Source organism: Pseudogymnoascus verrucosus (genome assembly GCF_001662655.1).
Source record: "Pseudogymnoascus verrucosus strain UAMH 10579 unplaced genomic scaffold scaffold_18, whole genome shotgun sequence".
Taxonomy (NCBI): Eukaryota; Fungi; Ascomycota; class Leotiomycetes; order Thelebolales; family Thelebolaceae; genus Pseudogymnoascus; species Pseudogymnoascus verrucosus.
Genome location: NW_017263669.1, coordinates 11,164 through 261,408, shown reverse-complemented (window position 1 = coordinate 261,408; position 250,245 = coordinate 11,164). Strand labels below are relative to the sequence as shown.

The window sequence follows — 250,245 nt, the reverse complement described above, 5'->3', positions numbered from 1 at the left end:
GTTTCTCCGGCAAAGATTGATATCGGCTCCTTGATGGCCCGGTTTGTCCTTGTGGGGTACTGGTTGTACTCTGTACTCTTTGGCAAGCTTGAACTGTAAGTCGAGTACAAATTTGGATTTTGGGTGTAAACCGGTCCAGAAGCGAGCTGATGGCGCAACATAACCTCATCGCGATATATCTCAGGGTGGGGTTCTGCCTCTCCTTTTGGTGCAGAAGATCTAACGAGAGAGATTTCTTCTTCGTAGTCTACAAAGACATCAGATTCAGACGATGTGGACATTTGCGAAGGACTCCTTGGACGGAATATTGGACCACCATTGAGAAGAGGGCCATCGATTTCCAGCTCAAAATTGGAATATTGTGGCCGCGGTTCTTCTTCCGGAAAGGCTCGACGACGCTTCAATCCGTGTCCAGATTGGCCCTTCTTGCTGCAGTGGTCTTTCGCAATGGACTTTTGGGATGACTTGGTAGGCTCATTTTTCACTGCACGTAGCTCGGAGTACCCATTTTCTTCGAACTCGTGCTGGATTGGCTGGAGTTCAGGAAAAAGGGTCCGGATATCATACTCCTCTAATTTTTTGCGTTGCCCAGGTATATCTTTAACTATTTCATCCATGAGCATGCGGTGGGCCACGCTCTTGTCAGCCTCAGTAAGTTCCAATTCCAAAGACGACATTTCCTCGCGAGATATTGCTGGATATGGCAGGTCATGCCAGTTAGGATGTCCTTCGGCAAGTCTCGACTGCTGCAATGCCTGGGAATATCGGTCAATCGGACTCTTATGCTTCTGATCTTCAGCGGCTTTTTGGGCTGTCTTTTGTCTCTCAAGTTCTATATTCGTCAGTTACGTATAGCGCAACAACGAATTTCATGACTTACCCAGTTGACGCGTTCTTTTGGCATTGATTGCCGCTTGATAAAACTGCACGCCTTCGACGTGGTCCCCGAAATTAAACGGGGTTGTTATATACTGTCCTCCTGGTCCACCTAGCATAGGGGATTCGCGAAAAGGAGACGTGGTACGCTTCTTCAAGTAATTTTCACAAGTGATATACATGCATGGCGCATAATGGCAAGGCGGTAGAGCCGCTATTGCTGCTATAGCTGCTTCGGGGGCTCTTACGTACAACGTACGGTCAAACCTCCAATGCATGGCTGCCTCTTCAGGACAAAGATCCAACAGCTCGGGATTTCTCGTGAAGACAATTCGAGGCCATTTGCCAAGAGCGGCATCCGGTTGTCCCTGAGAAATATTTATGGGATTGATCGCCGTGACATTCGAAGACCTGTCAAGAAATGGATTTGGCAGCCCTCGAAAAAGATCTCGAGGCAAACCAAGGTTTTCAAGATTAATAGGATTGCAGCGGCTGCCTTGGAGTGAGATCACCACTCGCTTCTGAGATGTATCAAGGTGAAGTTTTGGCGCATTTTGCTCATTGGAATCCACCATCGTCATATCGACTTCGCCTTCTCTTGGACATGGGGTTAGAGCAGCACTATTTGTTGCGTCAACGAGAACTTTCTGCACCAAAGTCTCTGCATCCGCACTTAAATCCTCCTGCTCTGAAAAATATGCAGTCAACTTGTCAAGGTACGGCTTTACCAAGCCACGGCGCTGCAGTTGGTAAACTGTCTGTTCTATAATGCCCAGATCATTTTTCGGCTTTTGGCTATTGCCCGATGCGGCAGAGGTATTGTGTGTTTCCATTCCCCGTATAAACCTCTTCAACACCGAATTTCTCTGCACAAATGTTGGCAATCCATTTTCTGGGAGATTTCTCAGAAAACTGAGGGCATGTTGTATTCCTTCAATATTCTTCACCGATACCATTGTTGGCGAGTCCTTTGACATCGCAGCTTGCAGCATAATCGAATTTTTTGTCCTTCCGTTTCCCAAAACAGTTGGAGGTTTCCATTTGACCTTTGCGACTTTGACCATCATCTCCAGCAAGATGGCAGGTGAGATTCCCATATAGTTTGGATGAGGTAGACTGCAGTTTCGTGCATTGTGGCGGCGTACACGGGTCTTTCTAGAAGAAAACAAAGAGCTTTTCGAAGCTTTCTGCTTGTTTTGCGGAGTCCTATTTCCAACAGGAACATATCTAGGTGCACCCGCGTGGTTAGTGAGATACCCTTTGGGTAGAAGGCGGGCATTTTTTTGAGAAGCCTCGCGGTGATGGCCTGCCAAGAATTAGTATAGACTTCATCAAGTAGTGAGTGAGGCCACTCACCGAGATGTGGTGTGGACCATCTGAGATTCTTCATGAATCCATCAGGTAATCTCTCGCCGCCTTTTAGTACAGATCTGAATGCTCCTATTTATGTTAGTAGGATAAAATAAATGTTCTGCAGAGGTCATACTGAAACGAGTAGCACGGTGAAAGCGTGTACTGCGATGACGAGCATCCAAGCTCTTCTGAGCTCTCTTTCTATTCACCCTGCCCATTGTGAGTTGTGGACAATGGAGTTTCGGATACAAGAATTGTAAGATTGGATGGTGATAGGCAATGTGCGTAATAGAAGTTGATGTGTACAGCTTTTCAATGCAGAAATTGTAATATTGGAATAAACAATTTAATGGGTGTGGTAGACGTGAATGTATCGAGGCTTTTGGAAGCAAAAACTGCAGGCTTGAAGGTGGCTATCAACGAGGCCTGTGGAAGTTATTTCGTTCGGCATTCGGATGCACGAACTGAACGGTTCAAAGGCGGCAGGAAATGAAAGTAATGGAAGTGAAAAGTTAGTTTGAGAAGTAAGGAATAAATAAAGCGAACGATTAGACGTGTCAGGTAATTTCGAAAGGAGTTGTAAACAAATAGATGCTTAGAAGAGGTATGAACAGCCTAGCTCCAAATCATCTCTGCTTGAAAATAAAACCAGGCCGTCTTTGCTTCCCTCTTTTGCTACTTCAATATAGGTATTCCAGGCAGATATAATGAAGCAGTTGCAATCTTGATATTTTATAAATTTATTTCCCACAGCAGTTCCAATATCACAATTTAATGGTAATGCTTGCGATACTCAACTCTGAGTTTATACAAAGGTCTCCTGCCAGTATATATATGGAGTATATATATGGTACTGATCAACTAATCGTTCCTAATACAAAACCATCAATCGGGCTGAAATAAATGATGCTGGAAGATATCTAGTCTGGACTGGAAGCCACTATGGATAGAATGTCCCATTATATAGGTATTGCATTTACGATATCACCGTATGTTTTATTAGGCAGCATCGCAGTGCTTCATTTTTGAAGCTAATCAGCTCAAGTATTTTTAGAGTAGAACATTGTGTTAACATACCGCGTTCCCCTCTCGGTAGCACAACATCCACAGAAGAGCGATGCCGGCCAACATACCACCTTAAAAGAGTCAGATAGAGACAATGAAAGCTTGAGAAGTGACAATCATACAGCTAGTATAACAACCACTGGGATTGCAAGGCATGGTCCAACAATTTTGATGTGACAAGGATTGTCATTTGTAAAGGCGATGGGGACAAAAGGAATCGACATGCCGGCCACGTCAGCTACTTGCTGGCAAAATAGCACCAGATTGGTGAGATAAAAGTATTTTGAAATATAGTAACTGGTGTATTTGGACCCATTGAAAGCACAATGACCGTTGATATCAAGAGTTGATATCAAGATTTAGGGATAATGTGACGTCAGCGAAAGCCGCCGCTGGATTTAGGACGACAATGAAGTACTAGCTCGGAATGGAAGGGAAGTGAGACCACATAGAAGAAATTGAGTCTAAACTTGCGCTTGGTAGACGCGACCGTTGGTCAGGCTAGTAACGCTCCAGATCAGAACATGAGCAATTACAATCCGTGCTTCTCAAAGGAAGTCAGTCATAGGCCAGAACGCGTGAGCCCATTTTTAAGTTCCCCGAGGCAAGCCATCCGGAGGATAACTCTAAACTTTAAAAATAAACTCCGGGATATACTATAAACTAACATTGCTGGTTTCCATAAAGCAATTTCATTCCCGTGGAAATGTAGAGATAGGAATCCCTAGTCTTTTTGTTGCTTCCATCATTGTTCGTATGTCGTTCATGGGTCAAACGTGGAGGGGGTGTCAAACTTTACATTTGACCCCTCCTCCATAATATCACGTGACAGTGGCGCTAACATGGATGCGCAGAAAGTACGATTGTCGCAATCAGAACCCGCCGTTTGCCTTCTCGCGACTGAGCGTACCCTGACACCTATCGGACGGATTCACTGCCGGTGAAAGAGCTGTCACTACCATCGAGCGACAGCGATGACTTCACCGCATGCTGCCTCAGATGAGGCCGTTGCCACTATGGTCACAACTGCTTTTGATGGTAGCCCAACCAACATCGAACTCACCGCTGCAGATAACGCCGTTCCGGGGGCGAATGACATCCCAGCAACCACGGCGCGAGAAGATGCGAACCCGGAATACGCAGAACAAGTCACTTCAATTGAGCAGCTCCAGATCAGTGCAGACAATGATAATGTTGAGCCAAATGTGGAAAGCGCCGCGGCCCAAACCCAACCAATCCAAATAAAAAGCGACCTTATCATGGAGCCGGCAATCCCTCGGACACCAGAGAACAACGACGATGACACGGAATATCCCCGCGTTCCCCTGGGCGACTACGAACAACTACGTGCTTTGTCACATATGCTTCAATATCAGGCCCCGCCCGGACTGGCTGAAGCTCTGAACGCGTCTGCAATGGCGACTCTCGCTGGGAACGACATCTCGATGGATAACACAAACGACCTCAACGGACCTTACGCCGAGATGTCGCAGCCTACCCGTGATAATGATGAGACTCGAATCTCGGCATATGCTCTTCTCGAGTTTGAGGACGGGCAATTCTACATGAACACTTACTCGGTAATACTGGGGCGAGATCGCCAAGCAGCCCGAAATGCCATGAGGCGAGATGCGGAGGAGGCAAAAGCGAATATGGACGAGCACAGCATTGTGGGGGAGCCAAAAACCCCGGTTCGTATCAAAAGGGAGGAGAGCAAATATACAAAGTCCGTTATTAGTGAAAGTGGTGGTATTCTCAGAGATGGCGATGATTCCGACAGCGACGAACGTTCGAGACGTCGCATGCACCGCAAAGCCAGCAAGAAGTCCAAATCTACCGGATCTTCGTCAATCCGAGTGTCTAGGAGGCAGTCGTCGGTTCAACCAAGCGGCAAAATTGAGTATCAGGCCCAGCCCCAAGCTCGTCGGCACGCCCCCGAAACCGCCGGAGCAGTACCTGTCGACCCGGCATCCTTGCGCCCTTCTCCACACGATTGCCCTTTAGTGGGAATCCATCCACCCGCCACCACTCCTGCAAGCGGCTACAAGGCCATCTCCCGGCGGCATGTAAAGATTGCCTACAACTCAAAGAAATCTCTCTTTGAAGCCGAAATCATCGGGCGGAATGGCGCGTTTGTGGACGAAGTTTTCTACTATCATGAGGATGTTATTCCTTTGAAGAGTGGCAGCTATCTTCAGATTGGCGGGGTCGTTGTGCGCTTTGTGCTGCCTGACGTTGCACTTGGGGAAACAGGCGCTGAAATCCCAGCTGAGCACGGGGAATCTGGTGTACAAGATCGGTATGTCGAAGGAGGAAAGGAAATGAGCTTCGATTTCGACGATGCCACTCGTGAAGGCGCTTTACTTGGAGATAGCAGTGACGAAGTATCGGACGATGCAGATCGGCCCGAATTGGGGATTGAAGGTGAGGACGACGAAGAAGGAGACGGAGATGAACTTGGAGAGCAACAAGAAGGGAGCGATATCGATGAAGACAACAGCGAACTGTCAGAGGTACCGGATGAGGCGGAGGATGGAAATGATGACCAAGATGAGCAATCCAGAGAAGCTCCAGAGTCGATGCCCATGCCACAAAAGAAGAGAGGCCCCGGGCGTCCACCGAAAAATGGCATCATGTCGAAACGAGAGCAGCAGCTAGCCAAGAAGGAGGCACAGCAGAGGGCTGCGCAAAAGACAGTTTCACAGCCGGATACGTCTGGAAAGAACAAGGTTGGTAGACCTAGGAAGAATCCAGTAGATGAATCTCCGGTCAAGACCGAAAAAAGGAAGTACACCAAGCGGAAGCCTAAGGACCCGGATGCTCTCGTAGCCAAGCAGGAAGGCTCCGGGGAAGAAGATAGGCCGTCCAAAGAAAAGAAGGAAAAGAAGTCCACAAAACCACCTCGCTCCCCGTCACCTACTTTCAACGAAGCAGATCTTACTCCAGAGCAGCTGGCGAAGCCTCAAGCAAACTACGTCACCCTTATTCATGAAGCTCTCAGCAACTCGCCAACAGGTCAAATGTCATTGCCACAGATATATCGCGCAATACAGCGTAGATATCCTTTCTTCGTGCTTAAGTGTAACACAAATGGCTGGCAAAGTAGTGTCAGGCACAATCTTTCTCAACATCACGCTTTTAGGAAGGTCGAGAGAGACGGGAAGGGTTGGATGTGGGCTATCGTAGACGGAGTTTCCATCGAGAAGGAGAAAAAGAGACGGCCGACTCCTCCTCATCAGTTGCCCCCACATTTACATCAACCGATATACCGTGCTGGACCACATCCTCACATGATGCATGGGCCTCCTGGTATGATGCCGCCTCCTGGCTATGCCATGAACCACATGCCACCTCATTTACGGCCAGGACAACCTCCACAATACGCTGGGCAGCCCATGAATGGATACCCGCTTCCACCAGGACAGCACTCCATGAATGGCGGCGCACCACCTCCAGGATTCCCTTCCGCATTACCGACTGCTCAGCCCATGGGTGCTACGAGCAATACTTACAGTTCGCCATACGCTCCGAAGCCACCGGCTAATCCAACTCAACAAGCGCCACAAAATACATCTCACAATCCTAGCCAAGCGCCTCAAAGTGTGCCTTACCAAACTCCACAACAGCCCCGACCAATTGAGCAAGGGCCCCCACAACCGGATAATGCAATGTGGCGAGCCATTGATAGCTTTCGGACAAATCTGGTCGCTACTATGAAGCCAAAGAATAACAAGGCCGAAGCTTTAGTTGCGTCATCCATCAACCGTGTCATGGGGGTTACTTCTCAGAGCACAGCTACGGTAGTAGAATCTGATTTGAAGTTAGAGGATCAAATTATGGCTGCCCTGAAATCGATGCTTAAAAGGTTCCCCGAGTTTAACAATGGCACTTTTCAGCAACCTCCTGCCCAATTAGGGACACACACAATGCAACAAAGCACGCAACAGACCGATGCTGCGCCAAGACAGGCTTTGGCCCAACTCACCCCTGCGCCTACAGGAAACGCAGCTCACGCAGCCTCCGACGTCTCTGTCGCCAAGAAAGCCCCAACGCCAGGTCCCGCTGTTCAAAGACCTACATTTATTGGCCAATCCCACAATCGACCAAACGGCCCTTCTGTTCCTCGTCCGCCTATGATGACTCCGGGGATGACTCGAGCCAATTCCAGTAGCTCCGCTAACCCCTCCTTCCGGGCCACCACCAGCGCATCACCGGCTCCTCCTCCAGCTGCAAGCACCACTTCAGCTTCAGGTGACTTGCCACCACATCAAGTTCAGAATGTGCCTGGCACAGAATCTAACGAAAGCCACCAAAAACTGCTGCACCAATCGGCGGTCAATACCGAATCTCTCGGGGCTACTGCTCAGCCGCAACCGATTGCGGTTGCGCATCAGTCGTCGGAGATCACCACACAGCAACCAGGGAGCAGTAACCCAACAACAAACACAAATGAAAACGGTAAACGGCCACTAGACGAGGAGGATCTGGCTGGAGGGAATGAATTCAAGAGGCTAAACGCTTCGGGGCCGCCTGCATTAAAAACATGATGACGGCAATGATGGATGTGAATACGTAATGAAGGGACGGGATATGGACGCATAGTTCAATGTTGGAGTTTAACAGGAGTTACGGATATATGAAAAGGGCTCAGAGGTGATGGTCGGATGTGGCTTACGGTCTTTCCTGTATGGGAGAGGATGGAGTTTTACCGGCTGCATTGTGGTGGTATCCATATGGGTAAACGAAGCGCGGGGTCATTTTGGGGTGTCGATACCTGGATACCACAGAAATTGTTTTTGTTGGAATTTAATATTCGAGGCTGTAGATTTAACAATTCGAATAAATTGGTCCTACGCCACGAAGACTTGCTATTAAGTGAACTCGTACAGTAGTTGTAGAGTCTAGCCATGATCTACGAACCAACACAGCCAGCGTAGTCGAGCGAGATCTACCCACCAACTCACTACAAGATGGCATGCTATTTATCCACATCAATGCTATCCTAGAACCTAAATTAGACGTTCCAATGAATTGATATTATATCTAGTTAGTATCTAACGGTGTTGCTGATATCAGCCCAGACGCAGGTGCACTCGCGCCATCTGTAGGGTGACTAGATAGTATATACTTCATACTTTGACAGAACCGTATACTTCTTCTGACGTCCGAAGAGATATCTCATGTAGGTCTCATGGTGGTGTTAACTAGTCTATGTACTGAGAGCAAGACATTATCCCATTACCAAAGTGAGTTGACGGTTGGGTTCAGAGCTTACTATATTGTGATGGGGAAATTGTGTATATCATTACAACTGATTCCAGTCTGGTGCTGCCTCTTTATTGGTGGATGATAACATCACCATACGTTCGATGACAGCGATGACAACATGGCTTGGGTGGTAACCATCACGCCACAAATCCGTTTGACGAATATTAATTTAGTAATTGGATTCCCGAGTTTTCACTGACACACTATCAAGGGTTACCCGCCGCTAGACGTGTCAGATGCCGCTGTTTAAGACATCTGGCTAAAAATGGCATGTTTTGCCATTTTGGGATTACAACTGGGTCGAAGTCACTGGAAGGCACAAACCCCAAAATGCCAGGATAGACACTGAGATACCCATGGAGAATAACAGGCAGTGTGTGGAACGTCAGTGCATGGTTTTTCAGAGGACGTGTGGGGTTCATGGTTCAAACATAAGACAGTCCCGTTAGGCCAGGACAGGCACTAAATTCACATATCTTGAGATGTATCAGGCGCCAGTTTGATTTCGATTCCATGGGACTGATAGTAAGCTTCCAAAGCTATAACGGCGTGATTCTGCTGTGTTCTTATATATGGTCCGAGTCTTTCTTTCCCCCGCTCATATTTCCCTGTATTTACACAAATATCACTTCTTATACCCAACTGCTTCTCTTTACCAATAAAGGTCACAAACTATAATTACCAGCAAGAAATAACCAAGAGGGAGGCTAGCAATAGCAGCCCTTGGCTTGGATAGGCCCTTGTTACATTTTTGGGGGTGAATCACGCCAGTTCTGCAACAGTAAAGATGGGCTGCGAGGCGGTCAACGAAAACTGCTTCCAAGAATCGCCTGAGTTCAGGCCTCCCGAAGTAGGAGACCAATACAACAACTCGGATGAATGTTCAATACACAGCCTGAAGAAAGATGTTGATAGTGACAACGGCAAGCCTCCTGTGAAGACCCATGGCTGTGATATTGAGACAACAGGTGTTATCAATCCAAGCGCAGACGGAAATATGCACGACGACCCTATCTTAGTGGTTACTCCAGAATGGCAGAGGCGCGGTTGGCTGCTGGAGGTTTCACAATCCGCTGAGGATAACCCCGAAAGCGTCAATAGCTTCAACAGCGATAATGAATCTGATGGGGGAAGCTGGACTTTTGAGGATGGGCCTGATGCCAACTTGAAGATACATGAGCTCCAAATACAGAATATGACGAGTATCTGTGAGGCTATGGAGGCAAGGGCAAGGACGGCTGAAAAGGAAATATCAGACAACGACAAGGCTTTCAAAGAACAACTCAACGACTCATATTTCAAGCACGCTGAATCCATGCAAGCTCAACAGGACCAGTTCGATACTGAGCGCGCAGAGGCTCTGAATATTAGGAAAGAACTTCTTCGCGAGAATGACCATCTGAAAGTGCAATATCGCAGAGCCTGCGCGCAAATCAAGGATCAGAATGATGAAATCAATGAACTTAACGCCAGAGTATCAGGGTATATTGAGGTACTTAAGCAAGTCAAGGCTCCAGATGGGTCAGTCTATACCCATAAGCAGAGGCAGGGCACAATCGACGACCTAAAACGGGACGCCAATGCACAAAAAGAGTTCTACAAGAATCAAATCAAAACTTTGGAAAATCAAGTGGCAAGGAAAACGGCCCGCCTCAACAAAGGCACCGAAGAATCTCGCAACCTTCAGCAAAAGCTCCAAAGTTTGAGCACTGAGCTTTCGGACGAACAACAAAAATTCCGAGACATCGAGGCCAAGCTAGAATTGGAGAGGAAGAGTCGTTTGGACATGGAGGAAACCAACAAGAAGAACTTTGAAACATGGGGTCGAGATGCTCAAACTGCTCTAGTGAACCGGGACGAGCGAATTCGTCAAATGGAAAATATGATTGGGAATCTTCAAGCCCATTTGGTTACAGCGCAACAATCTTACGCAGTGGTGGTGGATACCGCTACAAACTATCATCGAGCACATGAGAAATTACTCCAAGAGAATCGTGAACTTGGTGTACAACACCATCACGCTATGGAGCTTTTCGTCAACGACCACAAGTCGGTTTGCGACAGCCATTCCCAAAACGAGGCTGTATTAAGGGAAGAGATAGCGACGCTCCAAAAAAGGCTCGACTTAATGGGAGACAACGGCTCACTGGAGAAGAGCCAGTGTAAAGCTACAGTTGATGCGATGAAGCAAGAAATTTCGGATCTTCGTGAGGAACTTCTTGCGGCTAAACATATGTTGGTAAAGGGAGACAAGAAGCACATTGCTCTACTACCAGGTGATCCTCTAAAAAATCAAGTCGGTGGTAGATGGGCACCAGAGGGGCTTGCCGCACTTACAGAAGCACAGGCAAACGCAATGAGGATGCGTCTTGACAAAAGGAAGGGGATCGCAGACGATATTATTGAAAAGCGTTCCTGTGAAGCAGCCAAGGATCCTGCGGAGCTTCCAGGTTCAGAATTTTTGAAACTGCAGGCCACGTTCAGGAAGGGGATGGCCGAAGCGGAGATGGACCAAGACCCAAAGATGAAGCCAACTTCAAAGTCTGAGCAGTCGGACCAGCCAACTCAACCCTCAAAGCCAACGCCAACTCCAAAAGCCGTACACCTCAACCAGTCTACTCAAACCCCAAAGCCAAAGCCAACCCCAGTGGTTGTACACTCCTACAAGGCTACCCAGCCCTCGCAGCAGCCAAAGCCAGCTTCAGTTCCTACGCCCTCACATGGGCAACCTCTAAAGGTCCCAGCAGCCTCAAAGATCCCAACCCCAGCCAAAACGCAACCTAGAAATCTGGTAAAAGAGACCCTTCCTGTTGAGGCGCCACCGGCATACTCACGCAGCTTCACAATACCCCATGACGCGCCCTACTGGATGAAAGCTCACCACGCACCCGCCATAGCAAGCGGCGTAGTCGCGGTGGCAAGTGAGGAAGTCGAGAGTGGTGGTCCAATCCCGTTATCCATCTTTGAAGAGCAAAAGCTTGCGGCGCAAGGCAACAACCAAGCATGATCTGTGATCCACTTGGTTATGGCCAGCTAGAAGGCAGATCGTGTGTTTGATATCTGCCTTTTTGGGGCTTTCCCTGAAGGAGGAGTGGTCGAATTCCACGGCAGGCTAGGAATGTTTTGGAAAGTACGGACTGAGGATGCCTATTTTACGTTATCACCACTTATTTTGATTTGGTGTTTTTGATTATATAGATGGGTATTAATTAGTAGAGGTAACCAGTGTTGCCCGAGTACTACTCTGAATACTCGAGTACTGCCAAGCCCTTGGCAAAGAGGGGTAATATAGATTGTAGAATAGATAATTGAAGCTTCTACTTGAGCGTTCTATATTACTTCCTATAATGAGTGACTCTTCGCTGTCGCTAGTGCCGGCTGAGTATCAGTCTGATGCTTTAGAGCTGCTGCCCCTTATTCTAATGCCCCTTATTTCGATGCTACATATGCCTCTAAGAGTTCAATTACCTAATTCTACATCAATACTCTTTTCTAAAAGACTATTCTACTGTACTTTATTAGATATAGTACCTGCTAGAATCTAATACTAATGCCTTTAAACTAATTGTAGATATACGCCGAGCTAGCCCCTAAAGAACCTAACAACGAGCAATCTATAGAAGCATCTTTAGAAGCAGCACCCATTAGTGCATGTAGAATATAATACAATATCTTCAATTCAAAGCTCATCAACACCCTCTACTTCTACTTCTGCTTTCTTCTAGCCCCGCTAAGCACTTAGTAATGCACTAAGTTCGATGAAATATAAAGAGCTTGTTCTCTCTTTTATAGTATCAAATAACCTACTATTACGCCTTATTAAAAGCTAATCCTTCTAGTAATTAGTTTACTATCTAAATCCTATAGTCTTAATAGTTAGTAGAACTATAATTAGACAGGATCTATATCGACTATTCTGCTATTATAAAGCATAGCTTTAAGTAGAATTACAACAGCATATTATAAGCAGTAGACAACTAGTAATAACGATAGATACTTAGTCTACTTAGAACTATTCTAAGTATATAGTAGTTATAGTACACTAGATTAATGATAATTAGCAAATGAGAAATACTATACTTAACATTATACACCTATAAGAGCTAATCTACTCTAGCGAATACCTTGCTAAATAGTTGATAAATGTAACGGACGATTATAGTATTACGCCTACAATCTTTACTATTATAAGAGATAACGCCTCTACGAATACAACTATGCTATTAGAATATAAGAAGCTAGCTTTAGTACAACCTGTTACTCTAAAACAACTATAGGCTTTTATAGCAAAAGTAGGAGACGTACGCTATATTAGGCATATTATTAATATTACTATTTAAGCTACTTTAGCCTCTTTAAAAGCAACACTAGATAAAGGCCTAGAGGTATATTAGCTTAAGATTAGGGTAGTATAAATACTACTTACTTCTAAAAATGATATCGTTACTATTCTTGCTAAGCTCTAGCGTTATATATATATATTTTAGAACTGCTATAGATAGAAAGATGCCTTAAAGAATTAGTGTAAAGCTATAAGTATTAAAGTCTGTTAGTTAACTCTTAATATGCTAGTCTAATAGAGCTTAACTTATTATATAATTAATATAGCTTTAAAGCTTTAGGTTCTAATTACAGCTTTATACGCATTATAGCAACTTAATATTAGTATAAGAGATATTGCTTTAATAGTAGTAGACTAGGCTACACTACATAACTTATTAAAGCTATTCTATATCTTTGTCTGCCTAACTAAGAAGTTATAGGGCTCTTCTTATCTATCTCTTAACTACGCTGTTCTATAGTAAATAAGGATAATTAAGAAGCTTAAAGATATAAGAAGTAAGCTACTAGAACGAAGCCTAATTGCTACTACTACGTTAATTGCATTAAAGAAGCTTAATGATTACTATACTCTAGCTATAAATCAGCAACAGAGCCACTTTACAATTGCTACGATCTATAATCCTTAGTATAACTTTAACGTCTTTAATATTATATAGAAAGATAGCATGCACTTAACTAGGAAGAATAGGGTAAAAGCATAGTGGTAGGACTACTTCTATTGATATTTAGGCTGCAAGTCTAATATTCAAGCAGCAGACGTTATAAATAGTATTAAAGCTAAGGATCTAGATATAGAGCAAGCTATAAATATCAATATCAACTTAGAAGATGAGCTATACGTATTACAAAGCTGCTACAATATTAAGCTAGAATAGAAGCAATAGATAAAGGAGCTGACAGTTAGTAGGGATACAGATATTCTTAAGTATTAGTAGAGTAAGCAATACTAATATCTATTAATTGCTTCTATTACAAGGGATTACCTAGCTATTCCAGCTACCTTAGCAGACTTAGAACGAGTATTTAGTGTCGGTAGTGATATTATCACAAAGAAACGGAACTGATTATCGCCTTCTACACTTAGATATCTACTTTGCTTACGGAATTAGGGTGTTTTATCACAAGGCGACGACGAAGACAGCGGCGACGATGCAGATAATGAGAGTTAGAATAGTAATATACAGTTTTATATCAATATCTATTTTAAGCTCGAGTACTACTCGAGGTATTCGAGTACCGGTACTCGAATACCGGTACTCGAGCTTCAATTTTCAGTACTCTACTCGAGGATGCTCGAGTAGTACTCGGAGCGGTATTCGGGCAACACTGGAGGTAACCTAATAAATAGATAATATATCAGATTTTGCTTTCACAGTTGATTACTGTTATCTCCATTATACATATTATATATACTGTATGTGCTATAGATGTCTATAAATAAAGGGGGTATATGTTCAGCCCGCCTGTATGCCCGGGTCAACCAGCCATTCTCAAGACCTTCGCCAAAGTACAAACCCATCCCTCCATAGCACTAAACTTCTCCGATATTCACTCTCTCCACCGTACCCCTCAGGTTCTGTGAAGTTTCCGCATCACCATCACTATGCCCCCTTGGCCGCTCAATAACCGGGCCCACGCCGCCCAACCCTTCCGCTTTACGCTGCTCCTCCTCCCTCGCCAAGAACTCAGTCACCCTCCTTGCTCTCGTTGCTCTGTCACGCCTGACATCCCTATCTCTTCTCGCCGCCGTCCTCGTAAACATGCGCTCCTCCTCCATTTGCCTCCTCTGCTGCTCGAAAATCGTCTCCAGACACTCTCCATCTCCGCGGTGCAGCGCCTCGAGTGCCTTCTCCGCCATAAATATGTTGTCAAACCGCACCTCCATGCGCCACGTCTTGCGCTCCCGCACTGCCTTGATATGGCCAAACAACCCGCCCCGCCGTTCCTCCGCCATCTCGTGCCACAGCTCCTCCATCACCGCCCACCCGTGCGCCACCCTCTTCGATTCCACAGCCCGCTTCTCGTCGCTCAATGCAACGAGATCTCGCTGCCCCTGGATGATCCTCGCGCGGCGGAGAAACTGCGTTGGCTGCTGGCCTTTGTGGAGTTCCTTCTGCGCACCCTTGGCCGTGTACGCGAATGGCCCAATGACCGCTGAGAGGGTCTTGAGGACGAAGCCCATGAGGCCCATCCCGGTGCCTTTTATGAAGCCCACGGGCCCATCGCGGACGGCTCCGTCGTACGGTTGGAGTACCAGGCCGGTCCAGCCGTCATAGATGCCGAAGATGAATTCCTTGCCTCCGGCTTTGAGACCAGACTGTATGCCTGTGATTCGCGTAGGGCGGCGAACAGTCTCATCACCATAAAGGCGGGGGGCGTTGTGGAACCCCTGGGCTACCGCCGTCGATAGATCGATGGGTGCTGAAAATTTATAGTTAGAGCTGATTTCATATAGAGCGTTTGGGGAACTCACTCTTTATTATTGCCCTGCCACTCTTTCTCAATCCGCCCGTAATATCCCCAGCAATCTCATCAGCACATCCATGAGGGTTTTCTGCAGTTAGGACAGAGTCATTGTCTGTGACAGATTGATCTCTTCCAGCCTGAGACCCCTCAGGGCGTCCTCCTTGAATCTGCTCTGCTGCCCTGTCACTCTGGGTGGATGCTACCACATTCGGGACCTGGTTAAAAGGAAGGAGATCTCGCCTTGCAACAGCAGCTTCAAGGGGTTCGCCTTGTTGACTTTGTGGCTGCCCAGCTCTATTGTTTAAATGTCCAGGAGCAAAAGCTGAGTCAGTCTGAACAGACGCACTACGCATTTGCCTTCGCTTTTCCTTAGCTATAGCCCTACGCTCTTTTCTTTCGCGCTTCTCCTCATGGTGCTTGCGTTTATTTGCGCTTTGAGCAAGTTTAAATGGGATAGATGCTACTCCTGTAGCGGCAGAAGTAAAATTCTTAGCAATAGTAGAGGCGATTCCCGTTACAGGCTCCCCAGGCCCTTCAAAATCGTTCCATTCGACATGCCTCAAAAGTCTGAGTTGCTTCCACTTGATTTTTTTCGAAGCCACAAGAAAGTCTGCTGCCAAAGCACTCAATCTAAGGTTCGTCTTTTTGAGCGTCCAAACAGCTAATCGCTCGTCGAGGATGGAGCATCGCATGGACTGCTCGTTCCGAATAGCCAGCCCACGCTGGAACGTCTTGATCGCGTTTTCGGCGCCATCACCTTCATTTTCGATACTCTTAGCGATTTCTTCGGCTTTCTCCTGTGTCTTGCCCTCCAGTAGTGTTTTGATCCCTTCAGCTAGTTTCTCAGCTGTGAGTTCCTTGTATGGAATCGGCTCGGCTCCTGCGCCTGCCTTCCCAATCATGTTCCCCCAGAAAAACTGGTCGCCAAAGAAAGGGACAACGAGGGTCGGTTTACCGCATTTAAGGCCTATGGCTGTCGTTCCAGCTCCGCCGTGATGAACAATCGCTTTAAGCTTAGGAAATAACCAGTCGTGAGGCGTGTTATCCAGCAAGAAGACATTCTCTGGGGAATCGTCGCCACCGAATCCGCCCCATCCTTTGGATACCAAAGCTCGAACACCAGCAATTTCTACCGCTTCGTAGATCATTTGGGTAAACCTGTTGGGGTCATCCACCACGATTGAACCGAAGCCGATATATATTGGTGGTTCCCCATCGTCCAAGAATTTCGTTAGCTCTTCTGGCGGTTCGAAGGAGGACGCGAGATCGAGAAATACGAAACCAGCAATATCAATTTCCGGGCCCCAATCTTTTGGCTTGGGGACCAGGCTTGGCGACCACAGGTAGGTGTATGGAACCCTTAGTCGATAGAGCTGGCCTGGTGCCCAAAGTGTTGAAACAGGCTCGAGGCCAAGAGTCTTAACCCTAAAGTCATTCACTAAGTCACCCAGACCTTGCCAAGTCATCATCTCCACCAGTGGATAACTCATAAAGTTTGTATACCCTGGGTCAACGTTTGTTTTCTTGATATTCGCAAGCGGATGAGGAAAATCAAGGGTTGGCGTATATGGGAAGGTAAACATGAGATGTAGAGGGATACCAAGACGCTCTGCACAATGAATATGCGCAAATGATGGGGGGTTTGCAATGATGGCATCGGCAATAAATGGCCCTTTTGTGCCCATCATTTTCAGGTTGCGAACATCATGCTCGTCGTCGGTAGCATTGATACAAGCGCGCCAGAAACCTTCGAACATCTCTGCCATTGCACTTCGTCTTCTTCCCACCTCTCCCTTCTTGAGAGTGTCCATAGTGGGGATCATGCCAGGATTTTTGACCATGAAGGCCATAAGCTCTGCTGGGTCGCCGCCGACTGAGAAAAACTCCAGGTCGGTGTCTTGCTCCACGAAATCTCGGAATGCTGGATGTGTTGCGATTCGGACGCGATGTCCGTGATTCTCTTTGAGCACCTTTCCGAGCTTGAGGAACGGCTGGATGTCTCCCCTGCTACCAATCACCATAATCACAACATTCAGTGAGAGCTTCTTCTGCTGCTTAAGATAGCTCCAATCCGAACATGTCGCTAATGGTTTGTGTCTTGAACTTAATTCCGTACCACTGGAGCTGGGCCGGCCTGGCTCAGGTTCAAGTCCTACGCGTCTTCGAAACGTTGCCCCCAGTGCCTTCGCCAGATACCCTGTATTGCTAGTGTCGCTCACACTAATTTTCAGTCGCCCGTCATTTTTCGATACCTTTCCTGACGATTTGTATTTATCGTTCCCAAGGTTGAATTTCCTGTAGCGGCTTCGAGCTTTAGCGCTTGTAGATGACCTCCTTGGCGACTTGGGATCGCTATCTGCTTCATTGCGTCCTCGCCCAACCCAACTCTGCGCTTTCATAAGCACTCCCTGAGGTTCTTCGTCTTCTGACGAGGATTCTTCGGATGATGATGGTGAGCTCGATGTATCACTCGTATCAGCTGAATCAGCCGCGTTAACCCCATTAGCTGCAGGCGTCAAAACCAGGCCAGTGGGCCCAGAACCCTCGGTTGCCCGACGGCCATGCGACGCCCTATATGTCCTCGGCGGTTCCGGTTGCTCTGTCCGCCATCCTGTCACCGGGGAAGGGCGGTGATTTAGATAAGTCGAAGGTGGCGGTACAGCCCCCGGTGCATTCCCTAGGGCTTCAGAGCCAGTTTCGCCAACCCCGCCCGCCTCCTGGTTCAACGGTCTATGTGGTAATGATGTGTCGTGCGCCGAGGCATCACAGAGCCGTTGATCCGGAAAAGGCTCGTTCACCCCACGTCCCTCTCCAGCGGGCGCCTTTCCCTTGGCCGGCCGCTGTATGTGTGTGCCCCGTGGTGTGGTGCGGGGGAATTCGACATGAGGCGGGATAAGGGAGGGGTATTCGATTGTACCATCTGGTCCGATAAATACTGCTGGCAGTTCATCTGCTAGCTCGTAGTTCGGTGGAAGGTTCGACATTTGCCACGGGACGAGCTCCTCGTCGCGCGTCAAGGCTGGACTTCCTCGTCGACTTGTCTTGATAGATGTAGAGCTACTGGTCCAGGAAGTTGATAAAACGATTATTTAGGTAGTGGTATAATTCCGCATCGGAGATTCTATGTATTGCAGAAACAATTAGATTTGGCTTGTGGTTGAAGCATTTGTGGTCGCTCTATGGTCGTGGATTTCCAGGTACACACGAACATTTCTCGCAAGGATGGTCCCCGACCGATGACGTCATAGAGTGTAGGAACAGCGAATATTTGGAAGCTTGGCAAACAACCAGCCCAACAATCTGAGACATAAGCGTAACAAGTTAGGATAGGCAGAGTTATGTAGAACTTCTAGAGAGAGATAGCACAAGCGTTAATAATTTAACAAATATCTAGTACTGACGCGGATGGTACGGGCCAATTTTCATATAAGCTTCAGCTGTTTGGCTTATGATATAATACAAGATAAGACAGAACATAAGACTAAAAAGAGTGGTCCTCACGCCTCAATGCAATACCACGCGACATATGACATATAAGAGATATAAAATGCACTCTTAATAAACCAAACAAATAATAAATAAACAAATGACGAAGACGAGGTTATTAAGAAAGTCGGATCTCCAAAACGGCCTGGCACTCGAGCATACCCGGAGTTTTTAGTCGGGCCGTAGAGGTGATGAAAGACTTACCCCGCGCTAAACCCCCCGCTGTACAACAGTCCGCCCCACCCAGCCACCGCCACACCCGGCTGGCTCTACTAAGACTTCTCACAGTGACGTACCGGACCACTGCAGTCCATGGGGAACTGTAGGAATTATGAGAACATTTTCTATAGCATTTAATAAATTATAAATATGTCCTGGCTCTGTGATTTCCCCTTGATAATAGATTCTAACTTCATTCCAAACCGCAGCTATGCATTCGACTCTCAGATCCCCAAATAGGCTCTCTCAGCCCCTGCGTTCTCATATTACCCGGGCTGGAAGGCGTGGCATGCAGTCTGCATCTACAGAATCTAGGAAGGAAGGTGATATCTCATCTGTCTTCTCTTCACTCAGCGGTGAAGTCCAAAAGCCGCTTCCTCAGCGTTTTGCAGAGCAGAAACAGCGCTTGATTAACGGCAATGAAGATGCAGTGAGGCATGCATGGAACACTCTCCTCCCCCAACTTCGTCGAGAGATTGAGGAGATTAAGAGTACAGGCCCGGCCATTGTCCCAGAGCTGGACTTCAAAGACATCAACCACCCAAATACCCAGCAAGACTTTGCTAAACGCCTGAAGAAGACAGGTGTTGCCGTCATCAGAGATGTTGTAAGCCAAGAGGAAGCACTAGGCTGGAAGGCCGAGATCAGAGAATACATCAAACAAAACCCCCAAACCAAAGGTACTTCCCCACTCCCCTCTTACTCCCATCCACAGACCAAGCTAACCCCCTCTTCCCAGCCTTCCCCCCCGACGATCCCCAAGTCTTCGAACTCTACTGGTCTCGCCCCCAGCTCCGCGCGCGCGCCCACCCCAACCTCCTCGCCACACAATCCTTCCTAATGAGCCACTGGCGGTCCTCCTCCCCCACCGCTCCCCTCTCCCCCACCCACCCCGTCTCCTACGCCGACCGCCTCCGCATCCGCAACCCAGGAGACAACCGGTTCGCGCTCGGTCCACACTGCGACGGCGGCAGCGTCGAGCGATGGGAGGACCACGGATACGGGCTGGGAGGTGTCTATGACGCTGTCTTCCGCGGCGATCTTGCGGCCTTCGATCCGTGGGAGTCGTCTAGTCGGTTGGAGGCTGTAAGCGATAATTATGGTGGCTCGGGGGCGTGCAGTATGTTCCGCATGTTTCAGGGGTGGATGAGCATGTCGACTACGGCGCCGGGGGAGGGGACGTTGAGGGTTAATCCGTTGTTTGATAGGGCGACGGCGTATTACCTGCTTCGGCCGTTTTTTGAGGCAGTAAGGGGCCCGGAGGGTATGGCAAGGGATGACTTCCTGGCGGTGAATAACTGGAGGTTGAAGAGAGAGCAGGACTCGACGCTGGAGGGCGCGTATCCGAGTCTGTGTCTTGAGTTGAATGATACCCTGCATCCTCATCTTGAGCTGGAGAAGTCGATGATTAACATCCCCGCCGTTCGTCCTGGCGACTATGTTGCATGGCACTGCGACAGTAAGTCCCCCCCAGATTCACCCTTTCTACCAACAGTTAGCTAACATATTATAGTAATCCACTCTGTCGATACTTCTCACACCGGAACCACCGACTCCAGCGTCCTCTACATTCCCGCCACGCCTCTCACCCCCGCCAACGCTGCCTACCTCGCGCGCCAGCGTGCCAACTTCCTCAAAGGCATCCCGCCGCCAGATTTCCCAGGCGGGGTGGGAGAGCAACACCATGTCGGACGTGGATCTGAGGCCGATCTAGCAAAGGAGAGTAAGGAGGCGAGGAGGTCCGTCGGAGTTGAGAAGTGGAATGTTGAGGGAAGTGAGGGCGTAAGGAAGGCTTTGGAGGAGGGAAACAAGGCGCTTGGATTTTAATGGAGGACTGTTCGAAGTTATATAGTGAAGTTTAGCTGTATTTAGTTTCACCCGGATACCATATATCATAAAGAGTTATTTTATTTATTGCAATTGGATGTAGAGTCCCTGTTTGCGAGTTTAAAGTAAAGCTACCTTCAAAGCAAATGCAATTAGCAATATAGCAAACGCGTATTATTCATCTCTTCTCACTCAAGCAAGAGTAAACACCCCACTCGTGCCCTCAATCGCCGAAATCTTCCCCCCAATTGGCGCCTTTGCATCCCCGAAATACTTAATCCGATACGTCCCCGCCTCGCTATTCGCCTCACTCTCCCATACAATCGTCACATCGCTGGTCCCCAGCAGTCCATCCAGTCGCTTCCAGTTATACATCAAGCTCCAGTCGCGGTCGTCACGCACCGTAGCCCATGCACCTGCTGCGTCGCGCTTCTGCACAGCTGCGTACGTGCCCTCAAGTCTAAGGTTGTTACGCGGGTTCGCGCCGATGAAGGTCACGGAGACGGTTTGGCCACGGGTATACGTCGTAGAAACATCGGCCTTAACGGCACCGTATTTCTTGCCGATTGGCGGGTTGTCGTACACGACGCCCGTGATGAAGCTGACGCTGCTGTTGACGTGGTTGGGTGGGAGCGGGCCAGGGGCGGGGTGGTCGGTGGCGCCGGGGGCGAGGTACGGCAAGTTGGTCAGTGTCAGGTTGATATACGCGTTCAGTGTATGTTGACCGTAGAGCGTGCTTGCACCTTCGTAGCGCTGGATGCCGTACTCCTCGATCGTAGCGATGTAGTGGCTGTAGGTGTTTGCGGGGCCACCGATGACGACGATGGGTTCAACGGAGGAGGCGGATCCGGTGAGCGACATGGAAATGGCAGCATCGTGGACGGCAGACTTCCAGCGGCGGCCAGCCATGGTGGTTGCTTCTCCGGGGCTAACGATGATGAAGAAATTGCCCGCGCGGAAGGACTGCACGTCGACTACATTCGGTGTCCAGAGATATGGAACGGTGATTTCACCCACATCCAGTAGTATCGGCTTTGGGTACTGGCACGCCTTCTGCGCTGCGCTGGGCGCCTTGAGGAGTCCGGAAACAAGCTTCCAGACCGGGTTCGCGTCGGGCTCTCCAGGGTCGTTCTGCGTGAAGTCGAACAGGCCTGGCCAGTCCGTTGTTCCGGCCGCGAAACTGTATCCCAGAGCCGCAGGACAAGTCTCTACGACCGTGCCGTTGGCGAGAGGGAACTTGAAGTGCGACATGTCGTTGAAGGTGTGATACGACTTCACCGAGCTGCCGACAATGTAAGAGTTCCCATTCTTGATTTTGGAATAGAGGTCCGCGGCAGCTTGGTACTGCAGCCGGCCAATTTCGTAGCACGACTTTGCGCCGTTATCCTTTTCGCGGAAGAATGGTCCACGCCCATGGCACTGTTCGCTCTTCCCGTCGCTGCAGACGCTCTTCTCGAAGGAACATTGTTGGCCTGACCCGTCTTCACACCAGGCTCCAAGGACGTTTGGGCTTGTGTCACCAACGTTCGATTGTGAGAATCCTGCTACAAAGTCTCCGCCGATAGACTTCTCGAGGAGGTATGCGGCGACACCCTTGTTGTCACCTGTTACCAGAGTATTGTTTCCCAACATACTCGTTCCGTGGACGGGGAACCAGGTAAGAACGCCAAGGTCCTTGCCTGCGGTGCTCTGGAAAGCCAACATTGTCAGGTCCTTTTCGACCGATCCATCATCCTCTGAGCTGGCATTATACCTTGCTCGCTCCTCAGCCGGGTTTGCCAAGTAGGCGAACAGACTGCGGTTGATGTTGGCACCAAATACCTTTGTCTGACCGGTGCGCAGGTATCCAGGGCCAAGACTCTCATGGGCCCTCTTGACGGCGAGAACCCCACCGTCGACAATGGCTTGGTAGCTCTGATGGTCGAATCCCTTGCTCGTGATCTGCGGTAGGAGGTAGTTGAGCCAAGCGCCCGGGCCAGAGTGAGAATGCGTCCCCGTGACAGCAACGTTCTGCTGCGAGTACACGGCATACTCGGGTCCCAACGCGGCAAGGCCTTGGAGAATTCCGTATCGAATCGCAGTGTCACCCATCGCAATGTCGGTGATGAGGTAGACGAACCTATCTGCTGGCTTATTGACATCACCGACGATGAAGGCGCGGCAGTACAGGCGCTGGCGCAAGCCCGTGCCAATCTGCGCCGTGTTGGCATAGCCCATAAAGTTGAGCTCTACGACTGGACTAGAAGCTGTTAGTATTTAGGTCTTGCACGTTGAGCGAGGTTTGAAGGATGGTTTTACATACCCAGTGATATCACCTTTGCCAACACCGATTAGGTACTCCTGCTTGCCCACCTCTCGAATCTCCTTGTGGCCATTTCCTCCAAACCTCTGCGCCCAGCTACTGCCGGATTCGTCTTGAATACCAACCGACAGCGCCCAGGCCGCATATATCACAGCGATTATCACTAACGGCAGCGCGACCCATGCCGCCAGTCTCCCCCTTCGCGTGCGCTCTTTCGCTGGCTCGCCCTCGCGGCCAGCGTCATCAAGCAGATTATACTTCTCGTGCTCATCCATAGCGAATAGCTCTTTCACAACAAGCTCTCGTGTCTGCACCCACCACAGTGGCGCCTGCTCATCTTTAATACCCACCCAGCCCTGCCTTCGGCTACCCCACCTCGGCAGCATGCCATCAAGCTTTGCATCCATCGTATATCTTCAGTATATCCCTGTTATACTTCGTACTTTAGTTTGGCAGCCACCGTCTGATCCCTCCCCAAAGTGTCCAAGCACCGGCGATGCAGCACCCTATTCTCTCCTCTCACCAACCAGGCACCGTAGCGAGGCGAGACGAACGTGCAGGGCTACAGGACAGTACCCGCATCGCTTCGCTCCCCGAACCGAATCACTTCAGCTTCCCCTCTGATCTGAAGAGGGTCCCGCGTGCGCCAACCGCCGTCATCTGTGTCCCTGAGTGGCTGGTATATAATAAGTTGTGTTATGTACTTGCATTATCCAGCCATCCTCCCGTGACTGGTTTGGCGTGGCGCGCATCGTCATCAGCCCTTTCCCCGCTTTCTGCGTGTGTGCCCCATACTTTAAACATGCCGATGTGGCTTCCTATTCGGGAGTTGTGCGCTGGGGGGGGTATAAATGGAATGCTACGGGATTAAGACAATCACAATCACATGCGTCTTATGGCTTGTGCCTTGTGCCTTGTGCCTTACTTACTTACTTTGCTCCGGGTAAGAAGTTATTCACCTCATAGACAATATTTACCTTCTCGAGTGTGTAACTTGTGGGGGATTGGGAGATCACGATCACAATTGAACCCGTGGTACCTGGTCAGCACCCAAATCTGCACAAATCCACCCATAAAAGCTTGTGAGACAACCCCAAGTCCGAGCTCTAATTACGGCGCTCGAAAGAAACCTATCGCGAATTTCGCGAATTTCCCATGATCTTGAACTTCAAACCCAACCAGAAGCATAGCCATCTGGTTATGGAAGGTGGACAATTGACCATTTAATTCTACATGCCACCCTTCGTTGTTTTGCCGGCAGCAAGGGTCATCCGCCATGGGAGGCTGCAACACCATTTGTTGACGCCTTGCCGGTTGGTTGCACAGTGCTGTTTCCGAACTAGCTATACGCCGCCCGTAACAAGACAAAGCTCCTCGTCCTCTTCGACTCGGTGGAAGAGCAGGCAAGGCCGAGATTCATTTGCGAGGGAAGCTAAAGTTCGAGGTCTTCAAAGCCGGGCAGCCTTCAAGTTATTAGAGGTGGGATCCAGATTCCCCCTTAATAAATGTAACTGCAACTAATAGATTGAAAGATCGATACGAAATATAAGCTGTTCAAAAAGGGACAGACTGTTATAGATCTGGTAAGGAGCAGCTGATCTACTGTGGTGTTCCAATTGTTGACAGTATAGGGTTATGCACCAGGAAGCTGGTCACAGGTAAGTCATTTTTGGAGATGCCAGTGGGGACTCGCTTGACGCTCAATTCAGGTTGCTGTGGAACGCACCAAGCCCAATGGCCGAATTATTGGAATAGACATCATTCCGGCCCAGCCGCCGAAGGGCGTATCTACTATTCAAGGAAACTTCTTGTCAAAAGATGTGCAGGCAGAGATCAAGAAATTTCTTAATGATCCACATAGGGGTCGACCTCAACAGCAGATGCACGCCCCTATAGCTCAGGAGCCCGGCGTGGACGATCCCCAAGAAGATGTGCCAACGGCGGACAAGGGAAAGAAGCTCAAGGATGAATCGGGGAAGACGATTGATATTGTTCTAAGTGATATGTCCGCACCCTGGGAACAAACGAGTGGTTTTTGGAAGAGGAGTCTAAGTAATCCGTATATTAGGATGATGAATACGAGCGGTATACCGTTCAGAGACCACACAGGGAGCATGGTATGAGCCAAATTCCATTTCATTTTCTGTTCCGGCTAACACGTCCGAGGATCTATGCAACGCCGCGCTAGAGTTCTCGTACGACACTCTCAAAACTGGCGGCCATTTTGTTTGCAAGTTCTACCAAGGCGCCGAAGATAAACAGTTGGAGAATCGCCTGAAGAAGCTGTTTGGCGCCGTTCATAGAGAGAAGCCGGAATCTTCAAGAAGTGTATGTACTCCCAAAATTGCACTCGGACTTCATGCTTATGAGATTAGGAATCGAAAGAGGCATACTTTGTGGCGTTACGCCGAAAAGAGGCGGCCAAATATGCGGACATTTTCGGGGGAGATGGGGTATAACAGCTTCTGGGAAGCACTGTAACATAGTTGGTTGGTGAAGAAACATAATAATACAAATCTCACATTGAAGCGAGCAGTCAGGGATGAGCAATTGGTCAAATACATAAAGGCATACATTGCCCGTTCTATACATTCTAAGTCTCATTTTTTGGAAACCCAGTAATTCTTACAACGCCACAGTCTTCGACTTCTTCAGCCACCCCACACCACGAAGCCATTGTTTTCTCTCATCTTGTCATCACGACGTATCTAGAATATTGTACGTCTATGAGAAAGGTGGAAGCCAGAATGGGTATCCACCATTCTTGATGCGGAAAACGCTCAGTAAAAAGCTGTACATGACGAAGATAATACCGCACCACACAATCACAGCAACTTGCTGAGTCCTCGGGTCCGATATGCGGGGAACCTTGAGGGCCAGCGAGATGGTAGCAAAGGATAGAAGGCCATCTGTTTCCATTAGACATGGTTCATAGTGTGGAGATTCATCATCAGAGACAATGAGAGCAAATAACTTACACATGGCTGCAACTATTTGAGTCTCGAGACCATACTGGTTGGAGAAGCCTCCTGCGAAATAACTGACGCCACCATGTCCATCACCGACGACATAAGGCACCTTTCTAATGTGATTAAACATATGTCCGCTCGTGAAGAGGAGAATGGCAATCAAGCTGATAGCCGCCCACAAGTTGCGGTTCTGAATGATAGGCAACAGGTACGGCCACGCAACGCCCAGGAATGTGATCGTTGCGAGAACAGTCGTTGACACTGCGATAATGCGTACCCAGTTGATAGGGCGGCTTATCGCAGGGTGAGGGCCATCCGGTATTTGTCGGCTGACCCAGGCGTGGATTTGCTCGGCGGTTTGGTGTCTATCAATGTTAGCAGATTATCATATGCGTAAGAAGAGTAGGTGGAACTTACCCGCCAGTGAAGTCATATTTGATAGGTGCGTTGCCTGCAACAGCAAGAGGGCCAGTGGTGGGTCGGAAGAATAACAATACTGGGGCAGTTTGAAGCCCAAGCTATTCTTGTTAGCACATATATATTTCCAGGTCACTATAGTCTTACAGATTGGAAAGTGTCTTTGCCATCGGCAAAGTCCAGTGTGCCATATATCAGACGAGACTCGCCCTTCTTGTCGCCCTTGGTCCAGCTCTTGCCCAGAAGTTCCCATTCCGGCTGGAATTCGTTGCACATCACGCATCCAAATCTTGGCTCCAGAGCCGTCAAGAGGACTGCGACGGAGTAATCCCGCGGTGCCTTAGTCAATCGGCCATAGCTCGCATCAGTGAGCTTCAATGGTGACGACGCCAGCGACTTGGCGTGGAAGTCGGGGAATCGGTCCGTGGCGGCCTTTTTGGCGGCGAGGCATGGCGCCAAGAGGAGGGCGAATATCAGATCGCCGAAGAGACGCATCGTGAAGAAATCGTGTCGTTCAATTGAAGAGCTACGATTGCGTACGACACTTGTAGTTGAGCTGGCATCACAGCTACTCGTTGTCCTCAAACCAAGCTTATGTAAGCTTCGAGTAAGCTAACAGGGGTATCGATAGCGTTGTTTACAGTTGACGCGATTGCAGGTATCTATCCATGATCAAGTAAATAGATACCAACTTTACCGGAGTATCGCATCTTTATGTCTAGTTAATACTTACAGCTATTCGAGCTATACTTATGCATACCATGGATTCATCTTTGATGTTCGAAGATTCGACTACTATCGAGGTGCGTTCTAATGCACAGGGTGGGGTTTATTCGGGTTTACTAACGAATTTATAGCACATGTCAACATCGCAGTGCATGGAATTGGAATATTCTAATAGCCTGCTAAAACAGGAGAGCATCGCCAAGGACGAAAACTCGAGGCGCCTTCAACTTCAAATCCTCCTGCTTCAAGATGATAACGACGAACTCCAGCGACAAGTAGCCATGGAGAGCGAGCGAAACACTCAACTTGCCAAAGAGAACGAGCGAAACGCCCAACTTGCCAAAGAAAACGAGCGAAACGCCCAACTTGCCAAAGAAAACGAGCGAAACACACAACTTCCTGTCGACAACGACCAAAACACAGAACTTCTCCTCGAGAAAGAGCGAAATACTCAACTTTCCATAGAGAACGAGCGAAACTCTCAACTTCTCCTCGAGAAAGAGCGAAGCATTGAAAAACTTACCGCCGAGACCGAGCGAATCACCCGGCAACTTGCACTCGAGAAGGAACGGAGCGCAAAGAAACTTGCCCTCGAGAAGGAACGGAACACTCGACAGCTAGCCATCGAGAGCGAGCGCAGCATCCACAAACAATCACTAGGAGGTCCAGCGCCAATAATCCCTGACGAAACAAAGCGCAACGTCCGCAAGAAGTCATCTGGGGCTCCCGCGCCAATAATCCCGGATGAACTAGAGCACAACGTCCGCAAGAAGTCATCAGGAGCTCCAGCGCCCATAATCCCTGACGAAGCAGAACCCAAGAAGAAGAAGCGCAAGGTCTTCGGGGCGGCAAAGACGATATTTGACGAAGACTATAACGAGGCAGACAAGCGACCAGCAAGGATATCCCTTGCCCCGGCTCTGGCTAAACCTGGAGGAAACCTTGCTTTCCTTCGCAAAAGCGGTGCGGGTATTGCTAATGCTGCGTTTTCACCATTAAAAAAAGACAAGAGGGGTGGAAAGGCCGGGTTTCTTGGGGTTTAACCTGGAGAGCGCTATAAATATTTCGGACTAATTAAATTCCGCTCCGTCCGCCGCCCAAACCTCCAGCCAGCTTCCCTATTCACAGTCAATCGACAGGTATGGACGCGACAGGGACGGCTAGCTCTACGAAGCAACAGTCTCTTCTCGAAAAATCTGCTCATGGCGCGACATTCCTCATCGCATTACAGATAGGTTCACGGGCATTGACGTTTGCCGCCAACCAGATTCTCCTCCGATTCATATCTCCAGACTTGCTAGGGATATCGACTCAGTTCGAGGTGTACCTGATATCGGTACTGTTTTTCGCCCGAGAGTCCCTACGAGTAGCAATACAACGTCAATCCGAGGTTTCTGAAGGTCCTGGGGAGGCAGACAAATCTATACAGGATGGAGAAAAGTCAGAACGAAAGAGGAAGCTGGCCATAGAAAAGACACAGGCGCTTGTGAATCTGGCCTACGTTTCAATATGCTTGGGGATCTTCTTTGCGTGGGGACTGGCCTGGGCATACGTGCGTTCTCTGCGCTCCAACCCCAAGGTTCTTGGCACCCTCTACTTCAAAGAAACCCTCCAGCTCTATGCGATCGCAGCAGTCTTTGAGCTGCTGGCCGAACCGTGCTTTGTTGTTGTCCAGCAGAAGTCCGAATACAAGACGCGGGCATTTGCTGAGTCTATTGGAGCGTTACTTCGCTGCGTCGTGACATGCGCTTCCATCATCTTCGCTTCCAAGACTGGCTTGGATCTGGGTGTGTTTCCCTTCGCACTTGGTCAATGGACGTATGGCTTGTCAATACTTTTATGTTATCTCTGGCGAGTCTCAGCTATATCAGCTGCAGACAAATTTTCATTACTTGCGAGACCGATAGCGCCGAGGTAAGTTGGCTGTGGTTATTGCACTGGGCTTTTACTTACAATAACTAGTAGTAATGAAACTTACATCATGTCATATTTCTCAAAACCACTGGTGACGCTCGGGGCGAGCCTTTTTGTTCAAGGGGTTGTCAAACATATTCTGACAGAAGGAGATGTGCTCTTGATATCGTATCTAGCATCTCTTTCTGCTCAGGGAATATATGCTCTGGCATCAAATTATGGAGGTCTTGTTGCTCGCATGGTCTTCCAACCCATCGAAGAGAGCAGCAGGAACTATTTTGGCAAACTTCTCTACTCCACCAACGGCCAGCGTTCGAGTGGGACAATATCATCTGCTAGAGACGATCTGCACAAGTTACTGCGGATATACACACTCATGTCAATATCGGCAATGACCGTTGGACCAACCATGGCACCCCTGCTTCTGAAGTTCGTTGTTGGCAGTAGATGGGCGTCAAGTGGTGCAGGAGATGTTCTTTCCAAGTACTGTTACTACATACCCCTTCTGGCATACAATGGCGTCTTGGAAGCTTTCGTGTCAGTTGTCGCGACCGAATCTCAACTGAACAGGCAATCCCTTTGGATGTTGGCATTTTCTGTGGGATTCGCAAGTACTGGCTATGTTTTCCTCCGTCTACTCGACCTCGGCGCGACAGGTCTTGTTTATGCAAATATGGCAAACATGGTGTTTCGGATACTATGGAGTTATAATTTTATCAACAGCTTTTTCCGCAGGCATAACAGTCAATTGAACTTGGGTCTGATACTCCCAACAGCAACAACGGTTGCTGCTGCTATGGGGACTATTGCGATATATTATCACCAGAGCTCACAAGAGGGCAGCGACATCAAAAACTTCATCACCACTACTGTAATTGGAGGTAGCTTCTTCATTCTTCTGTAAGTAAACCCACTAATCTACTGAACATATACCCGCTAACATAATAAGCGTCCTGTCCGAGCATAAGTTCCTTTTGCAATGCTACCGCTCAGTCCGAACGCCGCCAACATGATCCCAATATCGTAACGGTCCTTAATCGAATTTGATCTTGGTCGCTGCCTTTGAGGTGTCAACATCCTTGAAGAATGCACCGTAGGCCTCGTGACCCTTCTTCTTCACAGTCGTGCCGAATTTAAGTAATTCGTCTGGGACTGGCTGGTTTGCAGCCTTGAGGACATTTATTAGACTGCGACACATTAGATACTTGTCAAATTATGGGGTATCAATTAGAGAAACTTACGCTCCTGACTGTGCCTTATCATGCTCCGTGAACAGAGTGATTGCCAATCCTTCCTTGCCAGCTCTTCCAGTTCGACCGATACGGTGGACGTAGTCCTCCACGGTAAGGGGGAACGTGCAGTTCAAGACAAGCTTCACCGCTGGGATATCCAAACCTCTCGCAGCAACGTCGGTGGCGACAAGTACCGGTGTGGTTCCCTTCTTGAAAGCGTCAAGACTCTTCGTCCTCTGCTCTTGTGACAGATCGCCGTGGATACCGGCAACTCTAATGCCCTTTGAGCGGAGGAAACCTTCGACTCTGGTTGCTTCCTTCTTGTAGAGGCAGAACACGATAATCCTATCGTCCTTCTGGCTGCCGCTCTGGTGCTCCTTCAGGATTTGCAGGAGGCGGTACTCCTTGCCGCGAGGGTCGACAACCTCGACCTTCTGGACAATGCGGGTATTCGCGCGGAGATCTCCCGTGGGGTTGTCTCCGATAGCAATCTTAATTGGCGACGTCATGAACGTCGATGCCAGCGAGCGAACAGATTCTGGCCAGGTCGCGGTGAACATGAGTGTCTGTCTCTTGCCCAATGGGCGGCCGGAATTGATGATCTTTCTAATCTCCTCTTCGAAACCTTTATCCAACATCCTGTCTGCCTCGTCCAGAACGACATAGCTGACCTTGCTAAGATCCGCCGACCCCTCCTGGATGAGATCGTTCAGGCGACCGGGTGTTGCGACCACAATGTCGGCAGTCTTGAGCGCTCTTCGCTGCTCGTCCTTTGCCACACCTCCGTATACACAGACGGCTTGCATGCCAGACAAGGCAGCCAGCTTGTTGATTTGCTCGTAACTCTGCATCGCAAGCTCACGGGTTGGCGAAACAACCACAGCCTTGGCTCCCTTGAACTTTGGCTGCTCGCTGATGTGCCTGATACATGGCACGGCGAATGCCATTGTCTTCCCTGAGCCGGTCTCCGCAACACCAATGACATCTCGGCCAGCCAACAAGAAGGGCCATGCTGCCGATTGAATTGGTGTGGGGCTTTTGAAGTCCTTGAAGGGCGCGCGTTGTTTCGGGTCGGTAATTGGAAGGTGGGCAAAGTCGATAATGGGTCTCAGTAAGGGCTGCGACGTCGGGTCGGTGATGTTAATGAAGTTATCAGTCAAGAATTGGTCGACCTTGGACTGTGGAAGGGCTGCGAGATCAGCGGCCGGGGTATAACTGCCAGTGCTGGTAGTCTCTGCTGGTGTAGTCGCTGGTGTAGTCGCTGGTGTAGTCGACTCGGTGGACGGGGGCGTAACTGAGGCAGGTTCAGCCTTTTCCAGCTTCTTTGCCTTCTTCAATGCCTTTTTCTCGGCCTTCTCTTTTTTCAGAGCAGCCAGATCTTCCGGAGACTCATCGCCATCCTGCTCAACAGCAAGTTTCTCCTTCTTCTCGCGACGTTTCCTCTCCTTGCGTTCTTCCTTGGTCTCTTTTACAGTATCATCGGCTCCATTGTCTGATGCGCCACCTGATTTCGCTTCCTTACGGCTCTTCTTTTTTGCCGGTGCAGTTGCCTGTATTCCGGCGGACGCAGCAGCGACCTCGGTATCTTCGAGAGCTCTCTTGACCATGATTGCGCGATTGTGCAAATATGCCAAATCTATCAAGTTTCTCAAAAGTTCCGGCTAGGAACGAGACTAAATCAAAAAATATTCTGGGCTTTCACCGATCGGATCAAATTTTCGCCGTGTACAGTCAGCGAGTCATGTGATTAATCAATTATAATAGGTTCTGAATTTATTTTTCATAGAACGGCCCTGCGTTCAAACTAAGTAATCCCAATTTGGAACAGTGAGCAATATCGAACCCCTAAATATACATAATCCAAGGAGGAGAGTTAAGTCGCATGGCACTTTTCAACTGGTCCAATACTATTTCCGGGTACCAATTTTCATAGAACCCAGCCCGCCATTAAGCAGAAGTCGCTCTGCTTACCAATTGTTTTTCGTTTACATACGAATTCCCCGTGAATTCCCCGTGGATTCCCCGACTTTGAAAACTCTCGTCATGCCATCCATCCATGGCCGCACACGTACTCTCCATGACAAGTATTCTCACACCTAAGCGGTCGCCGATGATCCCTGGGCCACAGTCTCCATATCAATCTTCGACATGCTTGAGCCGGTTCCACCGAGATTAGTAGCCTTGGACGCCGGGTTCTTAGTGTAGTAGTTTGAAATTGCCGACTTGATTGCATCCTCCGCCAACATGGAGCAATGAACTATAGTATAATTAGCAAAGGGTTCTGTATAGTATGGTAGAGGTAGTACTTACGTTTCACTGGAGGTAAACATAATTCTTTGGCGATCTCCGTATTCCGCACCCTTCCGGCCTCCTCCAGGGTCATTCCCCGAACCAACTCCGTCAAGTATGATGATGAGGCGATTGCTGAACCGCATCCGAAGGTCTTGAACTTCACATCGGAAATGGTGTTGTTGGTGGGATCCACGCGGATCTGGAGCTTCATCACATCACCACAAGCTGGAGCGCCAACAAGTCCGGTTCCGACATCGGTATCAGCCTTGGACATGCTTCCAACATTGCGCGGCCTAGAATAGTGATCTAACACCTTCTCATGGTATTGTCTGCGGCCATTTGCGATGCGGTTGGCGATGACGGGTGTTGCAATCCGTGCCGAAGAAGGTCCAAATGCCCGGGTCGGGGTTGATAATGCCCTCGCGGCCGCCCGCGGAGCAGTGGCGATAGCCCGTTGAAACATCTTAGATCCCGCGGTAGTGTAATAGATCAATTTAGTCGAAATAGTATAGGTTTTAACGTTTATCGAGGTTGATGATGAGGTAGGTGGTCGTAGAATTTCGAGGTCTGTGGGTATTGAGTAAGAGGATGGAGGATCAGATAAACGGTATCCGCGGGAGATCCAGAAATATGAAATCACCGGCCATGGGTGGCAAATTCCGATGCACGTGACGAGTCCAGTAAGCAACCCCTCCCACCCATTGATAAACCTACCCCCATAGTAAAGATAACAAAGTTACAAATCCGGAGTACCTACAGTACCTCCAGGCTACAACCCCGCCCCTCTTCGTCATCCCGCTATTTTGTCATGTTTGCTCAAGTTTAGACATCTTTGTCTGGACAACACCAACAGCTCCCCTCGATAGCACCAAGCTCATCATCCACTACAAACCCCGAAACACTTTATTATGGACGTCTAATTGTCTCAAGTTCTTGTGAATCCCGAAAGCCACAATACTGTAATCTTCCACAACCTCGTTCTTTCTCCATACACTCGCTCCAGGCACAAGACAACATGGCGTGTAAACATCTCGAATCTTTGGGTAAGCTGATGACAAGTCGCAATCCAGCCCACTTTCTATGCCCATTTTGGTATCTCATGGGCTTAATCTGTTGCCTGCGAGTGTCACTATTGCCAGCCTGCTAACTGGATCGAACAGAGCTGCGCCCGCCAGGCCCAAATCAAGCTGTCTACCGTGAAGACTGCACGCAGTGCTTTGATTCTATTGTAAGCATATGCCAACCTTCGAATAACACAAAGATTTGTTGTTAATATCCTCATCTAGGATGACTCGACGGGGCTAGATGTTTGCCTCTATTGCTTCAATGGGGGGTGCACCGGCGACAGGAACCATAGCAAGCTCCATTATGCCAGGTCACAGCACCCCCTCGTTCTCAACATCCGCCGGACCAAGCGAGTAATTGTTCGAGATGAACCCAGGCAAAAGATGTCGAAGCTCGCCATAACCGCAGAAACAGAAGCCGATCGTTTTGATACCCATTTGGTTGTTCGCTGCTACGAATGCGGGATTGCTGATGTGGATACAACTTCAGCCCTGATCGCATCGGTTGTCGGTGGAGTCATGAAGGCAAACACATTTTCTAGACAAGAAGAAGTCAAAGCATGGGAACAGGAAATCACGTCTTGCGAGCATGTCCTTACGCTCGCCCAGGAACCGGCACGAGCGATCGAGTCTCAAAACCTTGGCCACTGCTCAATGTGCAACTTGCAGGAAAACCTTTGGTTATGTCTCCAGTGTGGGAACTTGGGTTGTGGCCGATCCCAGTTTGGCGGGGTTGGCGGGCAGTCTCACGGCTTGGCACACGCCGATGCATCGCACCACGCTGTTGCCGTCAAGCTGGGATCAATCACCCCTGAAGGCACGGCCGACGTGTACTGTTACCAGTGCGACGAGGAGAGAGTCGATGAGCATCTCGGGAAGCATCTAGCCCACTGGGGCATCATTCTTGCTGAGCGCCAGAAGACAGAAAAGAGTCTCACGGAAATGCAGATTGAGCAGAATCTTAGGTGGGAATTTTCAATGACCACCGAGGACGGCAAGGAGCTCAAGCCATTATTTGGACCTGGTCTAACGGGTCTCATGAACCTTGGCAACAGCTGCTATTTGGCCAGTACAGCCCAATGCCTCTTCTCGCTGCCTCAGTTTCAAAAACGATACTTCCACCCCAATGAAGCACCCTCACAAGTTCAGGAGCCGGCACAAGACCTTGAGACCCAATTGCGAAAGATCGCCGATGGCCTTCTCTCTGGCAGATACTCAAAGCCCGATTCAGACGTCATTGCATCGGAGTACTCGGCAGAGATTCCTTGTCAAAAAGGCCTCGCCCCAGCAATGCTGAAACATCTAGTTGGTCGTGGGCACGTCGAGTTTTCAACAATGCGCCAGCAGGATGCCTTTGAGTTCCTGCTGCATCTCTTCAAGCTCATCAATCGATCTCAGCATCCGCCCGCATTAGGCGACCCAACAGATGCATTCCGATTCGTCATGGAGCAGCGACTGCAATGCCTGTCATGTAAAAAAGTTAGGTACAGCACGGAAGAGCAGGATAACATTTCGGTCCCACTTCCTGTCCGAAAGATTGAGCGGAAAGCCGGTGAAGAACCATCTGCATCTGCAGGGGAATACGAGCCTGTCACGTTCAAGGAATGCCTGGACAGCTTTACTGCAGAGGAGGTTGTCGAATTAACCTGTGTCTCCTGTGGAAGCAAGGACGGCTTTACCAAAAGATCCCTTTTCAAAACGTTCCCCGCCGTCCTAGCCGTCAACGCTCGGCGAATCATGGCCGTAAACTGGGTGCCGACGAAGGTGGACGTCCCAGTTATCGTCGGCGATGATCCTATCACCCTAGATAGCTACAAGTCGCTCGGGAAACAAGACACGGAGGAGCTCATGCCGGAAGATGCAGCAAGCGCCCAACCATCCTTCACCGCAAACCCAGAAGCTCTCGCAAACCTGGAGCAGATGGGATTCCCCGCCGCTCGCTGCGAGAAGGCGTTGCATGCGACTGGCAACACTGACGCGAACGCAGCTATGGAATGGCTATTTGCTCATATGGAGGACCCCGATATCGACGAGCCGCTGGTTCTTGCGAGCTCTGCTGGACCAGCAGCCCCTGTGGATGCGGAGAAACTCGAAAACCTTGGCAATATGGGGTTCAGCCCAAATCACGCCCGTAAAGCTCTGAAGGAAACTGGGGGCGACATGGAGCGAGCTGTTGACTGGCTCTTTAGTCACCCGGATGACCAGGGCGATGCTGATGAGGGTGGACAGGCTGCGGATACGGGTCGCTCGAATGAGACGCCTGGTTCTGACGCTTTGCCTGCTAGGTTTGAGCTCCAGTCGATTATCTGCCATAAGGGGGGCAGCATCCACGCTGGGTAAGCTGAGGTAGTCCATTCTTATAATATAGTACGTGCTAACATCCGGTAGTCATTATGTGGCCTTCATTAGGCGGCAGCTTGAACAGGAGAAGGCCAAGTCATGGGTCCTCTTCAACGATGAGAAGGTTGTCGAGGCGGACAATATGGAGGAGGTGAAGAAATTCGCCTATGTATATTTCTTGGAGCGCTTGTAGCTATCTCCTGGGAGGTTTAGTTACCAAACGTCAGCGTAAACTGCGCTTCTGCTGGGGATGCTACTTGACTAGAATATGATAAGCTATTGGCCCATGAGTGTATTATTCTGACGGGGCGGTTGATTCTGTCATCAAGAGGAAGTGATGTTTGGTCTTGCTACGTGATAAGATACTAAAACTATTGCTAATACCACAATTAAACGAAGATACTCGATTGCGACAGCCTGTAGCACAGGGGCTATGGTTGTAACATCCAGTCCAATTTTACCATTTAAATAATATTGTCTTCACAAGTTCAAATAAGTCTAATCAAATTTACTGTTATATATCTAACATTGCAAGGTTGCTATCGCAAGGACTTGGCTCATTTGTAGTTAACAGCGACACCATGAGCGTGAACGTAAAGTAGACGTGGAGGCTAGTTATCATTAGTCAGAGGTGAAAACGTGAGGCAGACTTAGCTGCAACGCGCTTAGTCTTATGCCACCATGGATGGGATGGCCCCTGCCCCCGCTCCCGCCCGCTACTGGCTCCACAAAAGCTACAATTACATGAACCCTCGTCTTACCCCCCAACTTCCCCAAAGGGGAAGCCACTCCCTTCCCACAGCCCCGTGGCGGCCCTAATTGACTTCGCCCATGCTCTGTTAAGTATGAGTGGTCGTCTTACGGCGAGGGGCATTCGTCCGCTGCATGAGACAGTAGTGCTTCATCGAATTGTAGGGATTCACGTTGCAACGAGTCGATATATCCTGTACCACTATCTAGTAGAGCTATTTTTTAAAATGTAGGGTATGTTACTACAGCCTAAAGCCAGTGCATATCCACCTCATGCATCTATATTAAGCTAACCGGCTTGTCTAATAAGACAACTTTCTTCTTCTTATAGGACCGCCTCCGATATATTTAACGCAAAATGAGCTCCACTTACTTCCTAGCTTAAGATAGAGTTATACTCTATTCCATCTCTAGTAGACCAGGGGCAAGATGAAGGCTCAACTAGAAACGAACGCACCAACGGGGGGGAGCCCGCCCAACGGGATTAAGGAAATGTCGGAAATGTCGGAAATGTGGATCGCGGCAGAAAAGGCGTTTGAGACCATATGCCACCAGTCGCTGCAGAGAGGCGACGTGAAGGGGTTTGATGATGTGCAGAGGATGATTGAGGAAGCTACTACACCATCATACAGCATCGATGCAGAGCAAAAGGATAAGTGGGAGAAGGCGAAGAGCGTGGGACTCGAGTCACTCAAGTACCTGAAGATGCTTGTCGGGGCTGCTTCCCTTGCTGCTTCGACTGTATGTTAGATTCCACGCGTATAGCTAGATGCCTGCTAACAATTCTAGATCCCTATCCCTGAATCGGTAGCTAACATCACTAGCCACGCGCTCTACTTCGTGTTTAACATTCCCGAGGCCATCAAAGGGTACAACGACGCCATCGGGCAGGTCTTTGGTGAAGTGTCTTCAGCACTCTCCCAGTTCCATATCTACACGTCAATAGAAAATGTCGACCCTAGGCCTGTCAAGAAGATCCATCTCGTTATGATCAGCTTCGTTAAGCTCTGCGCCCACGTTGTCAAGTACCGCCAGGGTAGTAGGCGGAACCGCCTCCTGCAGCAAGTTAAGTCTATCTTTGATGACGACTCAGGCCTACGCGACGAGATGGCTGTGTTTAAGCAGGCGCAAAAGCAGCAGCGCATTGTTGAGGGGACCGTTACTCTCGCTGTGGTGGTTGAGTCGCATCGCAATATTTCGAGGGTCCTCGAGGATCTCATTGTCTTCAGGAAGGTGAATGAGGAGATGCACCAGGTGGCGCAGGAGACGCAGAAAGGCGTACAATCCCTCAATGCCGATGCCATTCGCATCAAGACGCTCATTAAGATTCGCGACACACTCGGCGTGCCGGAAAAGGTGCGCCTCGACTCTAACACCACGCAGACGTGCACCAACATCTCCAACAAGTGGGTTAAGGACACAGGGTCCTGGATCTGGGAGCACCCTGCCTACACTGCTTGGACAACACCTAACAAGGACAAGGATATCTCTTCGCACATTCTCCTTCTGTCGGGGGCCCAGTCCTCAGGCAAGACCACAGCTAGCGCTCTCATCACGAAGCGCCTCGAGGAGCAAAAGGGACGCATATACGTAGCGCACTACTTCTTTCCTGCTAGCATTAAGAAGTCAGATGATGATAATAGTCCTGTGCAGTCGGCTCTGAAGTATATGGCGTTCCAGATATCACGCGTCGACGTCACTGTTCAAAAAGAGCTTGGGAAAGCGTGCGAAGCTGGGCCTGGCGCGTTCCGCCGCTCGGCAAGTCTTGAGAGTCTAGACACGCTGTGGGAGGAGCTGAAGATTGGGTCGCTCGGGTCAGGCGCCGTGTACTATCTCGTGTTCGACGGGCTTGAGAACCTGCGCGACGAGCAAGCTAAGGAGCTGCTAACGTTTGTCTTTGGCCCTAAGATAGCTGGGGATTCGTCTAGGCGGGTACGCGTGCTTCTGAGCGGGACAAATGAACTGTTCGACACTAAGACGAACGTTGTCGAGAGCAGAAGTCCACTGCGAATTAATATGGAGGAGCATAACGGGTCGGATATGCGCATCATGATCGAAAATGCGCTTGCCAAAGAGGGCGTGCTTCAGCACACGAAGCCCGACTCGGACCAGCAAAGGGCGCGGGACAAGATCATCGAGAAGCTGCCGCAGAACGTCAGCGGAAGCTATTCTCTGCTACAGTTTGGGCTGAACGACGTGATCCGCCTGCTAAGCACACGGACTGCGGTCGAAGACCTAGACCACATGCTAGACCACTCGATGAGTAGCCATGAAGCGGCCATCAAGAAACTTCAGCGGTCTCTAACGCTGGACGAGATCCGCGAGCTGAACGAGCTACTAAAGTGGGTGCTTTTTAGCAACGAGACCTTGACGTTGGACAATCTCGAGGCTGCTATGGTGAGCTTTCCTGAATCCCCAAAGTAGCTTCCTATGCACAGCTAACTAATAGCATTAAAGTTCTTATCCTCTGACACAGAGTCCCTAGCGTCCCTGCAATATATTATTACGAACAAGTACTCAGCTATTCTAAAGCTCGAGGATGACTTCGTATATGGCCAAGACGGCGTCCAGGCCTATCTTCATAAGGAAAAGGATACCTCTAGCAAGTTCAAGGACAGCGCTACCATTAGCATGACCATTACCATTAACAACGTGGACCAGGAACTCTGCGGGCATTTTCTATGGGACCTTGCGCACAAGGCGATTAGGGAGAAGTTCAATTTTAATTTCGATGCCGCCTCGGCTCTGCATAGTAGCAGCCAAGCGGTCATCGCGGTAGACGAGTTCGAGGCAAACCACACCATTGTCAAGCTCGCGTTCAAGTACCTAGAAAAGGGGTATAGGAAACAGACTAAGGATATCGGAAGGTACCTCGTTTGCTGGCTGCCGTACCACCTAAATCAGCTGCGCTGTCTCGAGGACAAGGACATGGGGACGCTAACACCGAATGAGAAGTTAGATATAGGTCGGGACCTGTATAAGCTGTTCAAGGACGATCAGGTTATTCGGCGCCACAGGGCCAATTTCGAACCAGTGTGGTGGGAGGTGGAGGAGATGGAGGACGTGCAGAAGTGGTTGACAGACTCAGCTGTTGTCAGAAGGCTAGACAAGACGTGGCTAGATGAGGTGCATACTGCTACTAGGCCGACAAGGGGCTTTTTGAAGGAGCTCGTGAAAGTTGTCGTCGAGGGGTTCTTGAGGGAGAGAGAATGGGAGGTTGCGAGCGCTTATTATTGGATCGAAAGGTTCATAGATCTAGTGAGTCTTCGAGTTACATACCCCTTTCAAATCTCCCACTCTAGCCCACTGCATTATAAAAGCATGTTAACCATTCCTCGGAAACAGGACCATAAGAGGAACCAGGAAACACCAACACCCCCTATATCGGACGCCGCTAGCTCGCCTGGCTCCGCCACTAACTATATCAACTGGGACAGCATAAGCATCTGGTGTCAGAGCTTCCTAGGGCTTCAGGACACTGAGCTTAACTCACTCTGGTACGAGCGTCTCGCCGAGGCCGCAGCAACACAGCAGAGCAAGGCCGACACCGTTCTGTTACTCTACCAGCGCGCTATCGAAAAGGAAAACCCCAGCTGGCTGTGCCACCGCGGCTTGGGAATGACGCACTTCGGTCAGAACCAGACACAGAAGGCCATCAAGCACATGGAGTTAGCGCTAAAAGAGGCAGAGGAAGAGAGTGCTACACCTAAGCCGGCAGCGAAGGATGTCGACGAGTTGCATTTGCTCTTAGGGCAGTATAACTACGAGGCGGGCAATGCGGAGATTGCGACAACGCACTATTCGGTTGTGGGCGAGAGTGAGGACCTAGCGCAGGCGAAGAAGGGACAGCTAGGCTATCTAAAGGCCGTATTAAAGTTCCAGGATGCGGAAGGAATGCGGGAGTTGCTAAAGACTACACTAGCCACGGAAGATGGAAAAGGGAGGATGGTTAGCATTCTGAAAATGATTGCTCGAGACGCCGACCATGATTTTCTCATCTCAAAAATGTTCACTGTAGCGAAGGGGCATCTAGACCTCCTTAAAGGAATTGTCTGTACCATGGAGACAGCGACGGCGATTCCAGCGTCGAAGGGGGACCGCATCGGCGAGATGGCCCAGTACGACCGCTTCGATGAGGACGAGGCCCGCGGGGTGCTCCTCTGCGACCAAGGCTTCGCGGCGTACACGTACGGGGAATCACTCAGCGGCATTAAGGCCGTCGGCGACGCGCTGCAGTTGTGGAGATTGAGCCGCAACCTGCTCTCTCAACTAGGTGGGCGCAACGCTTTTATCGCGGAGAAACACGCTACCAGAGCGCTGGCGCAACACTATTTTCAGAGCATGGTAGAGGGGAAGCATCTGGGTCACATCGACGCGCTGACCGAGCTGGCTGAGGCCAAATCTGGCAACTTCAGTAACGCGGTCGGGTTCCTAGGGGCGCTGTATGCGCTGCGTGACGAGAAGGCGCAGGCTAGAGAGGTGTTCATGCAGCGGATCAGAGTAGCATTACAGATCCTCTCGGACGATATACCCGAGAACGATGGAGACGGGTTCTGGGTTATATTCAATACGCTGAATCAGTACCAGGATTTTAAGAATGCGGCTGTTGCCCTGTCTATACTCGGCCAGCCAGATCTCGTGACTGAAGCACTGTACTTCGAAGCCGAAGACATTGTTAGAGACGACGGCATGAATAGGGAACGGGTGTTAGAATTAGTTACTAATATGGCTAAGGAAACAATCCAAGCTGCCAAGATCCAGTTCCCAGACGTTTCGCAACAGCTTCAACGCATTAACGCCGCTAGAGAGTACGTCGACAATCTCGCAGCTGTCGCAGAGACTGGATCCACACCCGATGCTGACGGCGGCCACGGCGAGGAGCTCCAAAACGAACAAGGCGAACAGACAGGCCAAGACGGCGAGACCACATTAGCGCACAGCCTCCTTTATAACAAGCTATTCAATCTGCAGCAGGAGTACACACTAAAGGTCGACCCTAACTCGTTCCCCGTGACTTTGACTTGTGACGGCCGCACCCCAGATGGCAAGCACTGCGATATAGTGGTTGACTTTAAACATGAGTATTACCACTGCATGTACTGCACGAACCTAGGCTTTTGCCGGGAATGTCTCAAACGCGTGCGATCTCCTGACTCCGGCGCGGACATTATGGTGTGCAGCGCAAAGCACCAGTGGTTGATCATCCCGCCGCAGGGAACGGACATGTATGTTGGGCTAAGGGCGAAGAGTGTGCGGGTGCCGAAGGAGGTGCGGGCCGTGGAGGATGACGAGAGAGTATGGGAGATTTGTTATGGCGAGGATGGCGATGGCGAGGATATCACTGTAGAGGCGTGGAAGGAGGCATTAGCTGCAGACTGGGGTATATCGCTTCAGGAGATTAGGGAGGAGACGTCTAGGCAGGCTACGCCTGACGAAGGCGAGGAGGAAAGCAAGCAGGAAGACAAACAGGAAGACAAACAGGAAGACAAACAGGAAGATGAATAGGAAGATGCATAGGAAGATGAGTAGGAAGATGAGTAGGAAGGAGGTGAGATTCTTAAGCAGGTTACACCCTTCAGAGGCGAGCTGGTCTGAAGAGAAGGAGCACGAGAAATAAATATTAAGAAGAGAGCAACATTTCCCCAAAAATCTTTATATAGCTTATCAACGACGATGACGAGATTCATAAGTAATCCAAGTTAGGATAGAGGCCTAAATTCGCAAGTGCTTTAGTTGATCACGGCATAGTTGTTCGATTCTAGATCTATTATGGTGTTTCCTAAGAATTTCGTTACTTCCTTTACCTAACGAAGTTTTAATTGTCACGAAGATTTTTGTGACATATGTTCTAGCCCAGTCACTAACTAGCCTAACTCCTAACTAATAATATAATTATTTATGCCTTAATAAGTAACTATAATAACGCATATAATATAAGTTAATTATTATACCTAGTTTAAGTTTATTAATTAGTTTTATAGATTTTAATGGTTTAGGGCTTAATATCTCTTTATATATATAGAAAGTAAAATGATATAACCATTCTAATAACCAAATCAAAGTAAACTACTTTCATCTATAGGATAGTGACGTTAAAGATGAACCTAGGTCTTGGGTGTTCAGGGCTGCATAAAGAAGCAACCAACGCCACAGCCAAAAACAGCAGCTCCGGCACCACAACCTTGTGTATATTTATAAAATATGACCATGGCGAACCTAAACGAACCCGAAATATCTGATGTGCTACAATACATGTATATACGTGTTGATAGATCCGAATAACCCCCGAAAACACCTATCATCAAATAATATACGCGTTGTCCAACCCAAAAATATCTCTGAAATACCCCCACCACTACTCCGTATCACCCTCCTCCGCACCCTCCACATCACGACGCACCTCCCCCACCCCCCTCGGCACCACAACATCCTTCCCAGCATCCCTATCCCTCTCCACAGGATGCTTCACGAGACTCTCATACCACTGGAAAACACTCCCAATCAAGAACGCCCAACTCCCCCAAAACGTCGCCAGCCCCGCCTCATACTCCCCTTTACTCCCATGCCAATACCCAAACGCCCCAGACATCGTGAACCCCACCGCCCCGACCAGATTCCACGCCCCGACCCACCACCCCAGCGTCCGCGGCGCGGGCTTCCACCACCGCTCCTGCGTCTCGAGCATGAAGAGGAGAGAGGAGATGATGAAGCCCGAGCCGCCGATGACCTGGGGCGCCCAGTAGGCGCCGTCGACTGCGCGCGGGGAGAGCGAGGATTGGATGGAGGGGAGGGCGGTGAAGCCTGCGATCCAGAAGATCGTCGCGGCGATGTATTGGGCGAGGCAGGCGAGGAAGCCAATTTCGCGGAGGTAGTGGTGACGCAGCTCGGTGCGGGAGGGGAACCACACCCAGGTCTCGAGGAGTTTGGCTTCGGCGAATTTTTTTGGGGCGAAGGGTTTTTCTTGGGGGGGTTGTCCTGGGGGGATTTTGCGGTTGCCGACGAGGTTCTTTTTGTTGAGGTGGTGGTGGGTGCAATTCGTGCTGCTTGGACGGAGGCGCAGGAGCCCGTTCTCCTCGAGGGCTTCTTCGAAGGCCCAGCCGAAGCATTGTGTGCGGTTTTCGTTGACGGCTTCGATCATGAGGAAGATACTGCCAATCTCAAAGATGGTCGCGCCGATGAAGGCGGTGATGCCCCCGCCGTTTGTGATTTCCCCTGGGAAGGCAGAAGACGGGCGCACGGAGGGAAGCCAGACGAAGAAGGAGTTTATGACCCAGACTACCGAGCCCCAGGTGAACCATTGCGCGACCATGTAGGACACGTCCCAGACGGGGTAGTATGTGAGCATGCGCCAGAGGTTGTGGAGGATTGGTCGCAGGGTATTCGAGGGTGGCGGGGCGAGGAATTGGCCCTCTGCGGCGGGCGAGACGGCTATGGCGTGCCTGCCTGTTGAAGTTTGTTAGCAAGCTGGATCTGCGAACAGAGCGCGCGCTGGCGAGGGTATACCTTTTCGATTGTCTCTCGACCGCCATAGATGATGGACATCTTGGACTCTTTGGCTGCCATCAGCCTCGGTCTTGGCTCTTGGAGGTTGTGTTGATGGGCGGCCGTCGTCGAGACCAGGAGCATTGGGACGCGTCGAGGGCTGGGCAATTGGACGCCTCTGGGCTGTCGGATTGAGGAACGACACGGGGATTCGCGACCACTCCTTCATTGTTAGGAGGACGCCTTTGCGACGGACGACATGGATTATGGATATGATATGATATGATACTGATAAAAGTCGACGAGGCTTCGGTCACGATGACGAGGCTGAGGAAGTTATATCTTGGCAGAAGGGGATATTTATCTTGGCAGCAGCAGCACGGCAAGTCCCCGATGCCGAATGAGGCGATGGACCCGCTAAGCCAGTTCGAGAGGGAGAAATATGGAGTAGCGTGGTAGTTTGGTGGGTGTGCGTACCGGTACTTTAGTCCGTGGTACTGGTGTGGAGCGCAGTTTAGAGGGCAGGTTAATGCAGAGTCAGTAGAGTAGAGCACAGCAAGCACAGCTAGGGAAAGTCAACTACGCTGTAAACAGCACGGGACGAGGCCGTTTCAGGGACTAGGGTACCTGCTGAGTGGGAAAGAGTGGGAAAGAGTGGGAAGGGGAAGGGCCGGACTGGCGAACCCTTGCTGGAGATAATGGAGATGGGTAGATGAGGGTATGGATGAGGGTAGATGAGCGCAGATTGATGGGGCGTGGAGAGTGAGTGGTGGGTCTGGCCCCCTACAGTAATTCGTTGCTACGGAGTACTCCTTACTTCTCCTTACTATTCATGGTTTATTCACGGTTTATTCCTGCTCTACTCCTGCTCTATTCCTGCTCTATTCCTGCTCTATTCCTGCTGGATCTATTCCTGTTGTATCCCGTAGAAGTGGTTGGATGCGTGGCTGTGGGTTGTTGTGGATGATACGACTGGTGCGGCTGGTACGGCTGGTTCCCGTGGGTGATCAGCAATGTCTGTTGGGTCAGATGAGGTGAGTGGTATTGTATGCAGTGGTAGTAGTTGGGGCACACACGGCACACAGTTATGTAAGGTGGCAGTTGGTAAGTTTGGGTAGTTTAGTTACAGTAGTGTACCGTTTCCGAGTGTGGTTCTTGTGGCTCTGGTGGTCCCTTACTGTGGCTCGTATAACGAACGGGTAGTTCCTAACGGGTATAACTTGGCTCTGGCTCGGGACGAGGAAGGAGCGAATGGGAAAAAAAAAGGAGCTCGGCAGGGACAGCGGACAGCGGGATGACGGGATTGGGGAGAGCTGTCAGGAGCCCGAGGGAGGAGGAGGAGGCGTACCTTAATGCCATTGTACTGTACAGCGGCACATTTGTGTGTTACCACATGTCATGTCATGCTATCTATTCTATTATACCTATGACAGCCTATACACGTATATACACGCATAATATATCACAATCATCTATACCCAACCTACAAAGTAAGGGGTAAGTAAGGTACGAGTAATACAGAAGACGAAAAGCGAGTCATTCTCGCATCTCGTATCTTGTATTTGCATCCTACATATCTCTGTACCTTCTATCCTCCTTCTTCCATTCCTCAACCCGTTATACTAGATTAACATTACTCCTGTTGTGTTCCTCCGTACGCCGTTCCCCTAGTTCTCCTAGGGCCGCACATTATCGTCCGTGTCAATCACAGTCGCAATCACATTAAGGTCGCATGCACCTCAAACACGCTAACACATCCACCCTTAATTTGGGAAAAAGAAATCTCCACAAACACTCCAACAGGAAGGGGGAACACCAACGCCAACTGGAGCAGGAACAGGAAACAGGAACAAGGGGGACAACAAACCACAAGGGACAGCACAAGGGACAGGCAGGGCAAGGACACGCCAGGAACACCACAGAACCAACAGATTCAACAAGAACCACTGAACTCCTGCGTACGGAGCACTCTCGACACCCGACTCTGCTCATCGCGCCTCGTACTATTCGGATCGTTGCATCGTTCTTCTTCTCCTCCGAGTCCACCTTTGATGCTATTCCAATACTGGCCTTGCACAGCTCAACCTACGGTGCATTACACTGCCTATGACCACTCCTTTGCCTCCATCTACCCCCATTCCCAATACACTTACCCCCATTCTATTCTCTAAACCCCCCCCCGTGGCCCCAATGGGATACACTGCCGACTTGCGAATCTACCAATTAGTGCGCCCTGCGACAGGCCTACGACGAGGTACTTCCTAAATCGGTCCCTGTACCTTACCTCACATCCCACCCCCCTCCCCCATCCTATCCTAATCCCGTCTGGCCAGCTTGGGCCACCCCCCTTCACAAGCAACAACGCCTACGCATACGCTCCACCATTAACAACTCGACAATTCCACCAACGCTGCTGAGTCGACTCGACTCTACTCAGCTTCCTTTTACTTTCATCCGAAACCATTCTTCACCTCGAGTTGACTCGAGCTTTTATTCCTAACACTCGCCTTTCTATCTGCGATTTGCTGGAGCCCATCATTTTTGAAATATCTCCTTATTCTCAGCCGCCAATTGCTGTACTGCCCGTTTTCCCCTTGTCGGCAATCTTAACCTCAAAATATTCGGAGTAGACTCGTCAGTTTCCCCCAGAATGCCAAACTCTCATGCTGTTCACACGCGCTAACGGTTGCACGCAGTTCGTTCGTCTTGCAAATCATACCCCGCCAGTTCTCTCCAGCGTTATATAGTTATCAGACTCGGGCCTCGAATTTCTACTCAGCATAACCAATACGGATCGGCGAACCGACGCCGTAACGAAACGAACCAAATGACATTAGCAACCCTCCGACGGGCAAGATGAACGCGTGGGAGACGGACGACGAGTATGCTTCGGCAGCTCAGCGGCCGTTGCCTACACCCGTAGACACACCCAGTAGGAACTCGTCGCGTCACTCGAGACGCTCAAGGCGGAAGAAGTCCGTATCGCCAGTGCACGCCTCGTCGCCGGGCCCCATACCCCACGCAGATATGCACAACCGAAGGGAGTCGAGAGACGTGTCGCAGGACGAAAACATATCCATACTCGACCCGAGACGTTTCACCCCTACGCTCCATGCGAACCTGGTGGCGGAAATTCTCAACTTGAGACGGGATCAGGAGGAGAAGATACGTGCCATTGAGGGGTTGGAAGAGACTCTCCATGCGTCGAAAGGCGAGGTGGAGGAGCTCTCATCCTCTCTGTCTACCAATGCGAAGGAGAACCGATCTTTGAAGCGCCAACTAGCGCTCCTGGAAGGCGGAACTTCCAATGCGCTCGGGGAGCTGGCAAGAGAGCGCGACGAGGCTGTGGAAAGCATTTCTGATATCAAGAAACGTTTAGATGCTTCCCAGAAGAAGGTTCGCGCGCAGGAGGTGGATTCCGATAGGGTTCACAGCCTATGGGCGCAAGACAAAGATTCCTGGGACGATGAGCGTAGGAAACTCGAACGCAAGGTCCACGTAGCTGAAGGACGCCTAAAGACCGTCCTTGATGAGGTTGCAGCGTATCAGGCCAGCCATCCTATACAGGAGTCCGAGGCTGAGGAGCTCGGAGGTCATGGTAGTGACACGGCCAGCGTACGCTCTATGAGCATGACAAACAGTGTCCGCTTCTCTATGCTCCCTAACGGGTCGAAGCTGAATGGTATGAGTCTTGCTGACGAGCTCGACTTCGGAGACGACGACGAGTTGTCGCAGATGTACCAGGATGGGCGCGAGAGCGTTCTCTCCAACACTCATGGGCGCGAGAGCGTGCTTTCCATGCAAGGGCGTGAAAGCGTTCTCTCCACAACGCATAGGCGCAATCTCAGCCGCGATAGTATGATATCAAGGAACCACAAACATTCCCAGAGCATTGAGAGCGTCAGGAGACCTGGTAGCGTTGCCCGCGGCCGCCTTCTTGCCAACCAGTCCGTATTGGAGAAGCTTGAAGGGCGCATTGCGGAAGGCGATGAAACCTTGGTGCTCAGTAAGCCTGACTATGTTGATTCCAGCACACAGTATTCTCCACCAATCTCTGCCTCGAGCCCAGCTGTACTACCAGATCCCGCGGCCGAACCGCAACCGAGACAAGTTGACAATGTCCAAGGAGGAGAGACGGAGGCCAACCAACGCCGCAAACGCGTCCGAGCGAGTACCCCTGTTCCCCAGGTCGCTCCTCCCAACGCAGCGGATACAATGGTCTCTAGTGCGTGCCAGACCGTTGATGAGCCACTTAGCCCACCGAGAACTCCCACGACACCGATCGCTGTCTCGGAGGTGGAGAAGGAATGTATGATCTCGATCTCAACACAGACTGAAGGTGAATGGGCCCTTGTGGTCAAGGCACCCCCTGTCCCACCAACAATCCCACAAATTTCAATACACCCACCGACCTCCAGACCAGCAACCCCCAAGGAATCGCTGCTACCGCAGTACTTCAAGGACGTTGCGTGCCAAGTCTCCATGCAGGTAGCCGCTCCATACAGCTCCGCTTCCGTGCAAACGGAGGAAATCAGAGTTGATAAGCGATTAAATCTCCTTCCCCTGCACCTACAGCCATCATCAATATCATCATGCCCTCCATCTCCTGAGCCATCAGCCCAGCCCACTGGCTTTTTCACACCTGGCGTGGTGCCGCCGCCTCGAAACCCGCGACGAAAGAAGAGCAACCAGAGCATTGGAGAGCCGCCTTCGTCGCCGCCCGTTCCTATGCGGTCACCTCCTCCCCCGCCAATGTCAGCCGAGACACACGATTCATATCCGGGCAACAATGATGATGGACCTATTTCGATGGACAAGGGGATCAGACGCCCTCCTCGCATTAGCAGCTTGTTCGCTGGCTTTGAGAATGTCAGCTCCGATGACGCGGATGACTTTGCCGATGGTGATCTGAGCGATAGCGACTTCAGGACAGCTCTCTCTGCTCCAAGGCCCAGAAAATCTCTTAACAGAGGCAAACGGAACTCGACTGCACCAACGTCTGTTCCAGAGGATGAGGAGCCTGTTGAGGAAGCTGTCTCAAACCACGTGAAGAAGCAAGCCCGCCAAGCACAAGGGGGCTACGATGCCAACGGCGAGGTGATCTTGCGAGACAATTCGAATACGTCCGGCGTAAAGTCGGCCGTCACGCGAACTATCCGACAATTTGATAAGCCGCTGAGCTTGGTAATGCCACCTGCTCGACCCCAACAGACGACAATGCGCCGTGCTGCTCTTATATCCAATGGCATTGCTGCGCACCAAGGCCGCTCTCGCAGCCCCAGCCTGCCAGATGCTGTCAAGGAGCCACCATTCCCCATTCCGACGCGTGCAAGTTCTCGCAAGCCTCCCTTTAGCGCGAGCGCTCCCAGCGATGGCAGCAGGAGCCCAACTCGGGAACCGTGGTCTCGCCGTTCATCCGTTAGAGGACATCACCGGATCAATAGCATTCGCAAGGTTCGTTCTGCTGCCGCGCTGCCTGATGTTGGTGGCAGATCTCGACGTCGTGGGAGCAGATCCCCGCCGCCGTTTTCGCCGTCGACAGAAGCTCCAGAGAGCCCACAGCTGCCGCCAATGCCGAACAACGAAATCACATCGCCGTACATGGCGCACCGCGATAACCGAAGCTCGTACGGATACAGCACACACAGGAAGCAGCCGTCGAATACCACGGCGAATACATTTAATACCCAACAATCTGCTGGCAGCTCTGTTCAAGCCACTAGCGTGGTTGATGCGATTGCCCAGACTATGGTCGGCGAGTGGATGTTCAAGTACGTCAGGAGGAGGAAGTCGTTCGGAGTCCCCGAGTCGGGAGCCTTGGACAGTGATGCGTCGAATGGCGTTCGTCACAAGCGCTGGGTTTGGCTGGCACCGTACGAGAGAGCAGTCATGTGGAGTAGCAAACAGCCAACTTCTGGATCTGCTCTGATGGGGAAGAGTGGTCGCAAGCGTAAGCAATATCAACTCCTTTCTATATTCATAACTAACAAGGCTACAGTAACTATCCAATCTGTCTTGGACGTCAAGGACGATAATGCGGCGCCAAAGGGCGTTAACAACCTCTTCAACCGCTCCATTCTCATCCTGACCCCAGCACGCGCTCTGAAATTCACAGCAACATCACGAGAACGCCACTACATCTGGCTAACCGCCCTCTCCTTCCTCGCGCACTCCTCCCAAGCCATCCCCGAGGTAATGGCACCGCACCCACCCCCAATCGAAAGCGGCAACTTCGACATCCTGCGCCAAAACGGCGCGCGCCTCCAGAAACAGCCCATCCGCGACTCCATCCGCGTAGCCAAGGGCCGCACAATCCTCTCCACCCAATCCGGCCCAACAACAGCCCAGTCAAGCATCCACCGCGGCGAATACAGCATCCGCACCGACACCAGCACCCGCGGCGGCGCCAGCACCACTGACCACAGCGTCAAGGACATCGGCGGCTCACACGGCGGTGACGGCTTCGTCCCCGACGCCGCGGACCCGCCCATCGTCCCGCGCTTCACCGACCGCGCGCTAATCAGCGGCATCGGGCACGGCCGCAAGCGCAGTAACACCGGGTCGCGCATCCCGCCGCCTCTCTCCTTCCGTGGCTTCTCAGAGCGTGGTGCCATGTCGACGGGGGGGAGCAGTAATGGCGGCGGTGGTGGAGGGGGGTTCAGCAATTACGGACACGCGCCTGCAGGGAGCACGGCGGGGATGAGCGTTGGGACGAATGGGTCGAGCGATATCTATACCGCTTCGCAGCGCTCGAGCTCCGTCATGGGGGGGAATAGTATTTCCTTCTCCAACGGTCTGTCCAACAACTCCAACCGCACCTCTATCCGCACCTCTGACGCGTCGTCGCGGCCCGGGGCGGTGGTGAATAACTTCTTCGAAGCGGTGGGGACGGTGCGGATGGAGGCTTTCATCAGCCCCCTCGCGTTCCCGAGGTCGGATAACGATTACCCAGTCCAGATTGATGATCTGGGGATGGGTGGTGGCGGGTCGACGAGGTCGGGCGCTAATAGGAGGAGGAGTAAGGAGAGGAGAAGGAGGAGTCGGAATAGGGATAGTTATTATGGGCGTGGGAGGGGGGCGTATGCGGCGACGACGGATGTGGAGGATTGGTACGGGAGTAGGACGGCGGGGGAGGAGGAGATGAGGGGGGGTGGGAGGGATGATCCGTTTAGAGGGTTTTGAGGGGGGGAGCTTAATCACTTGACTCTGTTCGTCTGTTATGAGAACGTGTTGAGGGGGTTCGAAGAGGGAGGATTCGGAGGTTGGGACCAACAGTCCACCACCGACAGAAGAGATTCGGTAGCTGGGAGCACCAGTCCACCGACAGAAAGCAGATACAACAACAACAATAACAACAACTGGCGCATCATTTTTACACACCAAAATTTTTGGAGGAAAGGGAAAGGGGGAAAGGGGGCTGGGACCTTGTTTATCTTGTTCTTTTGTTTTTTTTTCGGGAGTATTATACCATTCTTGTCATTCATTTTCGGGGGAGAGAGAAGAGCGAGCTGCCTTCCTTGCTGTTTGCGTGGGCACTCTCTCCCGATTTTTCGATCATATTTTTGATTTGTGTACACAAACCCATTTGTTTGGCATGTAGTTTTATATACGGAGCGGAGGGGAAGGGGAGGGGGATGGGGAGAAATATAAAACTTTTGGATGGGTAGAAAATATCGCTTTCTTTTGGTTTTCCTTGATTTTCCTTGATTTGGCTTCCTTCCTGTGCTTTGATGTGTCTGTTCGCCATATTACCAGCGTCAAATAAGGTGGGAAGTCACGTGAACCAACATATCTAACCACTATCGACGCCGTAGTTCACCCATCACCAATCGGCCCTCATCCGGAGCCTTTTGCTTACACCCTGCCCAGCGCAGCGCCGAGCAATCACGCCCCTGCGTTAGCGCACAGTGGCGCCTGTGTGTGTGTGTGTGCTGGGCATCAGCAATCCTATCAGCACTTATCCATCTCATCTCGCCATCAGCTCTCGTGCAGGAAGATCAGACGGGACGGAGACGGGATGATGGGGAATTCCCTCTGCTTCCCCATCCTATTGTTGTGGCGGGCGAAAGCCACTCTACTTACTTACCTACCTACCAACAAGCTCCATTTCCAATTATCGGGGGAGTGTAGAGCGAGGCTGGCGGGTATTATGTAGCGACCTCCGACTCTCCAACTGGCTGGCTGGCTGTGATTTGGGACGGACGGGCCAAGGCGCCCGCGACCCGGTGTAACCGGTGCAGCCACAACTGACCGGGAAGATTTGTTGTTCTATCATTCGCGCGCATCTAAAAAAAGGGTATCTATCTGACCGACCGAAATGGATGATGTGGCCGCGCCGGGCATATCCGTGTAGTACTCTGGTAGATAGCTGTCTGTACGTACAGTACCCAGCCAGTTATTTGTTCCTGTTTTTGTTTTTGTTTTTCTAAACCCCCACCACCCACCACCCACCAACGCCCAGTAATCGACTCGGTACCATATTTTCCCTCCAAATCCTGTTTTCCCCTTTCCTTTTTAGGAAAAAGGCGAAAAGCGGCTCGACCGGCACCGCGGCAAAATACCCTTTCCCCTTCCCTTACCACACTTTCACATATTACTTGGCAGATAGAATAGATATTCACCAGGGATGAGAGAAAAACCTTCCAGACATCCAGGCAGACAGGCAGACAGACAGACAGACAAGGGCGTAAGGGTACCAACCCACTATTATCTCATCCATAGAATACATACCCGTCCGCTGTTCCCATTGTGGAGATTTTTCTTATGTATCGGACAAACCCCACGCGATACGAGGTTCGATAGTGTGTGTGCTATTCCCTGCCACCCACTCACTACTAAGGATGGGGCGGTGGTAGGGCGGATGGATGGGGTGTGTGTGTGTGAAGGGGTGTGAAGGGTTTTCCGTAACGGTTTGATGAGCCGGCGGGTTTGGTTGGAAGGAAGGTTCTGGACCATTGGTGTGGAAAGGCTTGGGGGGTGGGTGAGTGGGAAGTGGAGATTTGTAGGGCGAGTTTGGCGGTGCTTGGACTGGATGGATGGAGTAGGTAGGTAGGTAGTAGGTAGGTAGGTAGGTGGTGGCGGGTCGAAAACCTGGATTTTTTTCCCTTTTGGTTGGCTGTATTTGGGGGGTTTTGTTATTGTTTTGTTTAGGAGGTGTGTTTGTTTATGGAGGTGCTGTGGTGAGGAATATGGGGAGAGCTGAGGAGTGATGCACACAACGGGAGGAAAATGTGAGGCTTTTTGGAAGTGACGTCGAAGCAAAATGTCAAGGGACCAGACGAGGGAATATGTCAAACGTTTCATATATTTGTACAAGCTCTTCATCTATCCAGAGGTCCAAGAAAGAAAGGTCGAGCTCGTCCAGAGAAGTAAAAGTCTCTCTCTCACCAAATAACTTCCAATCCATCCCCATCAAAAGCGGTTTCACAAGAAGAAAATAAAAAGGTAAGGTTTATGGCCATGAATTAGAGAACACATTAGAGACTCCATAGAGCAATGCAAAACACCGACACATCTTTAAATTAATAAAATCCCTCTCATCTAATCCTCCCGACCGCTTCCACAAAACACCACAGATCCCTTTTATTATATTAACAATTCCATCTCATGAACTCCCCGAAATCGCAAATGTGCCGATATCATCGTGTCCACGTCAAGGGTGTGTGTTGTATATTCTTTGTCCATCTTTTGCAGAAGTCCGGTTCCTGGAAAACCGTTCATCGCGCTAGGTCAAACTCGGAGAGTTTCACCGCTTACAAGATGTAAGCAGCGAGGCCGAGGAGACCAGCAAGGCCGGCGGCGGAGCCGACGACGGCGCGGTTGGCGGCACCCTTGAAAGGAGTCTGGGTTGGCTGAGGAGCCTCGGTGCCAACTGGGACGACTGGGACAACGGGGGTGACCACAGGGGTGGTGGAGTTGACGTAGGTTGGGGCAGCAGGCTGGACGCTGTAGAGGGAGGGGTTGTTAGCATTCTGTGTTTTTGATCTCGCAGATCTCTCGATCTGGAGTGGACTGAAGATCGTGCTTACCAGGTGTTGCAGACGACAACTGGGGTCACGGTGACTGGCTTGGAGATGGTGCAAGGGCAGTCGGTGATGGTGAGGGTGGTGGCCTCAGTGATGGTGTAGGTCTTGTCGTTGTAGGTCAGGGTGGTGGCCTCCGGGCAGTAGGTGGTGTAAGCAGTGACGACCTCAGTGACGTAGGTGACGTTGCTGTGGGCAGCGACGGTGGCCACGAGGGCAGCGGCGACGGCGGCGGCGGAGAATTGCATCTTGAAGATTGGGATTGATTTACTTTAAAAGTAAAAAAGGTGGTTGATTAGATGGTATTGGTGAGGTGGAGAGGGCGTGTGTTAACGAAAGTAAGTGACTAAAAGTCTGGAGTTGTGTGAGTGAGCGAATGTGTTGGGTGAGGAAGGAAGGAAAAGAAGTTGAGAGGGTTGGGAGAGGAAACGATCTTATACGGAATGGTAACCGGTGGTGATGGGTGGGAGGGGGGGGTGGGACCGGGGGGGGAGGGGAGATGGGATGGGATGTGTGATGGGTGTGTGGGTGTGGGTTGTGAGTGCGTTGCGGGTCTTGTCAGGTACGAGGTTTGGTACGAAGTGTACGAGTACGGTACTTTTGGGATGGTGAGAGATCAAGGCCTGGCTGGCTGGATGTGATGGGGAAGGGGAATTTGGCAATTTCGATTCTTTGATGCTACTGCATGTACCTGTTGTGTGCTATTGTGTGTGGATTTGTATATACTGGGTGTGTGATGGTACTTTGGGTTGTCGTATAGGGTGGGTGGAGAGTGGGTGTGAGTGGACGTGAGTGGGTGGAGGGAGGGGACTATGTATGACTGCTGTAGGTGGAAAAAGACGAGTCGAGATGGATTGGATTGGATTGGTACTACTGTAGGGGAGTGTGTGTTGTTGTCGTTGTTGTTGTTGTATTTTTAGGATTCCGTGACTTACTTGGACGTGGCGGGAGTGGGCCGTAGGTTGTCTTTGTGCCTGACTAACGGGGTATATTATTACTGTATGTACTTCGGAGACTAAAAGTGTGTGGGTAAGTAAGCTGGGAAACTGGTGGTAAAGTGTGTGGTAAGCTGGGAAACTACTACTACTAAAAGTGTGTATTACTCTACTTCTACTACTGGGTAAGCTGGGAAACTACTGCTGAAGTGTGTGGTAAGCTGGGAAGGCATCAATCCATCCCGAGTAACCGCGGACGGCAAACGGTGGTGGGAGAGACAAGAGACACATAGAGATCGAGACAAGCAGAGACAGCGACAGAGACAGATACAACGACAGAGACAGATACAACGACAGACACAGACACAGTGGAGACAGACCGAACACGCAGAACACACAGAACACACACAACTCTCCCTCCTAATCCAATTCCATTCTATTCTATTCCTGTCCCTCCCTCACCTCTTCCCGTTTATTAACCCTCCCCAAATCAGCCCAAACCAACCCACACCTCATTAATGCCATATCTCCCATCTCGTACTTCTCCCATCACCCTCATTTATCCCATCTCCCATCTCCCCCATCCATCCCATCCCCCCCCCATCTCCCATCCCGTACCCCCATAAGTGGACACAATGCAATCTTAAAACTCGTCGCAAGTCACACTACCCCCCCAGTACCTCATCCCAAAGCGCACACACAACTCGCCGGCTGTTCCCCCCTCCCCAGTCCAATCGCCCTCACCCACTACAACCCCTACACCCTGTACACTGGCAACCCACTAAGACAATGCCAACACCGCGCTAACCCCAAAACCACCCACACCCCCAGCGGAAACACCTCCATCCCGTTAGTCCGCGTCCTCTCCGATCTCACTAGTGCGGTAGAGGACCCACAGCTCATTTCAGGTACGCGCGCGGTAGGGGAGGTGTGATTGGCTGGATGTGTTGGCTGACAATATGGTCTAGGCCGGGTTTGGGGGACGGAGGGATGGTGGATGGTGGTGGAGGAACAGGCAGGGCGGACGGTTGGTGCCACCCGTGGTTTGATGTGATGGGCGAGGTGGGAGAGGGGAGGTGTGTGTGTGTGTGTGTGGGTGGTGTTGAAGAGTGGTGCTGGTGCTGTTGTGGTGTGGGTGTGTTGTGGGTGTGAGCTGTCATACACCCACCTGCTGTAGCTGTAGCTAGCTGTACAGTCAAGTCGGTAGAGCTTCAAAACACCATGAAGAACCATCACCGCTCTGACCAAATTCGTATGAAGAAACACTCCTCCCTCCTTACCTTACCGCTACCTCAACACATCCCGTATCAGCAAATACAATAATACTACTCTATAAATAACCCCCCAACGAATTACCACCATCCCATCACCGCTCAAACCAACCCCAATCATCGACAATCAGCCTTTTTTCCACACACAGACACACACCCTAGTCAGCATTGCTTTTATTTCCAGCCTCAATATCGATTTTCCTTATCTCCCGGGCCGGATTTTACCTTCCCCTGTTCACCGTCTAGACCACCACACCACACCACATACCTACCACCATAACCACACCACACGAGACCAACCACCACACACAGACACTCCCCTAAACCGACCTGGAACCCGTAACGGGTAATACCAAACAATACAAAAACACAATATAACCCCACAGCGGCAAGGGTTACGATGATTTCACTACTCTTATTATTACCCACTCCATACACAGCTGTGGCGGAAATCAAATAATCACACAAATACGAGCTCCAATTCCCTCTGTGTCATTCAAGTTTTGCCTTCCCCTTCCCCTTTCCTTGGTGGAGAGTGGCGAAAAATCTGGCGAAACTCAATCAACCCACCGGTTCCGCGGCGCGCCGCGGGATATGATGGCAATACAATACCGAGATAACGCATTACTTGTTTTGACCGATACATTACGATACAATACGCTAAGGTCCCGCTTTTTCCACGCGGATGGCACGTCCCGATCATGCCGCCCAGAAATTCCAAGCATTCCCAGCGTTCCGGCCGGAGTGAGATATGAGATAAACAAAGGCGGGTAACCCATCCGTTCATGCATGGAAACCAGAGTGGAAGTTGGGAAACTGGGAAGTAAGTGCGAAGTTACGTTACCGCTGACACTACATGTCTTGTCTTGCTTTGCTTGACATTCCAACTACGTAAGGTGTGGGACGGCACATGTATGCATGTCTGTGATAAGACCGGATCATGTCTTGGAGAAGGAGGTTCCATGCGCGTTTCTATGGAGTTGGTGGGGGAGGGAGGTTTGTTTTGATATGACCTCATCAACACATCCCCCCTCCTCCACGCGTAGAGATAGGGTAGATCAGCTATCTCCCCCCATCCAACGCCCAAATCCGCCGATTCCCCTCCCACAACCTCCCCCAACTTACCCCCCCAACTACCCTCCACCTACAGCTTCGCCCTCCCCTCAATCGCCTTATGCTTCCGTCCGCCCTCCTGGAAATACTCCCTAATCCTCGCCCTCGCCACCTCCACCACCCCCGCATCCTCCACCGTCGCCGGCACCTTAACAGCCTTGTCAAACTCGCCATGCACCGCATTCTCGAGGAGTTCCCTCAGCACCCTCCTCAGCGTCTTCCCCGAGCGGGTTTTGGGTATCATATTCTTCCCCTGGATCGCACCGCCGAGGGACGCGATGGCGCCGATCTGCGAGCGCACGAGGCCTTGGATCTCGGCAAAGACGGCGGGGGAGGGGGTCGCGGAGGTGGGGTGCGAGGGCGTGGAGAGCGTGATGAATGCGAAGGGGAGGTGGCCCTTGAGGGAGTCGGGGATGCCGACGACGCAGCATTCGGCGATGAGGGGGGAGGAGGAGATGGCTTGTTCGATTGTGCCTGTGTGCTTGGTTAGCTTTCATCCCTTTCTCTGATACTGACTGACCCCCTTGCCGCTTCCCCAAGGGAGACGACCACGAGACAACAAGACGACTTACCAGTACTAAACCGATGCGCAGCAACATTGATAATGTCATCCGACCTCGACATAACATAAACATACCCCTCCCCATCCACCATCCCCGAATCCCCCGTATCCACCCACCTCCCCCCAAACCTCTCCAAATACCCCTCATAGAACCTCTCCTCATCCCCCCACAACGTCCTAAACGCTGTCGGCGCCAGCGGCAACGCCATCACAATATTCCCCATCGTCCCCTCCTTCACCTCCACCCCCTCATCATCCACAACCCTAACATCAAAGCCCGGCATCGCCTTCCCCGCCCCCCCCGGCCTGACAGTCAGCGGCGCAACCCTCGTCTTCGCATTACGCTCCGTCCCCGAGTTGGGGAAAGTCGAAATAGCAGAGATAGGAGACCCGGACTCGGATGACCACCAGTTATCCACCACATCCGCACCCTTACCAGCATACTGCTTCAGCAGCCCCTGATACATCGTTATGATACTCGGCTCGGACCTTTCCCCCGCCAAAAACAGCGCATTGAGCGACTTCAACCCACCTCTCTCGCCGACCTCGCGGAAGCGCGCGTTCTCAGGATCATCGCGCTTGATAGCCCGCAGCGCCGTGGGTGCAGTGAAGAGGGTGTTAACCTTATGCTCCTCGATGATACGCCAGAATGCGCCGGCGTCGGGAGTGCCGACGGGCTTGCCTTCGTACAGCACCGTCGCGGCGCCGGTGAGGAGGGGCGCGTACAGGATGTAGCTATGCCCGACTACCCATCCCAGATCAGAGGCGCAGAACATCACATCGCCTGGTCCACGGATGCCAAAGGCATAGCTAATCGACAAATGCAACCCCACCGCATGCCCGCCCGCCTCACGCAACACCCCCTTCGGCAACCCCGTCGTTCCAGAGGTGTAGATGATATAAAGCCCATCCGACGACTTCACCGGCACACATCCCGCCTTCACCCCGCGAAACCTGGCACTCCTAACCGACCTCTGCCAATTCCTCTCCCCCGCCGGCTTATCAAGCTTCCAACGCAGCTGGTCGCGCTGCCAGATTATCGTCTTGGAAGGCTTGTGGGACGACAGCGCGATAGCTTCCCGCACGAAGGGCGTGTAGCTCACGGCGGGCTTGGAGCCGTCGATGCCGCACGAGGCGGTGAGGAGGGCGACGGGCTTGGAGTCCTCGATGCGTTGGGCGAGGGCGGCGGGGGCGAAGCCGCCGAAGACTATGGCGTGGATGGCGCCGAGGCGCGAGATGGCGAGGGTGCCGATGAGGGTTGCGGGGATCATGGGCACTGCGGTTTTGTTAGTTTAGGGCCCTCTCTCCATCGGTGTAGGGTAACTGAGGGAAATGGACGGGGATTAATTGATGGCTGGGAAAAGGAGGCGTACTATACAACAACACCACATCCCCCCTCTTAACCCCCTCCTCCCTCAACACCCCCGCAAACACCTCCACCTCATCCAGCAACTGCTTATACGTATACGTCGTCTTCCCCCCCGTCACGGGACTCTCCCATATAATCGCCGTACTATCCCCATTCCCAGCCTCGACGTGGCGGTCAACGCAGTTATAGCAAGTCGAGATCTCGCCGCCGGCGAACCACTCCCAGTGGTCGTGCGATATGCCGGATTTAAGCGTCTTTTGGGTGAGCGTGAGGGCGCGGGTGGGCTTCTTGTGCCATGTGAGTTGGGCGGCTTGCTCGCTCCAGAAGGATTCCGGGTCGGTGAGGGAGCGGTGCTGGAGGGCGTCTTGGGCGTGGGGTGGCATTGTTGGTGGTGGTTGGGTGGTAATCTGGTGAGGTGTTAGTGAGTGTTTGATGCCATTTATGATGTAAATGCAATGCCAGACTGAGCTGCTGCTAGATCTCTCTCTCTCTCCCCTTCTCAACATCGCCGAATTGGCAACACAAAGAACCATACGCCCAACCAAGCACCGACGGATAACCCCACAAACCTACCTTCAAAGCTCTCAGTATTCTCTCTCACACGCTTCAATGCCAAATAATCCGTATAATATCATAAACCTCGTAGAAATAAAATGATCGATACGCTGAATGAAGCTTGGAAACACTTCCCCGCCTCGAAGCTCGGGATGCACAAATGTGCCATCTTTTATAGTACAAGGTACGTCCTGAGACCCGGCTGGATTACCGCATAGAGGTGCACGTGATCTGGGGTTGTTCCTTTTACCCGACGACCAACCGAAACACTGTCATATCTGTATGATTTGGGGAAAACATGAATTTTATTTGGGGATTGGATTGGGGGGGGGTTATACTGTGGTGATTAAGCTTTGGATGTGTTGATAGGTGCTAGGATGGGTTATTGGTGTAGTGGAATAGGTTTAGGTTTTAACTTTTATCTTCTAACTTTGTCAATGCGGACACTCATGGTATTCTCATTTTCGGTGTCTGGCTAGATAGTCTCCGTGTTGACGGGGATGTTGGCAGATGATGTAGTCATGGCAGTATGACAGCGCTTATATCCCCGATCCGTCCTGCTGTGAGATTTCTTCTGGGGGCAATCGATGTAGAACGGTGCATGTCTGACCTTCCCCATAGGTGTCAGAGATATAAGCTTTAGCTAAGCTTCCTGGGGAGGTTCGTTCCATTTACCTCGCAACTGCGGCGTGCAAACTATCAACACCGCAACAGGAGGGAATTAAAAGGATAACTTGTTGTCAAAGTTCAATCTGGTTCTCACATCGATGCCTGTCCCCTCCGCCTGACGTCAAGCATGGGCAAAGGACGTCTAGGCACAACATCAGAGATCTCACATCACATCACGCACAACTTCATCAAACGCACACATGTTTTCAACACAAAAAAGCTTTTGATTGTCCGCTCATCACATCGTTCCACAAAAACGCGAAACGACGGGCTACTCTATCAACCAAGCGCAAAAACGCATCAACAACCAACATAAAAAAAGAAGCCCCCATTTAAAAGTTAGAATTCCAAAAAGCAAAAAACATAAAAAGCAAGATAGTGTCATCATGGTCATCATAAAAAAAACTTCTCTCATAGCACCGGAGGCTAGAGTAGTAATGGGGGACTTGGGGGAGAGGGGGGAATGAACTCCGTCCACGACGCCTGGTTTCATCAAAGACGCAGGGACAGCCGTCCCATCCCATATCCCATATCCCATTTCCCATTTCCCGAGCCGAGCAAGCACCGCATTGTATAATCTGTCAAAAAAAAAGCCCCAGATCATGAAAATAAAGATATTTCCCCCCTCCTTGCCTCCCTCCCTTTCTCTTCGTTTGGGAGGGAGGGGAGAGGGGCGTGCGTCCATTTTTTCATTTCATGTTTCCCATCTCAAAAATTTCAGTAGTCGTTAAAAAGGGTCGGCGTGTGTGTGTGTGTGTTTCGTTCGTTAACTTGGGGCAAAAACGTTAAAAAAATAGGGTTCGGTATCAGTGTGTATTTCGTGTGCGTGTGTGTGTGTGTGGTGCGTATGCATGCCCCCCTTTCGTGAGCAGGGGCAAAACACACCAAAGGGGAGGTAAAAAAGGTCGAAGGCACACTTTCGTTAAAGACGTCCCAAGGAAAAAGATTGTTCGAATGAGTGTAGTTTTCGTGTCATTGATAAGGCGCGAAGAACAGTGGTCTTTTTGGCCAACTGTTTCTTGCCATCAGGGCGTTCGTTAAAGAGGTTTTTTAGGTGTATTTTTTTGGTGGTGGAGAGGGGTGCTGAGATGCCGTTGCTATGCCAAAGAGTAAAAAAAATGGGGGTAAAAATCGCCAACGTCTATAGTACGGAAGGACTGCTGCGTCAAGTCATTCATTTGATTGCATCATCGTCGGCGCTGGGAGATGGTCGCGCGAGCGCGGTTGAGGGGCGCGTCGTAGTTGAGATTAGGCGCCGAGTCTTCGCGGATTGTTCTCCTCCTCTTCAAGCCATCGGTCTCTCCTCCTGCATCGCGGCTTGAGGGCCGTTGATCGTCATCGTCATCGCGGCTCCTCTTACTGCTCGGCGTGGCGCCGTTGGTAAGGGGCTGGCCTGCAAATCCGTTTGTTAATGGATTACCCAAGTCTGACTGGTTGCCGTACATTTCATTAGTTGAGCTTCCATTGGCGGTGCCTCGTTCGCTGCTCATTACATTATACAGATTACTCGACGGTGGTTGGGCTCGTGGAGGAGTGCTATATCCGCCCTGGTGTTGGGAATAGTAGGCCTGTGAGGTCGTGGCGGTGCGCGGTGTTACATGGCCAGATCCGCCGTTGTGGTTCGGCGAGCCTGTCAACTCGGGGGAGATATGGGCGTGCTCGCCTGTGATGGAACCGACTGGAGGACCAGGCGCGTAGTTGTACGAACCACGGTTCGCATCGTAGGCGGCGGCGTTATCATGGGCATAGTCCCCATCGTGTTCTGCCTCCTCTTCTGGCTGAGAATGGCTCACTTGATCATTGCCTTGGCTGTGGTGGATGAGACCGTTGGGGAGTTTGGTATCGTGGTGCTCGCCATCCGACACGGACCCTGCCGCGCGCCCTGAAGGAGGGCCCATCTCATTCTTTATGTATGCACCAGTCTGATTGTACCGGCCCATGTTCGTCTGAGCGCCATTCGGTTGAGGATACGCACTCTGTTGCAGAGGCGGCGCAGAGTACATTTGCTGTCTAGACGTGTCGTATGATTGCGTTGTTTGCTGGTACTGTTGCATGTTTTGAATGGAGGTTCCCGGTGGTGTAGTAGCAGGAGTTGTAGGCATCGACCGGGCGTTACTCAGCCCAGTATCAATCGCGAGCGGGTTGGACCCTTGAACACCATTTAGGTTCTGTCCACCCCATTGGAACGAGCCATCAGAAGTCCCCATGTTTCCCATCACGCTCGAGGCGCTGGTTGGGGGGGTCGGAAACGTATGCGAGCGCTGGATGTCTGGGCGGCCACCAATCCCCTGGTGCCCCGATACGGAGTGCTGCGGGCCTGGCAACGAGCCACCTCCAGAGTTATGCATCGAGTGGTGATGATGTGACTGCATGGAAGGCAGGTTGGGAGCTTGCGGGTTTCGCATCTGGTTTTGCTCCTGCTTTCGGCGCTCAGCCGCAGCCATGACACTGTGCGACCTCGTCTGGTTTGACGGGTGGTAGAGGAGCGCGCCGATGTTGTGGACAAAGAGGGGGTACAGCAGCTCCGTGATCTTCTCCTTGTTGGCGAAGTCCAGAGCGCGTTCAAACGGTATCCAGACGCCCTTGAGGTGCATCGGCCCAATCTTGACCACGTGTCTCATCTTCTCACTTTTTAATATGCCATCTCGGCGTCCTCGAGTCATGCCCGCGACGTTCAACAGCTTGGTTCCGTTAATCATATGGTTATCTTCTCTCCTCGCAACACAGATGCCCTTGGCCTCTACCTGGAAGCAGAGACTCCCTTCATCCTCCCAAAGCGTCGCCGTCACCCTGGGTTTCATGCCAGGAGGCGCGATTTGGCCCGTCGAATCGAACGGTTGCTGCTGCTGTTGAGGATATCCTTGCCCGTGCATGACTGGCTGCGCTGCAGTTAATGACGGCAGCGACAGGACATTCGGTTGAGACCCTAAAGAGCCCGAGACCTGCCCCGATTGCTGAGGCGATGTGAGGCCATTAGAATATCCATACTGTCCATAAGAGCCCGGTGCGGCCGAGTACTGCCCCGGCACGGGCTGAAGCGACGGCGGTTGCTGGTGGTGTGGGTAATGACCCAGGCCACCAGATGTCACGGTCTGCGGTGCTGGGGCCTGTCCGGCCGACATATGTGTGGAGTAATACATATCAGGAGGCGCCTGGTTCATATTGTTGTATGACTCTGGGCTGTACTGATATCCAGTGGCAGAATTGCTCGCTGGTGTCTGATGCGACAGAGTTTGGAGGCCTCCACTAGCTGGCAGAGTGGGAGATTGGGATTTCGCGCCGTTTAACTCAACTGAGTACGACGTGTCTGCGGTACTGTTGGTGTATGCTGACGAGATGGAGCCAAACCGAGGGGATGAGGCACTGGACGAATAGGCCACTTGCGGCTGTGGCAATGGCAACGACGGCAACCTCTCATTCACATGCGACGGCCGCTGATAAGACTGCAGGCTGTAGGACGGAATGTTGCTCGGTCCCCGGGTTGAGGCGTGGGAGAGAGACGGGAGATCCAGCTTTTCGGTAGGGCTGGGTCCTGATATAGGTAAAGAGACGCGCGATCCGTTGGCGATTGAAAACGCAGGTGCAAAGTGCGTATAGGCGGGAAGGGTATGTTTACGTGACAAACTTGGCGTCGTTTGCAGGAAGTGGACGAGCACAGCTTAGAGCCAACTTGGGGAAGAAGGCTGCAGAAAAGAACTATGTGGTAAAGTTTTTGTGGGAACGTGCGGGGGAGTTGTGATGATGCTTCTATGCTCGCTGCAGGGTAAAAGAAGATGGATATCGCAAGTTGGTATTCGTTAATGCGGGGGAATATTCAATGAGCAGAACGTGTATATCGTAGAGTTCGTTAAGAGTCGTTGGGGGGGGGAGAGGGAAGCTGCTGTACTCTTGCCAATTGAGGCAGTCTGGGACGTGAATATTTTGGCGGCGAGGGTCCTGGGGCGCGTAGGCGTTTATGTGGCCGAGGAAGAGCTCGTAAGGTCGTTAAGGTCGTTTGGGCGTGAACGTAGTAAGAGAGCCAAGCAGCGGCAACAGTAGTAGCAGCGGCGTAGTAGCAGTAGTACCACCTGGAGGCTCGTAGAGCTCCTTGAAGAATATTTGAAGTGTGAAGATGACAATGTCCTCCACCACTTTCTAACATAAGAAAAAAAGTGTCAGCGGCCGTCGAATGCACGCGCAATGTATGTCTTGAGGGTGAGACTGGGAGGACAAAGACGCGAGGAGAATTGGCGACAGCAGCCGAGATGGAGATTTGCCTAAGACGTACCTGATCGGGGCCAACACCTCACCAGATAGATACAGCGATGGGGGAATAGAATTCGATTTGGCGACGGAGGGAGACGACGCGGGGAGAGGGGGGAAGGGGAAGAGGGTAGAGGGAGGGAGGAGGAGGTTATGGAGAGGAGGAGGTTAAGAAAGAGTTTTGAAGAAGAGGTTGAAGATGCAAATGCAAGTGGATGTTGGATGTAGTATCGGGGTGTGGAGGTTTACCTTAGTAAGTATACAGGTCATAGCAGGGAGGAGGAGGAGCATTAGCGACAGCAGATTTCGGGAATTGTGAGTGGTTGGGCGGGGAGTGGAGGTAGGTGGAGAGGGAGTAGAGCTGTCCTCGCTACGGCAAGAGTGCTGTACAGCACGCGGATCAGAGGTGCAAGGACCTAGGCAGGGTTTTGGGAGGATTAGAGGAGTGGGGGGGGTGGGTTGGTAGGGATTTGGGGGGGGGGGGGGGGTGGTGAGCGGGAGGAGGAGGAAGAGACGAGGAGAGAGGAGGTTGGTAGTAGTGGTAGTAGTAGCAGAGGTAGGGTAGAGTAGTTTTAGTAAAGTTACTAGAGTTAGTAGAGTAGTTAGGGTAGGAGGGTGTAGGTAGAGAGAGTACAGTACAAAAGTAGAATACTATGTATACTCTACTCTACACCTACACAAGCCACGATTGGAAGGGGCAGGGGAAGGGATATGATGGGATGGGGGGTGTGGGATTAAGAATAAGAATTTGAGTCCTTTTTTACAGTTCACAGTTCGTGTTGTTGGTTGTATGGTGTCAATTGGTTAGATGGTGGGGGAAGCGAAGGGTTTCGTTTACCTTGATGATGACTAAGCGAGTTAGTTAGTGGTGTTGTGTTGTGTTGTTAAGGGTAAAAGGGCAGAAAGAGCAGATTATAGTAGAGTGTTTGTGGTGAGTATTTGGTGGTGGTGGTGGGAATGTAAGTGGGAGTGGGTGGATGAAGATGATGGCTGGCACTGGTGGTGTTGGTGGTGGGCGGAGAAGACTCGATGGGGGTTGGGAAGGTTGAAGCTGGGCTGGCTGGCTGGGGGGGGGTGTGAGAACAGCCGACGGTTGTAGGCGGAGTACCCTTCATCGTACTTTTGACGACGAGATGCCCTGCTCTGTTTTTAGCGCCGGTATGGTTGAGAATAGAGGGTCTGACCGTGCGTGATTGGCGGTTGGGGCAGAGTGGGATGGGGGGCAGAGGAGAGGGTAGTATGGGTAGTACACTTACTGGCGCCAGGGTATCTTTTTAGTTTTAGCGCGGTACTTTTGGCAGTCGAGCAGGTACAGGCTGGTAGGGTAGAGTGAGTACCTTTGGCGCGGTCGCGGTCGGCTGTGTGTGTGTGGCGTGGCTATAAGAAACTGACAAGGGGTCGATCGGCGTCCAACGAAGGGGGGCCATTGGCAATTGGAGGGGCTGGGGGAGGCAGCGGGTAGGTGAGGGGAGGGGGGAGGGTGAGGTGATGGATGGGAGGGCAGAGGAGTGGAGAGGAGAGTGCCAACATGAGAAGCGAAGCGCGGGAGGCTGAGAGGCTGAAGCTGAGTAAGGGAGAGTAGAGCGGTAGAGTGGCAGAGTAGATAGAGAAACTATGGTAATCTAAGGGAACGATGTATGGCAGTTTAGTTTTTGAGTGTATGTGTGAGAGTGTGCGTATGTGTACGTGTGTATGTATGTGTGTGTGTGTGCGTGTGAACGTGACTGCGAGGCACAGATCTCCGTGCCTGCTGTATCTGTGTCCATCTATCTGTATCTGTATCTGTCAACTAGACAACACGACACAACACAACACAACACAAAGCACTTGGAGGTACCAGCCCATCTATGATCTATCGCGCTCTTCGGACCGTACCAGACGAGTCGTACGAGTCGTGCGATTGAAGGCAAGGAATAGAAAGGCAGGGCAGGCCTGGTGTGCTCCGTGGCAGGGTTTGACAGATAGATACCCGGCCAGATGCCCATCATAGTACACGTTTAGTCGTTTAGTCGTCTCCTCGTTTCCTCGTTTCTCTTTTTCTTCCCCCCCCCCTCCCCGACTCCATATACCGGAAGGGGAGTACTGGAGTACTGAGTACTGTATTTTTTTTTTGTTTCTTACTCCATACAGATCAGACTTTCCCTTCCAGCCAGACACAGGGCAGATAGGCCAGACAGAGCCAGACATAGCCAGACAGAGCCAGACTGAGGATGGCCCCGAGAGGAGCGGGCAGGACAGACGTGGTTGCCTGTCATTGGTCGATTATAAGTACACACCACACACAAGGTAGGGTACGTACTCTTTTTGGGTCGTCTATACGCTGGCCCTTCGCGCGTGTGTGGGTGAGAGGTGGGAGGTGGGTGTGTGAGCTGGTGATGTGTGTGTGATCTAGTCAGTCCAGTCCAGTCCTATAGTAGTACTCCTCTCTCCTCCGTCAACCCTCAACCCTCAACTTTCTCTAGTGCTCGTTGGATGGTCTGTTATTTGTGGTCCTATGTGGTCCTATGTGCTGTGTGGCTGGCCTTTTCTATCTCTTCTCATCCTGTTCCTCCTCTGCTCCCCCACCCGCCGCCCGGCCCCCCCCATCTTCTCCCCTAACCCCCGTTTCCCCCGTTTCCCCCGTCGTCCACCCATGTCCCCCTGTCCCTCCGTCCACCCCCCGCCCCACAGTAGAGTACTAAGTACACACATACATGCACAACGCACACCGTCACTTCCACACCCACTCCCCTTCGTTCCCCTCATCCCTCCCCCTCGTCACCTCAACACACCTCACACCCCCCCTACCCTACCACCCCCCCTACCGCCCACCCCCCCGTCCGCCCATCCATCCATCATCTTTTTCATTCCCATCAAATCGCGCGCGTCCCCTAGAAGCTTGGATCGCTCTACGGGCAGACTACGGACGGCTGCACTGCACTGCGCTGCGCGGCGCGGCATCTGCACCTGCACTCCGGGAACTAGCTACTAATAGAAGATGCACAACGCACAGCGCACAACGCACAACGCACATACATGGTACTTTGCATAGTACGGAGGTTGAGAGGGGGAGGAATAGAGTAGATAGAGGGGAATATATGAATATACTCATCGTAGAGTTACTAACTCTCACAGTATAATACAGTCCTAGAGTTTGTATGTATGCATCTTGTACACTTTCTCTCAGGAGTACTACGATGGTACTATGTGTATTACAGATTACTCTCATCAATTTATACACGGGTGCCTTTTATACACACTCACTCAATCGTCGTCTGTCAGTCTGTCAGTTCCTATCTGTCTCTCTTTTCTCTCCTCCTCTCCACTCTCTCTCCACTCTCCACTCCTCTCTCTCGTCTCTCTGTCTTGCCTTGTCTCGCCTTGTCTGTCTCTCTGTCCCTGCCGACTTCCATGAGTTACTATACCAAAGTACATGTATATTCTACTCTATCCTACTCTATCCTATACTTACTTTGACTGGCCCTGTTAAGTAGACTGACTATTCTCTCTACCTATCCTATCCTGTCATGTGCTCGGCTCATACGTGTCGCAATTCAACTACTCTGCCTTGCTCCTTCCTCCTCCTAGCCTCGTTACTTCGGTCCTCCCTTATCCGGCCGCCCATCGGCCATCAGACACTCCTCAACTCACCTTTTCCCCATACCCAATCCTTGACTTAACCCAGTCCAGTACTCAGCTACGCCCCCAGATCGTGTGTTCTTGATCTTGATCTTGATCCCGATCCTCCCCCAAACCTTCCCACCTGCTCTTTACAGCAAATGCACTCCGAGACCAGTCGTCTCGTCTGAACTGTCTCGACTCTTCTGTACAGCAGCATTAGTGCACATCATCTCTACTCTAGACGTCTGTACTATGCTCTCGTCTGTATGTACAAAATATGCACATGCCGTCCTATGCTGCGTCCTATGTATACTCCACACCGTGCACAAAACCACAAAACCACAAAACCACAAAAAAATCGCTGTGTTCCTGCCACGGACACTCCTCTAGCCTCTGTGCTTGCGACGGCTACTTGCAGCGGGACATGATTTTCCTTTTCCTTGCGCCGCCATTTCCGATCATCACGTAACTACCCTAGCCCCAAATCCCACTTCTGTCTCCCCACCTTGCCCCTTCCCAACCTAGTCTAGCCCTGTGTCAAGGAACTGAAAGCCTGCGCTTCCAAGGGCAGGCTTTACAGGCTCTCCCTCAAAACTCTGTACTCCGGATACTTTCGCTGCTTGCTCTGTTACTCTGCGCTGCGGTGCGAGATGGAGCCATGGAGACAGGCATGCATGGCCCAGACGATGAGAGACATACAGCACCACACAGAAACATCACCCGCTTCCGCGCCCCCTCTCCCCCCGACCACCCTTCCACCAAACCACTCCCACCCCCCTCCCTTCCTCTTCCCCCTTCTCCCCCATACCATACCACCCCTCCCTCCCCGACCTCCCCAACTCAGACGTCCCGTCCTGGCTGAACGCTTGTTGTTCCAAATGCTAATGTATGCCTTGCATCTGCACGCACACATTACCAAGGTTATTATTCCCCGCCGAGACATCCCGAGCGATGACGGCGGCTCTGTCTGTAAGCTGTAAAGCTGTAGCTGTAGCCGTGATGTAGTGTGGCTGTACTATTGCTGTACTATAGCTGTACTCTAGCCGTAGCTCCTACCAGATTTACCAGTAGCTGTGGTATAACTTGCTTTCCCCTTGCAACGGTACGGTGCGGGAAGTTTAGCGGTAAGATGCGCGGATACGCATCACTGGCATGAGCGTACATCCTCTAGCAACTGCCAGTGCGGATCAGGCGTCTGTCGGTACTAAAGAGCACATGATGCTGTACCTCTACTGCACCGCCCGCCTCCCCTTCCAGCAAGGTACGCGTATCAGAGTACGATCTGATTTTCGCGGTTCGTTCGTCCATCACTCAGTCCACATTTAAAATGTTTCGGTTTCGGCCGCGGATAACTGCGGAACAGACGAGACAAGACAAGACACACACAGACTCACGGACTCTTTCCCGATATAGCGGCAGACACATATAGCTACTGTAAAAAAAGAGAGAGATGCACAGCCACTATATTAGAGTATTTCTTAAACATTCAAAGCTGCATGGTGAGATCATGTAAAACTAGTCGCGCCTTAAATAAGTCAGTGTTTGTTAAACCGTCGAGAAAGATGGCGGCTCTGGTCTTTTTTGGCTCGGTTACCGGGGCGACTACTTGGCACATCAACACAACCCAACTTTATTCACCGATAACCACACTCCGCGACCGCTGCCCATGGAGTCAGCGTAAGCTACCAGCACCAAGTGACACGCGCAAATTCACAGCAAAAGGGACGAAAGACAGTTGTATATCCCCGATAAGCCAGCAGTCAGAGGATGGCGCAACCCCTCTCCGCGAAATCCAACACCGCAATGAACACGTCGACATCACCGCTCAAACAGCACATGTCAACAAATATGTACCAAGACCCTGACGCGGACCTGTCTGAAGGGCCACCCAGCTCGCCCTTCATGGCAAACGGCAACAGCCAGTCCGAGAACATCCCCCCCGCGAAGCAGGAGACTGCCTCACCGTCGCCGTCGCCCGCGAATCGAAATAGCGTGGTGTCTCCCCTGAAGATGCTGAAGATCCGCTCGATCCAGTCCGACGCAAGCACACCCTCCCAAAGGAGTCCGCGCAAGATATCCTCCCCAGACCGTCGCTTCCCCGTCAAGATCGCGCTCTCGCCCACGCAGGAAACCCAGCCCCAGTCCCAACCTCAACCTGCGCCCCGACAAATCCAGGAGACGACCCTAACCATCAACGACGTGCTGCGCGACAACGAGGGCCTCACGAAAGCCATCCAGATCCTCGAGGACGAAGACAGCGACGACGGCACGGGCGACGACTACGCCGATGCCGAATCGGGCTTCGACGATACGGTCCTGACGCGCAATGGCGGCGATGACGAGGGGTTCGCGGACGAAACGGCATTCAGCGCCTTCTCCGCCGTCCCCGACATGACGATGTACGCACAAATCGGGCACACGCCGACCAAATCCCTTTCCTCGCGCGCGCCCCCCAACCTCGCCTCCTCCTACACGCCCGCGACGCTGCGTCGGCCGATGCGCCAGGACGAATCGTCGCCGACACCGCGCCGCGAACAGCACGACACTACGAATATCATCGATTTCACGGAGCAGTTCAACAACTTCAGCACCGCGCGACACAGCTACGAGTCTCCGCTGAGGAATCAAAGCTCCTACACCAACAGCAGCAGCAGCAGTAGCGCGCGGACCCCCTCCCCTAACAAACACCGCAGCTTCCAAGTCCCGTCTTCAACACGCATGTCGAACCTCCTGGACTTCGATATCCCCCCCGCCCCGACCCCGCGGAGCATGCCCTCCGTCACACCGCGCGAGCTCGAGGGATTAAAATCCGCTCTCCTCTCCGAGATAAGCAGTCTGAAAGCCTCGCTCTCGGGCAAGGAAGCCGAAGTAGTCTTCCTCAAATCCGCGATCGGCGACGCGGAGAAGCGCGCGGGGGATGGGATGGAGATGCTCCGCGACGAGCGTTCGGCGCGCGAGCAGCTGGAGGCGGAGAAGGAGGCGTGGGAGAAGAGGGGACGGGAGATGGAGGGCGTGCTGCGCAATGTGAAGGAGGAGATTGTGCATGCGGAGCGGGAGAGGGAGGATCTAGAGGGGCGGCTGGACGAGAGCGAGAAGCGCCGCGAGGCGGCGGAGGGGATGGCGCAGGAGGCCGAGTCGAAGATGGCGGGCATGCGTGCCGTCGCCGCACAATCGGCCGCCGGCTCCGGATCACCGGGCCAGGACGCGGCGAAGAGGGCGGCGGGGGCGAGCGCGGCGCACGAGGTGGAGTTTGCGGTCGAGAAGGTGGCGAGGGAGTTGCATGCGCTGTATAAGAGTAAGCATGAGACCAAGGTCGCTGCTTTGAAGAAGAGTTATGAGGGGAGGTGGGATAGGAGGGTTAAAGAGCTCGAGGCTAAGGTTGAGGACCTCGCGCACGAGAATGAGGATCTCAGAATCGGTCGCGACGCGACGATGAGCGGTGTCGTCCCGCGCATGCCTGTTGACGACGTGACGGAGGAGCTGCGCGCGAATGCGGCGATGGATGCGCAGATCGTGAGGGAGCTGGAAGCCCGCCTTGAGGGCCTGGCGCAGGAGGTGCAGAGTTTCAAGGCTGATAACGCCGGGTTGCGAGAGGAGCTGCAGCAGGAGAGGATTGAGAAGGGGGAGCTGGTCGCGGCGTGTGATGAGCTGCTTGCGTTGCAGGAGGTGAGCGCGGCGAGGGGCCCGGCGGTTAGTAGCGGGGTGGAGAATCTGAGGGGGAGTATAAGTAGGGCGTCGGGGTTGAGGGCGCCGAATTATAGTGCTGGTGGCGCGGGGGAGAGCAAGATTAGACCCCCTGGCGGCGGTGGTGGTGGTGCGGCGGCGGGAGATAGGGCGAGGAGTGGGAGTGGTGCGCAGGGGAGGCCGGGGAGTGGGTTGGGGATGAGACCGGGGAGTGGGCTGGGGATGAGGCCGGGGAGTGGATTGGGGGGGCGGAGTGGGATTATGGGGTCGATTGAACGGATGGGGAGTTATAAGGGACGGGATTAAGGTTGGGAGGCCGGGTTAAGTTGTTATTATGATTCTTGGGAGGTAGGGGTATTAACGTAGAATATGGGATTAACGAGTCAAGCCATGTATAGATAGGATAGTGGAAACAGCAATGGAATCCCACGCCTCTTTCTCAATTCTCTCTTCATTTCATTTATCATCTATATACGCTCTCATTTTGATTTTCAATCCGTCCTTCTCTTCCTTCCTCTATCTCATCTATATCGGCAACTGCTCATGCTTCCACTTCTTCTGGCTCTCACCCTCCCCATACTCGGCCGTGATCTGGCCCTGCCCGCGCAGCTTGTACTTGTAAATCATCAACCCCTCGAGTCCCACGGGTCCTCTCGCGTGGATCTTATTCGTGCTCACGCCCACCTCTGTGCCGAACCCGACGCGCGTACCGTCCGCCATCCGCGTGGAGGTGTTCCAGAATACACCCGCTGAGTCGACGGCTGCCATGAAGCGCTCTGCTAGCTCGGAGGAGGAGGTTAGGATCGCGTCGGTGTGGTGAGAGCCGTGTGTGTTAATGTGCGTTATTGCGGCCTCGGTGGAGTCGACTGTCTTGATGGCGAGCTTGAGGGATAAGTGCTCGGTGTCGTAGTCTACGGGCTCGGAAGCCTGGATAGACTCGTTGGCGGGCAGCTTCTCGTCGAGCACTTTCTTACTCTCCTCGTCGCAGCGCAGGACGACACCCTTGGCCAGCAGTGCTTCCGCTACTTTCGGGAGGAGACCGAGGGCGGCTGACTCGACGAGGAGGGTCTCGGCGCTGTTGCATGCGGCGGGGTAGGTGGTTTTGGAATCGACGATGACTCTCGTGGCTAGTTCTTGGTCGGCGCTCTGCTCGAGGAAGATGGAACAGATCCCGTCAGCGTGGCCGAGGACAGGGATCTTAGTCGACGACTTGACGAAGCGGACCAGCTCGTTGGAGCCGCGCGGGATGACGAGGTCGATGTACTGGTCCAGCGCGAGGAGTTGGGGGATCACATCGCGGGTCTTGATGAGCTGGATGGCGTCGTTGGGGACGGCTGTGGAGGAGAGGGCGCTGGAAATTACGGTGGAGATGGCGACGAAGGATTCGGTGGATTCTTTGCCTCCTGTAGTGTCTGGTAAGTTTGGGTCTCGGGGGATGTCGGACGGGGCGTGCGTACCTTTTAGGATGGCTGCGTTGCCGGACTTGATTGCCAGCGCGGCTATGTTTGCGATGACCTCGGGGCGGGCCTCGAAGATGATTAGGAGGACGCCGATGGGGCAGGTTACTCTCTCGAGGTCTAGGCCATCATCTAGGCGGGTGCGGAGGGTGACCTTGCCAACTATGAGAAGCATTTCTTAGCATATATCATATTTGAATGCAGGGACAGCATTTAGTTACCTGGATCATCCAGCCCACGCACATCCAGTATCCCCTTCAGCATATCCTCCCACTTCCCCGGTTTCCCCAGGTCCAGCCTGGACACAATACTCGCGCTCAGCGATCCGTCCTCGGCCGCCTGCCTGGCGGCCGTCAGGTCGCGCGCATTCGCCGCCAGGATCTCGTCCTTGGATTGGGAGAGGGCGCTGTGGATTGCGGTGAGCGCATCGTTTCGGGCGCTCGAGGAGAGGGTTGCGAGGGTGTGAGAGGCGATTTTGGCGGCCTTGCCGGCGTCGACGGGTTGGGCGTTGGAGAGAGACATTGAGTGAGGGGTATAAATAAGCTCGGACTTGATTTCGAGATGGCGGGGCGAATTTGAGAGAACAGCTTTTGTTGCTGTGGGCTGGGGGGGAGAGGCAATGTCGTCGCTAAATAGAATCAGGGTATAGAGGAATCAACTGATCGCAAGTTTGTAGTTGAGGGTGGAAAAGCTCGATTGCTTGATTTATAATTCTTTGAGAATCATTTGTGAGAGATAGATTGACTCAAAGACACAATCCGAGATCAATCCGAGATACAATCCAATTGGTACCTGACGTCGCGGAAAAACCATGCTTCCGCAACCATCCCGCATGTGCCGCCGCCTTGAAGGTACAGTACAGCACGATAGCTATCACAGTACATAGTTTTCCGGCTCACGGCAGAGGACTCATCCACTTTTGGCAGCACGGTCTCTGACGCCTCTTGCACACTGGTAGTGCTTGCAGGATCTTTATTCAGCTTCTCCTCTAAGCAATACCTTGAAGGTAGGTAAGGCGTCTTGCTAAAGAAGCTATCGCGTGGGCGCCTGGACCACAAATCTGACGTTTACCTCACAACTTATCGACCTCACAACGTCACGGCTTGACAGTAACTCGCCCTACAGACGGAAATGGATAAACTACTTCCATCGTTGCTTTCCTTTCCAGTTCATCCGCCGCCCATTCAACCTCTGTCCGACGAGCACTATGACGAGACCATAAAGTCGCAGATCAAACATATCAAGAAGCTTGCCCCAAAGACACTTCTCCAGAAGACTTCTGGGGGTGAAGATATTCTCGATGTTAGACTCTCACCGCTCTAATTCACTGCTATTGACTGACTTCGTGCAGATTATCAACCCGGCGCTGAATTCAATACCGTATGCGTTTGCACTTCTCGCCCGCGTCAACGAAGTCCAAAGCGCCCCCAAATCGGCTCAAAACAACACCCCGCCTGAGGAACTGTTGCCGTTGTGGGAGAAAATCGTACACTTCCTGGAGAACTTCGACTCTAGGCAGGCCAGATATATCGGGTCGGAGACATTAGAAATCATTACAGTTGTGGCAGCGCTTGCTCGTCATCTTGGACAGGTATGTGCCAACCCCATCAAACTCGCGACACAGGTTATTAATATATATATAGCCTGGAGCTGCCGTTTCACCCATCGCCAGTGCCATCCTGCGACTAGACCCAGGGGCATCGACATTGACATCCGCGCATCTTATTCTCAGCCGGCTGGCCCTTGAATCCAAGGAATTCTCTCGTGCGGTTCCCATCCTCGAGCGACACATTTTATATATCCCAACCACGGACCGTCACCCGAAACAGGCCTGCTCGCTTCGTCTCAGGGCTCATGAGTATCTCACGATAGAGTCTGGCCTCACCAAGAAAATAAGTACACAAGATATCCTCGAATATTTCTCGTTCAGCGGCTCAATATTCATTGGTCTACAACAGTGGGAGAATGCCGCGGAATCTCTTGAGAATGTCATTACATATCCGGTCAGGGGCATTGCGGTCAGCAAGATAATGGTGGAGGCTTACAAAAAGTGGACGTTGGTGAAGGTGCTTCTGACCGGGAAGGTCCCGACCCTTCCTCCTAATACAAACAGCAATGCTTCCAAGGCGTACCATATTATTGGGAAGCCCTATGATATGGTGGCCAGCTTGTTCGAGTCGGGAACTGCTCCAAGACTCAACGCAGAGATTACCGCGGGCACGAACATCTGGAGCGGAGACGGAAATGCCGGCCTGATGCGTGTCGTACTGGGAGCCCATCAAAAACACCAAATACGCAGGCTGTCGAGTTTGTACGAGACTATTCCAGTCTCTTACATCGCTCAAAACACCGTGAGTGCCGAGACAGGTGCCAGTTTGGAGACCCAAGGCGCTGTGGAAGCCTTGGTCAGTAATATGATATCCCAAGGGGAACTACGCGGCACTCTTGTTGGCGCCCAGGAAGATCAACCTGCATTTCTCCGTTTCGCCCCGACAGAACGGGTCTCCGATGAAACCGCGGTGGAGCGAGAACTTGCTGGAGCCATGGAGCGCATCGAAACTATGGTGGAAGATATCAAAGCCACTGACCATCTTCTTACGCATGAGAAGGAGTATTTGACATGGGTCCGTAAACAGAAGAAGAAACAGGTCGGCGCTAGTTATGCTGATGCCTATGGCGGAGATGATCTGGGTTGGATTGTTGGTCCGGATGATGAAGATCTTATGGCTGTGATGTAGCCTAGATCAGGCCAGGATTGGGGAGAGGGGATGATGGGTGTACAGACGAGGGTGGAAGCTTATGAATCACGACAAACGGGGTCACGGATTAATGAATAGTATGAGGAGACCGTAACACAAAATTACTCCAATTAACTTTAAATTAATCTCATTAACTTCCCTATCTATGTCTTATCACCGGTATGTATATAATCGTGGGTGGAAGCGATATCCTGTAAGGTGAATTTATTCAAATCGAGGCCAAATATAACCTGCACCGATCTCGTCCTTCTCCGTCATACCAATCCAAGAGTTGGGGTAAGTTTACAATAAATCCACAAATTCCACTGTGAAATCAGAATGGTCACTAATGTGATGTTGGTGAATAATTTTCTTCATTTTATGCCTCTCAGTGGTTGGTTGTAACATTAACATAATATTTATCCCATTCATCCACGACTCATTTTCGTTACAGTGAGATATTCTTCACTCAGACCATAGCAATCTCCTTAGCTACTGTTTGATGGCTGAATTCGACAAACCATGAGAACTCAGACTATTTGACGCTCATAATAATCAAATGTTGTACAGTTTAATCAGCTCGGCCAGCTTCTGTGCTTCCTGCGAGTAGTTGACGGGGCTTGCGCCAGTGACCTGGTAACGTACTCTAAATCAATCTATTAGAATCTTTTCAACAAAGTCAACAATGGGAATGCTTACCGTTGTTGGTCCTGGAAACTGTCCATCTTGGCCCGGCACTTGAACAACATAGTCTTGCAGTTGGCCTCCTCGAATGCCCGCCCAGCAGCAGCCGGGTCTTCGCCATCCTTCAGGGCCATCAGCTGGTCGGCAGACATGCCCATAATCAGGCGTCCAACATCGTCAAAACAGCTCAACCAGAGCTGACCAGTGTGATCATTGACGTTGAGGGACATGATATATCTATACTCGGGCTTGGGGTGTGTGATATCGCACTTTTCGCAGCGCCATGTCCCATCACCCATGTCCGTAACCTTCTTGTTGCATCCATCACTCAGACATGCAGGATAGGCAAAATTCTCCTGCTTGATATAAACGATCGTTGCTTTGGTAGAGAAGTAGTCGGTTGCCTCTGACATGCCCAAGCTGTCCTCGTAGACCTTGGCAACGGTCATGACTGGATCTTGGCGGCCTCCTGCAGCTCCAGCACTTGCCATTCCAGAGTGAGACGCAAATGTGTTACTGCGCCCGTGGGTATCGTACCAGCCCCGGAGTTTATGAGCCTCTTGAATGTCTGGGTCAAGGGTCATAGAACCGGATGAAAGTAAGCTCAAGCTCCTCCCACCAAAATCCGAAACCTTGGCTCCCTTAAACGCAACGATCGATTCCGGCTGAGCATCAAAAGACACCGCAGTCTTCCCCCAGATGGTCAAACGAACAGAGAAGTCACTGTCATCGACGAGAGTCAGCTCTCGTTTGTCGTATGGTTTGCTGGTAGATTTTGAGACGATTTGGGTGACATCGGCGACCTCCTTGAGCACTCCAATGATATCGATCGTGGTGTCTTTCTCTACCGTCTGTAAACTCGCGATATCTGTGAAGTTGAACCGGACTTGCGGGACGTTCTCTTGATCTTCGGCCTTTTCAACTTTCGTCTCCCGATCAAAGGTTAACTCGTAGTCGTTTGGGAGATTTGTGAACTGTTTCTTGGCAAGCTGAACCCGGCATGGCGACGAAATGTAATAAACCGAACCCTCTTGGAATAAGTCGTATAGTTGGTCACACTGCTCGTTGAATCCTGTAGCCTTGATCTCGCCGCTTTCGTCCAGCAGGTTGACACTGAACAACTTCCCTTCGCCACTCTGTTTGTGCCACGTCCTGATCTCTGATTTGTTCGATACTCTAGCTTTGATGGTCCATTTATGTGCGTATGGTGATAACGCCTCAATTGGGTATATGTTTCCTTGTCCTGCAGAGCTCGAAGGACCGGTTCGGGACGGGAGCGATTGCTGTTGTGCTGGTTGTTGAGCGGGTTTGTTTCCGTAAAACCCGGCGCCTGATACGGCGCCTGGGGCAGGCTTCACATCTTCCTCCTCATCCTTCACCTTCAGCGCCTGAGGGTCTCCGATCTTGTCCGGCTCGCCAAACTCGGCCAAAACGTCGATGTCCATGATCACCAGGATACTATAATAGTCAGTGCCTGGCATAGAGGACACCTGGGGTTCACTTACCGCTTGCCCTTTAGGGCATTTGCCTGGAACTGCTTCAGGCGCACCAGCGAACCCTTCTTCAGCTTCTGGTCGTGTATAAAGTGGTTGGCGCCTGTACTGTTGTTAGATTCTGGTGTGCCAGGCGACGTCAATCATCCCTCTTACCTGTGGCGAGCATGCTCTGTACAAAGTTCTTAGTGTCGCTGAGGACCACTCTATATCTCTCTGCTCCATTGCCTTGGGAGGCCAGAGGCTTGATCTGGACGCACTGGCATACTGGCACTGGGAAGTCTGTGGCGCGTCGTTCGGGGTCGTTGAAGATTGCACTGGATAACGTTAGTCAGCTCCACAGACTGCGATCTTGTTATGGCAGGTAGACAAACTCCAGAACTCCGGGTGTAATCTTCGATGCTGCAAGATCGGTGGACATGATTTCTGGTCGTATCGTTTGTTGCTGGAGAGGTACGTGCAGGAGTGAAGGAGGCTGAAGAGGCAGATAATGAAGAGGCGACAAATACACGGTTGACGCGATTCTGGGCTGGGTGGGGTTTGTGTACGCGTTCGCGTAGAGTGGTGGTGAGGGGCATGCATGCCTTATTGGTAAGGCATGAATATGTGATATTGTTGTGATATTAGCCACCATAAAAACTACCTCGGAAGAGTATTGATTTACTTTTGCTAGTTTAACATATATGCTCCTGTTAGCAAAGGTCTGAAGTGGGACAGTGTAGCCGATAATGATGTCGATATTTAAGAAAATATAAATTATTATTTTAGCTGTAATTTTAGGCAATTAACAGAGAAAATGATAGACCCCGAATAAATAAATATTTATATATTTCTTATAACTGCTAAAAACTGCTTTATTTTACACAATTCCCTCCAAACCACCACGAGGCTTGATCAGGGTGGTTTATAACACGGGATAAAGAAAGAAAAGTTATACTCTACTGGGGGGATGACAAATAGCGAAGGGTTTTTGAGAATGCATATGCACTTGAGACATACAAATCCCACAAGTAATATTATTCTAGATATACCATCGGTACAACGAATATAATAACACCCAATCGCCAAATACAAATATGTGAGATACACTTCCCTCCTCCCCTTACTTCGCCTCAAATAACTTCCCCAATCCCTCAAGATTCACATTACCCCCCGTAAACACAACCCCCAAATCCCACTCCTCTCCCCCTTGCTCCGCCTCCACGACCCTCCTGAAATCCTCATTCCACAACGCAACCGCCAGCCCCACCACCGAACTTGGCTCAACAACCACCTTCATCCTCTCCAGCACCAAGCGCAGCGTAGCCTTAATCTGCTCCTCAGTCACACTATACACTCCCCTGACCAACTTCTTATCACTAATCACCTTCCACGGCCATACTCCCACCGGTGTTCTCAGTCCATCACCTATAGTAAGTGATTTCACCACCTCAATTCTCTTCCCCGCCTCCAGACCCCTCTTACAGTCATCCGCGCCCTCAAACTCCGGTTCGGCACCAAACACCACAATCCCCGTCCCCTGCGCACTCAGCGCCGTACCACTCAGCAACCCCCCTCCTCCACACGGCGCAATAATAGCATTCAACCCCTTCCTCCCCATCCCCACCTCAACCTCCTTCTGCGCCTCCAGCACCTGCTCCTGCAACTCCAACCCCGCTGTCCCCTGTCCAAGCATCACATGCGGGTGGTCGTAGGGAGGGATCAGGGTCGCGCCGGTGTCCTTGATGACGTCCGCGACGACGGCTTCGCGCTCGGGGGCTGTGGAACCGCTGAAGAGGACGCTGGCGCCGTAGGATTGGGTGGCGGCGATTTTGGCGGGGGTGCTGATGCGGGGCATGACGATGTGGGAGGGGATTTTGAGGGTTGCGGAGGCGAGGGAGACGGCTTGGGCGTGGTTGCCTGTTTTGGGATCTCGTTAGCAACTTGCTCTGTATCTTGTCCCCCACGGCGGAAGTCCAGAGGGAAACCCTGGGCTGGAAATGGAGAACTCACCACTACTATGCGTAACCACCCCCCTCTCCCTCCCTCCCCCTTCCTCCCACCCTTCACTCTCCACCAACCTCAGCAGCGCATGAAACGCGCCTCTCGCCTTGAACGCGCCGACCTTCTGGAAATTCTCGCACTTGAACCAGAATCTGATCTTGGGGCTCGCGGGCGTTTGCCCCGCCCAGGGAGTGCCTTCGAGCTCGGCGGCGGTGCGGGGGGTGGAGGCGAGCTGGGAGATGTAGGTGGAGGTGAGCACGGGGGTGCGGTGGATGTAGGGCTTGATGAGGGTGTGGGCGGAGAGGACGGAGGCGCGGGAGAGGGGGAGGGAGTTGGGGTCGGCCATTGTGGTGGCGGTTATGGTGGTGGTAATGGGCAGGTAGAGGAGTGTGAGGGTATACAGATTTGAGGGTATGGAGATGTGAGGGAGAAGATATGGAGCGTGAGGGGCTGAAGATATCTTTTTACGAGAGAGATGGAGGGGTATGCGGGGTAAGCATATGTGGTGGTGCGTCTGGGCCTGGCTAGTATGTGTATATTACGCCCTGGATTCTACAATTACCTGCCTCTTTGAGGCACATATAGACTTTACTCTCCGTACTCCGTATCACAGCCATTCTTAGAGCTTAACCCTACATTTTACCCCTCATAAAACTATCCCACCATGCATCTTCTCCGCACCAGTGACTAATCTCCAAGCCCTGATACGATAACGGCGGCGAGAACGGCGGCGAGACCCTCAACCCCACATTTCCTCTCGCAAAGGCAGGTAGGCACTAACTGGGTCACCGAACACCGAGCCGCAAAACTGGATATCGGAGCAACGCCGAACAACCGGGGCAGAGAGGGGAATGGAGTGGATTGGCAGCTGATTGCGGAATGCCGATTGCGGAGGAATGTGTCAGTATTGGACTATTACGTCTTGGAATACATTCAGTCACTGTTCGGTGCGAGTTCGCATGGTGCGAGTTCACATACGGATTGATCAGGATATTATGTTTGCGAGGTCACATACAATTCATCAGGACATTATGTAAGGTAATTTTTTTTAATGGAGTAAGCAACTTTTTGCATTTTAGGCGTCATATCCGATGATATAATAGAACCGAGTTATAGTACAAACATGCGCCGTTCGAAAATAAATTCCCCCATCAACAAATCCTGCCATTCACCAACCAAAACCCACCAACGACCCATCAACAATTTACTTCTGGTTCTCGGGGCGGAGCGAGCGGACGGCCTTTCCGGCCCTCCAGATCTCGAGATCACGGATCTCCTGCATCTCAGCCTCGTACTTCTCTCTGTAGTCAGGCTGGGAGTTGTAGTCGAGGGAGCGCTGGGTCTCCTTGCCGGTCTTGACGGAGTCGTACAGGTCGTTGAAGACGGGCTTCAGGGCGTCCTTGAACTTGTTGCTCCAGTCGATGGCACCGCGGCGGGCGGTGGTCGAGCAGGCCTCGTACATCCAGTCCATGCCGTTGGCACCGATGAGAGGGTAGAGGGACTGGGTAGCCTCCTCGACGGTCTCGTTGAAGGCCTCCGAGGGGGAGTGGCCCTGCTCACGGAGAACCTCGTACTGGGCGAGGAACATACCGTGGATGCCGCCCATGAGGCAGCCTCTCTCACCGTAAAGGTCAGAGTAGACCTCCTTCTCGAAGGTGGTCAGGTACATGTATCCGGCGCCGACGGCGACACCGAGAGCAGTGGACTTCTCGAGAGCCTTGCCGGTGACATCCTGGTAGATGGCGATGGAGGCGTTGATGCCACGGCCCTCACGGAAAAGGGTGCGGACAGTGCGGCCGGATCCCTTGGGGGCGACGAGGATGACATCGACATCAGTTGGCACATCGACCTTGGTGAGCTCCTTGAACACGGGGGAGAATCCGTGAGAGAAGTAAAGAGTCTGGAAATAAGTGTTAGTAATGCGAAGTTAGGCATTGAATGTGGATCTGATGTACCTTTCCCTTGGTGATTTGGGGCTTGATGTGAGGCCAGGTCTCGGACTGGGCAGCATCGGAGAGGAGGTTCATGATGATGGTACCACGGCTGATGGCCTCATCAATCTCGAAGAGGTTCTTGCCCTCAACCCATCCATCCTGCTGAGCCTCCTTCCAGGACTGTCCACCCTTGCGGACACCGACAATGACGTTGAGGCCCTGATCTCTGGCATTGAGACCCTGACCGTGTCCTTGCGAACCTGAGCAATTGGTTAGCAGTGTTCGCGCAATTGACCGAGCGAGTTCAACATACCATATCCGATCATAGCAAGAGTGTCATCCTTGAAGTACTCCTACGAAATCGTAAGCCGAGGTCGCACGAAAACCCAAAAAGGCGGTGGGATCGCCAATTGAGCGGTTACATCATCGGGGAGGACTTACCAGGAGCTTCTCACGAGGCCAGTCGGAGCGCTCATAGACCAGCTCTTTGTCGCCAGCAAAGTCAACGGTCTTGACACCACGGAACTGCTGGACAGGAGCTGCAGCTCTGGCGACAGTGGGCCTGGCAGCAGCATTGATGGCGGACACGAAGGTACGCTTAGCCACTGGCGCAGAGAATTGGCGTGCCAATTGGGAGCGGGCAGCTCGTGAAAGAGTTCGTGAAGCCATTTGTGTGTTGTGGTTCAATGGCTAAGAAAGATGGGGGGGCTGTTGATACTTATAACAGTGAGTCAAGGTCTGTGGGGATACGTAGCTCGAGTATTGAATTTTTGAGGCCGATCTCGCTTCCCCGACGCCCCATAGCTTTAGCGCGCTAGTGCGGCATAGTCACGTGTTTATGGGGTTTTGCTCCACGGTAAACCGTAGTTACTCCACAAACTCGCCTATTTCTCGACGCCATCATTTCACAGGCTGGTTCTTGATGAGCTTGATCACTACGGACGACATCTAATAGGCCGGGTGGTGTAGTTGGTTATCACGTTTCGTTAACATTTCAAATGTACCGAAAAGGTCCTGGGATCGAACCCCAGCCTGGTCATTATTTTTGCCGTCTTCGGTGACTCAAAGCTGGTATAAATTCGGCGTTGAGAGCTGTTACTTTTGCCGCCGAAAAGTCGGAGCAAAAGACCGTGCATAATAGCTACTAAGAGGATCAGATCAGCCTGGAGCCACCGTTATCGCTCAAGTTGACTTCAGCAACTCAATGAAGGCTGTAAATGACTCAGAAACTATTAGAGCCGTTTAACTCCTCGGTCACTCAAAATTAAACCAAAAAGGGGAAGCTCTATTAGTTTTAATGTTGCGCAGAGTCACTCTTCATACTTTTAGGCGGTACAAGTACTCACAGGTTCTCATGATGTCCAAAAAGCCCAAGGAGGGACTATCCGTAGCTGAGAATTAGGAATATAGCAACTTGTTCAAGCGCCCGTTTAACAGACAAAACCCTTGATAGAGCCTAAGAAAACATGTGCAAAACTGCCATAAGCGCACGAAGCTGTCCGCCGATTCATCTGATTGCTCGTTTGCCAGATCATGGAAAGGCTAAAAGAAGGCCGTGTAACTGCTACCGTTTTTCGAGATTTGGGTAGATAACACAAACATCCAGTTCCGGCGACTTGGGACAATTATAATTTTCTGTCTCGGCCATACTGTGTCGTCCTGCTCCGATCACCTTTATAACAAGCGGTGCTACTCATTATACGCAATGGTAGCATGGGCCCTTGAAGGGTATCGCCTTCTTATGGCCTTACACATCATCACATGCCACCTTGTAAAGACCATATCGTGTTGTCTTGAGAGTATGAATTCCTGTAGTAATATATGGGCATTCCTCTACGAATGCGACGACCGAAGCCTCCGCAATAAACTCCCAGAGCCCGCTGTGCTAAAACGCCTCAGATGCCCAACCAAAAATATCTCCGTAGTTCCCATATGCTTCTATACCGTGGGCCTTCTACTTCAGAACCTTCTCAAAAGGCACACCCCGCACAGGGCCACCGCCCATTGCTGTCCTGACGTTCCTCTTGAATCCCTCCCTGTTTGACCGTAAGTCTTCGGCTGCATCTTTGTTGAGAGGGTCGGAGGCGTTGGGTTCGAGGAATAAGAACTATTGGCACATATGTTAGCAGTGTTATAAAGGACCTGCGGGGAACCACGAACCTGTAATCCAACGATAACCGCATTAAGGTTCAGCACCGGCTTCCAGTCCTCTCTCAAGATATTCAGGCACACATTGCCCTCGAGATCGATATTCGGATGGTATATCTTCTGCGTGCACTTTACTTTCGGCGGGTCATGCGGGAAGTTCTGGTTGATAGCGAAGGAGAAGTTGAAGCGGCCCCCCTTGTACATGCCCTCATCCGGGTCGATCGTAAGAGTAAAGTTGAGGATGTCGTTTGGGTCGGGGAACTCGGTGTGCCATGTTCTGCTCGGCTCAAGCTCTTCGAGATCTAGCTGGCTTGATTAGCTACGGCGCTCTCTCTTGGTGGGGGTGGTATCGGTTGGACTGGACTGGACTGACCTTTTTGCACGCGCAGTTGGGCTGCTGTGACCTTCTTCTTTTTCGTGCCATTTGCGTTGGCAGCTGCTTGCTCCTTTGCTTTCTATATCGGGCGTTAGAATGGGATGCTTCGGGGCCTTTGGGAATCAGCTGTGGAATGTGCATACCATAGACCATATTTTCAGCATGGTGGCGGTAGACCAAGGCTGGACGCCTGCGGGACGGTGTTCCCGGTGCTGTTCTGGTTGTCTGGCGCCCCTCTCCGACGGCGTATAGAGGGCGATGAACAGCAAGTCCTTAGTGTGACAGGGCGAGCTGGTTTATATAATAGAGAGCAGCGGAGTGCGAGGCAGCAGCAGGAAGTGAGTATTGGGGGTTGGGCTGGGAGAATGAGGGGGTGACTTGTTTTGTTATCGGAACATTGGCGATCTCAAGTATCGTGGTTGATAGTGGTCACGTGAGATTGCTCTTGTGGCGTTGTTGAGTAAGCTACGTTTTGGAGATGTGCCAGGAACCTTCTTTGGTTGACAAACAGCAAATTTGTCGGCGGACGCTCTAACCGAACTGGTGGCCCTGTCGCCAACGGCGGTCAACGGCAGCCATATGTCAGTTCAACAGCACTGCAGCTCTCGTTACACTGTCCTAGCAACTGGCTGACGGCAAGCTGTAACTATCGATTCCATATATCGTAAAAGAAAACATGCAACTTCAACTCCGCAACCCTTATTCTTTCTCCTATACGATAATAAGTCCTGAGACCATTCGACGATCGCTGATAGTCTGTCATACATACGAGTGCTGCAGAATACCACTACAGAAATGGGGGATGGGCTAGTAGTACTGAGGAACGACGAAGCGGGGATTGGTGAACAAGACACTGAATATTCAAGCAAAGACAGTATGACGAATCGAGAATGAGGGGATAAGAGACAGTATCGTGAACCTAACAATCCTGTCCACGCGTAAAGTGCTCTGCAGTACTGTAATTGTGATATGATGATGCCTCGGCGTCACCAAAATCCTAGAATAAAGCAAGCAAGACCAGCACGGCTGGCTGCCGCTCCATAAAGCGGTACAGTATAAAATAGCATCATAGCATCATCTAGTGGAGTACAACGTCGTAGGCACAGTACGCGGCGAGCTAGGGGTACCAAAGACAAATTTTGCGGATGGGTACGGGATCTGGCAAAGGGGGGGGAAAGGAATAGTCTATAAATACATTAGCCCCTGTCTGCCAGCTACGAAGTCTTACGCCTCTACTGTGCACTCTACACTCTACTGTACATCCGACCCATTTCTTTGTTCAATACGAAGAGTACTAAATACCTTTTGTCCATGATCTACCGTCAGCGTGTGATATGTATATGGTACTTCATTAAAAGCCCCTTTGCTTTTTAATAGGGTGGTCGGCGAAAGAGCAAAAGGGGGATCCTGCTTACGTGCGAGGACCGCAGTACTGTTGCACTGGAATAGAGTAATCTGACCTGTTGTCTCTCATGTGCAGAGAATATGTCTGTTTCGACAGGAATATTGATTGACAGGAACAGGACTTTCAGTATCGGATTCAGGAGTCAAAGCATAGCATGAGTTTGATTTCATAGAGAGTTGGCGGACAAGATTAATATCTCCAATGATGCACCCATACACAGTAAAGTCAAGATGAACTGAACTCTGAAAATAGAGTACCATACTACAGTGGTACCTTCTTTGTCCCGGCAATGCTAGGTACCGCTGATGGTGAGGCTGTGTGGAGTGTGGCACACCTCACAATCCTTGGACCTTTGGATTCTGTTCCCCATCTTTTCTTGGCGGGACTTTGGAGCACTCAACGCCACAAAGCTGAACGGTGCTAATCACAGAGGCACAACTTGTGAAACATTTCTTCTGCTTCAAGACTTCTTACCAAAACCTCACACTGAGGTCTTCAAAGAAACCTGTTTTCACCCCTTTTTATCCTCACCCCTCAAAGGCCATCTTCCATTGTGCCCTCTTGTCTCTCGCTATCCCTCTATCCTTAGACACAGAACCTGCGAAATCCGAAACAACTTTTGTTCGACCGGGAAAAAGGCAACGCGTCCTGCTCTGGAGACTACACAGATATCTCTGGATCCATCGATTTCGCAATAATTTGATGGTTTAAACGCAATACACGCGTCGCCTCCATCAATATCACACAAATGGAAGGTCGTTACAATCCAGGGGCACCTCTTCGTGAGGTGGACCCTTCGGATCCTAGAGTACGTGTTACCCCTTCGGCGTGGTGAGCCAACTACTGCCAAATACTAACAAACGGCCAGTATAACCAACCTAGGCCAGACGCTCGCGATGAATCCGAACTTGGCCTGCTTTCCCCAGGCGGTGGGCATGCATACCAGTCCCCATTTGATGGAAACAATCAATCGAATCTGGAAATTCAGAGGCCTGTCTCGACAGCATACAGCTTGACAGAGTCGTACGCAGTGCCTGGGCAGCAGAACCCACAACATGCGACAGAGTATTCGAGCGGCTCATCCTTCCAGCAAGGAATCGAACTCGAGGACATTCCTTTCGGAGGCACAAACCGAGCCCCGTCGCCATCGCGAACGATCGACTCGGAAGATGCCTGGAGAAAGCGTCAGGCTCCTGGCGGCGGAGGCCTCAAGCGCTACCCTACAAGAAAGGTGAAGCTTATCCAGGGCTCGGTCCTCAGTATCGATTACCCAGTCCCGAGTGCCATCAAGAACTCGATAGAGAAGAAATACACAGCCGATGTCGAAGCTGGAAACGAAGAATTCACCCACATGAGATACACCGCGGCTACCTGCGACCCTAACGACTTCACAATGAGGAACGGTTACAATTTGAGGCCTGCGATGTACAATAGGCACACTGAGCTCTTGATTGCGATTACATACTATAACGAAGATAAGGCGCTGCTTTCGCGCACGCTGCACGGTGTCATGCAGAACATCAACGACATTGTCCGTCTCAAGAAGACTGAGTTCTGGAACAAGGGAGGACAGGCATGGCAAAAGATTGTCGTTTGCTTGGTCTTTGATGGTTTTGATGCTTGCGACAAGGAGGTTCTTGACGTTCTGGCCACTGTCGGTGTCTTCCAAGAAGGTGTCATGAAGAAGGACATCGACGGAAAAGAGACAGTCGCTCATATCTTCGAGTACACAACGCAAATCTCGGTGACTGCCAACCAGCAGCTTGTGCGTCCTCAAGAGGGTGCGGCAAACAACCTGCCACCCGTGCAGATGATGTTCTGCTTGAAGCAGAAGAACAGCAAGAAGATTAACTCCCATCGTTGGTTGTTCAATGCTTTCGGACGTATTCTGAACCCAGAAGTCTGCATTCTGCTGGATGCGGGTACTAAGCCTGGCCCCAAATCGCTCTTGTCGCTGTGGGAAGGTTTCTTCAACGACAAAGATCTCGGAGGAGCTTGTGGTGAAATCCATGCCATGTTGGGCAAGGGCGGGCGCAACCTGATCAATCCTCTGGTTGCAGCTCAGAACTTCGAGTACAAGATCAGTAACATTCTCGACAAGCCGCTTGAGAGCTCTTTCGGATATGTCAGTGTGTTGCCGGGTGCTTTCTCAGCATACCGTTATCGTGCTATTATTGGCCGCCCGCTCGAGCAGTACTTCCACGGTGATCATACGCTTTCTGCGATTCTTGGAAAGAAGGGTATCGAGGGCATGAACATTTTCAAGAAGAACATGTTCTTGGCCGAGGATCGTATTCTTTGCTTCGAGTTGGTCGCCAAGGCTGGTTCGAAGTGGCATTTAACCTACATCAAGGCGGCAAAGGGAGAAACGGATGTTCCTGAGGGCGCCCCTGAATTCATTGGCCAGCGTCGTAGATGGCTCAACGGTTCATTTGCAGCCAGTGTTTACTCTGTCATGCATTTCGGTAGAATGTACAAGAGTGGACACAACTTGGTCCGCATGTTCTTCTTCCATATCCAGCTTGTTTACAACGTCTTCACGGTTATTCTCACTTGGTTTTCGCTCGCCTCTTACTGGCTTACAACGACTGTTATCATGGATCTTGTTGGTCTTCCAGAGCCAGCTTCTAACACCGGAGCAGAGCACCACGGATGGCCTTTCGGAGACACAGCGACCCCGATCATCAATACGATTCTAAAGTACCTATATCTCGGATGTCTGGTCATGCAATTCGTCCTGGCCCTCGGAAATAGGCCAAAGGGATCTCGTTACACATACATCACATCGTTCATGATCTTCTCGTTCATCCAGCTGTATGTCATTACGCTGTCTATGTTCCTGGTTGTACGCGCGTTTGTTGGATCAAACGTGGACAAAACAGCGATCTTCACCACGAATATCTTCTCGTCTAACAGCTCTGGTATCATTCTCATCGCGCTTGCGGCCACTTTCGGTCTATACTTCGTCGCCTCGTTCCTTTACCTGGACCCATGGCACATGTTCCACTCCTTCCCTCAATACCTGCTTGTCGCATCCTCGTACATCAACATCCTCAACGTCTACTCCTACAGCAACTGGCACGATGTGTCTTGGGGAACCAAGGGATCCGATAAGGTCGATGCTTTGCCATCTGCACAGACAACCAAGGTCGAAGGCAAGGCGGCTGTCATTGAAGAAATCGACAAGCCGCAAGAGGATATTGATAGTCAGTTTGAGGCAACTGTCAAGCGCGCTCTCAAGGAATACAAGGCGCCTAAGGAGGATGAGTCCAAGTCTTTGGAGGATTCCTACAAGTCTTTCAGAACGACCCTGGTGGCTTTCTGGATTTTCTCCAACGCCATTCTTGCCGTGGTCATTACTAGCGACAACTTCGATTCGTTCGGATTCGGGGTAAGTTTAAACATCCATACATACCATCCGACATTAACTAACAATATCATAGAACAAAGCATCTGCTCGCACAGCCAAGTTCTTCCAGGCCCTGCTCATCGCAACAGCCTGTCTGTCTCTCGTTCGCTTTATTGGATGCCTGTGGTTCCTGGGCAAGTCCGGAATCATGCGCTGCTTCAGGAGACGTTGAAAAGGGCGTATTACGCCCGCGAGTATGTCTCGTCAACATATAATGACCGGCGTTTTTGTGTTTGGGTATGTTGCTACATGTATAAAAACGATATCGTTTTCTTTTTGTGAGACATTAGAATAATGCAATACAATACTTTTTGAGATCTGTACAAAGTTCGGCATGGTTGTTTCCCCTTGCTTCCCTCACATTGACCACTTGCGCATGTGCAATTTCGACCAGGCAAGGGAGGGCAACGTTCAGCATCGTGATTCACACATTGACCACCTGCGCATGTGCAATTTTGATCAAGGCAACATTGGCATTCAGCATCGTGATGCAAATTAAACTCCGAGCACAAGCAACCAACTCAATCGCTCGATTGATTGTCTGAACGAATATGTGGATACAGACAGGTAACTTTCACCCACGACCGTGTAAACCGGCCAGACCTTTTCTGCCAAAAAGACCAATATAGAGCCAGTTGAGCGGCAGTCGAGCGGATCTGTGGAGTATGGTTGTGGAGAGAACTGTTTCTGAAACGTGGGTGATGGCGAACGGCCGCGGTATCACCTTAATAGTGGGGATGATCGCGGACGCGATGTTTCAGCGGCATTCCTCCGTAGAAGCACGCCAGGGAATCTTTTCAGAACGCCACCTTTTCTGCGGCTACGACGCGCTATTTCGTGTTGGTTGTGCATATCCTGCTTGAGTGGAAGGGATTTTCGGTGGGAGAGGTTGGGGAGAGGGATTGATGATGCGCTGGATCGTTGATCGTTGATCGTGGTTGGTATGTACTTGTCTATCTATACTGTATAGCGGCATTTGATTGTCTGGAGGAGGAGAAGACCGTGTGCTGTGCTTGTGCGAGGGATGATGATCCTTCGCCCGTGACAGCCATGTGTCTCCTCTTCATATGATTGCCATTGCCAATGGTATAAGCGTACAGCGTACTTCGTATAGATCTAATATTACACCGTAATGTTAGCATCTTAGCATCTTAGCACCTTAGCACCGTCTGCAAATCATTTGTTCTGGCCGTCGTTTATGCGTAAGAGTACAAACACCAAAGTACTCAAAGTACGACGCGTTTTTTCCTTCTCAGAGTCAGGAACCCTCGAATCAGACGCCGCCATCCAGGAACACGAAGGGCTCACTGGGGGTCCACGGCTAATATCTCCTAGCTGATTTCGGCCTAATGCGTTATCAACCCCCCCTTGTCATTTCCGATCATTCAGCCACGGCTTCCATGCCGCCCACCACCCACGACGGCAGACCCGCCCGTTGTCCCCTCAGCTCGCATCTCATCTCACCACCACCACCTGCCTCGTCCCTCATCCTCACCACCATCTCCATCTTCACCCTCATCTTCAACTTCATACCCCATCCGTGTCATTGTTCAGGGTCCCATTTTGCCCTTCCTTCCCCAATTCTCGATTTCCCCGAACTGCACCTTTTTTCACCGACTTTTCAGGTCCCCAACGCTACTTCGAACCCAGACCCTCGACATCCGCTCTTAGCCTTGGCTTCAACTGTCGCGATTCAAACAAATATCTTACCACGAATACCGACCTTTCATAACCAGCGAGTCGAATTGATCGACCCGTCTCAATGTTAGGAAACAGACGCTCGCAACTATAACCTCTGGTCATCTCAACAACTCGAGATACCACCACATTCGCTCACTATATATCAACTTTCACGCACCCATTTATTACGATTTGCAATCCACTGTTCCACTTCAATCAAATATCATTATACAACCCCCAGGCACAACACAACAAGCTCGTACGAGTTAAGCAACAGAGTTCCACAGGACATCAGCAGGTGGTTGGAAGATAAACTCGTTCGGCTGTGCCACGTCAACTTCAGGACCAGAACTCGGTACGGCGGCAACCACAAGTTGCAAGGCGATCCCGGGCTGTGCTCAGATCGTTTGCCTTGCTAGCAGAGGCTCTCTCTACTAAATACATTGGGCCTGTTCCCACTCCTATCATATACTACCCATAAATCGCTCAAATGGCAGTCTTCGGCGGCGATAGTAAGTTGACAACCCAACCCACCTGCGTCCCTTTTCGATTCTAACATCTGCCAGTGTCGAGGGGTCTGTTTGCCCGCGAGTGTGTCCCCTGCCCTTCAGTAACACCTGCTTGTCCATCCTGCCCGACGGGCTCGAAATGCTCAATATCAGTCCAGACCTGCGACACCTGCCAATCGACGTCCTGTATCGTCGATCCTACAGTAGTCACCCCAGCGAACCCTGATACATCAACAGTTGGCGGTGGTGATTCCAGCCCCAATGTCGGTGCCATCGCGGGCGGTGTTATCGGAGGACTGGCGGCGATTGCGATTGTCGTATACCTTGTGTGGAGATTCTTCGTCAAGAACAGGAGGGCTCAGTACGAGGAGGAATATGCGGAGCAATATACCAACCAAGCGACGGATTCGGAGAAGGATTTCGCATCAAGGCGGGACGCGCGTGCGTCTACTCATACAGTCGGCTCGATCGCTTCTACCGTTCTTACCAGAGCATCCAACATTATCCAGATTGCATATATTCCAGGCGTTACGAACAGATCGGCACCTTCAACGCCCGGCCTCCTCGTTCCCCCGGTTCCTCCGATCCCTATCGCCCTCTCGGGCGCAGGCACCCCGAGCTACGAGGACGAGCACTTCTTCATGCCTGGCGACCTCCGCGACTCGACTTACTCTGCCATGACTGACCGAACGTCATACGCACCACGATCCAGTGTCGCATCTACCATCTACGGCAAGAACGCCGTTCTTTCACCGTTACCCGCCCAGACTGTTATGAGAGGAAAGGCAGCTGTGATCAGCGTCAAGTCCAACGGAGGCCACTCGCCGGGTGAATTAACACCACCAGTTCCAAACGTGGATTACACCCGATATAAAAACAACAACATGCAACCCCCACCCAGCCCAGCATTCAGCGTCGGCTCCACCTTCCTCAACAGCGCCAGCGCAGCTACAGCAACGCAGATCAAGCCAACGATGGTCAAAGTGATTCAAAAGAAGATCAATAAGCCGAAATCTACAACCGCAGAGTCGAGCGAGACCGAGGCGCAGGAAAATGATGCTAGCCGCGAATCCGCAGCTATCACCATTATCGACGACACACCCACTGTTGAGCAGGGGCCGTTCAGCGATCCGTCACCAGCTGCTTCATCGCCGAAGACGAAGGGACATGTGAAGAAGGGGAGCTTGAGCGCGGTTATCGAGGAGGCTCAGTCGAAGAAGGCGCAGAGCGAGGCGAGCGCTAAGGAGGAGGCGAAGAAGAAGGATGAGACGCCGTTTGGCGACGAGCATGCGACTGATTGATCGCATTTTCACACACACCCAATACCAAAGGCTGGCTCAACGACGAGCCGACAGATTTTTCTATGTATATACTTGGAAGGGCGTTTGGAGGAGTTGGGAGGACAACAACTAGTCTCCACGACATGACGGGCTCTTTTATTTTTTGCGGCCGGAAAACTCCTTTTTGTTTTTAAGATAGGATGGATTTTTGGAGGATTTTTCTGGTATCTTAGCCGGGAGGAGGTTATGGCTGGGATGGAGGATGAAATTGTTGCAGAAGCAAATAGGTTTATTCAAACTGCAGGCCAGACTGCAAGCCAGACGGGCGATTTACGACACATTCAAATACAGCTTTTCCAAGCACCTTTCACGCATAACCAATACCATTGGCCCCTCTTCCCCCCCCCCCCCTTTTCCTCATGAGCGTGGTTTTAGTAATAGTCGCGCGGATATTTGCGCAATGGCTCGAGGCTAGAACGGCTTAATCCATACCTACCCAAAGTCCGACCGTCTCGGCGTGCGCTCGCTCGCACGCCACTCCCCCCCAGAGCCGATGATGTGCATCCCCTCGCGCCTATTACGACGGGTTGCCCTCGCCGATCCCAAGCCGCTGATCGAGCCTAGACGTTGGTTTTTATACAGCGATGTGTCACGTACCCCTCTCGCTTGACTGTGACAATTCGGTCCGTGGAGGGAGGGAGTGGTGAGGAGTGGGAGCTGTGGGCGCCACTGGGTCCACATAGCAAGTAGGCAGGCACAGCTCACAGCTCTTCCAAGCTCCATTGATTGTCTGTGGGCCCCGTGTGTGTGGTGGTGGTGTGGTGGTGTCGTAACCCTTGCTTATGTAAGATGCTGTGGTTGTGTGTGCGCGTGTGCGTGTGCGTATGTTGTGTAGTGTGGTGTCGCTTCGGTAACTAGAGTGCTGACGAGATGGGGACTTCCTGTCATGGTGACAGTTTCGTGGAGAAGGTGCATGTTGCGTTATACCTTGATTTGTGTTTTTGGGTTTAAATGGATTTTAGGGAGATGAGAGGAGGAAGGATTGAGCGGGTTTTGGGGTTACTGTTTTAGTGATTACCTGTCTTTCCCGAACTATAGTTACTGTATTGTAAATCTCTCGGTGGATATCGTAGACGCAGGTATGGGTTGAGTAGGGATCGACGAGTTTTTTGAGGAATAAACGATAACTTACATACTTACATACCTCCTCTAGACTGTACTCTAGACTGCACCCGTACCTTGCTGTGCTGTACTTTGTGTGTGTATACACGCACCTTGTTGCTGTTTATTTGAACGATTTTGCAACTCGACTGTGCATATTGTCATGTACTGAAAGACTTGACTGCACGCACATACTACTTTGCTGTACTGTGCTGTACTTGCTTTGTACAATTAATTACTGCACTGTCCTCTAGCTGTACTCGTACTACTGGTCTACTATAATACTATACTCTCTGCTACTAACTCTCTACTACTCTCTACTACTCTACTACTACTCTACTACTACTACTATACTACTACTAGTACTCCGAAAAGTAAACCCAACCTCCTATCCCGAAAAAGCCCTTTAGTTTACCATTATTATTTCCCAATATTATCTCAATATCTCCCCATTATATCTCTCGTCTCGGAATCAGATTTGTTGATTATCGAGCGATTGTTACTAAAAACTACCTTACCTACACTACTGTTACTACTACTACCCACCTATCCACCACCCAAAAAACTCCGTCCGAGCTTCTGGACGCACTACTGCATTGCTCTTATCCCATCACCCCCCAAGCTACCACCACTACTACTGCGACTACTGCGACTACTCCGACTACACCTGAATTCTACTTCCTTCCTTCCGCCGCCGTCGCTCTTCCCTGAATTTCCCTTCCCGCACGAGACTGCATTGGAAGGAACGTACTGTTGTAGAAGCTTGGCCCATCTCGATCTCTCTCAGACAATTAATAGCCGCAGCAAGCCAGCAGTACCACCAAGCAGCAACCAACCCAAAGCCCGTGCAAAAACCTGTCTCCTGTCTCTTGCCCCACCATTACTCGTCCTTGAAAGAAGCTCGTCCCGCCGATAAACTTCCCCACAGTCGAGATACATGAACATCTAGCGAAGCAGCATTGCAGAACGACAACACCTCTACAATATGTCGGGAAAGATGATCCTGTACAAGCTGGTGGTGCTTGGAGATGGTGGTGTTGGCAAGGTCGGTGCTCCCGCGGCCCTCTCTCCCTCCGCCCCTGGGACATCAAAGCTCACGCACAGCTCTAGACCGCTTTAACGATACAGCTATGCCTCCAGCATTTCGTCGAGACGTGAGTAGCTCCCCCCCTCCCGAAGCTCCAGCTGCGTGGCTAACTTTCAATTCTCCAGCTACGACCCGACAATTGAGGACTCCTATCGCAAACAAGTCGTCATAGACGGGCAATCCTGCATGCTCGAGGTCCTCGACACAGCCGGCCAGGAGGAATACACTGCCCTCCGTGACCAGTGGATCCGCGACGGCGAAGGCTTCGTCCTCGTCTACTCCATCTCCTCGCGCTCCTCATTCACCCGCATCCAGCGATTCCACCACCAGATCCAGCGCGTCAAGGAAGCCTCTCCGCCCTCATACCCCGGGTCCTTCTCCGCGCCCTCCGGCCCCCCCGGCGCCGTCCCCATCATGCTCGTAGGCAACAAGGCAGACCGCGTGACGGAGCGCGAAGTCTCGACGCAGGAGGGCCACGCGCTCGCCCGCGAGCTGGGCTGCGAGTTCGTCGAGGCCTCGGCGAAGAATTGCATCAACGTCGAGAAGGCCTTCTACGACGTCGTGCGCCTGCTCCGCCGACAACGGCAGCAGAGCCTGCGCGCGACGCCGAACGCGAGGGGCGCAGGTGCTGCGCTCGGCGAGGCGCCGCGCGGCGATAGGCCTCCGAGGAACCACAGGGAGGATAGGCAAAAGGCCAAGAAGTGTGTTATTTTATGAGCGGCCTCCTCCTGTCCCGTCTAGCGACAGGAATGCCGAGCAGGCCCCGCGCTGGGCTGTGCCATGACCGTTATGACTTCTATCCTCTTATCCTACATCGATTGCGCGAGCGACGCCGCTCCTCCGAAGCGGCATGGTCCCCGGGAGTGCGTCGTTTGTTATCATCATCATCTATCTACAGAAACCCCAGCTTTGAGCAGCAGGTGTTTGTTACCCGAATTCGTCTTTTCATCAGACGTACGTTGTTGTGTAAACGTATGTCCGCCGTCATCACATCACATCTTCACGCACGTCATGTCATTCGCATTGTTCTTGTTCCGCTCTTCTCTCCCAACGGCGAACGGAGTATCAAAAGAGGGTTGGGTTGGGTGGGTGGTTGGATGGTTGGGGGGGGGTTCAAACGTTGGCGTATGATTCAACGAGGGTCACATTTCATGTCATGAGAGATGTGTGTTGGGGTTCTACAAACTGCAAATATGGCGTGGAGTTTGTCGGCGCAAAGCTCTACTTTTTTTTTGTTTGATGGAAAGGGCTCTCGCCGCAGGCACATATATATCAGAGAGAGAGAGAAACGAGCACATACGTTTTGGGGGGTTTCTTGTTCGCCCGGTCACATTCATCTTTTTGGATTGTCATCGATCATCTTCACAAACCTATCTATGGCTTGCCACTTTACGTAGCACAGCTGATTGGAAATTTTACGGATAAGTTAACTACAACTACTTAGAAATTATTATAGATATACCACAATATCCTCGCTCTCTCTCTGTGTGTGTGTATTTTCTCTTGGTGACCTTTCCGGGGTCTGTGTGTTGTGTGGTGGTGGGGAGGGGATATAGCAACTGCACACTACTGAGCACTGACTCCAACACACTGATCACTATCGAGTACGGACATCCTAAGAGAAGAGAGGTACTTGGTGACATGTGAAACCTAGATCCATCTTTTCCCTCCCCCCAGTGGCAGGCGGGCGAGACCCGAAGCGGAGCATCAGTCAAGGGCTAGCTAGCAGCGAAGGGACCCTCTCCCCTTCTCCCCTTCCCCTCTCCACTCCCTCTATGATAACGCTGGTTCGTTGCGTGCCCCAGCGCCCGCGCGCGCGCACACCCATTTAGTTCTAGGTCGGTAGAAGGGGGTCTCAAGGGGGGATTACCGTGGTCGCATCCCGAGATGGATGGATGGAGGTCTGTTGTCTGCCAGCAGGATCGTGGTATGTATGTATGCATGGTGGTGCCAGAAATTCGTTTGGATGGGGACCGTGCATTCGTTGGTGGGCTAGTGTTTTTTTTTATTGTGACTACTTACTGCATAGGATAGATGGGTTTTTTTGTTAAAAAAAAAAGGCTCATTACTCGTGGGGGCTGGGATTTTATGGTGGTTTTTAATGTCCTGTTCAATAAGCTAGGTTGGTGTGGGAAATGGAGCTATGGCTTATGGGAGGGAAATTATATTCGGCCTAGATTGCTGGTAGCGATTCCTCGAAAGCACCACTGTGGTTAGCACTGTCGCACTCATCGCGCCAGTTGTGGAGTTGAGTGGTGGAGTCGTCAATTGAATTCCGCGGCCACAGCCGGGGCCCCGCCGGAAGATATCGCCAGCAAGTCAAGTCAATTCAACTCGCTCATGGTGAACCACCAGCTAGCCAGCACCACCGCCGCTGCTCTCTCTCTCTCCGTGGATAAATGCACGGAATCGGGTTTGCATAAACAACAAACGTACGGGGGGATGGGGAAACCTGGCAAGGAAAAAAAACCAAGCATCACCACCACAGCCAACACCCGCGTTCGAGCAAAAAAAGGCAAGGGTGCGGAGAAACGCGCTGTTTTTTCTCTTTCTCTTTCTTTCTCTCTCTCCCTCTCTCTGCACCACCTACCTACCTGCCTGCCTGCAACCGCCGACCGACCGACCTCACCTCACCTTGTGCACGCCCGCCCGCCCATGCATCACCAATCCTAAATACCAGCGTGCCCAACCACGCACCCCCCTACCACCACCCTACTGTATTCGCGTGCCCGACCGACCGACCGAGCGTAACCGTAACGCACCCCCCAGCTGGGGCGGCGGGAGGGCCACGCTGCCACGGGGATACCAGGCCATGGCGGTGGGACGCTTGGTCGGGACGGGGTGCGTGGAGGACCGGCTGCCCGCGCAACCGGGGCGTGGAAACGGACGGGCAAGACAACAGTGCTAGGTAGGGAAGGGGGGATCCGCGTGGGGCGGTGATTTGGATTGTAAAACATGGTCTTGGGGAGAGGGAGGAGCGAGGGAGGGAGAGATGGTCGGCGGTCGGGGACGCAATAATGGAGCGGAGAGAGAAGGAATGGGATGGGATGGGAGATGCAATGTAGGTTACTGTGATGTGCTGTGTGAATGTGAGTGTGAGTGCGTGTGTGTGTGTGTGTGCAAATACAGCGCAACCATGCATCGGACAAATCCAGCATGCTTGCACCCAGCAGCACCATCCCGTTCCATGGCCACACATACCCTGCAGCCACCGGCCCCTCGTAGCGCGTCCTGCGAATCTTCAGAGGCGCTCGCTTTTGTCTGATTCTCACATCCCGTCCGTCTCCTGTCTCGTCCGTCCGAGGACGGCGGGTCGGGGGAAGACCGAGTGGACGCCGGGCGGTGAGTTTGGGGGTGAGTTGAAGGGGCTTGTGCGTGCGGCAGCGCCGTCGATCCATCGGCTCTTGCCCGTTCATTATCGGTGTTGCCAAGGGGCGCGGTTATTGGCTGTGTTTTTGGCCGGGGAGGCGGGACGATGGTAGGGTGTGAGGTTGTTGTGGCTAGTGAGATAGTGAGATGGTGAGATGTTGGTTTCTCGGGTTTGCGCTCTGATGCGGATAGTAGGTCTCATCCGTTCTTTTGTCGCCGCAAAGTATGGAGACGTTTGGTGAGACGAGGAGCTGGTGAGGTTCCATGGGGCGACCTCCAACCAGGTCAAGCACTGCGCGTAGGGTAGCATGTGCATGCATCCAGGTAGCAGGTGTGGATACACATCTCCGTTTCCCCGCGTGAATTAGAGTGCCACCGCGTGGACTATCCTCCTTCAATGCCTTCCGTGAACCTCCTACTTCTGGTAATCCTGGAACAGCTGTACTGGAACAACAGCACTGGAACAACAGGACCAGTTCAGACACCTCGAGGGCCGGACCGATATTGGCTGCATACCATGCGTCCCATATGCAATGCGGACAGGGCCGGCGTGCCTATATTGCAGGGACAACGATGCATGTGTCTCCAATCACGTGGTTTGGTTTCGAACCTTGGATATCGAGGTCGCTGTTGGATGCATGTGCAGCGGTAATATCTCGCTGCAGCTTATTAATTTGAGTGATTGGTCGTGTGGGAAAAAGCAATTCTGGATTGAGGAGTCGCGGCGAGATTCCGAGAGACACACCGAAGGGTGCCTTGTCACGTGTTTGAGACATTTTATATCAAGTTTGTCATTGTTGTATTAGAAATATGAGGACGCACGGGAGAAGTCATATATTTACGGGGCATGATGTGCATTATTTCGGGCCGTTGGATACATTGCGGGGGCGGGCCGATTGGAAATGTTATTTGTTATTTGTATAACATTTTTTGTATTTAAAATAAAAACGCCAAATAATAATACTCAATGCTAGTCTACCGCAAATAAACACATCTACTCTCAAGGAAATCTAGTAAAAAAATATCATCTGTCTACAAAAAATAATCCCTGTTGCCCGCTCACGCCCTATCACACTCCCAGTTATCATCCGTAAATCCGCGAAATTAGGAAGGGACAGCACTATGCTCCTCGCTTGGTAAGACAGAGCTTGAAATCCCGTTCCCAACAACGGGAAACCCCTCAACAACGACATTTGGTAAAGCAATATGCTCGCAAGCAGCCGCGGGGTTTGCATTTCCATTCGCAGTGGAAAGAACCTTCTGGGCGACGGCCTCTGATGAAACGATGTGATTGCAGTCAGTCGTAGAACTTGAAAACCCATTCTCAGTGACGGAGCCTTTATGATTAACGATCTCTCGTGCAGCAATCTGCTCGCTGGTAACCTCAGGGCCAGTATTTCCATTCCTCGTGATGAGGACCTTCTGATAAACGGTCTCTGTCACAGCAATATACTTGTAGACAGGCGCAGGGCCAGAATTTCCGTTCTCAGTGACGAGGACCCTTTGATAAACGGTCTTTGGCAAAGCAATATACTCATAGAGAGCTGCAGGGCCTGTATTTCCGTTCTCAGTAACGAGGACCCTTTGATAAACGGGCTCTGACAAAGCAACATACTTATAGATAGCTGCAGGGCTTGAATTCCCGCTCTCAGTGATAAGGACCTCCTCAGCAATGACCTCTGGTGAAGCAATCTGCTCGCTGTTAGCCGCAGAGTTTGAATGTCCGTTCTCAGTGACGAGGGATTTTGGATTTCCATTCTCAGTGACAAGGACCTCCCCAGCAATAGCCTCTGGTGCAGTAACATGCTCGCCATTAGCCACAGAGTTTGAATGTCCATTCTCAGTGACGAGAACCTTTGAATTTCCGTTCTCTGTGACAAGGGCCTCCTCAGCAATAGCCTCTGGTGTAGTAACATGTTCGTCGGCATCCTCAGAGCCCGAAGTCCCATTCTCAGTGATAGGGACTTTCTCAACAACGGCCTCCGATGCAGAAATCTGCTCGCCAACAGCCGCGACCTCCTCGGTGTATTTGCCTTCCTGCAGCAGGCGCCTCAGAATCTTTCCCGTTGGGTTTCTCGGGATATCTGTAACGAAAATAACTCGATCCAGCTGCTTATACCTCACAAGCCTCTCCTTCATCCAAGCCTTGACATCATCTTCAGTAACAGTGCTCCCTGGGCGCCGAACAACAAAACCGCGAGGTATGCCGTCGTATGTATTGGCGGCCTGGATGCCAATCACACCCGCGTCGATGATGTCCTCGTGTAGCAAGAGTACGCTCTCCAACTCCGTTGGACTCACTTGCCAACCCTTGACCTTGATGACGTCCTTCTTGCGGTCAGGGACATACCACTTAGAGTCTTTGACGTATCCAACATCTCCGCTTCTGGTCCAACCACCAGGAGCAAAAGCTTCAGCTGTTGCCGTGGGGTTGTTGAGATACCCCAGCATCGGGAAAGGAGGCTTAATGTAGATTTCGCCAATTTGGCCGTCCTCGAGGCAGTCGTTTCCAGCATTATCTACAACTCTGTGATCTGGTTAGCTTGGAAGTTTGAATTGGGAAAGGATATAGGGAATACTTACTTGAGGGAGAACCCCGCAAATGGCCGACCAACACTACTGGTCTCGTCTTTCTCTGGATATTGGAATCCGCAAACCCAGCCGCATTCCGACATTCCAAAGATCTGGTTGATGCGAGCATCTGGATGAAGAATGTCATACAGCTGTTCCTGGATATGATATGCAATCGCCGCTCCGCCACAGAAAACCTGACGCAGAGATGCCACAGTTGAGCTTGTGCATTTTGGTAACAAGGGCAGCGAGAGGACCATCGGTGGAACAAGTAGAACCTCCGTGATCTGATATTTCTCAACTGCATCCAAAACCGCATTTCCATCGTAACGCGGCATAATGTAGCAGGGAGATCCTGTCTTAAGTGGCATCCCATGCTGCGATGGGGCGGCATAGGCCGGGAACGGAGGAAGACAACACAGTCTGCTAACCTAGACACAGTCAGTTTGGTCTCTGGAATACTAAGAAAACACTTACCTCGTATGGCATCTTCCTCTCAGTCTGGATCTGACACTGGTTGATCAAGTATGCGTGTGGAATCACCACAGCCTTCGGGAGGCCCGACGTGCCGGAACTGCTGATGTATGATGCAGGGACATTTGCTGAGTCGACAATGTCCTCAATGGTAATCTCATCATCGCCGATGAGGTCCCAGAAGGACGTTGTCCCAGATGGCACACCCTCGTGGTGCACATCGAAAATGATAATATTGGATTCTGGGATCCCAACCTCGGCGGCAGCTTCCTTAACCTTAGAAAAGGTTTGTAAGTCGGCGACGACGAATTTCGCATTGCACACACGCAAGTGATGTGCTAACTCGAAGACTGTGTATCCTGGATTTGCACCAGTGAATATTCCTCCGGCGGCGATGATGCCGAGGTATGTCGGCGTGTAATAAATCTAGAACGGTCAGCTCCATTGTTCTAGAATGAGACATTATGAGACAAAAAAAAACTTACATCGTTGAGGCTGACCACACAAGCACAGTCGCCTTTCTGGAGGCCAAACTTTTGCAAGCCTGAACCTATCTTTAGGACTAAAGTCTTGACTTGGGAAGCGGAGAGGCCGCGATCTGGGTTGTTCGCATCGATATAGATCTGATTTAGAAAAGTTAGCATCTATGAAGTCATGGGCAGGGAAGAAGTGATATCAAACTCACAGGTTTATTCTGGTCGTAGTCCAGGCCCTTGAAGAGCCACTGGACGTAGCTCATGATGATGATATATCCAAAAGCTCAAGTTGTAAGAGAGTAGGATACTTGATATTCAAAAATGGTTGTGATGTGAAAGTTCTGAGAGTGGCAGCAGATTCACGGATACCTGGAGGTATATATGTGTGATGCCAAGGACAGAATGGTGCCGAAGTGAGGTGAATAGTCTTTGGCTTGTCCTCAATAACAATGAGTGGAGAGTAGTGAATATAAAATTGGAACAAAGAGTGCTAGTTTTAGAACTGAGAACTATGAAGATTGCCCGATCCCTGCATGTTCTAAGTTGTGAAAGTAGGCCATCCAAAGGGGATGGCCGTGAAATATAGTCGATCATAAAGCCCATTCATTCACTTACTTTGTTAATTCCGACGTGGGGGATCCATGAGCATGGTTACATTTCCACCGTTCTGGCAAGGTGGAGTGGTTGTTTTGCCGCGAATCCACACATGTCTTCGATAGAAGGAACCTTTTGTTTCACGGCATTGTCCACTACGTAGAATTGGAAATCAAACTGTATCAGTACTATCCGCACCCGCATAAGACATGCCACAGATTTGTAGCCCAACTTTGTCTTAGATGCTAGTAACGCTTCACAACCAACCATGCTATTTCGTTGGTTCTCGGCCTTGAAAAGACCGGATTTGATATAAAGCTTGTCAACACAGACGAACCTGCCACTCGGGATAAAAACCCCAAATCTTGTCACATCCATGTGACATGACCAGAATATCAATATAAAAGGCAGACAAGCAAGGAGGTGGTTGAGAAAAATGATTTGTAAATTGGAAGGTTTCCAACATTTCTAACATGACATGTCGGTTCTGCCAATAATATATTAACAAGCCGCTTCAAATTCCCAAAATTGAGACTTCCCCATATGTTTGATAAATCCCAGACGCCGAGCTTTACAAATTTCCCTCACGCCTCTCTTCTCACCCTTGTATCTTCACCATCTCATCTCTCCACTTGGGCCCAAAACGTCGCAACGCCCATACTACTGACCCGCTCCCCAATGCCCATACACCTAAGCCTGTAAATAACCAACCATTCCCAATGGTATCTATGAGAGGACTCGCCACTATGCCTCCCACACAACTGAATATATTCCGCACGAAGTTATTCAATGCAACCCCGTTACTACTCTTCTTCGGCATGAATTCTGTCAGCATGGTCGTGGCACAGCTGAAAATAATCATGCTGCCAACGCCAAAAAAGAAATTTGCTACGGCAGCAATTATCCAATGCTTCCCATAGCATACGATCCAGCCGTACAAAACCAATGCAAGCGGGTACATGGCTGCCGCTATGTACGCATTCTCACGCATACGGTCTTCAGGGAGGAGAATGAGCCGGCCTTCGGTGTCGTAGCGGCCTGCAGCTTTGGCTTCACGCGCCATGATGATATCGGACCAGCGGCCGCCGAAGAGAGCCGCACAGACGTAGCCTAAAGAGTTAGGGATGTACATGAGGCCGATAATCATGGTACTAAACCCATATGGTGCGGACGAGAACGTTTCCTGGACTGATATATTGAGGATGTAGAGGCAGCCGAAGGTGATTGCCGCATAGTAGACTGTCAGCGCAACAGCAGGGAAACGCAGGTACGTGACAATCATGAGCGGGTCGATAAAGCACCGCTTTAAAACGCGGGCGACGGTGACAGTTTGGTCCTTGACCGACTGGCGAGTCGTGATGCGTGATGCAACTGGCATGACGGCGTCTTCACTAGTTTCTGGGTTTCCGGAAGCAAGCTCGCCGATAGGAACGGTCTTCTGGAGCGTTTCCGGGAGACAGAAAGTGAGGACCAAAATCAGGCAACCGCCATAGATGGCAAGAAACCATTGCGAGCTTCGCCAACCAAATCGCTGCCCAAGGGCTCCGCCGATGATGGGTGCAAACAGAGGGCCCATGAGAGGTCCAAGGTAGAAAATCCCCATAGCCTTCCCCCTCTCCTTTGGTTCCCACATGTCTGCAATGGTGCCTGCACCAACGGCCTGGACCGATGCGGCAGCACCGCCAGATAAGACTCTCATGACAATTAGCATACTAATCGAAGTGCTGATCGCAGAGAGAATGGCGAATAAAGTAAATAGTGTAAATGACACAAGATATATGGTTCGTCTACCCAACGTCTCGGAAAATGAAGACCACCATAACGGGAATATAGACATGGCAAGCATATATAAAGCAACTGAAAGATTCGTGACCGTGGATGAGGCATGGAGCTCTGCTGACAACTGCGGCAGAGTAGCTAAAAATAATCAGTACTCGAGCTAAAGAGATTCAAATTATACAGCTGAGAGCCGTGAATTGACTCACGAAAGAGAATAGCGCTCCCCATGGGCGCAGCCGCAGCAGCCAATGCCACGATAAGTGTTATGAGCCATTTCGTTTTCCTCGCATATTCCGGAGGATTTGTTACTTCGGGAATAAGAGCGAGACGCCCAAGCAACCCCCTCCTCCTGGACCGCGGAATTATGGTCACAGCCCTTGACCGTACTGAAGCTGACTGAGATTTGGATCGAGTATGCTCCTTGGTTTCTCCAGCCCGGTCCGCTCTTATGGAGCTAGTTGAGGGGGCGGAAATGGAGAGGCCATCCACGCTTTTCTTTGCTTTCTCTCCATTATCGACGGCACCACATTCGCCATTGTGGTCAGCTTCCGAGACAATGCCCAGAGGCACCTTTTCTACGTCTTGGGTCTCATCGAGTGTCTTGCCTAACCTTGGCTCATCTACCATAATAACAGTCAGATATCACGCCGAGGTAATGGCGATACCGGAGGAGCTCTCAAAGTACACTGTTTGTTAGTCTAGCAGAGAAAGTTCTGCCACAGAGAAAATTATACAATTGGAACATATGTATACGGACATGGACGTATGTATATTTATGTGCAAATGTCCGTTAAATAGAACGAGGCCGAGGAAATAACATGAGGAGAATGCTGGGATCAACTATGGCCCAGAGAGCGGGGGGATGGAGTCCTTACATAGCCGCCCGGCCTACAACTAAACCCATAAGCCTCTAGAGGTTTCGGTGTAAAAAGCTTAACATTTTGGGAAACCATCCTGGGAATTGGCGTCATTTGGTACCCAGTTTAGGTGTACGGCTAAGAAATTGTATGGGAAGGTGGAATCTCGGGGTATAGATTTCGGCAGTGACGGCACGCAAATATAACTTTAGCGGGTGAAGTTTCCCCCACGAATGATGGCCGAGGCTCAAAAGACGCTAGCGGTGAAGATTAACAGTTTGTGCCGTTATCGAGGGGTTCTTACAATTGCTATATGCACACCCCCCCCGCGTACGCATCACTACTTCATGGGGTAACAGCGAAATTTTGTGGTAGCAGACGCAAACATCTGCCAGCTTCTTTTAGTTACACCAAGCCATGGACGCTTTGGAAGAAGCCCAGGCGAGACATCGCAAAGAAAATAAAGACCTCCAGGGGCGCATCACCCAAAAAAAGAAGCAGGCCACCAAAAAGACACGTAAAGGTGTCAACGATGAATGCGCGGAGCTTGAAAGGCAGCTGAAAGAGGCTCAGGCAGCTGAGCTCGCTGCACTGCGCGGAGATGCCCCGGAAGACGAGCCAGAGGTAGAATCCGAGCGAGAGCATGACGATGCAAGCGTTGCGCCTACCCAGGACGAGACCCTCGCCGCGGATCTTCAGAAAACTGCCATTTCCGACCCCGCACCTTCAGAAGATGCCCAACCCAAACGCAACCGCCAAAAAGAGCGTCTAGCGCGCCGCGCCGCAGAGCAAGAAGCAGAGGCAATAAAAGCCCAAGAGGAAGCCGCGAAACTCCCGAACTGGAAGCGTCAAGAAAGGACTGCCATGCTGAAGGCGTTCAAAACTCACAAGCTGGACGAAAAAGAGATCCGACCAGATGGCCACTGTCTATTTTCGTCTGTCGCGGATCAACTCGACCAAGCTGGCATAGATCTTAGGACAAAGAACGAAGCCGAGAAAACGGAAGCATTCAGATACAAGGCAGTCAGGAGGACCGCGGCGAAATACATTGAAGGCCACCCCGACGAGTTTGAGGCATTCTTGGAGGAGCCGCTTCCGGCATATGTACAGAAGATAGAAAATTCTGCGGAGTGGGGTGGACAAGTCGAGCTTATTGCTCTTGCGAAGAGCTACAATGTCGAGATTTGTGTTCTACAAGATGGCAGGCTGGACAAATTCTCCCCCGAGGAGACAGGAGAAGAAGCCAAGAAGATATGGCTGGCATACTATCACCACGGATACGGATTGGGCGAGCACTATAACTCGCTTCGGAATGCACCTTGAATGGTGTCCTAATTTCTACCAGATGGACGAATTTATTATTCGAGTATAGGGTGCGCCCAGACACCAACCCAATCCGTCATGTTACCGTCCGCATCGTATCCATCCGCATGAGTCTTCTGTGGCTGGAAATGTGCTATCCTCACGAGGCCGTTGCTCAGCGGTTCGCCCAGCTTGGCGTCAACGATTCCGCCTTGATCATCATACTCCAGCGTCTTCCCTGGACGGGGCAGATGCGCCATATATACACTCGGGGGAAGAGCCCATGGCGGACCTCCCGAGTTGATAGGTTTATAAGTTGGAAACTCAAGGCAGATGAGGCGGCCAGTAGGCGCCAGCAGTTGACTATATCGGAGTGACCAAGCTGCCCTCAGAGTAGGCGGCAGCGCGCTTAGAAACTATTAGATGAGATTAGCTTTGGAGTTATCACCTTGGATCTAGAACATACGGTATAATCGAACAACACATCGAAAGTACCATCGAACTCCTCTCCTAGACTCTTTGCCCAATCATCCTTGAAGAAGTCCCCAGTAATCCAAGTAACCTTCCCCTTTCCGACCTCCTCGTTCCTCACTCGATACACCTCGTCACCACCGTGCTTCTCCTCTGTCTCCCTCGCTCCTTTCAGTGCCAGTTCACTCGTCTCGAGACCGTAGGTATCATATCCAAACGCAGCAAGAAGTAGCACGTCGTAGCCCTTGCCACAGCCCGGCACGAGAGCTCGCTTGCGTTGCTTTCCTGAGCCAGATACAGCAACAGGAGGCTCACTGATCAGATCGCGTCGCGCGAGGGCCTCAGCGAGAGGGGCGGAAGGGAGGCCTTTGTCCCAGGGGATGAAGCCTTCGCGGTAGAGCTCATTCCATTTAATAGGATGGTCTGATTCCTGTGCATTTAAAAAGTGTTGGCGGAGGCGCTCTCGAGCCTCTGTGTTGGCCATTGTGACGTCTTATGTGTGTGGTTTGTGGTCTTGAAAAGGGTGCTTCAAGCTTTCACTGGTTTGTGTTTGTGGATGAGAAGGTATCTTTTAGCTAACGAACGAGTTTATATCTTTTCTAATAAATATCACATTACTAAGTTTGGAAGGCCAGACTCAGTACCCCGCCACGGGAGTTCATCATCATCACTTCCGATGGTTATTAATCAATACTTACGTAGGTGGAGAGTCGGGTCTAGAACGGCCAAGTGTGGAGGGACCCTTTTCTGTCAAACATAGCAAACTTGCCCACGGGCCGAGGCATAGATTTGACATATTAGGTCTGGAGGGGAACGCAACATTCAATTACTCTTACATTTACTTTACAAATATCATTTAATTGTGTATATCTTTGCAGCAGAAGTTGGAAATATATTCAAGATGGATCGTTCTACTCTTTTTGACGTCACGGTAAGCTACTTGAGTGTCTGGAATGACCTTACAGAATTGAGGGCTGAATCCGAATACAGGGCAAGGTCGTTCTCGTCACCGGTGGTGCCAAAGGCATTGGGCGTATGATCTCCGAGGGCTATGTTGCCAACGGAGCCAAAGTGTACATCTCCTCTAGAGACGCAAAGGCGTGCGACAAGGCTTGCGCTGAGCTGAATGCGCTGGGTGAGCAATACTACATCACATCCGCCATCTGCCGTCAATTGCTGACATCTCCAACCATGAAGGCCCTGGGTCCGCCCATGCGATCCCCGCCGATTTCTACAAGCTGGAAGACTGCAAGCGCCTCGCCGAAGAATTCAGGAAGCGTGAGGATCATCTTGACGTGCTCGTCAACAACAGTGGGTCCAACTGGGGCGCTTCCTTCGATGAATACCCAGATGCCGCATGGACCCGTGTTCTTACCCTGAACCTGCACCGCGTCTTCACAATTACCCAACTCCTCACACCTAGTCTGGAAGCAAAGGCTGGCCAGGACTCTCCCTCTCGCATCATCAACATCGGCTCCGTCGACGGCCTGCGTGTGCCGACTCTCGAGACCTTTGCGTACAGTTCCTCGAAGGCTGGTCTGCACCATCTCTCCAGGGTCCTGGCCAACCACCTTGGAAAGAGACACATTACAAGCAATGTCATTGCATGCGGACCATTTGAGAGCAAAATGATGGCGCAGACCTTGAAGGACTTTGGAGAATCTATCAAGGCCGGGATCCCGCTTAACAGGATTGGAAGCCCTGAGGATGTGGCTGGAACCTGCCTGTTTTTAAGCAGCAGGGCTGGTTCTTATGTCAATGGAGCAACCATCACGCTGGACGGCGGAAGTGTTATTGGATCGAAGATCTAATTGGGTTTATGATGAATGTAAATATGGACGGGGCGGAGAAGTTGATAGTTCGTACCAAGTACGTAGCGCCTATAGCTGTAATTGTATCAACCACAAATACGCAACGAGATGTCGTGAGCGACAAAATATTATTTTTAGCCCTGATGAAGCTGATTGAAAGGATATTTTTGATTGACCTGGTCGATGATGTAAGTGGAAGATACACACGTTACCTGTAATACCTTCTTGGCCAAGAAAGTCTCATAGCTTGACGGCGAAGTTGAGGGTTTGCATGAATACATGGTAGAAATGCAATTTGAGGCTGCAATAACGACTTTACCAAACTGCTGTTAATATTTTATAATTGGCGTGAGCTGGACCTGCCTGTGCAGCTCTGTAGCCATTCCATGGAGGACTGTTAATAGTTTGTAGAACCAAGTTGTGCCAATTGGCCGGTAGAGTGACAAGCCAAGATTTGCGCGGAGGGGAAATATTTGAATGCGTCACATTACCCTACCGAGCTTATCTAGTACGGGCATGGACTTCCGATTCCGAAAGGCTTCAGAGCACAAGAAACCGCCCGATAATATATGTATATATAAATACATAAGCACTGAATAAGAGGCACCTATATCGGCCTTCTGAGGTAAGACGGCACACCCTATATTAACGAAATCGACAGAGACTAATCGCGTTTCTCCAGAATTGCGATGTCGTTGAAACTCGCGTCTCGTTTGGGTGCTGTGGCCTCCAGGCCGTTCCCTCGAACTGCATTTGCTTCAGTAGCATTTGCACGGAGAGCACAGTCCTCGAGGTCCGCAGAAGGCCAGCAGAAAGTACAGAAATCTAGCGAATCTGAAGGACTTCCACTGACTCCTGCTTCCCAATTGCAGCTTCTAACGCTCGACCTCGAACATGGCGATCCCCAAGTCTACGAGATCCTGCAGAAGGTGAGCGATGCCATCGCGCAGTCAGAGAAAACTGCTACTAACACTGCTGTAGGAAAAACGTCGCCAGAAGCACTTCATCAACCTGATTCCATCGGAGAACTTCACGTCGCAAGCTGTTCTTGATGCTCTTGGAAGTGTGATGCAAAGTTAGTTGAACCACCCCGCAATTGCCGGAACAATGCTAACCAATTGCCAAAGACAAGTACTCGGAGGGATACCCAGGTGCGAGATATTACGGCGGTAACGAGTTCATCGACCAGGCGGAAGTGCTTTGCCAGAAGAGAGCTCTGGAGACATTTGGCTTGGACCCCGCTGAATGGGGCGTCAACGTCCAGCCACTATCCGGCTCTCCCGCCAACCTCCATGCCTACTCTGCTGTCCTTGATGTTCATGATCGCTTGATGGGCCTCGACCTGCCGCACGGTGGACATTTATCACATGGATACCAAACGCCTACAAAGAAGATCTCGGCCATCTCCAAGTACTTTGAGACGCTCCCGTACCGCCTCAATGAGGAGACTGGATTGATCGATTACGAGAAGCTGGAAGAGCTGGCTATGCTATACAGGCCGAAGCTGATTGTTGCCGGAACATCGGCTTACTCCAGACTCCTTGATTACAAGCGTTTCCGCGAGGTCGCCGACAAGGCCGGAGCCTATCTCTTCAGTGACATGGCTCACATCTCCGGACTTGTTGCCGCTGGCGTCATCCCCTCGCCATTCCCCTTCTCCGACGTTGTTACCACGACGACACACAAGTCTCTTCGTGGCCCGAGAGGCGCCATGATTTTCTACCGCAAGGGAGTCCGCAAGGTTGACCCCAAGACTAAGAAGGAGGTTATGTACGACCTCGAGGACAAGATCAACTCCTCCGTCTTCCCAGGTCACCAGGGTGGCCCCCACAACCACACTATCACGGCCCTTGCCGTTGCATTGAAGCAGGCCCAAAGCCCAGAGTTCAAGGCATACCAGGAGAACGTCCTCGTAAACGCACAAGCTTTGGCCAAGCGCCTTGGAGACTCCAAGGACAAGGGCGGTCTCGGTTACACCATCGTTTCTGGCGGTACTGACAACCATCTTGTCCTTATCGACCTGAAGCCACAGGGTGTTGATGGTGCCCGTGTTGAGCGCATCCTTGAGCTCGTCGGCGTTGCCTCGAACAAGAACACCGTGCCAGGTGACAAGTCCGCCCTCAAGCCCGGTGGACTCCGCATGGGTACGCCAGCAATGACGACCCGTGGCTTCACACCCGAGGACTTCTCTCGCGTGGCAGACATTGTCAACCGCGCCGTTACCATTACCCAGAGGCTCGACAAGGAGGCTCTTGAGGCCCAAACTGAGAAGGGAAGGAAGAACCCTGGCAGCGTCAAGGCTTTCTTGGAGTTCGTCGGCGAGGGAGATGGACAGACGGAGATTGTACAGCTACGCAGCGAGGTTGAGGAATGGGTTGGTACGTTTGCTCTGCCATGGGACTCCACTGCTTAGTGGCCCGGCAGATAAAATGGGCGGTTTTGGCGTCAAGTGGTTGTAGAATACCTACTTCGTTGCACATAGGAATCTAGTCTTTACGTTGTATGTGGATCATGGGATACAGTTAGCTTCCTAGGTTATTAGTTGCAAGTGTGCTTATGGAACACGAATATGAATTTCACGCGGTTTAACAATCATAAGTGTAATAATGCTTCATTTATATACACTTGTCTAGCTATAGCCCCAAGAACAATGTCCAAGTCGTAGAGAGAAGACCTTCATACCAAGTTAGTATGGTGAGCCAAAATATATGTTTGATTCAAAAGATGAAGTTAAATAAATATCAGAACATGTTTCTTATCTCACAATGCACGTATATTGTGCTTCGACGAGCTGGGTTATATATCTGGTCTCTTGACCATTTGTCATCATTATAGGGGAGTAATTTGAACAAGAAATTGATAAAACATACCCTCTTCAAAAGACTTTCTGTCTCTCAGACTTGTAGTTGTCGCCACAGTGAAGTGGAATGACTACAATCAACGTTAGCAACTGAACAGAGTAGCTTGAGTTATAGTAACGTGGAATCGTTGTTGTTGTTTCAGAACATGTTTCTTATTTCATAGGGCAACTTGTGCCTCAACGAGCTGGGTTATATATCTGGTCTCTTGACCATTTGTCATCATTATATGGGCGATGATGTATGACATCACAATTATAAGAAAATATATGCATACCTCTACAAGTAGAATACCCCCAAAAGCCCGCAAAACTATTACACGTCTATAATAGACAGCATAGTAGGTAAAATGTAACCCCTTCTTCATGCACCAGTTTCCCAGAGAGAAATAGGGAGCAGGTGTTTGGTAAGGAAAGGGTTTGGTGGTAGATCTTGGCACGAAAGATAGTTATCCTTCAGCAGAGGAGCATTGAGAGCTCGAAATGCTGTACACACTAATGCCTGATTTGGGGAACACAGTTGTGGACTGTGGAACAGATTGTAAAGAAAAATGAAGACAAAGTAGAAATAGGTACTGAGGAACAACTTCTTGGAAGTTGCGTTTGATCATGGCTGACAATGTGGCTGATGGGTGCAATGGTTGGAATGTTGTAGATGCGAAGAAAACTCGCTGTCAAACGAGAGAAGTTGGTCACGGCGAAAGCTTGACGTGGCGCTCACCTGAAAAGAGTTGCTTTGGTCCTTCACGGTCAGTAGACAGAAACACAGTATCCATGGGCATTGGACGGGGGTCGGCCACACGAGGGAGATCAGTATCTCCTGTTGTCACCACGAACAGAAGAAGGCTTTCACGCTTTGAAAGAGTTCATGACACCATTGTCCATGCAGTACATGCAGAAAGCCCTGATAACGAAAAGCAACCGAGCCTTTTATTTGTAAGACCATTGCCCCGCTCCAGCTACCCCGTAAAAAGTTGCAATGCTTATTTGGTCTCGGTCTCCTCCTCATCACCGAACATGGCAGCACGCTTGGCGACAACTCTCTCTTGCTTGCGCTCGCGAGCAGCCCTGGTCTTGGCACGACGGCCGTCCATCTCCTCCTTGATAGTCCTCTCACGGGCGGCCTCAGCCTTGGCCTTGTGGATCTGCGCATTGTTAGCTCAGATGATGCAAATTGTGTTGAGGTGTAACGTACGTGCTCAACCAGAGCGCGCTTGTGCTTGAAGGTGTTACCCTTGCTCAGGTGGTAAAGCTCGTGGTAAAGGTGCTTGTCAATCTTGCCGCTGGCACGGTACTTGACGAGGAGGCGGCGGAGAACGCGGAGTCTGCGCATCCAAACGACTTGGCTGTGGTGGTTGTCAGTGCCCATTCCATAGTCTCTCGCCCTCTAAAGCGCATTATCGGAGTTGTGTTGCATACCTTGGCATACGAGCATCTGCGGTACCCTTACGCTTACCGAAACCCTTGTGTCTACCGAGTCTCTTCGCATCGGTGTGGTCTCTAGCGCGTGCCCTCGAGTGCATGGTGACTGGCTTGCGGATGATGAGGCCATCAGCGACGAGCTTGCGGATGGTCTGACGGGAGTTGGCGTTGGAGATCTCGGAGACCTCATTCGGGTCGAGCCAGATCTTGCGCTGTCCGCATCCCACAACGGCCGCCGCGAGGCGCTTCTGGGTACGAAGGTTAACCCTAAAGATAACCCGTTAGTTCATGCTAATCAGAAGCCTCTGCTGGACGGATTCCCTCAAGTGTCGTGGCCGACTCTGTCGTGAATAGTTTTGACGAGTGGGATCTCCATATCGATGACTCCATCAATCGTGGGTGCTCCCACTCGATCGTAACTAATGTCTTCGGATAGGGTATCTCAAGGTATTCCGTCCAGAAGTATTTTCGCACACGTACATCTTGTCTTTCCTGATGGGTTCCGTTGGTTGTCGATGGTTGTCGTGAATTCTCTCGACCTCGTCTCTGTACTTTGTCGGAATGGAATTCAAAGATGGCGGCTTTCGCTTGTGGCAAAACGCTAAACTTCTTCGGGGATTAACCACCGAATTGTGAGGAGAAGTGGAGGGTTAGCCCTCACCACTGATAAGATAAGATAAGGGATTAAAAGACCCCTGAGGATCACCCCACGCGACCAACGACTTGGTCAACCGTGACAGGAATAATGTATGAGGCGACCAGTGTATTTCTATAGTTATTAATGAATAACTGTTTATAAACCACTACGGAAAGGCGAAGCACGAATTCATGGTTAAACAACATTGGCTATGCTCAAATATACATTTTTATTTCTCGTGACTCTACCCCTGTGAACCAGATCCTACTCTTCTGGTCTTCCCCTAATATCAAGAGCGCCATGCTTTACAGAATTGAATAGTTCTGATACATCAGTCATCACTTGAAGTTCCCTCTCCCAGATCAACCTTGCCTACGCTCCATATTTCGCGTTCGTCGTCGACTTCATCGTTGGACAGGCCAAGACCGCCCTGGCCACCCTCAGCCTCCCTCCTTTCCCTGGCCTGGGCACCCAAACGTAATGCAACACGCTTGAAGTAATCTTGCATAGCTCTCTTTGAGACCGGCGCCATCTGCGTTTGGCTCGCAATGAACTTATCGAAGACCTTTCCTTCCTCATCAACTACATCAAAGAGCGCCATGAAGGCTGCTTCAGCTGACAGCTTGATTGGGATAATAGTGTCTCGGACACTGGCAAAAATCGGTGCAGCTAATACTGCAAGGTGTGGCTTTACATGCTCCATGTGGTGCCGGCAAGCGGTGCGGACGACAACCAAAGCCAGCCTTCGCGTATCTGCTGGGTTTCCCGCTGGGATGTAAGTAGCCAGTGTTTCAAAAATCAGCTTCCTGGCTTCAAAAGATTTTGGGCTTTCCGTCAATATGTATTTTCCAGCTGCTAACACAGAGTTGTCGGAAATGAAGGGCTAATTAAGTTAGTAATAATCTCTGATATAGACTAGGAATACTCACGTCTTTACTAGCTATGCCTTTGCAGATCACAGACGGCAGATCCTCAGCGAATGATGACTCCGTTAATGATTGAGGTGCCTGTAGTAGAACGGAGTTGAGGGCCAAAATAGAAGCGTGGGTAAAGTGAGTCGTCATGGCGCGGTTCTTGATTAGGCTTGTGGCGTTATCCTCCGATACATTCTTGATCAGTGCACCAAATAGCTTTGCGTTTGTTATCACCATGGTGGCATCTTTGTCCTCCACATCGGTGTCAATCAAACCCAGTACCGCAGAGCGCGAGGCCTCGCTCATGTTGCTTCCGGCCTTGCTGACAACCTCATACAAGGCTTTCAACATGGCGTTCCTGACGCCGATATCAGAGGTCTTGCATCCTGTCACCAACTCTGCCACTAAAGGATCAATCCGAGGAGTTAGGGTGATCAAAGTTCCAAGCGCCTTCGCAGCACGAGTCCTCAGAACTTCGCTAGACGTGTCCGCGAGGGATTTGGCAAACGTCCTCTGTAACTGAGGAAGGAAAGGCTTCAAGAAAGCTGGAATCTTCTCAAGCAGATTGTTCAAGGTTAGGAGAATAGCAGCTCTCACATCAGTCGATTTTTCTGATACGATTCGAATGAGAGGTCCGGTGATGGCCGTGACGAATGGTTTGAGAGACTCAGGGCTAGTCCTGTCGAGTATATCGGAGATGGCTAACGCAGACTGCGTCTTCTGGTCAGACGTGCCATTCATGAGACCCTGCAAGAATATCGGGAGGATGGCATTGATTCCCTTTGGCAATGAGAACCCTGGCAGGTCGGATCCTGGAACGCCAACTCGTTGAAGGGCTTGTCTGGTGGAGTGGACCAAAGCTTCCATTTCTACCTTGCTCACCTGCTTGGTGAATTCGTTCAGGGCAGTCCATGCACCCTTGGTCACTTCCAGATCGGTATCATCAAACGAAATCAACAGGTTCCTGACGATATCCTGGTTGTAACGGCTGTAATCGACGTCGGTATTTGCAAAGAAGTTGGCAAGGCGATATCCGGCGGCTGCGCGCTTTCGGTGGTCGTCGTGCTTGACAAGGCCAAACATAATGCTCATGGTTGTATTGAGACCATCATACTCATCGATGGAAAGGAGCACAGTGTCCAGCGATGACTCGAGATCAGCGCGGAGCTCCTCATCCTTGCACACTATAATATTGTCCACCAATGCGTTGATAACGGTCGATAGGCGCCTTGTCATAGCTCCTCCGGCTACAGTTGATAGCGAAGCCAGGGCCCTTGCATTGAATGCGTTGATTGGCGAGGCTGTGAGGGTTGGGAGAAGGTTCGGGAGAATGATGTTGGAGCGAGTGGTCTCCGTCAGTAAAGTTAGAAGTGCAGACAGTGCATTGTCGGCCTCGCCCTCTGTTCTGAGAAGGTTGAGGAGATATGGCAAGACTTGGTCCACGGCGCGCTTGCCAAACATGTTCTGCATAGAGTCGAATGCATCAGCGGCGGCTTCTCTAACCTCTTCATCCGAATCAATAAGAGCAACGCGAACAACAGATATCAGTGTTTTCTCATGGTCCTCTAATCCATCTTCGGATGCAGATGAAATAAGCTCGCGAAGAGCAATACAAATGCCTTGTCTGGCGTCAACATCTGTAGAAGTCCGGAGGCCTTCCTCGAGAGTAGGTAGCAGGGTAGAGAGCACCCCATCACCAGCCTTACGGATGAGTTCACCCAGAGCGTTCCCAGCAATGAGTTTCTGTTCAGCGTTTGTGGATCCAAGGCGTTGAATAATAAGCTGGCTGAGTGTAGGAACCAAGTCCTTAAGAACCCTAGGACTGGCAACAAGTGCCTTCCACACGTTGACAGCTGCAGTTCTAACCTGGCCGGCAGTATCACAGCGACAGATATATAGCTCAGAGAGAACCTTGTTTCGCTTCTCTTCGCCGAGGATCTCCAGCAGAGATGCTCCGGCTTCCTTGGCGCCCTCTTCAACCTCATCCTCGTCCGTGGAACTGATACCAGTTAGGTTGAAAAGAAGATCCCCAACCAGCTCAACGGAACTGAGACGGATTCTGTAGCTATCGTCTCCCAAGCCACGCTCAAGTTCAGGAAGGAGGAGGTCGATGGCCTTGGTAGCGAAGTTCTTGACAAGGAGGCGGGCAGCTCTGAGAGATGTATCGCGAATCGATTCAACCTCATCCGCAAGACCAGTAAGAATAGGAGGAATGATCTTGCTGAGGTAATTTGCGAAACTGTTGCCAAAGCAAACAGGCAAGAATATGAAAAGAGACATGAAACCTTCGCGAACAGATGCTTTCGATGACGAGACATTTTGTAGGATCGTGGGCAGTGTCTCTTCGAGGCGGCTCGTGCCCAGGCCTGCGAGGACTTCGCTGAGAGCTTGTGCCGATCCGAGGCGGTCTCCTGCTCCAGTATCGGCCTTGAGTGTTTGCATGAGCCCTGGGATAAGATCTGGAAGGGCATCTTCTCCCAGCTTCTCGATGAGTGAACCGAGAGCCTTGGACGCTGTAGCCCTCGTGGTGGGTACGGGGTCTACCGCGGCAATCTTTAGACCAGCAACCAAGATCGGAAGATGAGATATGAGATCTTTACGCTCAGTCAGGTGTGCAAGACTTCCAATAACCTGTGCTGACTTTCTCTTTGTTCCAGATCGATCGCCCAAACCTCTCTCCAGAATACGAACAACAAGTGCGAGAGAAGGTGCATCAAGATAATGGACGAAGGAAACCTTGATCAGCGCGTCAAGTGCATCATCCGTGTACTTTGTCGGATCGCTCAAAGCCTTTAGGAGTATGTCCACAAGACCCTTAATCTCGGGGTTGCTGATGACTTCTCCAAAGCGCTTCAAACTGCGATTGGCAGCCAGGCGCACTTCTTTGTGACTGTCATTTAGAACACCAGTAAGCGGGGGGATAATCTTTGGCAAGCTTTGGGCAAGCTGTTGAGGATCGAGGTAGGCCATGGCGCCGAGAAGGTCGCAGGCACCTTTCTTGCTTCTCCACTGCTGGTCATCAAGGCCATCCAAAAGTGTAGGAAGGATCTTTTTGACACCGTATGAGCTTAAACTAGCGAAACATGTCTTTGCCGCAGCAAGACACCCGTCTCGAATATCGGCACTAGAATCTCCAAAGCTGGAAAGTAACTGGGGCACAATCTGAATGACATATGGCTCAAAAATACGACCCAAGATAGTCGAGAGAAGCTCATAAGCCAGCAGCGCCCCTTCACGGTGCTTGACATCTTTCTTGTTATCGATGGCGCTCCTGAGGGTGAGCATTATGCGATACTCTCTGAGAGCAACGATACCAGTACCTTGAATTAACCCTGCGAGACCATACGCAGCACCACGGCGTGAAGCATAGCTACTACCATTGAGCAGCTGGTCCATGACCTTTTGCGTGTAGTCTGGAACCTCGCCGGGTGAGGCCCGGACTAGATCTGGAAGGCAAAGAGCTACGGCGTATTGAACCGTCTCAGAGGGGGTGCTCAAAGTGGCAAGAAGTCTTGCTACAACTTCTGGAATGCGAGAATCCCCTGGATTAAGGTGCCTCGCGAGTGCGCCATACAGGATAATGACGGCTTCGTTCACTCTGTCGCTGAAATCCGAGCCTTTATCTGGCCCTTCAAGAGTTTGTTCAAAAGTCTTCATCAGATCTTCGACCTTGTTTTTCGCATGCAATGCAATGATGGCTCTCGCGGCCTCGATCATTTCTTCTCGAACATGAGGGCTCTTGTCACCGAGTGGTCCGCGCTCAATGAGAAATTTCAAGAACGAATCTAGTAGTTCCTCCTTGAAGACGACAGACAACTCTCTGAAGGCTAGTGCGATGCCATTTCTAGCTTCCCAAGGATCTCTCATATCCATCTTTCTAGGCATGCCATATTCATCGAGCTGTGGCACTTTTGGTTTGGCTAACTCTATGTATGAGGATTCAAGGCGCGAGAGGATCTCTGTAATTAATCCAGGGTGCAGCTTTACTGCCGCGGCAAGGGCTCGAGCGGCTGCTCGGCGGAGCTGCTTGTCTTCTCTTTCGAGATATGGTAGGATCGTGAAGACGGCATCACTCGAAACCTCAAAGCCGCTCTCTACCCATATTTCGTGCGCGAGCTCAACGTTGCCCTCAATATCGTCGTGGCATGCAAGCCAAATCTCCTCGGAGAATTCCATGTCGCTGAGGTCAATTTCGGCGCTGATGGATTGTAAAACTGACGTGCGGACCGATGTCTGAGGCACGATAGCTCCTCGGACAAGTGTTGCAATTTCATCGTCGTTGATAGTGGGAGCAACCGAGCGACAAAGATCAGCCAGGCACTCCTTGATAGCTTTGTAGTGCTGGTTATAGGCTTGCATCGATTCAATAAGCACCGAGAGAACCTCGCGACGTGGCACTATAGTATCGGAGCACGCATCGGTGTGGAACTTGAGAAAATCGATCGCGAGTACTACTTGCGCCTCGGAATCTTCCTGCGTACCGAAACCACCATTGCGCAACACAAGGAATACCAGAGGTAACATGTACGTCAAAGACACCGTATCGAAAGGCCTCTGCTCGCCAGAGAACCGTAGTCGATACAGAACTCTGGTGATGAGCTCTCCTAGGGACTCTTGGGTAAGCTCTTCGGGTAGGTGGGTGATTCCCAACGCTCTTAGCGTTGCAATTCCGATGAATGGACGAACCGGTCCGATGCGGGCGACCACCCTCTCCGACAGAAGCCTATATGCCTCAGCAGCTGCATTGCCTGTAACCAGGCCTGCTCCAGCATTGATGATATTGATCAGAGAGGTGACAGCTGGGCTCATCCACAGTTGAGCTTCAGTTGGGGGGCCAACAGCAAGACTTTTGATAATGCCAATTCCTCGCACTAGTTGAGCTTCCAATTGCCGAACTTGTAGACGTATTGCGGCTTCCTTCTTTAGCTGTGCATTTATCTTTGCGTTTTGTTCTGGGGTCAATTTTTTCTGCTGACCCTTCTTCTGAGCTAGCTGGGTACGTAACTCTTCCTCCCACTTCATCGTGTCGTAGTCCTTAGTATTCTTGTTAGGCACGTAGTCCTGTGACTTTTTAGCCAGTACATCAACAAATAAAGTGCCTTCAGGAGTTCGGAATATTGCGGCTTCTGTAGGGCCAACATCATCCAGCTGTTTAGGATCGAGATCGTGTTGAAATAGATCAACTATTCGGGAAGTCATAACGTCAGGCGCCACAAAGGCAAGTTCTGCTGCGGCATTGAAAGCTGCACTTTTGATAGTGTATTGGGTTTGGTCTGCAGTCTGCAAAAAAGTTAGTGATGTACAAATTGATAAAGACTGAACATACCTCTTTGAAATCTGTGATTTCCAAAACTTGCTCAATAATAGCATCGTTATACTGTCTACAGAGTTGTCCGGGGTCCACGCCGACTCTGAGGCAAAGCTCAATCCACTGAACGCCAGGAAGCAGCTCGGGACGAGCAATAACCAACATCTTTACCATTTGGTTCTCCTTTATGGACTGGTCTATCTCGAAGCCGAATTTCGATGCATCTGCGGCGGAAAGGCAGATGGCCTTTGCGATAAAGTGGAGATTGGCTTTGTCGGATTTAGAGGCTGCTGCGGCACAGTCCTTCTCTCCAACTTCGATGTCGCGAACCCAACGCCATAGGCCAGAGACAATCATCGATGAAGTTTCTTGGGGGAGTCGTGCGTACGTTTTCGACAGCACCTCTATGCATTGTCGTCTCACAGCAGGTGGAACGTTTGCGGAGCAAATACAGGATATTACCCCCTGTGACCACGCGAGGGCTGTCGCCGAATTTGGACCGGATGTAGAGGCTTCATCAGCTGTAGCAGAGAGGGCACGAATAAGCCAGAGACGATCCTCATCATTAGTTAATTTACTGTAAACCCGATGATTGAGTAAGAATGAAGGTTTGGGCTCAAATGCCAGCGCTTGTTGAATAACCTTTGCTTTTTTGATGGCTTCGTTAATCTTCGAACTTTTCAAAGAAGGGAGCTTGGCCGCTGCTAGAGCTGTCAAAACATAACCACCAACAACAACGCCGGATTGGCCAGCAGCAATGGGGTTTGAGGCAACCTCATCGAAAAGTTGAATCAGGCTTGATATGCTGGCTTCAGCGAGCTCTACAACATTCTTATTTTCAAGATTAGAACCCCCCTGTGCCCACAAAATATCACCTAGTCGAAGCGTCCACAGCTTTCGTAGTGGCGCTTTCTTGTCTGATAGGCCTTTGCTGAATGCTTCTAGGACCACCTTGGGAAGTGCTGTCCCATTGGTCAGTGTCCACGATGTGTAAAGGGACAGAACCGATGTCTCTGCACTCAACGCTCCTTCGTTGGGTTCCTTTGCCGCAACCGCAGAGACTGCCGGCAAGACCTTTTCCACCAAGCTTTCAGTTATCGGCAAAACCTTCAGAATTTCCGAATGCAGGATTCGATGATCCGCTGCCGGAAGCTTCCCAGACTTTAAGGGAAGCAGTATCTCGTTGGTGATAACGCTGAGTGCAGCGTCGTCGTGACAACGAGGTATGGTGACTCGAAAAGCGGTATGCGCACCGTTTCGAATGGTTGCGTTTGTTGATTTAAGGTTTGATAGTAATGGTTTCAAGAGGTTCCCTTGCAAAATCTTTGAAAGGTCGATGCTCTGAGGTAGCGATTCAACCAATGGCGTAATGAGATCATCCAGGACAATCTCGGGAGCCCTGAGCAAGGCCTTTACAAGGGATGGTGCTACGTGCTTCGCCAACTCCTCTGCACTAGTGAAATCCAAAAAGAAATCATAAAGTCCATTTGCAATATGAGCGGGCACTGGCGTCCGAGATCCAATAATCTCTCTTGTGTAGAAGTTGTAGTAATTTTCCTTCTTTCTTTCAAGAGTGCCTTTTGCTTCTGGTTTTCTCGAACAGACCCCAGCGATGACGCCCAGCATGATGGCATTTCTTGCGCTGGGCTGGGCAGCTTTCGCACTCAGTCCTTCAATCGCATCACTAATCGAAGCCTCGGCCGAATCCTGGCAAGAAACGACCTTTCGGAAGGCCCTTCTAGTCACAACGAGAGCAGAGTGCCTAATATTGGGTTTTGTAGTTGTCTTTTGGCACTGCTCTAGAACCTCTGCGTCACTTGCAACTAGTTGCTGCCCCCAGATCGCCCAATAAGGTGTCCCACTGCACTCCTGAATAAGGATGCTGAACCATTCAGTTAAAACAAACGCGTTGCTAGCTGCTATGTTGGTTTTCGATGCCTCGGTATGTAAAGATTTGATGAAGGGAGAGAGAATGTCTGGGCTTGCGCCTGCTCGAAATATTGTCCTCAGACATTGTTCAACGTGGCGTCTAGAGCTTCGGTCTTGGTAAAAGGAATATGTGGTGAAAATAAGTTCCAGTAGAGTTGGATACGATGACTGCTCGATTTCTACAGAGAACAGAGGTTAGCATGCTCACTGAATAGGTTCATCCTGCCACGCACCTTTGTTTGAGAGTCGTTCATCAATACTGTGAAGATATGCTGTGCGGGTCGCCGTCGAGGAGGAGGAGAGCGCCTTTCTGCTGGCCTCGAGGTCCATTCCCCTTACATCTTTCAGATCTGCCCCTACCATCTTGCAGTTTTATGGCAATGGAGCGGATTACTGAGGCGAGATAGTTCTCACCCGACATGGAAGTTTTGGTCGCCAGGGACGCTGAACAAAGGATTAAAGTTCACCCGAAGTTACTAAGGTATTGGCACCCCCGCGTCATTCAACTTTATTTACGCGGTGACCCCCCGCCATTTTTTTCAATAGAACGCCGACAAAATTATAATACTATGGCGGGAGGCAAAAAGAAAAAGAAGCCAGCATCAAACCCTGCCCGTGGCTTTGCTACGACCTCGGTGGCATCAAAGGTGAGGATTGAAGTTGCTGAAACCACACCTTCAGACGAAAGCCCAGACAATGAATCAGAGCAACGGAAGGATGAGACAGCGACAGAAAGCTTGTCAACGTCCACAACAACCGGAAATACAGATACGCAGCTAACCCCCGAGGAATTCGAGAAACAACTCGAGGAATCAGATCTTCAAGTACTGGTCGAAAAGTACTCGCAAAAAGCCAAACGGGATGCTGCTCGCCAGGTAACCAGGCTCCAGACAGATCGCCGCCTACTACGAGGTCAAGCCGACTTTTTGAATACACGAAAATGGCTTCCTCCGGATTTGATGGACGAGATATTGGATATAGTTACTGCGGATCATCGAGCCTTGGGACCGAGCACAGCAGACTCCCCTGCAACGTTGAAGCCGCTGACAGAGGAAGATTTAACCATAAAATTATGGACCCTACAGCAAGCTCTGGCCGGCGCAGGCTTCCCTGACGACAGAGTCCGCATGGTCCTCACATACATTCTAAGCATATCCGATAAGATGGTCAGCGGAAATAAAGATTCGATCTGGGGTCTTGAGGAATCTCTCCAATGGATGGCACGTGAATGCTCCCGAGACGAGTTGCCAGACTACGAGAATTGGCAAACGAAATCCCTGTTGCCGTTGAAGTTACAAATGGGTAGGTCCTTATAGTGGGCGAAGCGTATCTTTGGGTCAGTTAGCTAACCGACCAACAATTAGACTCTCAAGCCGGCACACCCACGGCGTCAGGAATGAACACACCACGGCAGATAGAAGCAGATATACGCCACGTAGACTCGAAAGAAACCATTGCAGAACAACCCGTTACAAAATTAGCCGCGCGGCCCGCAAAGCCCGCAGTGGTCGAGTACGAGAGTGATATAGATGCGGACGATCTACTCCCGGAATATCTGGAAGCAAAGACGAAACTTTTCCATCTACAGCCCCCGAAAAACTCGGCACAGGCTGTAGCCCAGCGTGGAGCAGGGGCCGTCAATGGCAAGAGAAACAAGGGTAGCCAAGCGCCCCAAGACCCAGAGATGGCAAAGCTACAAAGGAAACTGGTGAAGATCGAATCTGACGTTCTTTTTGATCGATACGAGGCCGAACAGGAGTGGCAGAAGCGGAAGATTACTCTTGAGAAAGAAGCTGCTGCGAAAAGACAGGAACTGTCTGGTGGCCCTCCCCCGAGGATCCCACACCCTGCTGAGTCTAGTGATGATGACTCTGATGATGAGATTATGCGCGCAGCTGCAAAAATGGGAGCAGACTTACTCGAAGATGATTCAAGCGATGACGATGGTGCCATTGCGGACTTGTTCGCAAATCTCCCCGTTACTGAAGTTGACCCAGTCACCGGGAAGAGCACTGTGGTTATCAACGATACCAATGGCGGCAAGATCACCCTCCGAGATTTTGGAAAATCTACAGGCATAAGTCCTAGAAGGGTATTGGAAGAAGCTTGCCGTTCTAGAGATTCTTCCGTGAAGATAGTCTACACGCTTGTCTCCAAAACCAGCTATTCCAACCGCCATTCCGTCAGGGTAAATTGGTCCAAGGCCCAAGAAGTCCCGTCGCCAACTTCGGATTTTCCCGAGATTGATTGCATATGTTCACCAAAATCAATCACGATTACAATGACCAGCATCTCTACTCCTGATGCGGCCCAATCGGAATCTTACGCCGCAACCGTAGCGCTGTTTCTCATATTCAGCACTTCAGTGAGGGAAGAAAAAGTGTTCCTGCGACTCCCTCCGGTATGGCGTGAGCTATGGACGGAGTTTGCTGTTGCAAGGAAAGAAAAAGCGGATGCGCTCGATAGAGAAGCTATTCGCGGCTTTCGGGATACTATCAGGCAGAAGAGGGATCGGGAAGAGGAAGATGGTGTCGTGCTGACGACTAGCTTTAGACGCCGTGCCTTATTAACTCCCAATGATACCAGCGATGAGTCTGGGACGGAGACGCCAGGTAGCTCTAGTGTCTCCCCCGAGACTCTCAAGAGGATATGGCATGACAAGAGCAACACGCCCTCATACCAAACAATGCGGCAGTCTCGCATGCAATTGCCTATGTGGGGCTACAAAGAGGAAGTTCTTCGTACAATTGATCGGGAGCAAGTAGTCATTATTTGTGGAGAAACGGGTTGTGGTAAGAGCACCCAGGTGCCCGCATTTATTCTAGAACACCAGCTTTCACAAGGTAAGCCGTGCAAGCTGTATTGCACAGAACCACGCAGAATTTCAGCAATCTCTCTTGCCAAGCGCGTGAGCGAGGAGCTTGGGGAACGTAAAGGGGACGTCGGGACGCCTAGGTCATTGATCGGATATGCAATCCGCCTTGAAACCAACACGTCTCGGGAGACTCGCGTTGTATACGCCACCACTGGAATTGTTATGCGCATGTTGGAAAGCTCCAACGATCTCAAAGAAATCACACACATAGTTTTGGATGAGGTGCACGAGAGAACTATTGACAGCGACTTTTTGCTGATAATCCTCCGAAAGCTGATGGCCCGGAGACCAGACCTCAAGGTTGTCTTAATGTCTGCTACTGTCGATGCCGAAAGGTTTTCGAAGTACCTGGACGGCGCCCCGGTTCTGCAAGTCCCCGGAAGGACCTTCCCAGTTACTTCATACTACCTCGAGGATGCCGTGGAGCTTACCGGTTATTCTTTGGATAATGGTTCACAAAATAAGAGATATACCGACTTGGACGACGATGCCGAATTAGAGGATGCACCAACGAGCGAAAAGACGAAGGCAGAGAATACGAAGCTGCTGCGTGGTTATAGCGCCAAGACCCGGAACACCATCCTCCAAATGGATGAGTACCGGATTGATTTTGAGTTGGTGGCACAACTCATAGCCAAGATCGCTACCGACGAGCGGTATGTTCCCTTCAGCAAGGCCATTTTGGTATTCCTACCAGGTATTGGAGAAATCCGCCAATTGAATGACATACTCCTTGGGCTGCCTACTTTCCGAACGGATTGGTATGTATACCCGCTGCATTCGTCTATCGCGAGTGAGGACCAAGAAGCGGCATTTTTGGTGCCTCCTCCTGGCACCCGGAAGATAGTGTTAGCTACGAACATTGCCGAAACCGGTATCACAATCCCGGATGTTACCTGCGTAATAGATGCGGGGAAGCACCGCGAGATGAGGTTTGATGAGCGACGACAACTTTCGAGACTACTAGAGACGTTTATTTCGCGAGCCAACGCGAAGCAGCGACGAGGAAGAGCTGGTCGTGTGCAGGAAGGACTATGCTTCCATCTGTTCACGAAGTACCGGCACGATGAGCTCATGTCTGATCAGCAAACTCCGGAGCTGCTGCGACTATCACTGCAAGACCTGGCTATCCGAGTCAAGACCTGCAAGCTGGGAGGAATCGAGGAGACGCTGGGTCAGGCCCTCGATCCCCCGTCGGCAAAGAACATTCGCCGAGCTGTCGACGCACTCATTGATGTTAGAGCGCTCACCGCTGCCGAAGAGCTCACACCTCTGGGCATACAACTGTCGCGGCTACCTCTCGATGTATTCCTGGGCAAGTTGATCCTGCTAGGAAGTATATTCAAGTGCCTAGATGCAACAATCACCGTCGCAGCAATCCTATCTTCCAAGTCGCCATTCCAGGCCCCATTCGGCGCACGCCAGCAAGCAGACACAGTCAGGCTCGCCTTCCGCCGCGGAGACAGCGACCTGCTGACAAACTACAACGCATACCTAGCCTGGAAACGCGTGTGCAACACGACCGGATCCGAGTACCAGTTCTGCCGCAAGAACTTCCTGAGCCCCCAAACCCTATCCAACATTGAAGATCTCAAGGGCCAACTAACCGTCTCCCTCGTCGACTCCGGGTTCCTGCCCCTGACGGAACGTGAGCGCGCGCATATCAAGCGAAACAGATACTCGAGCCGACGCCACGACTTCTTCGAGCTCCCGCAGCGCGCCAACATCAACAGCGAGAACGACCTGATCACCCAATCCGTCATCGCCTGGGCGCTGTACCCGAAGCTACTCGTTCGCGATGGCAAGGGCTTCCGCAACGTCGCAAACAACCAATCCATATCCCTACACCCCACCTCCGTCAACAAAGGTCACCATGAGATCAACTGGCTCTCCTACTACCACATCATGCAAGCCAAGCAGTAAGTTCCCGTCGCCTACTCATTACCAATCTCCATACTAACCCCATAATTTAGATTCTACAACGCGCACGAAACCACAGCCGTAACCGACTTCGCTATCGCCCTCCTATGCGGCGACGTGCGCTGCGACTTCTACGCCGGCGTGTTAATCCTCGATGGCAACCGTGCGCGCTTCGCCGTCTCAGACTGGAAGACCATGGTCGTACTACGGACGCTGCGCACGCGCCTGCGCGAGATCATGACGCGCAGCTTCAAGAACCCAGGGAAGCCCATGCCTGAGGGTCTGGCGAGATGGTTGGAGATTTGGCAGAGGATCTTTTCGCAGGAGAATCTGCTGCTTGCCAAGGGATTGGTGAGGACGTAGGGTAGGATGGGGATGTAATGGAGAGAATCTAAGAAGGGTAGAGGCAGCCTAGGAGGTTGAAGGGTGATAACGGTGTGGCATGTAATCACACATGATGGGCATACATAGTGAGCATTCTGGGATGGGAAAGTGAGCATACTGGGCATATCAAGCTCCAGCTTCAAGGCGTTGTTGCTGCTTGCGAGCAAATGGAAATGGAAATGGAAATGGGAATCAAGAGCATACAGATAAAGATCAAATGAACATAAATGTTCGTATCATGAGCCTCGGTCTCATTTTTTCCGTGAATGTTCCACTCTCGCCCAGCTTCCTCCGCGGTCTCTGTCCATCACGAGGGAGTTATCTCACCGTGAAGCACGACACCTCACCGCCGCGAGCAAGTGGACATGCCCCCACTGCCCGCCCTTTCTCTGCTGCCTAAACCCAAATCCTTCAGCAGACCGAACCAACAAATCACCTCACCCACCACCAACACCACACCCCACACACCTTAATTTATGCTTCCCCTTTCCTTCTCCTCCCCGTCTCCCGTCTCCCGTCCCCCGTCCTACTCCAGCCCGCCCCCCGATCCACCAACACGCCCCCACAACGGCACCAACATGGCCCGCTCCGCGCGCCCAGAACCGGGTGTAAGCAAGCCCACCGCGTCCCGCAGCGGGCCCTCTCCTGACCTTACCATCCTTCAGCTACTCGGGAATCCTCCTCGGGGATCTGTACTTCGCCGGTGCGGTATCAGAGGTGTTGGAGGGCGGGAGCAATATTTCTCCACTCGCGTGCCTTACGTGGCTGCCTGGCTGGATACCTGGTCGCATCCACAGAGGGAGGGGCAGGCCAAGGGGAGACCAAAGCGGCGCCGCGAGGACGGGAATGGTGTGAGATGCGAGCAGGGGTGGGGCGAGGGAGGAGTTGGGAGCTGGGAGTTGGGAAGAGTGGAGGAGGAGGGGAGGAGGAGGGGAGGAGGAGGGGAGGGCGGGACAGTGAGAGCTAAACTTAGAACCTAGCACCTCCCGCGCCGCGCCGCTTGCGCCGCGCTTCTCTTATCCGCATTTGTCTGCGCCACGTCGCGCGATGCGACGCGGTGGGAGACTATTACGCGCGCAGCGTCCTGTTCGGGTTATACTGGTCGCTCTGTGCTGGAGGACAGTTTGTTTCCCTCCGCAAGTGAGTGTGCACACAGAAACCCAGCGAACGACGCGCGCTCCTAAAAAAAGCCATCTCACACGACGTGCAGCGGCGTAGACACCGGCCCCTGCACCTCGCGAATCACAACCCCCGTCCCAGGGCGCCCGGCGCTTACACGGCTGCGGCGCGCGATAGCGCCAGATGGTGGGGTGTGTGTGTGTCTGTCTGCTGTGAACCTGTCTCGGAGTATTGATTGATTGCACACATCTAACTCGCGCAGACACACGCAGGTCCACGCACACGCATGCGCACGCGCATGGTTGCTGGATGAAGCGAGCGCGAGGGGGCGGGTAGGTGCATATACGGCGGCTGGAGGCGGGCGTGGCTGCGCTTGTGCAGGGGAGAGGTGGGGATGGCGGAGGGTAAAAATAGGTTTGGTGGGTTGCAGGGGTGGGGGGTGATTGGTTGGGGGGGGGTTTGATGGGGTGATGGTCTCGGGAACCGAGGGGGAGGGTGGTTGGATGGTGGGTTTGGGGTGTTTGGACTTGGGAATGGCTTGTGCGACGATGATGAGACTTGGTGATTGATGGTGGTGATGGAAATGGGGAATGGGGATTGGGATGGGGTGCAGGGATGAGGGGGGGGAGCACGATTGGGCGGTGTGATGCCGTCTGGCCGGAAATTTTGTGCTTTCTGCCGCCGGGTGAATTTCTGCGGTTGCCGGTGGAGTGAGGTGAGGGACTGGACGTGGTATTGGGTGTTTGTTCGCTCGAGCGGATGGGATGGGTTGGAGGAGGGTTTGTTTCGAGTTCTGTGCTTACTGTGTTTGACTCTAGATAGTATGCCGTAGATGGTATATTCAATAAGCTGTTATAGGAGTTATGACTGAAGCACAATTATAGAAACTACTATAGAATTGTCGGGTCGTAGTATAGAATAATACAATAGAGTAACTCCGTAGATTGTTGTTAACTCTGCTGCCTAGAATGTACTGCAATATGGCAGACATCAGATGATGACAGACATGGATGTCGTTGGTTGGTGCCAAATATAGAACAGCATCGCGATCCTAGTCCAAGCCACTCAGGGGATAGCGGCCTTTCAAACGACACCTCCCGTCTCCCGTAGTCGAACCCCTGTCCCTGTCAGTGTCACTGTCAAAATGTTCAACTTCTGGTACTTCGACCACGCTCTACGGTGTTTCACTCTCTCTACCTTGCCGTAATTGACGCTTACACGCTCACACGCTGGCACACGCACGAAGCGATCAGCATGTACTGTACGAGTATGTACGAATTATGTACGAATATACCCAGAGCTGAGAACGTGTGGGTGGATGGATTGCTTGTTGTGTCCAGCCGTGCATGTGGATAGTTGCCAAGTAAGGTACAGCACAACACACGCAGCGCACCAAAAGTGTGTGGGGATGGGATGATGGGAACAACTCCCCGGGATGAGAATCCTTCGAAGAACAAACAAACACTGCTGCACTGCATGCCATTGCACCACGCTGCGAGGGGCTGTTTTGACGGCCCGAACATCTCACAATGTTTGATGCTCCTTTGGGTTGTGAAGTCGGGTCCTGAAGCCGAGTACTGATGCTGGACTGCTCGTGTCTAGAATATGCACGCCGCTATAGGATTCTACCCGTGGGATTCACTGCCTGCGTGCGCATGCGAGTAAGTAAGGAACCCGCGCGGGATTCCTTTGTGTATGCTTCATGGGATTCATGGCTGGGTCTTATTGTGCTTATTCTGCTACGGACCTGGGCTTTATTCCAACGGCCACAGCCTCTGTACAGTACTATCAGCAATCGATAATCGAATCGAATCGAAGATCTTACAATCGACAATCGACAATCGACAGTCCCGTATTACTGTACTCCCCGCTGGCGCTGTAAACTCTATCTATACCTACGGTGCATGCTGCTTACTGCTTATCATGCCTCACGCTGTCGATTCGAGACCGCAGACAACTGATTGTGCTCGTTGTCGATAACCAGTGCCCTAATCCTGCTCATATCGCAATGCTACGCTGGACGGCTAAGTGAGACTTTCTAACAAGGTACTTCCACCACCACCCAAGGAACGTGCGTTTCAAAGTACCCACTCACCACCACCATCTTCAAGTCTTCAGTGCATGTACCCAACTACCAACCCTTGCTTTTGTTCCATCCTAATCCCATTCCCATTCCCAATCCCATTCCCATCCATCTCCATTCTGCACCTCATCCTCCCCTCAATCCCCACTACAATCTTTAATCTATAATCTAAAATAACCGCAGGAGTAGTCGATATTCTACGAATTACTGCATGCCTATTCTAAATATGCTCACATTTCTCTTGGCTTGCAACACAAGGGCCGAGGTTGAGTACCACGTCGAGTAAACTACTCTACTCCGTATGCAGTACACTGGGTACAGAACTGAACAAAAGGAACAAAACAACAAACCACAAGAGACACTTATTATCACACAGGGATCTTAGATCCTAGCTCTGTACAAGGTATGCACTGTACTGTATTGTACTCTACATGCTTTGCGTCTCCCGACTAACCATCTCTATCCATCTTAGTATGGTCTTATTTAAGACGCGTTTAAGCGCCGAGGAATACCGCCTATACACCAATCGCGGTCCTCACCACACCGAAACATCCCAACATCCCCCTCTTACTCGCCCTCATCTTCACCCTCACCAATGGACAAACCCAGGGATCTTAGGTAGGTTCCTACAAAAAAATCTCTTGATCTCATTCTCCCCAACATCACCCATCCCACCCCACCCCACCCCCATCCCCTCCCTCCTCCTACCCCCCCCTCCCCTACCCCCCCCTCCCCTACCCCCCTCACCCCGGCATCGTTGCACCCCATCGCCCGGTACATATCTTTCTTTGCTTTGGCCAAGGCTCGGTGGGGAAAAATAAGGACCCCAAAGAGACTCGACTTCTTCTTCCTCTCTCCATACTACCTCTCCAATACTTACCACTCTATCTCGTTCCTTCCTTCCGTTCAAAATCGTTCAGCAGTGCGTAGCAGCGCCCCCAGATGTCCGCTTCTTTCTGGTCATACCGCCGCAATTGCTTGGTATTCAATCAATCTTCCTTGTCTCTGTGACATTCTTAGTAACATTCTGGATCTGCGTTCCGCTCTCACTATCTGTTCTTCCTCTTCCATTCGTCGAGCTCCGAATATCTATTCCCGTGGGGCTGAAGGAGTCTATCCCGCCTCGGTCTTCCTTCGTTATCGAAATAAAGTCTCCAATCGCCCAGAATGTCTAGTCTACGAGATATAATGGACGTGGATGTGGAGCCTCTCGAGTCTCAAGCCATCCAAAGATCAAGAGACATCGCGCTCCTTCAAAACCAATCCCTCGACACACGACCAACGAATTCATTGTCGAGGACAGAACGAAGCACTACACAGCGGTCCGTTAAAAGGAAACGCCCAACCCGCATCAGCAAGCCATCATCGTCGGCGGGGTCATCACGTTCAGGCACAGCACGTCGGCGCAGTAGCGGCGCCACAGAGTTGATGGATCCATCGGGTTACGGGCAAGGCGGCTCGCAAAATAATGCGAGACCGTCGTTACCGCGCGGGCTCGAGGCAGATCAACCCGTCCGATATACTCCAGTCACTGGACGTGTGAGCAAGGCAAAGAAGGGCCAGCCCGTCCATGTCTGTGAGCAATGTGATGAGCCAAAGGTAAGTCTTTATATGATGACATTGATCTACTCATGCTGACGTTGCCAGGCCTTCACTAGAGCGGAGCACTTACGGTACGGATCTCAAATAGTTGAGACAGATAAGGTTTACTGACGAATCTCACAGACGCCACCAACTAAGCCACGAACAAGCAAAGCTTCCGTGCACATTTCCAGATTGTGAGAGGGTCTTTCACCGTCCTGACCTTCTATCTCGGCACATGAGCCGGCAGTAAGATATCCAACACCCGTCTCGAGAGCTGAGCTAATAATGAAGCAGTGAAATCCAAGGTGATGGGCCGTATAGAACCAGCGACTACAAGCCCATCGACAACGAGCAGAGATCACGATCGTCGTCGACATCCAGCAACCCACGAACACCACCGCAAAAGTATTCGCCGCAGCGGCCCAACATGAATGCGCCCAACTCCAACTATGCATCTCCCAACATCCAGGCTCCCACGGCGAATGCAAGTGCAAATATGCGCCTGTCTAAAGAATACGAGCCCATAATGGGTTCCTTCCAGGCGGTTAACGTCTCAGAATCCTCCAACCAACGACCCCATAGTCGCACCGACGGCTCCGAGAGCTCTGGTCTCCAATTCTCCCCCGCGAGAGGCTCCATGACCTCCCACGCCCTCAACACCAGCACCTACCACACCATCCCCATGAGCACCAACATGACCTCTGACTTCCTCCTCAGCCACCCCTCCACCCTCGGTCCTGCCTTCGAACAATCCACCTACTCCTCCTTCGCCTCAAACGTATACCCCGGCTCTGGCCCCGGCGACATTCCTCCACTCACCCTCCAAGTCCCCGACCCCGCCTATAACCCCTCCCTCGCCTCTCCCCCCTACAACTCCTCTGAGTCCAACTGGTCCACCCCTTCGGACGTCTCGCGCCAAGGCACCGCATGGCCGCACGACCGCGCCCTCCAAGCCGGCTGGGCCGCTGCTGAGTCCCACTCCACGGCCGCGCAGCAGCAACAGCAGCCTCTGTTTATCGCGCAGAACATGAATCTCCTCCGCCAGCAAGGGGGCCTCCATGTTGTTCCCGAGCAGTTCCAGGGCCAGTTTATGTCGACTACACGGCAATTCGGCAATTCCATTGTGACCTCCCAGCCGATGGATGAGCAAGGTGGCGTTGAAGGGGGTGGTGATATAGTAAGTCGTGCCCGCTCCGCGCGTAACCAGGAGTTGAACACTGAGGCTAACGGTGCCCGCAGTACAGCCAAGATGGATCAGACGCGAGGGACTTCTCGCACCAGCAGCATGGTCAGTTTATGGATGAACGCCTCTATGGCTATACGTAAGGACAAGGGCTCATGTGGACTCGCAGTTTTTGGCAACAACTTCTACCAGGGCCTTTAAGCCTGGCTTTCGATTTTAATAACTGCCGAGTCAAGCAGCGACATCTTTTTTATTAAAGAATAATTTGTTTGAGAGAGGAGAAATTGGGGGTGGAAACAGACAGACCAGATGAGACAGACGAAGACAGATGAAGATGGGACAGGAGTCATGATTTTTTTGGATGTTTTTTTTTGGGATACAGCGTACGCACAACCTCAAACTTCACCACCACCGCCGCCACCACAACGCCTTTCTTCTAACCTAATCCCGACACCTGAAACGGCATAATGACTACATTTTTTAACGCTTCAATTAAACAACTCTGCTTCTTTGCTTATTGTTTTTTTGGCTTTTAGTTTTTTTTATTACTATTATTAACTTTATACTTCTTGCTTCCTTGCTTCTCTCTAAGTGCTTTGTGGTTTCGTGTGCTTCTATCTTGGCGCTTCCTTCCATCTTCTCATGATGATTCTTGTCTCCCGATCGCCTTATTTTTATCTCACTTACCGCTTGGTGCTTTTGCTTGCATACCTGTTTTGCTATGCATTTTTGGTTTGATTTTTCTGCGAGGATGGCTGGGGAAGCGGGTGAGATGGGATGGATGATGTGAGATGAGGCATAACGCCGACACTAGGGTCACGTACAAAAAAAAAGACAGACATATAGGCATCGTGGAGGACAAACGGATAACAAGGCGGGGAATATATCCCAAAAAGTTATACACAGCCGATGCAGCGTTGCGATGGTGGGCCCGCAGGTTTAGGTATGCGATGGATTAGCACAGCGTGTATGGCTAGCAATAGAAAAAGTTGATCTTATGAGCTAATCTATATAGGCCTAATGAACCAACTGATAAATTTGTACATTACCCGCTGTTAAGTCGAGCAAAATTTAGGAGTACAGGTAAAACAGGAAAGGTCGTAATAGTCGTATAGGATACCTCCAGGCCCAGCAGCATTTTGATCGAACGCTCTTGCCCCATACTTTAAGTTGCAGTTAGCTCCCTTGATAAAATAGAAGGCCGTGCAACACCCAGTTGCGACGCACTGTGCAGCGCAAGCTTCCATAGAGCCAACCTGTGGAGAACCACTTGTGTAGGCAACTAACGTCCCAGATCCTTCTAGGGCGTGCGAGGTCCCCCTTTGCCCACAAATAGCGCTTGGGGGTGTCGGTGAGACTAAGCCAGAGACTGTTTTACAGGGAGATGTAGAGGTCGAGGTAGTACGTGGCTGTAGTGGTCGAGGACGAGGCCCCGATGTTGCCGTCTGCGTGTCAGTGTCCGTCTCGATAATTGGATCGTTCTCCCACCCTGCAACAGGTCCAACACAGTAAGTCTTCCCTACGGCCAAACTGCCAGTACAATCGTTGAGATTCAAGCTCGGGTTCACCTGAAGGAACAATGCGATATATATCGCCTCCTTGACACAGATCGTAGCGCAAGTTTCGCCAGTAGCTGCTCCGTGGTACTTCCCGCAATTAAGCGTCGTGCCAGTTGCCGTCGTTGCGTTTGCAGGTGGTAGAGCCAGATATTGCGCATATCCTTTATTATAACCAGGCGCAATACTGATACCAGGTACTGGTGCTGTCGCAGTAACGGTTCCGCCTTGCGGCGTCATACAGAGGATAGAACCGTATGCAGGAAGACTCGGATCAATCTCGTACCTTGAACAACCATTTACTTCCGGAGGACAATGGGATTCAAATCATCCCATTTATGACCGCATTTTCGACTATGAGGACGAGGAAGATTGTGTTAATCCAAGGGTTGCTCATATTGACCCTACTAGACTTCCAATTATGTTGCCGCAACCTCACTATTTCCAAAGTAAGTGAGAATGTTAATGTTACCGACAGATTTTCTAACTTACCTAGCTAAGCATATCATCGAGTTTCAAGGGATGAATACTTTTTTTCACTATCTCTCTAACAGAACTATTGTGCCCGGCACCACCTTAGCGGTTACCCCCTACGATTTCTTTACACAGGGGTTTAATTCGGAAATAATCCCCACGACCTCCCCCCTCATCACCCCAGTACAAAGTCAGACTGCAAATTTGCAAATACCAAGTGATAGAATCATGGAGGCCCTAGGTAGCACATGGAACCACGGAAACTTTGTTCTATTACGAGACACAATTAATGGCGCGAAATCCCGAGTAAGCCTAATAGTCTTATGTACGTTGCCTACGCTAACCATTTTATTTTAGTTATGGGCAGGTGTCAATTCCACTTCTGACGACAAAATGAATGATGCTGTGCGTAATAAGCCTGGTACAGCTCTCAGCTACATCCGAAGAGTACGTTTGCGATCCCTTCCATACAAAAGTTACTAACCGAACAATAGGTAATTGCTGTTACACACTACTTAAACTCCCCTATTGTAATGAGTCGCCTGCAGCAGCTCTGCAACCTTATCCGCGAATAGCTCGTTATGATCGAAGATGTTTGGCAGGCCCCCGGACCTAATAGGGATCTCTATTTGTCCGATTCATGGGAGGCATTTATTTCTTACCAGATGCCGAAAATCGTTGAGAGGGCTAATAAATTTGCGGACGACTGGCTCAGGGAACTAGAAAGAGTATACAACGCGCGGCCAGCTAACGATCCTGACAAGGCATTGGTGTTGCAGAACGTTCGAACTTTAGATGTCTATCGTGTGGAAATGGTGGCAACTGGGCTTCATGTCGCGGGATATCCATGAGTTTCTACAAAGGATTATTAGAACATTAGACTTCAAAACCTAGAACTGTACCTCTAAGTTCTCTATCCACAATCTACTAAGTAATGGTACCCTGCTTTTTTTCTAAGATGATGCACGTCGGTTCCCCCAACTATGGGCAGAGTGGACGTTTAGATCCAACCACTAATTGTGTGCAAAGCGAATGGTAGCTCCGACGATTAAGAGCCTTTGCAAATCCGTCTTCTGAATGAACCATGGCATGCACGGCTGCTGGGGTTAAATTTAGATATCGATAGTAGTATAGATTCATTCTATCTACAAGTTGTTTTCTATCTTCCTAGCCTTCCGCCGTTTCTTAACTCATCATTATACAAACCCCACAGTTCTTCACATTCCACGGGCCTCCATCCGTGATACTGTGACACTCGCCGAGGTGGATCGGGTACACCATTCCTCGCACCAAGCATACTAGGCTCATTTTCATCAGTCTCCCAAATATCACTGTGCCGCGGCCAATCAGCATCCACACCCTTCACGCGGCCATGCTGCCCCCACTTGAAAGGCCTTGAATCCAAATGCATCATAGGATCATTCGGCATCGCCCGGAGCTCCTCCTCCCTCAAACAATACATCCCCCTCTCCCGAGGCTCGCTATTCGTCATCCAGCTCAACGCCTCAGCATCTATCACTAAGCAGATGGAACTCTTCGGATCCTGCGCAAGATGCGTCATTGGAGTAGTGTGTTCCGTCTCCGGATCATAGCTGATACGTTGCAATTCCAGGGCTTCATGAAAAATCGCGTCCCGAAAATGGGCGCGGACATCTTCAATGCTGGCCCCATCCCATACCTCGCGGTCTTCAATCACGAGGGGATCATACTGGTCCTCCACTTGATCGCATGGTCCGGCATTTATTAATGGCCGAGGAGTATGGCCGTGCTTGACTTCATAGGCGCGAATCCTACGGTTAGTTCGGAGCTCGTTGCGTAGAGCGGTCGCAAGGCAAGTTTTTATTTTCTCGAGCGCAGAGAGGAACTGGGAGTCTGATTCAGGCGTGTAGACTGTGCGGTAGATGGTAAAGCCCCATTTTGCGTCGCGTGGATAAAGACGCTGTAGAAATTCGCGGCAGGGTCTGGAGGGTGTTAGCTGTTTGGATATAGGATTATGTGAATTAGAACTGTCTACCTGATAAACTCGCGCCTGTCATAGGTTCGGTACAATGCATTTGAGGCGTCCGTATCAGATCCATCTGGTAGTTCCGCGAAAGTAAAGCGCGACATATTTACAGGCGTAGAGCGATTGGACTGTAGTTGACTGCAAACGTAGTAGGATCAGCGAAGGTGATCTTATAAGTGTTTATTTGGTTATAGTATAGGTTCATTACTACGTCGATGTCAAGAAGGATTTAAGGCCTCTTAGTTTGCTACGCCGCATGACATGGGTGAGAACACTAGAGCGGAAAATAGACAGGTAGTTGGTAGTATCATAGATTCGGAGCTAGGACGACGGCTTTTGGCTTTTGGAAGCAACAGCTCCAACACCACAAAACGGGGATACTTTTACCTTTATTAATTTCATCCTTAGATTGCCTCACCCGTTAGTTTTATAACCTCGTACCAACCACAAGAAACTTGCAGTCAAACCCAAATTACAACTAGAAGTAGTGTCATGATTAGATAAAATATCCCAAAAAAGTTAATTGAAAGCTTGTTCCACTTTGATGAACATTGATTTTCGAATCTTTGTAAAATAAATATTTGTACAGTACAGTACAGTTACTGACAGATTGTTTCACTGTGATGATCATTGATTTTGAATGTCCTAGGATAAATTTTCATATAGTTACTGACAGAAGCTCGGTCGGAGCGCCCATGCAAACTACATGAACTTCGTCGTGAAACTACTATTCATCACTCGCAATCTCACAAGGCGCGGAGTGAATGTACATGGCCACCACAACTCTTTTTCCTGTTCAGCCCAACACCATCCATATCCGTATCTCCTACAAGTACAGCATTTGCCCTCTCCCTCCCTCCCTCCTTCAAAAACCTTTCGCTTTTCGCAAAAACAAACCACAGCCCGGCGCCCCAACTCCATCCCAGCAGCACCATAAAAAACGCCATTTCCCACGCCACACACACGAAAACTCTCCATCTATCTCCGATCACTAAACGCATCTCGTCCTTGCAACCTCGCATCCCTCTGATCCCCTCCCCTCTGATGATCCGGCGGTCCCTGGCTACCACCCCCCTGTGGCGGCGGAAACCCCCCACCCTGCTGTGGCGGTGGGAATCCTGGGAACCCACCCGGCGGCGGTATGCCCCCAGCCGGAAACTGGAAATTCGGCGGCAACGGCGGCATCCCCGCTGGAAACCCTCCAGGCGGCGGCGGGAAGGGGAGTCCACCTGGTCCTCCGGGAGGGGGGAATGGCATGCCCGCTGGGAAACCTCCTGGTGGCGGGAAGGGGAGAGCGCCGGGTCCGCCGGGAGGTGGGAATGGTAGGCCTCCTGGGGGAGGGAAGGGAACGGGCATTCCGTTCGGGAGGGTAGGTGGCATACCACGGCCGAATGGGGGAGGTGCGCCACCGAAGGAGGGGCCTCCGGGGGGGTGGGCGAGCATGGGGTTTGAGGCTGATTGGCCTTCGGCGGCGTAGGAGGAGGTGATGGAGTCGATTACTGATTGGGCTTTTTCGTGGCCGATTTCTGTGGAGGTGGGAGTTAGCAGGGGAGTTCTGGAGGTTGGGGGGGGGGGGGGTCGAGGAATGGGGGCGGGGGGGGAGGGCGTACGTTGGTAGTAGTCGACGACGTTGCGCAGGTGGTTGCGGCCCGTGTTATGGGCTTTGCGCACGCTCATGGAGTCGTGCGTGAGGTAGACATCGCAGTAGTCGCCTGGAGGGTTAGAACGAGGTTATGGAGGCGAAACGATTCCAAGCTTCGCGCGGTGGGTGTAGGAGCTTACAGAAGACTAATTCCGGGTTAGCAAACATCCATACATGGATCGCGCAGGAGTAACTTACATTTTGGCATCTTTGCGGCGTTGTGGTGAGCTTGCTGAAGCTTCAATTCTCGATTTTGCTGAGGTCAAAGAGGTGTTGAGTTTAGCCTTGCGTCGAGCGAACGTGAACTTGACGCGGAACGGGGAACAAACTGCACACGTGACACCCTTACAGGGGTGAACCAACCACGTCGCTTAAAGTTCCTGGCACGTAGCTCTGGCCGGATCTCCTTTCCCCAAGCCCCATGCGACAGTCCCCCGAACGACGACAACTCACCATGGCGTACCCTCAATCGATACTGCGCGTGCTGTGCGGGCTTGCGCTGCTGCTCGCCTGCGCTGAGGCGCTGCACTTCGACCTCATGGCTGTGAAGAGGCATGATTCTAAGAGCGAGAGGTGCATCCGTAACTTTGTCTCAAGGGACACACTGGTTATGGTCACGTCGACGATTAGTGGGCATAAGGGAGATGGAATGCAGGTTAACATTCATGTGCGTATGGCCGGTGGTAGGGGGATAGGAGAGTGGCAGCTGCTGACAGAATGTAGATCAAGGATGCGGTAGGGAACGAGTACGCGCGTGCGAAGGACGTTGCGGGCGAGAAGAGGATGGCGTTTACGTCTCTGGCGGACTCGGCGTTTGATGTCTGCTTCGAGAATATCTTGTACTCTAGTATGTGCAGCCCCAGACTCCCCGGATCCCGACGCCATGATTTCTAACGAACCCCTCCAGACACTGCACCCCAACCACACACCAGGAAGGTCGAGCTCGATGTTGACATTGGAGCGGACGCCAAGGACTGGTCCGCCATCCAGGCCACGGAGAAGCTCAAGCCGGTCGAGACCGAGCTGCGCCGCATCGAGGAGATGGTCCAGGAGATCGTGAACGAGATGGAGTATCTCCGTACCCGCGAGCAGAAGCTGAGGGACACGAATGAGAGCACAAACAACCGCGTGAAGTGGTTTGGCTTTGGCACCGTCGGCATGCTGGTGGCGTTGGGAGCGTGGCAGATTGTCTATCTACGGGCATACTTCAGGTGAGGATTGAATTTGGTGGAATTGTTGCCTCGTATGATTTCTTACTAACTGCGACTAGGTCGAAACATCTTATTTGAGCGACCTTTTACGATAGTGTGTTGGCGAGTAATGAGATATGGCCATATGAGGTACAGGGTGTGTTAAAATACCGGGGGACCAAGAGGGCATCCAGGGGGCGCATTGTTATATATACCAATGGAGTCAATTGAAACATTCCATTTATCTAGTCGGCATGAGCCGATTGTCTCTATGGGAGTGTTCTAGCTTACCTATCCACCAACCTTCGCCTCGCCAGTGCAACAAGCATGGTATTCATCCCGACGTTTGAATAGTACCTTGTGAACATGTGACGGATGATGCAGTGACAGTTGGCACCAAATGTGTATTGATCCATTGGGTGCTGATGACCCAATATCGACCCGGGTAACACCACTTTGCCCGTCATTTATAACACTAGAAATTTTCACATTTTGAGCATCGAGGACGACTTGTTATTGGAGAATCCATTCATATTTTCATAAAAAAGCTGCAAATGATAAATGATAACAGGCCCTATCCTCCCAGGATAGAGCCCATCCCCGACGAGACCAACTATCGTAACATCGTATAATCGTAACACGGTATCAGACCAAAACACTATGCCATACACGAATGATTATACACCAGAAGAAGCGAACGAACTTCAAAATGCACACCCCCATTACAGCCTTTCCCTCCTCGCGTGTCGTCCAGTGCCATCCATGTCCCGAGTATCAAATAAAACCAAAAAAAGAGCGTTTCCATTTCGAAAGAGAAGAGAACCAAAGAAAACAGCCATAAACAATATCGTAAATCGAAATAATCGCATAAAAACCCCAAGTTGGTCTGAACCGTTGTTTATATCCCCCCGCCCTTAAGCTCCAATCAAGCGCCTAAACAAACCTTTAATCGGCCCCTGGCGCATCTTCTCCTTAACATCCTGATCCATCGTCGACGCCCTCCTCTTCCGCCTCTCCTCCCTATGACTCTCATGCCTCTTCCTCCTCTCCTCCTCCCTCGCCACATCATCCGGCCCCGGCTCCCCACCACCGGCCTCCTTCTCCTCCCTCGCCCTGCGCTCCGCCCGCCTCTCCGCCTTGCGCTTATCATGCGCCTCCTGCTCCTCCGGCGTTCGCACCTTGCGCGAGCGATCACTCCCATTATGCGAGCTCTTCGGTCTATCCGCCGGAGAAGCAGCATCCTTCTTCCGCCCCCCCACCAGCTCGCTCTCGCCCTTAATCTCGCGATCCATCTCGCTCTCCGCCTTGCGTTCGCGCCCAATCTCACTCTCACCCTTGAGACTAATCAGATTCGGCTTCTCGGCTGCGTCGACGGCGCGGCTACTCTTCCCATCACTGCGGTTGGTAGTACTATGGCGTCTCCTCCTCTCCCTATGACTCGCCCTCGCAGCATCCTCATCAGCCTTCCTCTTCTCCTCCCTAACACGCAGTTTATCCTCCTCCTCCGCCCTCCGCTTCTCCTCCCTCAACCGTCGCCTCTCCCGCCTCTTCTCCTTCTCCACCCTCGCCACCTCCTCCGCCTCCTTCAGCGCCGCCGCCGCTGCCGCCTCCTCCGCCTCCCTCTGCGCCTTCTCTTCCGCCTCAGCAGCCTCGCGCTCAGCTGCGCGCTTGGCGCGTCGTTCCGCCTTCCTCGCATCATGCGCTGCCTGCTCCTCCGGCGTGCGCTCCCTCCTCACTTCTCTATCCCGTTCTCGATCCCTTTCCTTCTCCTTCCCTCCATTCCCCATGCTCATACCCGAATCATGGCGTTTGGGTAGTTTAGGCTGGAGTCCTTTCCAGAACTGGGTTATGCTCGCGTCACTCTCGCGGCGCTTGCGGGGAGCGGCTTCGGGGGAGGGAGGGGGGAGGGACCGGTCTTTGTCGCGGGAGGAGCGGGAGTGGTGGTTTCGGGAGGAGTGAGAAGAGGAGTGCTTGGAGCGGCGCTTGGAGGAGGAGGAGGGTGGGACGGCGTCGCCGGGTGGCTCGGTTGACTCTGGCTCTTCGACGATGGCGCGGTCGGTTATAGCTTCGGGAGCTGCTTCTTCTGCTGGAGCTGGTTCTTCGGCTGGAGGTGCTTCCTCGGCGGGAGCAGCCTCTTCAACAGCAGCGGCTTCCTCGACAGGAGCGGCTTCCTCGGCAGGAGCGGCTTCTTCAGCAGGAGGTGCTTCCTCGGCGGGAGCAGCCTCTTCGACAACGGCAGCTTCCTCAGCAGGAGCGGCTTCCTCAGCTGCCTCTGCGGCAGGTGCTTCTTCAACAGCAGCAGCCTCTTCAGCAGGAGCGACCTCTTCGACAACGGCAGCCTCCTCAACAACAGCAGCCTCTTCAGCAGGAGCAGCCTCTTCAACAGCAGCAGCTTCCTCAGCTGGGGCTGGTTCTTCGGCCGGGGCGGCCTCCTCGGCAGAAGCGGCTTCCTCAGCTGGTACTGCCTCTTCGGCGGGTGCTGCTTCTTCGACAGGTGCAGCTTCTTCAGCCGGGGCGGCCTCCTCCACAGAAACTTCTTTTTCAACTAGTGCCGCCTCTTCGACTGGTGCAGCTTCCTCGACTGGTGCTGCCTCCTCGACTGGGGCGGCTTCTTCAGCGGGGGCAGCTTCTTCAGCTGGAACGGCTTCTTCTACCGGTGCTTCTTCCTCAACTGGAGCAGCCTCTTCGACTGGAGCGGCCTCTTCAGCAGGGGTAGCCTCTTCGACTGGTGCTGCCTCTTCAGCGGGTGCCGGTGTGGCTTCCTCAGCCGGAGCTGCTTCTTCGACTGGTGCAGCTTCCTCGGCTGTAGCTTCGTCCTTTGGTGCTTCCTCAGCTGCTACTTCCGCGGCGGGTGCGTCTTCGGCAGGCGCTTCTTCGGCTGCAGCTGCTTCTTCAGCGGGTGCATCTGCAGCAGGCGCTTCTTCAACTGGTGCAGCTTCCTCGGCCGGTGCTTCTTCCTTAGGCGCTTCTTCGGCTGGGACAGGTTCTGCTGCAGCAGGAGCTTCTTCAACCGGAGCAGCTTCCTCTGCCGGAACAGCCTCTTCGACTGGAGCAGCTTCTTCAGCGGGTGCCGCATCTGCAGGTGCTTCCGCAGCTGGTGTCGCATCCTCAGCAGGAGCCTCTTCAGCAGGTGCTTCTTTTTCGGCAACGACTGCCTCTTCGGCTGGTGCAGCTTCTTCTGCAGCAGGTGCTTCTTCCGCAGGAGCATCCTCGGTGGGTGCTGCTTCTTCAACTATAGCCTCCGCAGCTGGTGCAGCCTCTTCAGCCGGTGCCTCTTCGGCCGATGCCTCTTCAGCTGGCGCCTCATCCTTTGGCGTTTCTTCAGCTGGAGCTTCGTCGGCTGGTGCTGCCTCAGCCGGTGCCTCCTCCTTTGGCGCTTCTTCGGCTGGAGCGTCGTCCTTTGGTGCTTCCTCAGCTGCTACTTCTGTGGCGGGTGCCTCTGCAGCTGGCGCTGCTTCTTCAGCTTTTGACTCTTCAGCAGGAGCAGCTTCTTCAGCCTTGTCCTCTTCCACAGGAGCTTCTGCTTCCGCAGGCGCTGTTTCAGCTGGTGTTTCTTCGGCGGGTGTTGCTTCGGCGGGTGTTGCTTCGGCAGGTGCTTCTTCGGCGGGTGTTTCCTCGGCGGCAGGGGCTTCTGCTTCAGTTGGTGTTTCTTCGGCCGGCGGCGCTTCTTCGGCGGCGGGAGCCTCTGCTTCAGCTGGCGTTTCTTCAGCGGGAGCTTCTGCAGCGGGAGCCTCTTCAGCAGCAGGTGCTTCTGCTTCAGCTGGCTTTTCTTCAGCGGGAGCTTCTGCAGCTGGTGCCTCCTCAGCGGGCTTTTCTTCGGCTGCGGCGGCCTCTTCGACAGGGGCCGCCTCTTCAGCGGGTGCCTCTGCGGCAGGTGCTTCCTCGACTGGAGCTGCTTCTTCAGCGGCGGCTTCATCAGGCTTATCCGCCTCAGCAGCTGGCTCATCGACAGCAGCAGCTGCTTCCTCCGCAGGCTTCTCCTCGCCCTTCTCCTCCACAACAGCCTCAGCCTCAACCGCTACTGGTTCAGCAGGAACATCCCCGCCCTCGTCATCAGCGGCAGCTCCCTCCTCCTTCTCATCGCCGGCGACAGGCTCATCGCTCTTCGCGGCATCTTCTTGTCCCTCAGCGGGCTTCTCATCTTCTGCTGCTGCGGGAGCGGGTTGGTTATCGTCGGTATTTTCTACCGAGGGCGTCTCGTCGGCGGGTGCGGGCGGTGCGTCTTCGGTGGGGGTCGTGTCGTCACTTACGGGTGCGGGTTCTGGGGTGACTTCTTCGGTGGGGGCGGGTGCTTCTTCGGCGGGTGTCTCTTCGGCGGGAGGAGCTGCTTCGGCAGGGGCTGCTTCTTCTGCTGCCGGTGCTTCCTCGACTGGTGCTACTGCTTCGGCGGGAGGCGCGTCGTCTGCTGGTGCTTCTTCGGCGGGAGCTGCTTCAGCAGGAGCTGCTTCTTCTACTGGTGCTGCTTCCTCAACAGGGGCAGTTGCATCAGCAGGGGCCTCCTCAACTGGAGGATCACCAGCTGCCTCATCCGCTGCTCCACCACTCTCCTCGACGCCATCCTCCGGAGAAGTAGCAGCCTGCGCGCCTTCATTATCCGAAGCATCACCTAGCAGTAGCTTCTGCTTCTTCGCCGCCGCCTTCTTCTTCTTATTCTTATTCGCCATTGGAGGGCCGAACCAGTGGACAGTCTTCTCCTTCTTCTTCTTAGAGTTGCTGTTTCCCTTGTGGGAATGTGATGAGATGGCCGAGTTTGGCGGTTTCGGGTCGGGTGATGATGGTGGTGGCTGTTGGTCCTCGGTTGGTTGGCTTGGGGCTTCCTCTATGATGTCTTCGGGGTTGACTAGAATTACCTCTTCTGCTGCTTCTGGGGGAGCGTGTTGTTCTTCCTCGTGTGGTTCTGGAGGGTCTCCTTCTTGTTGTTGTTCTTCTGGGGAGTCGATACTGTGTCAGAGAGTGCTATATCTCCAAGGTTGATAGCCAAACTCACGTCTTTCCTGCTCGAGCTCGAGCTCTTCCTTCACTCTCGCAGCTTCCAATAGCTCAAGATCGTCGGCGTTGCCCTTGAAGGTGATGGGCTGGCTTACTGCAGTGTAGAGCACTTTAGACGGGCTGAACTGAGTCCTATAAGGACAGAATGAAATTTCCATACTGGAAGTGGAGAGAATCTCAGACTTGTGCTTGAAGTTACCTAGTGTAACCGAGAGCAAATAGGTATGAAGAAGCCTATGCTTTTATTCCCATGCGCTCGGCGCGCCTCTCAGTGTGCCACTCAGGAATGCCGTTGCTGCACCACACGGATGCGTGGACGCTGTGTAAGTCAATGAAAAGGGTCGGGTAACATTGGGCGTGTGCCAGCGGTGGGTGTGGCACTGAGAGAGCAGAGACGTGGAACGAAGAGAGAGGAGTGTAGGGTGATGTAGGTGAGGTGAGAGCGCTGTGATTGCTTGCTCGAGATGAAAGGGGAGGTTGAGCGACTTGTAGGGTCCAAAGGACGCAAGTAGCCAGGTCTTATGGATTGGCGCATTGGGGGGCGAGGCATATGGGGCATGATGGGGGGCATATGGGGGGGGCGAGGAAAAACGAGCATGGGGAGACGGAAAAGAGAGAGCAACGGGCACCGAACCCACGATGTCCTACCTTGGTAATCTGGAGATCAATCTGTTGATAATCGTGCCTGACTTCGATTGGACGAAGCGGACCCATTGGGCCACGTCGACAGCTTGGTAGGACTTTGTGCATTTCTGCCATCATATTTCCTTCTGGCACGGACAATTGAGACTGCCCTCCCCCTCCGTCATGGCGACATACCTTTTTTCCCTTTCGCGCCGGTGCCCAACATGCGCGTTAAGCCGGAAAGCGTTTGGGCATGCTGCAGCCCGAACTGTGGCACTGACTGCAGTTGAGGTCATTGGGAGTGCATCGCAAGAGCCACAGTACAGTACAGCAACTCCACGGGATGGGGCGTGCACGCACGGCGCATGGTTGCGTTTGTGCTCCATGCCCGTTGGTTGGGTAGAGATAGATGAACTGGAGAAAAAGAACATGAGGAAGTGGGATGGGGGGAAAATAGGAATTTTCATTGCATGTCTTGTTCCTGGATTGGACGATTGAGACAGCAGGGTTGTACCGGACCGGACCGTGTGTGGTTATTAGAGTGCAGGAGAGATGGTTGGAATCGGGGTGGTCGACGTGGTTCGCCTCGAATTATCTTTGGTCTGATGGTCGCTCGGCAAACGAGTTAGAAGCTGCATAAACGGACGAGGCGTACTGTGCTTGCATATGTATACTGTGCATATAGTCAGTAAAGTCAGTTATGTAGAGGAGGTTACAGTACGAGGATGGTATAAACAAGCACAAGCATGATCAAAGTGAAGCGACGACGGCGTGGGGGAAGAGGATAGCATGCTGTAAAATACCGTGCAAGTAGAGATGTACCCTATAACAGCGACTGATGGTGACTGATAGTGACGGATGATGCTATATTCACTCACTGTATGTACTATGACATATGATAAACCGTATAATTCAACCCCACGAGCACCACACTCAAGCACACTCATAGTGTAGTCACAGTATACACGTCGATATTTCTATCTTCGGATCGAATCGGCAGCGAACACACAGCTCCCCGCAGCCACTCACTAAAATCCCAACAAACACACGAGTGCATACTGTAGTTATTTCCATACCGTACCGTGCTGTACTGTACAGTTATACTCTAGCCACTGTAGCTGTAGACAGAGAGAGAGAGATCAGCATATACCACCAGCTGGGCAAGCAGGGGCGTCGGGTCCCAAGTCAAAAATAGTCTCGTGACCCAAATCTGACAACACACACTTACTTCACGCCTCCTCTCTCCTCGCTCCTCGCTCCAACCATCCCCTTACTTCGTGCTTCTCTCTTACAACGACGCCCCCACAGACAACGGACACTACACGTGATATACCACCATAGACCATACGCTGCACCTTCATGCTTCTCTCCGTATCTTTCCGCCTCCCCTTACTTCGTGCTCGAGTCCTCCCCCTCTTTCTCCCTTCCCCCCACAGATATCCGATATCCCCCACACCACAGACACCCATCACCACGGATATCCCACACAGACTTCCCCACAGACAACAAACATCACACGTGATACATTCACACACACACACACATCTCACACAGCACAGCACCATCCAGCTAGATCATAACGTTTAACTATCCCAACATGCTAACCATAAGCCACCCTCCCCACCGCCTCCCTTCCCCCTCACCGTCTCCTCTCCTCCCAACAAAAAGCCACGCGATATCGAAATGTATAAGCCAACCAGGCCAAACTAAACCCCCCACAAAAAAGCACAACAACAACGAACTCCATCTGCACAACACCCCCCCCCCCTTCCCCGCAAAGAAACGAACCTTCCCCAACTCTATCACGGACCCAGTCCATGAACCAACCACTCCCCTCTCGAAGAAAAAAAACGGCAGCCTCCCTCCCCTCCCAGTGCAATGCGTACGCGGAATCAATAATATAAAATAAGAAGGGTTCAAAAAAAAGACTACCATCTCTCCGCCTCCGCGTGCGTGTGTGTGGGTGTGTACGGTGACTGTGGTGGTGTAGTAGTACTCGTATTGTATTAGAAAACTCTCAAACTGCACAGGACCACTCCCTACATCGCCATCTCCGCCTGCAGTTTCCTCAGCTCCTCTTCCTCGTCCTCTTCCTCCTGGCGGGCGGGCTGCTTGTTCTTCACTAGGGGGGTGCGTTAGTCATAGTTCAACAGTCCAACTCTATCCCAACCTCCAACCTGGACTCCCCGGGGACAGGAGAAAGTGAGGGTAGAAAATGCGGGGGGTACGTACGCTCTCCATTCACCGCCGCGGGCAACCTATGGATCTCATCCGACACCGGCACCGTCCCTGTCTTCAACATCTTATCATCCAGCTGCTCCTGCTCCATCTCCGCCAACTCATCATCCAGCTCCGACTCATCAATCGTCTCTCCAAGCGGGGTATTCGTGATCGCATTCGCGATCTCCTCGCCCAGCGCGTGCTGTTCCCTAAGGTCCTCCCTATTCGTTCGTTAGTACTCAGTCTCTAACCCCGTATCCAAATCCAAATCCAACATCCCATCCAGTCATCTAAAGCAAATCGGCTGGGGGGGAAAGCCAAGGGGGGGTGAAAACGTACATGGTCTGATCCACAACATCGATATTCAACTTCCCATGAATCTGCTTCATGGCCTGCCCAGCCTTCTCCATCGCCGCCAGCGTCTCACGATTGATATTCGCCGCCTCGATCGAGTAGATCTGCTGCTCCAGCGTCGAGATCTGCGCTAGGGTCTGGTCGAGCGTGTGTTCATGCTGCTTCTTGCGCTTTAGCGCTGCTCGTGCCGCTGTGCGTGTATTAGCATTCCGTTCATATATCCATTTTCCCCATCATCCCAACCATCACCCCCATCTCAACCCAGTATACCACCTCACCCCCCTTCCCCAACCCAGCGCGGGCGTCACAGTCTCACACAAAGAGAAGGTGTGAAAGAGAAGGCTGCGTTTACGTACCATTCTTATTAGTAGCAATACTCCTCCTCGCAATCCCATCCTGCTCATCCATCTGCGTCTGCAAATGCCTCTCCCTCTTCTGCAACATCTCCAGCTGCGACCTGAGTCCCAGAATCGCATTCTTAGGCGTGTCCTTGCGGCTCTGCGCCGACTGTCCGCCGAACCAGCCCCACATGCCTGACATCCTGCTGGGTCGTCAAGCTGGTCTGCTGAGTCGTAGTGTGTAGGTAGATAGTCGTGGTTTCGAGGATGTGTAAAGGCGAGGGCGAGCGTTTTCTGTCAGGGCCGTGGTGGCCGAGAGAGGGCTTGTTCGTAGATGTGCGTTGTGGCGACGACGGGTGGTGGATGGCGGGGTACCACTTCCTCACCCTTCTTTGACAAAATCCTTCGTCTTCTCAGTATACCTCGTTCGACAACCTTATAAAATAACTCTTCTCGCCGTCTCAAACAAGTTTTGCCAAGAGTAGGTGCGTTTCTTAGGTTTCTCGTCGTCGTTATCGCAATAGCAAAGGCCCGGTTTCTAGGTTGACATATTAAGATGGAGGTGCTGCTTGGATGACGATGGCGCCGCTAGGGACCGGGTTGGATTAGCGCCGCCACTTCTCCGGTTCCGCGTGGTGCGTGGGGGTCATGTGATCTAGGCCACCGCTTTTACAACTTACAACTTACAACTTTACTTTCTAACTCTTTCCAGTTTGGGAGATTAAATAGCAGAGCAGCGATGGCGAATTCGGGACCTCCTCCGGCGCGGTTATGTGCGCTTTCTGATTTATGGGAGAGGGGGGTGGGTGAGAAGGTTAGGGTGCTTGGGTGGTGAGTTTTATATTTATACTTGTTTTCTTGATAATTAAATTCATATTTATTTATTCCGTCGATTACCCTCCAAACCCAAACCTCTCATTATGATACACACTTTACACCACAAAAGAAGAGATAAAAAGAGATATATAATCTTGCTCTACACTTCAATTTCCACTATCGAACTTCAAATTTCCAAGAAAGCTAACCCCCTCAACCAGTATAACAAACTACAACACCACCACCGCCATCCTCACCCTGCACCCTCCTCATTCCCCCTCCCCTCACTCCTCCACCTCCACAGCCACCACCCCCCACAACCACACAGCACAAATCGATCTCTCCCTCCTCCTCTCCTCCACCCCACCCCCCGTGACTGCGATCGGGGAATGGGTGAACGTGATCGGATACATCACCTCGCAGCAATCCGCTCCCTCCGCTCCCCCCACCTCTGCTGCCCCACCTACAGGGCGAGGAGAAAGAGGAAGTCGGAGAAGGGGCGGGAAGGAGGGAGGGAGTGATGGAGAAGAGACTAAAGGGGAACATCACACGAGCATCCAAGCCCTCCTCCTCTGGTCGGCTGGGGGGTTGAATGTACAGGAGTACGAGGAAGTGGTTCGGGATTTAAAAGCCGAGCGCGAGAAGACCGAGACACAGATTTAAAGAAACCCGAGAAAAGGTGGTAGTATAAATAATCTAACTAACCCAGTCTCCTCCTCACCGATCGATGCATGTCCCAAAAATGGCCCCCATCTACGTCCCGTCCGTCCATCCACCTCACTTCAGCTCAGCTCAACTCAGCTACACCACCCGCCCCGAGCTACCATGATCAAAAACAAGCACAAAGCACAAGCATAGTCGAGCAAACGACAAAAAAAAAAAAGGAGACCAGCACAGCACGGATGGAATGGACAACGACCAAAATGATATGATAAAACCCCCCGAAGAATGAGCGAGCCTAAGAGCCTAACGAACAAACAAAAAAACACAAAGACGACCGCCTGATCCAATTCCAATTCCAACGACCCTCTCCCTCTCTCTTCCCCTACCGGGAAATCCGATTATTATACAACCACTCCCCCCAACCCTAGCCAACTAGCCAACCACCATGCATCCCCCCCAACCATCCATCCACCATGCACCCACACAACCACACAACCACCCATCTACAAATCCTTCAACTTATCCTTCAACTTCCCAAAAAAGCTCCTCCTCTTCTTCTGCTGCTGCTCCTTCGCCAGCGCCGCAGCCGGGCTCCCACTCGAGCTCCCAGCAGCAGCCGCCTTCGTCGCCGCCACCCCAGCCGTAGAATCCTTCGCCGGGGTCGGCGGCGCCACAGCCGCAGCACCAACCGACGTCGCGGGCACAACACCGCTCGCTACACCAGTAGTAACAACGGGGCTCGTCTGCTTCTCAACCGGCTCACTCGTGCCAGGCGAAACATCACTCAAATCGCTCACCACCGACTCCTTTGGTAGCTCCGCCTGCCTGCCCACCTCCTCCTCCGTCACCGCAGCCACCACAGCAGGGGACGCGAGGACCGGCGCAGCAGTAGCGACAGCCCCGCCCGCAGCAGACGAAGGCGCACTCTCCCCCTTCGAAACATCCGTCGGCACCTCCCTCAGCAACTCGCTCTCAACCTCCTTCTTCTCCATAACCGGAACCTGATACGCCGCCGCCTCGGGGCTCTCATGGGCAGCACTAATCGACTGACGCACCGTCTCCGGCACCACATCCGACTCAGCCGGGATGCCAGCTACAGACTGACGCTTAGCAGTCTCATTGATATTCGAGATGGACTCACGAATCGAATCAGGGATCGGGATCGATTTCGACACCTCGCTCGGATTCGGCGCATTCGCCACAGCCTCCGAGACCTTCCCCTTCGCCGCGGCCCCCACCGCGAACGCAGCACCACCAACAGCCACAGCCGCCGCGGCGCCAGCGCCGAACTTGGCGGCGTCGTGGGACTCCTTGGTCGTGCCGTCGGAGGTGACGGGGGCGAGCGGGACGCCGGAGAGAAGTTCGCGCTCGACCTCCTTCTTTTCCTCGACTTCTTCGGGGACGGCGCTAGCCTCGGGGGGGAAGTGTGCGGCTTCCTGGCTCTCCTTGACGAGGTCGGGGACGCTGCTTCCTGTCTTCTCGAGGGGGACGGCGCCGGCTAGCGCGGCGGTGGTGGCGCCGGGGCCGACGGATTGGATGGTCGCGGCTTCTTTACCCTTGATGTCTTTCTCGAGGGGCACGGCGCCGGCTAAGGCAGCAGTGGTTGCGCCAGGGCCGACAGATTGGATGATCGGGCTAGCGTCGTAATTTCCTGCGCCGCCCTCGCCCATTGCGAGGCTGGACTCGGGGATGAGACCGCCCTTGGATACGGAGGGGAGGTCGAGGACACCAGTTCCCTTTGCGTTGCGCTCAGCCTCGGGAGTGACGACTGGGGGCAGGAACGGCGCGGTTCCGAGACCGCCGCTGTTCTCGTAGGACTCCTTGTCTGTCCTGACGGTTGAGGCGATGGTGTTGCCAGTGATCGTGCTTGGGTTGGGGACGGGCTCGCCGGGGGCGAGGGTGATGGGGTTACCGCCGCCGGCGGTGGCGGGGATGGGGTTCACGCTGTAAGTTGGCCCCTTGGCCAGGTCGGCTGCCTTGAGCTCCTCGTCGTCGTGGACACCCGAGGCGATGGTGTTGCCGTTGATGGTGCTCGGGTGGGGGACAGCCTGGCCGGGCGCGAGTGTGATGGGGTTGCCGTTGCCGGCGGAGGCGGGGATGGGGTTCACGGAGAAGCTCTCTGGTTCTGTGGCGGGGGTTTCGGGGAAAGCGCCGGGGAGGGCGCTGGAGCTGCCGTTCTCTTTTGGCACGTCCTTCGCCAGGGCGGCGGTGGTGGAGTTGGGGGTGACGCCGGACATGAGTGCGGCTGCGGCGGGAGTGTGGGTGTGTGTCTTGATGCGGTCGGTGGTGAGGTAGTTGTTGAGGTTGCCCAGGTTATCTTTCTCTTGCGGCGCTGTGTGGTCGGTCACCCAGTTGCCGTCGACTAAGAACTGTAGAAGGTAGAAATATCAGTATTTATGATTCTCGAGCAAAGCAATGAGTGAGTCAATGAGGTGCTTTTGGTGAGAAACAATGGTGGCTGGGGCGAGGAGGATAAGGGTACAGTAAGAATGAGGGGTCGAGGCGGTCAATGGGAGCTAAGGGAGCATTAGGCGATCCATGGAGGAAGGCCTGCATTGGCATGACGCCTTGGTTGGCTTCGGTTGCACCCCTCACCAGGGACGGCGCATCGCCCACCCAGCCAGCTGACCGGACATGGACTGGACTGGGAACCCCACCAGTACGGCGGTAGCCAAATGCGATCGCGATCATCGGATTTGGCAGGACGGAATTTCCCCAGAAGCTGTCTTTTCTTTGGACCGCGACCCCGCTGGCTTGTTATCGCGGGTCAATTCTGGGCATTGCAGAATGCGCGCGCATTGGGGGCGGAATACGTCATACATACACACTAGAGTATGTAGTTTTGCGCCAAAACGCCGAGACAAAAAGGCCCTTGTTCAGCGTACCAAGGCGGCCGGCAGGCATGCGTGTGCGCAAATACTTCTTAGCCACCGTAATTCCGCGAAGAAAGGCTGTATGTATGTACAATTGCATACGTACAGTACAGTTACTTGCGCGGTTCCCGGTTGGTAAGCTTGTGCCAGCTTTGCCGGCCGGACCGTAGTAGTATAGTAGACTGTGGCTTTTTGCGATTCCGTAGCTTTCAAAAACTACCTGAAGCAGAGGCGCGATCTCTTGTCTTGTTGTTTTTGCGCCTGATGTGTCGCAAAGAGCTGGAATTGCGCTGTTCTCACCTTGTAGTATATCTTCTCTGCCGCGCTGGGCAGCGTAACCTCCTTCTCGAAGATGTCGCCCTTCTTGTGTAGCTTCTCGGTCTGCGCCCAGTTGTCGAATGTGCCTGTGACGATAACCTCGGAGGCCGGGTGCTCCCTATGCGAAGAAATCGAGTTAGAAGTTGACTTCCAGAGCTAATTGCAGCTGGGGAAACTGCGGAATTTCCTTTCTTTCTGCGGGTGGCGAATTTGGGAGCGAAAAAACTGAAGCTGTTCGCGACCCTCGGCGGGGGGAGCAGCGGGAAGATAGGGACGAGCTTACCACTTGAAAACGAAGGTTCCCATGGTGAGGACGGGGGGGGGATAGATGATGCTCGTGTGGTTTGATCGATATGGATATCGCTGTAGTTGGGGGACGCGTGGGAGGGATGAATTTGAGGGATTGGGAGCTTTATGGGAGAGGAAGGATGGAATCGATGATGGGAAGAAGGTGGCAGAGTAGTACTGCAAGGTTGGTAAGTGTTGTTGGTGTTGGTAGTACTGGGTAGGCAGCTGGTGGTGGTTTGGTGGTGGTAGGTGGTGGTAGGTGGGTGGGTGGCTGATGGGCTGGCCAGGCGTGGGAGAGTGGGTGGCGTTGGGTAGATTGGCGTTGGGAGTGAAAAAAAATAGATGGGGAGAGAAATCAAGGCACTGGGATGGATGAGGCGGAGACAGTTGGTGGTGGTTAATCGTCGTAAGTAGGGAGAGTAGGATAAGGACTCCTTTTCTCTCTTTTTTTAGAGTAATAGGCAGCACTGTATGGTGCCCTTTCATATAAATTGTAGCAGCAGGTGGCAATGGCAGACTGAGATGGAGTTAGAGGGAGACTGGGAAAATGGGAGGGTGAGGTGAGTCTACGGTCCAGTACTTATGATAAGGCGCGATAGAGGGCGCGATGAGGGGTATCGTGCATGTACCATGTTTCTGTCTCACCCGATGTCCTACGCGTCGTGGACCGCGATATGGGGTGAGATAGTGACGCGGATTAAGGGTGCATGTGGGATTGATAATGTCTTTAGAGGAAAAGAGCGCTTATGGAGTGTATAGAGTGTATGAGTGTATGAGTTTATGGAGTGTATGAAGTGTATGGACTATAAGACAGTTTGGACCATATAGACTGTATAGACCATATAGGTGGCATGGTGTGGGATAGGATAGCACGGTTAGTGGGTACAGAGATTGTTGACGTACGGAACAACAGAAGGTCCTGGTCCTAGAGAGAGCCGATGGAACATTCTATACGCACGCCCTGAGCTGGTGGTGCATACACTCTAGTATAGCTAGATTAATCGCAGTCTACTGGGTAATAAATGATGTACCCCTCAGCAGACAGGACGAGGGTAAGGTACGTGTTGTGTCGTCGTTGTTGTCCCGTGGCTCGTCATTTTAGTGTACCGTGGTAGTAGAGAGAGCAGCTCTTTCGTTCTAGAGGGCTCTTTCGTTCTATAGGCCTCTTTCGTTCTAGAGGGCTCCTTTGTTCTAGAGGCCTTCTATCAACTACTATCAAGGGTTTTCTCGTATGAAATGGTAGTAGTGAGGTGGTAGTGAGGTGATAGGAGGATAGTCGTGATATTGGTAGGATAGTAGTAGGACAGTAGTTGGCCACTCAGACAAGAGACTCCCTTGATGGACTCTTGGTAGACTCCTAGTAGACCCTTTAAGAGGCGGGAGTGACAGAGGAAACAGCAGAGTGAAGGTAGGAGGGGATTAAGTCACCAGGAGTCAAATTGAGTAAAGAGGGTTAGTAAAGGGAGTTAGTCTGATGGGAGTATTGTGGTAGTATAGACATCATACATCATACATCATAGAGGTGTGAAGTACCATACTATGGTTGTCTACTGCTCTACCACTCTACCACTCTACCATTCTACCACTCTACCATTCTACCACTCTACCACTCTACCATTCTACTACTCTACTCTACTACTCTACTTACTCCAGAGTACTCTGCTTACTCTGCTTACTCTGCTTACTCTACTCTACGACTCTACTTCTACTACTTCTACTTCTACTACTCTGCTCTTACTCTTCATCTACGCTTAGCAAGTTAGCACATAGTACTCTACTCTACTCTACTATATGATGTATATACATCATCGATAGCTTTAACCTGGGCAATGCTCCACAGATCGGAAAGTATCGTGTCAGCTTCCCTTGTATGGTCGATTGTACCGCTGATACCACCTCTTGTATCATCTCTTGTGTGTTGTACCCCACTCGTTGTTGCACCCTGCATATTCGACAGCATAGCATACATAGCATAGCATAGCATAGCATAGCAGACAAGCACGGCACGGTACATCTCTGCGGAACATCTATGCGGGACATGTATGCAATAGTACACAGGTTGTGTCTAATGTATCCAAGCTCTGACTGTGTATAAGCTGTATGCTGTAGTTATACTACACTTATACTACAGTTATACCACAGCTATACTACAATCATACTATAGAAGCTACTTATATGCGTTTATATGCGTGAACAAGCTTGTTCGGCTGTATGTATGTATGTATGTATGAAGCACGTACAGACATGGGAGGTCACATACACCCACAAACACCCACACAAACTCCCACACAGACACCCGCACCCACACCCACACAAACCCCCCCAGCCAGCACAGACCATATTCCCGCTGCCTGCCCTTCCCACCCTTCCCACCTAGCAAAAGACCATCTAGTGGTCTGTGTCCCGTGTCTCTGTGGCCCGTCTAATCCACACACGGCCGTTTCCATTATGCTTCTGGAAGCAACGCCCAACCACACACCCACACAAACCCACTAATCCCCAAAATCAACCCCCCCCTCCCCGCTCACCCATACAATCCAACAACCCCCCTCCTCTCAAATCAAACCACACACAATCCTCTCCCCTCCTCTTCTTCCCTCATACCACTATCTCTACTACCACCCCGTGAACATCATTCTCTCTTCCATTCAACCAACTAAACACCAACTAAACTACTGCTACTACTACGCCACCACCACACACACAACAATCCCACCCACCACCAACCATCCCTTCAAACTCTACACACAAAAAGCAACAAAATATCTTCCGAAACACACAACAACAACTCTAATAAAACAACAATCTTTGTTCCTACCTGTCGACTGTCGATTGCCGAACTCTGAACTGTGACACCCGAGACAAACCCTCTCACAGATGTACGTTCGTTCCGTTCGTTCATGCTTGCTTTGTTACCTACCTACTTAGCTAGCTTCCCGTCCCACACGTCATTTGTTTGCCATAGCTAACCCTCTCCCCCCTTCAGAATCAGACAACAACCCTCTCACTACAAAAACCCCAATCGACAAACAGTAGTCGACTCTACTCACCACCACTGTGACACTTCTTCACAAACACACCCACAACGCCCTTCTGAGACCTCGCAATTACGCTTAAGTCGCAAGATCGGCACAACCAGCTCACTCACCCCTCACCTCCCTCTTCCCCCATCAACCCTTCCAAAAAAAAACAAAAAAAAACAAGAGAGCAATCCTCAAGGCGCCACCTGAGGATCTGTGCTTTTCCGAGACATTTCATACGAACCGGGCCCCATTGAATCACCACCCACCGGGCCTTATTTAAAGGGAAATCACCTCGCTCTTTAACCACCACAACCACCACTACTACTCCACAACACACACACACACTCTCTCCCCAAGACCTAGCGACAAAATGCCAGGCCACACCTTCCCCGGCCGCCACGGCTCGAACCCCTTCAGCGACGCCCCCTCTGCCCCCCAGAGCGGCACCGAGACCCTCCCCACACGCCCCATCAACCAAGTAGTCGAAGAAGAAGAAGAAGGAGACGCCGTCGCCAGCCCCACCACCGGCACCTTCCCCTCCACCACCAAGACGACCGGCACCACCACCGACCCCTTCGGCACGGATGGCACGTCCGACAGCAGCGGCCCGCCTTCCTCCTTCAAACCCTCATCCGACGGCTTCCCCTCCAACTACGGGATGGGGAGACGCACGTCGGTGTCGGCGGAGTCGATGAACCCGACGGACTCGGCGAGCGATAAGTGGACGCCGCCGTTTTATAAGAAGACGGATGAGCAGCTGGCGAGGCTGAGGGCGGCGATTGGGGCGCATACGCTGTTTAGGGCGTTGGATGATGAGCAGAGTCGCATGATTATTGGGGCGTTGGTGGAGAAGCCGATTCCAGCTAAGAATATTAAGGTGAGTCTAGACGTCCACACTTCTCCCGCTTTGCCCCTTCTCCCACTTCCCCCCCTCCCCCTCACCCTTCCGTCCCCATTTGCCCCAGCAACCCTTAGTACCATACGATCTGCCAAAATTCTTACTGACAACCCCCCCCCAGGTAATCTCCCAAGGCGACCAAGGCGACTACTTCTACATCGTCGAATCCGGCTCCTTCGACATCTACATCCACCCCAGCGGGTCCCTCCAACCCGGCCCCTCCGGCCTCGGCACCAAAGTCGCAACCATAACCGTCGGCGGCACCTTCGGCGAGCTGGCCTTGATGTACGGCGCCCCGCGCAACGCGACCGTCATCTCCGCCACTAACGACTGCGTTCTCTGGGCGCTTGATCGGGTCACGTTCAGGAGGATTCTGATGGATTATACGTTTACGAGACGGAGGATGTATGAGAAGTTCCTCGCTGAAGTGCCGTTGTTGTCGTCTTTGAATGATTATGAGAGGTCTAAAATCGCGGATGCGCTGGAGAGTTGTAAGTATGCGGCTGGGTCTACGATTATCAAAGAGGGGGATGCGGGGGAGGCGTTCTACCTTTTGGAGGATGGAGAGGCGAGCGCGTATAAGAAGGATCTGGATGAACCAGTCAAGAATTACCGCAAGGGCGACTACTTTGGCGAACTTGCACTCCTCAATAAGGCCCCGAGAGCGGCGAGTGTGGTGTGTGATACGGATGTCAAGGTCGCGACGTTGGGGAAGGATGGGTTTCAGCGGCTCCTGGGGCCCGTGGAGGGGATTATGAGGAGGGAGCGGTATGTGGGTGTTGAGTCTGTGGATCCGTTGACTAGGGAGTAGGGGGGGTGGTGAGGTGAGGTAGTGTGTTTTTGTTTTGTGTTTTTTTGTTTTCATGTGTTGAGGCAACGTGGTGAGGGGGGGGGTGTGTTGGGGTGCTTTACATGGCGTTAGGGGGGTGTGAGGTGAAGAAGACGGCGCTGTAGATTCGGTGCTGTGCAGAGAGTGTGTCACGGGGGATGATGGGAGGCGGATACTTCTACTCTTGATGGGTGAGTGTGCTATCATCTCTCGCGGGAGAAAACCCGGGGGGGGGGGCAAAGGATGAGGTGGGGTGAGATGAGATGAAGATGAAAGGAGAGAGGGGGTCATAGAGGAGCGAGATTTCGAGAGAAAGTTTAATTGATTATGTTACATTTATGTAGTTCGGTTCATGTATTTGTGAGCGTGTTTGTGGGGGAGGTGGGTGTCATGTGTATGTCATGTGCTTTTTGTATCCGCACACCCCGTATTTCCTACATCGACACACACACACACTGGTCGAGTAATACACAACGACCCCCTTCCCCATTCTGGCTCTTGCTCTAGCTCCGTTAGCACAGCCCCTCCAGCCCATCAATATAGCTGATATAGTATACAGAGTCCCCTTCCCACTCCCACCCTCACTTGGATATAGACCCCCAATCCCTCCGTTCCCATGCATCCCCTCCCCCCCCCATCCCAAGAAAACGCCCAAAACTCCACCCAACAACCAACCCCCTATCGGAATTAACACCCCTCATCCCCCTACCTTTCTTCACCAAACCCCCTAAGATCACGCCCCCAGAACCTCAAGACGTTCCCTCCTCAACCCCTCAGCAGCAACACCCGTCTCCACTACCCTCCCCACACCCCCCCTCCACGTCTTTTCAAGAACTTCCATCTCCGCCCCAACGGCTTCTTGTCTATTCCTCCTCTCTGAGACAACCCTCTCAATCTCCTCTTTCGTCTCTGCTAGTTCTCTCTCCACACCCTCTAACACCTCCGCCGTCTGCGCGTTCCCAGCAAGCCAGTCCTCCTTCCCCTTTGCTCCATTTTCCAGGTTCTCCAACCCCCTCACTCTGAGTCTCAAGTAGGTACTCGTAACACCGGCTTTCCTAACAGCATCCTCGATCTCCTCTACTGAACTCCCAGCCCCCGGCGCATCCAAAGCTTCGTACCGGGACATATCGATAGCGGACATCTTCTTCGGCGCGCTGGAGGAGGGGTCGAAACCTTCGAGCGCGGGACAGGGCGGGAGGCGTGGGTGGGATTCTGGTAACGGGACCGGGAGGGAGGAGGAGATTAATTCGCGGGCGCTGGTGAGGGCGCTGGGGGAGGGGGGGGTGTCTATATCTGTTGTGGGGGGTTAGCTGGGTTATAGACAGTGGTGTTTAGGGGGGAAAGGGGGAGTGGGGGTGTGGTAGGAGGGTGAGAGGGGGAAAGACGAACAAGGTAAAGATTCAAAGGTTGTGTTTGTTGTTAAAGACATTTTGGCGGTTTTTGTGTGTGTGGTGTGGTGGTGAGGTGTAATGTGAGGTTTCGTTGATCCCGTGAGTTTAGGGTGTCGTGAGTGCTCGTGGGGGTTTATGCGCGCGGAGAGATGTGGTGGTGAGGCGCGTGTATGTATGTATGTATGCTGGGTTATATAAATTTGGGTAGATGGATGATGGAGATGGGTATCGATATGTATGGATGCCTTATATATAAGGTTTTCAACGTACCATTTTTGCGGTGTAAGGTTTTGTGGATTTGAACGATTAGATTACAGATACAGCAGCTCACAGATCACAAATCAGAATTGCAAGGTGAATAGATGAAGGTAAGCTTGTAGTTTTCATTTTCATTTCTACTCGCCCCATCAAGCAAAAAGCAAGAAGGGTTGTTATTCCTACCCCCCTCGGACACAAACTATTGACGCCAGAGTGCAATCCCCCACGCCAATCCCAGCCCGTAATCCCACCACCTCCACCAGACTCAAGATAAACGTCACCATCAGAAAAGACGATGCGCTTAGACCTTGAAACCTCTCGACGCACGACGTCCACGAGCCTTCTCGAACTTGCGGCCCTTGGACTCGACCTTGGGTTTCTGCGGGGGTGCGTTAGTGAATATTTCAATTCCACCGCCCTCTGATAATAGAGGTGTAGAAAACGGAGAAAAAAACATACCTTGTGCTTGTGAGGACCCATGCCGAAGTGCTTAACAGCCTCACGGGCGTTCTTGGGTCCACGGAGGAGGAGGGTGTTGCTTCCGGTAGGAGCACGGAGAGCAAGCTGATCCAGGGTGAGGATCTCACCACCAGCGGCCAGGATGCGGGCGCGGGCAGTGGCGGTGAAGCGGAGGGCCGCAACGCTGAGCTTGGGGACGGTCAGGAGACGGTTGTCGTCGGTGACGGTGCCGATGATGACGACGGTCTTGTTGTTGGACTTCTCGGAGACGTTGGCGACGATCCTGGAGAGGGAGACGGGGGGGCGGTTGATGCGCGACATGAAGAGGCGGCGGAGGACGACCTTGTTGAAGGAGGACTCGGTGCGGCCTGGGGGGTTGGTGGCGTTAGCTGGCTGTTTTTTTCCCTTTTCTTCTGGGAGATGGCGCATGAATGTGAGGGGTGAACTTACGGGCCAAGAAGCGGTACAGCTTGACGAGCAGCTTCAAGTAGACGTTGTCAGACTTGGGCGCCTTGCGGTGCGTGCTGCGGACATGGTGTGCGTCGAGATCGATACCTATTAGAAAAAACCACCCATCAGCCTATGTTCAATATGCTCTTTGTAAGATCCGGTCTTTCGACTGCGGAAAAGTACTTCGCAAAGATCAGGTCGTCGAGCGTCGCATCCCCAATTAACACCTTGCGGCGAACTGGAAAGCTTTCGCTGAACAACTTCATGATCCCCACTTGCATACGAAGGCGAAGATTGGTAACATACCCATCTTTGCGGTTTGTCGAAACTGGTCGTTGTCGTCGGGTTGGTGATGCTGTCGAATAGTTCGGTGGGAGAAATTGAGAATGTGCGCGCGGAAAACCTAACCGAAAAGGCTTGGGTGCCTTAGGCATGAAGAACACAAAGAAAATGCTCTAGCGTCAACTAGCTTCTAGCCCCTGCCGGCATTGTCAAACTCACCTCACGTGCCTCTCTCCTCTACTCACCTGGTGATTCTTGGATCCCGACACAAAGCGGTACGTATAATCTCTTTCTATTACTGTATATAGTTATATATCAAATATGGCTTTGTACAAGTGATCTATAAAATCCCGTCGTCTATTTGCATACCGCTTCCTAATGTGACGAATGACCACCACCAGCAGTTTCACGCACCCCCACCCCCACCCCTAATCATTCAGATATTTGAAACATCATCGTTCATACCTACCAAGAAGTCTCTTGTCATCTCGAAGCTGAGCCAGCTACTCGCCATACTGGGCGCAACCTTGAGCAGGTTCGGGACGATGCCCTTGTATAATCCCTTGACGCCCTCCTGTGCGATAATTACCTTCACGGCGTCGAATACCCCCTTGTACTGATAACCCATCCCCGACATGGTGTTGATCTGGAAGCGTCGCCGTAGGACATCGCTGGTAAAGATTAGGATTTCCGCAAGATGGAGTTGGCGCGTGACTTACAATGGGTATGTGCACGTCTGTGCAACGGCTCCCGAGATTGCGCCTGCGGCAAGTTTACGTAGGGCGCTGGGGTTTTTATCACCCTCTGGTGTAAAGTGTTTCCGTACAAGTTCATAAGTCATAAAATTCAAGCCGACCTGCAACTAGTTAGTAACGGGGCTTGAGAGTTGTAAGGTTTGAACTTACGTAGGGTGCAACACCAGCAACGGTGGGTACGATGCCTCGGTATAGAGCAAGAATGCCGCCTTCGGTCTTATACATCATGACCATGGTGCTCCACATCCCGGGTAACTTGGATTTGTGAAGATTGCTAAGCGCGGCGAATGAGGCTGACTGAATCGAAAGGCGGGTGCGGACAATATCAAGTGGGTAAGTAAAGAAAACAGAAGTAATTCCAGCGGCTCCTCCGCATATTAATCGCCTGAACGACGAGAGGTCGGCACCAGGTGTTGGCTCGAAGAACTATTACAAACGGTTAGTTGTGAACATGTGAGAGAGCAAACATGCTGCCTACCTTCTTGTAGAAGTTGTAGCTACCAAACTGCACGGCAGAATATGGTACTATACGGACACAGTTTGTGCCGTTACCCCTCATGAACCCCTTCCATCCTTCCTCACGCCAAATCCTAGCCAATGACTTCGTGACGGACTGAGTGTATTCTTGACGACCAGCACCCTGGATTTGGTATAAGATCTTGAGCCTCTCTAGAGGCGAGACGACAGTTCGAGAGACGGCGCCGGCAACACCTCCAGCGCAGAACGCAGCGGTCACCGGTTGTGAAAAGAAATCTTGCATCTGTAGGAGCCTGACGCTCGGTTTGGGCTTTAACGCCTTCTCTGCTGGCTGTTGCTGTTGACGTTAGCAGGGATTCATTCCATGGCAAGACTGAGAGCATGAGGGAGCATACGTCTGACATCTCGTGGCGATTGGTTAGGCAATCACTCCACGGGTCGTAGTTCGAGCAGCACCGCTGGGTTTCCAAAACATTAATCCCAGGTTGCAGGGTAGCCAGTGGTTTCGGCGCGGATCTGAAAGCGTCGGGCCCTCGTGAATTCTCCGATGCGCGTCGCGAATGGGACGGGTTGGTGCGTTATTAAATTTCGTGGTTGCTGCACAGGGGGATCAATGAGCGGTAATCCTGGGGTGAAGGGTGGTTTTTGAAGGGTCTAGATGCTGGGCCATCCAGGGTGGCAGGGCGGAAGTAAACGTTATTTTGCAAGGCTGATGAGCCTGTGATGTTCTAGGTCGAGTTTCGTGACTGGTTTACAGTATGGTATAGTCGAGGTCAGTCGCATCGCAGAAGCTTAGAGTGGAGAGGGTGTGATTTGGAGTGAGTGGAGATGCTCTGGACCGCAACAAGTAATACCATCTCTCCACGGCTGGAAGAGGCTGAGAGAAGTCAACAATGCCGACCGGATTATCTTCGTAACAAGGTGCATCCGAGCCGTCCTGTTACCGACGACGGAAAGTCACGTGGCTGTCTGCCAACTATCCCGCTGTGATGCCTGAGGCGACAAATCTCAGCTGCAAACGGATAGTGCATGGGGCGGCAGCGCCTCGTTATCCATGGCTCGTGTTATCGTCCGTCAACATACCGAATCCCTCTTTCCAGCGCTTCATTCCCCATAATCGTCATAAGCTCCTACGAGCGCATATCGCAACCCAACCTCAACAAACGACACAACTTCGAGTGCCAAAATTTAAATTGGAAGGTTCTATTTGGGTGCTCACTGGGAGCTTGCATTGGCTTTTGGCCCGCTCTAACCCTTCCAAACAAGATACTCACTCAGCCAGCAACGGCCACCTCGGATCACTCAACCATCGAGATCCATCAACATGTCTCGTGGCGGCGGAACAACCCTCTACGTGACAGGCTTCGGCCACGGAACCAGGGCTAGAGACCTTGCGTACGAGTTCGAACGGTACGTCTACAACAAAAATCGAACACTCGATGATCAGCCTCGAGTCCGATAATCCCCTGCCTCGTCCTCACACCCTCCCTCGAGACTTCGCTGTCAGCTTCCTCACGTCCTGCCTCCGCTCAACCCTATATCCCCATTCCTCCGATCGAGCAGTCGCATCACGGCACAGGAATGGTCCCCATACTCGCCTTCCACACGGGAAGGCGTCCCATACCGCAACAGCTTTGGCCTTTACAAGCTCCTACTCATTTATTGGACTCATCAACATCTGTCCCTTGCGAAATTCCAGTACTGACAAGGCATATTACAGCTATGGGCGTCTCGTCCGGTGTGACATTCCAGCTCCTCGAACTGCAGCAAGCCGCCTGTGAGTCTCTAGTCGCTCTTTTTGTACGCACTTCTAATATGGTTGACACTAAAGCAGGTTTGCCTTTGTCGAGTATGAGAGTCGCCGTGATGCCGATGACGCTTATCATGAGCTGCACAACAAGCGCATTGGACGGGATGATTTACTGAAGATTGAGGCAAGCATACCGACCCAAGCCGGAGGACCTCGTTACTAACGTTCATGCTAGTGGGCTCGTACTCCACCTTCTGCTTCCTGGCGCTTTGATACTGGCAGGGACCGTGAGCGTGCTCCGGGTGGACGTCGCTCCCCTCGCCGCCGCTCCCCGTCTCCTCGCCGTAGCCGCGACTACTCTCCTCACAAGGATGATAGGCGTGATTATGACCGACGCGGAGATAGATCCCGCAGCCCTGATGATAGGTTCGTATTCGTGACTAATGGCCAATAAGAGCTACTAACAATCGTGTCTAGGGATAGAGAGATGAAGGATGAACGTGATGACGTTCGTGAGAATGGCGCTAACGGTGACGACAGAAAAGGTAATTTCCATTATTAAAGCGCATCGTCTCATGGCTAACTTCTCAGCGGCCACAGAGTCTCCTCCCCCAGTCCACGATGAACTGGACACTGCAGAGTAATTACAGGTGGTTTTGTAAACAGTCTGTATTTGGTGCCAGAGAACGTTTCTGTTCAATCAGTGGTGGCGCTTTTCTCAAAATGGTCCCAAGGAGGCTTTATTAAAGGCCAAAACTGTTCTATAGCATATGGTTTAACTCAATTCGTAGTACAGTGCAATTTATGATAATAATCCCAACTATTGCTTGCCAAGACCAGGTGTCTATGAACCTTGCTGGTGATCACGGCTCGTATTGGCCAATAGGACATAGAACGTAATGAGATATCACAAAAGCGATCATAACTACTTTATGGGAATCTTATTATGAATACGGTAGAGGATAGAAAGAGTGCTAGGACTGTTATTACGATGTTATTTTCGAAAACAGCAAATATTGGAGCAAGCACAATTTGAAAATATTCTTTTTAATGAAACTGTTTATTGCAAGTAGGCCCGAGAGCATAAAATATTTGACTGTAATGTGCTCGTTGGCAAGAATCTACATTTTGTCGTGCGTTGCCATCAAGGAACCTGGAGGACATTAGTATATTGTATAACAGAGAAGAAGGCGTTTTTCCTACCAATGAATGTAACAACCAATCTGCTGCGGATCTGGCAAATATCCTCGGGAACCAACCAGATGGTAGCCCCAAGCTTTCTCGCAATACTGATGCTCAACTTGGCGTTCAGGTACGCTTCATCCTCGGTGCGGCCAGATGTAACCAAATCGTAGTCGACGTAGCTGCTCTTCATCCCATTCAGAACATCAAGCAAGAAAGTTCCAGTACCAATGGAAGAATCCTTGAACGAACGAATGGCGGAGCTTTTCCCACCCTTGCGAGACATTTCGTTGGCCCACTTGACCATCTCTGCGTCAGTGATCTCACGCTTGCCCATGCGCTGTGCAAGGTCAGACAGAGTCTCGGAAATATCCTTCCGCATCAGTTGCCAGACAAGTCCGAGTGTAAGGGTTTTTTGTCCATCTGTGATATCTGCACCCTGGATCCCGACCAGCGAAAATCTGTTCTGTTTACCCAACTCAATTGCGTAGTTTGTGTTCTCCACAGCCTTGAAACGCGAGATCTCGGCCCCAGATGCTGGAGCTTTGTTCACGTGCTTCCAGTTCACGGAACCCTTGATAACCTTGTCATACGCCTGTAGGAGAACAGTGCCGTCTCGTAGATCATCGAAGAGGGAGTTGACAGATGGGTTGACATCCAGACTGTTGAGCCAGAGAGTGAAAACTCTCGCCTCGCGCTCTCCCTCAGCATCGAAATCATCCACCTGGAGCTTCTCCTCCTCGGTAATGGGGTCCAATGCTGGGTGGGTGTTGAAGAGGTTAGCGACGAACGCGAGATTGAGCTTCGGGTTTCCAGCAACAAGAGATGTCGGGCTAAGGAACTTGCGGCAGTCCAATCTGTCAGCATTTTGAAGCACTTCTTCTGCGCGCTGCAGCAGGTCCTGTGTTTGGAGCGGCGAGCGGCTGCATGTCTCTGGAGCGATCTGGTTGAGGAGGACAGTGTAGTTCTCGCCATCCTTGATGTCGGTCGAAAAGTTGGTTACCCTGATCAACGTTAGACCTGATTAACTGTATGGAGATGGGAAGCTTACCTTCTTGGCCAGTTGGCTGCCTTCAGGTGGTAATTGAACCACCTCAAGAGAATCTGCTCGGGGGCCAGGCGCAGGAACTGTTCAAGGGTCTCATCTTCCTCAAGTAGTCTGTACAATTCTGGGTGTAGCTTGATATCGATTTTGCCAAGCAGACCTCTCCGAATAACCTGCCAGATCAACCCCAGGATCAGATGCTCGCGGACCTCAATGATATCGCCGCTACCAATGTTGACAACCGAACAACCAATGCCCTTTGCCGACTCGATAACAATGTTGTTGTTCTCCGTCATGTGGAACGCATTCAGTGTCTTGATCTTCTTCCCTGATCTGTTGAGTACCCGCTCATCGATAGTATCGGGGACGCTGTCGTTGATCAACTTGGCAAGCACCAATCCATCCTTGCATTTATCGAACATCTCGAAAGTGTCCGTAGGGAAGGGAAGCAGATGTCCCACGTCTGGGTCGCCAGCAAGGACAGCATTGATATGCCTGGTGAACTCGGTTCGCTCATCCTCATTGATGGTGTGTGTAACGTTTGCAGACGAACCCTGGACCTGGATACGTCCGCTGGCGCTTGGCTTCGAAGCATGTCCCATAGTAGGCTTCTGCGACGTGGGCGCTGCTGGGCGCGTTGGTCCCGTCGACATTCGCTTTTGCGCCGGAGACGATTCGCGCAATTTGGAAACCAGCTTCACTCGGGTTAGCAGCTAAATGGGCCATGATAGTATGTATGAACACTTACGCCGACATAATCTTCCAGCTCAACTCTCCGCGACGAGTCAAGCTCGACCTCCTTCAGGGCCTGCCTCACGACATCGTACGGTTGTCTCTCGCTCTGTTGGGTGGCTTTGATCGCCGTTCCCTCGTCAATGTAACCTTTGTCGTCCACATCTAACTTGCGGAAAGCATCTTGGAGCCCAAAGATCTCATCTTGCTGGAACTCCGGAAACTTCCTGGAATGAATTTCGTCAGTCAGGCGCAAACAAAGGACAGCAAAGCGGGGCAATCGGTGTGGACATACCGCTGGAGCTTGATGACATTCATGGCGAGTAATCCGAGGATGCTTCTCGCACCGGTCGTTGGATCTAGATTAGTAGTCGGGCGCCGGGATGGAAGTTATGCCAATAGTTGCGAATTGGACTCTGTGGTAAGCGTCGTCGGTGCTCCGGGCGGCGTGGAACCTTCGATTCGCGTATGGAGGGGTACTCTTGGTTGGGCTCTGCGGGATATATGGCTGCCTTTCAGCTTCGAGTATCGTGACGTCCTTCAAGAGACAACACTCGAACTCGTTAACGCTTTAAGGGAGCGTATGTAAATAATTGTTTTGTGAATTGATTACTGCCTAGCGATTTCTTCGCTGCCTAGGAAACTACTCGCTGGTGGGAACAAGAGAGGGGCTGAGGGGTTACAGGCGTCACTGAAACCCAGCCACATAACCAAGCCACAACCACCATGCCAAATAAACGATTACGTCGGCGCTAGTGCGTCACCTTGACCTTGAGGGCTATGGGCGTTCTAACCGGGCTTCTGTCAGGAACTCCTATATCACAAACATTCAAAATCAATGGCAATCACAGTGGAACAAGCATTTCAGTTTTCAGCCCCCATAGCTCAGTTGGTAGAGCGCGGCACTAGTATCATCACTGATCTATCATATGCCGAGGTCTGCAGTTCAACTCTGTATGTGGGCAATTTTTTTGCTCTTATGGGGGACTTGGCGTGGACAAGCATTTTAGTTAATTTTAATTTTATTATACAGTAATCTATAAATGACACCCGTATTTCCCATGATCGGAGCCAACTCCAGACGGCGGACCAGACGCCTCATTTGACCCATATGCACAAGTCGATAGGAGTTTATCGACAGCTGGTGCTCCATACTGCAGCTTTAACCAACTAAACCCTCCCCACTAAAACTATTCATCCCAACTATAGCTCCCTGAAATCACTAGGACGGCTTCTCTTTTGTCGTCCTTGGTGTCGGTGAGGGTTGACGGGATTCCTGAAATATGCGTTGTCCTCCTCATTTGGCAAGTTCCCTGCAAAAACCGTCTTCTGTTGATTTGGGAATTCGCCTGGTTGAACTGGTGGCATATTCTGCCTTGAATTATTGTAACCCCCTCCTCCATTCCCCATACCACCCCCATATCCACCACCATACGGCCCATTCATGTTAGGCATGTTCATGTTCATGCCGGGAAATCCGCCGTTCATCGGGAAGCCGTTCATGGCCATCATCGGGTTCATCATCGGGTTCATCATTCCGTACGCATTCATCATATTCATATTCATGTTGCCCATTCCCATACCCATCCCGTACGGATTCCCAAACTGTTGTGACATATCGAAGGGTGCGTTTGGAAATCCTTGCATGGGGTTCATGCCGTTCATCATGGCCTGTTGTTGCATTCCTGCCTGTCTCTGCGCTTCTTGCTGTTGCATCGCCTTGGGGCCCTTTGGTATCTTGGGGTTCTCAAGGAGATCCTCTGCAGGACGTTTCTTAGAGTCAGGTCCAGTAGGGATAACTGCCTGTGGCTTATCTCCTGGCTTTTCTGAATCCGAAGGCTTTGGAGATGAAACGACAGCAGGAGATCCGCGCTTTGGTGACGCTGATCCGGCCTTCTTGGTAGTTGGCTCGGCTGGGGTTTCTTCTGATGCGGATTCGGGATTGCTAGGACTCTTTGGGGCCTCTTTTAGTTTTTCCTTCTCCTCAACATAATCCTTGATAAGTTTAGACACCTCTTCGTCAGGTTTTAAGTTATCAATCAGAACCTCTTCTGTTTGACAACCAGGGCATTTGAAATCGCTCTCAATGAGTGCGTTAGTTATGCAATCATTGCAATACGTCTTCTCACAACAAGGCGTCTTCATTGGGTCTATGAACATGCGTTTGTCGATTGGGCACTCTAATCCTCTGTCTTGCAACTCCTTGTTACCTGATGCAGCTGCTTGTTGCGCTGCAGCAGACGACTTTGTCTTTGCCTGAAACTGCTCCCAAGAAGCCTTGTCCGGCTCTGCAACAACAAACTCGCCTTCGGCGTTAACCATGACACCGGACGGAGCCTTTGCATCATCCGCCATCCCGTCGCCTGAGAGAGCAACTGGCTTCTCGACTGTCCTTAACATCGACCTAGGAATTCCTGTGGTTCGCTTGACTCGTGGTTTGTTGTCAAAGTTCGGATCGTCATTCGTTGGGCATACTTGAATCCAGTGTCCCTTCTCTCCACATCGATAGCATACGTACCCCGTAGGCGGCTCGTGATCTGGGACGTTGGGGGGTGGTCCTCCCTTTTTGTTGCCACCAGTACGTGCGATAGGTGTTTGGCTGCAGAAGGTTAGTACTGGGCTGTTGTTTTTGGAGATAGGGGATAAAAACTCACTTCGCCATCTCATCCTGTTGTGCGGACCACTGCTCGTTCTGTGCTTGAAACATAGCAGCCATACGTTCCTCCTCAGACATTGCATCGTTCATTTTGGGAGCAAAGTTGGAGCTCACGGCCGCCTTTGAGGTGGATTTAGCCGTAGGCATCTCTTTTCTGGATGAATTCTTTGCATTAACTGGCATCTTCCCCGACATGTAGCGAGCCGCCTTGCCCGCTCCAGCCTTTATGGGTGGTAAGCGGCGGGCGATGATCGAGGTAGACCTCGGAATTATTGTGGTGTCATCAGTATACTCTATTGTACTGTTAGTAAAGAAACCTTCTACGTCGGTTAGGCACATACCTTCGTTTCCATCTTCGTTATATATTTTGAGATCAAATTCCGTTCCATCTCCCAGTCCACCTTTAATAATAATATCACGTTTCAGCTCGAACACAGAGATTCCAGTGCCGTCAAATTCGACCCGGGTGGGTTCCTTTTGCGACTTGAACTTGAAGAAAACGGAAGAAGTCATTGTGGCAATATTTTCACCACGTCAATGTTGGTGAACTCCAGTCTTTGGGCGGTCAGCCAGGAGGTACTGGATAAGGGATGAAATATTTCGTGGACTGTTGGTATCGTTTTGTGTCGTACTTTGTTTTCGACTCCGTATATATGATGTGATGGTCTCCCTCTAACTGTCGCACGATTTGATGGCAAACGACACCCAGTTTTCAGTAGACGCAACAGGCTTGAGCCAGGTAATGCGACCGTACAAAGCCAAGGTTATTTTTTATCTTTTTTTTCGTACTGAGATATGGGGAATCAAGTTCTGATTTCAATAGCTCAAAAAATCTGGAAAGAGAGAAGAAAAACACGACGGAAGATGTACAAATGGCAGCGATGAAGCCGCAAAAATAAGAGTTGAATAACAAGTAACCGCCCGTAACAGCCTCAGCAGTCGACTAATCCCAACAACCTCAAGCTACATCCACAGTATCAACAGGTCACCTTGGACTGGCTGTCTACTTCGATGCCAAATGTATCCACAGCGAGCCTGATGATATCTCTTCTGCAATCACAAAGTATCCTAAGATGATGCCTGTGGGTTAATCGTTCAGTGTGCACCTGGAGGAAGGATCGAGGGTTGAATTCGCTGATGTACTTGGATGTGAATCGCGTGACTACAGACAGGCTGGATCGAGTTATCAGGAAACAGAGATCGCTCAAGTCGAAGATGATGATTCAGTTGTCGAAAAGTTCGGATGGGGAAGTTCGATGATGAAGGTTGGAGAGTGAGGTTGGCAAACGAACTGGGTGAAGTATGAACACGAGCAAGTGGCGGAGTTAGACTGCTTACTAATACACACTAGCGAAAGTAAAGTTAGACTCTTTCCATATGGCATTCTGCAACGTTTGTGGTCCGTGCACGTATGACACAGAGGCAGGCGGGGGGTTATCGCTGAAAAGTTATAAAGGATAGAGGGGTCGTTGTTCAGTCATTCAGCTGGGTTGACAACGCCGCCGCGCAATAAAGTTACCATGCCTACCGTGCATTTGTTAGACTATGTTGCGGGTAACATTCGCAGCTTAGTCAATGCCATAGAAAAAGTTGGCTACACAGTCGAATGGGTCAAGTCTCCCGAAGATGTTGAAAAGGCCGATGTAAGTCATTCTGGAGCTATTTGCGGGGTTCAAATGGTTCTGGTATTGATATCTATCATAGAGACTAATCCTCCCCGGTGTTGGCCATTTCGGCCATTGTCTAAACCAACTATCCTCCGCCGGATACCTCCCCGCGATACGGAAGCACGTCCAAGCTGGCAAGCCATTTATGGGCATATGCGTTGGGCTCCAAGTACTGTTCGAGGGCTCCTCGGAAGCCCCAGAAGTCGCTGGACTCGGTATAATTAAAGCCACCCTTGATAGGTTTGACGATACCACGAAGTCAGTTCCACACATCGGCTGGAACAGCGCCGCGTCCGACAAGGAATTCTTCGGCCTGCGATCCGACTCGAAATACTACTATGTCCACTCATACAAGGTGCCGTACGTTAAAGGTCAACTGGAGGCTCAAGGCTGGTCAGTTGCGACGGCTCGATATGGAGATGAGGAGTTCGTGGGTGCGGTGATGAAAGACAACGCCCTCATTACACAATTCCACCCAGAAAAGAGTGGTATGGCGGGGTTGAGAGTGCTCAAGGCCTTTTTGGACGGAGACGCAACCTCTTCTACTGGTGGCGTCTCTACCAGCGCCCCTGTGACTGAGGGTTTGACAAAGCGAGTTATTGCTTGCTTGGATGTCAGGGCCAACGACAGCGGCGATCTGGTCGTCACCAAAGGTGACCAGTATGATGTTCGCGAGAAGGGTAGTGGAGGAGATGTACGCAACTTGGGAAAGCCTGTTGAGATGGCCAAGAAATATTACGAGCAAGGTGCTGATGAGGTTACCTTCCTTAACATCACAAGCTTCAGGGATTGCCCAGTTGCGGATCTTCCTATGCTGGAGGTTCTTAGGCAGACATCTAAAACTGTCTTCGTTCCCCTGACGATTGGAGGAGGAATCAGAGACACAGTGGATACCGATGGCACCAAAGTATCCGCCTTGCAAATTGCAACCATGTACTTCAAGAGTGGTGCAGACAAGGTCTCTATAGGATCGGATGCTGTGACTGCAGCCGAGGAATACTACGCGGCAGGGAAAAAGCTTTCTGGAAAGACAGCGATTGAGCAAATCTCCAAGGCATACGGAAACCAGGCTGTGGTTGTCAGCGTGGACCCAAAGCGCATATACGTTTCCAGCCCAGAAGAGACGACCCACTCGGTCGTCAAAACATCGACACCGGGACCCAACGGAGAAGGATACTGTTGGTACGCTTGCACTATCAAGGGAGGACGGGAGACGAGAGACACGGATGTTATTCAGTTGACCCAGGCGGTTGAGGCCATGGGTACTGGCGAGATCCTGCTTAACTGCATTGACAAGGATGGCACTAACAGCGGGTTTGACCTTGAGCTTATTGACCATGTTAAGAGCGCCATAACTATTCCAGTTATCGCGTCAAGTGGCGCTGGAAACCCAGGCCACTTTACGGAGGTATTCTCAAAGACAAAGACTGATGCTGCACTGGGAGCTGGTATTTTCCACAGGGGAGAGTATACTGTGACACAGGTCAAGGATGAGTTGATTGATAAGGGATTTATGATCAGGCAATTTGAAGACCAGATATAGAAGTATCGAATTGAAAATCAATATTATCCATTTCTGTAACTCCTGCGCCATGACTTTCACCATAATGCACAAAGTAAACTAGCTAAGTGTTCTTGTCTGCCCCGCGCATCATGCAATCGCTTGCTTCTCAAGATGGACTAGACCATTCGGCGGCTGAATTTTCAGTTAGTTTGAAGTTAATAAATGGAGACTGGTGACTCACGGGTGAAAACTGTCGTAGCTGTACTCCAGCCTCCCTGAAGACGGCCGCTGTCTCGCCATCCATGCTATACCCCTGACTATAGACAACCTCGCTAATGCCAACCTGGGCTATTTTGATGCTGCACGTCAAGCAAGGACATGTATCACAGTACAATATAGCGCCCTCGCGGATCCTCTCCCTCCCTGCCTCCAACAACGCATTCTCCTCGGCGTGGATGCACAAACACGTCGACAAGCCGACACCGGATCCCTGTGCATCATTGCACCTAGGACATCCACCCTCACCACAGTTCTTGAGTCCTCGAGGTGTGCCGTTATAGCCAGTGCTAATGACGCGCTTCTCCCGCACCAAGACACATCCGACCCTGCGTTTCATGCAGTTACTCCTCTGGGCCGCGAGGGATGCAAGCTGCATAAAGTATTGGTCCCAGCTAGGCCTCAGGCGGTCTTCATTTGTCAAGTCTAGTTTCCCTAGAGTGGCATAAAGGTGTGCGAGGTCTGACGATGTGTTAAGAAGGCGGATTGTCGCCCGTGAAATGAGTGGCAGCAAGCCACCATTTGGGTTGAACAGGTGATCATCTGACCTCAAAACAAAGTCTTCGAGAGAGAGATCCTCATCCAATTGAGGAGATGAAGTAGGAGAGGTCAACCGCCTCTGAAAGCGCTTCCAGCGAACATTCACAGGTGCATCAACGCTGATGAGAATGAAAAATGGTCGGCGGACAAGAATATCAAGAACGGCCTCGCAGTAAACGTCGGTTGTCACCCAACGGCGCTGCCATTGCGTAGTCACAAAGTTAACCAGATCATCGATGGTACGAAAGGTGTGTTTGTCGTCCGTCAAAGGCTCGTTTGCTGAGTGTTGCAGGCGCAAACGCGTGAATCCATGGTGCTCAATCAGATATTGAGCAACGGTCCTCTTCCCCGAACAAATGCCACCACAGAGACCAACAAACATTCCGTCGCTTTGAAAACAAACACAAGAAATCGACTGTGGCAGAATAACAGCTTAGAACTTCAAAGGAATGTTTAAGGTAATCTGATATTATAACCTTTGCTTCAACGCACAGGAGGCTTGGAGCTTTGTTGTCGGACAAAAGAATATCCGTAAACGAGAGACAAGGCTGAGGCTTGGCGTGCTTGTGCCTGTGGAGGTGGGTACATTCGTGCATGTACCCTGCCTATTGGATGATCAGCAGGTACCTCCTAAGCACGGTTCCGGCCTCTCCGCCTGATTACTCGACGACTCCGGCGATAAGCTGCCTCCCCGCACTACGGTTATATCTTATCGACAGCTCTACCTGCAGCCTGTCTTCGACTCCAACATCTCATAATATTCTTTCAGAACCATCCTACTTTACTCCTTTTTCATACTTCTTTCAGATATCAAAGCCTTTAAGGCTGGGGCGACAAGTCTGATCAGCACCATGGCGCTTCAATACGCCCCGTTCCAGTCTGAGATCGAACTCCCCTTTTACTCAGCTCTCGCAAACCTCAAGATCGACCATGACCGTCTTGATGTGTCGGCTCGCCAGCTTCTGGGTCTGTACGGAGCACCTATTAATCTCACCTCTCGGACAAACTGCCAGATGCAGATACTGGGAAATGCGCTGAGCAGCTCATCGTAAGTTAAGAACTGCGGGACTTTGTGACGATATCATTAATTAACCGCTTTCCAAAGGGTTCCTGCCGGCTTGGTTCGCGCCGAAGGCATCATTAGGAATGTCAATACCATTGAGGAATTCAAGAACGCTGACAAGAATGCGATCATCAACACTGCGGGAAAGCAGGTATGCTACTATTTTGCGGCCCCCTGAACTTACAAGGCAGGACGTTAACACGATTAGATCTGGGATGCGATACAAGATGGAACCATTTACTCCCTCCCATCCCTACTCTCATCCTTCACTATACTGTCGTTTGCGGACCTAAAGAAATACCGGTTCACGACCTGGTCAGGATTCCCAGCTCTCCACTCAGACCCCGTCTGGACACAGTCTGCACCAATAGACCGACTTGACGGGCGCGAGACGACAGCCCTTGTCGACGAGGTCGGCACATGGAGATACAGCGTTGACCCAAGAGAGCACGGCTTCTTTTTGGCTAAGAAGGTGTACAACTCTGATAAACCGCAAGCAGACGAGGAGGGGGAAACCAAACCGGACGAGCGCACCTCCATCGATGACGATATAGGCTATAACTGGAAAATCGGCTCCCTCCATGCATTCGAGACGGGATTCTTTCGGGATGTGGATGCTAAAGATCAATTTATTGCGTTCGCAGATCCGTCCACATATCCACAGAACCCCGGGTGGATGTTACGAAACCTTTTGGTCTTGGTTAGGCAGCGTTACAAGCTAGACAACGTCCGCATCATGTGTTTCAGGGACGTCCAATCCAAGCGGCACGAAGCACGAAGCATCATCCTCAACCTCAGTTCGACATCTTCTGTCGGGAAAGACGAAACTACCCCGCCAGCGGTAGCTAAAATGCCCAAAGTAACAGGATGGGAGCGAAACAGCCACGGGAAGCTATCATCCAGGCTGACAGACCTATCCCAGTACATGGACCCGCGACTGCTTGCGGATCAGTCAGTCGACCTTAACCTAAAGCTCATGAAATGGCGCATCGCGCCGAACCTAAACCTCACAAAAATCAGCCAAACGAAGTGTCTCCTCATTGGAGCTGGCACACTCGGCAGCTACGTATCACGGAACTTGCTGGGCTGGGGTGTGCGTAAAATCACCTTCGTCGACAATGGAACCGTCTCATTCTCAAATCCCGTCCGCCAACCTCTATTCACCTACCAAGACTGCCTTGGAGGAGGAGGGAAGAAGGCAGAACTAGCCGCGAAGGCCCTGCAGGACATATACCCTGGAGTAGACAGCACTGGACATGTCATCTCGGTCCCCATGCTCGGACACCCCGTTACGGACGAGGCCAAGGCAAAGCGCGATTTCGAGACCTTGAAGAAACTTATCGACGAGCACGATGCCATATTTTTACTTATGGACACTCGCGAGAGCCGATGGCTGCCAACTCTGATGGGCAAGGCAACTGGAAAGATCGTAATGAATGCCGCTCTTGGCTTCGACACATACGTCGTCATGAGGCATGGGATGACGCCTCCCGACGGAGCCCAAGCAGCCCTTGGCTGCTATTTCTGCAATGATGTCGTGGCCCCAGCAGATTCAGTAAAGGACCAAACTCTCGACCAGCAATGCACAGTCACACGCCCCGGAATAGCAGCCATCGCATCAGCACAGCTCGTTGAGCTTCTAGCATCCATCCTACAACATCCCCTCGGCGGCCTTGCCCCCGCCCCTAAGCCTGTGCAGCCCTCCGGATCAGGCCCAGTTACATACGAGCGCGACCCCCCCGAACACCCTCTGGGCATCGTACCCCACCAGATCCGCGGCTTCCTCGCGAGCTGGCAGAACATGCTTATCAGCGGGCAATCCTACGACTGCTGCTCAGCATGCTCCGCCAAAGTCGTGGACGCGTATGAGAAGGACGGGTGGGACTTTGTTAAGAAGGCATTGGCGGAGCGGGACTACATTACCGAGTTGAGCGGGTTGGCGGAGGTGCAGAGGGCGGCGGAGGCGGCGGGTGGGGATATTGATTGGGATAGTGAGGGGGGAGGCGAGGAGGAGGGTGAGGGGGAACTTCTTTGATATTGTCAATACCCAAGGCTTACATGAAATAACGTCTTTGCGAGCAGTTTGGTTTGAGAATGGGAAAGTTAGATGGAACGTTTCGCGATTTTTACGTGTTTTGAAGTATTTTGTCTTTGCAAACTGGAGTAAGGTACAGAAGGAGGTGTATTCTGCATATGGGAGATGGGGTTGGCTATGTTTGTCACGTATAGTTCTGTTGTACTTGTTTTATTATCAACAGTAGCAATTGAATTTCAACACACGTATATATGAGAGGTCCTGAGAATCCTATAACGATTGCAGTGGTGCAAGATGCTGTATATGCGAGAATTCTAGCCAAAAAAAACAGTCCCATAAATGCCACAAATCCAATCAAACATTGTGGTCGTCCGCGGCCTATTTCCAACTCCCCGAAAGCGCAGTGGCGCAACGTGCATTGGTCAACAGACCAGAGGTATCTAGTATACAAAGAAAGATCATTCGCTCATATTTCATGATATGCTGCAAAATCAGCTATGGAAGCCCCGATGTCAATGAGGGAGACATGGCTAGGCTTCCAATATATCGTAACACGTCCATCTACCATCCAAGCTGAGAGCTTGGGTCATTTCATTCCGTCGTGGAGATCAAATGAGGACCCATTCACTGCCTCTCTTGAGGAATTTATCCAGGAGCATGCCGATGTCTGTCAGGACGAATCGGCAGATGTAGAACCCGAAGAACTCCGCAGCGTGGCGAGTGCTTAGTTCTAAACCGACTTGTGTTTTATCCGCATGTTTAAGGCCAGGATCCTCGACCTGACGAGCGATTTGGTCTAAATATAGTTAGTAGGTGTCATGAGAGATATAACTTTGTGATTATAAAACATACCGAGGACTTGAGCTGCATCGAATAGCTTTGCTAATGCGCTCATATAGTGGGCATTCGGGCCTGTAAACTGAACTTGGGATATATCCCTCTTCGCGAATCGGGTATTGCCCGAGGTCGTCATGGGAAGCGTGCTTATCGTATGTCCTTCCTTTGGAGTCTCTGTGACTACGGTTCGTCCGGCGTAATTATTCAGCGCCACCCCGGAACTCTTTGACCGCAATCGGCGCCACGAGAACGAAGATTGCTTCCCAATCCCAGACGATGTTTTGGAGGTGGTGGTGGTTGTCTCTGCCTCGGTTGAGGTCGACGAGGCATCCTTAAATAGCATGCCCGAGCCCTGTACACCGACATCATTACCAAGCTTTCGTACTAGAATGGCCCGAGCTTGCTCAAGGACGTCCTCGAAAGCTTGCATCTCATCGAGCACCGCATCCGCATCAAAGGTATCAACCTGGGCGAGCTTCTGCAAAGCTGCTGTTAAAAGATCACAGCACGATATCTTTTCCTCAAGCCCCTTGATTTTAACTCCCTTGACACGCCAGACATCCCTTGGGACAAATAGTTTGGTAGAGAGATATCCTCCACGAGTATGAGCCAAGGTTTGGTAGAAAGCGCGCATTAGCCAGAAAGGCCGTAGGAGATGCTCAGTCGGACATGGCTCCAAAGGTATCGGCCCACCCATGTGTCCATCCCTTGGCGAACCTGGGCTTTCTGGGGAGTGCATATCACTATCGAATAGGTATAAGCCGCCGGTGGGAGCACCATTCGGAGCACCATTCATCTTGTCTCGGAATGTCACTGCAATGGGCGTTGGCAGTGCTGGCATCGCCGGTAGTCTGTTTGGATCTCCCCTTGTGGCTGAAATGGTACCAAACTGGGCCGTCATTGGCGTATTCGGTGACACCTCCGGGCCATCGTCGACGTGGGATACCGAAAGATTACGACTCTTCAGGTTCTTGAGACTGGACGAAGAGAAGTTCTTCCGGATTCCTGATCTGGACTGCGCTCGTCCAGGAGAACCAGAACGAGGAAGAGAGCCGGCATTATCGTCCAAATTAAAGCTTTGCGTAAGCGTAGGTGTCGGCGGAGCAGCAACGTCTGCTGGGAAGGGAGATGAGTTTTGGCGGGCCCGAAATCCGGGGTTGCTCGCGGATTGCGGTATCGGGGGTGGTGGCATTTCCATTTTCGGCAGCGAAAACCCTCCTGCTGGCTCCGAGGGGACCTCCGGAGGTGGTGCGGTAGGAGCCTGAGAGAAAGATGATTTTGGTGTGGTTCTTGTGGCGGTCTCAATCTTCAACTGCTTAGGATTTGTTCCCGACAGGCGTCTGCTCCTCACAGTATGTGAATTACTTGTGGGTTCGGGCGCCTGCATTTGCAATGGGCGTGAGAATTGCGGAGCACTAGAGGTAGGAGGGAGCGGGAGAGCCTGGCCAGGGGGAGGGTAGACTGGTGGTGGTGTTTTGGATTGAAAAGTGGGCAATTTTGGGATAGGGGCAGTCTCAGCAATGGTGGACATAGTAGTTCCACCAGTGGTAGGATTTGACCCTAGGGAACTGTGCCAGGTGCGTCCAGAAAACCCACTCGAGTCAGATTCTCGAGGCAATGCCGACTTGGACTGGAGGCCGAACTCGAACTCATCCATAACGTAGCCCCTGGTCATCTCCTCAAGCATACGCTCTTCCTCCTCTGATTCGCCGTCGTAGTAGTCCTCTTGGCCGGTCTGGTCGCGTGCCAGGCGCTCCCTCTCTCGATCTCGGGCCATGTGAACAGCAGTCTCCCTTTCTGTCTGCCTGACCCTTTCTCTCGCCATCTCAACCCTCATTCGCATACTTGCAACTCCATTATCATACTCAGCAGTGCTTCTCATGGGAGGGAGGTTTTCCACAGGCTCAAAACCGTCATCATATGCTGCTTCCACTGCAGCATCTAAGGCAGCATCGAATTCTGCCTCGGTTGCTCCGCTAGCAGCTCGTATATGCTTCCTTCTCATGCCCAGTGACGACGTCCTTGAATGTACGGACGAAGCCCCGGAGCCACCAGATTCATCAATAGTATCCAGCCAGGAAATGGAATCGGTGCTTATTTCTCTCGTATGACTGTTTTCATTCGATTCAGACGATGGACGGTAGGGCTTTGAGTGGTCTTCGTCCGTTGGTAACAGATCCATTGGAGAGGTTGGGGGTCTTGGGGAGAGTGGTGGGACCATCATTGATTGGCGCTCCATCGGGGAAGCGAGAGCTGTTTGTGCGCCGAGGAGGTTTTGGCCGATGGGAGACCTTACAGGGGCAGATCTCTGGTAACGATTAGTATTTTGACCTGGAGGCTTATTTTAGAAACTTACATCAAAGGTCTGCGGGACAAGTGAATCTCTTCGTCGGGGGTGTTGGATGGGCTGCTGCTCAGCAGGGAAAGACTCAAGTGCAAAGGTGTCTTGGTTAACTATTCTCGTCATAGTTGCCATTCCAATTACCGTTGCTTCGTCGTCATCTACAGGGGGGGATTGATCGTCTGTGTATTCGATACTTTCGGGTCTGGCAGGTAAAGCTTTGTCATCGTCATTGTAGGGAGCAAGCTTCACCAGCTCTGTTATCCGACTGGTGTAGGTATTTCGCTATACTTGGTTAGTAATATTCGATCGAGCGGGAATCCAACGTACAATAGCCTCTAGCTTCCTCCTATCTTCATCGCCCGAGCTCCTCATCATCACCTGCTGTAGTAAATCGCATGCCTCTGAATATGCCTGCATGGCACCTTCAAAATTCATTGCATTATCAAGCACCACCGCCGTATTGGCTTTCTGGAGCGCCTTTGAAAGCATGGCTTTTTGCGATGGCTGCCTCGACGAGCGATCTTTGTTTTTCTCCGAGGATAGGGTCCCTGAGCTCCCTTTCGTGGCGTGCGATCGGTTTCGCGAATGTCCCCTACTGCGGCTACGGTCCCTTCCCTGCCGCTGCTTTTGAACAGGGCTCCCGCTAGATTTGGTATGCCCAGGTGGGAGCGAAGGCGAAGGAATTATAGGAGACCGATTCATCGAGTGGTTTCTGCCTGATCCACGGGTATTTGGATCCTCCCACGAATCGCCAAAATAATCAGGTGCCGCAGACCGCACCGCGGCGGACAATAATCCTGCAGTTGATGGCGAGATAGTTGTTCCCGTTTGTGGGGACTGATCGCGACCGTCGCTACCGCGGCGATATGTGGGGAGAGTTATTATTGGAGGTAGGGTCGACGATAGATTTGAGCCGTCTCGTCCTCGCGACGGAAGCCGCTGCGGAGAGTTTTCCGACTTTGGCGCCCCGTATCTGCTTCCTTTGGAGAAATTATCGATTTTGCTGGTTCCGGAGGCCGACCCCAGCGCGCGCGAGGAGCTGTTTGACCTCACATGCGCTGTCGAACCTTTGCTAGATGTTGTAGACTGCGACCAGCGATTCAAGTTTCCAACTCCGTCCCTGACACTCCCAAGACTGTCTGATCGCCTATGCGTAGCTATCTGGCGTCTCCGCGCTTCCGGCGATGTTGGAGCTAGCTCCGAAAAGTTCGCAATATTCTTCCCGTTTGCGCTCACTGGTGGGCGTGAATTCGATCGTCCTTGGCGGACGGCTTCTGACTGAAGAGCAGGAGCATCTGTGGAATATGGCATATTCGCCTGGCGTTGGATTCGGTAGGATCGGTCGTCCGTGGCGGCCGCCTGCATTGTGGTTTCGAGTCTCAAGAGTGGAGGCTAAAACCAGGGGTATGGTATCGGAAAGGCGCACGCATGAATTGTTTCAACTTTAATGTCGAAGTCGGGAAGGCGCACGCGTATATGGGCGCCTCGTCAACGGTCTCGTCAACGGTCTCGTCAGCGCGCGCGCGTTACAAGAACAGTTTTATACTGAGGGGTGTTCCAGTCGCGATCGGTATGTGGGCGGCGAGCGCGTGGGAGTCGCAACCATCGTTTAAGCGGAGTACATCCTCTTCCAATTGCACTGTACAAGAGATGATGCGATATGTAAAAAATATATCCTCGTATACGTTGGCGCACGAGGACGATTGGGAGGAGGAGGGGATGGTGGGTTGGGATTTGTGAAGCCACACAGTCGAGCCGTGGAGATATGTAGATTAAGAAGATAAGTCAGCCGAAGAGGGATGGACTAATTAGGCAATAAGGGGACGGATAGGTCCCCGTTTGAGCCCCAGGTACGACATACGACAGGCACAGCTTTCCCATATTATGTAATCAATAGTCCACGCGACGCGAACAGTGTCCACTCGCGTATAACTTGATAACCACCCTCGAATAATCCAACATAACTGAGATATACCGAAATATACCAAGATATTCCGAGATATACATCAATTACTTTAAAATGCATATAGTCTGAAGCTAAACTATGCACAGTACAACTTCAATCGTCGTGTGGAACATGTCCAAGAAACTCTATCGTACAAGAGTGATATATATCAGTGTGTGATCGCCCGAGCCCCTTGCAACAGGAGCCCAAACATCAACCCTCTAGCAACCTTCTCGTCCTGCAAGCAGTCAAATACTCTGCCAACAGCCTCGCCCGTAGCAGCCTGGCCCATGACGCCGGCCAATGCAGGTGGGATACCCCTCTCAATAAGTAGTTTCCTAGCCCGAACCCTTAACTTTGTTTTTTCCTCGGCGCTGAGTTCCTCTGGCCATGCTTTAAGCTCTTCTTCGGTTGGCATCGTGTTCTCACGGATCTTCCGGAGATGGCTGGCGATCCCAGCGTCGGATGTATTCGAAGTGATGACAGATTCTTGGACGAGAGCCTGGATGGATGCCAGCGAAGGATTTCCAGGTCGGAGGAGGAATGTCTTGGCCGCCGTGAGGAGTGTTCGGCGTATATTCCAGACAGATGATAGCGTATATAGTTCATTGATCATGGCGAATGTTAACTCCAGAGCTACCCTGGTCTCCTCTTCTGTGAAGGGCGTTGGGTCTTTTCGCTTGTTAGGTACCTTGGCCTCAGATATCGACGGGGATCTTATGGATTGGACTGGCGAGGTATCATTCGTAGATGTGACTGGTGTCATAATTTCATTCTTCGACAAAGCAGGCGATGATGAGGATCGTATAATTCCGTAGTCGTCGGGCATGTCGCTAGGCGGCGGCGGTAGAACGATGTTATCGAGATCTAGCAGTGGGCTCTGAGGCTCTTGTTCTGTCCCTAAAGATTCCATTGACGACTTCATGGATGCATCGCTAACCCCGTTACTAGGGGTTTCAACTGGTGTACTTGCACTGGACAGCTCATGCTCGGGTGTTTCTGCGATGACTGCTGTCTCGCTGTGAGATGCGGCCGGCCCATTACGAGCTTCTTCGCTTGATGGCTTAGTGCCGTTGATGGAGGTACTATCGTCAAGTTCCGGTGCAAGCGATGAGGAAGACCGAAAGCCAGGACGAGAACTAAGACTCAGTTTGCTGGCAGACCTTCCTCTCCCGGGGTTTATATTCCCAAGCACCCCCGTCATACCACCGAAAACTGTTTTACCGCCTTCGGCAGCTCCCTTGGAAGCACTCATGAGATTATCAACCAAGCCCTTGCCCATAGTCTCAAAAGCTGCGGGAGATGGCCACCCAAAGCCCTTTCCTGACTGCCCCTGACTTTGGCTTTGTTCTTTTTCAAGGAAACGCTTCATTCCCACGCTTTCCGCCAAAGCCGCATGACGACATGCATCGCGCAGATAATTCTCCAAATTAGTCCGCAAGTCAGCCTTGCCCTGGTTCTTCCAAGTCGGCAGTGTGGAATGCGTTTGCGTGAAGGCTATCACTCCAGATACCTGAGCAATGCGCTTTAGAACTTCGTGGAGTGTCTCGAAATCTGCATATTTGCGAACAATCATCCAACCGGAGTAACGCGAGGAATTCGGCTCGATCTGGACCAGATAATCTCCTGTGGGCTTGTTGCGAAAGCGACTGTTATCGCCTGGGGAAGCGTCGTCCATGATAGTTATACCGGCGCCTTCAAGTGTCAGAGGCTTGGGCGTCTCATTATCCAGGTCGATACTTCGTTGGGGCGCAATCTGGTCGAAGCTTGTGAACGGTTGTTTCGGTTCTGCATCAACTTCGACCGAAGTCGGGACAAACGCTTCTTCAATCGGACCTAGAGGAACATGTACGCCATCTGAAGAGTGACTTGAGGATACCCTGGCAACGTCTGGGGTGTCCCTGGATAGGGAAGATCTCGAAGTCTCTTTAGACTGCCTTGATTCATCCTCAGCAATTAGCTGGCTTAGCCTTTCCGCTTCCTCTGTGGCAGACTTCATCGCGTCGTCCGCTCTGCTGACACGCTTTTGGGAGTTGGTATCGGGCTGATCCATCATAGGTTGAATCCCCTTCGGAGATGGTATCCCCATACCAGCATCAATCGCCTGAATGATATCTGGTTCGCCCTCTTCTAGCAGATATACAATCCAGCCATTTATCCACTCTGGCTTGGAACAGGCCCTCAAACTCATCTCCATTACAACTCCACTTAATATTCTTTCTAGGAAGACCCTAGCAGGGTTGCAACTGTACACAGACTTCTCAATGAAATTCTGTAACAAATCGTTGGCAATCAGTTGGAACTTTTTCTGTTGCTGCTTCTCATCCATGATATGGGCGAGATGGGAATCAGGGTTCGAGGTGAGGTATTCCTGCACTGCATCTTCTGGAGAAATGTCGAAATCAGGCGAAGCCAGAATGGCGGTTGACAGTTCACCGAGAAAGACGATGACTATCGAGGAGCAATTGGTAAAGAAGTCCAGAAAAGCGTCTGCGGGGCGCTTCTTCGACAGGGAATTTGCTATAGAGCGAAGGAACGACACCAGAGTTTGCTGACTCGTTCGCGGGAATGTCTTTTCTTCCGGCAGAACTGGAAGATACCAGTACTTCACATAATCTCGAATTGTTGCTTCCACCAGTTCTCTCAGCGCCTCCGCCGTGGCAGGGCGAAAGTCGTCAAAGTTGGCCGCCCCTGGCACAACCGCCTCGTCCGTATCGTCATTATCGTCAAATTCGTAAGGATTCGCAGGGTTCTTTTCCCTCCAATCTAAGACTTTTTGTAGGATATGCAGGCCGTTCTGCTTTGGGTGTGTCGTATGGATATCGGCGACAGCACTATGCCTCTCCCAGGACGCATGCAATATTATCCCTCCAAATGCGCCTATAAGCACGAGGCCGACCCTCCCCAGGATGAGATATGTACAGCCAGCCAGGCCAACTGCTATGGCACACAGCTGTTCGGGGGACGCATGGGCTAGGTACTGGAGAAGTCGAGTCGTCGCATCTGGCGTTGCGGCAGGTGCGCGCGTGGGTGTTGCGTCAGCTCCTCCATTGGGCGAATCATCGTCTAGGGGCGAGGAGCCATTTCCTTGATGGTCTTTATTATCTTCGATTATTGCCATTGGGATATGGGGATTCGCGATTTGTCGCAGATTGTTGCGATCATCAGTTATTGCGCAACTGTTGTCGAGTCGTCGTTGTCGCAATGGGAGAGCTATACGGTAGTATCCGCGTATACGGTATTTGGGATTCTGGACCTGGCAAGGAAGGGAGATCCTGTCATCTTACAAGGAAAAGGTCCTAGAAAGCAGCTGCCGTAGACATATATACCGAGATATAAGTGGGTTGAAAGCAACAATCTCAATCTGTGATTCTTCGTTCCTTGTTTATCCTCAGCCCAGGGTAGAGCCCGTATTGTTTCAGTCGTTCTGAGGGGGATCCAGCCGGGTGAGGATCAGCCAAACTGGGCTGCCATCATTGGCACGTGACTATCAATCACTGTACGCGTTGTTGCGCGGGGTGTGCGATTGACCGCGTCCAAAGCTTGGCCCGATGTGTAACCTTCTTGTCTACACCGAGGTCTCGATATTTGATATTTCCGATTCCATATTCGCTGTTCATTCTACATCACTGGACAGCCTCAGTAAGGTCCCGATATCTTCCAGATACTTTTCCGAACCCTATTTCATGGATATCTGAACTTCACACTTACAAGCATCCACATTCGACTCAGGTAATGAGACCCATACCCTTCTGATAATGAATTAAATTAATGGAATCAGCCCAAACAACTTTTGAGACAAGATACCATCGCATCTTCCACAATGCCAGTCACCAAGCGCGGCCGCGCCCAGGATTCGCCCAGCGATATCGATGACTACGATGACGGCACTGGCTTCGTCGCCTCTGACGACGACGCCCAACCCAAAAGCAAGAGAACCAAGACCACAAAGCCTAGCAGCGCCACAAAACCAGCACAGGCTCCTCAGACAAGCGAGAGCGGAGAGAAGTTTTGGGAGGTTAGTTGCTTGCCAATAGCGTCTGAGAGATGATAATGAATGGATGGTGACTGACTGACAAATCTCCGACCACAGTTATCACAGGGAAGAAACAGCAGGAGGGTCGGCATCAGCGAATTCAAGGGCACCCGTTTAATCAATATCCGGGAGTTCTATCAGAACCCCGCGGGTGATTTCCTGCCGGGCAAGAAGGTAGACCCGAGCTGCATGCCTTTATAAATCTCAAGTGCTAACTTCTTGTAGGGTATCTCTCTGCCGCTCGACCAGTACAAGGCGCTGCTCCAGGCGATCCCTGATATCAATGCCGCTCTCGCGGCAATGGGCGAGACAATCGAGTCAGGTGATGCGGCCCCGAGGAAGGCCAGAGTAAAGGGTGCCGACGCCGGTGCCAAAGAGCAGAGGGCTAATATCGATGAGACGAGCGATGAGGACGGAGAAGAGTAGTCGTCTACAGGAGCTTGCTGTAATTATATGTATGAGATATGAATTATAATGACCATTCGCTAGATGAAGATGGATGGAACTGTATTTGCATATTCTATTGTGTCTACACTCTTCTAGGCCCTACCGAATCCAAATATCACTTCAAAGGCTTCTTCAGCAAGTCCATGCTGGCCCTCCGCTTGAACGCCCTGTGTCTAGATAATAACTGAGACTGCATGAAATGGCACACATCCTCATCGCCCCAATAGCTCAGATGGCTCGCGATAGTATTGTAAGGGTTGAAATCCAGAACACTCCTATTTCAAATTAGCGTCTCCTCATTTTAGAGCTTCACGATAGTAACTTACTCCTGGATACTGAAATCAATACGTCCATTCTCATTCAAGCCCCTAACCTTCATCTCCTCCCTCCTGAGCTTCTTGGCCCTCTCATCCGCCGCAATCCTCTCCTTATTACTCTCCTCATTCCCTTGATGACTCTTCCTCCGCTTCTGGAAACCGGAATACAGGGTCTCTATATCGTCATCAATCAGCGTCGGCGCATTCTCATTGCCCTCGCGGTCCGCATTGGCAGTATCTTCCGCTAGCTGCCTCTGCTTCTCATTGGTGTTTTCCCTCGTCAGGGTGCGAGTATCGGTAATGACGCCACCACCAGAGATATTGGTTCCGGCGCCCATAGACAACGGCGACTCGCGGATGCTCTGGCCCTGTGCTCGCTCCATCTTGGCGATATCCTCACCAGTGAGTCCGAGGCTTCGGTTGATAAGACTGCTGGCGATTCCGGAGCTGAAGCTCGACCAGAGACCGCTTACGCTCTGGCCGACCCTGGCTCCGATTCCTGTGATGCCTTGAGCCGCAGACGTATTGAAGAGACCCTTCTTCGTGTATGGAAGCGCCTGCGGTTTGAGGGATGACATGGCTGGCGCTATAAGGGGCTCTAGGCGGTACGCAATGGGGTCGGAAGGATGGAAGATGTTATACAGCTGTGCGCATTTCGGCGAGGAGATCGAGTAGGGGAGCCCACTTGTGGGGAAAAACGTCTCGTTGGGATGGCTATTTGCGGCGAGGAATGGGTCATCCAGCATATCCAAATCCATGGGGCTCTGCGCTGGCATTGCTTCAGGGTGATGCCTAGCGGCGATTGTTCGCCCCTTGAGCATCTGGAAGAGCCCGATTGGGCTACCGAGGCAGTAAAAGTCTTCGACTTCGAAATCGAAACTCATATCCTTGCCATCCTTCTTGCTTTGAGGTTGCACACCCGGTCGATTGTGATAAAACTTCGGGTGCTGGGGTAGCCCGTACGTATCCTTGTCTTCCTTTTGACGACAGAGGATATCGAAGAAGATGGCGGAGCCGAGAGAGTGTCCGATCAAGCTGACCTTTCCGTTGAAATCTGGATTGCGGTCTAAGAAAAGCTTATACACCCGGTTGCACTCGCGGAGCACGATGTTAGAGATGTGTTCCCTATAAGCGCTCTGATAAAGCAAGACGTCCAGCGCAAGGTCAGTGATGAGACTTCTCACGAATGGGACACCTTCAACGGTAATGTCGTCCAAGCTTGGGTACTCCTCGTCTTCGCTAGAGACATCAGCAAGATCATGCTCTTTGCGGTTCTGCTTTAGGCCATGGCGAGGGAAATCTAGCAAGTGTCGCCAGCACACTGGGAGGACCTGAATCCGGCAGTTCTTTGGAAGCTTATCAATTTCTGAATTCAGAGCTTGTAGATCCGCAGAGTTTCCATACACGCTTTTGAGTGTCTGACGGAGGACATTGACGTCGTGGATGAAGTTTACGCTCTCGGTCCGCATCCCTAAACGTTGTCCAATGCCATGGGTCACCAGGATCAAATGTTCAATCTCGCGCGATTGATCTTCGGTAGGATGGTCCTGATAATCATCCCGAATCTCCTTCTCGTCTAGTTTTCTTATTGCCTCTTCAGCTTTCGGGGTCGAACTACCGCTTGACGCCGGCTTCTCCGCTTCGGCATGTAAGTCGCGAATATCGGATGCCCTCAGCGTCCCGGCTGGGGCAGATCTGCGCTTCAAAAGCCTCTGTTGCCTTTCATCAAGTCGAAGACCTGCCTTATCAGACTCATCTACCATATCTGTTTCTGGGGCCAAAGGAACCTCAGTCTTAGCATCAGTTGAAGTCTTCTCCCCTTTAGTATAACCTCGGACAATCTTCACACCGCTCATATAGCCACCTCCTGCGAATCGTTGGTAAACGGTTGTACTCATGCGGGAAACGATGCTGTCATCTGATAGCCACGCAACGGTGTCATCCTGGTATGTGACAATGGAGTTCATATATGAGCCAAACAGGCGGTGGGTCTGAGGTTGGTGTACGGCATCCGTAGGCTTTCTTCCAGCCTGCTCCGTGGCCGCTTTCAAATTCTCAGCAGATGCTTTGGGAGTGACTTCGGAAGCACCCATGTCGGTAGGCAGTTTCCCCCCCTCCGTAGTTTTTGGCTGAGTATCTTTAACGGCAGGCTTCGGATAGCGAAATGGCTTGACCTTCAGATATCCCTCCTCCAGCTGTGTTGCCAAGTTCTCATCACACGGTCGAAGCGTCGAACCCTCCTGATAGAACCAGGTACCCCTCCTCACGTCATATATTGGTCCAAGCCAATAAACCGGCGCGAGTTCTCTCTCCTCAATGTCGACATCAAATAGATAGTCCTCATTGACAGGTACCTTGATTGTCCTCCGCTGCTTCAGAGAACCGTCCCCTTCCAGAGAGCTATTCTCCTTCCTGCCAGGCTTTGACTCTGGTGTCGTTTGTGTCAAGTCGATCGGACTTTGAGCCGTTTGGCCCTCATCCTCTTCATCCTCGATAAACTTCTGATATGCCTTCTCGATAGACTGAGAATCTCCCGGGGAGAACGTCAAGTATTTCTTCGGCGCAGGCAGCGGTTTCGACTCGATATTGACGTCCTTCAGCAACTTAGGTTTTCGCTTTGGAGCCTTCAACACGTTAGCAAGCGCCCAAGTAGCTGACACAGGAGCCTTACATCAACCGCATAAAACCACTTCGTCTTAAGCGGGGGACAATCCTCTGGATACCTCCTCGTACTAATCCCATGCGAGCGCCCGACACTATGATCACCACCCCTCTGCGCCGACTGCGCCTGCGCCTCCGCCGCCACACCACTCCCCTGCGCCGGCTTCGGCGTCGCCGGCCTTGAACTCGTCCACGGCGAAATCGACTCCACCGCCGACGAGAGGTACGACTTCTCCACCTTCTTCGGGGCCGCTGCTGACGAGGTCGGGGTCATGCTTGCGTCTGGCTCCGGCCAGTCGAGCCGCCCCGGTTTGGGTTTCGAGGTGCCAGTCCACGCGGAGGCTGGGCCGATCAGCGACTCGGGAAAGTAGTTGGGGACTTGGCGGGCGATGCTGCGGAGGAAACGGGATGCCAATTTGGAGGTTGTAGGGGTTGGCTGTACGGTTCAACTGCGGTGTGGGCGGGGTCGACGGTGCTGTTTGAGCTCCGTTTGCCTTGATTCGGAATTATTGGCCCGGCATTGAAGTTGATTTTAGAACATATTCTGTTTTTCTGAACAAAGGAAAGGTGGCTCTAGGGTAGTTGGATCTATAATTCGGACATTTAATGGAGAATTGGACATTCTATGGAAGACATGACGTCGACGCTTTGGCGTACCATGAAAGTGGACTGGTGAGGGAGCTCCCGCCAGCTAAGCTTTGACCACTCACAACGCTGTCCCGCCACACACCTTGACGGCTCTCAGGCAGCGCTTATAAGAAACGCCAAAACAGGTATATAAATTTGACTGGTAATTTCCTATAGCTTCAACTTATTCACATTTAATACAAAATTGCATTATCACATCCAAAATGTCTTCTCAGGAACTCCACTCCCTAAATGCCTCCATCGCGTCAAAGACCGACCCCGCATCGGCCGCACGTGCTCTCACAGCGCCAGCCGAAGATAAACTCTCAACAGGGTCTCCAGAGTCGGACATTGAAGGCAGTCTTAGGCCCGTCTGGGAAAGCATAATTAATGTGGCGGCGGATACCGAGCACCAGTCCCAAGAACATTTAGTGTCTATCGTGCGCGCCGTCCAGCAGCAGACCCTCACGAAAGACGGTGCGAGCGAGGTTGAAGTCTGGGGGGAGAAGGTGAAGGTGTGGAGCGATCTACCCCTCTTTGGTGTTTCTGTAAGAGACGCATGGAATAGAAGTATAACCACCCGCCGCTTTCTCGATATTCTTAGGTTTCTAACATAACACAGCTCCTAGCACAGGCTCTGCCAACGACTTCTCTGCAAGCCAGTGGCGCAACATAAACGCCTTCCTAGCCCGCCTAACTTCTCTTTCTCAATCTACACCTACGTTTGACTTTTCCATGTTCGGCTTGTGGACGTTACGGTCAGCATTTGAGGGAACGGGCGAGGCCTCGTCAGCAGATGTGGATGCTGCTAAAGTGTGGTTCGAGTATGCGGAGGATGTCTTGACGAAGCTGAGCAACGAAGGGAAATCGTTCCCCGCCAAGGTTGGCGCTGGTGGCGGCAGCTATGCGGATAAGGGATGGACGGGATTCAACCCTGATAGGCTTAAGGTTTGGCAGGCAGCTCTTCAATAGGTGATGAAGGGCCGCTAGGGGAAACAACACACGCGCCATAAATTTGAACCCTTTTATTTTAAGAGCCCTCTATAGAACAAATCCAGCGAATGAAAGATATTCTTAAAACTATCTGCGCCCACTCCCGCTCCCCTCCCATCCTGCATAATGATAATGACTCCCTAATTTTCAAGCACGCAAAAAAGCCCCAAACTCCCCATCCCTAAAACCCTAAAATCCTAAACCAAAGCAAGCCATGTATAATCATCAAGATCATAAATCATAACCCTCATGAAGTGTCCACCGCGCTCCTAAAAAAGCAAAAATGAGTTATATAGACCTCCAGCCGCGTGCCGCACAGCAGACAACGCTCTCTGGGCCCATCAAAATCTCGACCGTCCTGTGAATACCGGGTTACTTTTCCCTTCCCCCGTCGCTGTTCATACACCCCTCCTCCCACGCACCCATCTAATCAGCTCTCGCGCCCCCCTCCACCCTCCCTCGAAGCACATCCTCCACCCCATCCCTCACGCCCCTCGGCCCACTAATACTCCTCCTCAACCCCTCTCTCCTCCTCTCCCTCCTCCGCTCCGCCCACCGCTCCACCCCCGAAACACTCACCCACCTCACCCCGACCTTGAAATTCCACCTCCCAAACCCAACATCGCGCATCCGCTCCCTCGACATCCGACTATCGCTTCCCGACATCCCTTCTATCGGTGCGCTCGAATTCCGCATCCCCTGTCGCGCACTCGCAAAGCGCACATACTCCCCCAACGCGACGCTCCCTACGCTACCATTGTTCCTCTGCACAACGCGCAGGTTCCCCGACCCCGAACGGCGGATCGTGCGGCGCGGTGCACCAAACCCAATCTCGCGGTCGCGCGCGGGCATGATGGAGAAGGTGCGTTTCAACACCGAAGAGAGACTTCGCTTCGGCGCCGACAGTGCAGGATGCACATTTGCTGACGGGGGGTAGTAGTTGCGGTCGTCCCACTCGTCGTCAGAGTACTCATCGTCGCTGTCCAGATCGTCCCAGAAGCGCGCAGGGCGCCAGAATGGATGCAGGCGCGACGTGTCAGCGGGCTGGTCAGAGACGGTGGGGTACGTATGCGGAGTCGCGGTATCGACGCTGTTCTGTGGCTGGCGGCCTAGGGAAAAACGTCGTGGGAGGATGGTGGAGATGGACATGCTCTCACGGCGGTGGGCGGAGAGGGCGCGTTGCAGAAGCGACGGACGACGTTCAGGCGGCACAGCTGAGATGGTGTGTGCTTCTCCGGAAAGGAAATCGTGGCCGAGTTGTTTAGAGTCGTCATCAGGGGAGACGGCAGCGGGAGTGGGAGGGATGAATTTAATGAGTGGTGGTTGTGGGGGATCGCGGGGGTTGCGGAGCGGGGAGTCTGCTTCCATTTCGAGTGGATAGCCGCGTTGGGGGGGTGTCATAGGATCTGGATCGGTTGGGAGAGGAAGTGAGGAGGTTCGGAGATGGATTGGTCGGCCTTTGGGCGCAGAGCGAGGTTGCAGAGGGCCGTGTTCGATCATGAGTACGGACCTGTTCTGGTGCGGGTACAGGTTTATAGCCAGCGCTTCGGATATCTCGAGTGCCGTACCATGTGTATCGTGTGATGACTGCGAGAACGGCGTAACTTGAGCCGAAAGTCGTTGGCCGAAGAACGGGTCCCCATTGGTATCAACAGTCAGCGTGTTGCTAAGTGGTACACTATCCTTAGGCGGCACGGGCGGTGGGAGAGGAGCTAGTGCAGCGAGTTTGGCGGCTTCAACCGCCTGTATTGCGTTATGCGCCCGCAGGCTCTCTGCGGTCAGAGATCCCGAGCGGGAAGTATTCCTGCTCGTCGGTGCGGAGAGAGATGAACGGCGCTGCGGGATCACAGGCGGGCCATCGGTACTGCGTTCTGACTGGACCCGAGACGTGGCGGAATCGGACATCCGCCTCTGCCGGATGGTGGGCTGCTCGATTGTGCCGGGGATATTAGACCCAGCTGACTGGGACAAGGGAGCAGACTGCAAAGATACGCTCTTCCTCGTGTGACGGCTGCTTGCTGAGCGGAGGGAGGGGGCCTGAGCAGGCTTCACTGAGGATCGGCGCTCAGGGACCACGACGACAGGGATAGCGCCCTCGGATAAGATTCTCCTGCGTGACCTGGTGCTTGCTGTGGTGGTCGCGGTGGAGTTGAGGCTGTTGTGGTTATGCCTCGAGGATCCGTTGCTCTTGTTAATGATCCGGCTTGCAACTTCGCTTGCTCCGTTGGGCTGGCCATTAGTTACTGCTGGTGCAGTTGGGAGACCCGGAGGGGTAAAATCCCGCAGCCCATACTGTTTCTTAGTATGTCGTAGCGTTCTTCTCTGAGTTGGAGGCGAATTAACGACAACAACAGCCCCGATAGTAGTAGCATTCGACTTTCCTGACATCGACGAGAACCGTCGTACATCAGGTACTGGGGAGCTCTCTGCTCTCGCCTTCTCAGGCCACAGCTGCCGGTTTACCTCGCTCCCTCTTAGCGTATCTGCCGAGCTAACATCTTTAACCATGTCCGACGTGCCATTCCCCAGCCCAAACTCCTGCAAATGAATCGTCGCGTTTGTTGGCGCGACAGGGCGATCAACGCGCACTTCCTGCATAACAGGAATAACAGGACTCTCATCAAAACGATACGGTTTCCGCGCCGTGCGCCTCCGCACCGTCACATTCTTCATGAGATCATCGTCTCGGCGATACCTCTCCTTGCGTTCTACTCTGTCTGTCACATTCCAGTCGCCGTCAAAGCGGCGAAACTCTTCGTCCTCAAAGGAAAACTTTTGACGCAGCACCGGCGTCGGGGTTCGACGCCTATCTATATCCAAGTCTAGCCCCAACCCAACATACAGCGGCTCTGGATCCATGGGGGTGGACTCTCCCGGAGTGAATACAGAGCGAATCTCCTCCGAAGACTGGTTCTCTCGTGCTGTCCTGAACGATTCAGCGCGTGATGATGAATTCCTCTCACTGGGGGCCGGCCGCATCAACGACGCGCGTCTGGGATTTCGCGGGGGCGTGAAGTCAGGAGTAGGCGGACTGTGAACGTTTGGCGGAGTGTTCGGGGTGGACGAATCTGTCGCTGTGCCATTCGCCCTGAATGGCACGGCTGGGGTCTGAGTTTCGTCCGAGGGATTTCGCGAATGCGCCGGAGGAGTTGGCGGGAGGTCTGGCAGGCCTATTCGTTTTGATGCGTGCTTGAGGGTGCGTGGGCTGAGGTCGTAGGACGATGTTGATGGGGGAGAGACGTCGGAGTCAACGGACATGGTTTGGGTCGCCGTCGACGGGGGAGAGGAGTAGTAGGTCTCGGTGGATCGGTCGCGCTTGGGATGGGGCAGCGTCTTGTGTCGTTTCAGCGAGCCCGGGGTGAGCGCGTTCGCGGCTCCAGCTGAGGTCTCACGCTCGCGCGACGGCATCGTGGCATGTGGTGGAAGTGGCGGCTTGGTGAGGAGTATGCGACTGCTTGTACTATAACTTGGACGACGGCGCGTGCTTGCTGGGAATCATTCTATCATTCTCAAATGAGTGAGGTCTTCCTAAAGCGTCTTCATAAAGTCATTGTGAAGCCGTGTCTATCGTTCAACCGTGGTATTCTTGTTTGTCTGTATGTCTCTCTGTGCGTCGGTCTTGATGTAGAAGGTGAGACAAGCGCGCGCGGAGTGTCTTGGGGGGTGGTTGGGGTCGACGATCCAACGCCGCGAATTGTCAAAGGGATTTGATTAGTCAGCAGTTGCAAGATGGCCAATGCTGTAACTGGTGTACGATTTTAACTCGGTATAACAAAAGCCAGTCATAGAGTGGTTATATTGTATATAGTATGGTATATAGGAAGATTGTAAAATTATTGTATAATAAATCTATTGTTGCTTCAGCTCTTAAGACAGATGCAAGCACTAGACGTTTAAAGAGGTACATACAATACGCTTAACACTTTAAGGCTATACTATACTTAGCAACAAAGACGGGCCGGGCCCTCCGCAAACTTTTGGGCCCAAAGTAAACTAACTCTAGACCACGATCCATCGCAACGACAGCCAACCTCGCCCTACGCCAATCGACACAACAATCGCATCATATGTAGCCTAACCGGGCTCTCCGGCCAGCAACAATGAACCCGATGCCACGCCGAATCCTGCTGGGCGGCAGGCCGCTAATCCGCTACTTCACGCAACTCCCCCGATCCCGCCCCCAGCTCCCCTACCTCCACCACTCCTCCCCGCGTCCCCGCACCTTCTACGCACGCATCCTCACCAAGGAGCGCAAAGCATGGCTCAAGATGGAGCTGCGCTGGGGCATCTACGCCCTCTCCTCGGGCGTGCTGCTGTTCATCGCCGCATACGGCTTCGAGCAGGAGAAGATGGAACGCGAGTTCCCCAGCCCGCACGAATACACCTTCTGGTCGCGCAAACTGTACCGCGGTTGTCGGGTCCACGATTCGGAGAAACTCCGCGATGCAGGTGGTGTGAACTGGACGTTCAGCGGGGATAGATATATGCAGCTGCTGAAGCGGCTGGAGGACCCGGAGATCGATGGCGCGGGACTAGTACAGCAGGGCGAGGACGAGAGCCAGATCCTCATCCCCGGCGTGGGAAGGTCAGGATACGACATCACCGCCAAACCAGAGAACTGGCGTAGAGGCTACTACGAAGCCCTCCTGGGCGCAGCACGCGCAGCCGAATTCCTCGACTCCTGCGCCAAAGATAAAACCCGCGGCCTCGTCTTCCCCAAAGTCGCCATCGTCGGCCCCTCGAACCCAAACCCTCGTCCCCTCCAGCCCGGATGCCCCCCACCGCCGCACGAAGATGATTGTGAGCCGGCGTATTTACCGCCGGAGACTTTCTATATGCGTATCTTGACGACAACCGGCTTCACAGACACCCAGCGCCTCTACGCTGCGCTTGCCTACGGATCGTGGCTGGATTACAAGGGGACGCCTGAGGCGGCGGGAGAGATGTTCAAGTGGGGTCTTGATATCGCGAAGTCTAGCATCGCAGAGCCTGATTCGGTGGTGGATCCAGCGACGCACACAATCAAACCGACAGCCGTAGCGCCGTCACGGAATGTGCTCCGCGCCACAACAGCAATGGCGGAGCATAAGGCTAGGAATAAAGACCTCGCCGGTGCTCTACCAATTTTCCTATCTGTTCTCCGGGCGCGGCGCGCGCTGCCGGCTGCACCGCCAAAGCAGGTGGAAGATCGAGGGGGATTAGCTAAGCAGGCTGTCGATTTAGTCAAGTATGCGCTCATCCCGCCGGAATTCCCGCCTCCGCCACCGGATGGAAATCTAGCCCCTACTCGGGGATCGGAGGAGAAATGCGAGGAGGCGGCGCTGATGGCGTTTATTGGGGAGATTATGTATGCTTCCGCCTCTGATATAGCGGGGAAGGAGAGCGGGCTCGCGTGGACGAGGGAGAGTGTTGATGTTGCGGAAGAGGAGTTGAGAGGCGGGGTTAAGGAGGATAGGGTGTGCAGACAGTGTTTGCAGACGGGGTTGGATAATTGGAGTCAGATGGTTGGGAAGCTTGCTAAGGAGGAGAAGAGGAGGAAGAAGGAGGGGGGTGGTGTGGTGAAGAAGGGGTGGTTTGGACGAGGCCAGGAGGTGGTGGAGGAGGGGGTGGGGAGGTGGGAGGCGGAGGAGAGGTTGGTGATGATGAGGTTTAAGAGGGCGAGGGATGTGTTGGATGTGGAGAAGGTGGATTTGAGTAAGTTGTATATTTTTAGATGAGCAATGTATGAGTAAGTTGTTAAGCTCCTAGGGGTGCTTTCTTCAATCAGAAGTACTCTTGTTATTGATCAAGAGGATTAAATAAATATAATACCCAACCATTTCGTTATATTCATAAAAACATATCCAAGATGCACACTTAACACCAATCTAATAAAAACACCGAATATAAATCCAAATCCAAATCCCAGGTCCAAAAACTCCTAACCACCATCTCATGTACCCTTCCCACTTCTCCCACCCTTCTCAGACCAACCCCCAAATATACCCTTCACCACCTCCCCCGCGCTCTTCCTCCTCCCACCCTGCGCCCCCGACGAGACACTATGTTTATGAAACCTCGCCTTAACACCCTTCAACCCCCTCGCACCCTCCTCTTCATAGTCAAACACGCTCCTCTCAGCCAAGACCGGCGACGTAGGCAGTGGCACCGCACGAGCAAGAGGGCTAGGAGGAAGCAAGGGGCTCAAAGGACTCGTATTTGTAGAATAAGTAGATGGGTGAAGTGGCTGTATAGTTCCTTGTGGTGCAAACCCAGGCGGCGGCAGCGGGGGCGTCGCATGGTGCCTAAACGCCGGTGCCACGAGCTGCGGCGCACGGCGCGGCGCAGCGAAGTGGAGAGGTGGTCCAGCTTGGGGACGTTGGCGGGGGGACTTGGTGGTGTGGTTGGAGTTGCGCGATGAGGAGCGTGGAGGGATTGGTGGGGGTGGCATGGAGGAGATGTCGAATGCGAATTTGGAGGGGGAGTTGCACCTGTATAGAGGTGATAGCTCGGTGGGCGATGCACTGGGGGTGGCGGGGAAGTCGTAGGAGTTGTGCCAGGATGGGAGTCCTGAGGCGTCATAGTCGTCGTCTTCGTCTGAGGGGGAGTGGATTGACGGGTCGCTCAGACTCGATGTGTCGCTTGACGGGGTGACAAGGAAGAGTTGCTCCATTGGCGAGAGGGGCGACAGAGCGTGCAGATCGTACGCTGGGATAGTGCTATCGCTGGTCACAAGCTTGAAGTGCCGCGGCGACGACGGCGGCGTAGGAGGCATTGCTCTCTGGTGTGGGAATAGGCGGTAATATTGTTTCTTAGCAGAGCGAGAAGGGTGAGGAATTGGCGGAAGTGGAGAATCGAGGAAGTTGGGCCATTTATCCTCAAACTCGGGGAGGGCTGGGAGCGCGGGTGCGTCGACTATGCGAACAATCACGGGCGGGAAGGGTGCTGCGCACAACCGGCACGGGGACATGTCGGTCATTCTAGGCCGAAGGGACAGGACTCAGGCAGAGAATGTTGTGGCTCGGGACCGTGACGCGGATGTTTCTCAGACAGATCAATAGATAGATAGATAGGTAGATAGATGTGTGTATGAGACTTTAAGGAGAATGTGTGAAGATAAAGAATGAAACGAAAGAAACGAAAGAAACGAAACAAGGGAAAATGGAGGGTAAGATATATTCCATATACTGAGACAGTAAGAGGAACTCACACTCAGGGTCTAATGCGCGCGGCTAGGCATACGATCAGATCTCAAATGTGGAATATGCCAACATGCATACCACATATCCCATTTCAGCGAGTTGGCCGAGAGATCGCCAGACCGCAGGCGACGAGAAGGGCGGGAAGAAGATGAAAAAGGAAACGCTTTATTCGAGAAGGATGATGATGGTGGGGTGTTGCCACGGCGCTGGGTATGTTGTGATATGAGAAGAGAGAAGTGACGGGGCGGATGTATGGTACACATACTGATAGGCGGCGGGATATGCAGTGTTTTGGATTCGGATGGGTGTGTTGACGTGCGGCTGGCCCGTCGGTGGTCCGAGATGTTACCAGCCCTATTGCCCGCTTCTTGGTCAGATCGATCGTCGGTCAATAAGGCTACTAGTGGCTGGCAGTTGTCCACTTTATACAGTATCTGTCTGTTTGTATCATCTTTATCATCTGTATCATCTACAGTGAATATCTGTGATCTGTGGTTCAACGTTTCATCCCCGTGTTGTTTCACTGTAAGGCGAGGGACGGCCAGGAGAGACAGGACGGAAGGCTGTCCCTTCCCTCGACGCCCGACCCATCGTGAGACTCATCTCATCTCTAACAGTGGCGTCTGTTTGCATCTCAATAAACCTCCAAACAAAGCGACACGTAAGCATACCTTTCATTCCTCCCAGCTCCGCGGCCCTGGCGCACAACAACGGGCCATTTCCAGGCAGTCGTCCGATCCCTTTGTTTGCGAAGCCACCACGATCGAGAATAGATTCGATTCTCTATAGCATATTTCATGTGTAAGCACAATGTAACAGTACATGATGACTCGGACACCTACAGATTGATCGATGAGATCGGACGGGTTGGGTTGGGGGGAGTCGGCAGTCGGATGCAGAAGGGATGTTCCCCCGATCCCTTGCTTCCCGCCCTTCCTGCCGCTGTCCGCCTGATGTGGGACAGACGCGCAGTGACTGGACGGCTGCTGGTATTTTGGCGCGCTGGGTGCGTCAGGCTGGACTAAAGAGGAAATGACAGCCGTATGACAGATCGTTGGGGAGTAAGGTGGAGTAAGGTGCGGTTTGTTGCTGCAGTAGTGGGAAATCACAAGGCTGCGCTTAGAGGCTGTTGGAGAAGTAGGACATCTGTACTGGAAAATATACTGCAAATCATACATATTCTGCTAATTTCTATTGACAAACGGACCTAGAACTTCCCGTGTCCATTCCACGATGCCGACCGCTCTTCCCGGCTGTTCTTCCCGGCTGCTCTTCCCGACTGCTCTTCCCGACTTTTTAAGACGGACACTCGAAGACTGGGGGACCAGGCAGAACATAGTCTTTTGGAGCCTGTGTGTTTGAATCCCACTTGACATTCGCAAACGTATAACCCCCTGGGAAGGCAATCAGACCAGTCGATGGCACCACCGTCCCGCTCCCCTCCACCTTGACCTGCGCACAGCTGGGGTAAAACTGGCACTTGTTTATCTTCGCGCACCCTGAAAGAGCAATAATCTCATGTCGAATCAGGTACTCGCCTGGCGCGAGACACTCGGGGACCTTGCTGTACCACTTGTTGTCCTGATCGAAGAGAGTCTGCGTCGCCCACGACGTGCCATAAGCCGCCTCATCGATCTTGAACCAGACGGCCCCTTCATTCCCAGTGAAATGTCCGCAGTCGGGCTCGCACTTGGCCATATACGTCAAGATTGGCCCGGAGTGCGGGAAGTCAGCGTCCCAGTCAAATGTGATGTTTGTTCCTGCTTGGACAGCCCCGACGCGAGAAACGTCGCCGTCGAGGATTGGGACGGCGTTGAAGTTGCATGCCATTTCGGCGCCGGTCAGAAGCTCGACCGGCCCATCGCTGCCAACCCGTCGCACGATGCTGGGGGCATCGGCTGTGAAATCCGGAGTTTTGGTGGGGAGGTAGCCGGTGTAGGTCTGAGTGCCCAGTACGTGGTAGTGAACATGACTGTGAGGAGGTCAGTAATGTATTCGAAACAGGACGTTGGGGAGACAAACCCGTGAGCTGAGGCTGTTGCTGCCAACCCCACCAGTGATAACAACGTAGAAGAACGCATTATTGGGATATTCAAGCTGGAGAAGTGTGATTCTTAGCAAGTACTTCCTTTCGACGGCGGGGAAACATCTTTATAAACACTCCAGAGTGATGTTTTATCATATGTATAGCTTCGGAATAATTGAGGTTGAAGATCTACACTCAGGGTAATTAACTTAAATGAAAACACTCTAAAGTTTCAAGAATCGCCGTGAATGGTGGATCGTATATCCCCGCCAACTCTATCGACCGGCAGAATCCTCCGGAGGTGTTTCTGTTTCTTGTGGAAACCTTTGTCGGGCATATGGCAGGCATTTGACTGTTGCAGCTATTCTTGTCTGTGTCGACGCGCGGACTGTTCTCAGGGTGATACCTACCATGGCTGATGGTGATGCTAGCGATCGCTTGGCGCAAGTTGCGAATATGGTATAGTAACACGCGCGGAAGTGAGCGACTATAGACGCTCACGCTGAAGGGACTAAGCCCCATTATATCCACGCCGAAGAGAGTGGTGCCCGTTATTTGACGCCGGGATGATGGCGAGGGTGCCATCGCCATGCTTTAGACTAGTACAGGGGAGTGATCCTCGTCGCTAACGCTAACGCTGTTGCCGCCGTCCCAAGACACGATCACAGAGCAGCGATCGTCATGACCAGAGGCTAGAATAAGCGGAGTGTGCTATTAGGAACCAGAGTGTACCATCTCATATGTAATTATATAAGTATTTTTACATAGGATATTGTATGTAAAGTGACTTAAGACAAGTGAAAGGTAAAAATGTTGTAGAATTCTTATAAAACATTTGTTAGCAAACTATTCAAAATGAGGACGACATTTCCACTTCAAACAGTTAATGCACATATTAACAGGTTTCTCCTGATTATATCATCTTTGTTTTAAAATTAACTTGCAGCTTAATGCTATAGTGTTAGTGATTCAATATCAATAATAGCTTCTAGAAATTCATAGAAACTAGGCAGAAGTATATAACAAGAGGCTAAACTTTGGAGGCGGGTGGGAAAAGCTAAGTAGATAATGATCAAAATGTAAATAGCGCTATAAGCCCATAAAGATCTTCTACCTACCAAAGCTCCTCGCTTGAGTAAAAGCTGTTCCACTACCTCATACCCCTTGTCTGCCGCCTAGGATAGCGGCGTCCAGCCATTGCTATCCTTTGCATCTACCTTAGCGCGAGCTATTCTTTACATCTACTTAGCGCCCTTTTTCGAGCAGCAGCTTGACTATAGCCTCGTGCCCGTTCTCTACAGCCCACGAGAGCGGTTTCCGGCCATCCCCGTCCTTCGAGTCGACCTCAGCCTTCTGCTCGAGCAGCAGCTTGACTATAGCCTCGTGCCCGTTCCCTGCAGCCCACGAGAGCGGTGTCCGACCATTACTGTCCTTCGAGTCGACCTCAGCCTTCTGCTCGAGCAGCAGCTTGACTATAGCCTCGTGCCCGTTCCCTGCAGCCCACGAGAGCGGTGTCCGACCATTACTGTCCTTCGAGTCGACCTCAGCCTTCTGCTCGAGCAGCAGCTTGACTATAGCCTCGTGCCCGTTCCCTGCAGCCCACGAGAGCGGTGTCCGACCCCAATGTGTGTCCTTCGAGTCGACCTCAGCCTTCTGCTCGAGCAGCAGCTTGACTATAGCCTCGTGCCCGTTCTCTGCAGCCCACGAGAGTGGCGTCCGGCTGTGCTCGTCCTTAGAGTTGGCTGAGATATTAATATTCTTACTCAGTTGCAATAGCAGCCTTTCTGACAAGTACAACAATCCAAATCTTGCAGTCAAATGCAGGCCTGTTGTTCGTTTGGGAAATCTTTGACTATAACCCCTCGGACTATAACCCCTCCGAATTTTTTTCCATTCGTTACCTGGGGCTGACATGGTCTGCACAGCACAGGAAACCAAATCGTCATCCATTAAGAAAATGCGCGCCTCATCAAGCACCCGGTCTTGAACTGACTCTGCATGCTCACCCCAGTGTCGAGAAGCATAATCCAAGAGAACATTCTGTTCAAGTCTGCTCTCGAATTCCTTGTCACTAGGACAGCTGCCGCTCTTAAAGGGATAGAACGAGAGGTAAGTGAAGCAGGTGCTAGCAATGACTGTGTCAGGTTCTGTTGGGAATATACTCTTAGATGCGCTCTGGAGATATTCATTAATGGTTAAGTGTGCGAATGCCACAGTTCCACTATCAGAATTAACAAGTACGAGGCCGCCACAAAAATCAACTATATCGTTCTTTTTGAGTGTAAAGTCTTCGAAGTCCTCACGATATTCACGTGGCTTAATTCCTGCAGCGAGTTGCATCTCTCGCACAGACAATGGCCTTTTGGCACAGAGAGTCCAGGCTAATATACGCAATGCCTTGTCCGAATGATGTTTCTGATTTTTGATTCGTTTAATGGCCTGACCATAAAACTCGCTTTCTTCCATTGGAAGGGTCTCGAGAGCTTCTTGCACTTCTCCCTTTGTTGTAAACTCGCTAATGGTGTCCATTTGTAAACGCGCTAGATTAAAGCTATACGTATGGATTAGCAAGATTTACCGTTCAAATGCAAAGGATCTATACATTTCAGAATACTTTTCCACCACTGCTTGAATAATTTTTCTTCTAGGGATTGATTCTCTTTAAGAAGATGACGAAGGTTAGGACTCCCGTACTTCATATCATATATTCTCCACTGGATGTACGACTTGATATCTTGACTAGCTGGACTGATTGCAAGCATAGCGAAGTCGGGAGCTTGTTCAAATAGCGCTTCAATTGCAGGCATCTCTCGAGAAGTTACCAACATCTGAACCCCTAACGTTAATAGTGATTTTATTAACCATACGCGGTTAACACGTTTTGAGTCTTTGTCCGCACACTCGTCTAGCGCATCGAGAATCAAAATAGTTTTCTGCATACTTCTAATCACCTTGGACAGGAGCATAAAGTAGTCGTCCGGGCCTGGTGATCCAGAGTTGTGTTCCTCGCGAAATTCAATAGCATCCTCCATTATGCTCTTTCCTATCTCAGGGGTTACTGAAGCAATCAGTTGCTTCGTAAGACTCGCAATCACTTGACCCATGCTGTTAGCATTCTGGTCATTGTAGTTGAAGTACATCCAAGCAATCCCTACTGACTCGTTTTCTGTATTGCTTGAGCCATATACAGTCCGGCAGTGATCAATGATAACGGACCTAAGCTATATATTAGCAAGGCAACAAGACATAAAGGGTGAGTTCTTACGCCAGAAAGGTCTTCCCAGCACCAGCTACATGGAACTTTAGCTCTGTTAAGGTTGATTTAAAGAAAGTGCTTACGCTTTCCAGGACACCACAGCGTCTTAAGATCTCCATTCATCCATTTCTGAAATGTCTCATTCTTGATTATCCACTCCCCTGAATGCTCCAAGCGACGGTTCCGTATATCATGATGCATCTTACCTGCGGGTATTTTAGATAAGAAGTCTAAGGTTTTTTTACATTCATCTTTCCACTTCCGTTCCTTCTCGTCAAAGAGAAGCTCCTGTTGAATAGCTCGGTCAAGGGCCTCCATTGCTGTGGTTAGCGCTTGTTGCGAATCCGCAAAATCATCTCCTCTGACTGCCTTGGCTATGTTGACGACGAAACTGGTCCGCAGGGAAGCAAGGCTAATTCGCAAGGTTCCCATGATTCCTGCAAGAAGATTCGTGGACACTTCTAGCATATTATCAGAGACCTGGATGTATCCGAGCCGATTGATATTTTGGAAGAAAGACTGGTATGTGTCTAATTTGTTCAAGCAATCAATAACCCCGTTGGAGCGAGTTTGTTGTTTAGCTGCTTGCTGTTGCAATTGTATTCAGCTGTCTGTAAATATAGCAAATAACTATTAGAGGTTTGTAAGACTTACGTTGACAATCACATTCAGCGTGTTTGCTGCTAGCTTCAATGGTACAACTCCCGCTGCCTAGTTTGAATGATCAGTTAACAAACCACGCCCTCCACGAGTAGAGGATAGCTAAGACAGCCACAACTCACATCTGCCCCAAATGATACAATACCCAACACAATGTTTGTAATAGGATATAGCTTTTCCATGAATCCTATCACCTTCCCTCCTACAGTAGATTCTCCTATTTTGTGATCGGATAGTGCTTGCGCGACCACCTTTCCAAAATCTGTGGCGACTTGGGTCGGTAATGACCCAGAGGAAGTAATATCTTCGTCCTTGACGAGAATGGGGCCAGGAAATGTCTTTTCATAATTCACAAGCTCAGCCTGGAGCTCTTCTGTGACCCTTTGGAGTTCCTCTTGGGCTTTGATGACCCTGGGATTCTTATGGGGAGTCTTGATTAATGGCGAAAGTTTAATTCGATCTGTGATGTTTCTGGTTACCATCAAGCTTTTATGGGGACAGAAAGGTTTACGTATTGTCAAAACTAATGTTGGACACAATACAGAAATTTGTAACCGTACCAATTCGCTGCTGAGAGACAGGAGTTGACTGCTGCACAGTTGCAATTTGAGAGGTAGAAGAAAGGCTGGACGAGACGGGGATTAAAGCTGCCTTTGTAGGGATCAAAGTGGTATCAGAAGTTATACTGGTTAAGGGTATAGCGGAGGTCAATTTATTCGAAGCAAGCTGTTTATGAGATGCTAAAGCTGGAGCCAACGGGGTTGACGTTTGTTGCCCAATCGAAGTGGAAGTTGGTGCATTTGGCGATGGAAAGGTTTCGGTTTTTTTGGATCGGCGTAGTATGTTATAAAGACGGTCTCGCTTGCTGTCGGAGAGCCTGTTTGGTGCCGGAGTAGTCATACTGCCATAAGTCTGTAGTCCCGATCGTCCCGTCGTCGTCGTCGTCGTCGTCGCTTTTGTTGTTCTTACAGTTGTGGGGCCGTCAGTGTTTGACACGATCGCATCGAGATGCTCGATAAGATGATAAACTGTAACAGCGAGCGATAAGTATCAGAATAGATGTGCGCCAGTCTATGAGACCAAGGACAAGAGCAATGGAGCTGGTTGTAATATTGATGATGATGTTGGGTGATGGCTAGTTTTGGCTGTCGTGGCCCCGCAGTGATCAAGGCATGCATGCAGGTCGGACGAGTTGGCAGCAGTATGCATGAACGCGTTGCGACGTGAACCACAAATAGTTGTCCTGGCGCTTAATATGGGATGTAAGAGTATTGAAATTAGGAAAAGCGAGCTGCGTAAAACAACAACGAAAGCTGCCCTTTTTAGCAGCCTCCTATCCGTCTCAGCATTAAAAAACGAAGTACAAACATCGACAGCGTCGATTCTCAACATTGACGTGCAAGATTAACATGAAACATCAACTCTGGTCTAGTAAGAGCAGGTTTACATGAGAAAAAGAAAGTAAAAATAGATTGTCTTATAAGTTTCTAAGACTAAAATAAGGGTTCTAACTAGAAACTTCAAGTCGAATGGGCTATGACTTGCCTTCTTTCTTAGGAGCGTAGTGTAATAGCTTAAGTGCTCTACTTTTTAGAGGATAGGGACTACCTACAGGGATGGTCTCGATCATCCCCTCACTAGATGACCCACTGGATGATCCACTGGATGATCCATCGGATGGTCCCGATTATCCCTTACAGATGGTCTACTAGATGGTCCCGATTACCCTTCCCCAGATGTCCGCGGAGTGTTTGCTGAACCCATCTTCTCCTGGACTTATCCTTGCAACCCATAAACGTTTTAGCGAGGTAACGGGATGAAACGGATTATACCCTCTAGACATGTGGGCATCATGATATTTCTCGTCTCTCTCGCTCCCAAGGGAGTGAGAGTGAGGTCTTTGCTATGTACGGAGTAGGTAGAACATGGAGGCATAGCTATTCAATTTTGCCATGATCATAAATTATATTGATAAGACGTTAAATGCTCCTTCTACAAGGAGCCTACTATTACTATACATATGCGTGCCCTGAGTACAGTGGCGTACTTAGGCGTCCGCGGTTGTGAGGGACGCTGTCCAGCGTGTTCGGCGTGCTGAGTGCTGTCTAGCGTGGCCGTGACAGCGGGTGTTGTAATAGTCACGTGACGTCACGTGATCACTGTACGGAATATCAGTAAATCCTAGGGGTAAATTACATAGGCAGTAATACATCAATTCTTACTCAATAGCGGGAGACTGGCCCTTATCACCTGACTTTCCTGATTTCCCTCCCACCTAACTGATCACGTGTCCACCCCGCAATCTCTGCACAAAAGTCGAAACGCCACCGCCGTATCCTCCCCCTACCAAAACCACAAACCGCCACTTTTTCTACGTCACACCCCCACCACGGATAAACCTCTCCGATATTCGGGGCGGGGTATTGGTCCTTTGCCTTGCCCAAGGGGAATTTTGCCTTAACTTTGCCTTACCAAGTAAACTTGGGTGACTCGATTTTCATTGACTCACATTCTGATTCGTCCAGCTTTAGTAAGCAGCTATTCCCATCACCACACTGTTCCGTTACACTCACCCTCTCCACTGAAAGTCAATTCCACTCACAATCACAAAAATCCATATACACAATGTGCAACGAACCAAGTACAAACGGCCAGAATGGCGTCGCCAACGGCGTCTCCAACGGTAACGGCGCCGATAAGAAGCCTAGATCCGTCCCATACAAGGCCATTGGCGACTACCTATCAAATACTGGCCGCTTCAAGATTATCGAGAGCACGCTTCGTGAGGGTGAACAATTTGCCTCGGCGTTTTTCGACACTGGTAACTCCTGCCACCCCAAAAGTTGCACAAACCTCTGCTAACGACCGTCAAGCAACCAAGGTCAAGATGTACGTTATTTAATTCTCGAAATTTCATTCGAATATCATACTAATCCGACCTTTTAGCGCAACGGCTCTCTCAGACTTCGGCGTGGATTACATTGAGTTGACTTCGCCGGCGGCGTCTCCTCAATCCAAGGCTGATTGTGAGACAATCTGCAAGCTTGGTCTCAAGGTGCGTTTGTTAAACCCCTACAATTTACATTTTATGGTTTTCATAACTGACTCATCCAGGCCAAAATTCTCACTCGTTAGTCCTCGAATACCCAACCCCACGCGACCCAAAACTAATTTATATACAGACGTGAGATGCACAATGGAGGATGCTAGGTTGGCGGTGGAGACCGGTGTGGATGGTGTCGACGTTGTTATCGGAACCTCTTCCTTCCTCCGCGAGTTCTCCCACGGCAAGGACATGGCATACATCACCAAGTCCGCCATCGAGGTCATCGAGTTCGTCAAGAGCAAGGGCCTCGAGATCCGCTTCTCCTCCGAGGACTCCTTCCGCTCCGACTTTGTCGACCTTCTCGCCCTTTACAAGGCCGTCGACGAGGCTGGTGTCGACCGTGTTGGTATCGCCGACACCGTCGGCTGCGCTTCCCCACGTACCGTCTACGAGCTGATCCGCACCCTGCGTGGAGTCATCAGCCAGAAGACCGATATCGAGACACATTTCCACAACGACACCGGCTGCGCTATTGCCAACGCCTTTGTCGCCTTAGAAGCCGGAGCAACACGTGAGTCATACTAAATTTTCCAGCCCCCAAAAAGCGGTTTAGCTAACGTACGCAGACGTCGACACATCCGTACTGGGTATCGGTGAGCGCAACGGTATCACCCCGCTCGGTGGTTTCCTCGCCCGCATGATCGTCGAGGACCGCGACTACGTGCTGTCCAAGTACAAGCTGCAGAAGCTCAAGGAGATCGAGGACATGGTTGCCGAGGCAGTCGAGGTCAACGTCCCCTTCAACAACTACGTGACTGGCTTCTGTTCATTTACGGCAAGTTTTAAACCCCACTCCCCAGATGCAGATGACACATGCTAACTCCCTCCGCAGCACAAGGCCGGCATCCACGCCAAGGCTATCCTCAACAACCCCTCCACATACGAGATCCTCAACCCGGCGGATTTCGGAATGACCCGCTATGTCCACTTCGCGTCGAGAATCACGGGATGGAACGCCATCAAGAGCCGTGTCGAGCAATTGGGCTTGAAGATGACTGATGAGCAAGTTAAGGCTCTGTAAGAATACCCCACCCGCCCTCAAACCTCGCCGCCCACTAACACTTTCTTCTAGTACGGCCAAGATCAAGGAGCTGGCGGATATCCGTCCTCTCGCGATTGACGATACCGACGCGATAATTAGGTCGTTCCACCTGGACCTGGCCGATAAATAGAGGGTGTGATGTGATATTGTTGCGATTTACCATTAGCATTGGGTACGGCATCAAAAAAATCAAAAGAGGCAGGGCTGAACACCCTTCGGATCAAAACAAAGATTATCGTAAAAAGTTATTTCTGCTTTACTTTAGAGATAAAGATATAGCCCCTACAAAACAAATACCATTTCCAACGTGAAATGGGTGGAATTATAAAGTCCGCCTTAAAACCTTTCTATACAACCAAAAATCCTATTGATGCAAAAAGTCCCCCATTGTCAAACCTTGTCTATCCTAACTAAAGCTTCGACTTAACCCTGTTCTGCGGGCTGACCAACGGGTCGTATGAAGACACACTCAGCGTATCCCACGGCACAGACGTAGCATGCGAGTTCAGCGCGCGCGAATCAATCAGCGACGGGTTGAGCTGATCAATGCTACTGCACCCAATGAGTCTCATATTCATCTCCATCTCATCCTTCAGCAACTGCATCGCCTTATCCACGCCGGCCAACCCATACGCCGACATAGCGAACAAGAACGGCCTCCCGATTCCCACGCCCTTAGCACCCATGCACATAGCCTTGATGATATCCGTCGCGCGACGCACGCCGCCATCAATGTAAATCTCAATCTTATCTTGGAGACCGCGGTCGCGCAGAATCGGCATAACCTCCGCCAGGACCTCGATTCCCGATCTCGCGAAATCGAGTTGGCGACCCCCATGGTTCGAGAGGACGACACCCTGGACGCCAACCTCGACGGCTTGGAGCACGTCCTCGACGCACTGCACGCCCTTGAGGATGATGGGCATCTTGGTCACGCTCTGGAACCAGGGGATATCCTTCCAGCTGAGGGAGGGATCGATGAACGACGAGATGGCGCGGGCGGCACCCTGCGAGTTATCCGTCACCGCGCCGCTGGAGGACTGCACGTTGGAGCCCTGCTCGGTGAACTTGCTGCGCATGTCCTTCTCTCTGCGGCCGAGTTGCGGGGCGTCGACGGTGATGAAGAGGCCCTTGCAGCCGCGGGCCTCGGCGTGCTGGATGATCTTCTTGGTGATTGCACGGTCCTTGTTGACGTAGAGTTGGAGCCATTGGACTTGGTCGCCCTCGGCGGCGTCGACGATTTGGTCGAAGGAGCAGGAGGCTAGGGTGGGGATCATCTGGATGACGTTGTGCTTTTTGGCGGCTTTGGTGAAGATTACTTCGCCCTCTGGGTGGCCTAGTTTGCCGAGCGCGGTGGCGGTCACGTAGAAGGGGATGTCGACTTTGGTGCCGAGCATGGTGGTGGAGAAATCGACTTTCTCGACGTCGACGAGGATGCGGGGCCTGAACCAGATTTTGTGGAAGGCGGAGTGGTTCTCGCGCATTGTCTGAAAGGTTAGCGATCATCTTGAGAGGGAGGTGAAGACATACAATCTCATCATCTGCACCACTGGAGTAGTATGCCCAGGCAGTCTTCTTCATGACTCGGCTGGCAACGGACTCAAAGTCCATCATGTTGTAGCATTGCTCTAGGCTGGGCATGTGTGCTATCCTGTCCTGTCTTGCCACCTCATCGGGGTCAATCTCTTGTGCTACTTCTGCTACGGTAGCCATGTCCACTGGGCCTAGGTGCTTCGACTTGTCGAGGTATTTGTCCAGGGTGTCCGGAGGGTGGATTGGCTCGTACGTCTCGGTGGCATCTTTTCCCTGTTGGAATTAATACTTGCCATGTGCATGCTTTGAGGGGCAATAACATACCGCATACTTGAGGATAATGCCCATTCCACCAGGGTGCTCTGCTTTCATTAGTTCACCGATCATGTCGGCTTAGGAAATGGCTCACCAGGTGCGAATTCGGTCACATCGTATGCCTGTGTCAGGTCAGTATGTAATAATCTTTCGAGAAAATGTATCCTACCTTTCCATGGATAATAACCCATAATGAATCCTTCGAATTGTGCTTCGCAACTTCCTCACCAGTGAGAGCCATGATTTCAAGGTGTTGGAGTAAAGTTTCTTTGGGGGCGGGTCCAATATATCTCCAAAGGACTATCTTAATCCAAGCTTTCGGTAGTTGATCCCCCGAGCTTTACGGAGTGCAATGTTCGGCGAAAAAGGGTGACAATTATTAATTACGAGCTCAGATGCAATTATATAGACGACAACAGATAAGAAAGAAGCAAGAAACAAGCCAAGACGGATTTATACGGATTGGAAATCCCCGGTCGCGGACAGGCTCCGCAATGGGGCGAGGATAGAATCTGGGGATTCCCCCGCATGTGCCCTGGATTTACCGCGGTGGAATAGCCGGCGGATTAACGTTGATGCGGCCCGGGCATGTGCTAGCTTTACGGGTAAATGGCGTTCAGGATCCCTACCAAATCAATGACGATGAGACGTGAATTCAAGGACAAGGCTGTGATTTACAGAATCTGTGCTTCTAGCTGGAATAACTAGACCATGTGCTCTATATATTTATTCGATGCACGAGGGGCTACTACCATAGGGGATATCACATCTCATACAATTTGATACGTTCAAAGCAACAATAGGCCGGCCAATTCAGAAGCTGCTCTGTTCTAAATCTAGCAGCACAGGAACCCTGTCTGCTCGTAGTAAAGAAGAAGATAGTAAAAATATCGCTCAGAATTAGGGATAACTGTATATAGTAATAAAAACGAATTCTTACACGCAAATGGGGCTGTTATACCGTAGTAGGTAAGAACTATAATACCTATTAGAGTAGGTAGGCAATTATGATGCCAAGCCTACCAGGGGTCTTCTTTCCTATTAAGGCAAATATTATGGGGCTGCTCCAAAATGTAGCACTGTTACAGCAAATCTGAATTGCCATATTGGGGCAATTATGCAGCTTGAACAGGGCAACGGTATATCAGAGTCTTATGCATTACTGATAGCTATAGCGCAGCTGATAGACAACCAGTAGGTAGGTATTAATAGGGAATGAAACGCCAAATGAGATCCAAGCCAACCCCTCGTATTTACATCAATACACAGCACGAGTTCTGTTGCTTCGCCTTGGCTAGAGATTGATTGTTAGAGACGGCCCGGCAAGAATTCCGGGGCGCAACTTACTATAGAACATCCTGCTCGTGTCGCTCAAACCCTGGCTCTTCGCTACCAAATCATCTATCTTCTCGCCACGCTCCAGCACGCTCTCGATCGTCTTGTGCAGAATGACCTTTGTCTCATCCAGCTCCTTCTGGATCTTCATGATGTTATCCGCCTGTTGAGGATCTTGGTACTTCGCCAGGTATGATGTTAAGTCCGGGAATTCAAGTGTGGGGTTCGAGTTGGACCAGGTCGACCGCGGGTACTTGGCAGTAAATTCGTCGAGGACCTTGTTGAGCAGCGACTGTGCAACTAATAGCGGATATTCGTGGTCTGACATGATTATGCCCACAATCCCGGTGTTGTGCCCAAGACTGTGGAACTTGTATGGCCCTGGTCTCCGTTAGATTAACCTCAGACTGCTTTCTCTGTCGCCCTACCTTCGTAGATCTCCTGGCGTTTTCCAGGCGCAGCATCTTTACTTTCGGCGACTGTCTTGCTGAAGAAAGTCATGAACTCGCTCACCCTAAATCATAGTTAGCTCGACCTCCGTGCAGTTGTTGGAGGGGTTCCTTACGTCGACCTCTCCCAGAAGCTAAAGGAACTGGTATCTTTTGCGGAAACCAACTCATGCGCTGGCTTCTCGGCATTCTTAAAGATTCCAATGTAAAATAGCTTCATCTTGGTGGTGTAGAGTGGGTGGTTATGTTTGGAGAAGCGATGCTGTAGGCGCAAACAATGAGGGCCTGTGGCCTGTGACGTTTCGACCCTGACCGCCCCGCGGCAAGATCCGAGGCATCAACTTTCTGAGTCAGGTCACATGATCAAGAATTCAACAAGACAAAGATTTGAATCTTGAACTTACTTACAGCATTTACATTTTGATACAGAAATTTAGCGGAGCGTCTATAGAGGTTATCAAAAGTCCCTTCTTGTTGTGTCGGGCGTATTCCGGTGCATGTGCGTTGGCTACGACTTCAAGCTCCAAACGTCAAACATACCCCACCATAGACATCGGTGTACACATATACGACATGGCTACAGCAAAGCTGGCGGAGTCGCAATGGATAGCGCAGCTATCGACTATGAGAGCGGCTTTGGCGGATCTTAAACTGCCAACTTCTAATCAGCCCTACAGCCTAGACTATGAAGAGCTCTCAGACTCCCTCAACAGCGGAGATGATGTGTGGGACTTCATCGACGACACAGAGGCAGACGAGTACAGCAGCGGCTTTGAAGAGGACGCGCTGCCGCCTGCCGTCGAAGACGGAGTTTATGGACCAGAATGGATCCAGGCCAAATGTTCGGCCTTTGCGGCAAGTAAAGGTGGACTCAGTGCAGAAACTCTGCAAGAGCAGATCGTCTCGTTGCTTGTCTCAGATATATCCGACGAAGAGCTGCAGTCAGCACTGACGGATGTTATTGGATATGACGATTTTGATTTCCTTATCGAGTTAATCTCGCATCGCAAAGAGATAGCAGCTGCCCCTCGAGTTGCTGACCAAACAGACGGGCTACTCAGTGGGAGGCTGCTTACGAGAAAGGAGAGAGACGCACAGCTGCGGAGAAATGACTACGAGCACAAGCATGCTACTCTCGGTCCCAAACTGGACAGAGATGGGCCGCAATATCCTCACGTTTACAAGGCTCACTCTGCTGGAAATACCCTGAGCTCGTCCGGCCACAAGTATGGGTTGCCCATGGGAAGTGAGAGGACGGAGCATGAGCGATATGAAGAGTTCTCCATCCCAGCCGGAAAGGTCGGGACGCTGGGACTTGGCCGGAAGCTGGTTCAGATCTCAGAAATGGACCAGCTGTGCAAGGGAACGTTTAAGGGATACAAAACGCTCAATAGGATGCAAAGTCTGGTGTATCCCGTTGCATACAAGACAAACGAGAACATGCTTATATGCGCGCCCACCGGTGCTGGTAAGACCGACGCAGCCATGCTCACCATATTACATGCAATCGGCCAGAACACCACGCCCAATCCAGCAGAGTCCCCAGATGCACAAGATTTTACCGTCGCCACGGCGGACTTCAAAATCGTGTACGTCGCCCCAATGAAGGCTTTGGCAGCGGAAATTACCCAGAAACTCGGCTCGCGCCTTGCATGGTTGGGAATTCAAGTCAGGGAATTTACGGGTGATATGCACTTGACGAAGCAGGAGATCGTCCATACCCAAATCATTGTCACCACACCTGAAAAGTGGGATGTCGTGACAAGGAAAGGCTCGGGCGATACTGAGCTAGTCCAAAAGGTACGCCTGTTGATTATTGATGAAGTTCATATGCTGCACGACGAACGTGGAGCTGTTATCGAATCTCTTGTGGCACGTACGGCGCGACAGGTGGAAAGCACACAGTCACTTATTCGGATGGTTGGTCTTTCTGCAACGCTACCCAACTATGTTGACGTAGCGGACTTTCTCAAAGTCAATCGATATGCTGGCCTCTTTTATTTTGATGCCTCCTTTCGTCCAGTCCCCCTAGAGCAGCATTTCATTGGTGTCAAGGGCAAGGCCGGAACAAAAAAGTCTCGAGATAACATTGACGAGACCTGCTTTGAAAAGGTCAAGGATATGTTGGAACTCGGCCATCAGGTCATGGTTTTCGTCCACACTCGAAAAGATACATTCAACACATCAAAGATGCTCTTCGAAAAGGCCACCGATGATGGCTGTGCGGATCTTTTTGATCCCAGAGAGCATCCTCAGTATGAAGCTGCCACGAGGGAAATGAAAACTTCGAAGGGGAGGGAACTGAGAGAGCTTCTCCCCAAAGGCATGGGAATCCATCATGCTGGTATGCAGAGATCAGATCGTAACCTTACTGAGCGGCTGTTCTCACAGGGAGTCATGAAAGTGCTCTGCTGTACGGCTACGCTTGCGTGGGGTGTTAATCTTCCAGCCGCTGCAGTAGTCATCAAGGGAACCCAGATCTACAGCGCCCAAGAGGGCAAATTTGTAGACTTGGGAATTCTGGACGTTCTCCAAATCTTTGGTCGTGCAGGACGACCGCAATTTCAAGACACGGGTATCGGTATGATCTGTACCAGCCATGACAAGTTACATCACTATCTGAGTGCTGTTACTCAGCAACAACCCATCGAATCCAGGTTCAGTGCCAAGATGGTCGACAATCTAAATGCCGAAATCGCCCTGGGGACGGTGACGTCGGTTCCAGAAGCCGTGCAGTGGTTGGGATACTCGTATCTCTTCCAGCGCATGAAGATAGCCCCAATGACCTATGGTATAGACTGGGCTGAGATCAGAGATGATCCGACGTTGGTTCAACGCAGGCGTCAGCTCATTATCAACGCAGCTCGGACTCTCCACCAGAGCCAGATGATTATCTTCAATGAGGTAACCGAGGAACTGAAGAGTAAGGATGTCGGACGCATTGCGAGCGAGTTCTACCTTTTACATACCAGTGTTCAGATCTTCAACACGATGATGGCGCCCCTTGCATCCGAGGCCGATGTTTTGAAGATGATTAGTATGTGCGGCGAATTTGATAACATTCAGTCTCGTGACAGTGAGTCCGATGAACTGGTGCGACTACGAGACGAGTTTGCCCCTTGCGATGTTGGAGGTGGCATCGATTCTCCGCAGACCAAGACTAACATTCTCCTTCAATCCCATGTCTCACGCGCGCGGATTGAAGATTTCGCCTTGTCCAGCGACACATTCTACATTGCACAGCAGGCGGCGCGAGTGTGCAAAGCCTTGTTCAAAATCGCCTTGAATAGGAAATGGGGTTACCAGTGTCTAGTTATACTCTCTCTATGCAAGTCTATAGACAAACGGATCTGGCCATTCCAGCACCCCCTTCATCAGTTCGAGCTTCCTCTACCCGTCTTGAGGCAGCTCGATGATAAGGGTGCCTCGACTTCCATAGAGGCTTTACGGGACATGGAGTCTGCCGAAATCGGCTCGTTGGTGCACAACCATGGTGCCGGAAGCAAGATTGCTCGCATTCTTGAAAACTTCCCCACGATAAGTGTAGAGTGCGAAATAGCGCCTCTCAACAGAGACGTCTTGAGAATCCATCTCACTCTGACACCTGACTTCCGCTGGAATGACCGCCATAATGGGTCTTCAGAACCATATTATATTTGGGTTGAGAACTCTGAAACGTCTGAGATATACCACAACGAGTTCTTCATACTGAACAGGAGGAAAATGCACGAGGAGCACTATCTCGACTTCACCATCCCTCTTCAGGACCCTCTCCCGTCTCAAATATATGTCCGAGCTGTGTCTGACAGGTGGTTGGGAGTCGAAACAGTCACACCCGTTTCCTTCCAGCACCTGATTCGGCCAGAAACCGAAAGCAAGTACACCGATCTGCTATCCCTACAACCTCTGCCTGTAACAGCACTCAAGAACCCCATGTTGGAAGAGATATATAGCAAGCGCTTCCAATTCTTCAACCCTATGCAGACTCAGCTCTTCCACTGCCTGTATCACACGTCAACAAACGTTTTACTGGGTTCTCCTACTGGTAGTGGAAAGACTGTTGCTTGCGAGTTGGCAGTCTGGCAGTCCCTACGAGACAATCCTGGGTCAAAAGTCGTGTATATTGCACCTATGAAGGCTCTCGTTCGAGAGCGTGTCAAGGATTGGCATCCTCGCCTTACAGGGCCTCTCGGCTTGAAACTTGTCGAGTTAACTGGTGACAATACTCCTGATACACGTACAATTCGCGACGCAGATCTCATCATTACGACGCCTGAGAAGTGGGATGGTATATCTCGTAGTTGGCAGACAAGAGGCTACGTTCGACAAGTAAGCTTGGTGATTATTGATGAAATCCATCTTCTCGGTGGTGATCGTGGTCCTATTCTCGAAATCATTGTTTCTCGAATGAACTACATTGCTTCGCAGTCTAAGAGCACGGTTCGACTGATGGGTATGTCGACTGCTTGTGCGAACGCTATGGATCTTGGAAACTGGCTCGGAGTCAAGGAAGGTTTGTTTAATTTCAGGCATTCCGTCCGACCTGTACCCCTTGAGATATTCATCGACGGCTTTCCTGAAGTACGCGGCTTCTGCCCGTTGATGCAAACGATGAATCGGCCAACATTCCTCGCCATCAAGACTCATTCTCCGGACAAGCCCGTTATTGTCTTCGTCGCATCTCGCCGACAGACTCGACTTACAGCAAAGGACCTCATCAACTTCTGCGGCATGGAAGACAACCCGAGGCGTTTCCTCAAAATGTCTGAAGACGATTTGCAACTTAACCTCGCGAGAGTCAAGGATGATACACTGAAGGAATCGCTCAGCTTTGGCATCGGGCTGCATCATGCTGGTCTGGTTGAATCTGATCGGTCTCTGTCGGAGGAGCTCTTCGCCAACAATAAAATCCAAATCCTGATCGCTACCAGCACCCTCGCTTGGGGTGTCAATCTTCCCGCCCATCTCGTCGTAGTGAAGGGGACTCAGTTCTTCGACGCAAAGATTGAAGGATACAAGGACATGGATTTGACGGATGTCTTGCAAATGCTTGGTAGAGCAGGTCGGCCGCAATTCGATACGACCGGTATTGCCCGCATCTTTACACAGGATTCGAAGAAGGATTTCTACAAGCACTTCCTGCACACGGGCTTCCCAGTAGAATCAACGCTCCACAAGGTCCTCGACAACCATTTGGGTGCCGAGGTCTCGGCCGGAACCATCGCTACTGTCCAAGACGCTTTGGACTACCTCACGTGGACATTCTTCTTCCGCCGTCTGCACAAGAACCCGTCTTATTATGGTCTTGAGCTGTCTGCTGAAGATCACAACACTACCACAGCACAACAAATGGCAAATGACTATATGATCCAGATGGTTGATAGCTCCCTAGCAGAGCTTGCGGAGTCACAGTGTTTGGAGCTTTATCCCAACGGAAACGTCGACCCAACGCCCCTGGGAAAGATCATGTCATACTACTATCTCTCCCACCACACCATCCGTCATCTCGTCAAGCATGCCAAACGTGGCGCTACATTCGAAGATGTTCTATTCTGGATGTCGTCTGCCACCGAATATGACGAATTGCCAGTCCGTCACAATGAAGACCTCATCAACGGAGAGTTAGCAAAGAATCTCCCCATAGATGCCAAGTCATTCGGCAACCTGCCTCTTTGGGACCCGCATGTCAAGTCATTCTTGCTCCTCCAGTCTCACATGAGCCGGATCGAGTTGCCGTTATCGGATTACATTGGAGATTCAAACAGTGTTCTCGACCAGTCCATCCGTATTATGCAGGCCAGCATCGATACCCTTGTTGAGATGGGCTACCTCTCCAGCACGCTTCAGATGATGACACTACTTCAGTGTATTAAATCTGCTCGTTGGCCCACAGACAATCCCCTGAGCATCCTTCCAGGAGTGGATATTGGTGGGATCCCCCCCAAATCCCAAAAGTCGAAAGCGCTACCTTCGTCGCTGATGGAGTTGAGCCGTTTGCCGCCCGCTGGCATCGAAAGCCTATCCCAGATGGTTGCCGACAACCATGCGACCCGATCTGCATTTATTAAGGCGGCTTCGATCCTGCCTAACGTAGATGTCAAGGTGTCTGACATCACAGCTCTTGGCTTAACTGTCGTGTTATCGCGCCAGAACCCCATAGTCAACCGCGATGGCCGCGTTTACACTCCACTCTTCCCCAAGCCACAGACAGAGGGTTGGTTCGTTGTCCTTGCCGACAGCGGCGCTGATGAGGTACTTGCGGTTAAGCGTGTTGGGTGGAGTGTAGGGAGAAATGCCAATGGCAAAAATACCGTTTCTGTGGGAAGCAGACCCGTGGCCAGGGCATCCATGAAGTTACCAGGCGGAGATTTGAGGGCGAGGAAGATCGACGTCTTTGTTGTGAGCGATGCATACTTGGGAATGACTTATGAGAAGAGGGGCATCGAGATACCGGGGCCCCCTACGGTGGTAGATGACGTAAAGAAGGAAAAATCATAGGTATAAAAGTTCATATGGGGACATGTATGTGTGGATGGGGTACGTACTACACGATATATTTTAGGTTTGATACGCAGATAGAATCTGTGTCACATATTTGCATTTGCATCTCACTAGAACATATAGAAATATCACGAAGCATGAAATCAAATCAAAGTCATTCATTTCTCATTTCTTTTTGGGTCTCATAGCTTCCATAAGTCGGTCCTATCTCGTAATGTAGCAGTCATGATGACTCTACAACGCAGGCATCCATCGCACAAGCATTAAGTGCCAGCAAACCAGATCTGCACACAAGCATCGACTCCATTCCCATGCCCGAGAACCGCAGCCTGTGCCACGCCCTCGCCGGGTGAATCGAAAATGACTTGGCTCCTAGCAATGAGACAGAGGGGGATCCACATCCCACTGGATCAAGAGACACTGACGATCCCAAAGCAGCTTCTATACACATAATTAGCAAAGTTTCTCACCACAATCTCCCAAAGGAGCGTTAGGACTTACAGCTGTGCCATCAGCAGCGTAGGTGAAATAGTTGCAGACGGAGCAGTCGCGGGGCTCGTTGATCGGGATGTTGCAGGGGATAGAGCTCTTGCACTTGAGGCCGCATCCGAATTCGTTGCAAGTGCGCTTCTCGAGATGGTTGGCAGTGGTATCTGGGGTGGTGGTCGCATCGGTGAGGGCTGGAATTGGGTTGGCCAGGACGGATGAAGTGAACATGAGGGTGGCCGCGAGGGCGGTGACGAGGAACTTGATGAGAGCCATTTTGGTGGTGTTTTGCGTGGAAGTTGTTGATTCTGATCTGAAGGTTGTTAGATTAAAGTGGTAGAATAGGTTGTTATATTTACTTGGATGAAGGATGTTTTTGTTTGGTTGTTGACTGACTGTCAGTGTTGAAAAGTAGGTGTAGGTTCGATCAGTGTTGGAGAGTAGGCGTGGGTTTGGTGAGTGTGGAGAGTAGAAGTGGGATTGATCAGTGTCAGAAGGGCACCGAAAGTGAGATCAGAGTGTGTAAGAAGGAAACGGAAGCGGAGTTGCTTATGGAGTGGGTTGCTAACTACTTTTATAGCTGGGGGGGAGGGGAGGGGGGAATCGACTGCCTAGGACGACGACCTAGCTTCAACCAGACTTCAATAAGAGCAATTTTCATGCCATACTGTTGGTGGACATACAATAGAAAACTCACAAGAACAGCTCGTTTAGATCATCGGCAGATCTTGATATGATATCTGAGCGGTGAGTCTGACATGATTGGAATGGTACAGCTCTATCACAGCTGCTGAAGCAAGGGGTTCCCTCGAGGGGTTAACGCGGGGTAGCCAATATGGATGGATTTTTGGGATTAAGCTTCTGAAATATCATAGCTAATGAATTGAAAGAAATATGCAGCAACCCACCAGTCTCATTGCTTACCGTCGATTAAGAACATGATTGATAGTAAATAACTAGTGTTGCGTCGCAGATGTCTCAAGCCTAAGCCATGACACTGCGGATGACGAAGAGATAAAAGATAATGCAAACAAAGAAATGCGAGCTTGGGTAAATAAGAGTAATATTCTTATAAAATAGGAGCTAAAATAAATAATAATAATATTTGTTACTAATGAGCTTTTAAATAGTTTGATAAAATATTTTTAGATCAGTCTTATACAATCATTATTATCAAGCCCTTTATTTAATTTAATTTCACTTCAAACACAATAACAGAAACTTGAGGGCATTAAAATAAATATAGATGTATAACTTACTATCTTGTGAAATCCTAGCTCCTTTTATATGATGATATGGTATTATAGGCAATTTAGGCTTGCTCGTTTTTTCTTTTTAGTAGAGCGGGCCATCTACAATAAATAAATCCCCTACCTACTCCACAGAGGCCCAAGTGCTTTAAATGCACTCTATTGATGACCTAGAGTGGTTGAGCCTGCATTGTATCATCACTCCTTACCTCTTATATTTAACGCACAAGTATCCATGTGGCTACTTGCTGTTTTGACGTCTGTAGACCACGAGCGTGAAACTGGCACCTATGACTGAGCCTGCCGGCCTCCGAGACGCATAGGCGACCTATATTACTTGCAGTTCCGGCAGCTCGGATCAAGTGATAAATAAGGCAAGGGGAGGGTGGACAGCTTCATGTTGAAAGGATGATGTAATTTGTTCCATAGCCGCCCTTGATAACCACGTGCTCTAGCACACATTGTGCCAGCGCATTTCTTGGCTCCTTCGTTAACCAGTTGAATTTCTATTCGAATTATATTTCCTTTATTGGTTGATAGTGCTGACCCTGGCCGGTTGTTGTTTCCCTTTCTAGCAGCCGGAGTAAAGAGTCGTCGGTCGGGTGCCGTATATATCCCGAACACCTCACCGAATCAGCAGACACTCGTCATACCCCGAAATGCCGTGCGACAATAATAGTCAGAGCTGCACAACTAAATTGTCCCTTGCTTTCTATCAAACGACACCACTGTTGGTTTTTACTTCCTCTGTTGAAGAGAAATTATACTGTTTTATTTGAATTTATCTCTTGTGAATGTGATACCGTCCAACAGGAACCATGAAGACTCTGTGCCTCCACGGACAAGGCACCAGTGCCTCTATTTTCGAATCTCAGACCAGTAAGCCGATATATCTACTTCCAACATATCTCTTCTAATATTCGTCCTAAGAGTCATTCCGGGCGAAGCTAGACTCGAGCTTTGAGTTCGACTTTGTCGACGCCCCATTTCCAAGCCCCGCAACCGCTGGGTTCGAGTCTCTGTTCAAGCCGCCAAATTACACGTTCTGGACCAAGCCAACAGTCGATTCATTCCGCGAAGCTCATGCGTGGCTCCGTAACTACTTGGCAGAAAATGGGCCCTATGACGCCGTATGTTGCTTCTCCCAAGGCTGCGCTCTAATAGCCACCTTTATTCTCTACCACGCAGCAGAAACACCCAACGAGCCACTGCCTTTCAAAGCAGCAATTTTCATCTGTGGCGGTGTCCCCCTCCCCGCACTCGAGGATCTTGGCCTTTCCGTCTCCAAAAAGGCCTACGAGATCCACGAGAAAACTAGCCGCCAGCTGCAAAGCAAAACCGCCAAATACGCCAAGCTAGCTGATTCACCGGATCAAATCCAGATCGGACTCGGGCTGTGGGATTACGATAGAGAAGAACTATCTCATGACCACGACAAGTTCCCGGATGCAAATGACGTGTATGGATTGGATTTCACGGCGTTTAGGAAGGATATCAGGATCAAGATCCCTACGGTGAATATTTATGGGGCGAAGGATCCAAGATATCCGGCTAGTATGCAGCTGTCGCATTTTTGCGACAATACGAGGAGGTATGATCATGGGGGAGGTCATGAGGTACCGCGGACAACAGTGGTTTCAGATGAAATCGCGGGGCTGGTTAGATGGTGTGCAGATCAGATTTAGATCAGGCAGGTGATTTACAGAGTATAATTTATGACAGTGCTGATCAATTAGATGTGTTTTATTGAAGTCGTATACAATTCTATTTTATTAACTTTGCTCGTTCTTGCCTCATGCCTACTTTGCTCAACATCTACTGTCAGGTGATCTTGGAGCCACAACCTTATCTCAACCTTTCAGGGACCAAGGGCTCTACGGTCGAGAATAGTGTAGCTTAGGAGAATCTATTTTATTCTGGGAAGATTTGACAAACCAGGAGTTGTCTACGCACAGAAAGGCGTGCTTCACCGGAGCTGGAAAGATGTTGATACCGTGGGAGCATCATTATATTCTAGAAGGTATTATCATACACCACTCTATGCGTAATCTATCATGGCAGTAGAAAACAGCAGTCCCTATTTACCACCAACCCCATCATCTAGATAGTGCTCCTGACAGCACGGTGTCTTGCCACTGCATTCCACGCCGCCTGCTTCTGCGCCGCCTTGGCATCCTCAGCCTCGTTGGAGATGATGTTATTGTAAACGGTAACCTCACCACCACGGTTGATATCCTTCTCAACGGCGAGTGGGTGGCCAGGCACAAGGTTCATGACTGGCTTGGGGCCAACAGAGCGCTTGTTATTTCCACTTGCTGGACCCATGCTGATGACCTCGCCGTATGTCTGGCGCCATGTGCATGTTCCGCCGAGCTCCATCGCTGCTTGTTGACGAGCAGCGACAACAGCCAGCTGCTTGGAAAGGCAGCTGTAGTCGGCGCCGATCTTGTCAAGTCCGCCTGGGACAACAGTGTTGTACATCAGGAGGACACCGACTTGAGTGTAGTCCTCAACATTGCCTGCAGAGAGTTAGTTATCTGCCTATACGGTGATGATAGGACAAGGGGTTTTACGTACTGGAGTTGGCGTAATCATCAGGAACGCAAGTATCACCATCGATAGCATCCAAGAATTCCTTGGTGCTGCTCGATGACCCGTCGGCGTTGTTGTATGCATCAACAGCGTGTCCGACCTCGTGCTGGAATACGGAAACAGAAGCCGTGTTGCCCTGGAAGACAACCATGCCACCGATCTCGTAGGCGCTTCCACCGCCTGGAACTGCCATCACGTATGAGACCGACTGGCGCTCATGGACTGGTAAACGACCGAAGTAATCGATCAGCTGGCTCTGACTGTAGAATATGAAAGTTAGCCTCGAACCGTCGACGGAATCGCATTCCTGGATATCAGGTATACTGACGAGAGCTCTGCCTTTGTGTGTCTGCAGAAAATCCAAGCCTCCTCGCAATCCGCATACTGGACGTTGAATACTTCGAAGTCGTACCAGCTGAATTTGACGTCGCCGCGGTTTGCTTCGTCAGCGCAACGCTTTGGGATCCATCCCCACGACCACGGGCCGCTGGTGCTCGGAGTTGACGGCATGTACTGCATAAACTCTGCGTTTACATGCGGCGAGAGACCATCCTTGAAAAGTGTCGGCTTTCCGAGACCAGCTAAGGCCGGGGCGCCGAACAGGGCGGTAGCAGCAACGGCTGCCTTCATGATGGAGGAAAACATCTTGTTGACAAAGTCTGTTTTCGTTGGAGGTTGATTTCAGAGGATGATCCGTCGGGATAAGCAGGATACCCCTTCTCTTATAGCGATATGCCGCACAGAGGATTTACGCCCGAAGGATCGCAGGCCCCTGCCCCGGATTCGACAGATGCCAGAGGAGGACTAGGGTATCGAAGCGCGGGCGCGGCGGAGACCAAGCATTGTTGCATCTGAAATGAGGATTGCATCCATGTCAGATTCGTCCCCTGCAGCATCCACATCTTGCAAATCCTCCAAACAAATTTAACTCAAAACGCATCGGCACAAGGGCGCTGGACGCGACTTAACAGGTCCGCTATTAGATATGTTCAAGGTCCCTCTTGGAACGAGTTTGGCGCACCCATACTCAGTAATCACTGGAGATAGTTGCCTTGACCCTAGGGCCAACGTCGAATCTCTTGGTACGGGGCCGTTTCCGAAGTGCGAGTGTCAGCGATAATTTCGACCTTAATTTAGATTTCAGTGTGGATGATCCCTGCTCCAGACTGATGAGTTCAGGGATCACTTGAAGTTTTGCAGCGCCACACTTACTGTCAGCCCTTGTGGTTGTGGCCAATGGCGTTGGACCTCATGGCCCTGTATTGCCAAGGATGTTTCTTCTTGGTGAGAATCACGTGGATTTTGATGCTCCTTCACAAACAAGTGGATCGGAATTGCTTGTGCCTCGCCTTGTGGGACGAGTCTGTTGTACTGTATCTGTTTTTCTTTGAACACAGTATGCGAGGTCCAGTACAGCCGGGATGCCCTCATATTAATGCCTCGTCTCCTGCAATCTGCCTGAGAATTTGGGAGCAGCCAGCTTCGCATATTACGAGAATAGCATCGTACTAGACTGATAGTAATAGCGGGTAAAGCGGGGGAAAACGGGAGCATCCGTTCGGCACTCTTGCAATCTTGAGTTCCTCAACCGAGAAACGGTAGATGGAGCATTCTTCCAAGACCAACAAGCTTGTGACACTGAATCTGGATCTGCGCAAGCGAAAGTATACCTATTTTAGTTGCTATGTTTTCCATTCGACAGCTGAAGGATGTGGCTATGTAGAATAGAAAGTATGAGATTGAAACCCGGCCGCCCCCACCAAATAACAACAAGCGATTTGCTTAGTTTGGTGTCTGATTTGTGTTCTATTCGGAAACCCAACCACAGCAAATCGAAATTAAGGTTCGAGGCGCAACAATCCAGGGACATCCGAAGATCTCAAAATAGAAACAGCAAGGGTCACGGATGGCCAGTTAGCATCGGTGTTTTCCCGGCCGCGATACCGATCCCTGCCTAACTCGGTTACACCTTCACAGAACATAAGATTCGAAGGATGAACGAAGGATCAAATTCACATTGACGTCTGATTCACATCCGAACTCGTTCCCCTCTGTGCCTGCGAAGTGATTTTGTACGCGAAAATACTGAATTGGCCAAGCCGCCGAGTTGGAACCGTGTAATATATTCTTCAGAGAGCATCATGCACGTCGCTTTTTAGACGGTTTCCCTGCGGTGTAGCCTCCCCGTCTGTGGAGCGATCGTATGAAGCAACCGTCTGCATCTTCACCTATTCCTTGAAGATAACCTCTACGCAACGTATCATTTGCAGCACACGAGCTGTATATGATGAGAGCTGATGTGGGGTGCAAGTTCGTTTCTGATTCGATTCTTTTGGCCTTTCATCGATGCCTCAACCCCCCAAAGTGACCTTCCTTGTAGAGAGCATCCAGCCTAAGTGTGCCAACTGACATGTGATCGTCGTATTGGGATCCTCCCGCACGAACCCATAAGACCAACTCGTAGCCACGGCACCATCATGAGATAGACCTAATTTCCATATCCATGGTCATTAAGCCAGGCATCAAACAGGTTTCTCGTCCAGCATCATCGCCATCTCCGCTTCCTCATCGACCTCTCTCCCAGCCAACTTCGCAATGTCCACTTTCCTTATCGCCCCTATAGCTTCCTTACCCATCTCTGCGCACCAGCCCTGGAGGCTCAGAAAAGCGACGACGAGAAAGCCCAGCTCTTCGCGTTCGACGTCGAAGACCTCCCACCATTCCACACTTGGCAAATTCACACCTTCCTCTCTTGCGGCTAAGTAGATTGCTGCAACTGCCAGTGCATTTGGTTGATGTGTGAGATACAGCATCTGAGGAGACAGTAGTGCCGTATTTAAGAGAGCTATAGCGCGGCGCGCGAGCTTGGGACCTGTAGATTTCGAGTATGCGGCGGAGAAGATGTCCATCGTCTGGAGGTAGGTGATCGCCAGGGGGTGAGGTAGGGCCACGTGCACGCCGAAACCTAGAGCGTTCAAAACGTGACCTTCCAGTAGTAAAATGCGGTTCGTAAAACTCGTGTATGAGCTAGGACTTAAATAATAAGTCGCTGGGTCAGGCGGGCTCTTTGAATCCGGCGACTGGACTGACGCTAAAGCCGAGGAGGAGGAGTAGAGGTAGGTGTAGACGTTTGCAATAGACCGAAGAGAGCGCGGGTGCGCTGAAACTTTGGCTGTTAAATAAACCACAGCTGCTGAGATATCCTGCATGATTGTTAGTATCTATACCGCCTCTCGATTCAGTGGGATATGCTACCTTAAATTCATCGCGTGTCAATTCTTCAATCGCCCAATATCTGTAAAGTACCACAACCGCCTGGGCACTGACACTCTGTGGAAGCCGGAGAAGGATGCCAGCTGCTTGTGTGAGTCTAGCAGTGGAGAAGCGGATTAGGTCCTGAGCAGATCGAGGAAGCGCATCATTGATACGCGTGGATGACACGAGCTGCTCAGGGGTCACAAGAGGATTCGTAAGATGCGCCATCGCTCCTCCAAACCTAAAGCTGAAGCAGTAGGGAGACAAACAAACAAAAACAATAGACTCTGAGCAGCGCTGAAGTCGAGTTAGGCGTGACGTTGGAGAGAAGGGACATTGAATTTCCTATTCGGGACGTTTTCGATAGAGCCCGCACGTGATGATAGCACCGATACTCCAAATGCTCGTCCCGGCTATCGCCGCATAACGTGGGGGAAGAGAACCGAGCGAACCGAGCTTCGGCGGCCCAAGATTTACCAAGATCCCTTCCAAGGTATACCGCCCTCACGAGCAATTGAAGGATCTCACCACATCAGAAACCCCAAAATGTCGGCATTACGGATTCTCGTGCCCGTCAAGCGGGTGATTGACTTTGCTGTAAGCTTCCCAATGGCAGCTCGTCGTGGGAGCGACGGCGCATGACCTCGGCGGGCCTCACAATGCGATCATAGCTAACGGACTTTACTTCACAGGTCAAGCCCCGCGTCAACAAGACGCAGACAGCTGTCGAAACCACCGGAGTCAAGCACTCCATGAACCCCTTCGATGAGCTCTCCATAGAAGAGTCGGTCCGGATCCGCGAAAAGAAGTCCGCGCCCGGGGGCGTCGAGGACATCCTCGCCTTCTCCGCCGGCCCAACGAAGGCATCTGACATTCTCCGCACCGCCATGGCCATGGGCGCCGACCGCTCATTCCACGTCGAGGTTAAGGAGGGGGATGATCTTGAACCCCTCACCGTCGCGAAGCTGCTTGCCAAGGTCGTCAAGGACGAGAACAGGAACCTGGTGTTCTTGGGCAAACAGAGCATTGACGACGATTCCAACCAGACGGGACAGATGCTTGCGGGTCTCCTGGGCTGGAGCCAGGCGACGCAGGCGAGCAAGGTGGAGTTCGAGGCGGATGACTTTGTGAAGGTTACGAGGGAGGTGGATGGGGGTGCGGAGACGGTTAGGGCGAAGTTGCCGCTGATTATCACGACGGATTTGAGACTTAATGAGCCGAGATACGCTAGCTTGCCCAATATCATGAAGGCGAAGAAGAAGCCTCTTGAGAAGAAGAAGCTGGAGGATTATGGACTTGATACCACCAGGAGGTTGAAGACCCTCAAAGTTGTTGGTGAGTTTTCCTGGGATGCTAGTATAGAGCCATTTTGCTAACGTTTTATAGAACCCCCGACGAGGCAAGGAGGTGGAAAGGTTGAGGATGTTGATGGCATGATCTCGAAGCTGAAGGAGCTTGGTGCGCTATAGATTTGATAAAGAGGGTATAGATGCCCCTGTATGTATTTAGCATCCGTACCATGTATTGAAATAAAATATTTCTAAGACTATGCCGCCATGCCAAAGCCCTTTCCAAAAAAATACAACGAATTACATTATTGGGTACCCAGATAGAAGAAGCTCATATCAATCACCCATGAGAAGCTTGCCTTGGAAGTTGTTTACTTTTGGGGATACTATTTCTACATACATTCATCTCATCCGTAGACCTCCATCTTTCTAACTTCCACAATCCATCCAAACACCCCAAAACTCCATGCCGATAACCATACCACCGGCGGAATGACAACGCCTGCTACTTACCCCCCATAGTAATGGCTACTTTAGAACGTCAAACCCACATCGTGTATCCCACTGGGCCCATTCTCGTTATACTGCACACGACTCATAAACCCATTGCTCACGCCCTGATCCTGGACAAAGATGACCTTAGCAGCCACCTGCGCGCCGAGGAACACGCATTCTTCGAAGCCCTCATTCTATTTCCCAAGTTAGCTCATTGCTTTTTTTTTGCCAAGGCTGACAAGGAGAGAGGGACATACCTTGAATTCAGGGAAATACTCGGGCACCTTCGCAATCTTCATACTCGTAGGTGTTTGCCCATGACTGCTGTGGCTGTGACTACCGCCGCCGCCAAACGAGTTCGCGACCGATACGTTCGGGTTCAGCGTTGGATTGCTAGCTGTTGTCGCTGCGAGCAGTAGCGGGTTAACGCCGCTCCCCGTAGGCAACGCGTGCTGTCCAGCAGGGTAATCCCTCTGAGGAGTCTGCGCACCAGTCCCCATAGGCGTCGACAAATTCGACGGCAACTCCGACGTAAAAATCGACGCCGAGCTCGGGGAAATAAGGTACTTCTTCATCAACGTAGCGAGCAGCGCATCCTTGAACCCCCTAACCCGGCTGCCATTGCCCACAATAATCAACGAATCCCACAAATCGCCACGCTTGCTAGGCTCCGTCCCAGCCAACACAGTGCGGTGCACGGCATCCGCAATTCGGTCGAGTAGCCCGTTGCTCGCGGCCTGGAAGCGCTCGGTGCCTACCTCGATCTCGCGGCGCCATTGCATGGGGTCGCCGGCGCCTTCGCGGGCTTTGCGCTTCTCTTCACGCTTGGCGGCGCGTACTTGCTCGCGCTTTGCGGAGGCGTCTTCGACTGTGACGGAGGCGTCAGGGGCGGTTGGGGCGGCCTCGGCGGGTTTGGCCTCTCCGTTGGCTTCAGTGGCAAGCGCTGCCTCGGCAGGCTTGGCCTCGCCTTCGGCTTCTGCAGCAGGTGCGGCTTCGGCGGGTTTGGTCTCGCCATCGGCTGCTGGCGCAGGCTCGGCTTCAGCAGGTTTGGCCTCACCTGTGGCTTCTGGGGCGGGCGCAGATTCAGCGGGTTTGGCCTCACCGCTGGCTTCTGGGGCAGGCGCCGCTGGTTCTGCTTCCTTGGTGGCTGGTTCAGCTGCAGCTACCTCAGGCGTCTTTTCCTTAACTGCCTCTGTCATTTCCACATCTGCAGCAGCCGCCTTATTGCCATTCTCGAGGGCTTCATCAATCTCACCCTGTGCCTTGCGCTCCTGGTAGTGGAAAATAACCTTCTCACGCTTCGAGTTAGGGAGTCGAATGGGCTTAGCACCTGCAACTTCCGCCGCGTCTCTCGCGTCCTTTGCTGCTTTCCTCGATGCCGCCATTTGCTTCTTGCGCTCCTGCTGCGCCAAGAACTCCTGCGTCTTGCCGCTAGCAACAATGCTCGCAACGTCCAGAACACCCTCTTCATCAATGCCCTTCTCCACATCATCCTCGTCGACATCTGCGTGCGCTGCATCTGTTGAACTTGCCGCTGCCTCACCTGCCGCAGCCCCATTGCCATTGGCTCCTTGATCCTCCGCGCCATCCGCACCGGGTAATGGCGCACCAGCAGGTAAGATCTCGCAGAACGGGCTCTTCTTCAACTGCTCGCACATATCCCTCGTCCAGCCCTTCGGCCCCAATAGCTCCAACAACCGCTCTGTCATAGCGTCGCCTCCCGTGCCCGGCACGCTGATGGCGCGACCAACATGCTGCACCGAGAAATCGTGGATAGTTGTGATGTCCGTCTTCTGGAATCCGACATCAATGACCGTGCCGTTCTGGACGCCGTATGCGTACGAGATTGCGAGCGCGGAATCCATGATGCAGAAGGCGGGGGTCTTGAACTTCTCAAAGAAGAATTGCGTCAGCGCTTCGATATCTTGTGCTGTCCATGCTGGCTGTGCGATCAGGAGTATCGGGGTGTGAAGTGTAGGCGATAGGACGCTGTGGATGTGGTTCATCAAGGCTAAAAACGCTGGCATGTTCGTAATTCTGCCCTCTGAAATGTCATAGTCAGCACCCATTCCACTCACACAGCATTGCATACCACATACCAGTCAAAGGGTATACCGCCCCCTCATCGGACTCCAAATCCTCCTCAAACTCGGGCTCAGCCTCATTATCCTCCTTCTTCTCCTCCTCGTCCGTCCCACCCATCGTAACCTCTCCCCCATTCGCCGCCGGCGGACTCGCCTTCTTCACCTCATTGATCTTATACGGTTCCCACTTCCCCTCCCCAGCAGGGAACATGCGCGTCCGCACCTTCGTGCTCGCCGGCGTGAAGCTCTCCGGTAATCCCAACTGGGCCAGCGTCGTCAAGCTACCCGGGGCAATAATCTGTCATCTAATCAGTTCCAACATCCCTCATCAAACCCTCCAATCCCTTGCTCGAGCTTCGCGATTCATTGTCGCGGGGGGGGAGAGGGGCGAAATCCGCACGTACCAGGATATGCTCATCCTTGAACTACAAATTGTCAGTATTCGACGGTTGGTTGGCGCGAGATAGTGGGGGGGAACTTACGGGCGGCATGTTTGTGGACTTTGTCGAGCTGTGCGCTCGCTCGATTCAGCTCGCTGGTAGATGGATTGGCTGGAATTAGGAGGTGCTACTTGCTGGAGGCGCGTCTTCGATTATAAGCGCGTCTGTCGCAAACTGCAGCCGTGGATGGATGCGACGGTTGGTTCAACGCCTGGCGCCGTCTCACCGCCTTCCACTTTGGGACGTATATACACTTTACAATCGCATCGCCATGAGAGCCCAGGAACTTGGACGAAATGTAGTTTGCATTTAGCATTTCTTAAGGATTTTGACTAATATGATGATGCAGAGCTTATGTAGGTGACATTACAGCGGAGTTATTTGCATGCGCTTGCAGCTAGCAATAAATATCACTATTCATAGCGCAACGTATCGCCAAACAGGCACAGAAAACACACTGTATCATCTATAGATCTCCAACATGCGGATCTCACGCACGCATTTCTAGAATGAATACCGTAAATATGCAGCAGCCCTATATAACTCCATCGCTTGCTAAGGCACCCATATTTCGATTTGCCCCCTTTTCTTCGTAACTCCTCAAGCATCATAATACTCCTCATCCATCCTCATGGGCACTCCTGCCTGCATCATCCCCATCATTCCCTGGCTATACACCTTGTCTGGCATTTGCATCGAAAGTTGTCTATCTACCTTCTCTTGGAACTTGGTCCTATTCCTCGCTGCATCCACCACTCCGAACTTGCGTCCAAGCTCACGCGTGCCTTGAATGCTTTGCGTAAGCGTGTCTAGCAAGCTGACGAGGTTTACGTCGTTGCGTGAGGCGAGAAGGTCGTGGTCGAATTTCGAGGTGTCGGTCTCCGTGTCTTTTGACGATGAAGGCACGACGAGAGGGAGGCGGGATATTAACGCTGCAATGCTGCGGAGAATCTCAGGGGATGGCTCGAGGTGGGAGGTTTGTGCAGGTGCGGACGGCTGGCCTGTTGCGTCTGTCGGAGGTTGTAATTCCAGGTACTTCTGAATAATCTTGATCCTTGACTGCAGCATCCGGACTGCATTTGCCTTTGCAGTCAAAGCTGTAATCAGCTCTGTCTCTTCATTGGACAGGATATCGTTGACATCTATATCCTTCGCCGTATCATCTGACGCTCGCTTCTTGCCCTTGTTGCTCTCCTCGGATGCGTTTGTTTGCTTCTGGGTCGATGATGAGACAGCCGTGGCATTTCCTCCACCCCTGGCGACAAAGTCGATGGCTATTCTTTCAGCCTCACCTGTTTCGATAACGTATGGTAGCTCGGCGAAAACGGTCTTGGGTGAGGAGTCGCTCTGTTCCATTTCGACATCCTGACCAGCAGCCCTGGTGTCGGCGGGCTTGGCTATAGACTCATAGATTGTAATTGGAAGGGCTTCGTTGGAGGATTTGGATAATGATTCGCTGGGGAGGAAGCCAAGGAGGATGCATGGGGTTTCGGGACCATTTAGGTTCGATAGTGTCTCTTGGATCGCAAGGTGGTAGTCTGTGGGCCCAGACGAGGCAATGAGGGTGTACCAGCCGACAAAGTCGAGCGGGGGGTTCTTATGGACATCCTTCACTACCAATCGTTAGAAATAGCTTGGTGAGAGAAATAAGGGCGCGATGAAAACACGTACTCTGTTGCAAGCGGGTCGTGAACCATTCAGGGTCTATAGAGCCGCCCTGGACTTTGCATTCGAACGCATGCTCGACAGTGACCTCTCTGCCATTCTGCTGACCCAACAAAGCCCCAATGATGGGCCCGGTTTGGTTGCGAAGGGTATGCCTCGTAATGTAATCGGAGATCGTCAGGAGGACCAGAGGGTGGAGGGCAACCTCAAGGCCGGAATCTGACTTCTGGGTGGAGAGGAAGGCGTTTGGCTGTGTTGGGGCCATTTCGACGTAGGGCAGAGAGGCGTACGACAAAGCGCCGCAAGACGAGATGGAAAGTAACGAAGAAGGGTGTGATGTAGTCCAAAGCAGAAATATTTTGGCAGAGGTTGGAGTGGAGTTTGGTGGTTGTAGTTCGGAGTTTGGAGCTTAGAGTTTGGAGTTGTAGCCTTGTGGATAAGCACACAGAGGGGTCGTGCGACTAGCATGGGTCTTCCCACTCACTAGTGGCCTGTTATCGCCCAGGCGCCCAGGCATCAATCTCACATCAATATCAATATCACTGACTTTCAAACACAGCAGGAACGAGTCGCCTGCCAGTATTCATGATCCATTTGGTGACTTTGAGGTTATGGAAAGAATTACTACTGTATTATGTTAGGGATATTAGGTTTGGAAGGTGTGGTGCAAGTCACCCGGGGACGACCTACTTGTAGCGAGCTTCTATCACATCGTGGCACTTCTCTCAGAACTTGAGTGTGCATTTTACAGGGAGTTATGATCTTCTGATCTTGGGTATCTGTCGGTGCTTTACAAGACAGCTGCAGTTGCAATATTGTGGGGTCTTTTATGGCTTTGAGATTGAAAACAAAATGTCATATTTCTACTTTTCTCATTTTGTGGTCTAGTCTCACCATGTTTCCCCTGAAGTTCTTTACCATGGGCCCTTTTAACACAGCTATACTCCCATCTGGTCTTGTGGTTTTAAAGTGCTGATTATACTGCATGTTTTGTCTCCCACAATTATAACGTGGACGCTGTACCGCTTTGTTATATGTGCTTTTTTAATGAATGCTTTTCTTATGCCCACTTCAAACTCAACTCAGTGACTGGGAGTCCCCCCCCTTTTCTTGAAGTCTCTGGCATGGAAGCTGCCCCATCATTTTTTACGGAGACAAGGCAGGCACAAGCACGAGATTATCTGGTTTTCTGATTCACAATCTGGGCTGTCTCGGTATATTCTACCATTTCCTGATCACGCACCACCCGAGTTGAGAAGCTAGAGTATTATTCAAGCTTGTGTTCCCTTTCCTCCTTCCTCTATATTTGGTTTGTTTGGCGGGCATATACTTGGTACGATTTTGTAAGTAAACAATACCCCTCGCTACTTCCTCCTCTTACTTCCTCTTACTTCCTTCCTCCACTTACTTTATCCCTCTTACTTCCTTCTCTCCTTCTATTACTTCCCTCCTTCCTTTCTTCCTTCCTTCCTTCCTTCCTTCCTTCAACACCCACCACACCACACCACACCCCACGAAACACACAACTGACTTCGTTGGCAAAGTCAGAACTCTCTTTAACTTCACGTTACAACATCATATTTCTGTGAGTCTATTCCTTTTCTTTATCATTCTATGAAGGTACAACTACCTTGGGATATCTTCTATCTCAAGTGCAAATAGTACTGAGCATAGTTGCCTCCAGCCTACACAACTGACAGCCCTTCAGACGAGTCAGTTCACGTCCGCACATCCGGTTTTCTGGTTTACGAAAGTTCAGCATCGTCAACGGACTCCGAGTTTCTGTTATACGGAAGTTCGGATTTGCCAAGGGACTGTGAGGTTCAAGTTTTGGTGAGTGAATTCACCTGTAGTTTCACCTTGATTTCGCACAGCTAACAATATTCCAGGACAACCAGTTTGCCTTGCGCCTTGCCTCTGCCTCCCGAATCCGCACTTCATCAAGGTGTTATAACCCACTCATCCCCCCATCAAGTATACTTTACATCTCTGCATCTTTTCATCTTGATTCTACATAACTAACAATATTCTAGGTCAGCAAGTTCACGTTCTCGCATTGTTTTCCACCCCCACGTTTCTTTTCGAGATGCCTCGTCGAAGCCGGTCGGTTTCGTTGAGTGCCCCGAAATGCCTGCCGTATGAAGCACAGCACATTCTGCTCAACACTGTCCAACGATTGCTGGAAGAGAGCTGCTTTGATTTCGCGAAGACATGGTTTGCCTCTGATCCCAGAGTCCGGGAGTGGACAACTCCGGCCCAGGTTGAAATCTCCAAGTGGCGAGACCTCCTTGGGGCTGCACGGATTCCTGCAGATGCCTTGGATGGGCATGTTCAGACCCCATTACGGGTCTTGCTTCAGGAAGCCACTCAGCTCCGCAACAACGCTGTGCATCGGAGTCAGTTGCATGTTCAGGATCTCCTGAAGTTGCTCATATCATCAATACAATTGACCAGGATGCTTCGGGACCAAACAAGGCGCACCAAGATTGAAGACATTCGAAGTCGTTTAATTGATGAACTTAATGTGCGTGATGGCAACAGAACCCGAGCCACCGTTCAGTACCGCAAGTCTCGTGATGACATCGATCGAAGGAAAGAGCCTGTGTTTAGGAAACTGGATGAATTATACGACGAGGAGGATCATGCCATTACAGTGTTTGATAAAGACTCCGCGCTTTATGATAATATGCTCCAAAGCTCCATGATAAAGTTTATTAACCAAGTGATCCATACTGGCGAAGAAGTTGCTCGTATCGCGCCCGCCAAAGATTCTGCTCAACAGTCTCGACCTACTGCAAAGAACTCCAACCCAGCTACAGATGGAAAGTCCGAGAGAACCCAAAGAAGAGAAGACGAAGATTTTCAATTCATATCCAAATCTGACTTCGAAGAGGCCACGTTGGGCAGCCGCAAAATGGAGAAGAAATGGACACGAGATGTAAGGTCGGGATCCAAAGAGCAGAAAGTCGTTTTCAAAGAAGATCATGCCGGCGATTTGTTGTCGAGTATTCACCCCACAGCCAACTTTGTGGGGGTCCAATCAACTCCTGCAGTTCAATTAACTCCTGTAATTCAATCAACTCGAGGAATCCAATCAACTCCTAGAAGCCAATTAACTCTTGGAATCCGATCAACTCCTATAAACCATAAAGGAGATGGCAGCTCCTGGGGTGGTATAGAGCGCACTGTTGGGTCGAGCTTACACGGAGCTACACCACGAGCATTGAGTGTTGCGAACGGTCACTGTGCCACCGAACTTGATATCGATAGCCCAAGCAGACAACTTGTCAGTATTCCGCTTATGTTCTGGTTTGTGTTGATATTTCATGGACGACGTATAGCTGACATGACTTAGGAATTGGAAGCAAACATGGCGAATAGCATATGTGAACTATCCATTGACAGGCATGACATTTTGGAAATCCTCGATGCAGAGCTAGATAACCAGCTTCTGAGAACCATGGATGAAGTACGAATGTCAGTGGATTCAGTGTTGGACCAAATGAACAACGATGTCAAGCCCAGCGTTGAAGAACCTGTGCCAAACTCTATGGCACCTGGCAATTCTGATGATGAGAATGATATACAATCATGTCGCACTTGGACGGAACCTTGTGTCCTTGGTCGAAGAGCCCCATCATCGGAGCTCAAAATGACTGACAGATCATTTGCTCCTTCTCCGGATGTAGAGATGTCAGGAGTCAACACTGCAAATTTCGCCGCTGCAAATGTTATCACTACAGATAGCGCCAACTTTCGCAAGGAGGAAATTCCACAAACTCCAGTTGGTTTGCCTGTTGTTGAGTTTGGCAAGCCATGGAAGCCCGCAAGTAATGGGTCAGTACCGATCATCAGGGCTGAAAAATCCCAGCAGGGGATTCCTCAAACTGAACTTGGTTTTCCGAGCAGGTACTCAGTATCAACCATTACTACTAAAAAGGAGGTAAACCTAAACAATATACACCTTTGGAGAAAGCGGAAGGAAGTTTCGCCCCTCAGCCAAAAATCTTCCGCCTCATGCAACTCAATGATATTTTGTCGACCTCGCGCCCTGCCTGCACTCGGGGACCACAGTTTTTCTACTGGCGCGGCGTCAAATACTACTGGAACTCAAACTACAGGCTCTGCTGGGAGACTGCCTGTGATGACATCGTTTGGAGATGTAGCTATATTCGGCAAAGACATGGGATTTAACCCGACGCCTTCAGGCTTTTTCCCCGGCGTAGGTGGTATGAACACCTCGCAAGCAAATAAACCACAAGAAACCGTCGGATATAAGAATGCGTCTTTGGATCTTTTCACCCAAGAGATACCAGATACGAATGTGTATACAAGTCGACAGGCTGCAACGTGGGAACGACGGAGAATACTCGTTGGGTGCCTTTCATTTACTCCCTCCAAGGCAGAAGTAGAGAAATTGTTTTTGGGCTACAATGTGTAAGTGGCTATCCGAAAAGATCAATTTGCGGCCTTCGTTACGCCCATACTATCTTTTATTGACTGTATTTACCAGGACGAGAATTGACTTTCCAGAAGTATGGATCATGGAGGAAAAAAATAAGCCGGCTGGATGCGTGTTTGTTGATCTGGTGACATCTGCACAGGCTAAGCTTGCCATCCAGAAGTGGAGGAAAGAAGAGCCCAAAATCTGCAACTGCAAGGTTTCCATCATGCTGGCGACAGATCCATGGAAAGCGCCAAATGCTCCTCGAAAAATTGTCTCGGCATCCGCTAGGACCAAGAAAAAGATTGCTCATCCATCAGTTGTTGCCATGGTCGTGAAGAAATCACAACCAATCGGGAAGCGGACACGCTCATATTATGCTGAGCTGAGAAAGGGCTTGCAGGATGAGCAGAGTTCCAAGAGGCAGAAGTTGGCGGCTGAGGCGGTGATGGATACTACTGGCCTTGGTAAAAACTGACCTATGTCGCTGTATGATGGATCGACTTGTGTGTGCTTTGATACCGGAATGGCTGACAATGATTGGATTGGTTCGGATCATGAATTTATTTGTCCTGTTTTGCCCTTATACCTATTTGTTGGTGGGGTTCAAAGGAGCATCGTGGGAAGAGGACTATGAACTTCACGGGGGGTTCTCACATTCATACTCTCGGGGCTGTTGCCACAATGCCGATATATATCTGTGCAGTGGGAAGTTGTTTCCGGATATTGTGGCGGGGCGCGCATCTATAGTTCCACATCTCTGACAGTCAGGTTGGCTGTTGGAGAAACCTTTGTTTGGCGTTTGTATTGTGAGGTTTTCTTGACAGTCGTGGTGCGTGGACGAATGAATACCGTGTGCATTGTGTGGCACATCAAACGAACGAGGAGGATTGTTTTAGCTATATAGCTTACGACTCACTGACCGCACAACAAACATGGATGAATCTCTCTTTTACCACCCTCGATACATTGTGTAACTTCTGTTGAGCTGCTGGTTTGAATCTCCTGGAGTAGTTGTCCTTGATGTGAATGTTTATATTTATAGGGGATTTTAACCTAGCTTCATAATCCTCATCAGCTTTTGCGGATTGGTTTCTCCGGCTGTCATTCTGCCAGCCTATAATTCTCCTGGATATGTTTCATTATTTACAGGCTTCTCCGAGCCAGTCCGCCCCTATTGAGGCTAACCCCCTCCGCCCAAACGCCAACCCACAACAACCCCCTCCCCCCATCTCCCATCACAGCACCACCACCTGCGGCGCATTCCTAATCTCACTCGTACTCTGATAAGTCAACGCCGCATTAACCAACAACCCCCCACCCCCCGCCCCCCTTCCCACCATCAGCCACTGCCACAACACCCCCTTAACCCCATACCACACCACCTCCCACGCATCCACCCACGCCCTACTCGGCACCAGATCCCCCCAAACGCCCCCCCTCCTCGCCACGATTCTCTCATACGCCGCTTGCCCCCCGTCCCAGAATACGGACTCCTGTCCATGTCCCGAGTGGATGTGCCCGAAGACGTGGAGGCGCGGTTTTACGCGCCAGATCTCGGAGAGGAGCGAGGGACACCCGAGGAGGAGGTCGAGGTGTGTGTGGGGTGGGGTGTGGGTTATGAGGATGTCGGTGGAGAGGGGGATGCGGGTGTGCCAGGGGGGGGTGGTGGGGTCGTATTGGAATCTGGGTGGGGGTTAGTGGGGGTTGTTTCTTTTGGATGTGGGAGAGGAGGGGGACGTACGCGTGCTCTTTACCGCCGCATTTGGGGATATCGGGGGAACCGTAAATGTTCAAGCTGCGCCCGCCTTTGAAGCGCAGATGCGTGGAGCGGTTGTGGAGGTATATGATGCTCCCCCAATCCAAGCGCGTCTTTGAGTTTATATCCTCCTCCTTGCGCGCGCTCGGGTCGAAGTAGCTATCGTGGTTGCCGGCGATGACGACTTTGTATTTATGTGGTAGCGTGTTGAGCCAATCCAGAGATTCTTGGAGGGACTTAATGGTCCCGTCGTTCGTGAGGTCGCCAGAGTGGAGGAGCAGGTCGCCGGCGGGGATGTTGGAGAGCTGGTGGGAGTGCGTGTCGCTGATGCAGACGACGCGGATGGGAGGCCGGTTTTTGGGAGGGTGGAAGGGCGCGCCGCGCAGGCTGATGAGGAGGGCGTGTAGGAAGCCGAGGAGGACTGCTAGGGGGGATTGGAGGAAGCTTTCGAGGAGGGAGGGAGGGTCCCATTTCGATTTTCGGAAGGACCACGGGAGAGTCATATTGAGAGAGCGACCGGGCCGGCACAAGCGGGAGTTGTAGCGGTGGATTGGCAATGTCTGGGCGTATACTTGCGCCTTCTATACAACCCCAATGGACTGTAGGAAGTTGAGTACTGGACTTTAGGATATATAATCGCTCAGCAGAAGTGGCTCAATAGTGCCTCATAACTGCGTAGGTATGTGGGTTGGTCGGCAATTTCGGGAACCTCGCATCTAATATTAAGCCAGCGCAAACGAGTCAATTTTGGCTAAAAGACTGTTATTTAGGTGATACGGGAGATATTGAAGGAATTGAGGTTATATCGGAGTATCTGGACCGCAAGGGTGCATTCGGGGAATATGGGGGGGTAGCTATCAAGGCGGCCGCTAGCGTTCTTATCAATTGGTTTGGTGGGGAAATCTCCGAGACACGACGTCACGAATACCCACAAAAGCAGCCAGCTTCAGCTCTGTAGGGTAGCTGGGAAGTGCCAGGCCCTGCCAACTTGGAGGCACAGCAGCGGGGCCAACTTCTTGCGAATATCGTCGTCGTCGCCCTTCTTCTTTATTTTTCAACCTCTATTACGCATCCTACACTCTTTTCCCCAACGCTTTCTCCACGGGCGGTCCCCTCTGTGCGTACTTGAAGTAATCTATGGCGTCGCCAATACCGTCGCTGTACGAAGCGCCCAAACCCGGGAAGGCTACACTTCACTCGACTTTCAAGTATGCGCTCACCATGATTACACCCCAGGAGTTTCGCTGATGCTGAACAGTGTCGACTATGTCATTGACTACCGCTTTGCGACTACGGGTGAGAAGAGCCAGACCTGCATCCAAGTCAACAATACACTGACAATCAACCAGACCAGGCCGAGGCCGAAGCTGCATTTTCGAAGCTAGTAGACGCGCTGGCTCGTGTTGGGCTCGATACCGAAGTCCGCAATGGTGACAACTGCGCCGTCCTGGTATTCGTTCGAATCTCCTCTCCCCGCCATCTGGACGCGGAAATATACAGGGCAAGAGTTCAAGACTGGCTGTATGGCGTGCGAACCGCTGCCCCAGAGAAGGATATACAGAAAGCCATATCTGAAGAGCCTATTACTGAAGCGGAACGTCTGCGCCTGGTATATCTTCTCATCACCAAACCCAACAGTGAAGGCGGTGCTGGAATTACACCCAAGAGGGGAGAGTGGGCGAACGTGGAATCCGTCTTCGCGCTCCATGACCACCAGTTCAATAAGAAATGGATTACAGAATGGTCAACGAAATACGTTCTCGACATTAAGGACTTGACGGTCGTCCGCGATCGTTTCGGCGAGAAGATTGCGTTTTATTTTGCCTTCTTGCAATCGTATTTCATGTTTCTCGTCTTTCCCGCTGCCTTTGGTTTCACATCCTGGGTCGTCCTGGGTCACTACTCCCCAATATATGCCGTCGTCAACTGTTTATGGTGTGTTGGTTTTGTTGAATACTGGAGAAAGCAAGAGGTCGATCTGGCTTTCCAATGGAACGTCACAGGCATTGGAAAAATACAGTTGAAGCGACCAGAGTTCAGACATGAGAGGGAATTTACGGATCCAGTTACTGGGGAGAAGATGAGGACCTACTCTCCATTCAAGCGACTGGCGAGACAGGCGCTGCAGGTTCCATTTGCAATAGTCGCGGCCGTTGTTCTAGGCTCGTTGATTTGCACATGTTTCAGCATCGAGATCTTCATCTCGGAAATTTACGCAGGGCCATTCAAGTCATATCTCGTCTTCCTACCAACGGTAATTCTGACAGTCTTCATGCCGGCACTGTCGTCTATGCTCACCGGATTTGCCTCAAGGCTCACCGACATTGAGAACTATGAGACGACAGATGCATATGAATCTGCAATGATTCAGAAGATATTCGTCTTGAACTTCATCACGTCGTATCTGCCAATTATCCTGACAGCATTCGTCTATGTCCCATTCGCATCTGTTCTGGTGCCATATCTCGATGTGTTCCAGTTAACTGTCAAGCCGTTTGCTGAGAATGCAAAGCAGATGACTGCCCCCAAGTCTGGCTTTGAGATCAACCCAGACAGGCTCAAGAAGCAGGTCATCTACTTCACCGTCACCGCACAGATCGTGAATCTCGCGCTCGAAGTCATCGTGCCATACGTCAAGCGCCGCGTATTCCGCAAGGTGAAGGAAGTCCAAGCCAACTCCACCAGGAAGAGCGAGCGCAAACAAGACCACACCGTCAGCGATCTCCCCGAGGAACACGACTTCCTCACTCGTGTCCGCAATGAAGCTGAACTCGGCGTGTACGATGTCGCCACCGACTTCCGCGAGATGATCGTGCAGTTCGGCTACCTCTCGCTCTTCTCTGTTGTCTGGCCACTCACTGCAGTCTCTTTCCTCATCAACAACTGGATCGAGCTGCGCTCTGACGCGCTCAAAATCACCATCGAGACCCAGCGCCCGATCCCATGGCGCGCCGATTCCATCGGACCTTGGATCGACTCTCTTGGCTTCCTCGCCTGGTTTGGCAGCCTCACGACGGCAGCGCTTGTGTACCTCTTCTCCGGCGACGGAATGGGAACAGATGGGAGCCCCCGCCAGCTCGCTGGCTGGGCTCTGCTTCTCACCATGTTCTTCGCGGAGCACATCTTCCTCGCCGTGCAGTTCGCCGTGCGCTACGGGCTATCGAAAATCGACTCCCCTGGCCAACAGAAGCTGCGTCGCGAGCGCTTTTCCATCAGGAGGAAGTACCTCGAGGAGGCTCTGGGGAAGGCGGACGCAGACCGGTTTGTGGGTGAGAGCTTTACTGCCGGAGAAAAGATTGATAGGAGGACTCTTGAAGGTAAGGACACCTACGTCTTGCTTGACTACATTTTATCCGTAGTCAGTTTAGAGACATGGGATTGAAGCTGACGTGATACAGATGAGGCGAGACGCTCGACCCTGACGGGCCAAGGAACCGCTGAGGACCGGTTCTGGGCAAGGCAGAGGGGTCCGGCAGAGACGATAGGGGTTGGGAGGCGGCTGATTGCTGAGGTGAGCTTTACCCTCGGGCCATGTCTCGACGACGATGCTGGAACTTGAACTAACCCCCGTGAAGCAGGGCGCTGCACTGAAGGTGGACAAGAAGAACCAGTGAGTGAGTGACAGCTCCGGAGAAGATGGTTAAGGAGCGAAGTCACTCCGGCATTTGTGCCCGCCACGTGGGGCGGTGAGAGTCGCGTGGGAAAGGGGAGGAAGGGGGGAGAGCCGGGAGCCGGAGCTCCAGGGGGAGCGGGTTGCATGGCATAGGCCGACGAGGTATGCATGAACTACAATACAAAATACAATACCAATACTATTTTCACACCGCTATAGGGGCTCCCTCCCCCGAAAATGCCTCTTGCCAATGTTGAAGCCAACTCCCCCTCGGTAAGCCTCGGTAACTGCTCTACACGTGCCAAGCAGTCTTGAGGGAGAATAGTAAGACCCGGAAACGATACGAAACATCCTCTAGTGAGGACACGAACACGAAATGGGGGGGGTTGTTCAGTGAGGGCGGCGGACTAGAAGAAGATAGTCCACAATAGTCGGGCGCCTTTAGCCTGATGAAGCAGCTCCAGGCCTCCACTCCAGCGCTTCTTCTTCGTTCTCCCGTTCCTGGCAAACGCTCGGGCGTATAAGCGGTTACACAGTCCCCTCCTCCTCCCTCTCCTTCCTTCTCTCTCACACTTTTCCCACAGCGGCCCTTCTCCCCCATGTTAACGCCCCACCTTGTGTTCCCCCCCTACCTACCGCAGCGGCGAAGGAGCCGGCCTGCTGAAGGTAAAGAAGCAATAGAAGCGGTGGAGCGCGGCCGTGCACCACATGGAAAGCTGGGAGCGGAGCGGGATTTGTCCCGGAGCGCTGGTTCGTGGGGCTTGGACCTTGGATGGTGGTTGGAAAGGGGGTCAGTGCATCATGTGATTACGTGGAGGGGACCGTGGGGGCCAAGGCGGATGGATGATGGTCTGGCTGTGTGCTTGAAATGGATGGGTTGGCCGGAAAGGGGGGGGTGTGCGGATCTGGATCTAGATAGGTGGGTGGGTGGGTGATAGGCAGGGAGTGTTTTGATGGTTGAAACGGGTGAGATATATGCGAGATATATGAGGTGTTAATGAAAGCCGTTGGGATGTTTAGAAACGAGGGGATTAGCGGATAATAATAGCGGATAATATCTCACTCTCACGACTTGCTCGTTGTCGGTCAGTGGGTATTACGTACGTTTAGGTGAGACTGAGACATCTTCTCTCGTGGGTTAGAGAGATCGGCTAGGTAGATCCGTTGGGCTAACCATGGATGCACCGATATATGTGAGAGATGCGTTATTATAGTATAGCACCTTGCACCTTGATCCCGACCCCGCGGCGGGAAAATACATCCGAGGCCTTGCCGCCCCACAACCGGGCGTCGAAGAAAAATAAATTCTACGAAACCCAGCAGACGCCGTGCGGGCGTGCGGTCCTTGCATGCATGCAGGAAGCAAGTTGGCCAGTTATTTAAGTTTTAACCTTGTTAACTCTCCTATGTGTTGATTAGAGTGTTTAGAAATCGCGTGGGGGGTTAGTAGGAATTGCGCGAACGTCGAATAAACTTCCCCTTTTTCTCATCAAACTCCAGATATTGCGAGGCGCCGCTTTCAATACCGCGCGTCTCCGAACAACAACGAAAGGCTAACAATAAGCTAGAATCTAGTGCTGACGAAACGAGCTATAATGAGTTCTGCCGTGGAGAAAGTTCTTACGGTCGGTGCGGTGGCAATATTTGGAATCTGACCCAAAAAGCATGCTACTCGAAGTAGTGCTGCTGATATTCGACGGAAGCAGAAGGTATACTCCTAGGGTCGCGATCCTGCGATTTATCCATGTGGGACGATGATCTACCCATCAAGCCCCATCCCAGGCGTGTCAAGCAACGGTGTGGCATTTAGAGACGTCATGCTAACGTGGATTTGGCAAAAGGCAGGACGGAGAGAACAGAGCGCGCCGGTAGTCTCCTGTCCTAGCGCCAGTGGGCCACAAATGGGAAGGTGATGATCTGCTTCCTGCATGTGGTATTTCGCAACTAGGTGCTTGTTGCGCCTTTAGTTGCGAAATCCCGCATCCACTTGTTGTGTGCCATTTGCGGCTACCGCACTTGCAGGTTGGCGCTATTGTTTTCTTACTGTGTTTGTGCAGACGTAGTCTGGCTTCTGAGCGCAAGTAAACATATCGGATTGGCTACGGTGATTGCTCCGTGCCAGTGCGCAAGCCATCTACGAGTAGCTTACCAGAATATCGATGAGAGACTGCAGATGAGCAAGCCTGTTAACTCAAATCCCACCACCGCAACCGAGATGAGAAAGTCAAAGAGTGAGACCATTCTCACCGCCGTCAGTCTCGGCCCTCATCCTTCACTCCTCCGCCAGCAAGCCCTAACTCCAGTCCCCGAAGACGCAACGGCGCTGCTCTAGGCGTCCCTACGCGTTTCAGCGCCGCCTCGTCATGCGTGGCGTTGTCGGCAGTGGGGCGTCTGTGCGCCACGGCGGGCCTACCGTGATTAGGAGCATCGCTACAGCGCGGTGAGAGGGCCCGTCAGGGGGGAGTGAGCAAGTTGTGGCGTGCTGGTGTTACGGCGAAGGAGGAGCGGTTTGCATGAGATCGAGATTGCGATTCTGGTCCAGCAGCGATGATGGAGTGCTGCAGCTGGCCTTGAATCTCGTTTGCGCTGCACGTCTTCGCTTCACGTCACACTCTCGCCCACCTTCCAGGGCTCGCTAACGTACATAGAATTCGGATCTCGGAATACCATGTACAGACGTTGTGCTGGGGGATCACTACTGAACCCTACATCCAACATCTTGCTACTCTTCGGGATGCGACGGTAGCATCCCGCTCGGCGATGCTAACAGGCCAGTGATAATGCGTAATTTCTCCACCAACTCCAATCCGTCTCCTGGAAGGATGCGATAGGACGTTGCTTCAAGAGAACATTATGATACGGCTTCCCCCCCTCCTTGTCCTCTACTTTCCCTCTCTCTCTCCCTCCGCATCCCCTCTTCCGTCCTTCTGCCCTTTTTGCCTAAGATACATAGTCCCGACGATCTAAGTTGAGACAACACGGAGTCCGAAAGACATATACGGATCATCGTATAGGTACAAAGCGCCTTTACCGGTCGATCACGGAACTACGCACAGATGAGCATTCTGTTTTGCCCGTCTCGTCGCCCTCGTCGTTCGGCATGTCTCCGGACGCGCCCATCTGGTAGTGAGCATCGTGTAGCCGAGAACGGGCCGGCGTTTCGGTGAGATTGCAAGTGCGGTCTACCAGTCTTTTCGCAGAGGGAGGGAAGTTGCCGTGAAAAAGGGTGTGCGCGAATATGGGGAGGGGGGTGGTGGATGGACGGACAGACGAGGGTTGCGCTGGTCGAGCAGATCGCAAATGAAATCGCCATCTCATCGTATCGGGGAGAACTGATTCATCCAGCACGCACACCACATTCAGATCATTATGCGAATCTTCTAATGATGCAAGACCGTTGCATTGATATAGATCTTGAGCTAAGTCTCGTCTCGTCCCGCGTTCTCCTTCGGCTTCGGCGGTGCTCTCGATGGACGAAAACGTGGTAGTGGGGGGTTGTAGTCCGACCCCTGTTCGGCAAGCCAGATTGAGCGCGCTGCAGCAAACTGGGGGGTGCTAGGGATAGCTGGGGTCAAGTTAGGCGGCTTGGCAATGGGCGAGACATTTCGCTGTACCAAGATTCGGCATCAGGAAGCCGCCTATCTCTACTCCGTCGAGTTGAGGGGATTTTCAGAGCTCGGGCGCGGTCCATGGCACCTCCGTTTGTCTTGTGAGAAAATCTGCAGAGAGCTTTGGCCGTGTCATCTCGGTCGATTCTCGCAACTCCCGAAACCGGAGGAGTGGGCGGACGGGGATTATTCTCTCGGCCGTCGCCATGCGCACACCTCAGGGATTAGGCCCCGGCCCCTGGATGTCGGGAATTTAAATCGGGGCTTGTGTGCGTGGTGGGTGTGGAGGAATTGGGTATGAAAAGATGTGGCCGAGAGGATGTACGTACGCAAGTGTGTCCGTATGCATAAGTGCCCGCATGTTAGCACAGACATGTGAACCCGTTGAACCTTTTCGTGGTGGTGGTTGGTGGTGGTGTGCCATGTATGTATGTGGCCAAGGAGGGCAATATCTCGAGCTGGGGAGCATATGTGAAGAAGGTATTGACGGGCCGGCCCAACCCCAATCGGCGATGATAGCTAACCAATGCAGGCCGGAACAGAAGGGGAAACGCGGGCAGATAAGACATCGGCTGGTGCGGGGATGTGAGTGGAGAGAAGGGAGCCATACACCAAGGGAGGAAAGAGACCAGGCGTTTCACCACGAGGGGACCACGACCAGAGATCTGTGGTGGTGGTGGATGTACTGCGCTGTACAGGACAGTACTGTACATACAGACCCGAGGCAAACGCCGGGGTGTCGACGATAGTAGTGAGAGCGGGGAGGTGAGACCACGGCACTGATACGACTCAAGCATCCCTCGCGGCAAGCCTTCTCCTTCCTTCCCTTCCCCATCTCCATCTTTCTTCGCCGTTGCGAGTCCCATCCGCCACGTGTTGCTATTACACTTGCAGGCATACAGACCGGCACCTCGGTAGCCGGACCCACGGACGTTGTTGAGTCTCCGGCGTAGCAGCGAGAGGTGGAGAAGTTGAGGCGAAAAGTCTCGCCGAAAAGGTGGGGTTTTGAGGGTGTGAGTCTTGTGCTGTGTAGAGCCCGAGGATAGAACGGTTATGGAAGAGGAGTAGGTGTGTGCAGAGAGAATGAGCTCAGCTTCTTTCTCTCCCTGGCCGCAATTGCGGACCTAGCACCGCCGCGCCGTCTCATAGCCCATCCAGCGTCATCTCCGTCGCAGGACCACCGTCGTCATCAAACCGGATGAGTCGCCATATACCATAATAGAGTATTGATGTGCTGAGATTGTTTACACGGAAACGCCGCCTAATGTCCCGCGCCTTCAGCCTCATGTGGCTCATTCATCTCATATCACATCTCATCTCATCTCTACTCGCCCTCCCTTCTGCTTCTGCCGACCACAAATGCCCTGATGCCTGTTCCCTGCATGTGCGTCCTTCCCCGTTAGAAGTAAGAAGGATTACTGTGGAATCGCGCGGCCGGTAACAGCGCACTGGCGGCACACGGCGGGGCGGCGCAGATTATGGATCTATTTGTGGCTTTTCGCTATGATTCCAGCGTCCCGTGTCCACATTGAAAAGGAGGAGGATGATCTGGAGATGATGCATGCGATCATGTACTGTAACTGTCAGAGAGTTCGGATAGTATAGTCATCTTGTGTGCAGGGGGAGTATATTTATTATTTTTTCTTCTTCTTCTTCTTCCTAGAGGGTGGTGGCGCGCAGACAGGGCGGGTGTTGGCAACGGCTTTGTATGTGTTACCTGTGTAAGGTATGATATATGCAGGGTTTAATGAGGGAGATCAAGACACTGCAGGGCAGGGCAGGGAGAGCACAGGCATACACAGGCATATTGTACTTCTGCTTGTCTGTACTCGTAGATACTGATGCTGTGATGCTGTGTACGGAGAGTATATAGCTGGTAGAGTACAAAGTGTATACAATATTGTACAATGCAGCAGGCCTGCAATACCGTTATACAGGCCTGTTTATGTATGAAATGTGTAATGTACAATACAGGGAAGGTAAGAGTTGCGGCCCCTCCCATCCATCCCCTTTCCCATCCTGCAAGGTCGCACTCTCTCGCTTGTGTGGGGTCGTCGTCGCCTTCCACCCCATATTTTCTTTCTGTCCAGTGACAAAAATGCTTCTAAAATGACACATGTACACAAATATACATCCGGAATATATGGAATCCCAACTGAATTAACATGTACTTTCAACCATCCTGGCGCATACTTCGAACATACCTACCTGCCTTTACTGTACTATCTTCATACCCTTCAAACATTTCATACTCTTCATACCTTCCTAACTCCATTACTATGCTACGCCACCACCCACATACTACTTACTCCTTACTTACTAATTATTTAATACTTACTACTAACTTACTACATACTACTACTACCTACTACTACCCCACTCTCATCGCACCCTCATCGCACCCTCATCGCACCCTCATCGCACCGTCTTCCCACCATCGACTCACCATATACCCACACATACCCACCCATCATCGATCCTACTACTCTATACCCTGATCTACCCTAACCTACCCTAATCTACCCTAATCTACCCTAACCTACTCTACTCTACTCTCCCCCTGCCTCCTACTACTTACTTGCTCCCCCTGTCTCTCCTGCTACTGTACTTACTTACTCTACTCTACTCTACTACTTACTTCTACTCTACCCCACTCTACCTTACTCTACGTACGATACTCGAACCCACCCCCCCCCTTCCGCCCCTACTCCTCTACTATACCCTACCTCCTACTACTTGCTACTATCTCTCCATCCATCCTCCACCCACCAACCCACCACCCCTCCCCCCCCAATACCATACTTCTGACTCGAATCTCATTCTCATACTGCTCGGTAAAGCCTTCCCTGTCTAAATTTCCTGTCTATCCTGTCAATCCTGTCCATCCTTCCCTCTCTTTGCCCGCCGCTCCCTTCTCCCCCCTGCCCCTCCCCCACTCTCCACTCGTACTTAGTTATTTCTCGTCTCTCATCTGCCGTCAACTCTTGGTTTTCCCTTGTCTATCTCTCTTCTAGGATTAATTTACTCCACGACAGAAAAAAAAAAGGCATGCTCCGAAATGCTTCTTTCTCCCCTTCTCTGGTACACTAATGTCCATGCTACTGTCCATGCTACTCCTTTGCTTAGTACTGGCCACACGGCCCTTTCCTCGTCACTGCAATTACCCTGTTACCTGGATTGTTATGGCCCATGATGCCATCTAATCCTGTTAAACTGCATCCACCGGCCTTCTCATCCGTTTTTTTTTTACTCCCCCTGCTGCTTTCCCTCGTCACCCTCTATCTCTCTCATACACCATACACCACACTTCCACTCACACCACACACCTTACACCGTCCCGCTTTCCGCTCCCCAAGTCAAAGTAGGGTATATATTTATTCTACTATTCCTCCCCAAATTCTACTATTACATTTCTCACCCCATTCTATTCCTCATTTTCCCTTGTCCTCCTGCCTGAAGCTTGCACCCGTCACGTTTACCCACTGCAGCCACATGCAAATCCGCATCTCGGGCCGTGTACTGTGATACAAGAAAAAGCGGCTTGATATTTCATTTCACATTCCACACAGGTCACCCTCATACCTCGGCCACGCTGTTTTATTTTTGTTTTATTTTATGGCCTGCAACACCGTTTCAAAAAAATAAAGAAATTCATTACCCTCGCCATACCAAGCATCTGAGGGCGCATATCCGGTCTTAAAGCCGCAAATTCTTTTCTTCGCTGATACTTTATAACCGCCGCCTGGCCTCGCCATTGGGACTTAGCCTGTGATATATTGCTACAGTTTTTTTATTACAACCACACCGTCTTTCTCTCGTTGCCCAGGAAAGGAAATTGTCGGACGAGGGTCTTTTTGAGAAAAGTCCTTGTGCTCGCTCGATCTTTGTTGTCATTATAATTCTATTGTGACGGCCGGTCCCAGTCGCTCATTGCCCGAGACCACAAGACCAAGCAAACGCTCTGTGGATCAACGTTGTTTGATTAGGCTTTGTTTGACTGGAATCTTCGCACCATACCCGAACTTCTTTATTTAATTACCGGCACTTTTCTCTCTCAAGTCAACTTTTGTCCGGCCTTCTCTCTTCCAACTTAGCCGCCGTTTCGGATATTCTGTCTCTCTCACGCCTAGACGCTGCTCTTCCTTCTTCATCAGTCCTCCTCAGACCCACGCTTGCTACCACCCACAAAACTTTCAACTTCCACCTTCGCCCGACGCTCCTTAAATAACACCTCGATCTTATCACCAGTCTCTTGTAAAGATTGTATCACACATCATCCAACTCGCTCTCATCAATCAAGGTATTTTTCAATCCCAATCCTAACTTATAACCTTTTGAGGTTATCAACTCTCACT

At 51.4% G+C, this 250,245-nt stretch overlaps 81 protein-coding genes and 2 non-coding genes across 83 annotated transcripts in view; 37 read left to right on the top strand and 46 right to left on the bottom strand.

Annotated features, from left to right (window-relative positions):
* VE01_04686 (uncharacterized protein) overlaps positions 1–2,447 on the bottom strand; it is a gene marked incomplete at its 5' end in the record, with an annotated part of 4,457 nt that extends 2,010 nt beyond the window's left edge. The window contains 4 exons of the mRNA XM_018274155.2: positions 1–832; positions 881–2,182; positions 2,233–2,316; positions 2,363–2,447. The exon at positions 1–832 is cut by the window's left edge and continues 2,010 nt beyond it. Coding sequence (XP_018130961.1) covers positions 1–832; positions 881–2,182; positions 2,233–2,316; positions 2,363–2,447 — 2,303 coding nt within the window. The remainder of the gene's footprint in view (positions 833–880; positions 2,183–2,232; positions 2,317–2,362) is intronic.
* Positions 2,448–4,191: 1,744 nt separating this feature from the next.
* VE01_04685 (uncharacterized protein) lies at positions 4,192–8,303 on the top strand. Its single transcript, XM_018274154.2, has one exon. The coding sequence runs from the start codon at positions 4,269–4,271 to the stop codon at positions 7,839–7,841; it is 3,573 nt and encodes a 1,190-aa protein (XP_018130962.1). The 5' UTR covers positions 4,192–4,268; the 3' UTR covers positions 7,842–8,303.
* Positions 8,304–9,251: 948 nt separating this feature from the next.
* Positions 9,252–11,569, top strand: VE01_04684 (uncharacterized protein; the record flags this gene model as incomplete). The annotated part of the gene is made up of 1 exon (XM_018274153.2): positions 9,252–11,569. Exon 1 carries the CDS (start codon positions 9,350–9,352, stop codon positions 11,567–11,569), a length of 2,220 nt encoding a protein of 739 aa, XP_018130963.1. The 5' UTR covers positions 9,252–9,349.
* A 2,707-nt stretch (positions 11,570–14,276) lies between these two features.
* Positions 14,277–18,547, bottom strand: VE01_04683 (uncharacterized protein). Its single transcript, XM_018274152.2, has 2 exons — positions 15,380–18,547; positions 14,277–15,327 (listed from the first exon to the last, which is right to left on the bottom strand). The coding sequence occupies exons 1-2, from the start codon at positions 18,354–18,356 to the stop codon at positions 14,438–14,440; spliced, it is 3,867 nt and encodes a 1,288-aa protein (XP_018130964.1). The 5' UTR covers positions 18,357–18,547; the 3' UTR covers positions 14,277–14,437.
* Positions 18,548–19,236: 689 nt separating this feature from the next.
* Positions 19,237–20,994, top strand: VE01_04682 (uncharacterized protein). The gene is made up of 3 exons (XM_018274151.2): positions 19,237–19,757; positions 19,817–20,536; positions 20,591–20,994. The coding sequence occupies exons 1-3, from the start codon at positions 19,289–19,291 to the stop codon at positions 20,902–20,904; spliced, it is 1,503 nt and encodes a 500-aa protein (XP_018130965.2). The 5' UTR covers positions 19,237–19,288; the 3' UTR covers positions 20,905–20,994.
* On the bottom strand, positions 20,961–24,239 carry VE01_04681 (uncharacterized protein). Its single transcript, XM_018274150.2, has 2 exons — positions 23,207–24,239; positions 20,961–23,143 (listed from the first exon to the last, which is right to left on the bottom strand). Exons 1-2 carry the CDS (start codon positions 23,611–23,613, stop codon positions 21,097–21,099), a joined length of 2,454 nt encoding a protein of 817 aa, XP_018130966.1. The 5' UTR covers positions 23,614–24,239; the 3' UTR covers positions 20,961–21,096.
* Positions 24,240–24,363: 124 nt separating this feature from the next.
* On the top strand, positions 24,364–25,775 carry MRM2 (2' O-ribose methyltransferase). The gene is made up of 6 exons (XM_059463641.1): positions 24,364–24,685; positions 24,739–24,789; positions 24,838–24,864; positions 24,916–25,323; positions 25,373–25,534; positions 25,582–25,775. The coding sequence occupies exons 1-6, from the start codon at positions 24,440–24,442 to the stop codon at positions 25,663–25,665; spliced, it is 978 nt and encodes a 325-aa protein (XP_059319743.1). The 5' UTR covers positions 24,364–24,439; the 3' UTR covers positions 25,666–25,775.
* OST3 (oligosaccharyl transferase subunit ost3/OST6) lies at positions 25,751–27,129 on the bottom strand. Its single transcript, XM_018274148.2, has 4 exons — positions 26,740–27,129; positions 26,593–26,693; positions 26,185–26,540; positions 25,751–26,115 (listed from the first exon to the last, which is right to left on the bottom strand). The coding sequence occupies exons 1-4, from the start codon at positions 27,085–27,087 to the stop codon at positions 25,931–25,933; spliced, it is 990 nt and encodes a 329-aa protein (XP_018131000.1). The 5' UTR covers positions 27,088–27,129; the 3' UTR covers positions 25,751–25,930.
* A 224-nt stretch (positions 27,130–27,353) lies between these two features.
* Positions 27,354–28,361, top strand: VE01_04678 (uncharacterized protein; the record flags this gene model as incomplete). The annotated part of the gene is made up of 2 exons (XM_018274147.1): positions 27,354–27,395; positions 27,450–28,361. The coding sequence occupies 2 exons, from the start codon at positions 27,354–27,356 to the stop codon at positions 28,359–28,361; spliced, it is 954 nt and encodes a 317-aa protein (XP_018130999.1).
* A 98-nt stretch (positions 28,362–28,459) lies between these two features.
* RFT1 (Oligosaccharide translocation protein rft1) lies at positions 28,460–30,245 on the top strand (the record flags this gene model as incomplete). Its single annotated transcript, XM_018274146.1, has 3 exons — positions 28,460–29,232; positions 29,281–30,132; positions 30,182–30,245. The coding sequence occupies 3 exons, from the start codon at positions 28,460–28,462 to the stop codon at positions 30,243–30,245; spliced, it is 1,689 nt and encodes a 562-aa protein (XP_018131006.1).
* Positions 30,246–32,222: 1,977 nt separating this feature from the next.
* Positions 32,223–33,352, bottom strand: ISU1 (iron-binding protein). Its single transcript, XM_018274145.2, has 2 exons — positions 32,775–33,352; positions 32,223–32,721 (listed from the first exon to the last, which is right to left on the bottom strand). The coding sequence occupies exons 1-2, from the start codon at positions 33,217–33,219 to the stop codon at positions 32,561–32,563; spliced, it is 606 nt and encodes a 201-aa protein (XP_018131005.1). The 5' UTR covers positions 33,220–33,352; the 3' UTR covers positions 32,223–32,560.
* Positions 33,353–33,539: 187 nt separating this feature from the next.
* On the top strand, positions 33,540–36,657 carry VE01_04675 (uncharacterized protein). The gene is made up of 4 exons (XM_018274144.2): positions 33,540–33,799; positions 33,917–33,984; positions 34,043–36,156; positions 36,209–36,657. The coding sequence occupies exons 1-4, from the start codon at positions 33,772–33,774 to the stop codon at positions 36,351–36,353; spliced, it is 2,355 nt and encodes a 784-aa protein (XP_018131008.1). The 5' UTR covers positions 33,540–33,771; the 3' UTR covers positions 36,354–36,657.
* A 566-nt stretch (positions 36,658–37,223) lies between these two features.
* VE01_04674 (uncharacterized protein) lies at positions 37,224–42,653 on the top strand. The gene is made up of 4 exons (XM_018274143.2): positions 37,224–37,651; positions 37,700–39,307; positions 39,368–40,168; positions 40,256–42,653. The coding sequence occupies exons 1-4, from the start codon at positions 37,340–37,342 to the stop codon at positions 42,413–42,415; spliced, it is 4,881 nt and encodes a 1,626-aa protein (XP_018131007.1). The 5' UTR covers positions 37,224–37,339; the 3' UTR covers positions 42,416–42,653.
* Positions 42,654–43,013: 360 nt separating this feature from the next.
* VE01_04673 (uncharacterized protein) lies at positions 43,014–45,039 on the bottom strand. Its single transcript, XM_018274142.2, has 3 exons — positions 45,020–45,039; positions 44,414–44,957; positions 43,014–44,353 (listed from the first exon to the last, which is right to left on the bottom strand). Exons 2-3 carry the CDS (start codon positions 44,619–44,621, stop codon positions 43,266–43,268), a joined length of 1,296 nt encoding a protein of 431 aa, XP_018131002.1. The 5' UTR covers positions 44,622–44,957; positions 45,020–45,039; the 3' UTR covers positions 43,014–43,265.
* Positions 45,040–47,248: 2,209 nt separating this feature from the next.
* VE01_04672 (uncharacterized protein) lies at positions 47,249–52,014 on the top strand (the record flags this gene model as incomplete). Its single annotated transcript, XM_018274141.2, has 2 exons — positions 47,249–50,342; positions 50,391–52,014. 2 exons carry the CDS (start codon positions 47,249–47,251, stop codon positions 51,572–51,574), a joined length of 4,278 nt encoding a protein of 1,425 aa, XP_018131001.1. The 3' UTR covers positions 51,575–52,014.
* Positions 52,015–54,002: 1,988 nt separating this feature from the next.
* On the bottom strand, positions 54,003–54,802 carry VE01_04671 (uncharacterized protein). The gene is made up of 2 exons (XM_018274140.2): positions 54,421–54,802; positions 54,003–54,337 (listed from the first exon to the last, which is right to left on the bottom strand). The coding sequence occupies exons 1-2, from the start codon at positions 54,660–54,662 to the stop codon at positions 54,145–54,147; spliced, it is 435 nt and encodes a 144-aa protein (XP_018131004.1). The 5' UTR covers positions 54,663–54,802; the 3' UTR covers positions 54,003–54,144.
* A 2,962-nt stretch (positions 54,803–57,764) lies between these two features.
* On the bottom strand, positions 57,765–60,491 carry VE01_04670 (uncharacterized protein; the record flags this gene model as incomplete). The annotated part of the gene is made up of 4 exons (XM_018274139.2): positions 60,238–60,491; positions 59,669–60,071; positions 58,306–59,571; positions 57,765–58,207 (listed from the first exon to the last, which is right to left on the bottom strand). The coding sequence occupies exons 2-4, from the start codon at positions 60,045–60,047 to the stop codon at positions 57,765–57,767; spliced, it is 2,088 nt and encodes a 695-aa protein (XP_018131003.1). The 5' UTR covers positions 60,048–60,071; positions 60,238–60,491.
* A 544-nt stretch (positions 60,492–61,035) lies between these two features.
* On the bottom strand, positions 61,036–65,573 carry VE01_04669 (uncharacterized protein). The gene is made up of 2 exons (XM_018274138.2): positions 65,156–65,573; positions 61,036–65,022 (listed from the first exon to the last, which is right to left on the bottom strand). Exon 2 carries the CDS (start codon positions 64,047–64,049, stop codon positions 62,076–62,078), a length of 1,974 nt encoding a protein of 657 aa, XP_018130928.1. The 5' UTR covers positions 64,050–65,022; positions 65,156–65,573; the 3' UTR covers positions 61,036–62,075.
* A 4,525-nt stretch (positions 65,574–70,098) lies between these two features.
* On the top strand, positions 70,099–72,857 carry VE01_04668 (uncharacterized protein). Its single transcript, XM_018274137.2, has one exon. It carries the CDS (start codon positions 70,498–70,500, stop codon positions 72,718–72,720), a length of 2,223 nt encoding a protein of 740 aa, XP_018130929.2. The 5' UTR covers positions 70,099–70,497; the 3' UTR covers positions 72,721–72,857.
* On the bottom strand, positions 72,823–74,612 carry VE01_04667 (uncharacterized protein). Its single transcript, XM_018274136.2, has 3 exons — positions 74,093–74,612; positions 73,872–74,033; positions 72,823–73,817 (listed from the first exon to the last, which is right to left on the bottom strand). Exons 1-3 carry the CDS (start codon positions 74,391–74,393, stop codon positions 72,940–72,942), a joined length of 1,341 nt encoding a protein of 446 aa, XP_018130935.1. The 5' UTR covers positions 74,394–74,612; the 3' UTR covers positions 72,823–72,939.
* A 133-nt stretch (positions 74,613–74,745) lies between these two features.
* On the top strand, positions 74,746–76,884 carry VE01_04666 (uncharacterized protein). The gene is made up of 3 exons (XM_018274135.2): positions 74,746–75,173; positions 75,223–75,462; positions 75,515–76,884. The coding sequence occupies exons 1-3, from the start codon at positions 75,003–75,005 to the stop codon at positions 76,607–76,609; spliced, it is 1,506 nt and encodes a 501-aa protein (XP_018130936.1). The 5' UTR covers positions 74,746–75,002; the 3' UTR covers positions 76,610–76,884.
* RFA1 (Replication factor A protein 1) lies at positions 76,767–79,310 on the bottom strand. Its single transcript, XM_018274134.2, has 5 exons — positions 79,161–79,310; positions 78,943–79,103; positions 78,799–78,889; positions 77,309–78,751; positions 76,767–77,255 (listed from the first exon to the last, which is right to left on the bottom strand). Exons 1-5 carry the CDS (start codon positions 79,205–79,207, stop codon positions 77,165–77,167), a joined length of 1,833 nt encoding a protein of 610 aa, XP_018130933.1. The 5' UTR covers positions 79,208–79,310; the 3' UTR covers positions 76,767–77,164.
* A 283-nt stretch (positions 79,311–79,593) lies between these two features.
* VE01_04664 (uncharacterized protein) lies at positions 79,594–81,230 on the bottom strand. Its single transcript, XM_018274133.2, has 2 exons — positions 80,779–81,230; positions 79,594–80,685 (listed from the first exon to the last, which is right to left on the bottom strand). Exons 1-2 carry the CDS (start codon positions 81,113–81,115, stop codon positions 79,889–79,891), a joined length of 1,134 nt encoding a protein of 377 aa, XP_018130934.1. The 5' UTR covers positions 81,116–81,230; the 3' UTR covers positions 79,594–79,888.
* Positions 81,231–81,822: 592 nt separating this feature from the next.
* ILV5 (Bifunctional acetohydroxyacid reductoisomerase) lies at positions 81,823–83,455 on the bottom strand. Its single transcript, XM_018274132.2, has 4 exons — positions 83,145–83,455; positions 83,017–83,056; positions 82,725–82,963; positions 81,823–82,669 (listed from the first exon to the last, which is right to left on the bottom strand). Exons 1-4 carry the CDS (start codon positions 83,370–83,372, stop codon positions 81,974–81,976), a joined length of 1,203 nt encoding a protein of 400 aa, XP_018130932.1. The 5' UTR covers positions 83,373–83,455; the 3' UTR covers positions 81,823–81,973.
* A 202-nt stretch (positions 83,456–83,657) lies between these two features.
* VE01_04662 lies at positions 83,658–83,743 on the top strand (the record flags this gene model as incomplete). The annotated part of the gene is made up of 1 exon: positions 83,658–83,743. It is a non-coding gene; the product is annotated as a tRNA-Val (tRNA).
* A 751-nt stretch (positions 83,744–84,494) lies between these two features.
* Positions 84,495–85,641, bottom strand: UBC12 (NEDD8-conjugating protein ubc12). The gene is made up of 4 exons (XM_018274131.2): positions 85,371–85,641; positions 85,225–85,306; positions 84,864–85,153; positions 84,495–84,810 (listed from the first exon to the last, which is right to left on the bottom strand). Exons 1-4 carry the CDS (start codon positions 85,389–85,391, stop codon positions 84,658–84,660), a joined length of 546 nt encoding a protein of 181 aa, XP_018130930.1. The 5' UTR covers positions 85,392–85,641; the 3' UTR covers positions 84,495–84,657.
* A 1,427-nt stretch (positions 85,642–87,068) lies between these two features.
* On the top strand, positions 87,069–90,433 carry CHS2_1 (Chitin synthase 2). The gene is made up of 3 exons (XM_018274130.2): positions 87,069–87,440; positions 87,501–90,023; positions 90,076–90,433. The coding sequence occupies exons 1-3, from the start codon at positions 87,381–87,383 to the stop codon at positions 90,211–90,213; spliced, it is 2,721 nt and encodes a 906-aa protein (XP_018130931.1). The 5' UTR covers positions 87,069–87,380; the 3' UTR covers positions 90,214–90,433.
* A 1,036-nt stretch (positions 90,434–91,469) lies between these two features.
* On the top strand, positions 91,470–93,862 carry VE01_04659 (uncharacterized protein). Its single transcript, XM_018274129.2, has 2 exons — positions 91,470–92,233; positions 92,288–93,862. The coding sequence occupies exons 1-2, from the start codon at positions 92,212–92,214 to the stop codon at positions 93,529–93,531; spliced, it is 1,266 nt and encodes a 421-aa protein (XP_018131013.1). The 5' UTR covers positions 91,470–92,211; the 3' UTR covers positions 93,532–93,862.
* A 972-nt stretch (positions 93,863–94,834) lies between these two features.
* RAS2_1 (Ras GTPase ras2) lies at positions 94,835–96,833 on the top strand. Its single transcript, XM_018274128.2, has 3 exons — positions 94,835–95,716; positions 95,782–95,825; positions 95,884–96,833. Exons 1-3 carry the CDS (start codon positions 95,657–95,659, stop codon positions 96,473–96,475), a joined length of 696 nt encoding a protein of 231 aa, XP_018131012.1. The 5' UTR covers positions 94,835–95,656; the 3' UTR covers positions 96,476–96,833.
* A 3,291-nt stretch (positions 96,834–100,124) lies between these two features.
* Positions 100,125–102,911, bottom strand: VE01_04657 (uncharacterized protein; the record flags this gene model as incomplete). Its single annotated transcript, XM_018274127.2, has 5 exons — positions 100,125–101,654; positions 101,711–102,129; positions 102,176–102,598; positions 102,658–102,795; positions 102,858–102,911. The coding sequence occupies 5 exons, from the start codon at positions 102,909–102,911 to the stop codon at positions 100,232–100,234; spliced, it is 2,457 nt and encodes an 818-aa protein (XP_018131017.1). The 3' UTR covers positions 100,125–100,231.
* Positions 102,912–103,665: 754 nt separating this feature from the next.
* Positions 103,666–106,219, bottom strand: VE01_04656 (uncharacterized protein). Its single transcript, XM_018274126.2, has 2 exons — positions 105,228–106,219; positions 103,666–105,159 (listed from the first exon to the last, which is right to left on the bottom strand). Exons 1-2 carry the CDS (start codon positions 105,646–105,648, stop codon positions 103,841–103,843), a joined length of 1,740 nt encoding a protein of 579 aa, XP_018131016.1. The 5' UTR covers positions 105,649–106,219; the 3' UTR covers positions 103,666–103,840.
* Positions 106,217–107,673, top strand: VE01_04655 (uncharacterized protein). The gene has a single exon (XM_018274125.2). The coding sequence runs from the start codon at positions 106,296–106,298 to the stop codon at positions 107,199–107,201; it is 906 nt and encodes a 301-aa protein (XP_018131015.1). The 5' UTR covers positions 106,217–106,295; the 3' UTR covers positions 107,202–107,673.
* VE01_04654 (uncharacterized protein) lies at positions 107,183–108,318 on the bottom strand. Its single transcript, XM_018274124.2, has 2 exons — positions 107,647–108,318; positions 107,183–107,596 (listed from the first exon to the last, which is right to left on the bottom strand). The coding sequence occupies exons 1-2, from the start codon at positions 108,133–108,135 to the stop codon at positions 107,237–107,239; spliced, it is 849 nt and encodes a 282-aa protein (XP_018131014.1). The 5' UTR covers positions 108,136–108,318; the 3' UTR covers positions 107,183–107,236.
* Positions 108,319–108,433: 115 nt separating this feature from the next.
* Positions 108,434–109,610, top strand: VE01_04653 (uncharacterized protein). Its single transcript, XM_018274123.2, has 3 exons — positions 108,434–108,582; positions 108,642–108,786; positions 108,849–109,610. Exons 1-3 carry the CDS (start codon positions 108,553–108,555, stop codon positions 109,460–109,462), a joined length of 789 nt encoding a protein of 262 aa, XP_018131021.1. The 5' UTR covers positions 108,434–108,552; the 3' UTR covers positions 109,463–109,610.
* Positions 109,611–110,000: 390 nt separating this feature from the next.
* Positions 110,001–112,055, top strand: SHM1 (glycine hydroxymethyltransferase shm1). The gene is made up of 5 exons (XM_059463640.1): positions 110,001–110,087; positions 110,145–110,277; positions 110,335–110,391; positions 110,444–110,537; positions 110,590–112,055. The coding sequence occupies exons 2-5, from the start codon at positions 110,152–110,154 to the stop codon at positions 111,873–111,875; spliced, it is 1,563 nt and encodes a 520-aa protein (XP_059319745.1). The 5' UTR covers positions 110,001–110,087; positions 110,145–110,151; the 3' UTR covers positions 111,876–112,055.
* A 16-nt stretch (positions 112,056–112,071) lies between these two features.
* On the bottom strand, positions 112,072–114,495 carry RPL19A (ribosomal 60S subunit protein L19A). The gene is made up of 6 exons (XM_059463639.1): positions 114,222–114,495; positions 113,739–114,008; positions 113,515–113,665; positions 112,598–113,464; positions 112,333–112,393; positions 112,072–112,136 (listed from the first exon to the last, which is right to left on the bottom strand). Coding segments are annotated over exons 1-4 (585 nt in total). The 5' UTR covers positions 114,224–114,495; the 3' UTR covers positions 112,072–112,136; positions 112,333–112,393; positions 112,598–113,302.
* A 77-nt stretch (positions 114,496–114,572) lies between these two features.
* Positions 114,573–122,955, bottom strand: GCN1 (translational activator of GCN4). The gene is made up of 4 exons (XM_018274120.2): positions 122,763–122,955; positions 120,619–122,708; positions 115,308–120,572; positions 114,573–115,261 (listed from the first exon to the last, which is right to left on the bottom strand). The coding sequence occupies exons 1-4, from the start codon at positions 122,890–122,892 to the stop codon at positions 114,710–114,712; spliced, it is 8,037 nt and encodes a 2,678-aa protein (XP_018131018.1). The 5' UTR covers positions 122,893–122,955; the 3' UTR covers positions 114,573–114,709.
* Positions 122,956–123,052: 97 nt separating this feature from the next.
* On the top strand, positions 123,053–127,949 carry VE01_04649 (uncharacterized protein). The gene is made up of 3 exons (XM_018274119.2): positions 123,053–123,831; positions 123,894–127,323; positions 127,378–127,949. Exons 1-3 carry the CDS (start codon positions 123,099–123,101, stop codon positions 127,685–127,687), a joined length of 4,473 nt encoding a protein of 1,490 aa, XP_018130945.1. The 5' UTR covers positions 123,053–123,098; the 3' UTR covers positions 127,688–127,949.
* A 4,094-nt stretch (positions 127,950–132,043) lies between these two features.
* VE01_04648 (uncharacterized protein) lies at positions 132,044–134,518 on the top strand. Its single transcript, XM_059463638.1, has 6 exons — positions 132,044–132,509; positions 132,558–132,583; positions 132,636–132,740; positions 132,789–133,671; positions 133,734–133,782; positions 133,847–134,518. Exons 1-6 carry the CDS (start codon positions 132,078–132,080, stop codon positions 133,876–133,878), a joined length of 1,527 nt encoding a protein of 508 aa, XP_059319741.1. The 5' UTR covers positions 132,044–132,077; the 3' UTR covers positions 133,879–134,518.
* A 322-nt stretch (positions 134,519–134,840) lies between these two features.
* Positions 134,841–135,473, bottom strand: VE01_04647 (uncharacterized protein; the record flags this gene model as incomplete). Its single annotated transcript, XM_018274117.2, has 2 exons — positions 134,841–135,122; positions 135,218–135,473. 2 exons carry the CDS (start codon positions 135,471–135,473, stop codon positions 135,052–135,054), a joined length of 327 nt encoding a protein of 108 aa, XP_018130941.1. The 3' UTR covers positions 134,841–135,051.
* A 181-nt stretch (positions 135,474–135,654) lies between these two features.
* Positions 135,655–136,558, top strand: VE01_04646 (uncharacterized protein; the record flags this gene model as incomplete). Its single annotated transcript, XM_018274116.1, has 5 exons — positions 135,655–135,682; positions 135,730–136,013; positions 136,065–136,154; positions 136,202–136,237; positions 136,283–136,558. The coding sequence occupies 5 exons, from the start codon at positions 135,655–135,657 to the stop codon at positions 136,556–136,558; spliced, it is 714 nt and encodes a 237-aa protein (XP_018130942.1).
* Positions 136,559–136,825: 267 nt separating this feature from the next.
* On the bottom strand, positions 136,826–137,901 carry VE01_04645 (uncharacterized protein). Its single transcript, XM_018274115.2, has 2 exons — positions 137,722–137,901; positions 136,826–137,668 (listed from the first exon to the last, which is right to left on the bottom strand). The coding sequence occupies exons 1-2, from the start codon at positions 137,814–137,816 to the stop codon at positions 136,867–136,869; spliced, it is 897 nt and encodes a 298-aa protein (XP_018130943.1). The 5' UTR covers positions 137,817–137,901; the 3' UTR covers positions 136,826–136,866.
* Positions 137,902–138,314: 413 nt separating this feature from the next.
* VE01_04644 (uncharacterized protein) lies at positions 138,315–139,632 on the bottom strand. The gene is made up of 4 exons (XM_018274114.2): positions 139,553–139,632; positions 139,495–139,500; positions 139,323–139,424; positions 138,315–139,238 (listed from the first exon to the last, which is right to left on the bottom strand). The coding sequence occupies exons 1-4, from the start codon at positions 139,560–139,562 to the stop codon at positions 138,691–138,693; spliced, it is 666 nt and encodes a 221-aa protein (XP_018130944.1). The 5' UTR covers positions 139,563–139,632; the 3' UTR covers positions 138,315–138,690.
* Positions 139,633–139,776: 144 nt separating this feature from the next.
* On the top strand, positions 139,777–140,888 carry ERV25 (vesicle coat component). The gene is made up of 4 exons (XM_018274113.2): positions 139,777–140,021; positions 140,078–140,201; positions 140,262–140,565; positions 140,625–140,888. Exons 1-4 carry the CDS (start codon positions 139,809–139,811, stop codon positions 140,641–140,643), a joined length of 660 nt encoding a protein of 219 aa, XP_018130937.1. The 5' UTR covers positions 139,777–139,808; the 3' UTR covers positions 140,644–140,888.
* A 180-nt stretch (positions 140,889–141,068) lies between these two features.
* On the bottom strand, positions 141,069–146,667 carry VE01_04642 (uncharacterized protein). Its single transcript, XM_018274112.2, has 3 exons — positions 146,182–146,667; positions 145,532–145,852; positions 141,069–145,471 (listed from the first exon to the last, which is right to left on the bottom strand). The coding sequence occupies exons 2-3, from the start codon at positions 145,689–145,691 to the stop codon at positions 141,459–141,461; spliced, it is 4,173 nt and encodes a 1,390-aa protein (XP_018130938.1). The 5' UTR covers positions 145,692–145,852; positions 146,182–146,667; the 3' UTR covers positions 141,069–141,458.
* Positions 146,668–147,605: 938 nt separating this feature from the next.
* Positions 147,606–149,644, bottom strand: SNF7_2 (ESCRT-III subunit protein snf7). Its single transcript, XM_018274111.2, has 4 exons — positions 149,088–149,644; positions 148,717–148,921; positions 148,390–148,598; positions 147,606–148,279 (listed from the first exon to the last, which is right to left on the bottom strand). The coding sequence occupies exons 1-4, from the start codon at positions 149,269–149,271 to the stop codon at positions 148,197–148,199; spliced, it is 681 nt and encodes a 226-aa protein (XP_018130939.1). The 5' UTR covers positions 149,272–149,644; the 3' UTR covers positions 147,606–148,196.
* Positions 149,645–149,758: 114 nt separating this feature from the next.
* VE01_04640 (uncharacterized protein) lies at positions 149,759–151,174 on the top strand. Its single transcript, XM_018274110.2, has 2 exons — positions 149,759–149,900; positions 150,107–151,174. Exons 1-2 carry the CDS (start codon positions 149,809–149,811, stop codon positions 150,546–150,548), a joined length of 534 nt encoding a protein of 177 aa, XP_018130940.1. The 5' UTR covers positions 149,759–149,808; the 3' UTR covers positions 150,549–151,174.
* Positions 150,440–154,087, bottom strand: VE01_04639 (uncharacterized protein). The gene is made up of 3 exons (XM_018274109.2): positions 154,023–154,087; positions 153,722–153,857; positions 150,440–152,917 (listed from the first exon to the last, which is right to left on the bottom strand). The coding sequence occupies exons 1-3, from the start codon at positions 154,043–154,045 to the stop codon at positions 151,052–151,054; spliced, it is 2,025 nt and encodes a 674-aa protein (XP_018131037.1). The 5' UTR covers positions 154,046–154,087; the 3' UTR covers positions 150,440–151,051.
* A 2,474-nt stretch (positions 154,088–156,561) lies between these two features.
* Positions 156,562–158,828, top strand: VE01_04638 (uncharacterized protein). Its single transcript, XM_018274108.2, has 3 exons — positions 156,562–156,906; positions 157,014–157,927; positions 158,070–158,828. The coding sequence occupies exons 2-3, from the start codon at positions 157,421–157,423 to the stop codon at positions 158,757–158,759; spliced, it is 1,197 nt and encodes a 398-aa protein (XP_018131036.1). The 5' UTR covers positions 156,562–156,906; positions 157,014–157,420; the 3' UTR covers positions 158,760–158,828.
* Positions 158,829–159,510: 682 nt separating this feature from the next.
* Positions 159,511–160,345, bottom strand: VE01_04637 (uncharacterized protein; the record flags this gene model as incomplete). Its single annotated transcript, XM_018274107.2, has 2 exons — positions 160,167–160,345; positions 159,511–160,070 (listed from the first exon to the last, which is right to left on the bottom strand). Exons 1-2 carry the CDS (start codon positions 160,204–160,206, stop codon positions 159,511–159,513), a joined length of 600 nt encoding a protein of 199 aa, XP_018131030.1. The 5' UTR covers positions 160,207–160,345.
* A 196-nt stretch (positions 160,346–160,541) lies between these two features.
* Positions 160,542–161,687, bottom strand: VE01_10774 (uncharacterized protein). Its single transcript, XM_059464225.1, has 4 exons — positions 161,642–161,687; positions 161,336–161,440; positions 160,886–161,253; positions 160,542–160,805 (listed from the first exon to the last, which is right to left on the bottom strand). Exons 1-4 carry the CDS (start codon positions 161,643–161,645, stop codon positions 160,728–160,730), a joined length of 555 nt encoding a protein of 184 aa, XP_059320208.1. The 5' UTR covers positions 161,646–161,687; the 3' UTR covers positions 160,542–160,727.
* A 127-nt stretch (positions 161,688–161,814) lies between these two features.
* VE01_04636 (uncharacterized protein) lies at positions 161,815–163,715 on the bottom strand. The gene is made up of 5 exons (XM_059463637.1): positions 163,245–163,715; positions 162,851–163,180; positions 162,523–162,798; positions 162,337–162,473; positions 161,815–162,288 (listed from the first exon to the last, which is right to left on the bottom strand). Exons 1-5 carry the CDS (start codon positions 163,251–163,253, stop codon positions 162,054–162,056), a joined length of 987 nt encoding a protein of 328 aa, XP_059319746.1. The 5' UTR covers positions 163,254–163,715; the 3' UTR covers positions 161,815–162,053.
* Positions 163,716–163,939: 224 nt separating this feature from the next.
* Positions 163,940–165,420, top strand: VE01_04635 (uncharacterized protein). The gene is made up of 6 exons (XM_059463636.1): positions 163,940–164,259; positions 164,570–164,626; positions 164,681–164,783; positions 164,835–165,025; positions 165,077–165,144; positions 165,191–165,420. Exons 1-6 carry the CDS (start codon positions 164,174–164,176, stop codon positions 165,241–165,243), a joined length of 558 nt encoding a protein of 185 aa, XP_059319747.1. The 5' UTR covers positions 163,940–164,173; the 3' UTR covers positions 165,244–165,420.
* Positions 165,421–165,535: 115 nt separating this feature from the next.
* On the bottom strand, positions 165,536–168,203 carry SAC6 (fimbrin). Its single transcript, XM_018274104.2, has 5 exons — positions 167,854–168,203; positions 167,575–167,785; positions 166,833–167,521; positions 165,803–166,785; positions 165,536–165,752 (listed from the first exon to the last, which is right to left on the bottom strand). Exons 1-5 carry the CDS (start codon positions 167,874–167,876, stop codon positions 165,721–165,723), a joined length of 1,938 nt encoding a protein of 645 aa, XP_018131031.1. The 5' UTR covers positions 167,877–168,203; the 3' UTR covers positions 165,536–165,720.
* A 229-nt stretch (positions 168,204–168,432) lies between these two features.
* VE01_04633 lies at positions 168,433–168,524 on the top strand (the record flags this gene model as incomplete). The annotated part of the gene is made up of 1 exon: positions 168,433–168,524. It is a non-coding gene; the product is annotated as a tRNA-Thr (tRNA).
* A 43-nt stretch (positions 168,525–168,567) lies between these two features.
* Positions 168,568–171,484, bottom strand: VE01_04632 (uncharacterized protein). The gene is made up of 3 exons (XM_018274103.2): positions 170,556–171,484; positions 170,213–170,507; positions 168,568–170,157 (listed from the first exon to the last, which is right to left on the bottom strand). Exons 1-3 carry the CDS (start codon positions 170,725–170,727, stop codon positions 168,762–168,764), a joined length of 1,863 nt encoding a protein of 620 aa, XP_018131033.1. The 5' UTR covers positions 170,728–171,484; the 3' UTR covers positions 168,568–168,761.
* A 170-nt stretch (positions 171,485–171,654) lies between these two features.
* Positions 171,655–173,427, top strand: HIS7 (Histidine biosynthesis bifunctional protein hisB). The gene is made up of 2 exons (XM_018274102.2): positions 171,655–171,857; positions 171,919–173,427. The coding sequence occupies exons 1-2, from the start codon at positions 171,735–171,737 to the stop codon at positions 173,422–173,424; spliced, it is 1,629 nt and encodes a 542-aa protein (XP_018131035.1). The 5' UTR covers positions 171,655–171,734; the 3' UTR covers positions 173,425–173,427.
* DCD1 (Deoxycytidine monophosphate (dCMP) deaminase) lies at positions 173,376–174,681 on the bottom strand. The gene is made up of 2 exons (XM_018274101.2): positions 173,627–174,681; positions 173,376–173,577 (listed from the first exon to the last, which is right to left on the bottom strand). The coding sequence occupies exons 1-2, from the start codon at positions 174,581–174,583 to the stop codon at positions 173,533–173,535; spliced, it is 1,002 nt and encodes a 333-aa protein (XP_018131034.1). The 5' UTR covers positions 174,584–174,681; the 3' UTR covers positions 173,376–173,532.
* Positions 174,575–177,557, top strand: ATG7 (Autophagy- protein 7 (Autophagy- E1-like activating enzyme atg7)). The gene is made up of 3 exons (XM_018274100.2): positions 174,575–175,249; positions 175,307–175,415; positions 175,473–177,557. The coding sequence occupies exons 1-3, from the start codon at positions 175,053–175,055 to the stop codon at positions 177,297–177,299; spliced, it is 2,133 nt and encodes a 710-aa protein (XP_018130955.1). The 5' UTR covers positions 174,575–175,052; the 3' UTR covers positions 177,300–177,557.
* Positions 177,558–177,907: 350 nt separating this feature from the next.
* VE01_04628 (uncharacterized protein) lies at positions 177,908–181,845 on the bottom strand (the record flags this gene model as incomplete). Its single annotated transcript, XM_018274099.1, has 4 exons — positions 177,908–178,095; positions 178,152–180,444; positions 180,493–180,762; positions 180,808–181,845. The coding sequence occupies 4 exons, from the start codon at positions 181,843–181,845 to the stop codon at positions 177,908–177,910; spliced, it is 3,789 nt and encodes a 1,262-aa protein (XP_018130956.1).
* A 749-nt stretch (positions 181,846–182,594) lies between these two features.
* Positions 182,595–185,546, bottom strand: VE01_04627 (uncharacterized protein; the record flags this gene model as incomplete). The annotated part of the gene is made up of 1 exon (XM_018274098.1): positions 182,595–185,546. One exon carries the CDS (start codon positions 185,544–185,546, stop codon positions 182,595–182,597), a length of 2,952 nt encoding a protein of 983 aa, XP_018130949.1.
* Positions 185,547–185,978: 432 nt separating this feature from the next.
* VE01_04626 (uncharacterized protein) lies at positions 185,979–187,034 on the top strand. Its single transcript, XM_059463635.1, has 4 exons — positions 185,979–186,157; positions 186,207–186,443; positions 186,519–186,635; positions 186,687–187,034. The coding sequence occupies exons 2-4, from the start codon at positions 186,249–186,251 to the stop codon at positions 186,885–186,887; spliced, it is 513 nt and encodes a 170-aa protein (XP_059319742.1). The 5' UTR covers positions 185,979–186,157; positions 186,207–186,248; the 3' UTR covers positions 186,888–187,034.
* Positions 186,958–190,545, bottom strand: VE01_04625 (uncharacterized protein). Its single transcript, XM_018274096.2, has 3 exons — positions 189,897–190,545; positions 187,235–189,849; positions 186,958–187,183 (listed from the first exon to the last, which is right to left on the bottom strand). The coding sequence occupies exons 1-3, from the start codon at positions 190,158–190,160 to the stop codon at positions 187,024–187,026; spliced, it is 3,039 nt and encodes a 1,012-aa protein (XP_018130947.1). The 5' UTR covers positions 190,161–190,545; the 3' UTR covers positions 186,958–187,023.
* VE01_04624 (uncharacterized protein) lies at positions 190,475–191,576 on the top strand. Its single transcript, XM_018274095.2, has 2 exons — positions 190,475–191,083; positions 191,136–191,576. The coding sequence occupies exons 1-2, from the start codon at positions 190,738–190,740 to the stop codon at positions 191,483–191,485; spliced, it is 696 nt and encodes a 231-aa protein (XP_018130948.1). The 5' UTR covers positions 190,475–190,737; the 3' UTR covers positions 191,486–191,576.
* On the bottom strand, positions 191,536–195,366 carry VE01_04623 (uncharacterized protein). The gene has a single exon (XM_018274094.2). The coding sequence runs from the start codon at positions 194,912–194,914 to the stop codon at positions 191,933–191,935; it is 2,982 nt and encodes a 993-aa protein (XP_018130953.1). The 5' UTR covers positions 194,915–195,366; the 3' UTR covers positions 191,536–191,932.
* Positions 195,367–195,377: 11 nt separating this feature from the next.
* On the top strand, positions 195,378–197,332 carry VE01_04622 (uncharacterized protein). Its single transcript, XM_018274093.2, has one exon. It carries the CDS (start codon positions 195,607–195,609, stop codon positions 197,221–197,223), a length of 1,617 nt encoding a protein of 538 aa, XP_018130954.1. The 5' UTR covers positions 195,378–195,606; the 3' UTR covers positions 197,224–197,332.
* On the bottom strand, positions 197,235–199,521 carry VE01_04621 (uncharacterized protein). Its single transcript, XM_018274092.2, has 2 exons — positions 199,359–199,521; positions 197,235–199,310 (listed from the first exon to the last, which is right to left on the bottom strand). Exon 2 carries the CDS (start codon positions 198,462–198,464, stop codon positions 197,439–197,441), a length of 1,026 nt encoding a protein of 341 aa, XP_018130951.2. The 5' UTR covers positions 198,465–199,310; positions 199,359–199,521; the 3' UTR covers positions 197,235–197,438.
* A 366-nt stretch (positions 199,522–199,887) lies between these two features.
* On the bottom strand, positions 199,888–201,257 carry CEL1_2 (Esterase/lipase/thioesterase). Its single transcript, XM_018274091.2, has 2 exons — positions 200,710–201,257; positions 199,888–200,659 (listed from the first exon to the last, which is right to left on the bottom strand). Exons 1-2 carry the CDS (start codon positions 200,766–200,768, stop codon positions 199,984–199,986), a joined length of 735 nt encoding a protein of 244 aa, XP_018130952.1. The 5' UTR covers positions 200,769–201,257; the 3' UTR covers positions 199,888–199,983.
* A 362-nt stretch (positions 201,258–201,619) lies between these two features.
* Positions 201,620–205,879, bottom strand: VE01_04619 (uncharacterized protein). The gene is made up of 7 exons (XM_059463634.1): positions 205,190–205,879; positions 204,752–205,089; positions 204,624–204,680; positions 204,053–204,557; positions 203,979–204,003; positions 203,316–203,929; positions 201,620–203,264 (listed from the first exon to the last, which is right to left on the bottom strand). Exons 1-7 carry the CDS (start codon positions 205,527–205,529, stop codon positions 203,254–203,256), a joined length of 1,890 nt encoding a protein of 629 aa, XP_059319749.1. The 5' UTR covers positions 205,530–205,879; the 3' UTR covers positions 201,620–203,253.
* A 1,281-nt stretch (positions 205,880–207,160) lies between these two features.
* On the top strand, positions 207,161–210,899 carry LYS1_1 (Saccharopine dehydrogenase). The gene is made up of 8 exons (XM_059463633.1): positions 207,161–207,450; positions 207,503–207,518; positions 207,576–207,684; positions 207,744–207,759; positions 207,812–208,246; positions 208,302–208,510; positions 208,568–208,752; positions 208,808–210,899. The coding sequence occupies exons 1-8, from the start codon at positions 207,255–207,257 to the stop codon at positions 208,905–208,907; spliced, it is 1,266 nt and encodes a 421-aa protein (XP_059319748.1). The 5' UTR covers positions 207,161–207,254; the 3' UTR covers positions 208,908–210,899.
* Positions 209,028–211,117, bottom strand: VE01_04617 (uncharacterized protein). The gene is made up of 5 exons (XM_018274088.2): positions 210,795–211,117; positions 210,720–210,747; positions 210,635–210,672; positions 210,308–210,583; positions 209,028–210,264 (listed from the first exon to the last, which is right to left on the bottom strand). Exons 1-5 carry the CDS (start codon positions 210,864–210,866, stop codon positions 209,188–209,190), a joined length of 1,491 nt encoding a protein of 496 aa, XP_018131045.1. The 5' UTR covers positions 210,867–211,117; the 3' UTR covers positions 209,028–209,187.
* A 331-nt stretch (positions 211,118–211,448) lies between these two features.
* Positions 211,449–212,697, bottom strand: YKT6 (palmitoyltransferase). The gene is made up of 4 exons (XM_018274087.2): positions 212,526–212,697; positions 212,389–212,474; positions 211,973–212,341; positions 211,449–211,919 (listed from the first exon to the last, which is right to left on the bottom strand). Exons 1-4 carry the CDS (start codon positions 212,627–212,629, stop codon positions 211,879–211,881), a joined length of 600 nt encoding a protein of 199 aa, XP_018131044.1. The 5' UTR covers positions 212,630–212,697; the 3' UTR covers positions 211,449–211,878.
* Positions 212,662–219,064, top strand: VE01_04615 (uncharacterized protein). Its single transcript, XM_018274086.2, has one exon. The coding sequence runs from the start codon at positions 212,983–212,985 to the stop codon at positions 218,905–218,907; it is 5,925 nt and encodes a 1,974-aa protein (XP_018131043.1). The 5' UTR covers positions 212,662–212,982; the 3' UTR covers positions 218,908–219,064.
* Positions 219,065–219,074: 10 nt separating this feature from the next.
* On the bottom strand, positions 219,075–219,930 carry VE01_04614 (uncharacterized protein). The gene is made up of 3 exons (XM_059463632.1): positions 219,756–219,930; positions 219,412–219,709; positions 219,075–219,351 (listed from the first exon to the last, which is right to left on the bottom strand). Exons 2-3 carry the CDS (start codon positions 219,670–219,672, stop codon positions 219,283–219,285), a joined length of 330 nt encoding a protein of 109 aa, XP_059319750.1. The 5' UTR covers positions 219,673–219,709; positions 219,756–219,930; the 3' UTR covers positions 219,075–219,282.
* A 1,388-nt stretch (positions 219,931–221,318) lies between these two features.
* On the top strand, positions 221,319–222,427 carry VE01_04613 (uncharacterized protein). The gene is made up of 2 exons (XM_018274084.2): positions 221,319–221,525; positions 221,577–222,427. Exons 1-2 carry the CDS (start codon positions 221,465–221,467, stop codon positions 222,329–222,331), a joined length of 816 nt encoding a protein of 271 aa, XP_018131041.1. The 5' UTR covers positions 221,319–221,464; the 3' UTR covers positions 222,332–222,427.
* A 319-nt stretch (positions 222,428–222,746) lies between these two features.
* Positions 222,747–223,868, bottom strand: VE01_04612 (uncharacterized protein; the record flags this gene model as incomplete). The annotated part of the gene is made up of 3 exons (XM_018274083.1): positions 222,747–223,165; positions 223,224–223,498; positions 223,567–223,868. 3 exons carry the CDS (start codon positions 223,866–223,868, stop codon positions 222,747–222,749), a joined length of 996 nt encoding a protein of 331 aa, XP_018131011.1.
* Positions 223,869–225,760: 1,892 nt separating this feature from the next.
* On the bottom strand, positions 225,761–226,721 carry VE01_04611 (uncharacterized protein; the record flags this gene model as incomplete). Its single annotated transcript, XM_018274082.1, has 2 exons — positions 225,761–226,441; positions 226,494–226,721. 2 exons carry the CDS (start codon positions 226,719–226,721, stop codon positions 225,761–225,763), a joined length of 909 nt encoding a protein of 302 aa, XP_018131010.1.
* A 236-nt stretch (positions 226,722–226,957) lies between these two features.
* Positions 226,958–228,039, top strand: VE01_04610 (uncharacterized protein). The gene is made up of 3 exons (XM_018274081.2): positions 226,958–227,090; positions 227,186–227,828; positions 227,880–228,039. Exons 1-3 carry the CDS (start codon positions 227,040–227,042, stop codon positions 227,960–227,962), a joined length of 777 nt encoding a protein of 258 aa, XP_018131040.1. The 5' UTR covers positions 226,958–227,039; the 3' UTR covers positions 227,963–228,039.
* A 109-nt stretch (positions 228,040–228,148) lies between these two features.
* On the bottom strand, positions 228,149–230,970 carry ARP9 (Actin-like protein arp9 (SWI/SNF complex component arp9)). The gene is made up of 5 exons (XM_018274080.2): positions 230,844–230,970; positions 230,766–230,786; positions 230,377–230,659; positions 228,535–230,321; positions 228,149–228,471 (listed from the first exon to the last, which is right to left on the bottom strand). The coding sequence occupies exons 1-5, from the start codon at positions 230,850–230,852 to the stop codon at positions 228,316–228,318; spliced, it is 2,256 nt and encodes a 751-aa protein (XP_018130957.1). The 5' UTR covers positions 230,853–230,970; the 3' UTR covers positions 228,149–228,315.
* Positions 230,971–232,888, bottom strand: VE01_04608 (uncharacterized protein). The gene is made up of 2 exons (XM_018274079.2): positions 232,473–232,888; positions 230,971–232,414 (listed from the first exon to the last, which is right to left on the bottom strand). The coding sequence occupies exons 1-2, from the start codon at positions 232,729–232,731 to the stop codon at positions 231,402–231,404; spliced, it is 1,272 nt and encodes a 423-aa protein (XP_018130958.1). The 5' UTR covers positions 232,732–232,888; the 3' UTR covers positions 230,971–231,401.
* Positions 232,889–234,080: 1,192 nt separating this feature from the next.
* Positions 234,081–237,867, top strand: VE01_04607 (uncharacterized protein; the record flags this gene model as incomplete). The annotated part of the gene is made up of 6 exons (XM_018274078.2): positions 234,081–234,086; positions 234,141–234,299; positions 234,356–234,440; positions 234,500–235,752; positions 235,822–236,903; positions 236,980–237,867. 6 exons carry the CDS (start codon positions 234,081–234,083, stop codon positions 237,386–237,388), a joined length of 2,994 nt encoding a protein of 997 aa, XP_018131049.1. The 3' UTR covers positions 237,389–237,867.
* Positions 237,868–238,148: 281 nt separating this feature from the next.
* Positions 238,149–239,508, bottom strand: VE01_04606 (uncharacterized protein; the record flags this gene model as incomplete). Its single annotated transcript, XM_018274077.2, has 2 exons — positions 238,655–239,508; positions 238,149–238,596 (listed from the first exon to the last, which is right to left on the bottom strand). The coding sequence occupies exons 1-2, from the start codon at positions 239,170–239,172 to the stop codon at positions 238,149–238,151; spliced, it is 966 nt and encodes a 321-aa protein (XP_018131050.1). The 5' UTR covers positions 239,173–239,508.
* Positions 239,509–239,593: 85 nt separating this feature from the next.
* Positions 239,594–242,415, top strand: VE01_04605 (uncharacterized protein). The gene is made up of 5 exons (XM_059463631.1): positions 239,594–239,877; positions 239,928–239,965; positions 240,019–241,986; positions 242,068–242,180; positions 242,245–242,415. Exons 1-5 carry the CDS (start codon positions 239,807–239,809, stop codon positions 242,281–242,283), a joined length of 2,229 nt encoding a protein of 742 aa, XP_059319751.1. The 5' UTR covers positions 239,594–239,806; the 3' UTR covers positions 242,284–242,415.
* Positions 242,416–250,245: the final 7,830 nt, after the last annotated feature.

Coding starts and splice junctions, on each gene's coding strand:
- VE01_04638 (XM_018274108.2), top strand. CDS start 157,421: ATGCCAGGCCACACCTTCCCCGGCCGCCACGGCTCGAACCCCTTCAGC. Junction 157,928..158,069: donor TTCCAGCTAAGAATATTAAG/GTGAGTCTAGAC, acceptor ACCCCCCCCCAG/GTAATCTCCCAAGGCGACCA.
- VE01_04682 (XM_018274151.2), top strand. CDS start 19,289: ATGCATTCGACTCTCAGATCCCCAAATAGGCTCTCTCAGCCCCTGCGT. Junction 19,758..19,816: donor ACAAAACCCCCAAACCAAAG/GTACTTCCCCAC, acceptor CCCTCTTCCCAG/CCTTCCCCCCCGACGATCCC. Junction 20,537..20,590: donor TGTTGCATGGCACTGCGACA/GTAAGTCCCCCC, acceptor AACATATTATAG/TAATCCACTCTGTCGATACT.
- VE01_04675 (XM_018274144.2), top strand. CDS start 33,772: ATGGCGTGTAAACATCTCGAATCTTTGG. Junction 33,800..33,916: donor TAAACATCTCGAATCTTTGG/GTAAGCTGATGA, acceptor TGGATCGAACAG/AGCTGCGCCCGCCAGGCCCA. Junction 36,157..36,208: donor GGGGGCAGCATCCACGCTGG/GTAAGCTGAGGT, acceptor AACATCCGGTAG/TCATTATGTGGCCTTCATTA.
- VE01_04619 (XM_059463634.1), bottom strand. CDS start 205,529: ATGACTACTCCGGCACCAAACAGGCTCTCCGACAGCAAGCGAGACCGT. Junction 204,558..204,623: donor CGCTGAATGTGATTGTCAAC/GTAAGTCTTACA, acceptor CAATTGCAACAG/CAAGCAGCTAAACAACAAAC. Junction 203,930..203,978: donor GCTGGGAAGACCTTTCTGGC/GTAAGAACTCAC, acceptor TATATAGCTTAG/GTCCGTTATCATTGATCACT.
- ISU1 (XM_018274145.2), bottom strand. CDS start 33,219: ATGTTTCAACGGGCTATCGCCACTGCTCCGCGGGCGGCCGCGAGGGCA. Junction 32,722..32,774: donor ATGTTTACCTCCAGTGAAAC/GTAAGTACTACC, acceptor ATTATACTATAG/TTCATTGCTCCATGTTGGCG.
- ERV25 (XM_018274113.2), top strand. CDS start 139,809: ATGGCGTACCCTCAATCGATACTGCGCGTGCTGTGCGGGCTTGCGCTG. Junction 140,022..140,077: donor GAATGCAGGTTAACATTCAT/GTGCGTATGGCC, acceptor GACAGAATGTAG/ATCAAGGATGCGGTAGGGAA. Junction 140,202..140,261: donor CGAGAATATCTTGTACTCTA/GTATGTGCAGCC, acceptor GAACCCCTCCAG/ACACTGCACCCCAACCACAC.
- ILV5 (XM_018274132.2), bottom strand. CDS start 83,372: ATGGCTTCACGAACTCTTTCACGAGCTGCCCGCTCCCAATTGGCACGC. Junction 82,964..83,016: donor TCTTGCTATGATCGGATATG/GTATGTTGAACT, acceptor CCAATTGCTCAG/GTTCGCAAGGACACGGTCAG. Junction 82,670..82,724: donor CCCAAATCACCAAGGGAAAG/GTACATCAGATC, acceptor ACTTATTTCCAG/ACTCTTTACTTCTCTCACGG.
- ARP9 (XM_018274080.2), bottom strand. Junction 230,660..230,765: donor TCAAGGATGAGCATATCCTG/GTACGTGCGGAT, acceptor ATTAGATGACAG/ATTATTGCCCCGGGTAGCTT. Junction 230,322..230,376: donor GGCGGTATACCCTTTGACTG/GTATGTGGTATG, acceptor ATGACATTTCAG/AGGGCAGAATTACGAACATG.
- VE01_04640 (XM_018274110.2), top strand. CDS start 149,809: ATGGCGAATTCGGGACCTCCTCCGGCGCGGTTATGTGCGCTTTCTGAT. Junction 149,901..150,106: donor AAGGTTAGGGTGCTTGGGTG/GTGAGTTTTATA, acceptor CCCCTCAACCAG/TATAACAAACTACAACACCA.
- VE01_04685 (XM_018274154.2), top strand. CDS start 4,269: ATGACTTCACCGCATGCTGCCTCAGATGAGGCCGTTGCCACTATGGTC.
- VE01_04623 (XM_018274094.2), bottom strand. CDS start 194,914: ATGCCGTCGCGCGAGCGTGAGACCTCAGCTGGAGCCGCGAACGCGCTC.
- VE01_04613 (XM_018274084.2), top strand. CDS start 221,465: ATGAAGACTCTGTGCCTCCACGGACAAGGCACCAGTGCCTCTATTTTC. Junction 221,526..221,576: donor TATTTTCGAATCTCAGACCA/GTAAGCCGATAT, acceptor ATTCGTCCTAAG/AGTCATTCCGGGCGAAGCTA.
- VE01_04608 (XM_018274079.2), bottom strand. CDS start 232,731: ATGGCCCCAACACAGCCAAACGCCTTCCTCTCCACCCAGAAGTCAGAT. Junction 232,415..232,472: donor CACGACCCGCTTGCAACAGA/GTACGTGTTTTC, acceptor AACGATTGGTAG/TGAAGGATGTCCATAAGAAC.
- LYS1_1 (XM_059463633.1), top strand. CDS start 207,255: ATGTGCAACGAACCAAGTACAAACGGCCAGAATGGCGTCGCCAACGGC. Junction 208,511..208,567: donor CTGGCTTCTGTTCATTTACG/GCAAGTTTTAAA, acceptor CTCCCTCCGCAG/CACAAGGCCGGCATCCACGC. Junction 208,753..208,807: donor GATGAGCAAGTTAAGGCTCT/GTAAGAATACCC, acceptor ACTTTCTTCTAG/TACGGCCAAGATCAAGGAGC.
- SNF7_2 (XM_018274111.2), bottom strand. CDS start 149,271: ATGTCAGGCATGTGGGGCTGGTTCGGCGGACAGTCGGCGCAGAGCCGC. Junction 148,922..149,087: donor TATTGCTACTAATAAGAATG/GTACGTAAACGC, acceptor ATACACGCACAG/CGGCACGAGCAGCGCTAAAG. Junction 148,280..148,389: donor CGCGGCGGTGAATGGAGAGC/GTACGTACCCCC, acceptor GCACCCCCCTAG/TGAAGAACAAGCAGCCCGCC.
- VE01_04621 (XM_018274092.2), bottom strand. CDS start 198,464: ATGACCGACATGTCCCCGTGCCGGTTGTGCGCAGCACCCTTCCCGCCC.
- VE01_04674 (XM_018274143.2), top strand. CDS start 37,340: ATGAAGGCTCAACTAGAAACGAACGCACCAACGGGGGGGAGCCCGCCC. Junction 37,652..37,699: donor CTTCCCTTGCTGCTTCGACT/GTATGTTAGATT, acceptor TAACAATTCTAG/ATCCCTATCCCTGAATCGGT. Junction 39,308..39,367: donor ACAATCTCGAGGCTGCTATG/GTGAGCTTTCCT, acceptor ATAGCATTAAAG/TTCTTATCCTCTGACACAGA.
- VE01_04622 (XM_018274093.2), top strand. CDS start 195,607: ATGAACCCGATGCCACGCCGAATCCTGCTGGGCGGCAGGCCGCTAATC.
- VE01_04614 (XM_059463632.1), bottom strand. CDS start 219,672: ATGGCTCTCATCAAGTTCCTCGTCACCGCCCTCGCGGCCACCCTCATG. Junction 219,352..219,411: donor ACGCTGCTGATGGCACAGCT/GTAAGTCCTAAC, acceptor TTATGTGTATAG/AAGCTGCTTTGGGATCGTCA.
- VE01_04655 (XM_018274125.2), top strand. CDS start 106,296: ATGGACGCTTTGGAAGAAGCCCAGGCGAGACATCGCAAAGAAAATAAA.
- VE01_04649 (XM_018274119.2), top strand. CDS start 123,099: ATGGCGGGAGGCAAAAAGAAAAAGAAGCCAGCATCAAACCCTGCCCGT. Junction 123,832..123,893: donor GCCGTTGAAGTTACAAATGG/GTAGGTCCTTAT, acceptor ACCAACAATTAG/ACTCTCAAGCCGGCACACCC. Junction 127,324..127,377: donor CACATCATGCAAGCCAAGCA/GTAAGTTCCCGT, acceptor CCCATAATTTAG/ATTCTACAACGCGCACGAAA.
- VE01_04635 (XM_059463636.1), top strand. CDS start 164,174: ATGTCTCGTGGCGGCGGAACAACCCTCTACGTGACAGGCTTCGGCCAC. Junction 165,026..165,076: donor TCCCGCAGCCCTGATGATAG/GTTCGTATTCGT, acceptor AATCGTGTCTAG/GGATAGAGAGATGAAGGATG. Junction 165,145..165,190: donor TAACGGTGACGACAGAAAAG/GTAATTTCCATT, acceptor CTAACTTCTCAG/CGGCCACAGAGTCTCCTCCC.
- VE01_04624 (XM_018274095.2), top strand. CDS start 190,738: ATGTCTTCTCAGGAACTCCACTCCCTAAATGCCTCCATCGCGTCAAAG. Junction 191,084..191,135: donor AAGAGACGCATGGAATAGAA/GTATAACCACCC, acceptor AACATAACACAG/CTCCTAGCACAGGCTCTGCC.
- HIS7 (XM_018274102.2), top strand. CDS start 171,735: ATGCCTACCGTGCATTTGTTAGACTATGTTGCGGGTAACATTCGCAGC. Junction 171,858..171,918: donor AAGATGTTGAAAAGGCCGAT/GTAAGTCATTCT, acceptor TATCTATCATAG/AGACTAATCCTCCCCGGTGT.
- RPL19A (XM_059463639.1), bottom strand. Junction 113,666..113,738: donor GCAGATGCTCGTATGCCAAG/GTATGCAACACA, acceptor CAACCACCACAG/CCAAGTCGTTTGGATGCGCA. Junction 113,465..113,514: donor AGCGCGCTCTGGTTGAGCAC/GTACGTTACACC, acceptor AACAATGCGCAG/ATCCACAAGGCCAAGGCTGA.
- VE01_10774 (XM_059464225.1), bottom strand. Junction 161,254..161,335: donor GCTGTACCGCTTCTTGGCCC/GTAAGTTCACCC, acceptor CCAACCCCCCAG/GCCGCACCGAGTCCTCCTTC. Junction 160,806..160,885: donor TGGGTCCTCACAAGCACAAG/GTATGTTTTTTT, acceptor GCACCCCCGCAG/AAACCCAAGGTCGAGTCCAA.
- SAC6 (XM_018274104.2), bottom strand. CDS start 167,876: ATGAATGTCATCAAGCTCCAGCG. Junction 167,786..167,853: donor AATGTCATCAAGCTCCAGCG/GTATGTCCACAC, acceptor AATTCATTCCAG/GAAGTTTCCGGAGTTCCAGC. Junction 165,753..165,802: donor ATTGGTTGTTACATTCATTG/GTAGGAAAAACG, acceptor AATGTCCTCCAG/GTTCCTTGATGGCAACGCAC.
- VE01_04636 (XM_059463637.1), bottom strand. Junction 162,474..162,522: donor TTGCTGGTGTTGCACCCTAC/GTAAGTTCAAAC, acceptor AACTAGTTGCAG/GTCGGCTTGAATTTTATGAC. Junction 162,289..162,336: donor CAGACGTGCACATACCCATT/GTAAGTCACGCG, acceptor AATCTTTACCAG/CGATGTCCTACGGCGACGCT.
- YKT6 (XM_018274087.2), bottom strand. CDS start 212,629: ATGAAGCTATTTTACATTGGAATCTTTAAGAATGCCGAGAAGCCAGCG. Junction 212,342..212,388: donor ACGCCAGGAGATCTACGAAG/GTAGGGCGACAG, acceptor AACGGAGACCAG/GGCCATACAAGTTCCACAGT. Junction 211,920..211,972: donor CACGAGCAGGATGTTCTATA/GTAAGTTGCGCC, acceptor ATCAATCTCTAG/CCAAGGCGAAGCAACAGAAC.
- CHS2_1 (XM_018274130.2), top strand. CDS start 87,381: ATGGAAGGTCGTTACAATCCAGGGGCACCTCTTCGTGAGGTGGACCCT. Junction 87,441..87,500: donor TGGACCCTTCGGATCCTAGA/GTACGTGTTACC, acceptor ACAAACGGCCAG/TATAACCAACCTAGGCCAGA. Junction 90,024..90,075: donor TCGATTCGTTCGGATTCGGG/GTAAGTTTAAAC, acceptor ACAATATCATAG/AACAAAGCATCTGCTCGCAC.
- MRM2 (XM_059463641.1), top strand. CDS start 24,440: ATGCCACCCTTCGTTGTTTTGCCGGCAGCAAGGGTCATCCGCCATGGG. Junction 24,686..24,738: donor CAGCCTTCAAGTTATTAGAG/GTGGGATCCAGA, acceptor ATAGATTGAAAG/ATCGATACGAAATATAAGCT. Junction 25,535..25,581: donor AGCCGGAATCTTCAAGAAGT/GTATGTACTCCC, acceptor TTATGAGATTAG/GAATCGAAAGAGGCATACTT.
- VE01_04654 (XM_018274124.2), bottom strand. CDS start 108,135: ATGGCCAACACAGAGGCTCGAGAGCGCCTCCGCCAACACTTTTTAAAT. Junction 107,597..107,646: donor ATGTGTTGTTCGATTATACC/GTATGTTCTAGA, acceptor CTCATCTAATAG/TTTCTAAGCGCGCTGCCGCC.
- VE01_04610 (XM_018274081.2), top strand. CDS start 227,040: ATGTCGGCATTACGGATTCTCGTGCCCGTCAAGCGGGTGATTGACTTT. Junction 227,091..227,185: donor AGCGGGTGATTGACTTTGCT/GTAAGCTTCCCA, acceptor TTTACTTCACAG/GTCAAGCCCCGCGTCAACAA. Junction 227,829..227,879: donor GAAGACCCTCAAAGTTGTTG/GTGAGTTTTCCT, acceptor AACGTTTTATAG/AACCCCCGACGAGGCAAGGA.
- VE01_04683 (XM_018274152.2), bottom strand. CDS start 18,356: ATGTCGAACCTTCCACCGAACTACGAGCTAGCAGATGAACTGCCAGCA. Junction 15,328..15,379: donor TGGCAGGGCAATAATAAAGA/GTGAGTTCCCCA, acceptor ATAAATTTTCAG/CACCCATCGATCTATCGACG.
- CEL1_2 (XM_018274091.2), bottom strand. CDS start 200,768: ATGCGTTCTTCTACGTTGTTATCACTGGTGGGGTTGGCAGCAACAGCC. Junction 200,660..200,709: donor GCAACAGCCTCAGCTCACGG/GTTTGTCTCCCC, acceptor ACCTCCTCACAG/TCATGTTCACTACCACGTAC.
- VE01_04644 (XM_018274114.2), bottom strand. Junction 139,239..139,322: donor CGTCGTCGACTACTACCAAC/GTACGCCCTCCC, acceptor CCACCTCCACAG/AAATCGGCCACGAAAAAGCC.
- VE01_04656 (XM_018274126.2), bottom strand. CDS start 105,648: ATGGTAGATGAGCCAAGGTTAGGCAAGACACTCGATGAGACCCAAGAC. Junction 105,160..105,227: donor GGGGAGCGCTATTCTCTTTC/GTGAGTCAATTC, acceptor GATTATTTTTAG/CTACTCTGCCGCAGTTGTCA.
- VE01_04617 (XM_018274088.2), bottom strand. CDS start 210,866: ATGGCTCTCACTGGTGAGGAAGTTGCGAAGCACAATTCGAAGGATTCA. Junction 210,673..210,719: donor TGTGACCGAATTCGCACCTG/GTGAGCCATTTC, acceptor TAATGAAAGCAG/AGCACCCTGGTGGAATGGGC. Junction 210,265..210,307: donor GTGGTGCAGATGATGAGATT/GTATGTCTTCAC, acceptor CTAACCTTTCAG/ACAATGCGCGAGAACCACTC.
- VE01_04681 (XM_018274150.2), bottom strand. CDS start 23,613: ATGGATGCAAAGCTTGATGGCATGCTGCCGAGGTGGGGTAGCCGAAGG. Junction 23,144..23,206: donor GGCAAAGGTGATATCACTGG/GTATGTAAAACC, acceptor AACAGCTTCTAG/TCCAGTCGTAGAGCTCAACT.
- VE01_04642 (XM_018274112.2), bottom strand. CDS start 145,691: ATGGAAATTTCATTCTGTCCTTATAGGACTCAGTTCAGCCCGTCTAAA. Junction 145,472..145,531: donor CGAGCTCGAGCAGGAAAGAC/GTGAGTTTGGCT, acceptor TCGACTCCCCAG/AAGAACAACAACAAGAAGGA.
- VE01_04673 (XM_018274142.2), bottom strand. CDS start 44,621: ATGAAGGAGTGGTCGCGAATCCCCGTGTCGTTCCTCAATCCGACAGCC. Junction 44,354..44,413: donor GTCGAGAGACAATCGAAAAG/GTATACCCTCGC, acceptor AAACTTCAACAG/GCAGGCACGCCATAGCCGTC.
- VE01_04615 (XM_018274086.2), top strand. CDS start 212,983: ATGGCTACAGCAAAGCTGGCGGAGTCGCAATGGATAGCGCAGCTATCG.
- RFA1 (XM_018274134.2), bottom strand. CDS start 79,207: ATGTCCACCGATCTTGCAGCATCGAAGATTACACCCGGAGTTCTGGA. Junction 79,104..79,160: donor ATTACACCCGGAGTTCTGGA/GTTTGTCTACCT, acceptor AACGTTATCCAG/TGCAATCTTCAACGACCCCG. Junction 78,890..78,942: donor ACAGAGCATGCTCGCCACAG/GTAAGAGGGATG, acceptor ACAACAGTACAG/GCGCCAACCACTTTATACAC.
- VE01_04671 (XM_018274140.2), bottom strand. CDS start 54,662: ATGCAATTCTCCGCCGCCGCCGTCGCCGCTGCCCTCGTGGCCACCGTC. Junction 54,338..54,420: donor GTTGTCGTCTGCAACACCTG/GTAAGCACGATC, acceptor CTCCCTCTACAG/CGTCCAGCCTGCTGCCCCAA.
- UBC12 (XM_018274131.2), bottom strand. CDS start 85,391: ATGCTGAAAATATGGTCTATG. Junction 85,154..85,224: donor CCAACTGCGCGTGCAAAAAG/GTCAGTCCAGTC, acceptor CAAGCCAGCTAG/ATCTCGAAGAGCTTGAGCCG. Junction 84,811..84,863: donor CGGTTATCGTTGGATTACAG/GTTCGTGGTTCC, acceptor ATGTGCCAATAG/TTCTTATTCCTCGAACCCAA.
- VE01_04664 (XM_018274133.2), bottom strand. CDS start 81,115: ATGGCCGACCCCAACTCCCTCCCCCTCTCCCGCGCCTCCGTCCTCTCC. Junction 80,686..80,778: donor GGTGGTTACGCATAGTAGTG/GTGAGTTCTCCA, acceptor ATCCCAAAACAG/GCAACCACGCCCAAGCCGTC.
- VE01_04605 (XM_059463631.1), top strand. CDS start 239,807: ATGGCGTCGCCAATACCGTCGCTGTACGAAGCGCCCAAACCCGGGAAG. Junction 241,987..242,067: donor TGATAGGAGGACTCTTGAAG/GTAAGGACACCT, acceptor GACGTGATACAG/ATGAGGCGAGACGCTCGACC. Junction 242,181..242,244: donor GGAGGCGGCTGATTGCTGAG/GTGAGCTTTACC, acceptor ACCCCCGTGAAG/CAGGGCGCTGCACTGAAGGT.
- RAS2_1 (XM_018274128.2), top strand. CDS start 95,657: ATGTCGGGAAAGATGATCCTGTACAAGCTGGTGGTGCTTGGAGATGGT. Junction 95,717..95,781: donor GAGATGGTGGTGTTGGCAAG/GTCGGTGCTCCC, acceptor GCACAGCTCTAG/ACCGCTTTAACGATACAGCT. Junction 95,826..95,883: donor CTCCAGCATTTCGTCGAGAC/GTGAGTAGCTCC, acceptor TCAATTCTCCAG/CTACGACCCGACAATTGAGG.
- DCD1 (XM_018274101.2), bottom strand. CDS start 174,583: ATGTTTGTTGGTCTCTGTGGTGGCATTTGTTCGGGGAAGAGGACCGTT. Junction 173,578..173,626: donor AGCTACGACAGTTTTCACCC/GTGAGTCACCAG, acceptor CTGAAAATTCAG/CCGCCGAATGGTCTAGTCCA.
- VE01_04669 (XM_018274138.2), bottom strand. CDS start 64,049: ATGAACCAGGCGCCTCCTGATATGTATTACTCCACACATATGTCGGCC.
- VE01_04632 (XM_018274103.2), bottom strand. CDS start 170,727: ATGACTTCTTCCGTTTTCTTCAAGTTCAAGTCGCAAAAGGAACCCACC. Junction 170,508..170,555: donor TAACGAAGATGGAAACGAAG/GTATGTGCCTAA, acceptor ACAGTACAATAG/AGTATACTGATGACACCACA. Junction 170,158..170,212: donor CAACAGGATGAGATGGCGAA/GTGAGTTTTTAT, acceptor AACCTTCTGCAG/CCAAACACCTATCGCACGTA.
- GCN1 (XM_018274120.2), bottom strand. CDS start 122,892: ATGGTAGGGGCAGATCTGAAAGATGTAAGGGGAATGGACCTCGAGGCC. Junction 122,709..122,762: donor TGAACGACTCTCAAACAAAG/GTGCGTGGCAGG, acceptor TGTTCTCTGTAG/AAATCGAGCAGTCATCGTAT. Junction 115,262..115,307: donor AAGGCATAGCTAGTAAAGAC/GTGAGTATTCCT, acceptor TAACTTAATTAG/CCCTTCATTTCCGACAACTC.
- OST3 (XM_018274148.2), bottom strand. CDS start 27,087: ATGCGTCTCTTCGGCGATCTGATATTCGCCCTCCTCTTGGCGCCATGC. Junction 26,694..26,739: donor GCAAAGACACTTTCCAATCT/GTAAGACTATAG, acceptor TAACAAGAATAG/CTTGGGCTTCAAACTGCCCC. Junction 26,541..26,592: donor AAATATGACTTCACTGGCGG/GTAAGTTCCACC, acceptor TAACATTGATAG/ACACCAAACCGCCGAGCAAA.
- VE01_04653 (XM_018274123.2), top strand. CDS start 108,553: ATGGATCGTTCTACTCTTTTTGACGTCACG. Junction 108,583..108,641: donor CTACTCTTTTTGACGTCACG/GTAAGCTACTTG, acceptor ATCCGAATACAG/GGCAAGGTCGTTCTCGTCAC. Junction 108,787..108,848: donor CGCTGAGCTGAATGCGCTGG/GTGAGCAATACT, acceptor CCAACCATGAAG/GCCCTGGGTCCGCCCATGCG.
- VE01_04639 (XM_018274109.2), bottom strand. CDS start 154,045: ATGGGAACCTTCGTTTTCAAGTG. Junction 153,858..154,022: donor GGAACCTTCGTTTTCAAGTG/GTAAGCTCGTCC, acceptor TTCTTCGCATAG/GGAGCACCCGGCCTCCGAGG. Junction 152,918..153,721: donor CAGAGAAGATATACTACAAG/GTGAGAACAGCG, acceptor TACCTTCTACAG/TTCTTAGTCGACGGCAACTG.
- VE01_04648 (XM_059463638.1), top strand. CDS start 132,078: ATGTCTAGTCTACGAGATATAATGGACGTGGATGTGGAGCCTCTCGAG. Junction 133,672..133,733: donor TTGAAGGGGGTGGTGATATA/GTAAGTCGTGCC, acceptor CGGTGCCCGCAG/TACAGCCAAGATGGATCAGA. Junction 133,783..133,846: donor CTTCTCGCACCAGCAGCATG/GTCAGTTTATGG, acceptor GTGGACTCGCAG/TTTTTGGCAACAACTTCTAC.
- ATG7 (XM_018274100.2), top strand. CDS start 175,053: ATGGCGCTTCAATACGCCCCGTTCCAGTCTGAGATCGAACTCCCCTTT. Junction 175,250..175,306: donor AATGCGCTGAGCAGCTCATC/GTAAGTTAAGAA, acceptor CGCTTTCCAAAG/GGTTCCTGCCGGCTTGGTTC. Junction 175,416..175,472: donor TCAACACTGCGGGAAAGCAG/GTATGCTACTAT, acceptor TAACACGATTAG/ATCTGGGATGCGATACAAGA.
- VE01_04626 (XM_059463635.1), top strand. CDS start 186,249: ATGCCAGTCACCAAGCGCGGCCGCGCCCAGGATTCGCCCAGCGATATC. Junction 186,444..186,518: donor GCGGAGAGAAGTTTTGGGAG/GTTAGTTGCTTG, acceptor CTCCGACCACAG/TTATCACAGGGAAGAAACAG. Junction 186,636..186,686: donor ATTTCCTGCCGGGCAAGAAG/GTAGACCCGAGC, acceptor AACTTCTTGTAG/GGTATCTCTCTGCCGCTCGA.
- VE01_04667 (XM_018274136.2), bottom strand. CDS start 74,393: ATGTCTCTCTCCAACGCCCAACCCGTCGACGCCGGCAAGGCCGCCAAA. Junction 74,034..74,092: donor GCGTGGGCTGGATGATCCAG/GTAACTAAATGC, acceptor TGCTTCTCATAG/TTGGCAAGGTCACCCTCCGC. Junction 73,818..73,871: donor CAACGCAGCCATCCTAAAAG/GTACGCACGCCC, acceptor CAGACACTACAG/GAGGCAAAGAATCCACCGAA.
- VE01_04659 (XM_018274129.2), top strand. CDS start 92,212: ATGGCAGTCTTCGGCGGCGATA. Junction 92,234..92,287: donor GGCAGTCTTCGGCGGCGATA/GTAAGTTGACAA, acceptor AACATCTGCCAG/TGTCGAGGGGTCTGTTTGCC.
- VE01_04645 (XM_018274115.2), bottom strand. CDS start 137,816: ATGTCGCGCTTTACTTTCGCGGAACTACCAGATGGATCTGATACGGAC. Junction 137,669..137,721: donor GACAGGCGCGAGTTTATCAG/GTAGACAGTTCT, acceptor AACACCCTCCAG/ACCCTGCCGCGAATTTCTAC.
- SHM1 (XM_059463640.1), top strand. CDS start 110,152: ATGTCGTTGAAACTCGCGTCTCGTTTGGGTGCTGTGGCCTCCAGGCCG. Junction 110,278..110,334: donor CCGCAGAAGGCCAGCAGAAA/GTACAGAAATCT, acceptor TCCCAATTGCAG/CTTCTAACGCTCGACCTCGA. Junction 110,392..110,443: donor TCTACGAGATCCTGCAGAAG/GTGAGCGATGCC, acceptor ACACTGCTGTAG/GAAAAACGTCGCCAGAAGCA.
- VE01_04668 (XM_018274137.2), top strand. CDS start 70,498: ATGGCGCAACCCCTCTCCGCGAAATCCAACACCGCAATGAACACGTCG.
- VE01_04625 (XM_018274096.2), bottom strand. CDS start 190,160: ATGACCCCGACCTCGTCAGCAGCGGCCCCGAAGAAGGTGGAGAAGTCG. Junction 189,850..189,896: donor AGTGGTTTTATGCGGTTGAT/GTAAGGCTCCTG, acceptor AACGTGTTGAAG/GCTCCAAAGCGAAAACCTAA. Junction 187,184..187,234: donor ATTGATTTCAGTATCCAGGA/GTAAGTTACTAT, acceptor AATTTGAAATAG/GAGTGTTCTGGATTTCAACC.
- VE01_04666 (XM_018274135.2), top strand. CDS start 75,003: ATGGATAAACTACTTCCATCGTTGCTTTCCTTTCCAGTTCATCCGCCG. Junction 75,174..75,222: donor GGGGTGAAGATATTCTCGAT/GTTAGACTCTCA, acceptor GACTTCGTGCAG/ATTATCAACCCGGCGCTGAA. Junction 75,463..75,514: donor TTGCTCGTCATCTTGGACAG/GTATGTGCCAAC, acceptor ATATATATATAG/CCTGGAGCTGCCGTTTCACC.